This window comes from Fulvia fulva, chromosome 8 (genome assembly GCF_020509005.1).
Source record: "Fulvia fulva chromosome 8, complete sequence".
NCBI classification, from domain to species: Eukaryota; Fungi; Ascomycota; class Dothideomycetes; order Mycosphaerellales; family Mycosphaerellaceae; genus Fulvia; species Fulvia fulva.
The window spans coordinates 3,124,143-3,399,483 of NC_063019.1; the positions used below are offsets into that span (position 1 = coordinate 3,124,143).

Below are 275,341 nucleotides of genomic sequence, written 5' to 3' on the forward strand. Positions count from 1 at the left end.
ACTACCTTCAGTATATCCTTATATATTATTAAATAGGTACGAGTTACGTAGTAGTAGAAGACGGCGGATTATACGAAAGACAAAGAAGGACCTAATAGGATAGCGTGTATCTATATATAGTATTACTAGTGTTAGTAGAGGTAGATACTAGGTGTCTAGATGTTTACTAGCCTATAGACTAGTAAACCCTAGTCACGTGATCTAGTTATATAATATACCTACACCTATATACTTGTCCTACGGCCTATATATTCTTAACACTCCTACTTAGGCTATATAGTCTCCTATAATCCCTTTACGTAAGCTAGAGCTACCTTATAAAGTTTTAGAACTACTAGCTATTAAGGGGCTTTATTAACCTATTAGTAGCTATGTCCTTTATATAGTAGTAGTCTACTACAATCTTCTTCTACTACTAGAGATGTCTAATATAGTTATATATAGATATATAGATAGATGATTCATTTACCCGTTGTGGTGCCCTCCGGCCTATACGGGTTCATGTCTATATATGTTGCTGCATAAGGTAGGAAACCTGTTCCTAGGTAAAAACCTCCTCTCCTTCTCTAACAGCTTCCTTGCTATGAGTTCTCAGTTTTCCTTCCATCAGGGTACACTAGTGTCATGGTGGTTAGCCTCTGACTACCTTGTCTGAAACCCTGGAGTTGTCCCCCTCTTTCTGCTCTCCTCCTCCTTCTTTCTCTCCTCAATCCATCTCTCTGTTTCCTTAGTAAGAGAGAACTGCTCCAAAAATCCTTGGTGGATGATCCACCTTGTAATTCTCTAGAGGTCTCCCTTATTGCTGATCATGGCTTGGAAGTTTCTGTTCCTTGCCCTTGCCCTCTATTCACCTCTCCCTGTACTCCATTCTTTGCAAACCAGAAGTCTATGTTCGACATTCTAGGACAGGTAGCCGCATAGGCAACTCTTGTCTTCGATACCTGGGACTTTTCTCTGATGCAGGTATGCCCTGACTCCGATGTGTTCAGAGCGGATTTGTATTGCTATACTTGCTTCTGACCTGGTCAGGTCTGAGTACAGTAGGTAGTTGTGGCTACCAAACTGTTGGAGTGCCTTTGGGGTTCCTGGCCTCTGTGGGGTTCTTGTCCATTCAGTCTTCTGGAGGAGTCCTGCCATCCTTTCAGCTAGAGACTGTTGCTTCTTCCCTTAGCTGGCTGCTGATCCTCTCCCCTGAGCCCCTCTGTCCTGTTCCTGCTGGGCTAGGTGCAGCTGTTCTGTTAGTTCTTTGAACTTCTGCAGGTCCTGCTGCTTCTGTAGGGCTGGATTGGGTCTTGCTTGTCTGTGCCTTCTTGTGCACTGGCTCCTGATTTTGTTGACTGCCTTCTGGATTACTAGCTGGGCTGGGTATGCAGACGTCTTTCCTACATACTGGTATCTCAACCCTTGAAGGTAGAGCTTGGCTGGTGGGGAGCCAGACTCCATTTCGACCACCCTTGTTGGAGTTGACTTGTATGCTCCAAGCACCTTTTTCAGACAGGAGGCTTGGGCTCTGCTGATAGGATCTGCAATTCTCTTTGGGATCTTGTCTTGGGCTGACCAGATCTGGGCTCCATATAGCATGGCTGGCTTCACAATGGCCTTGTACATAACCTTTGCTTTCGCAAATGTGGCTCCCTATGTGGAGGCTGTAAGCCTGTCAATTGATTGCCTGTTGTTGTCTGCTCTTGCCTGTGCTTTCTTGACCTGTGGTCCCTAGCTGAGCTTTGGATCCAGCCATATTCCTAGCACCCTTAATTCACTTGAGGGTTCTGTTGTGTGTCCCTGAATGGTAATTAGGGCTTGCATATTGTGTCTGTTTCTGGCTCTACTGAAGTGGATGAGTTGATACTTCTCTAGGGCAAATCTGGCTCTATGTTTCCTGGCCCATTCCTCACATTCCTTGTGTTTCTTCTACAAGATTCTACAGTTCTCTTCTGTGCTGTCTGACCAGGCTAGGATGTTTGTGTCATCCACAAACCCTGAGGCTGATGTGTTTCTAGAGTTTAGCTTTGCTGGCAGGTCTGCCATAAAGAGGAGAAACAGGATTGGAGACATTGTTGATCCCTATAGGATTCCTGTCTCTGTAGGCATGCTGTCAGATTTGTATCTGCCCAGTCTTAGTCTTGTAGTTCTGCCTCTAAGGAAGGACTGGATGAACTAGACTGTCTAGTTGGGGATAGCCTTCTGTTTCAGGATGTGGATCAGCCTCTGGTGTGAGACATTGTCAAAGGCTCCTGATATGTCCAGTGAGAGGAGTGTGGCTGCTTTGTTGTTCCTAAAGTGCCATAGGGTCTTGATCTGCTATGTAATAAGTTCTACAGCTGTTAGTATTGATCTTTGTTTCCTGCCTCCCATCTGTTCTTCAGGAAGGATTCCATGTTCTTCAGCTAGGTTTGTTAGCCTTTCTGCTATGATCTTTTCCAGGAGTTTGCCTAGTGTGTTGAGCAAGGCAATAGGTCTGTATGCCTTTAGCTTTGTGTAGTCCTCTTTCTGTGGTTTTCTCAAGACCACAGTCAGTGACTCCTTGAAGTGTTTAGGGCAGTGTCATTAGGCCATGCACTGTGAAAAGATGTTTGACAGTGCAGGGGAGATCTGGTCCTTGCATGTCTTGATGAACAAGTTTGGAATCCCATCTGGTCCTAGGGCCTTGTTTCCTGAGAGTCTCTTAATGATGCTCTTGATCTCTCCCTCTCCCTATAGTTATATATAACATTAGATCAAGGTTATTCTAACGATCTATAAAGCAGGCCACTGCCCCTAGAATTAAGGGAGTTCTACCTCATTTAATTTAGATAGCTTAAAGTTCTCTTCACCCTGTTTCTTTAGCTCTAAACGCCGCGGAGGTGCCTAGCTACATTAGGCAACTCCTAGGCAATAGTAGCCTAGGCTACGGTACTACCGGCGCCTACGGCTCTATAGGCGAAGCTCCCCTAAGACAACTAGTAGTAACTTATAGAGGACGTAAAAAGTATAGAAACTAACAATTAGCTCCTATACCGGTCTCTATAGGTAATAATCACTTAGCTACGTACGGCGCTTATACTATCGTATTACCGAGGGCAATAAGAAATAAGGACGACGTCTTAGGCGATCAGTAAGGCTACCCGGAATTAACACCCCTATAGCTAGGTATCGGTCGCGGTATCGATACTAGGCCCCCGCCTAACGTACAATATAGTTACGATCCGTATTATAGTAAAGGAAGACTAGGCTGAAGTTACGAAGCTATCGAATAAGGAGCTCGCCTAACGAATTAACTAACTAGGGGTGGTCGTAGTGAACTAATAGTCTAACGGTACTCTATAGATCTATACTAGCTCTACTACTACTAGGAGGTACCTAGAGGTTTAGCTATAGTAGGTATCTAAGGTTACGGTATTAGCGAAGGTCTTGATAAAGCAATTCACGATCCTAGTCTACGATATACCTAAAGAGTTCGACCTAACTAACTAAGGTCACCTACGTACTCTCTAAGAAGATAAACCGGTCACTCTTAACTCTCTAATCTAGAAGGCGACTTAGCTCTATAGGAAATGGCTAGAAGGTAAGAAGGCCTCGGCGCTAATAGTATAGCTATAAGACGCGAAAGCGGCGGATCTAGCGATAGAACAAGGCCTAATCTAGTAATATAGCCTTAAGATAGTAGAAAAGCACTCCTTATCCTTTCGTGTCCTCTAATACTTTAAATAGTAATAGTATAGACACCAAACCTATACGTATATAAATAAGTAGGCCTACTCGAACTATATAGGAGACTATATATCTAGGGACTATATATCAGCTACGAGACGGTACGCAAACTGTCCGGGGTACTACCTATTATATAGCGCGGAATACCTATAGCGGAAACTAGCGAAAAACAAGGCAATTATAAACAGAACCGTCGCCCTAAGATTCTACGGCGACCGTAAGGCTAGCCTATACCGGAACTAGCTAGCGGCGGTCGGGTATAAGCGCCCTAGGGCCGAGAATAATATAAAGGATACGTAACCTAGGGCGTACGGGAGGCTACGTACTCTACTAGCTACGGCGAGGGAATCTAACTAGGCCCGGCTCCCCTTTAGTATATAGCCAATAGGCATAGACTAGGACGTATAAGGTAGTAGGACATAGGACATTATAGAGGAAATAATTGTCAATAACGATAACTAGCCTCGACACGCTTAGTATTATCTAGTATAACGTCAACTATAGCAAGGATATAGTCTAGAACTATTTCCTATACGAGGCGGACCCGTACGTCTACTACGTCCTAGTAATCTAGGAGCTATAGATTAACCCGTACTATAAGAGACTAACGACCTATAAGTTACTAGGCTATACGATATACCTACGAGGCGACGGTAGACCCCGTATGTACTTCTATATTAGTAAGGACATACTAGAATCCGACTAGGAGGTAGTATACTACGTAGACGAAGAAGGCGGGGGCGATATTACCTCCCTCTACGTAGGTAGTACCTAGATATACAACCTATATATATAACCGCTAGCCTCGAGGTCTAGCCGCGACCTTAGGGTCTATAGATACCTAGATAGTACGCTTAAGAGACAAGGGTACTATATCGTAGTAGGAGACTTTAATATATACTACCCTTCCTAGGAAAGCCTTGTATAGCCGTACCCTATAGCCGACGAGGTACTCGACTTAATAGCGAGCAACGTAATTGCCCTTAATACCCCGAAGGACCTAGGTACCTAGAAGAGAGGAGGACTCTAAGGCACGATCGACCTCTCCTAGATCTTAGATAGCTACTACTATATAGTAACCTACTATAGGATCGAATATAAACTCGAGGCGTCGTTAGACTATATACTAGTTAGGACCTCTATTACGATATAGATATAATATATACTAGCAAGGACCCCTAAGCTAAACTAGGGAAAGGCCTACTAGGCTAATATCTAGATATACCTCGACGACTCCGAGAGGCTAGTCTAGATCGCGTAGTAGTAATATAATAGTAAAGACGAGATAGACAAGGTAGTCTAAGGGTTAATAGACAAGATAAGAAAAGCGACCTTACTTTACGTTCCGCTTACCTTGCTAACAATATAGTCTAAACTATACTAGACGCCGAAGTATACTACGGTAGTAAGAGAAGTAAGGAGAGCCCGCCGGGTATAGACGAGCAGCTATAGCGAGGAGGCCTAGAACGTATATAGTGAGGTATACTAATAGAAGAAAGCTATAATACGGAGGGAGAAAGTAGTCGGCTAGAGAGCTATAGTAGAAGAAATCGCCGGTAAGCTAGCGAGGATATAGAAGCTAGTAAAATAGGCCCGATAGGACCCTATATAGGGCCCCTCCTTCTCTATCCTAGCGCTATAATCGCCTAGTAGCCCGGTTAGCGACCCCGAGGCTAAGGCGCGTCTACTAGCTAGTAAGTTCTTCCCGCCCCTAGTCGAGGCTAATCTAAGCGATATAAACAGCTCTACTCCCCTAGCCCCTAGTATCGCGGTCTAATAGGAGGTGTCCGAGGGAGAAGTTGCCGCTATACTTAGGAAGCTACCGGCGAAGAAAGCTCCGGGGCCGGATAGGATCCTAAACGAGCTACTAAAGAAGTATAGAGATCAACTAGCCCTAGTAGTCGTAGCGATCTTTAACGCCTACCTATAGACCGGATACTATCCGATAGTATTTAAACAATCGACGATAGTAGTCCTACGTAAGCCGTAAAAGGAAGACTATACGTAGGTAAAGTCGTACCGCCTAATTACGCTCCTTAATACTCTTAGGAAGGCGCTTAAGAAGCTAGTTATAACGAGACTCTCCGAGATAGTAGAGGAGTACTCCCTACTCCCGGACACCTAGATAGGTACGCGTCTATAGCGATCGACGCTATCCGTAATAGAACTTATTACCTCTTAGGTAAAGGCTATCTAGTATAAGAATAGGGACAAGGTAGTATCCTTACTTAGTCTAGACATATCGGGAGCCTTCGACTACATATTATACCCGCGGCTACTCTATATCCTAAGGTCGAAAGGACTCCCTAAGTAGCTCGTTAACTTTATACGGTCCTACCTCTAAAACCGTAGTACGTCGATCCTAGTCGGTTAGTATAAAAGCCTATTTTAAGTAGTCTATACTAGAATCCCGTAAGGCTTAACGCTAGTACCTATCCTATTCCTCTTCTTTATAGCGACGCTACTTATAGCCCTAGAATCCTAGAACACCGCTACGAGCGGCTTCGTAGACGATACTAACATCCTAGCGTAGTCGTCCTCGACTAAGGAGAACTATAGGCTACTAGAAGAGAAGTATAAGATCTATAAGGGCTAGGCTAGGAGGCACGGGGCTCGGTTTGCCCTAGAAAAGTACAATCTGATACACTTTACGCGCCGGCTACGGTTCTATAATATATAAGCTTCTATCTAGATATAGAGGTATACGACTAACCCGGTAAATTAGCTTAGGATCCTCGGACTATAGGTAGACTCGGCGCTACGGTAGAGAAAGTACGTATAGGTAATATTACGGAAAGCTAAACAGAATATAGTATTATACTAGAGGCTTACTACGTCTATATAGGGGGCGGACTTTCGGTAGTTACGACTTCTATATACGGCTATTATACGGCTAGTCCTTACCTATAGTAGCTAAGTATAGTCCTTAGGCGAGAGGGCCTGCCTATTAAAGGGACTCGTTACGCCGCTAGCGAAGATCTAAAACTAATGCCTAAGGAAGGTCACCGGGGTATATAAGTCGATACTAATAAGGATGCTTAAGTATAAGACCGCTATACCGCCGATCGACCTATATATCTAGGGACTACGGACCTCCTACTTAGGTAAGTCGGCATAGTACCTAGTATAGAAGGTTATCGCTAGTATAGTCGTAAGGGCCCGTAAATTAGTACTAGCGTATAAGGGTATTCGACCCGGAAACGAGCCGAACTACCGGGTAAGGGACGAATAGCTAGTAATACGATAGGAAGGTAAGAAATCATTTATAGAGCAACTATAGAAAGAGAGGTAGAACGACTAGGGTATAGGGTATAGTAGACGCCCTTAGCTAGCGGGATAACCTAAGGAATAGTTAGCTACGAAATCCGCGGTCAAGTACACCCTAAAGCTTATCTACTACCGCCTTATAAGAGTGTAGAGTAGTATAGTAACCTAACTACGAAGCAAACATATCGGCCTCTAGGGGTACCTATTATAGAGGAAGGTTCTAGAATATACGAATACTAGCTACCCCTACGGCTATTACTCCTTGAACGTACGGTACGTACTCCTCGTCTATCTAAGGTAGTCGCTAGGAAGGGGGGAGTAGATAGTAAAGGCGAGGAACCGGACGATTAGGGCACTTCTTGATAACGTTAAGGACCTACGGCGTATTACGAACTAGATACTAGAGAAGGGCTAGCTAGAATAGTACCGCCTAGTAGGAGTAGTATAGGAAGAGAGGACACGGCGTAGCGCGACGAGACCGGCTAGGAGCGGGGGCTAATAGGGTAGTGATATAGACTACGTACGTTCAGAGGGAAAGCTAATCTAGGTAAGAAGTAGTCGGGGGCGGAAAGGGTTTTCACCTATTCGGGTTTTCCTTTATATATAATAATAGATATATACCTATATAGGCCGAATAGAGTCCTAGAATAGGGAAATAACAAATCTATCTATCTACATATTGTCACGGGCAGCCCGCGACCCCTCACTGTAGCTGCGTCGGCCCGGCTGAACCGCGGACCTTCTGCATCGGGTTAGCGCGGCTTGGCTTTACTTTATAACTTCGCCGCGCCTCGCGCTCCTCTTTCGTAGCTTCGTAGAACAACAACTATCTCATTCGGACCCTATGGTACGCGCGCCCTTACAGTTTGTTCTACCTTACTACCCAGATCGCGGATCTAGGTAAGGGACGCGTAACAACAGGAACAGACAGAACCGCAGAACTCGAGAACGCGCAGAGCCGCATCAGAACACAGAACACGGTAAGGCGCACAGCGCGCAGATGCCTAGAGAACGCAACGCGGCGACACCATCAGCAGGTGGTCGCGCGCTCGTAGACAGTCAGGATACAGGCACCGTCACGCCTCCCCCGAACCCAGACAACATGACTTCACAAACAGCGAACGGCGGCATGCGACCGCCACCTAAGCCTAAGGGCAAAAGCAAGCAGCGCACATCTCTTTTCCCCGACCTCTCCTCTTTTCCTCAGAGTCAGACACAGGACGACAACCGGCGGGTCACAGTAGACACCGGTGTCGCGCTACAACAAGAGATTGATAAAGCTTACCAGAAGGCCTTCGAGCGAGAGGAAGGTGGTGAGATTGACTTTACAGAACTGTTCGAGTTCAAGCTCGAAGAGAACCCAGGCGGCGACCCAGACGAGGTGTATCTATCACTCGACGAGGCAGAACACATTCTCGCATCCGAATACCAGAATGTCACCCCAGACAACCTCACGACCCTTGCATCCCAACACCCGAAGACCACCCACGACTTCGTGCTACAAGCAGTCAACACGGCAATTACTAAGGGCAGACAACTCGATGTAATGGAGCGAGCCAACGACCTCCAGAACACCCAGTACACCACGCTGTACACCGAATACGACCGCATCTACAAGATGCTGCGAAGTGAAGAGCTTGTCACACAGAAAATGGCAGCAGATCTCAAGAGCAAGAAGGATTGCGACCCAGCTAAGTTGCAAGAGCTGGGGAAGAAATACAAGGAAGCCAACAACCTGTGCAAGCAGTTCAGCGAGATCTGCGAGAAGGAGAAGAAGAAGGCACAAGATGCTGAGGCGAAGAACCAGGCCCTACAACAAGAAGTCGATGACCTGAAGGCTCGGCTTGAGGCAGGAGACACCACACAGAACGGAGGTAGGGGCCGCTCAGGCCGCCGACCCTCTCGTTCCCGCCCACGCGAGACCTCACTCGAGCAGCTATTGCGTAGGTATCGCGAAGCTGCTGGTGGAGGGGGCGGTGGCGGTGGTGGTGATAACGATAACGATGGAGACGACGATGACCGTGGCGACAATGGCCGAGGACGTGACAACGACCGTCCGCGACCAGGACCCAACAACAGTCGTGACTCGAGAATGCGCAACACCCGCACCCAGACACCACTGGTTGACCTTCCAGAACGTCTCTTCACCATTGACCGCACCCTCACTCGCGGCATGGAGATCGGCAAGGGTGTGCCCGACCCTAAGCACTTCAAGAACGATGACGACCCCAATTTCGACAGCTGGTACAGCAGTGTTCTCCTAAAGCTGACTGTAGCAACCTTCCGCACTGAGGCAGATGGTCTGCGCTTCGTGTATGGGTGGACACAAGGTGATCCTCAGCGAAGCATCAAGCCGAGGATCCCTGTGCCTGGACAGCAGTCCTTCAACGAGTTCAAGACTGGAGAAGAGTTATTAGACTGGATGACACGCCAATATGGCACACGCAATGAGGGAACCAAGGCTATGGTTGACATTGCTACCTGCAAGCAAGAACAAGGCGAAACCTTTGTAGCCTTCCATGCCCGCTACTCGAAGTTGCGCGCCTGGATGTCATGGACCGATGAGACCGAGCTCATGCTGTTCCGTAACCGACTGAACCGCAAGTACTTCATCAAGACCTTCGGCGACCGCGAAGTCGACCGCCGCCTAGACAGCATGCAAGACGTTATCGAGGAGTGCACCGCACTGGACGAGAGTTTCTACGAGACAGATCGACTATACCCGCAGAAGGAGCGCCCCCGGGGCAATGGCAACTCGAACAGCAATGGCGGCCAGAACAACCAGAACAACGGCAACGCAGTTGCTAGTGCCGCTGCCGGTGTAGCAGGTGCCTTGGTACAGCGCCCACTACAGTACGCTGGTACCAAGAAGAAGGAGGATCTGCCGACACATCTACAGAACCTGCCTACGCTCAACCGTGAGCAGCGCGAAGACCTTAAGAAGCAGGGTAAGTGCTACCGCTGCCGTACAGGTTCTCACGTGTCGACCAACCCTGAATGCCCAATGTATGGGTACGATGGCGACTATCGCCCACCGCGTCCACGCAATACCACGCCGAATCCGAACGCGAACCTCAGTTCCCTAGCCGCCGATCCGCGGCAGGGAAATGGCACGACCGCTGCCTAAGCGTGGTAGACAGCGGTCACCCGAACTTCCTAGGACAGAAAGAGCATGAGATTGAGAGACACGGAACGCAAGAGACGGTAACAGACTATAGTGAGGAGCTTAAGATATCGGCATGCGCACTGGATAAGCAACAGCCAGCTGTGTACCCTCACATAGTGTTACCCGTAATGATACAACAGAGAAAGGCTCGAGGCCTTGTAGATTCTGCTTCCACCTCTCTCTTTCTTGACTGGAAATTCACACGCAAATACACAATACCCCTGATCCCTTTGACGCAAAGCCGACGACTAACACTGGGAGATGGAACGGCCACTGCGCGGCAGATTACACACGCGGCCCCTGTAGACGTAGTCATAGGCGATCATCACGAGCAAATGTTATGCTACGTCACCGACCTCGAATACGACATCGTCTTTGGCCTGCCGTGGCTTACAGCGCACAACCCAAACATCTTCTGGGAGACAGGCGAGGTGGCATTCAGGTCGGATTACTGCTTTGGTCACTGTCTACAGAATAAGACACCGACAACAGTGCAATCCCTGAACCACCGCGAGAAGAAGAAGCAGGCACCAGTACGGTACGGACCAGAGCCCTTCACTGGAGATGTAGCGAGCTTCACAGCAGGAGGAGCAGAGCTGAATGCCTCATCATATGACCTGGAAGACATAGACGATGAAGAAGTGGACTGCCAGGGCGTTTCTCAACGCGCGTGGGGGATGTACGCGCACCGGCCTGGGGCTGAGTGCTTCTACATCATGCCCACTAGGCGTGAGAGCGACGGCGGAGAGCTTAAGCTGAGTGCAATGGCTGCTGATGATCTGGACCAATTCTTGAACAAGCAGTTCAATCACAACCCGAAGGAGAAGTTGCCGCCAATGTACCACGATATTGCGGACGCTTTCTCAGCTAAGGATCATGAAGGACTCCCACCTCACCGACTAGGCGTAGATCATGAGATTCACATTAAGCCTGATGGTCCACAAGAGCCACCATACCGCAAGCCCTACGGCCTAGCTGAGAAGGAGAACGAGGCAGTTAAAAAATGGCTAGACGAGCAAACATCTGAAGGGAAGGTGCGGAAAGCAGGGCAAAAGACGAACCAGTCTCCTGCACCAGTGCTAGTGGTACGTAAGCCTGGAGGTGGGCTGCGTGTTTGTATCGACTACAGAGGATTGAATGCGATCACTATCAAGAACCGGTATCCGATTCCCTTGATACAAGAGACGCTCAACCGCATGCACGGCAAGAAGTACTTCACAAAGCTGGACATTGTAGCAGCCTTCAACAAGTTACGGATAGCTGAAGGGCACGAGTGGTTGACAGCGTTTGCGACACGATACGGCATCTACGAGTGTCTAGTGTTGCCATTCGGCTTGTGCAACGGACCAGCATCGTTCCAATCATACATCAACAAGGTCTTGCAAGAACACCTAGACGACTTTGTGTCGGCCTACCTGGATGACGTACTTATCTTCAGTGACACCTTGGAGGAGCACATTGAACACGTGCGGAAGGTTCTCACCAAGCTACGCGATGCAGGACTTACAGTGGACATCGACAAAAGCGAATTCCACCAACAGAAGGTGAAGTATCTTGGGCTAATCATAACCCCTGACGGCATCGAGATGGACCCCGAGAAACTCGAATGTATTCAGACATGGGAAGCTCCTGAGAACCTGAAGGATGTCCAGGCCTTCCTTGGATTTGCCAACTTCTACAGGCGATTCATCGAAGCATTTTCGCGCATAGCTGCTCCTCTCACAAACCTGACCAAGTCGGACGGACCAAGCAATCACAAGAACAGAAGGATTCAATGGTCACTAGATTGCCAACGAGCCTTTGACAATTTGAAAGCTGCGTTCAGCAAAGCCGGCATGCTCGCACATTACGTGCCAGGCAGGGAAACAGTAATAGAGACAGATTCTTCAGATTTTGTGAACGCCGGCGTGCTTTCGCAGTATGACGAGAATGGTGTGCTACATCCTGTGGCCTTCTACTCGAAGAAGTTGAGTCCACAGGAGTGCAATTATGAAATCTATGATAAGGAACTGTTAGCCATCATCAAGGCTTTTGAGGAATGGAGACCCGAGCTCGCCTGCGAGGCAGATGATGAGGACTCACAGCCAGTCAAGATTTACACCGACCACAAGAACCTGGAATACTTCATGACGACAAAGCAGCTAAATCGGCGACAAGCGCGTTGGGCTGAGTTCTTGTCACAGTTCAACTTCAAGATAATATACCGTCCAGGACTTCAAGGTACAAAGCCAGACAGCCTGACGAGACGCAGCCAGGACCTTCCGCAGGGGGTGGACGACCCTCGGAACCAGCATCAGCATCAGACATTGCTGCCTCCTAAGCGATTCCTTAAGATCGCCTCACTACAGGCAACAGTAGAAGATGCGCCGGAAGAAGAGGAACCAGTACCGCTAAACCCTGAAGCTGAAGAGTTTATGCCTACAGAACGAGATGCGCCTACTGAACAACCGGCGACGCGTGAAAGTCAGCGGGAAGCCGAACTCGAGTATCGAATGTCGACGGCGTACGTAACCGATAACGAGCTCAAGACCGCGATTAAGGACCTGCAGAAAGACCGCACTCCTACACTGCTACAGAGAGCGAAGATTCACCCAGCACACTGCAAAGTGGATGGCGACCTGCTATATGTTCGAAACCAATACGACGGCTGGAGCTTATGGGTACCAAATGACCAAGCTTTACAGACCAGGATAATCAAGATAAACCATGACGCTCCAGCAGCAGGCCATCCAGGACGAGCTCGCACTTATGAACTCGTAGCACGTGAATTCTACTGGCCTGGATTAGCGAGATCCGTGCGCAGATACACCGCGAATTGCCGCACCTGCCGTACAACAAAATCTCTGCACTCCCAGCCACTAGGATTACTACAGCCACTTCCTGTTCCAGATCGGCCTTGGAAACACATTGCAGTCGACTTCGTTGTCGGACTCCCAGACAGCACTCTTGACGGCATGGTCTACAACAACATTATGACCGTCACTGACAGGCTCACTAAGGAAGTCGAGCTGATCCCTATTGGCGCAATGACAGCACAGAATACGGCAAGGCTTTTCCTCAAACATGTGTTCTGTCGGCGCGGGTTTCCTGACACCATTACATCAGACCGTGGCAAGCAGTGGGTTGCTACCTTCTGGAAGAAACTCTGCAAGATGCTCCGCACAAATCGCAAGCTGAGTTCTTCGTATCACCCAGAAACTGATGGACAGTCAGAACGCACTAACCAGGCGATGGAACAGTATCTCCGCATGTTCACCAACGAGGCACAGGATGACTGGGCAGAATGGCTGTGCCTTGCTCAGTTCGCGATCAACAATCACCTGTCTGAGACTACTGGTGTGTCGCCGTTCTACGCCACCTTAGGATACAACCCTGAGTTTACCATAGGGTCCGAATGAGATAGTTGTTGTTCTACGAAGCTACGAAAGAGGAGCGCGAGGCGCGGCGAAGTTATAAAGCAAAGCCAAGCCGCGCTAACCCGATGCAGAAGGTCCGCGGTTCAGCCGGGCCGACGCAGCTATAGTGAGGGGTCGCGGGCTGCCCGTGACAGTACCCCCCCTCCCAAAACACGCCTCAGTCCTCTGAGCGTTATTCACCTTGTGAGGCCACTTGCCTGTCGAGCTCCATAATCGCGCGAACGCCGAATCATCCTCTAGTGCCCTGTCGTCATCCGATAACATCGCATTCGCTCTATTAAGACCATCCTCGACCGGCTTCCTTCGAGAAACATGTTGCCTAGTTAGCTAGCTTGCCCCAGATCTAAGTCTGTCTTCGGCTCGCACTCGCGTATGATCCTTATGACCAAAGTTGGGTATTATTGTAGGCTCTGTAGGCTCCACTCGAGTATCGAATATGTGCGGAGCAGATTCTATTAGAGGCAAGGCTCGAGGCGACTCATTCGTGACGGTGTCTTTCGGAATGACCCTGATCGAGTTGAGCCCGGGTATCTCAGTGGCTGGTAGGGACCAGTCAGATGGAGCTGCGAAGCCTATAGGCGTAGACAACTCCGGCCGGTTATGGTGAAAGTCTACAACAGCGGCGGCTACGTGTTCAAGCATGTCCTCTGCAGGTTGCTAGGTCTCACCATCCTCCTCGTTCTGATATCCAGCCCATTTCACCTTGTACTATGTATCTACTTTGCGCTTGTGCCCCTTCTTCACCTTGCCTGCCCGCTTACGGGTGTATATGTCAAGGATCTTTTCCACCTCGTACATGTGCGTAGGTGCTGCCACTATATCGGCTACTACATCAGCCTCGGTGGTGTCAGGTTCGATAGTTATCGGTGGTGGCGGCGCCAGATGCTGCCCTTCAAGTGGTGGGAAATCGGGGTGGTCGGCTCGTTATAGTAGTGAGGTGTGGAAGCAGTTATTAAGTCCTACTAGAGCGTCTGATAGTTTCAGTCGATAAGAGAGTCTGGCCGGCATAACTTCCGTGATCTGGTAAGGGCCGGCATATCTCCTGTCTAGCTTCTTAGATAGTCGAGTCGTGCGGATGTTCTTAGTACTAAGATACACCTAATCACCTACCTTGTAGTCTAGAGGAATGCTTCGGTGGCGGTTTGCTACCTCTGCTTAGAGAGCTTGTGACATTCGTATATTCTCTTAAAGGTGTTTATAAAGCTCGCAAATTCGACGCACAAAGGTTTCTGCTGATCGCGCATCTAGTCGCTAGAGAGTGGTCAGTCCTCCCTCCTTTCTAGCGTTTAGGTCAACTCGCTCTATAAACTCAGGGTTGTATCCTAAGGTGGCGTAGAACGGCGACATACCAGTAGTCTCAGACAGGTGATTGTTGATCGCGAACTAAGTAAGGCACAGCCATTCTGCCTAGTCATCCTGTGCCTCGTTAGTGAACATACGGAGATACTGTTCTATCGCCTAGTTAGTACGTTCTGACTATCCATCAGTTTCTGGGTGATACGAAGAACTTAGCTTGCGATTTGTACGGAGCATCTTGCAGAGTTTCTTCCAGAAGGTAGCAACCCACTGCTTACTACGGTCTGATGTAATAGTGTTAGGAAACCCGCGCCGACAGAACATATGTTTAAGGAAAAGCCTTGCCGCATTCTGTGCTGTCATTGCGCCAATAGGGATCAGCTCGACTTCCTTAGTGAGCCTGTTAGTGACGGTCATAATGTTGTTATAGACTATGCCGTCAAGAGTGCTGTCTAGGAGTCCGATAACGAAGTCGACTGTAATGTGTTTCTAAGGCCGATCTGGAACAGGAAGTGGCTGTAGTAATCCTAGTGGCTAGGAGTGCAGAGATTTTGTTGTACGGTAGGTGCGGCAATTCGCGGTGTATCTACGCACGGATCTCGCTAATCCAGGCCAGTAGAATTCACGTGCTACGAGTTCATAAGTGCGAGCTCGTCCTAGATAGCCTGCTGCTAGAGCGTCATGGTTTATCTTGATTATCCTAGTCTATAAAGCTTGGTCATTTGGTACCTATAAGCTCTAGCCGTCGTATTGGTTTCGAACATATAGTAGGTCGCTATCCACTTTATAGTGTGCTAGGTGAATCTTCGCTCTCTATAGCAGTGTAGGAGTACGGTCTTTCTATAGGTCCTTAATCGCGGTCTTAAGCTCGTTATCGGTTACGTACGCCGTCGACATTCGATACTCGAGTTCGGCTTCCCGCTGACTTTTACGCGTCGCCGGTTGTTTAGTAGGCGCATCTCGTTCTGTAGGTATAAACTCTTTAGCTTTAGGGTTTAGCGGTACTAGTTCCTCTTCTTCCGGCGTATCTTCTACTGTTGCCTATAGTAAGGCGATCTTAAGGAATCGCTTAGGAGGTAGCAATGTCTGATACTGATGCTGGTTCCGAGGGTCGTCCACCCCCTACGGAAGGTCCTAGCTACGTCTCGTCAGGCTGTCTAGCTTTATACCTTGAAGTCCTAGACGGTATATTATCTTAAAGTTGAACTGTGACAAGAACTTAGCCCAACGCGCTTGTCGCCGATTTAGCTGCTTTGTCGTTATGAAGTATTCTAGGTTCTTGTGGTCGGTGTAAATCTTGACTGGCTGTGAGTCCTTATCATCTGCCTCGTAGGCGAGCTCGGGTCTCTATTCCTTAAAAGCCTTGATGATAGCTAACAGTTCCTTATCATAGATTTCATAATTGCACTCCTATGGACTCAACTTCTTCGAGTAGAAGGCTATAGGATGTAGCATACCATTCTCGTCATACTGCGAAAGCACGCCGGCGTTCACAAAATCTGAAGAATCTGTCTCTATTACTGTTTCCCTACCTAGCACGTAATGTACGAGCATGCCGGCTTTGCTAAACGTAGCTTTCAAATTGTCAAAGGCTCGTTAGTAATCTAGTGACCATTGAATCCTTCTGTTCTTGTGATTGCTTGGTCCGTCCGACTTGGTCAGGTTTGTAAGAGGAGTAGCTATACGCGAAAATGCTTCGATGAACCGCCTATAGAAGTTGGCAAATCCAAGGAAGGCCTAGACATCCTTTAGGTTCTTAGGAGCTTCCTATGTCTGAATACATTCGAGTTTCTCGGGGTCTATCTCGATGCCGTTAGGGGTTATAATTAGCCCAAGATACTTCACCTTCTGTTAGTAGAATTCGCTTTTGTCGATGTCCACTATAAGTCCTACATCGCGTAGCTTAGTGAGAACCTTCCGCACGTGTTCAATGTGCTCCTCTAAGGTGTCACTAAAGATAAGTACGTCATCTAGGTAGGCCGACACAAAGTCGTCTAGGTGTTCTTGTAAGACCTTGTTGATATATAATTGGAACGATGCTGGTCCGTTGCACAAGCCGAATGGCAACACTAGACACTCGTAGATGCCGTATCGTGTCGCAAACGCTGTCAACCACTCGTGCCCTTCAGCTATCCGTAACTTGTTAAAGGCTGCTACAATGTCCAGCTTTGTGAAGTACTTCTTGCCGTGCATGCGGTTGAGCGTCTCTTGTATCAAGGGAATCGGATACCGGTTCTTGATAGTGATCGCATTCAATCCTCTGTAGTCGATACAAACACGCAGCCCACCTCTAGGCTTACGTACCACTAGTACTGGTGTAGGAGACTGGTTCGTCTTTTGCCCTGCTTTCCGCACCTTCCCTTCAGATGTTTGCTCGTCTAGCCATTTCTTAACTGCCTCGTTCTCCTTCTTAGCTAGGCCGTAGGGCTTGCGGTATAGTGGCTCTTATGGACCATTAGGCTTAATGTGAATCTTATGATCTACGCCTAGTCGGTGAGGTGGGAGTCCTTTATAATCCTTAGCTAAGAAAGCGTCCGTAATATCGTGGTACATTGGCGGCAACTTCTCCTTCGGGTTGTGATTGAACTGCTTGTTCAAGAATTGGTCTAGATCATTAGCAGCTATTGCACTTAGCTTAAGCTCTCCGCCGTCGCTCTTACGCCTAGTGGGCATGATGTAGAAGCACTTAGCCCCAGGCCGGTGCGCGTACATCCCCCACGCGCGTTAAGAAACGCCCTGGCAGTCCACTTCTTCATCGTCTATGTCTTCTAGGTCATATAATAAGACATTCAGCTCTGCCCCTCCTGCTGTGAAGCTCGCTACATCTCCAGTGAAGGGCTCTAGTCCGTACCGTACTAGTGCCTGCTTCTTCTTCTCGCGGTGGTTCAGGGATTGCACTATTGTCGGTGTCTTATTCTGTAGACAGTGACCAAAGCAGTAATCCGACCTGAATGCCACCTCGCCTATCTCCTAGAAGATGTTTAGGTTGTGCGCTATAAGCCACGGCAGGCCAAAGACGATGTCGTATTCGAGGTCGGTGACGTAGCATAACATTTGCTCGTGATGATCGCCTATAACTACGTCTATAGGGGCCGCGTGTGTAATCTGCCGCGTAGTAGCCGTTCTATCTCCTAGTGTTAGTCGTCGGCTTTGCGTCAAAGGGATTAGGGGTATTGTGTATTTGCGTGTGAATTTCTAGTCAAGAAAGAGAGAGGTGGAAGCAGAATCTATAAGGCCTCGAGCCTTTCTCTGTTATATCATTACGGGTAACACTATATAAGGGTACATAGCTAGCTGTTGCTTATCCAGTGCGCATGCCGATATCTTAAGCTCCTCACTATAGTCTGTTACCGTCTCTTGCGTTCCGTGTCTCTCAATCTTATGCTCTTTCTGTCCTAGGAAGTTCGGGTGACCGCTGTCTACTACGCTTAGGCAGCGGTCGTGCCATTTCCCTGCCGCGGATCGGCGGCTAGGGAACTGAGGTTCGCGTTCGGATTCGGCGTGGTATTGCGTAGACGCGGTGGGCGATAGTCGCTATCGTACCTATACATTGGGCATTTAGGGTTAGTCGACACGTAAGAACCTGTACGGCAGCGGTAGCACTTACCCTGCTTCTTAAGGTCTTCGCGCTGCTCACGGTTAAGCGTAGGCAGGTTCTGTAGATGTGTCGGCAGATCCTCCTTCTTCTTAGTACCAGCGTACTGTAGTGGGCGCTATACTAAGGCACCTGCTACACCGGCAGCGGCACTAGCAACTGCGTTGCCGTTGTTCTGGTTGTTCTAGCCGCCATTGCTATTCGAGTTGCTATTGCCCCGGGGGCGCTCCTTCTGCGGGTATAGTCGATCTGTCTCGTAGAAACTCTCGTCCAGTGCGGTGCACTCCTCGATAACGTCTTATATGCTGTCTAGGCGGCGGTCGACTTCGCGGTCGCCGAAGGTCTTGATGAAGTACTTACGGTTCAGTCGGTTACGGAACAGCATAAGCTCGGTCTTATCGGTCCATAACATCTAGGCGCGCAACTTCGAGTAGCGGGCATAGAAGGCTACAAAGGTTTCGCCTTGTTCTTACTTATAGGTAGCAATGTCAACCATAGCCTTGGTTCCCTCATTGCGTGTACTATATTGGCGTGTCATCTAGTCTAACAACTCTTCTCTAGTCTTGAACTCGTTAAAGGACTGCTGTCTAGGCATAGGGATCCTCGGCTTGATGCTTCGCTAAGGATCACCTTGTGTCCACCTATACACGAAGCGCAGACCATCTGCCTTAGTGCGGAAGGTTGCTACAGTCAGCTTTAGGAGAACACTGCTGTACTAGCTGTCGAAATTGGGGTCGTCATCGTTCTTGAAGTGCTTAGGGTCGGGCACACCCTTGCCGATCTCTATGCCGCGAGTAAGGGTGCGGTCAATAGTGAAGAGACGTTCTAGAAGGTGAACCAGTGGTGTCTAGGTGCGGGTGTTGCGCATTCTCGAGTCACGACTGTTGTTAGGTCCTAGTCGCGGACGGTCGTTGTCACGTCCTCGGCCATTGTCGCCACGGTTATCGTCGTCTCCATCGTTATCGTTATCACTACCACCGCCACCGCCCCCTCTACCAGCAGCTTCGCGATACCTACGCAACAGCTGCTCGAGTGAGGTCTCGCGTAGGCGGGAACGAGAGGGTCGGCGGCCTGAGCGGCCCCTACCTCCGTTCTGTATAGTGTCTCCTGCCTCAAGCCGAGCCTTCAGGTCATCGACTTCTTGTTGTAGGGCCTAGTTCTTCGCCTCAGCATCTTGTGCCTTCTTCTTCTCCTTCTCGTAGATCTTGCTGAACTGCTTGTATAGGTTGTTAGCTTCCTTGTATTTCTTCCCTAGCTCTTGTAACTTAGCTAGGTCGCAATCCTTCTTGCTCTTGAGATCTGCTGCCATTTTCTATATAACAAGCTCTTCACTTCGCAGCATCTTGTAGATACGGTCGTATTCGGTGTATAGCGTAGTGTACTAGGTGTTCTAGAGGTCGTTGGCTCGCTCTATTACATCGAGTTGTCTGCCCTTAGTAATTGCCGTGTTGACTGCTTGTAGCACGAAGTCGTGGGTGGTCTTCGGGTGTTGGGATGCAAGGGTCGTGAGGTTGTCTAGGGTGACATTCTGGTATTCGGATACGAGAATGTGTTCTGCCTCGTCGAGTAATAGATACACCTCGTCTAGGTCGCCGCCTAGGTTCTCTTCGAGCTTGAACTCGAACAGTTCTGTAAAGTCAATCTCACCACCTTCTTCTCGCTCGAAGGCCTTCTAGTAAGCTTTATCAATCTCTTGTTGTAGCGCGACACCGGTGTCTACTGTGACCCGCCGGTTGTCGTCCTGTGTCTGACTCTAAGGAAAAGAGGAGAGGTCGGGGAAAAGAGATGTACGCTGCTTGCTTTTGCCCTTAGGCTTAGGTGGCGGTGGCATGCCGCCGTTCGCTGTTTGTGAAGTCATGTTGTCTAGGTTCGGGGGAGGCGTGACGGTGCCTGTATCCTGACTGTCTACGAGCGCGCGACTACCTACTAATAGTGTCGCCGCGTTACGTTCTCTAGGCATCTGCGCGCTGTGCGCCTTACCGTGTTCTGTGTTCTGATGCGGCTCTGCGCGTTCTCGAGTTCTGCGGTTCTGTCTGTTCCTATTGTTACGCGTCCCTTACCTAGATCCGCGATCTGGGTAGTAAGGTAGAACAAACTGTAAGGGCGCGCGTACTATAGGGTCCGAATGAGATAGTTGTTGTTCTACGAAGCTACGAAAGAGGAGCGCGAGGCGCGGCGAAGTTATAAAGCAAAGCCAAGCCGCGCCAACCCGATACAGAAGGTCCGCGGTTCAGCCGGGCCGACGTAGCTACAGTGAGGGGTCGCGGGCTGCCCGTGACAGTATTAATGACTTAGGTAGGCTCTGTATAGATCCACTGTTATCGGCCTTCGATAGTATTAAAACCGCCTTAATATTTTCTCCTAGCCTTCGTAACGGTGTCTCTAATAATCCCCTATCGGAAAATTTTGCCCTAAAGGGCTTCCTCCTAATAGGATTACGCTATAGCGCTCGACTCGGCTAGTTAGTAAAGGTGATACCAAGATCTATATCTCCCCCCTTCTTATTCTTAAACTAGTCGACGTAACTATACGCTTTTATAGCTTTTGTATCGGGATCCTAGAACAGCTATTGTTTTGTAGTGTTTTCTAAGTAGCCTATAAATACGGCTTCTTTTCCTCGGTTCATTAACTTGTCTCTCCTTAAGCCTTAAGGTTAGGCTCTTAGGTCTATATAGACTATAGCTTTGTATCCCTAGACGCGGAAATAGTCGACTAACGGTACTTAGCTAGTAAAGGCTTCTTCTAGTAAAAGAGCAATACTATTAATAATCGGACTATTAGGCAGTCTATTTCTAATTATAGTCTATACTTATAAAGCTTCTAGCTAGAACTTAACTAGTATACTAGAGTCTTTAAGTATAGCCTGGACTATGTTCTTAGAGGCTTGAATTGACCTTTCTATAGGTCTATTTTGAAGGGAGTTATAGGCATTAGTTATGTCTATCTAAGTACTAAACTCCTTCTCCTACTCTTTTAGTAAGGCGAGAATTTCCTTTATACTATTACTACGGATTGTAGACAGAAAGCACCTTGACTACCGTTCTGTCTAGACCTTCTAATCCCGTAGGGCTATAGGAGCGTCGCTCTTAGCCTTTAAAGGGATTACCTACTTCTTCCTAGAGAAGTTATCTACAATCTTAAGCTAATATTTATATCCTAGCCTAGAGACTACGCCCTAAAAAGGCCTATAGATATTAATAGAGATAAGGGCTAGCCTCTCCCCTTTCCTCTCTATAGTAGGTCCTTTGAACTTCCTTATATTTATAAGGGAGCAGACCTTATAGTTCTAGTGTTTAGAAGGAATAGGAATAGGATCTTTCTTATTAGTGACTCTATATAGGTTTCTTAGCAGTCCCTTACTAAGGTGTACATATCTTCTATCCTATAGCTCCTACTAATCTTCGGACTTAGTATTAGCTATAGCGGTACCGTCACGTTCTTAAGAGAGTATACTAGTATACTATAGCTTAAGAATTTCCGAGATCGAGTAGATAAACGGTACTCCTCCTCGAAGTTTGGTCTAGATAACGGGTTTACTAGACAAGGATTTTAGGGTAAAACTGGGTAGTTAGATAGTAAACTGTTGGCTAAACTAATTCTACGAAACAAGACTAACTCTAAGGCTAGGAACAAATAGGACATTTTCTAAGACAATTTGCTTTCTAGAAGGACTACCTATTACTACACTTCCTATATATATAGCTTGTAGATAGCCACCCCTAACCTTGATCCACTTCCTCTTTTAAAGAGGCTTTAGTGTCCTAAATAGTGAATCTTAGTCAGTCATATGTAATGATGTATAAGAGTTAGGTAACCACTCGGACGAGGGGTACTTACCTTTAGCTTCTATAGTAGAATAGGCAACCTCATTAATATCATTATCTTCTAATAGTATCTTAGAGTCTGATACGTCTTCCTAAGTCATATAGGCCCTTATAGGCTTCTTACTAGAGGAGGCCTTTAGCTTACGGCTCTTCTTTATCTACTTTATAAGGTCCGTTATCACCTTAAGGACATTACGAAGGTTTAGTAATAATAACCTCCTACGAGGTAGTAACGGTTATCTCTTAGTAGGGTAGGTAACCCTAGCTAGTTTGTCCTTGTTCCTAATAGCCTACTAAGCTATAGAAAGGTGTAGGCACTTGCTTATAAAATAGTCACTATTATAGAGATAGTACGTAAGCTTGCTCTAGAAACCCTTCTTAGCGAATATAGCTATCCCTTAATAAATTATTGATTCTTGCTTCTCCCTAAGGATTATAAGAATGTCTTATAGTAAGAGATTCACCTAGGCATCAATTGTATCGCGAATTGAGCTAAATAAGTCTAGTAGAGCTACTAAAAGTTACTAGATCTTTCTGTCCTTAATCTTGATGTCTTAGAACTAAGGCGAGATTAAAACAGCCCTCCTTATAATTGAGCTAAGCTCCTACTAGGCGTTATCTATTGACTAGTCCTCTATTATTACGAAATTAGTATATTACTAAAGCAAACTTCTTCTAGTAGCGAGAAGTCTTCTCTTGTATTTAGCTTTAGCCTATTCCTACAACTCCTTCGTATACTAGATCTCGTATATTATCTCTTAATCATCTGTCGACAGACAGATATACATCTTATATAGGGCCGTTACATTGTACCGTCTATACGATACCTTCCTTATTGCTTGATCTAAAGGAAGGGATGACTCCGATAATATAGAGTGTGTCGCTATAGATAGGATTATAGCGGGAATGTCCGTAATAATGTCTTTGAGGACCTAGTTAATCTACTTTAATACTAGGTATATTCTTATTAGCTTGAACTATGTTTCGTAGTTCTCTCTTATTAGAACAGGTACTACTCTCTTTCTTATAAACCTAGTCTCGTTCTCCATTTTTGTAAGTTAAGGGACAGGTTAGCTACCCTTAGGTAAAAGGATGTATTCGGTCGTACGCGATCGGATCGAAATAGGATAAACCGAACCGAACGCGAGGTTGATAGCGGAGAGGATAGCTATCCGCCGGGAAGAGGAGGAAAGTCGGTCGGTAAGGATTGTGTTAGTACTAAGACACTATAGCGTAACTCTCTTAGTAGAGGGGGTTTCTAAGACACTACGGCTCTCTTAGAATGAATAGTTAGTCGATACGAACGAACGCGATGTCCGGAGAGCGACTCTTCTTAGTAAGCTCGCCTATTTATCTAAGGTATTAGTATAGGCTCCCTAACTCGGAGTCTAATAGTGCCTTACTAGGCTCTTTTACGTCTTATATACACCTATAGCACGGCTATAGCTTCCTATATAAGGCGGGTACGGCCTCTAGTCTGCCTTCCTTTTGTTCTAAAGAGGAATAACTCTAATACGACTTTGTCGAGGGTAAAAACACCGAGTTACTAACCCGGGCTTATAACCTATTAAATAGGTACGAGTTACGTAGTAGTAGAAGACGGCGAATTATACGAAAGACGAAGAAGGACCTAATAGGATAGCGTGTATCTATATATAGTATCGCTAGTATTAGTATAGGTAGATACTAGGTGTCCGGATATTTACTAGCCTATAGGCTAGTAAACCCTAGTTACGTAATCTAGTTATATAACACACCTACACCTATATACTTGTCCTACGGCCTATATATTCTCAACATATATTACGCTCACGGGCTCCTATATTAGCTTACGATATCCTTACTATCTTACTAGTATAGTAATATCTCTACCCTTAGGCTTTAAATCTAGAATTCCCTCTACTATCTAGGCCTAGAAAGTATTTCTAGTATTAGAGCGATCGGAAAAAATAGCGACGACGACGGTAGTAGACGACCGAGAGTAAGGGGGAGACGAGTAGAGGACGCTCTATAAGAAGGCGGAAGAGATAGTAGCGGTAGAAGAAGAGAGATTTCCGGAGAGAGCACTAAAAGGAGTAATAAGCGAACTACTCGGGGGACTAAAGGCGCTTAAACGACAAATAAGCACTACGATCAATATAGCAATCGAGGTAGTAATACGAAACGTAAGAAATAACCCTTAAAGAGACCCGAGACAGACCTAGGGCCTAACAACCTAGGCAATAATTGCAAGCCAACCTACCCCCCCCCTAGAGTATAGTACTACGAGTCTATATTACGGACTAGAAAGAGAAGGAAGAGATAGGAAAGATGACCGGGAGGGAGATAGTCGAGAAGATCGGAGTAAAGGGAATAGTAGGGATAAGGGTAGACAATAAAGGGGTCAAGCTATTTATAGTATATATATAGGATAAGAAGGCCCTCGAAATAAATAAGGAGTAGACATTAAAGATCGGGAGTATAGCGAAAGTCTCCTATCTGTTAAACAGGTACGGGTAGATGGTAGCGGAGTAGAGTAAGAGATTAATCTTCAACTGACTAATAGCACGAGCATGCAGCAATATATCAGGAACCAATATGTTGATTGTGTTGGATGTCTATCTAAGCTAAAGGGGAGAGAAGGTATTTCCCTACAAGCTGAGTCATCGTGGATGCCTCAGGCTGCCAGATCACTTCCTGATTGTTGACTCCCTTTGAGATGCTACATCTTAACACTCCCACTCATCTCGTATGGGAGGTTACAGTCTGCTCACTTCCTGTCAATAGTACTTGGACCTTTTCATGACAGGTTCAGCTGGCTTACAAACCTCTAGAAGTGTGGACCAGTCTTTGGTTTTGTAAACCCGTCTGCAACTATCTCAGAGGTTGGGGTGTACTCAACAGCAATAAGCCTCCTCCACCAAAGTTTCCTAACAGCGTTATAGGCAATGTCAATGTGCTTCGACTTGTCATGAATATGTGCATCTTTCACCAGGGTGAGGGCAGCTTGATTGTCACCTCTTAATTGGACTGGTCTCAAATTTGATACAGTCTCCTGGTTTCCAGTGATTCTTGGTTAATGGGAACAGTCTCCTACTAACTCTGGATAATCCATTTCTCTTAGCAGTGAAGCTAGGAATTGGGACTGCTTCGCACATGCATTCATGGCCATGTATTCAGCCTCTATTGTGGATGTTGCTACAGACTTTTGCTTCTTGCTTATCCAAGAAACTGGTGCCCCACAGAGGAAGAAGACATACCCAAGGATTGAGACTCTGTCTGCTTTGTCCATTGCATAATCAGAATCACAGTATCCAATAAGGTGTCCTTTTCCAGACTTTAAGAACTGAAGTCCTAGATCAGGGTATGATCTTAGGTACCTAGTGATCTTCTTCAAAGCCTTCATGTGGTAGGTGGATGGGTCACTCACAAATGAGCTCATCCTTCCTAGGGCAAAAGCAATGTCTGGCCTTGTGATTGTTGCTGGCCACATCCAAGTACCATTGATACTCTGGTACTCTGCCTTGTTACACCTCTCATCCATGTGGCTTGAAGGTTTGAGGGCCTCATAGCTGTCTATAGGTGAGTGTGTAGGTGCTGCCTTCTCATAGTTCATTCCCATCTTGGCTAGGCTGTCCCTAACAAAGTGTCCTTGGTCAAGTTTTAGGATTCCTCTCTTCCTGTCCCTTGTGACTCTCATGCTAAGGATCTTTTCAGGTTCACCTAGATCTTTGATCTTGAAGATCTTGCTAAGTTCTCTTTTGAACCAGAGAACATCTGTCAACTTTAGTGCAGCAATTGGAATGTCATCCACATGTATAAGGATTATGATCTCCCTCTTCTTATAGATAAGTAGGCATGGATCCACTTCTGACTGTGTGAATCCAATCTCTCTAAGCTTTGACACACAGAGTTGATTCCAATCTCTAGCTGCTTGCTTAAGTCCATACAAGCTTTTGAGGATTTTGAACACCATGTTTGGTGGAAGCTCAACTCCTGGTGGTGGTAACATGAAGATGTCTTCATGGAGGGTGCTTTCTGTGAATGCATTGTTCACATCCACTTGGTGAAGATGAAGATCCTTCTTACACACAATAGCCATAAACACCCTAAGGGTGTCCTGTCTTACTGTAGGTGCAAATGTCTCCATAAAGTCAACACCAAACTTCTGTGAGAAGCCCCTTGCAACTAGTCTAGCCTTGAACTTTTCAATAGCTCCACTAATGCTTCTCTTAATATCAAAGACCCATCTTGATGTAACCAGATTTGCTCCTTTTGGTGGAACAGAATTTTCCCAGGTGTTGTTACTCTGTAGAGCATCTAGTTCCTTTTGGATTGCTTCCTTCCAAAGATGTCCCCATTTCTTGTCATTCACAGCATCCTTGTAGGATTTTGGAATTAGGACCTCTTGCTTGTATGCAATAGCTTCTACAGTTGCTGCAAAGGCCATTTCCTCAACTTCTTCCAGGAATTCGCTATCCCATGGTATTGAACTGTCCACTAATTGCATGGCTGCAAAGAAAGCTTGGTGAAAAGCAGCAAGGTTCTCTGAGAGGTCTATTGCTTCTCCCACTTCAGTGGTTAGTTCGGGCTTAGGGACTATGGATTTTGGGGCTTTCTATTTCATGTCATAGCCCTCAACATCATAGTCAGCCTTTCTCTTTCCAAGGGATGATTTAGGGACCGTCACTTGTGACCTAGTAACGTCTATTTCCTGGGGATCTAGGGAGCTTCTCTCAATTGGCTGATCGATTTTCTGAAATTCCCCTACGTTCTCCGGAGGTTGGGGAAGTTGCACAAACAGCTTTCTCGGCTAAGCGACTTTAGGGCTCTCAATTGGCTGATCTATTTCGGGGGTGCTCTGATGGACGCCTGAATGGTAGGTAGATTGTCCTAAGGATACGTTCTTCCTCGGCCTTCCTAAGGGCTTCCTAGCTAGTGCACTGCTTGGTAGATTCAATGTTGGAACATTGAGACCTATATCACCTCTAGGCTGGTCCTCAAAGAAGTCTGCATGTGTGTGTTGTTTAACAGCTCTCATGTCTGGTTCCCAAAAGAGCCAGGCTTTAGCTGTGTTTTCAACATACCTAATAAACACTGCTTCTTTACCCCTATCCATTAGCTTGTCACTTCTTGCCCATTAAGGTTGGGATCTTGTGTCCATATAGACAACAGCTTTGCATCCCCAAACTTTCAAATGGTTGATGGTCGGTTTGATACCATCAAAAGCCTCATCTAGTGAAACCTTGAACCTATCGTAATCTAGGCCATTTGGCAGTTTGTTCCTTATATAAAGTTTGGGCCTCTAGTGCTACAGGCCAAAATTCAACCGGCATTTTAGCCTCTTCAAGCATTGCCCTTATAGAGTCCTCTGAGGTTTGTATTGACCTCTCAACTGGTCCATTCTGTAGAGAGTTGTATGCCTTAGTCGGCTCGAGCCCAATCCCCAAATCCTTCTCCCACTGCTTCACTAATGCAATAAGTTCTTTTGCATTGTCAAGTCTTACTGCTTTCAGCTGCGCTGATGATTTCCTCTCTGCTTTGATCTTCCAGTTCTGGAGAGCAACTGGAGTATCTTCTCTTTTCCTAAGAGGAAAGGTCCACTTCTTCCTAGAGAAGTTGTCAACAATCTCAAGCCAGTATTTGAATCCTAGTCTTGAGATTGGTAGTGGGCCACATATGTCAATAGATACAAGGGCAAGTCTTTCAGGTCTTCTCTCTGTAACTTTGCCTTTGTACTTCTTCATCTTTGCTATTGAACATACTCTGCACTGGTGAAAGCCATCCTTAGGGATAGGAATGGGTTCTTTTAAGTCTGTTACCTTGTGAAGATTCTGGAGCAAATTCTTCCCAAGGTGTGCAAATCTTCTATGCCAAAGCTCCCACTGCTTCAGGTCGGTCTCTGATTGAGCAGTCACAAAGGCATTCTCTATTAGTGGTGCACATGATAAGTAATGTGCCCGTTCTTGTAGGAGAGGAGAAATCTCATCAATGAATGGAACCCCCCCAAGGAGCTTTGTCTGGACAACAGTCTCACCAGAGGGGGAAACAAGAGAAAATGATGGAGGTTGCACACCAAACTGCTTGCTAAACTGGTTCCATGAAACCAGGTTCACTCCTAGCTTGGGTACAAGCAGGACATCTTCCAAAACAACTTTTCTGCCAGCTCTTCCACTCATCTCTGCATTCCCAATATGAGTGGCCAATAAAAACCCACCTCCCACTTTGATCCATTTCTTCCTTATTAAGGGAGTCATAGATCTAAAGAGGCAGCTTTGGTCAGTCATATAGGATGAAGCACAGGAGTCAAGTAACCACTCTGACGAGGGGAACTTGCCTTGGACTTCTACAGTTGAGTGAGCCACTTTATCATACTCATCATCATCAGACATTGTCTCTGGGGATGAGCTGCATGAGTCACGTGACTCTTGGGCGGAGAAACCTTTTCTAGTCTTCTTTGCTTTAGAGGTATAAGACTGGGCCTGGTTCTTCTAGAGTGACAGCATGTCAGAGCTGAGTTTCTTCACCATTTTCTTAAGTTCTTCTATAGAGGACTTCTCTCTTGGTGTCCTCCTTAAAGTGGGTGGTGGAGATCTCTTCTTCTTGACATGTGTTGTATTCTGGGAAGATGGTGGTTGGGAATGAGATCTAAGGACCTTTCTTGCCTCAGGCAGACTAGGGCAGTCCTTAATCAGATGATCCTTCTCACAGAGAAGGCAGGAGAGTGGTCTTGCTAGACCTGAGGGCTTGACCCAGGTGGCTGCCATGCCATACTCAGCCTTAGAGGGATCCAACCTGGCTTCTTGAGCTTCAAGGATCTTTAAGGTCCTTTTATGATCCATCTTTGGCTGAGCCATGATAGTATCCCTGGCTACATGGTAGTCAGGTAGCAGTGAGCTTAAGAGCTGGGTCATCCTCACATCAGCTTTCCTGTAATGCTGACCCTCTAGGTCAACATCAGCAATCCTTTTTCCAAGAGAAACCAGGTGTGTCCATGCAGATCTGATGGTGAACTCTTCACTCATCTCAAAGGTCACAAATTGCTTTGTGAGCTCATGTGCATGGGTTGGTAGCACCTGGCTATACTTGTTCCAGAGATACACCCACTTCTTAGCAGCTCTTCCAGATTCACATGAGCCCTCAAGCTCAAATTCATCTTCTTCTGTGATCCTACTAAGGATACTGAAGTTGCACACTGCATTGTGTCTTGTCTATGTTGGCGTATTAAGGATCTCTTTAGTTGTAGCCTCTTCTTGGAGTTTTAGAGTCTTGCCCTTGATCTTGTTAAAAGACACTTCCATTAGGTCATCAATTGCAAAGAATGCTAATTGGCTCTCCATCTTGTATCTCTGAAGGTTGAACCATCTCTTCCAATTGTCCCTCCCAAGAATTGGGATTTTGCCTCCCTTCTCCTCTGTCTTCTCTTGGTATGAATCCATAATAAGTTGGATGTAATGAAACAAGGTGTGTATGTTCCAAGGTGGTGGCTTAGATCCTGCTAAGGCTTCTGGTGTAGAATAGGAAAGTTCGTAGGTGTGGATACCAAGGCCTGCTTAGTAAAGTAAAGAAGGAGCGGTGTGAGGTCTCGGGGCTAGGACACAGGTCTGTCTCTCCTAGCAGAGCTTCAAATGACTTACTTGAAGTCCTTCTTGATAGTATCTCGATGCAGTTCTGCCTACAGAGTATCTTTAAGGTATTGGCTTTGAGTAAGCCGCACAGAGTCCTTGTCTAGGTTACCTATCACTTAGTATCGAACTAAGCTCCTTAACAGGATAGACGGGGTAGACTTCTGATTCCCAGATGTTTTCTGCTACGATAGCAAGGGATACAAGTAACCTGTACTGATATAGGTTGCTCTTATTCCTGCACAAACCCGGGCTCATAATCTGTTGAACAGGTACGGGTGGATAGCAGCGGAGTGGAGTAAGAGATCAATCTTCAACTGACTAATAGCACGAGCATACAGCAATATATCAGGAACCAATATGTTGATTGTGTTGGATGTCTATCTAAGCTAAAGGGGAGAGAAGGTATTTCCCTACAAGCTGAGTCATCGTGGATGCCTCAGGCTGCCAGATCACTTCCTGATTGTTGACTCCCTTTAAGATGCTACATCTTAACACTATCAATAGTATATAGTAATTACGTACGGGGTCCTACGAACCTTTAATATATAAAGGGATATACTAAACCTCTAGAGGCAGAACTAGGTAATAGCACTAGGACTATAGATTATAAAGACAGCGTAGGTTAAGAAGAAGATAGAGGAGGGCAAGAGGGCCTCCTCGCTAATCTTATAGGTTATAACACTAGAGCAAGCGAACAAGGTCTTAGACTAAGGGTTATACTAGGACTTTAAGAGGCTAGATATAGAAATCTATTAGAGCAACTATAGAATCCTTTAATATTTTAACTACTAACAGTACGGACATATTATCCTAAAGTATAGCAAAGCTATACTAGTCTGCTCCTACTATACTAGTGATTACGCGACCTAAGAGTACCAAAAACGGAAGGAGGACATAAGATACGTAGTATATAGGAGAAAACACCCGGCATAGTCAAACTAATACCTAGTTAGACTATTAGCCTAGTGGAGAGCGCGGGAAGTAAGGGTAATAATACTAACTAGGTTCCTAGTAGGTAAATAGAAACAACTAGAGAGAACTACCTACCCAAATAAGAGACCCCGGCTATAAGAGGAGCTATAAATAGTGCTAGTAATAGGGAGACTAACGTTCTTATATAAGGCAGCGTAGAGTAATAGACAAATAAGAATCAACTCAATAATAGGGAGCTAACCCTAAAGGGAAGAACAGGAGGAGGGACGGGAAAACTAACAGTAAGACTAATAGTAAGACTAAACGGACCTAGACATAAATATGTCCTAATGCCTTATACTAGTAGACTATTAATCATTTAGTATAATGTGAACAGAAGCAAAGACAAGGTCTAAAGGAGCTTTCTATAAGCCTTAGACCCGGAGGAACACTATATTATAGTAATATAGGAACTATAGATCAACCTATACTCTAGGATTCTATCAACTATACGAGACCCGAGATACTACGTAGTAATAAATAGAATCGAGGGAGTCCTACGAACATATATCTATATTAGTAAGAAGGTACTAGTAGAGGACTAGTAGGCCTAGCCGAGAACCGATAGGGATATCACTATAGTATAGCTCAAAACAACTTAAGGCCAGGTCCTAATCTATAGCGTAAATAACCTACCTCTAGAGTCTAGAAGCAGTACATAACTATATACGCTAGGAAGGCTCCCGGAAGTAATAGACTAACAAAACCACAACATCGTAATAGGAGATTTCAACCTCTACTACCTAAAGTAGGGATCGGACTTCACCCTAGTACACCACTTCTTAGTAGAGAGGCTTATTAGTCAGATAGAAACAGCCTAAATGGACTTGATTACGCTAAAGGGAATAGAAACTTGGGCTAGAAACAACAGTTCTAGTACGCTAGACCTATACTTTATGTCCTACGCCTTAATACGACGGGTAGAAAGCTATATAGTTAATGACTAACTAGAGTCCTTATTAGACCACTATCTAATCCAAACCGACATCTAACTTATAGTTAAGGAGGAGAGGGAACCTAAGAGGAGGCTCTACTAGAAGTAGGCCGAGTAGACACTAGTATAGTAGCGGCTAGAAGGCGAACTAGAACAGGTGAATATTAACGATATATATATAACGGAGGGAATCGACTAAGCAGTAGAGTAGCTAATAGAAGCTATATAAAGGGTAGCCTAGGCCTATATACCTAAGAAGAGATGGTCGCTATACTAGAAGCTATACTAGACACTAGAGTATATAGCCAAAGTTAAGGAGGTAAGGACAGTAAGAAGGAGATAGGAGTAACGACGTACCTAAGCAAACTAGGAAGCCTATAATAACGCGTACAAAGTAAAGAAGACGCAGATCAGAAGAGACAAGACGTAGGAGTAGAGGTCAACTATAGGGATGATTATAGAACACCCGGAACAAATCTAGAGACTAGTAGAATAGGCTAGGAAACTAGACGAGGAACGAAACTCCCCGCCCTAGTTTCCCTTAATATAGGACTAAGACGGGGAAACGTAAACCACTCCGATAGGGAAAGCGAAAGATTCGTAGACCACTTCTTTGGGACTTAGGTAGAGGTAGACCTAAGCAACATCCTAGGAACATATATTCCTCCGCTAAGGGAGGCTAACTAGTAAGTATCTACTATAGAGATCGGAAATATTACTAAGAAACTAAAGGGTAACAAAGCCCTAGGCCTAGATAAGATCCCTAACTATTACCTAAAAGCTAGTACTAGCCTTATTACTCTAGTGCTTACGCTAATCTTTACCTAGTATATAAAGTAGGGGTATTACCTAAAGGCCTTTAGGTAATTACTAACTTTCGTCCTAAGGAAACCCTAAAAGGAAGACTTTACTAAGTTAAAGTCATATAGACCAATTGCGTTACTAAATATACTAGGGAAGCTCCTAGAGAAGGTCGTAGCTATAAGGCTCACCGGAATAGTAGAAGAACATAACCTCCTCCCGGTAACGTAAATAGGGGGGAGATAAAAGAGATCTATCCTTATAGTAGTCGAACTGATTATAGAGCAAATTAGACATATCTAGTACTATAGTAACAATAAGGTAGCCTTACTACTTTTACTAGACATATTAGGGGCTTTCGATAACGTGTCCTACGTAAGGCTCCTATATATCCTTAGAATAAAAAGTATCCTAGCCTAGATAGTACACTTTATATAGTCATTCCTTAAGGACAGAACAACCTAGATCCTCCTAGGGTCCTTTAAAGCCCCGTAGACCCTAATTACGAACACAGGCATCCTATAGGGCTCTACACTCTCCCCAATTCTGTTCCTCCTCTTTATAGCCGACCTAACCCTACTCCTAGAAACAGTAAACACCTTAGTATTAGGGTTCGTAGATAATATAAATATCCTAGCGTAGTCGGGGTCTATAGAGGAAAATTACACACTCCTAGAGGAGAGATATAGACAATACGAAAAGTAGGCAAGAGAGTATAGGGCAAAATTCGTACCGGATAAGTACTAACTTATCTATTTTAGTAAGGTAAAGACAAAACATAACTTAGTAGCACTAGTAAAAATCTAGGGGTTCGAGACCTATCCTATAAGGGAACTTAGAGTCCTTAGGATATAGCTAGACCCGAAACTTAGCTAGGGACCATAAGTAAAGAAGGCGTAAGCGAGAGCGGACACTAATAGACAATTAATCGAGAGACTTACTACGTCAACCTAGGGGGCGACCTTTATAAAGGCCTAGACTATATATAACGCTATTGTTAAGCCCGTAATGCTATATAGAGTAGCAATTTAGGTAGCGGAAAAACACATCCTAAAGAGAATTAAGGACCCCCTTAATAGAGCGTAGGCAGCCTACCTAAAGAGAGTACTAGGGGTATACAAGTCAACCCCTTATAGGACAATAGAAGTGGAATCAGGTACAGCCCCTATAAGGGAGTACCTCTAGGGCATAAGGTGTTAATACGTAGAGAAGACATTAGCATACCTAGCCTAGGGAAATATCTAAGTAGCTACTTAAAGGATAAGAACCTAGTAGGAGAGGAGGAGAAGACCTAACCGGCCATATATAATCCTATAGAAGGAAGTAGACCTAAAAACATCATAGGAAATCCTAGTAGCCCTTAAATAGAGAGAAGCTCTAAGGGAGCAAGCTAACATAGGGGACAAAGGGAAAAAGAAGCAAAGCTAAGTAGAAAGGATCGTAGGTCACCTATAGGAAACGCGTTAGAACCAAAAACCGGTAAGGCTAGGAGCCCTACTAGCGGCCAGGACCTTCGGGAGGTATAACTACCTTATCTATAAAGACCTAAAGAGGGCGGAAGCAAGTATAGCTATCCAGATTCGCTCTAAGTACATTAGGCTAAGAGCATACTTGTACTAAAGAAGAGTCCTAGGATACGATTCTAAACGTTGCCCCTATAGCTACCTATCCTAAAACCCGGAGTATATAGTACTAAACTATACTAAGTAGGTAAAAGGGAGAAGCTAGTAGAGGGCGAAGGTATAAGACAGGCAATACTAGGCTATTATCTAGAACAGATAAAATATAAGGAGAGTAATAAGATAGATCCTTAACGAGGACTCCCTTAAGCAATTCTCCCTAGTAGTAGAAACGGACAGGTAGATAGAGAGGAGGGAGAGAGAGAGAAGAGCCGGGGAAACAGAAGGGAGAAAGGGAATCAAGAGGAGGACATTACTAGGGTTTCGGGCAAGGTAGTTATAGGGTAATAACTATAATACTAGCGTACCCTAAAGGAAGGAGAACGAAAGGACAAGATAGGAAAGAACGAGGAGGGCAAAGACGAGGAGGTTTTCATCCGTTAATCGGGTTTCCTACCTATACAAATAGACCTAAATAGCAAGAGATCTATATAGGCTATAGGGTACTAAAACAGGCGAATGAATAATCTATCTATCTATCTATCTATCTATCTATCTATCTATCTATCTATCTATCTATCTATCTATCTATCTATCTATCTATATAGTAATATATTAGGAACTAATATGTTGATTATATTAGATGTCTATCTAAGCTAAAGGGGAGAGAAGGTATCTCCCTATAAGCTAAGTTATCGTAGATGCCTTAGGCTACTAGATCACTTCCTAATTATTAACTCCCTTTGAGATACTACATCTTAACACTCCTACTTATCTCGTATAGGAGGTTATAGTCTGCTTACTTCCTATTAATAGTACTTAGACCTTTTTATAACAGGTTAAGCTAGCTTATGAACCTCTAGAAGTGTGGACTAGTCTTTGGTTTTATAAACCCGTCTATAACTATCTTAGAGGTTAGGGTGTACTTAATAGTAATAAGCCTCCTCTACTAAAGTTTCCTAATAGCGTTATAGGCAATATCAATATACTTCGACTTGTTATAAACATATATATCTTTTACTAGGGTAAGGGCAGCTTAATTGTCACCTCTTAATTAGACTAGTCTCAAATTTGATATAGTCTCCTAGTTTCTAGTAATTCTTAGTTAATAGGAACAGTCTCCTACTATCTCTAGACAATCTATTTCTCTTAGTAGTGAAGCTAGGCATTAGGACTACTTTGTATATATATTTATAGCTATATATTTAGCCTACCCCTCGACATTGTAGGAGCCTTTAACAACGTCTTATACTAAAGGCTAATATATATCCTATAGTAGAAAGGCATCTCCTAGTAGGTAACGAAGTTCGTCTACTCCTTTCTCTAGGAACGGACGACACACCTAGTCCTAGGAAGGTATACGTCCGACCCGGTAAAGGTAGAGGCTAGAATACCTTAGGGATCTACTCTCTCCTCTATCCTATTTCTAATACTTATGTCTAATCTAATCCCCCTACTCACCTCTCCGTAAACCTTAGTATCAGGATTCGTAGACGATATAAACATTCTAGCCTAGTTAGACTCGATAGAAGAGAGCTATCGCCTCCTTAAAGATAGGTATAAGAAATACAAGGAGTAGGCAAAGAAGTATAGTACCTAGTTCGCCCCTAAAAAGTACTAACTTATACACTTTAGTAAAGCGAGAATATACTATAATATAAAGGCGGCGGTAAGAATCTAAGGCTACGAGACTAAGCTATTAGCGGAGCTACGAGTACTAGGGATCTAGCTCGACCCGAAGCTAAGCTAGAACGTATAGATTAAGAAAGCCTAGAGTCGAGCGTAAGTTAATAAGCCTCGAGAAAGAGGCTTACGGCGTCTATATAGGGAGTAATATTCGATAAGGTAAGAGTAATATATAAGGCGATCGTTAGACTAGCTATGTTATACGGGGCATAGATTTAGGGAATAGGAGGCGTAGGTAAGCTGATCCCGAAACGGATAGAGCAACCCCTAAATAGGATATAGGTAGGTAACCTACGTAGGATACTAGGCGTATATAAGACAACGTTAATAAGTACGGTAGAAATAGAGACGGGAACACTACTAATCGGCTAATATATCCGGGGAATAAGAATGTAATACGCGGTAAAGCCGATAGACTACCTAGTATAAACAACGATCTAGGAGGTAAAGAATAAGATAGAAAGCCGCTACCGGAGAGGGGCCGGATATAGGATAAGCTAAAAAGAGGATGACCTTACTACCTTTACGGCCGTATAGATAAGCACTAAATAGCTAGCACGAAAAGAGGAGGAGCGTAGGACTCGCTACGCCGGCGGGAGTAAGGCTAAGACCTAAAGCCTAGCGGAATAGATAGCGAGCTACCTATAGGAGTAGGACTAGAAAAGGAAGTTCCCTAAGACAATAGGCCCGATAGCACTCCGAGCCTTCTAGAGACACAATTACTAGCTATATAGGGACCTAATAAGGGCCGAAGTAAGTATAGCGATCCAAATTAGGTCCGAACACATTAGGTTAAGGGCCTACCTGTTTAGAAGACGCGTACTAGACATCTATAGCCTAGCCTACTAGTGTGGCTACCCATCGTAAAACCTAGAACATATGCTACTACGATGCCCGTAGTGGGCGAGAGGCAGGGGAAATTGGAGGCACCAAGCGGGAAGGAGAGACTACAAGTCAATCATTAGGGACAAAGGCAACATTCGCCGAATCTCTTAGTAGATACTACAGCAGGGATACCTCTAGCAGTTTAGCCTCGCTAGCGAGACGGAGGAGTGGATAGACAAGAGGCGGAAGCTAGGGGGTGGCAGATAGGGTAGTCATTAGGGCAGGCCTATGACACTAGCGTACCCCTAACAAGGGAAAATTAAGACAACAACTAGGAGGAAAAGACAGGCGGGAAGGAGGAGGGGTTTTCACTAACACGGTTTCCCCTCTATATATACGAAAACAAGATAGCATAGCTGCATAGGCCAAAGGGCACTACAACAGCTTAATGAAATATCTATCTATCTATATATCGCGACTTCCGAAGATATACGACATCGCGGCTTCGAGTACGCGGAGTTACGGCTTTTTTTGTAAGCGGCGCTATATATAGTAGCGTCCTTATTATCGAGCTATCGAAGTGTTACGAGGCTCTAGTAGGCGAATATAGTAGTGGTTTATTAACGAAGTCGATAGCTAAAGAGAGAAGGTAGTTCTAAGAGAGAGAGGGCTTCTTAAGGGAAGCCGAGGTTACGCTCGGGCCGAGATTAGTCATTGATATTACGTGATCACGGATCACGTGACCCGCTCCAAATCCTCTACTTATAGAGCTACCGTAATAAGAAGGATAACTTCGAGATTAGTAATAAGGATTACTTTGAATCCTTTAAGCCTATTACGGATACCGTTATATCTAGCTAGATACCTAAGAACGTTAAAAACCGTATATCGGAATATCTAATAATAAGAGTCCTATTCGAGTATAAGGCTAACCTTGTTTACGAGCTACTCGAGTCTTAGTTGTTTATAGAAGAGATCGACGCCTACGACCTAGTAGGCGATAAGGTAGAATTAATTACAATCCGTATTCTAGTAAGTTACCCGGCTCTACTCTACTTTATATACTAAGTACTCTAGTAACTAGTACTAGATAATAAGTTCTAGTTCCCGTACTAGGTAATAGAGTTAGGATCTATAATATAGTACGAGTAGCTTATAGGCTACGGTTATTACCTTAATAAGGAATAGGCTTAGCTTTAAGATATAGTCCTATAGAAGGCCTTATATACCGGCTATAACGTAGTTGTATAAACCGCTCTATAGTAGCCTACGTTAGGTATAAAGCATATAGTATCTTAACCCGCGTCTATTAAGTAGCCCTCCCTTACTAATCCTCTACTAGCTTAATAGAGTTAGCTAAGACGTCTAGCTTTCTACGTACTAGGGCGGCTTCGTAACTCTAAGACCCCGTAGTATTAGAAGGTCTATTTAGCTCGACTTATACTAAAGTACTTTAAGGTACTTAGCTACTTAGATACTACGGAGAACAATCTAGTATAGAAGCCTAATAAGGAGTACCCTAGTCTTACTACCGGCGATAACCTATACTACCCTACTCTACTACTACTTTAACCTTACGTAGTCGCCGACTCGAAGGTTTAGCTAATCCGTAAGTAAGGATATTATTAAGATGTAGCATCTTAAAGAGAGGTAACAATTAGGAAGTGATCTAGTAGCCTAAGGTATCTACGATAACTTAGCTTATAGGGAGATACCTTCTCTCCCCTTTAGCTTAGATAGACATCTAATATAATCAATATATTAGTTCCTAATATATTGCTATATACTCGTGCTATTAGTTAGTTAAAGATCGATCTCTTACTCTACTCCGCTGCTATCCACCCGTACCTGTTCAACAGATTATGAGCCCGGGTTTGTGCAGGAATAAGAGCAACCTATATCAGTACAGGTTACTTGTATCCCTTGCTATCGTAGCAGAAAACATCTGGGAATCAGAAGTCTACCCCCTCTATCCTATTAAGGAGCTTAGTTCGATACTAAGTAATAGGTAACCTAGATAAGGACTCTATACGGCTTACTTAAAGCTAATACCTTAAAGATACTCTATAGGTAGAACTATATCGAGATACTATTAAGAAGGACTTTAAGTAAGTTATTTGAAGCTCTGCTAGGAGAGACAGACCTATATCCTAGCCCCGAGACCTTATACCGCTCCTTCTTTACTTTACTAAGTAGGCCTTAGTATCTATACCTACGAACTTTCCTATTCTATACTAGAAGCCTTAGTAGGATCTAAGCCACCACTTTGGAATATATACACCTTGTTTCATTACATCTAATCTATTATAGATTTATACTAAGAGAAGATAGAGGAGAAGGGAGGCAAAATCCTAATTCTTAGGAGGGACAATTAGAAGAGATAGTTCAACCTTTAGAGATATAAGATAGAGAGCCAATTAGCATTCTTTGCAATTAATAACCTAATAGAAGTGTCTTTTAATAATATTAAGGGCAAGACTCTGAAACTCTAAGAAAAGGCTATAACTAAAGAGATCCTTAATACGCTAATATAGAGAAGACATAATATAGTGTACAACTTTAGTATCCTTAGTAGGATTATAGAAGAAGATGAATTTGAGCTTAAGGGCTAATATAAATCTAGAAGAGCTACTAAGAAGTAGGTATATCTCTAGAGCAAGTATAGCTAGGTGCTACTAACCTATATATATAAGCTTATAAAGCAATTTGTGACCTTTAAGATGAGTGAAGAGTTCACCATCAGATCTGCATAGACACACCTGGTTTCTCTTGGAAAAAGGATTGCTGATGTTGACCTAGAGGGTCAGCATTACAGGAAAGCTGATGTGAGGATGACCCAGCTCTTAAGCTCACTGCTACCTAACTACTATGTAGCCAGGGATACTATCATGGCTCAGCCAAAGATGGATCATAAAAGGACCTTAAAGATCCTTAAAGCTTAAGAAGCTAGGTTAGATCCCTCTAAGGCTAAGTATAGTATAGTAGCCACCTAGGTCAAGCCCTTAGATCTAGTAAGACTACTCTCCTACCTTCTCTATAAGAAGGATCATCTAATCAAGGACTGCCCTAGTCTACCTAAGGCAAGAAAGGTCCTTAGATCTTATTCCTAACTACTATCTTCCTAGAATATAACATATATTAAGAAGAAGAGAACTCTACTACCTACTTTAAGGAGGACACTAAGAGAGAAGTCCTCTATAGAAGAACTTAAAAAAGTAGTGAAGAAACTCAGCTCTAACATACTGTCACTCTAGAAGAACTAGGCCTAGTCTTATACCTCTAAAGCTAAGAAGACTAGAAAAGGTTGTTCCGCCTAAGAGTCACGTGACTTATGTAGCTCATCCCTAGAGACAATGTCTAATAATGATGAGTATAATAAAGTGGCTTACTTAACTATAGAAGTCTAAGGCAAGTTCCCCTTGTTAGAGTAGTTACTTAACTCCTATACTTTATCCTATATAACTGACTAAAGCTACCTCTTCAGATCTATAACTCCCTTAATAAGGAAGAAATAGATCAAAGTAGGAGGTGGGTTTTTATTGGCCACTTATATTAGGAATGTAGAGATGAGTAGGAGAGCTAGCAGAAAAGTTGTTTTAGAAGATGTCCTGCTTATACCTAAGCTAGGAGTGAACCTGGTTTTATAGAACTAGTTTAGCAAGCAGTTTGGTGTACAACCTCTATTATTTTCTCTTGTTTCCCCCTCTAGTAAGACTGTTACCTAGACAAAGCTCCTTAGGGGGGTTCTATTTATTAATGAGATTTCTCCTCTCCTATAAGAACGGGCACATTACTTATTATATATACTACTAATAGAGAATACTTTTGTGACTGCTCAATTAGAGACCGACCTAAAGTAGTAGGAGCTTTAGTATAGAAGATTTGTATACTTTAGGAAGAATTTGCTCTAGAATCTTCACAAGGTAACAGACTTAAAAGAACCTATTCCTATCCCTAAGGATAGCTTTCACTAGTATAGAGTATGTTTAATAGCAAAGATGAAGAAGTACAAAGGCAAAGTTATAGAGAGAAGACCTAAAAGACTTGCCCTTATATCTATTGACATATATGGCCCACTACCAATCTTAAGACTAGGATTTAAATACTAGCTTGAGATTGTTGACAACTTCTCTAGGAAGAAGTGGACCTTTCCTCTTAGGAAAAGAGAAGATACTCCAGTTGCTCTCTAGAACTAGAAGATCAAAGTAGAGAGGAAATCATTAGCGTAGCTAAAAGTAGTAAGGCTTAATAATATAAAAGAACTTATTATATTAGTAAAGTAGTAGGAGAAGGATTTAGGGATTAGGCTCGAGCCGACTAAGGTATACAACTCTCTATAGAATAGACTAGTTAAGAGGTCAATACAAACCTTAGAGGACTCTATAAGGACAATACTTAGAGAGGCTAAAATGCCGGTTAAAGTTTGGCCTAAAGTACTAGAGGCCTAAACTTATATAAGGAATAAACTACTAAATAGCCTAGATTACGATAGGTTCAAGGTTTTACTAGATAAGGCTTTTAATAGTATCAAACCGACTATCAACTATTTAAAAGTTTAGGGATCCAAAGCTATTGTCTATATAGACACAAGATCCTAACCTTAATAGGCAAGAAGTGACAAGCTAATAAATAGGGGTAAAGAAGTAGTGTTTATTAGGTATATTAAAAATATAGCTAAAGCCTAGCTCTTTTAGGAACTAGACATAAGAGCTGTTAAACAACATACATATATAGACTTCTTTAAGGACTAGCCTAGAGGTGATATAGGTCTCAATGTTCTAATATTAAATCTACTAAGTAGCGTACTAGCTAGGAAGCCCTTAGGAAGGCCGAGGAAGAACGTATCCTTAGGACAATCTACCTACTATTTAGGCGTCTATTAAAGCACCCCCGAAATAGATTAGCTAATTAAGAGCCCTAAAGTCGCTTAGCCGAGAAAGCTGTTTATATAACTTCCCTAACCTCCGGAGAACATAGGGGAATTTTAGAAAATCGATTAGCTAATTAAGAGAAGCTCCCTAGATCCCTAGGAAATAGACGTTACTAGGTCATAAGTAACGGTCCCTAAATTATCCCTTAGAAAGAGAAAGGCTGACTATAATGTTAAGGGCTATAACATAAAATAGAAAGCCCTAAAATCTATAGTCCCTAAGCCTAAACTAACTGCTAAAGTAGGAGAAGCAATGGACCTCTTAGAGAACCTTACTACTTTTTACTAAGCTTTCTTTATAGCTATATAATTAGTGGACAGTTCAATACTATAGGATAGCGAATTCCTAGAAGAAGTTAAGGAAATGGCCTTTATAGTAACTATAGAAGCTATTATATATAAGCAAGAGGTCCTAATTCTAAAATCCTATAAGAATGCTATAAATAACAAGAAATAGGGACATCTTTAGAAGGAAGCAATCTAAAAGGAACTAGATGCTCTATAGAGTAACAATATCTAGGAAAATTCTGTTCTACTAAAAGGAGCAAATCTGGTTATATTAAGATAGGTCTTTAATATTAAGAGAAGCATTAGTAGAGCTATTGAAAAGTTTAATGCTAGACTAGTTATAAGGGGCTTCTTATAGAAGTTTAGTGTTGACTTTATAGAGATATTTGTACCTATAGTAAGATAGAACACCCTTAGGGTGTTTATAGCTATTGTGTATAAGAAGGATCTTTATATTACCACTACTAGGAGTTGAGCTTCTACTAAACATAGTGTTCAAAATCCTTAAAAGCTTATATAGACTTAAGCAAGCAGCTAGAGATTAGAATCAACTCTATATATTAAAGCTTAGAGAGATTGGATTCATATAGTCAGAAGTAGATCTATGCCTACTTATCTATAAGAAGAGGGAGATTATAATCCTTATATATATATAGATAATATCCCAATTACTATACTAAAGTTAATAGATATTCTCTAGTTTAAAAGAGAACTTAGCAAGATCTTTAAGATTAAAGATCTAGGTGAACCTAAAAAGATCCTTAGTATAAGAGTCATAAGGGATAGGAAGAGAGGAATCCTAAAACTTGACTAAGGACACTTTATTAGGGATAGCCTAGCTAAGATAGGAATGAACTATAAGAAGGCAGTACCTACATACTCACCTATAGATAGCTATAAGGCCCTCAAACCTTTAAGCTATATAGATAAGAGGTGTGATAAGGTAGAGTACTAGAGTATTAATAGTACTTAGATATAGCTAGTAATAATCACAAGGCTAGACATTGCTTTTGTCCTAGGAAGGATAAGCTCATTTATAAGTGACCCATCTACCTACTATATAAAGGCTTTAAAGAAGATCACTAGGTACCTGAGATTATACCCTAATCTAGGACTTCAGTTCTTAAAGTCTAGAAAAGGACACCTTATTAGATACTGTGATTCTGATTATATAATAGATAAAGCAGATAGAGTCTCAATCCTTAGGTATGTCTTCTTCCTCTAGAGGGTACTAGTTTCTTAGATAAGCAAGAAGCAAAAGTCTATAGCAACATCTATAATAGAGGCTAAATATATAGATAGATAGATATTTTATTAAGCTATTGTAGTGCCCTTTGGCCTATATAGCTATACTATCTTGTTTTCGTATATATAGAGGGGAAACCGTATTAGTGAAAACCCCTCCTCCTTCCCGCCTATCTTTTCCCCCTAGTTACTGTCTTAGATTTCCCTTATTAGGGGTACGCTAGTATTATAGGCCTGCCCTAATAACTACCCTATCTACAACCCCCCTAGCTTCCGCCTCTTATCTATCTACTCCTCCGTCTTACTAGCAAGGCTAAACTACTAGAGATATCTCTACTATAGTATCTACCGAGAGATTCGGCGAATGTTACCTTTGTCCCTAATAATTAACTTATAGTCTCTCCTTCCCGCTTAGTGCCTCTAATTTCCCCTACCTCTCGCCTACTACGGGTATTGTAGTAGTATATATTCTAGGTTTTACGATAGGTAGTTATACTAGTAGGCTAGGCTATAGATGTCTAGTACGCGTCTCCTAAATAGGTAGGCCCTTAATCTAATATATTCGGACCTAATTTGGATCGCTATACTTACTTCGGCCCTTATTAGGTCCCTATATAGCTAGTAATTGTGTCTCTAGAAGGCTCGGAGTGCTATCGGGCCTATTGTCTTAGGGAACTTCCTTTTCTAGTCCTACTCCTATAGGTAGCTCGCTATCTATTCCGCTAGGCTTTAGGTCTTAGCCTTACTCCCGTCGGCGTAGCGAGTCCTACGCTCCTCCTCTTTTCGTGCTAGCTATTTAGTGCTTATCTATACGGCCGTAAAGGTAGTAAGGTCATCCTCTTTTTAGCTTATCCTATATCCGGCCCCTCTCCGGTAGCGGCTTTCTATCTTATTCTTTACCTCCTAGATCGTTGTTTATACTAGGTAGTCTATCGTCTTTACCGCGTATTACATTCTTATTCCCCGGATATATTAGCCGATTAGTAGTGTTCCCGTCTCTATTTCTACCGTACTTATTAACGTTGTCTTATATACGCCTAGTATCCTACGTAGGTTACCTACCTATATCCTATTTAGGGGTTGCTCTATCCGTTTCGGGATCAGCTTACCTACGCCTCCTATTCCCTAAATCTATGCCCCGTATAACATAGCTAGTCTAACGATCGCCTTATATATTACTCTTACCTTATCGAATATTACTCCCTATATAGACGCCGTAAGCCTCTTTCTCGAGGCTTATTAACTTACGCTCGACTCTAGGCTTTCTTAATCTATACGTTCTAGCTTAGCTTCGGGTCGAGCTAGATCCCTAGTACTCGTAGCTCCGCTAATAGCTTAGTCTCGTAGCCTTAGATTCTTACCGCCGCCTTTATATTATAGTATATTCTCGCTTTACTAAAGTGTATAAGTTAGTACTTTTTAGGGGCGAACTAGGTACTATACTTCTTTGCCTACTCCTTATATTTCTTATACCTATCTTTAAGGAGGCGATAGCTCTCTTCTATCGAGTCTAACTAGGCTAGAATGTTTATATCGTCTACGAATCCTGATACTAAGGTTTACGGAGAGGTGAGTAGGGGGATTAGATTAGACATAAGTATTAGAAATAGGATAGAGGAGAGAGTAGATCCCTAAGGTATTCTAGCCTCTACCTTTACCGGGTCGGACGTATACCTCCCTAGGACTAGGTATATCGTCCGTTCCTAGAGAAAGGAGTAGACGAATTTCGTTACCTACTAGGAGATACCTTTCTATTATAGGATATATATTAGCCTTTAGTATAAGACGTTATCAAAGGCTTCTACGATATTAAGGGATAGTAAGGACGCCGCTCGGTTCCTACCGTAGTACTAGAGGGTCTGAATTTACTCCGTAATTAGCTCTATTACTATTAGTGTCAATCGCTAGCTTTTTCTCCCTACCTGTATTACTAGGAGTACGTAGTTGTCCTCGGCTAGCTACGTCAGTCTCTAGGCTACTATCTTCTCTAGAACCTTCCCTATTATATTTCGAAGTACGATTAGCCTATACGATTTAGGCTAAGTATAGTCCTCCTTCTATAGCTTACGTAGCACTACTATTATAGACTCTCTATACGGCTTCGGGTAATACCCTAGCCGTAGGTACGCGGTAAATAGGTTTATAAGGCTCGGCGCGATCTCTTCTCTATACTCTTTTAGTAGTATATTTAGTATCCTATCTAGGCCTAGGGCTTTTCGTCCTCCTAGCTTACTTATAACTCTAATTACTATATTAGAGCTAACCGCCTAATCTCTATCTAGGGGTTCCGGGTATATACTCGGGTCAATATCCGTAAGGTCTACCTCTACTTACGCCGAAAAGAAATAGTCGGCTAATACTTTTGCCTTATCCTAGGGCGTAGTCTAGGTAGTCCCTTCGCGGTCTACGATTAGAGGGAAGTAAGGGGTTCGTTACTCTTTAGGTAGTCGTATCTATTTAGCTAGTCTCTATATCTATTCCGGGTTTTCTATAACGAGCCCGATCGTCGCTCTCTAGTCCTATAGCTTATCGTGTCTTATCTATACCTTCTTCTCTTATATCGCGCGACAGTATTGCTCCTACGTCTCTTAGGTATACTCCTTCGTCTACTATTGCCTTACCCTTCTAGCCTCCTTTACCTTCGTAGAGTATTTAGAGGTCTAGAAGGCCTTCTACTACGTTAAGGGCCGGAGTAACGGCATATATTATTCAGCTACTTACTATATAACCGAGGTAATCTATTCCGCTACTTTATCTAGCTAAGCTATCGTCTCGAGTTCCCTATACTACGGTAGGTTTGCTATTAGGAAGTCTCTTATATCGTCCTAGCGTACCTTCTTCTAGTAACGGCGTAGTTTGCTTACTAGCTCCTCTATCGCCTTTACCCCTAGCGTCGTTTAAATAGGTATATAGTCTAAGGAGGCCTCTAGCGCGTAGTTCGGTCGGTATTAGACTAGTCTCTCTTTAAGTTCTCGTAATAGAAAGTATAGGTCGATTGTACTTATACTTATACGGGCCTTCTACGTCTCTATTCCCTTTAGTATTACTAAGGCTATTCCGTAGCGTACGGTTATGTCTAGTAGCTTTCCCCCTAGAAACGCGTACGAGGGAGTGAATTCGAGTCCCTACTATAGATAGTAGAGGTTAAAGTCGCCGAGGAGTACTTACTTTGTGTCTTAGCTTAGGGTCCGCTCTAGGTAGGCGAGGGTTCCTAGTTCCCTACTCTTCCGACCCCGCGGTAGCGGGTTATAAACGTTATAGATCTAGATAGAGCCTTATGTCGTGTCGATCTAGATTAATATTATGTCTCCTAGGTTGCCCTACTACGGTAGTATAACCTTCTATAACTTAAGGTCTATAGTCTTACTTACGTATATATATATCCTCGGGATTACGCCTTGTTAGCCCGCAATTATATAGTATCTCTAGTTATTATAAGTGGCTTAGAGTCCTACGTAGGGGTTGATCTATAGTTTCTATACCGTAATAACGTAGTACCGTAGCGGGTCTAGCTCTTATAGAAAGTAGCGCTATACCTTGTCCCTGCTTTTGTTTACGTTATACTATATAATAGTAATGTCGTCGTATAGTATTATTCGTTATCCGTAAGGTCTATTTCCGTACTAACCTACTATATCTCCTAAGCCTATATCCCGCTGTTCGGCTAGCCTAAGGGCCGCTAGGGCGCCCTAAATATTCGTATTTAGCCTAGTTTGTTAGTAGCCCGGTTAAGGTGTCGAGGCCTACCGGGAGGTAGATACGTTTAAGGTTTAGTTCCCTTATTCGTCTCTTCTACCCTCTTTCTCTTACTCGGCTCGAAGCCCTTATATACGGTAGGTCCCTCTTACTATCGTTAGGGGTACCTAGCTAGTATAGAGATCCTTACTTGTCTCGCTCGTTCTTATACTACTATTCTAGCTAGGCATTAGTTTAAATACGCTAGGTACCTTCTACCGTAGTATATATACCTACTCTCCTTTTTTAGACATTCCCTTCCCTAGTATAGGCCTACGTAGTAAGGACACCTAAGGGTCTTCTCCCCGTATTTTAGGGCTATATAACCGTACTATTAGTATTAGAAGTTTTATAGTACCCTATAGCTACTCTAATAGATCTCCGTGTCTATTCTCTCGTAGTTCTAGAATAGCCTATTATCTAGTATTTAGTTAGCTTGTTCCGCTATCTCTACCTTAATAATAAGCGATAAATACGTCTTCTCTCGGTCTACTATCTTATATAACTATACCGCCTTCGTTAGTCGTACTCCTAGGGATATGTTCTAGTTCTATACTTAGAGTTAGGGAAGGTCTTCGACCTTAAATATCCTAGGGACCCCGTAGGCAATGACGGTATAGTATTAGTAGGAGACTCGCGCCGACTTCGCGACTTTAGTAGTCTACTCCTTATAGGTCTCTAGTTTTCGTCTATTAGACTCTTATATAGTAAAGAGTCTTACTACGCCTATTACCTCTACCTTCGCTCTAACTACCTCCTTTTAGCCGATTCTATCGACAATATCCTTACTTATTAGGGCTACGATTTCTTGTTTCTCCGCCGGATTAGTAATATATAGGCGTACCGTATTACTTGCCTTCATAGGGAGTTAATTCTTACCTACGACTACTATTACCTATATAGTTAGTCTCTAGGCTACCTTCTATATTACTTATTAGATTGTCTTCGGGATTTAGTATAATAACGCTTTTAGCGCTCCTAGTAGCTATACTATAGTATTCTTATATACCCGGGCTAGGTATTTATTATCCCCTAGTAAGTTTTCCGCCTTAGTATATAGTATTGTCTACGCTATATTGTTTATCGTTAGCCTCTACTTTCTATATAGTAGGCCTTAGCTTATGTCCTAGGGTTTTCCTTAGTTTGTTCCCCGGTTTAGCTCTTAGTATAGAATGTTCATAAGGCTATAGCTCTCGTTAGTAACTATCCTCCGCTACTATTCAGAGTGAGGTCGCGCTTCCTAATTAGGTAGTTATCCTCCGTAGCTCCGTAACTCTAGGGTCTACCGTTAGGGGAACGGAACCTTAGTTTTAGGGTTCTTTATACTACTATTACGCCGCCGCTAGCGTAGGCGGGTCGCTACTACTTAAGTAGATTACTCGTCTTAATAAGGCCTGTCGAATAGATAGTCCTCGTCAATATTCCGCTCAAAGTTAGGTCTTCTCCTAATAATAAGACTCCCGACTAGAAGTCCGACTTCTAGGGAAGTATCTAGTAGCGTATAGAAAACGCTAATAAGAAGTAAGCTACGTCTATAGTATAGTAGAAGTAATTATAAGGAATTATATATTGCCGATAGCCTAAAGGTATTATAGACGCTAAACGACTTACTCTCCGAAAGCGTTTACTTACTTATATATACCTACTATAGCTTAGAAGCTACGTCTGTTATACCGCGTATATATACCTTATATACTAAGTATTAGGTATTAACTAGGAGACTAGTAATCGGCGGAGGACTTTAATAATTACGTTAGCTATAAAAGCGTAGCTTTTTTCTCTCGGCCGGGGGACTCTAATACGGTAGTAAGTACTAGCGTATAGGTAGTAGCCTAGTATTCTACTTTAGATAGTACTCTTTAGTTAATATACTTTAAGTCCCTATTAGCCCGTTCTAAGAAGGACAGTCCTAAGCCGAAATATATTATATATCCCCGCTCTAGCCGCTATTCCGACTATATCCGTAAAGGATATACGGGGTACGATATAACTATCTCGAATCCCTAGTAGGTAAACCTACGCGAGTCCCGCGATAAGCTCCGCTATAAACTTATTAAGGTAGAAGAGGAGGAGGTAGAGTTATTCTATAAGTTCTCCGAGCTATCATCCCTCCTAGCCTCTTGTCGTTTAAAGAAAGTACGCCTTCAGAAGTAGCTCTCGTAAGTCGAGGGTCGAATAGAAGAGGCGGCTACTAATAAAGTCGTCGAGACTAAAGAGGTAGTAGCGGTTAAGGATACTCTACTCTCGGTTAAGGAGGCTCTTAGCGTAGAGGCCCCTAGTAATCCCTTTTCTATTAACGATCTCTTAGAACTCTCCCCTCTAGACTAGAACCTATTATTTCCTAGTTACTAGGGCTTCGTTCCTCTTAATAATGTAGGTTCCCTTAGATTATCGTAAGTCGTTATCTAGTAGCTATGTCGTTATATTACTTATATTAACTTCTATATAACGTGCTTACTTTGCCTACTCGCTTACGGGTATATATATCTAAGATCTAAATACAACATATTCGAAAGCTCTTATTAAGGCTATTCTAACGATCTATAAAGTAGGCTACTACCCCTAGAACTAAGGGAGTTCTACATTATTTAATTTGGCTAGCTTAAAGTTCTCTTCACCCTATTTCTTTAGCTCTAAGCGCCGCGGAGGTACCTAGCTATATTAGGCAACTCCTAGGTAATAGTAGCCTAGGCTATAGTACTACCGGCGCCTACGGCTCTATAGGCGAAGCTCCCCTAAGACAACTAGTAGCAACTTATAGAGGACGTAAAAAGTATAGAAACTAACAATTAGCTCCTATACCGGTCTCTATAGGTAATAATTACTTAGCTACGTACGGCGCTTATACTATCGTATTACCGAGGGCAATAAGAAATAAGGACGACGTCTTAGGCGATTAATAAGGCCATCCGGAATCAATACCCCTATAGCTAGGTATCGGTCGCGGTATCGAGACTAGGCCCCGCCTAACGTACGATATAGTTACGATCCGTATTATAGTAAAGGAAGACTAGGCCGAAGTTACGAAGCTATCGAATAAGGAGCTCGCCTAACGAATCAACTAACTAGGGGTGGTCGTAGTGAACTAATAGTCTAACGGTACTCTATAGATCTATACTAGCTCTACTACTACTAGGAGGCACCTAGAGGTATAGCTATAGTAGGTATCTAAGGTTACGGTATTAGCGAAGGTCTTAATAAAGCAATTTACGATCCTAGTTCACGATATGCCTAAAGAGTTCGACCGAACTGACTAAGGTTACCTACGTACTCTCTAAGAGGACAAGCCGGTCACTCTTAACTCTCTAATCTAGAAGGCAACTTGGCTCTATAGGAAGTAGCTAGAAGGTAAGAAGGCCTCGGCATTAATTATATAGCTATAAGGCGCGAAAGCGGCGGATCTAGTAATAGAACAAGGCCTAATCTAGTAATATAGCCTTAAGATAGTCGAAAAGTACTCCTTATCCTTCCGTATCCTCTAATACTTTAAATACTAATAGTATAGACACTAAACCTATACGTATAGAAACAAGTAGGCCTACTCGAACTATATAGGAGACTATATATCTAGGGACTATATATCGCCTACGAGGCGCTACGCGAACTGTCCGGAGTACTACCTATTATATAGCGCGGAATACCTATAGCGGAAACTAGCAAAAAACAAGGCAATTATAAACAGGACCGTCGCCCTAAGATTCTACGGCGATCGTAAGGCTAGCCTATACCGGAACTAGCTAGCGGCGGTCGGGTATAAGCGCCCTAGGGCCGAGAATAATATAAAGGATACGTAACCTAGGGCGTACGGGAGGCTACGTACTCTACTAGCTACGGCGAGGGAATCTAACTAGGCCCGGCTCCCCTTTAGTATATAGCCGATAGGCGTAGACTAGGACGTATAAGGTAGTAGGACATAGGACATTATAGAGGAAATAATTGTCAATAACGATAACTAGCCTCGACACGCTTAGTATTATCTAGTATAACGTCAACTATAGCAAGGATATAGTCTAGAACTATTTCCTATACGAGGCGGACCCGTACGTCTACTACGTCCTAGTAATCTAGGAGCTATAGATTAACCCGTACTATAAGAGACTAACGACCTATAAGTTACTAGGCTATACGATATACCTACGAGGCGACGGTAGACCCCGTATGTACTTCTATATTAGTAAGGACATACTAGAATCCGACTAGGAGGTAGTATACTACGTAGACGAAGAAGGCGGGGGCGATATTACCTCCCTCTACGTAGGTAGTACCTAGATATACAACCTATATATATAACCGCTAGCCTCGAGGTCTAGCCGCGACCTTAGGGTCTATAGATACCTAGATAGTACGCTTAAGAGACAAGGGTACTATATCGTAGTAGGAGACTTTAATATATACTACCCTTCCTAGGAAAGCCTTGTATAGCCGTACCCTATAGCCGACGAGGTACTCGACTTAATAGCGAGCAACGTAATTGCCCTTAATACCCCGAAGGACCTAGGTACCTAGAAGAGAGGAGGACTCTAAGGCACGATCGACCTCTCCTAGATCTTAGATAGCTACTACTATATAGTAACCTACTATAGGATCGAATATAAACTCGAGGCGTCGTTAGACTATATACTAGTTAGGACCTCTATTACGATATAGATATAATATATACTAGCAAGGACCCCTAAGCTAAACTAGGGAAAGGCCTACTAGGCTAATATCTAGATATACCTCGACGACTCCGAGAGGCTAGTCTAGATCGCGTAGTAGTAATATAATAGTAAAGACGAGATAGACAAGGTAGTCTAAGGGTTAATAGACAAGATAAGAAAAGCGACCTTACTTTACGTTCCGCTTACCTTACTAACAATATAGTCTAAACTATACTAGACGCCGAAGTATACTACGGTAGTAAGAGAAGTAAGGAGAGCCCGCCGGGTATAGACGAGCAGCTATAGCGAGGAGGCCTAGAACGTATATAGTGAGGTATACTAATAGAAGAAAGCTATAATACGGAGGGAGAAAGTAGTCGGCTAGAGAGCTATAGTAGAAGAAATCGCCGGTAAGCTAGCGAGGATATAGAAGCTAGTAAAATAGGCCCGATAGGACCCTATATAGGGCCCCTCCTTCTCTATCCTAGCGCTATAATTGCCTAGTAGCCCGGTTAGCGACCCCGAGGCTAAGGCGCGTCTACTAGCTAGTAAGTTCTTCCCGCCCCTAGTCGAGGCTAATCTAAGCGATATAAACAGCTCTACTCCCCTAGCCCCTAGTATCGCGGTCTAATAGGAGGTGTCCGAGGGAGAAGTTGCCGCTATACTTAGGAAGCTACCGGCGAAGAAAGCTCCGGGGCCGGATAGGATCCTAAACGAGCTACTAAAGAAGTATAGAGATCAACTAGCCCTGGTAGTCGTAGCGATCTTTAACGCCTACCTATAGACCGGATACTACCCGATAGTATTTAAATAATCGACGATAGTAGTCCTACGTAAGCCGTAAAAGGAAGACTATACGTAGGTAAAGTCGTACCGCCTAATTACGCTCCTTAATACTCTTAGGAAGGCGCTTAAGAAGCTAGTTATAACGAGACTCTCCGAGATAGTAGAGGAGTACTCCCTACTCCCGGACACCTAGATAGGTACGCGCCTATAGCGATCGACGCTATCCGTAATAGAACTTATTACCTCTTAGGTAAAGGCTATCTAGTATAAGAATAGGGACAAGGTAGTATCCTTACTTAGTCTAGACATATCGGGAGCCTTCGACTACGTATTATACCCGCGGCTACTCTATATCCTAAGGTCGAAAGGACTCCCTAAGTAGCTCGTTAACTTCGTACGGTCCTACCTCTAAAACCGTAGTACGTCGATCCTAGTCGGTTAGTATAAAAGCCTATTTTAAGTAGTCTATACTAGAATCCCGTAAGGCTTAACGCTAGTACCTATCCTATTCCTCTTCTTTATAGCGACGCTACTCCTAGCCCTAGAATCCTAGAATACTACTACGAGCGGCTTCGTAGACGATACGAACATCCTAGCGTAGTCGTCCTCGACTAAGGAGAACTATAGGCTACTAGAAGAGAAGTATAAGATCTACGAGGACTAGACTAGGAGATATAGGGCTTGGTTTACCCTAGAAAAATACAATCTAATACACTTTACGCGCCGGCTACAGTTCTATAATATATAAGCTTCTATCTAGATATAGGGGTATACGACTAACCCGGTAAATTAGCTTAGGATCCTCGGACTATAGGTAGACCCGGCGCTACGGTAGAGGAAGTACGTATAGGTAATATTACGGAAAGCTAAACAGAATATAGAATTATACTAGAGGCTTACTACGTCTATATAGGAACCGGACTTTCGGTAGTTACGACTTTTATAAACGGCTATTATACGGCTAGTCCTTACCTATAGTAGCTAAGTATAGTCCTTAGGCGAGAGGGCCTACCTATTAAAGGGACTCGTTACGCCGTTAGCGAAGATCTAAAACTAATACCTAAGGAAGGTCACCGGGGTATATAAGTTGATACTAATAAGGCTACTTAAGTATAAGACCGCTATACCGCCGATCGACCTATATATCTAGGGACTACGGACCTCCTACTTAGGTAAGTCGGTATAGTATCTAGTATAGAAGATCATCGCTAGTATAGTCGTAAGGGCCCGCGAATTAGTACTAGCGTATAATAGTATTCGACCCGGAAACGAGCCGAACTACCGGGTAAGGGACAAATAGCTAGTAATATAACAGGAGGGTAAGAAATCGTTTATAGAGTAACTATAGAAAGAGAGGTAGAATAACTAGGTTGTAGGGTATAGTAGACGCCCTTAGCTAGCGGGATAACCTAAGTAATAGTAAGCTATAAAATCCGCGGTTAAGCACCCCCAAAGCTTATCTACTACCGCCTTACGAGGGTATAGAGTAGTATAGTAACCTAACTACGAAGCAAATATATCGGCCTCTAGGGGTACCTATTATAGAGAAAAGTTCTAGAATACACGAATACTAGCTGCCCCTACGGCTATTACTCCTAGAATATACGGTACGTACTCCTCGTCTATCCGAGGTAGTCGCTAGGAAGGGGGGAGTAGATAGTAAAGGCGAGGAACCGGACGATTAGGGCACTTCTTAATAACGTTAAGGACCTACGGCGTATTACGAACTAGATACTAGAGAAGGGCTCGCTAGAACAGTACCGTCTAGTAGGAGTAGTATAGGAAGAGAGGACACGGCGTAGCGCGATAAGACCGGCTAGGAGCGGGGGCTAATAGGGTAGTAATATAGACTACGTACGTTTAAAGGGAAAGCTAATCTAGATAAGGAGAAGTCGGGGGCGGGAAGGGTTTTTACCTATTTGGGTTTCCCTTTGTATATAACAATAGATATATACCTATATAGGCCGAATAGGGTCCTAGAATAGGGGAATAACAAATTCAATCTAATCTATATTAAACGGATAAAGGTATAGGGAGTACGTACAATATTAGTAATTAGCTTATTCGCTTCTATTGTCTTAATAGCTATAGGGTTATAGAAGGCTAGGACTTCGTTTAACTACTACTAATAACGTGCTTTACTACCGAGCGGGCTATACTACCGAGCGGGCTACTTTTACTAAGAACTGTACTACTTCTACTTTAATTACGACGGTATCTTAATACGATAATATCCTATAGAATCGTTACTAGGAGGACAATTCCTCTTTAGATTCTTCGCTATCTAGCGAGTCTACTTAATAGGTACGTACGTTATACCCCGACTCGCTATATCGCTTATAGCGTCGTAGCCTTAGTACTAGCTAAACACTATCTAGCGACTCTCTACTCACTTCCTGCCTCCTAGTATCCTCTAGAGGTATTAATTACGACGCCTTATCGAAGGTTAGAGACCCTCTAGACTGAATGTACTTACGCTTTCGTGCTTTCCGCTATATAAGGGCCTCGTTAGACTTACGTAGCTTACTAATCTCGCTTCGTATAAGAGCTATCTAATACGCTATCTCTCTACTCCCTCTCTATTGCCCTGGTAAACGACCTTCCTCTTTCTACTACGCCTTTCTAAACTCGTAACGACGCTCTAAGACGTAATGACACCTATTATAAACCCTGTCTTATCGAAGTTATAGGTGTCCTAGTTAAGGATACTATACTTCTCCTTTATATTACGTATAAGTAAGAACTACTTCTTAATAACGTCTAGATCTTCTATTAGGGCTCGCTGACAATTGTATCTACGTATTATACGAACCTTTAGCTCACGATGCCGCCTAATAAACCTGTCTGTCTAATTAAGACTAGCGGGCTTAAGACCCTTCTCTTATAGTAATAAATCGGCTATTGCTCGTATACTAGCCTTTAATAGCGGGAAACCTCTAAGATCTAGCTCGAGTATATACTTAAGTATCACCCTCTCTTCTAGCTCTATAAGCTTCTTCGAATTGGGCTCGTAGTCACCCCGAGGAGGTCGTCTATTTAATCGATACCCTAGTATAGTTCGAGACGCGTCGTATACCTTTATAGCAAGTCGATTCGTAATTGTCGCGTCGCGTTTCGTAGTCTAGACAGCTCAGGTCAGTTTGGCCTCGTTTGAAGACAATATACGCTATAATAGTAGTTATATAGCTATATCTATAGAAGTGGTATAGTTCTTAGTAAAAGTAGCCCGCTCGGTAGTATAGCCCGCTCGGTAGTGAAGTACGTTATTAGCTATATATACGTATATAGCTACTAATTACGTACCGCGTTATTATCGAGCTCCTACTAGTAGTACCCGTTAGTATTACTATATATATACTAAGCGGCTATACCTATTTACTTACGACTATATCGTTTCTACCCGGAGAAAGCTCTCTATTGCTTTTAGGGCCTTCTACGACCTACTAGATAGGTATTTCGTTAGTTATTCTAATAGTTAACTGTATAGTCGTAATAGTGTTAATAGTAGTGTCGTAATCAAGGTTTTTTGCCTAAAAGTAGATCTATAGGCGCTAAATAACGCTAACCTATACGCACGGCTACGTAGGGATACTAACTGTAATTATTGGTCGATTGTACTTTAGCATTAGTCTACCGCTAATTTATCTGTCTTGAGCAGAGATTATTCAAGACAAATCATTATAGGGCCAACTACTAACGTGCTCGCCTCCTTTGCCTGGAGGCGCAACAGTGTCCTACCAGCTGCAGCCAATTACATTATCGTCTATCCGATCCAGTGTCGCCGCACAGCATGATTCCCCTGTTCAACGCCATGAAGTGGTACAGCTATGCCACTTGCGATGCAGCCAGGGGCATCGTGTATCCATCTGAGGTGTACCCAGGTTCCGAGGCTGCCTCGAAATGTACTGAAGCAGCACGAGGTCGTGGTACTGGAATATCGCTGGCTCTGTTAACCAGTACAAGTCATGCGCGAACGACTACCATCTTCGGCGCTGAGGGGTCGTCCGGCCAACACACTCGACCGTGAAGCCCAAGGAGGCGAGCTTCTCGCCATCGACAACGTTGCGACCGTCGAAGACGAGACGTGGCCGCTTCATCGCATTGGCAATCTCCACCCAGTCGATGCGCTTCTCGGCTTGTGGAATTTCGTTACTCTCGGAGGTGTCTGTCGATCCGTGGGTCGACTCGGACTGCGCTGGTGTGACAAGACCACTGTCCAGGAACTCGGCGTCTCCATCGGATGTCGAGTCGCCCGCAGATATCTTCCTCTCCAATAGTTGCTTCTGAATTGTTCCGTTGGCCAATGCAACATCTTGAACGCGATCGGTCTTGAATTCATCCCACTCGGTCAGGATAACCACAGCACTTGCATCCACGCAAGCTGAAAGAGCGTTGGAACACACTTGCACTCGCTGCTTGACGACATCTGCAGGATGCTCGTGTACAAGGTCCTGGTGAATCTGCTCCTTCGAGACCTGTGGATCGTAAATGGCGATTCTAGCGCCTTCGGCAATGAGCTGGCCAACGATGGCGATGGCGGCACTCTCTCGAGTATCACCAGTGTTCTTCTTGTAAGCGAAGCCAAGGATGGCGATCTTCTTGAGTCTTAATGTGTTATACAGCCGCTTCGTGATTCTCTTTGCGAAGCGTTCCTTCTGGTACTCGTTGATGTCAACCACAGACTTCCAGTAAGCGGAGACCTCGGGTAGGTGTAGTGTCTCAGCAATGTAGGCGAGGCTGAGGACATCTTTTTTGAAGCACGACCCTCCAAAACCGGCGGACGACTTGAGCATCTTTGGGCCGATCCTGGTATCGAGACCAACAGCAAACGAAAGCTCCTCTATGCTGGCACCAGTCGCCTCGCAGATCGCACTCAAGGAGTTGATGCTCGATATACGCTGCGCCAACATGCAGTTCGCCGCGAGCTTTGCCAACTCCGATGACCATAGATTGATGGTAATGATACGTTCCCGAGGTACCCAGGCAGCGTACACTTGACGTAGCGCTTCTGCTGCACCTCTGCCTCTGTCGTCCTCGAGTGAACCAATGAGAATGCGATCAGGTCGCTGCAAGTCGTTCATGGCAGTGCCTTCAGCCAGGAACTCGGGGTTGGAGAGGATGTCGAAGTGAATATCGGGTGAGGCATGTGCATCGAGAATTTCTCGAATATTCTCGGCCGTACCGCATGGTACTGTTGACTTCTCGACAATGATCTTGTCGCTTGTTGCAACCTCCGCAATGTGTCTCGCAGCGGACTCAACATACGCAAGGTCAGATGCGCCGCCTGCACCGAGTCCTTCCGTCTTGGTAGGAGTGTTGACGGCGATGAAGATCAAATCGGCTTCGTCAATGGCCTTTGAGATGTCGGTGGAGAAGTGGAAGTTTGGCTGTCGACCGTCTGTGCCATCTCTGGCGACTTCCACAACTTCATACAGGCCAGGCTCGTATATTGGAAGGGCCGGAGATCTCCATGCCGCGATACGAGCTTCACTCAAGTCAACGACGGTCACAGTGATGTTTGGATTCTCCTTAGCGATGACCGCGCTTGTGGGTCCGCCCTGTTTGAGTTGGTGTATTAGCTATGTAACGCACCTATTCGCCACTGCTGATGAGACACTTACAACGTAGCCAGCTCCGATGCAACATATGTTCTTCACCCGTCGATGAGCTAACGCGGTCGTGCTTGCCATGTTGTCAGGTATGCTACTTTGCGACTGTCAGTACCGCACGAACAGTGTCGCGAACCAGAGTCCAATCAGCAGCAGTTCAAAGGTTCCAGTGCTGCGGCTTCCGGTCCTGGGGTTTGGAAGAAGGTTCAAGATTCGCCGCGGAGCCACGCACAGGGCACTTGGCTGCCGAAAGTCAGATACGGAAACGCGTGAACACTCGCCCAGCGGGTTGCCCTGGTTTGCTTGGTGATGCCTTGCCAGACTTTAAAGGAAATGAAGAGTCCAATGGGGTTGCACGACGGATCGTCGCAGGTTCACTGAGCACCGCTGGGGCTGGCGGTGGATCCTGACTGGGTGTTCCGAAGCGCATCAATCGCCTTGCTGGGCGGTCAGGATGGCCTAGCCCGGTGACTGAAGATGCCAGGGATGCTGTGTGGCCGCCAAGATGGAAGCCAGGTGCGAGGGTCTGTACCAAGGGCTGGCAGGAATCACTGGTGCCCGCGGCATGCTGTACGGCCAGGAATTAGAATTGTTAGTCTGGTGATTGCACTGAAATATCGCCACCTGCAGAACGACTACCGTCCTCGAACGGGTACCTAGACTGTAAATAGACAGCCAAGCGCGTGGTCGTGTGGAATTGCGGCACAGGTCGGATGTACGATGTCGTGCGCTGCTGCAGAGGACTCGATGCCAACACGAGCAGGAGGACGATGTCGAGAAACGCGGATGATAGCACCTGCCGGATTGGTGGGGCAGCAACGCGGCCAAGACTTTTGTCCCGTGCCGAAGCCGCCGACCCAGCCAAAGTCTAATTTGCAATGTGCAGCGGAACTTCAGATTCAGCTGCTCTCGCTCTGCTCGTGTGAGATGCAGCCCATCTCTTGCTATCGTCGCACACATTATGCCGCCGAATATAGCGCCCTGCGTCAGCAAGGCGGGAAGGCGCTCACGGCGTCCAGCTGCCCTCATTTGGAAGGATCGATGAAACATGGGCCATCGCACGCCATCATCGCTAGACTCTTCTCGCTGCAGGTACCGTTCTCACTAGCCACTACAGGCTGATGCATCTGTGCTCCCGCTTCACAAGGACACGCCACTTTGTCCCCTCTGGGCTCTTGCCAACCTGGACTCCCGATAGAGAACCCCCTGGTCACACATAGCAAGCGACTCGGCACTCCAGCTCGCATTTCACATTTCACCTCCGTTGTCTTGTGATCTTCGTCGACGTAGCCTCGCGTGATGGTTCGTGGGTATTGCATTGCTTTGGTGTGGACCTGAGATCATCGCACCTGGTGGGTACACGATACGACGACGTGATCGCACAAATGGACGAGAAGAGTGAGATGCGAGTGTCGACACGTTCCATGGACTCTACCGATCGCTCAGAGCTGAGCTCCATAGCGGAGGAGGATCACGAGCTTCTTGAGAAAGGCGAGCGCGACCTCGAATCACAAGCCATCATCGAACAACAACCTACACCTACAGAGTACAGCACATCCACTAGCAAGAAGCTGGTATACCTCGCACTTTACTTCCTGCTCAACCTGAGCGTGACACTTTCCAATAAAGCACTTCTACAAGGTGTAAGTCCGGATATTCGCAGATTCCTCTCGCGGTCCAACTGACTTGGTGAAGGTCTCTTTTCCGTGGCTCCTCACATTCGCACACACCACCGCCACCTCCCTCGGATGCACAACACTCTTGCTCACAGGACAGTTGAAGCTCTCGAAGCTATCGCTCAAGGATAACATTATACTGGTGGTATTCTCGACGCTCTTCACCTTGAACATTGCAATCAGCAATGTGTCGTTGTAAGTGCTATACGAGCCACGTGGAAAACAAGACTTGGATCTAACCACAAGCTTAGGGCGCTCGTATCGGTTCCATTCCACCAAGTTATGCGATCGACTTGCCCCGTGGCTACCATCCTGATCTACAAGTTCGGCTACAACCGCGCATACTCGACACAGACATGGCTATCGATGATACCTTTGGTGCTGGGCGTTGGCCTTGCGACATTCGGCGACTACTACTTCACCATGGCAGGCTTCCTGCTGACACTATTGGGAGTTGTCCTTGCAGCGATCAAGACGGTGGCGACAAACAACCTTATGACGGGATCTCTCAAGCTATCTGCGATGGAAGTCTTGTTTCGGATGTGCCCACTTGCGGCACTTCAATGTCTTCTCTATGCTGCGGGCAGCGGTGAGATCGGGAAGCTACAGGCAGCAGTCGCCGAGGGCCTCATCTCTACAAACATGCTATTCGGCATCGCCACGAATGCTGCGATGGCTTTTGGTCTGAACGTGGTGTCTTTCCAGACGAACAAGGTGGCAGGGGCTCTGACGATCTCCGTCTGCGGCAACGTCAAGCAGGTCATGACCATAATGCTGGGCATCGTTCTGTTCAGCGTCAAGGTGGGACCTATGAATGCCGCAGGCATGCTGGTTGCAACAGCTGGAGCTGCCTACTACAGCAAAGTGGAGATGGACCGCAAGAAGGCAGCCTCTACAACATGACTGTTCAGGTTCATCTGATGGAACTCATGCTCTTTAGCGAAGGCGTTCCGGAGGCTGATTCTCCGCGTTCAAGCGAATACCACTGTATTGATTGAAGTCCGCAGCATGCGATGCACACTATGTAATTGCGACTATGCTGTGCAACCTCAACGTCTGCTGGAGATGACAGCTCTCACCCCTGTGTTCCCCCCTGTAGCGAAGTTCGAGGCCAGTCTGAAGATGGTGCCATCCGGACTAAGCACGAAATGAGTCCTTGGCCACGACAACAGTCCACTCTGGTGGCGTGTTCATGTTCATCTCACAGAACGACGCCCAAGGGCTAGTTCCTCTGAACACAGCTTTTGATGTGAACGCCACGGTGTTTGATACGAGATGGTGGAAGGAGGTCCGTTCACTGGTGCCACGAGCTCTTGACGTGGGTGCTTGATTGAGTTGCTTGTGTCTCAAGTGCCATCTCTCGGGACTCCCTTGTATGCGACAGCTGTGCGAACCTATTTGACTTCGCGATACATCCCGGATCCTGTGCATGCAGCGGACAGACGCGTTGTCAAAGTTCCACACGGACACCAAGGATGAAGCGGGAAACACTTGAACACATCTTTCAACAACACCACGATCCAGCTGCACATGACTCAGAAGACTCAGTCGGCCTGCTGAATGAAGATGAGAAACGTCAAACTTCGCCCAGCCCGTTGCAAGGGAAGTTCGCAAACAGCAGAAACCGCAAGGTGTGGCTGTATCTCGCTCTCTTCGGCATTGCTTTGATCCTCATCGCGCTTGCCCTACCCACGAAGAGAATCAGAGGAATCGAGTTACCTTTCATACCGGCGACACCAGCTTCACATCTGAGACAGGAAGATCACTTTCTTCACATTGTCATACCGCAGATCTGGTCACCCGTCGGAACGGTGGAACTGTGTAAGACGCTGCTCACGGCAAGTACTCTCGACTATCCCACACCATGGACTGTGAGCTGGAACTCGACAGTCGATGCAGATGGTGAGGTGGCCAATGCGGCCTTGAATAAGATCCAGCACGTATCAGCATGGCTCAATGGCATGCCCGAAGAGCGCGAGGATGACCTTGTAGCCATTCTGGGCAACAACAAGTCGTGGTTTCAGGTGCGACCAGAGGTACTGTTGAAGCGCTATCTCGGCATTCTTGAGAAGGCCAACAAGGAGTTGAGCCACAAGTATCCGTCTGATGTTTTGGAGACGCGAGAGATTGGCGAGAGAGTTGTCTTCGCCACCGAGGAGCAATGCCCGTCCGAGGATGCGGGCAGATGTCAGGCAGTCGAGGCGGGAGGCAAATCGGTTCACTACCTGAGCGCTGACTTTTCCATGGGTGTGCTGAAAGATGTGAAGTTACTGTGGCAGCACGCCGCTTCGAAAGCTCTACAACTGACGGTGGAGAATGCCACCTTCGACGAATACACTATCTTCGCCTCACTCATGTCGGAACAGGAGCAATATCGTCAAGAGGCTCGCCAATCAAGGCGCCAAGAAGAACGACAAAACGACCATGGGACTTCAATAGATTTCGGCATGACCCTGGACTTCAAGCAAGAACTCAGCTACGCAGCTCCAAGCAACACAGACGAAACCGAATGGATCAAGCACATCAAGACAAGCAAACGCGAAGTACGAAAATGGACCTCCCCTCCCGACCTATACCTCCCCAAAGACATCACCGCATCAGAACCTCCCTTCTGGACCGTAGACGGCGCCGAGGTCCCACAGAACGCAACCTGGCACGACGTTCAGCTTCTAACCACCACCGCTACCAACGTCGTTCCCGCCATAGTACAACGGGGCCCTCACTCTGACCCCTTGCTGGCACAAGGCTGGTGGAAGAAGATGTGGTTCCAGCCATATGCTCGACGACTTCTTGACACTTTCGTCCTCACGCCATTGATGCCTGTGGCTGTCTTGGCGGGTATGGGGGGTAATGAGACGAGGTACTGGAGCCCGCATTGGCAGAGGATTGGCGTGATGCAGGCGGAGAATGTTAAGTTTAAGAAGTGGAATGATGTCTGTAATGCGGAGGAGATGGCACAGGCCTTGTTTCTTGATGGGGAAGGGAGTTGGGTGGATCCGAGGCCTTGAGGTCGTCGTGGCACCGATGGTAATACCATAAACATGGCAACAATGGCAACCGTGCCATCGACGCATACGAAAGACTCGAGGCCCGGGCAAAGGAACATACTTCAATTTTGACCATCCAACGTTCGTCAGGAAGCAGCTTCCGGTCATATATGCAGCGCCCTACGTACGGCTGTCTGCCTCCGCCCTCAGAGTCTACTGATTGGTCCTGCAAACCAGATTCCATAACCAGTATGAAAGACACTCGAAGAGCACCGCGACTGGAAGCAGTCCATAGTCTTCCGGCTTGTTCTGCAATATATCTGCTTACTCTAGACGAATCTGGACCATCCAGTACAACGACACGAGTCTTGGAACTTCATATCCGGTCCGCGATGCCTGCGTCGTAAACCAGTTCGAGGTGTAAAAGTGCCTCATCGCCTGCAGAGCAGCGGCCGCGAATACGAAAGGCCAGCGGGCCCAGTCTCACGGCAGAGTTTCGCTATAACCTAGAAATAGCATAGCCAAGACAAGTTTCCGGATGAATCAGGCTAAAGTGCGTCAAGTTCTGGTCAACGATTACTATCTTCGGTCGATGTGATACTGGGATGCTTCTGCGTCAGAATCCACTTCGTATCGAGTGCAGACCGACATCGTTCGACATCATCGAAGCCGGTCTTTAGCAGTACGGATACGCATACCTCCGTAGCACTGGTGGGCTCTCACATGGACTGCGATCTGCCACGCTAACGGAACGAATGGAAACACATACGACCTTGGCAAGCATGAACGGCGACACCATAAGAGCAGAGACGTGCTCGGAAAGGTAGGACATCACTCTGGTACTTCAAACTACATCTTCCATCCATCAAACACTCTCAACACCAACCAACACCTGTTTCAACATGCAGCTCATCTCAGTCCTCGCCTCAGCGGCAGCCCTCATCGCACCAAGCCTCGCCGCTGCCCTCCCAGAGACATTCGCAGCACCATCCGGCCTGCCAGAAGGCTACCAATGGTCAGTTGAGAACTGGCACGCAGGCTGCGCCCGATCCGGCTGCAGCTACGACTTCAACGTGACCGGTACCATTACCCCACCATACCCAGGCTTCAAAGCCTACTGCAGCGGCTCCGACACAGGCTACTACGCCAACTGCGAGATTCTCGAGGGCGTTTCTACCTCTGGCATACCATTCGTTGCTGCCAGCTTGAGGCCGAATTTCCAGAATGGCATTGCGACTATGAGTGTTAGTTTAAGCTTTACTGATGCGGATTCGCTGTGAGTACTTTCGAAGATTGTTTATGGAAAGTTTTGAAGCTGATGCGATATTGTACAGCATTACCTACAACATCTCCGGCTGGCACGACGCTTCTTACAATGCTTTTGTGGCACCACTTGAGCAGTTCAACATCACCGAGCCCTTCCAGGTTACCCAGGTAGCTTGAACAGCGTTGCGCTTTGCGGTCAGAGGAGCATGATCGGGAGAAGGGAGGAGTAGGCTCTTTGTTGACCGGATAGCTTGACCACTACCCTCGGCTTTCTGCAGTCGAACGAAACAGACCTCCCAAATGATAGTATACAAGCATCAGCATTGCAGGCGAACACGTGCGGTCGGTCTTAACGAGCAACACTGTGTAAGCAAAGAGAGCCTCAGTCGCTCAATCGTGTTGGACCAGGGCCTTCTAGGACGAAAGTCTCCAGCTTCAAACTTCTCGTGGTCACTCCTGCAATTGAACCCTTCTTTCCATACCCTAGGCTTCGACCACTGCCACGTAAGACAATCTTGGCTAAGCAAGCATCATCCGTCATATCACCGAAGCTATGTCGCCCCGATGTTCGAACAAAACGCACGACACAGCGCAGAGAAGGGGACATCTTAACTGCTAGACAAACCTCAAAAGTGCAAAGATACACTGCTAAACGCTCAGCCATACCAAGCAACAACAATGTCTCTGATAAAGCAATCTAAGATCACGAACGACCAAGCACCGCGCAATTTCTATCGGGTGACGGACGACAGCAGTTACGTTCAGATCGATGAGTGCGGCAACTTTGCTACAGGATGCACACCATTCTACCACCTGTCCTACATTATCAACGGCAAGAACCTCAACCTTCACCTCGACTGGCGCTACAGGTTTGACAATGAGGACCCCAACGACTGTCCAATGTTCATATCCATGACCGACAGCCGTAAGTGGGCACAGGAAGAAACAGAGCGACGCCTGGCAAGAGGTTGCACGAATGTTCGACTGTATCGAATCAATTCCTCTAGCTATGCTCTGTCTCACAAAGATCTAGGACCGTCTTACCCCGAAATATCACTCCTTCGATGAATCGGTGGTAGGCCAGCAATCTTCTCGCCTCGTGCCGCCAGTGAAGCTCTAGGCATGAGCTGGAATAATCTGTTGAGGAGCCCTCGAGAACGGTTCGCGATGCACTGGATTCCAGCTTCATGTATCGAACGTACTTATTACTAGTAGAAAAGCCCGAAGCAAGTATCGCGATGACTTTGCCTTAGGTCAGCTCTTCAGATGACTGTCCCAGCGACCCAACCAAGCAACAATAAAGCCAAAATTCATATGACCAACCAACATCCATGCCAATATCAGGGAAGACTTCATCACTAGACGCCTGCCTCATCTCCAACGCACATCAATCGCCCAGCGTCTCCGGCTCCCCAATGGGTTCTCACATCAAGCTCTTCGCCCTCCCTCGCCCTTCTCTCCAACACCTACACGACTACTCCGCCACCAGCGAACGGCGAGCCTCTCAAGCCCTCATTCGACCAACTACAGTCGTCATCGAAGGGATAGGCACATTCCGCGTCCGGCCTCCACGCAACAGCGTGGCAACGGTCTCACCACCCTCAGTCCTCCACAAAATCAGCACCTGAGGCAAAGACCCAACCGACGATCATTCTAACCCCAACAGCGAAACGACTCCAAAGCCCCCGACGCACTACTTCCCCGAAGGCCTCGAGAAACCCTCCCTCTTCTAGCGCGTCACGGACTCCACCTCCCTAACCCGCATCGACCCCTCCGGCAACTTCGACACAAACTGCCAACTCTGGGGCCACTGGTCCTTCTGGACCTCTATCATGAATGGTCCCAACCATTCCTCCCAAATCGACTGGTACCACCGCTTCACGCCCACCACGCTCGACGGCCAAGGCGACGATCCGCCCCTGTTCGTCTCCCTTACAGCGGACTGTGGCTGGGCCTACGATGAGTTTGATCGAAGAGCAAGGAGGCGGAGGGATCAGGTGAGGATCAATGTTATCGATACGAGTGATTTTGAGTGCGAGGTTGTGTTTTTGGAGAATGGGGAGAGGTTGCCGGTGTTGAGGGAGAGGGAGACGGGGTGTACGATTTTTAGTTAGTGAGGCGGCGAGTAAGGCGGTGGGGTGGGAGCATCAGTATGGGAATAGTAGGGAGTGGTTTGCGATTCGGTGGATTCCAGGGAGGTTTATTTTGCCCGAGGTTTGGAGTAGTGACTGATTCTGTGGGAACGTACGGTGCAGTGAGGCGATGATTTGAGGTATCAAAGGTTGCAAGACACCATGGTTCATGCAAGGACGGCAAATGAAAGAAATATCTGATCATTGGGACAGGACGGGCCGAGAAAAGCTGCTTCATATGTCGCTGGTCGACTTGTCATTTCTTGTTCTTTACTGGCGTTGTCAATGGTATCATGGCTCTTTACCTGGCCTTCTTGATCCATACGCATGGCTTCATCTCACTCGTGCCTTTCTCGGCTACGACAATGGGCATCCTTCCGACCTCTCATCTTCTGATACTGTATCTACTTTGGTCCGAATGAGCCCTTCTTCGCAAGCTCAGCCTCCTCCTCTTCTCTCAGCTCCTGGTCGATCTTGGCACCCTTCGATGGCTCGTTGCCGTGGTTGATGGCCTGGTAGAGAAAGTCAGCATATGTTGCAACGATTTTCCTCACATGTTGACTTACCGGTAGTGTGGCGTCCTGCTTGCGAGCACGGTCCTCCGCTGACTTTGGCTCATCCTTCTCCTGCTCACGCTTCGCTTCACGTTCAAGCTTGTTGGCGATTGTGCGCTCGTCCTTGGGGTCGTTGGCCAAGTGGGAGTTCTCCTTGCCCTCGTGAAAGCGGTCGGCGTCTTGCTGCTCGCTCTTGGATGGGTTGCGCTGAAGGCGTTGTCAGTACCTGCTTTGGCAAGAACAGGGGTACTGGGCATAGCATACCTGATCGCCTGCCTCGTACACCTGGCTGTTGCCAACGTTGCTGGTTCCTGACATGTTTGCTGTTGATTTGTGTGACTGTTGGAATTGGTTTTGAGTGGAAGCTGTAATTGGATCTGGTGGAGAGTGCTGTTGTCTGTGGTATAAGTGAGCAAGAGAGAATTCTTGTGACACACGAGCACCAATATACTGAAGGTGGGCTGTCTTAATGTATATACGTCATAACGATGATTTCATGCAGGTCCAAGCGTGACCCACTTCGGCCTTTTTTCGCGACATCAACCATGAATTGACGATTCGCGATACTGCATCATCATCGGGGCTGGAAGACAGTTCTGAAAGGTAGGATGACAACATCGATGGGTACGATGAACAACAAAGCTCTTTTGACGCTTCCGATCCATCAACATGGACTTACCCAGCTGCGGGACATGAGCTGGAATCATTCGGCCATGGCTCGTCTCAGGAAGATGTTCTTCGAACAGTTCGTAAGCAGTTGTATTGTATCTGGGGTATCATCGCGCATCTAAGTCATTTCTCTACCAAAACGCCAATGTCTAAGCCGCTGAAAGACTGTCGCCCATAACGCAAAGCACTATTGGTCTCGAGTGGCCTACTCCAGCTCGATCGTAGCAGGAGGCTTACTTGTCGTCTCGTAGACTACACGAGCGACACCAGCAACCTCGTTGGCAATCTTGTCGGCGACATCGCAGAACCAGTCCATTGGAGCACCTCGGAACACGTTGGCGGTCATGAAGTCTGTGGTCTGCACGGCGCGCAAGTGGATGATCTCTCCGTGTAGACGTTGATCACCTACCACAGCGACAGACTTGACACCAAGAACGGCTGCGTACGCTTGGGAGATCTCTCTGTAGAACCCAGCCTTACGAATCTCACCAATCCAGATCTCGTCGGCTTCCTGAGCAATGCGAATGCGTTCTTTGGTGACTTCTCCGATGATGCGAATGGCAAGACCTGGACCTGGGAAGGGGTGTCTCCAGACGAGCTCATCAGGAATGCCGAGCTCTGTTCCGAGCTTGCGTACCTCATCCTTGAAGAGCTCTCGTAGTGGCTCGATGAGCTTAAGGTCCATCTTCTCTGGCAGACCACCAACGTTGTGGTGAGTCTTGATCGTTGCGCTGGGTCCCTTGAACGAGATGGATTCGATCACATCTGGATACAGTGTGCCCTGGAGGAACCATTCGATCTTGCCGGCTCGGTCAGTGTTCTCTGCCGCTGCCGCAATCTCCTTCGCCCGCTGTTGAAAGAGGTCGATGAACGTGTTGCCAATGATCTTTCGCTTCTTCTCAGGGTCTGAGACGCCTGCCAAACGACCAAGGAACAAGTCGCTGGCATCCACAACCTCGAGGTTGACGCCAAGTCCTTCCTTCAGCGTCTTCTCAACTTTCTTGGCCTCGTCCATGCGCAGGCATCCATTGTCGACCATGATTGCATGGAATCGGTCACCAATGGCTGCTTGCATGAGCTTTGCAGCAACCGATGAGTCAACACCACCAGACACAGCGCCAATCACCTGACCCTTGTCACCCACCAATCCTCGAATACGTGCAATCTCTTGATCTTTGAAGTCGCCCATTGACCAGTCTTGCTTGACCTTGCAGATCTCGACCGCGAAGTTCTTGATCACTTGTGTACCTTTTGGCGTGTGAGTGACCTCTGGATGGAACTGAATGCCATAGTAAGGCTTGCTCTCGTGGGCGATTCCGGCGTACGGTGCACTCGAAGTGTACGCAATGGTGACCCAGTTCTCGGGCAATTTGGAGAGCTTGTCGCCGTGTGACATGAACACCTCAAGACCCTCTTCCAGTCCATCGAACAGGTGATCTACGCCTCCTTTGTTGTACCTCTCCACCTTCAGCTGCGTCTTGCCATACTCTCTCTTCTCTCCAGCGGCAACATTCTTGCCAAAGTGCCAAGCGATCTCTTGCAACCCGTAGCATATCCCAAGGATTGGAACATCTAGCTTGAAGATATCGGCATCGACGTGAGGCGCATCGTCGGCGTAGACAGAGTATGGACCACCGGATAAGATAATACCCTTAGGCTTCCAAGCCAGCTCTGAGACCTTCTGGGTACATGGCAGCATTTCCGAGTAAATGTTCATGTCGCGTAGCCTCCTCGTGATCAAATGAGTGTATTGTGACCCGAAGTCGAGAACAAGGATTGTATCGAACTTGGTGTGCGGCGGTGCCACACCGTTGATCTCTCCATTGGCGGCCATGTTGCTATGGTATGGACGGTGTATCACGCTTGAGATTGTGGTGCACAAAGAGCGAGACCGAGTCAACGGAAAAGATTTTGGCGGGGTTCAATCTTCAGACGCGACGCGAAAGTGACGCGAAGACAGTCAGCAGCCTTGGCGGTATTACGCTTTGTCCGCGATGTTTCTCCGGAGATCATAAGTGAAATGGTGCAGCACTTACTTTTGCTTCGAACAGACACATTTTTATCTCGTCATCACGCACATTGAACTTAAGATATCTGAAAGATCGAATCTCCCGGAGCATGATACCGTATCCCCAGATGTGGTCATAATCAAGAGCCAAAACTGCCTCGTCTGCAACATCTATTCCATTCGATGTCACTACTTCGTTTCGCCAAACCACGCAGCAGCTAATCGACAATTCATGCAGCTTTCACACTCGAGAACGTCGCAATATGCAATCCTCCACCGCACAAGGTGCTTATCGTAGAAGGTGTTATAGAACCTGGGATTCGGGTACACGCTTCCAGGACCGCAAAGCTCTTCAAGCGCAAGCAACTTTTCCTTGCGGAAAGCTGCTATCCACCAGGCAGAATCTGCCATTATGCGGGCATCAAAGGCTGTTGGATACACGCTTTTGAATGTTGTTAGGAGTGCCACGAGCTGATTGAACTCTTCTTCATCCAGGAATGGCCTGATCGATTGCCGGCGCGGCTCGTTGAATTGGAGGCGGACGTTGACTGTCCTCATGGTGCTCGGAAAGACCGCGAAGAGCTTTTGCAACATGGCTATCATCTTGCCAAGATTCTGTGGTTTCTTTGCCCAGATTGAGATTCGGACATGCTGTGCCCGCCGCAGGAACTCGCAGCTCGGAATTGTCCCCATGAGCTCACAACGAGGCGCCGTCCACATTGATTCTGGAACCTGCCCGAAACCCCAGAACGCAGCCCCGGGGCATGGCGACCATGGATGCTTATCGTACGGAAATTCTCGCTTCACCTCCCGCGACAGCAGGCTCGCCACTCGTGTGTTCTCCTCGTCCCAGCTCGATGCCCCTGCGGATCCTTTGAAATGCTTCCGATACTTTTGACCATTGAAGATCATAAACTGTGTCTTACCATACAGATACTCCGAAGCGTCCCCGTATATCTTCCGACAAGTCCTAAGGATCGCGGCACGATCGTGCATAGGTTCAGCAAGACGGCGGTTCTGGTACGTTGGGTTCGTGACGAGGTCCTCGTTTTCGATCCAGACTCGGAGGCAACCCGTATAGTGAGGCGGCGGGACCAGCTCGTCTGGAGTGCACCCCATCCTGGGAAGACTTTGAATGTAGGGCTCATCTTTGTCGAAGAGGTAGGAGTATATCTGCTCACGAAGCTCTTGTGGGAGGCGGAAGAATGGTAGTGTGGTGTTCATGATGCAGATTGAGGTAAGGTACGCTCGACAAACACTCAAAAGCAGCTGTCCAAGTGCGTCCTCGTCCTTCTAGTCTGATGATATACCTCGACAGAATGACACAGACTTGACTCACAGACAATGAGATGTCGTCGAGAATAGGCTACATGCCGTGAGACCCGTCAAACATGAAGTCTAATCACGACTATGCCGTCATCCAGCTGCGTTCTGTACATGCACATGTATGCAAGATCCTTCTTCACCTTCGTACAGACAATGCCCTTCATGACAAACAGGGTCCCTGCAAACAGGACCAGATCAATTGAGAAGCATGCTCTGCGTTTGGTCAAGTTCTTGGCAGAGCCATTGTATGGTTTGGGTCCTTTCCTCGTGAGCAGGCAACCAGGGAGAAATTCTTTGTGAAACGCTCGGAAGTGCTATGTGATTGCAGCGTTACAGCCCGAGTCGCGACTTCCCTGACGCGAAACAGACGCGACGGGCTTGGCGATGAAAAGCTGCACGGGCACTTCGAAGTCCCAGCATACCACTACAACATACATCCACCTCAGCTCAGTCACTGGCCAAGTGGCCTTCGACTGTTTCACTGCTGAGTACCTCAGTAGGACGATATCAAATCCTGTCGTTACCGCCTTGGACACCTTGGCCTCTTCCCAACGCACCGCTTTGTGCGCGTAAATACATGTCGTTCAGACTTCAGCCAAGATCAGCTCTACACTACGGCACCAGATTCGTCTTCGGTCATTAGCCATCTCACTGGCTCGAGAGCAGTCCTACCCCAGCAGGGCAATGGTCCGTAAGCGCAAGCGAGACGCTTCTTCTACACCGCATCTACAGCAGCGGCACTGTCGGTGCCACTGGACATCGGCCAGGATGCACATAGATCTTGACGAAGTAGTACCTTTGGCGTGGCACATCTGCAGTCTGGTGGCCAGGAATGCTGGTCGGGACTCACTGCTTGAAAGAAATCACTAGCCCATGGGAAGGCAATATGACCGTTTTGCAGGGAGCAGGCATTGGTTCTAGACGTCTTGGTGAATACTTTCACATGCTCATCACAGGCTTGGGTCGAGCTTTGCAGTTCAACACCGCGCAGACCAGTACGTATCCCGGGACAAGTATAGCTCCCGCCAGGACACTGGCACATTGGGCTTGCTATTTCGGTAGGGCTGCAACGATCGGCCATTTCGGCTACATAGGACTCTCTTCTATGCCAATGCGAATGCACATCGACCGACAACCTCGATCATTCGGTTCGGCACAGACCTCGGATTGGCATATCCACCTCGGAGACAGATCTCGCGAAGGTCTAGTGTCGATTCGATTGAGGTGAGAAGGTTCGGCATTTGCTGGTCACAAGCCGCTCTTGGGCGTCGACCCAACTACAGCTCGAGCACAAGATCTTCCTCACAGCCAGTAAATGCCCTGGCCTGCAGTCACGTGGAGATTTGGTTGTATTATTCTACTGCCGAAGAGGATTCCTCTGCTGACTCGAGAAGGTTATGTTGCGGTCAAATGTGAGGCGCACATGCTGTTGAAGAAAAGTACAACCGTTATACACAAACATTGAGAAAGATCAACATCCTGTGCCTGGCGGGGTCCTAGGTTTAGGGGAACTGTCGCGATACGAGGCTAAGGTGCTTCCCGAGACCCGGATGCTGGCGACGTGCCGCGTCCGAACGTACACTATGCGTCCACTACGACACCTTCTGGTGCCTCATCGTCGGAAAGCTCCAAGCGAAGATCAGAATGGTCTTCCACTGGCCGATGCCATTCTCCAGTAGCCCGTCAATGCCTGAAGCGATCCCGTTCGAGGACATGACCCCGGTCTTCACGAACTGCCAATTGATATGATCTGCTCTCTGCAGGAAGTATTGCTCGAAAGACGACTCTGTGGGGACGATTCGACGAAGTACCTCATGGGGCAAGGTGTCACAAGACAATGTATCTGTGTACCATCTCCTCCGCTTGCGATGGCGCGGACCCCGGGCCCATTTGTACCCACTGCACAATGGCTTTAACGCCGGCTGGACGTGGACCTCAGGTCATGACCGTATACCTACTCTTTTTGAGCCTGTCGACAATTGCTACAGCATTCCGGGTCTATTGTAGAGCGGTCGTCATCAAGCTCTTTGGATGGGACGACTGGCTTGCAGTACTGGCATGGGTATGTATGGCCTCATGGTAGAACGATGTGGCATGCTGATCACGAACAGGCATTCTTCACATGCTTCGCTGCATGCGCTGTCAAGGGCGTCTACCATGGCACTGGACAACATTCGTTGGACATACAGCCACCCTCAGAGATGGTACTCGGGCTCAAGGTAGGAGAGGGATGAAGCTCAAAGAAAGTGCACACTGGCTGATCAGCAGCAGTGGTGGTGGCTATGTGAACCGCTCTACGTCCTGTCAAACATGGCCATCAAAGCGAGCATAGCATTGATGCTGCTGAGGCTGTTGGTTGATGTCACACAACGCACGATCCTCTTGGTGGTGCTCGCTGTGACCGAGCTGTATAGTGCAGCTTTCTTCTTGCTGTTCATCTTCCAGTGTTCGCCAGTGTCCTTCTTTTGGACACGGTTCGCAGGAGCTGAGGGTTTCTGCCTCAACACTTCAGCTGTCACTGGAGCGGTCTACGCCTACTCCGCTATCATGTGCGTAGCGGACTGGACGTTCTCGATCCTGCCATTCATCATTGTCTGGAACCTGGAACAGCTGCCCAAGCGAGAGAAAGCGATGGTCGGCGTGATCTTGGCTATGAGTGCTATGTAAGCGTATCTCGCTCATCGTCTTCGAGACTGACCCCTGCTAACAAGAATCTCAGTGCATCGATAGCCACGATCGCTCGCATCCCCTACATCCACACGCTAGCCAACCAGGATGACTTCCTCTACGTCACAACTGATGTCGCCATATGGTCCTGCACCGAGACCGGTCTCGCCATTACAGCGTGTTGCTGTGCCACACTGCGTCCTCTGTTCCGACATCTGCTCGATCAGGCGAGGACGAAATTCTCTTCCTCGCGTACGTCTGGTCGTGGTCTCAATCGAAGGACACGATCGTGGCAGCCCTTGCCTGCGCACAGAAGAGGGAGTGCCTCGGTCAGCACAGAAGCTATCCACCTATCACCTGATCTCAAGGGTGGGAAATCGGGCCAACAGTATAACAAATGAGACTATTTTGAAGAATAATATTAAGCGTCAGAGGCTCGCTTTGTACTATGTATTGTTACGACTCCCTCCATTCCTACACGTCCGCATCTCTCTTTCCTTCTCTCCAAGCGATTGACCAAACATCGCTAATGTAAACGTCGTACAGACCAAGAAGAATATAAACAACGCAGTATTGCCCGGCCACGGTCCTGTCCCGAATTGAACCTCCTGCACCATAGCGAAACCAAGGTATGCCGCAAGCGCGCCAAGGAACAAGGTTATAGAGATGCTCAGGAGCTCAAAGGGCGCCTGAAGCACCATATTCGCTGACAGCGAGCTTTCGCGGATGATGACTTCTCCACCGTGGCCTCCATTCTCTACCGTGCGCCTTTGACCGTTCCAGAGCCAGAGACGCAGGCTCTCGGCATCTGTTGGCAGCGCGAGTGCTCGCTGCTGTATTAAGGCAAAGTAGACTGCCATCAGCGACAGCATGAGACTGACTGTAAACAGGCCGCGAACGGTCAGGTTCACTTCGCTTAGACTGTCAAGTGATAACATGGTAGCACAGACTGATGCTAGTAGAGACCCCTGAAAACGTCAGAAGCTATCTGAGTATACCTTGTGTTGCATACAATCACTCACCACCACCGTCGTCGTCGCTCCACTAGCAAGATGCAGTCTCCGGAACGCAAACACGCTCTCGTCATTTCCCTCATTGATCAATCGTTCCATCGCCTCTAGCTCCCCAACATCGAAGAACAGCCATAGCCGCCCGCGATAGGTCGGTCCGTACCGCTGTAATGCCTACTCGCTGGGCTCCGCGCGGAGTACCGCTAGCCCTTCGCTGAGATATCTGAAGACTAGTGGTACTCGACCCAGTACGCGTGCTGGGCTGCCGAGCATACTGAAGATCTCTTGTCCGAACTCAATGTCTGCCATCGTTTGTGAGATGATTGTAGTTGATCAGGCTGGCGTGGCTGGCGTGGGAATGCGGGTGTTCGGCGATACAGGTCCTACCCATGCTGTAGATCATCGCTTATGATTGTGGTACAGATTTGGCGAAGCCGATGTGGGATTGTGCTATGTAATGTGTTACGCGTGCATCACGGCAATGGCGCAAATACGATATTGGGAGGTCAGACGGTTTGATTGATACTTACTTACCTTCTACAGTAGGGACCAGCTCTGTCTTGAAGGACTGAACTCATGGTCGATGTATTGGTACATCACGAAGCTCTCTTCCGCTTACAAGGCACCATTTTCTGTTGGACCGTGATGGTCGTGATCGTGCTTGATGTCGTGGTAGTCGTTGTAGTGGAGACGACCTCGCCATGCGACTCAGCTCCGTGCTTGACGACATGCTCAGCCTGGACACTAGGCTTAGGTACCGTGTCAGCAGATCCATTGACGCTCGACTTGGCTGACGCCGCCATTGGAGTGACCTTCGGCTTGACCGCCTCAGTTTTGACCGCAGCATGATCATCGACAAGATCGGTGAGGTCGACTACGTCCTTCTTCCCAGGGAATATTGGCTCGGTCTTGATCCTGACGTGGTCGTCATCAGTGAGATCGAGGATCATGCGTTTCCTCTTGGGCTTGGGCTCGCCTCGGTCCTTTAGTGCATTCTCACGCTCCATGAGAGCCTCAAGACGGACAGCGTAGTCTCGCTCACGCTCGATCTGAGCATCCTCGCGCTCTCGAAGATTCTTTGCGTCTTCGGCAAGATTGTCAGACCACTCTCTGGCGATGGCAAGGGGGTCTCGCTCGGAGTCCATTTCATCTGGAGTATCGGGGTCGACTGCAGTGTTCGCGGAAGCTGCTGGCGGAAATTGAGTTGCAGTGGACGCCGCTGGGACACCTTCGTTTTTGACCGGCTGCGCGGGCCCAACGGTGCTGAGTTTCGAATTAGCGAAAAGGTCAACGAGTGCATCCAACGCCTCGTTGAACTCTTTCTCAGCCAAGGCTTGTGTCCGAAGCTTATATGCATGCTTCATGGGCAGGGTGATTACCTTGCGAGTCCTGCTCCTTCTGTTAGCTGGACATCTCCCTTGACATCTCTTCGGGGCACTGACCTTGGAGCTTTGATACCATACTGGCGACTGGGAATGCTTCCGTACTTTGCCGCGTCGAATACGCTCGAGTAGCACTGGCTTGACGGGACGGAGTGGATTGGGTGGAGGACCGATGATCTTTGCTTTGATCTTCGGCGACTCTGTCCAGAACCACCAGTCGTACGAGTCCTGGTCTGGGTGAGGTGGAAGAAGCATGATGTAATAGTCAGAGGTTCCTGTAGTCGTCTGTGGTTTGATCGGGTATGCTGAGATAGCTTTTCGATAGTTGACCTGCAACTTTGCTATGTCAGTGAACCGATACCTCCTGCCATGGAATGCAGGGAGACATCTGCATATATGTGATTATGAATGCTTTGTCCATATGTACAATGGCCTTGTTTCGGTCTGTGGCTGGAGACAATAGCCATTCGGCGTAACAAAGAGCCATGCTTCTAACAGGCCACGGCGCTCTCACAGTGTGGCGCTAACAAAGACTCGCGCGCCCAGGTAGTCGGCCACGCAGATTACTTCGACGACGATGAACCCAAGCGCTGCTCGAAAGTCTCAGCACCACTCGTCGGATCACCACTGTCATCCGTGGGCAAGCTCTGCGACGCAAATGCCAGAAACACAGCCTCCCAATGTCCGTCGTTGAACTTGATGAAAAAGCTGCCATCGCTGTAAAGCGCGTTGGAGTACCCCTTCTGGTATCCTTGGTTCATATGGAAATCGTGAATACCCGACTGGCCATCAGAGTCGTGGTAGCTCTGACCATAAAGGTACATGGTGGCCTTCTCCTTGATAGCCTGGTCTAAGATTGGCTCGAGTTTTTCCAGAATGTCATTGTTTGGGCCCTTTTCGTAGGAGTCCAGAACTTGGCCTTTGTCGATGTGCAGAAGTGCTGGTTGCGTGCGCTGGAAGTCGAGAGCCAGGTCGGAGTTATTCGCAGAGCCCAATGTGCGAGGTCCCAGGTCGAGGTTCGCCAGAGATTTGGTAATGGGGTGGGAGGATTGTTGATTGACCCAGTAGACCAGGCGAGTATCCTTATCCGTGGACTTGACGTTGATCTCTGCTTCGCCACCGTTGCTACCATCGGTGAAGTTCAAGGTGATGTGTGGTGACTTTGAATCTTGCTTGGGTGTTTGGGCAGAGTAGGACACGGGGTTTGCGACCCATACGCCGTACGACTTCGACATCTTGGTTTAGTTTAGGCTGGAAGTGAGTGAACAGGAGGGTCAAGTGGTGTGGCTTCGAACACTTGGTATGATTACTCTGCAGAGAAATGCTGCTCAGGTCGATACCAATGCTCTCCATTGTGCAGATCGAACACCCAATGCAGTGACAAGCACAACGTCATCGGTGGACTTTGGAGGTTCATCTTGGTTTCTGCGGTGCTTTGCTGGACGCGTAGCCAAGGTATATCGTACACTGTAGCTTCGGCTGGTCCACGAGGGCCGAGCAATGCATGTGATTGGATCTCTTGGCGATATCTGCCCAGTGTTGGCAGAGCCTCGGAGAAAGTGGTCCCGAAGTGCCGAACTCTGGTTACACGAGCTCCATTGGCTCTTTCTGCGCGGAGCAAGTCAACAATGACAATGTAGCTGCACACCAGTAATGCTCTTGCGTAGCTCTGTGACGAAGGTCATCACCACAGCCGGTCGTCCAGTATGGCGCCTCTCGCCGCCGCCACAGCTTCGTCCACTGTCCACGACGCTCCATAAACCCGCCGCAAAGCCCTCCTTCTCGACACCAGCATACGGTCTTGCTTCCAGCACAGGCACACATTGGGCTGCCGAAACGACTGCAGCCGAGCGACAGGTCACACTCGACGACTTCAAGAGACTGGCAGAGGACAAAACGGCTACTGTGAACGATGCCAAGCTGTGCCTGAAGCAGAGTCGGGCGGAAATCGAAAGATTGCCTATCTCACAACGGAAAGAGGCATGTGCTGAAAAGCAGGTGGGAGGGCGCGTGATGCTCTGGTTGATATCGCAAGATCTCGAGGGAAATCCATATCTGGACAGGGACCTCACCGATGCGCTTTGCTGGTTTGCCTTGCCCGAGGACTTGGAGCGCTACCTCTTCTGTTGGATCGCAAGAGAGCTGGGACAACCAACGAGAGCTTTTGACAAGGAAAAGCCATGCCTGTCGCCGCATTGGCTTGCTCAGCGCTTGATTGGAAGTTTGATATCTGCACACGCTTCGTGGTCCCCTAGCGACGGCGATCCGGCGCTACAGTGCTTCCAGAAGGCAGTGATGGACTTTGGGGATCATCGGCTTGGTCAAGGCCATAGAGGCTTGTTCATGTCTGCGTACGTCGCTCTGGCACGATTCTTGAGACATGACTATTCTCCACCAAGTAGCGAGCAGCTTTACGACTTCGCAGTGGAGCAGTTATGGCGCCGAGAAAAGGACGGGTACGAAGAGCGAGCCAGATGGCCGCTATATGATCCTGCCAGACCTACGGCCGACCTGCTCCTGTCCTGGCTTCAGGACCCAGAGAGCCCATTGCATGCTATTTTCTCTGCAAAGGCTGCTAAAGCGAACGCCTTGGCGCAGGACATTCTGCGTGGTTCCGTGATATTCCGTCTGCAGGGCTACGATGAGAAAGCGCAATGGCTCGAACAAATTGTAGAGTCTCAATGCAAGGCTGTTTGGTTCCACAGGGCAAAGATCTACCGGTCGCACGAGGATGATCCGAAGGTATGTTTGTAGGGTATACCTAACGCTTCGTGAGCCACAGCAAAGGCATGTCTTACGATGACGTGCTGGACACCTGCTCCTTAATGACTCTTGTAGGTATACACTAACACGGGAACAGATGGGTAGCTTACGCCACGCTGGCGACTCCATCTAGCACATACGAAGACAACCATGCTTCCAACTCAAGATCGTGTCGCCTACTTCCTCTCCTGTTGCAGATACTGCGCAACCACTTCCCGCGCCCATACCTCTGGCCCGGCGAAATCCCAACCCAGCTTCTCCGCTGTGCTCCTACTATCGAAGTTCAGCTTCATGCTCTCCTGCTCCACCAACGGCTTCAGGACACCCCCTTCAACCTCCTTGGGGAACAATTCCCGCATGTGCCTCCCTACTTCACTCCACTCCCATCCTTTGCCATCATTACCGACCAGCACCAATACGTCCCCATCCTTCACCTTCCCAGACCCCAACGCCACCACATGCGCCCGCGCCACATCCTCAACCCAGATCGCGCAACTCACATGCGGTGCCGCCGGCGGCGCGCCCAGCTTCACTCCTTTCGCAACATCAACCGTCGCACGACTCGTTGTCCTCATCAAGTCGTCCAGATTCTCGCACAACTCATGAGAACCCTGTACATAACCCGGACAGACATGCACGATGCCAAAACCCCGCCTCGCCTCTTTCATGTACTCGTTCGCAGCAGAGATGGCGAGGATCTTGGACATGTTGTAAGCCTGGTACGCATCTGTCACTGCTTCTGCCTGTTCCATAGTTGGGCAGGATCGGATCTCTGTTGCGCCTGCTGTAGGGTTGGAGAGACTGGCGAGGACAGCGCCGGAGGAAGTGATGACCACACGTTTCACGGTCCCGGAGTGTGATGCGGCTTTCAGGATGTTGAGAGTTCCCTCCACTGCTGGGTCGTAGTATACTTCTTTCCAGGATTTGCCGGAGGCGGTTGCTTGTTGCGTATTCTGCTTCATTGGGATGGGACTTGCCACGTGAATGATGTAGGTACAGTCTTGTGCGGCGGAGTCGTAGGCTTGTGGGGCAGTCATGTCTGGAATCGTTATGAAGGTGACATTTGCTAGGTAAGGTTGCATGGACGGTGCTTTCCGGATTTGCTTTTCTTGTTCGGGTCGACGGATTGCGACTTTGACGTTGTAGCCTGCTTGCAAAGATTGGAGGAGAGTGCGGAACCCGATGTGGCCTGTTGCGCCTGTGATGAGGATGGTTTGTGGCATGGCTCTTGTGCTTGTCGGTGGTGGAAAGTCAACCCTCAGGGAAATCGCTGACGTTCGTGGTGCAGTCGTATCGGCGGAAATGTTCGAAATGTATTCAAAGGCTGTGAGGAGCAGGTGAGGTGTTGTTGACTTTTATGTTTTGCGCTCATGCAGGTACTGAAAGCTTGGGAAGCAGCCACTTAGGGCAGGTACCCTCCGCGGTGACCGTTTCGGGAGCGAAATCGGAAAGAGCGGCAGTGATCAACAGTGACTGCGACAATTTTAACGGAATTGGGTATCGTACACAACGCACACTCACACACACAGATCTACTCATGGCGACGATTCTTCTGGCGGGGCCCGCCGAAGTCGCCTCAGTACCCTCCCGATGTCTCTGATATATTTGAGATGCATCGCGGATTCTCGTACTCCTCCTGCCCACCCATAGGCCAGATCGGCACAAAGCAGACCTGGTTGTAATCGCAGCCGCGACACCTCACATTCGCGTCCTGTGTATGCGACATAGTGGAGAGGAGGCGTCGTCAGCGCCTGGTTCTGCATACCGATAAGGCACCGGGGATAAAATGTGGTCGCTCGGCCGAGGTATGCTCTGTGTAGCGTGCAGTCAAGACGACGATCGACGCGGCGGTCATGCTTAAGGTGTTGATGCAGAGGTGAAGTGCGGTCGTCATGCAAAGACACCAGGGTTGACTTCAGAGTTTCGGTTCCAGCACGGGCCAGACGGCGACGACAAGGTGAGACATCCATATTGTTTTCTTGTCTCCTGATGTTTCCTGCAACGTACCTCATCCACAACATCATCCTCGGTGGCTTGCTGGTCATTGCCCAACGTCTCTCATGGCCCTTTGACGACCGGCATCGAATCTTGAAGCATCAACACTCTGGGCCTCGTCCACGCCCGGACCCATGATATCACCATCCGCGACACGACATCGAAGCGAAGCTGCATTTCTCGTAGCACCACACCGGCAAGAAGCATGACGACGACATCGGCGCGGGCTGCTACATGTATGTGCAGAGGCATAGAGCAAGAGGTGGGTCGAGTGGTATACCGCGGCATACATTGCAGTAGGAAGAGTGGAAGAGGTGCTCTTTGCACAGACTGCCGGTCTTCCTCGCTTGGCAGTATAATCGCTTCCACGAGATGGCAGGATCTTCTCCGGTGTTTCCACTTTTCACGCCATCCTCATCACAACCTCGTGCATCTCGCTTCTCCCTTCCGGACGATCAGGCACATGGCCTTCATGTGCCGTGTAAAGTAGGCCGCCTCGGGCGTGGATCCTGCTGCAGGTAAGATGCAAACAATTGTACGTCAGGACGACCTCTTCTCGGATCACAGTCCACCAGTTGGTCACACCACGACCCGACACCGCGTGTGGATAGCGGGCCTCACGCCATATCCGTATGTCCCTTCTGTCCTTCTGCACAGAATTTGCTCTGTCAGCATGCCTCCTTTAAGTATTGAACCTCTCTTTCAGCCTCTCAGTATGGAACAGCCTTACAAGAGCATTGCCAAGACCTTCAGCTACCATGACTTCGCTACCACGTGGAATGGAACATGTCGATCGCCGCGAGCTCTATACTTCCTTGCCTGCCAGGGTGACGTACCTTCATGAGTTTCGGGTGTTTGGACCAGGTGAGGACTTCAATTATCTTGATCCAAGCATTCTACCGACATACCCTAGACGATGTCGAGGCACTCATCGATAGCCAAGTATATATCAAGACGATCATTCCAGCCATCGTCAACATGGTCTACAAAAAGCTTCTCAAACACGACATTACCGCACGAGTATTTTCGAATCGAGACAGTCGCAGCGAGGAGAACCCCGACACATTTGTATCCGAAGAAAGCAGTGCGATCCAGAATCGAAAGATGTTCCTCCGATGGTATCTCACCAAGTTGAATTCGGACCCTAGTAAGATGGAGTACTGGGAGTACCTCGACAAGGTCGGTTTGATGCACGTTGGTAAAGGGCGACGCAACCCTCTTCACGTCGATTATGTTTTCCTCGGAGCTTGCCTCGGCTATATTCAGGACGCGATGATGGAGTCAATTCTTTCACATCCGAAGTTGCACCGTACGCGGAAGATCGCGATTGTCAAGGCTATCAATAAAGTTATATAGATCCAGAACGATCTGCTGGCGCGATGGCACGTACGAGACGGAGACGAATACCTCGATGAAGCGGATGAGGAAAACATCACAGCACAGGCACAAGAGCCGGAAGGCTATCTGCATGGCAAGAAAATCTTGGGCGATGGCCACTCAGACAGCGGTGCAGATGACTCGTCGATTCACACCAACGGCACGAGCAACACGAGCGGAAGTGGAAAGACAAGTCTTGGCCGAAACATCGAAGATATCGAAGGATCCCAGATGCGCTGTCCGTTCGGTGGTCTGGCGATCGGAGACCAGCGGGCAGAGATGACAAGGCCGTCACTCAAAGGCATGATGGACGAGGTGAGGCAGCATCCATCGTCTCCAAGCGGGATTCCCAAGCTCCGTCTCGTGGACAGGAAGACAGTCTGTAAGGAGAACTTGAAGCCGGACCCCTTTCGCTGACGATGGACAAGCGCCGTAAACCTGGACTCCCTCCACGCAGTGTCAGCACGCCCGCCCCAGGCCTACAGCGGCGACATGGAACACCCTTTGGCAGCATCAAACTCAAGAACCAAGCTCTCGCATATGATCGGAAATACCTCGAACACCTGGGCCTGCCGCCTAGTAACCAAGCGACTATCAACAGCGTCTCAGCAATACCTCATCTCCCAGCACTCCCATAGCGATAATAACAACGGCAGACAGCACGGTCAACACCATACTCTACATTTATACCCTCGTCTAACTCTCAGCAGTCTATGCTCTATACAGTAATCTATTTCCGCCCTGCAAGATCCCGCGACAAACCCTTCAACGCCTGTACGATTGCATGTCTGCCATCGTAGACTGGGTACACAACGACTGTGAAGAAGGCCAACCACTGCCATATCAAGGCCATCGTTACCCAACCGCCGAAGAAGCTCTTGGTGAAGACCCAGTCGCGGTAGAATGGCATTGGCCAGAGAACAATGGTGACCAGAATATTGACGAGGAGGAAGGTGACAGCGATCTTGAGCCTAGAAGTCGGGGATTTAGTGGATGTTCAGTGGAGAGGGGATAGAGCCATGTCGTCGAATACTTACCAATGTTTGATGTGTTTGATCGTTTCCTCGCCAAAGGGGTGAACGACATCGTCGAGGTCCGCTTGTGCCTTGTTCTTGGCTGGTGGCTGCTGACTGCTCACGCTCTCTGGACCTTTACCCTCGACAAAGGCAGGCTTCTCCTCGTTCTGGAAGTCGTCGGATAAGCTGACAGCAATCGTGCTTGGCCGCGATGAGACCGTGGGCGTTTTGTCCTCGATCAGCTCCATCCTCAGGAACTCCCGCCAGTCGAAGCGTGATGGCTTTGCCAGAGATATGACTACGGAATACACCAGAGGCGAGAAGAAAGAGGTCGTAGCGCCATACAGACCAGGCAGCTGCAGCTGAGTCGTATCAATATCAATCGCACCACCATACCGCCAACTCAGCGACAACCACACCCCAAGTCCCGAACAAAGCCCCAGCAACGGCGCCAAAATCGCAGCAAGCCTCGTCTGCCTCTCCCAAACAATCGTAAGCATCATCGGGAAAATCCCCGGACACGCCACAATCGGCCTGACATACGTCGCCCAATTATTCGCCGCCCCGGCATACTGCAACATCACCGCGAATCCCGCCATGAAGCAGCCATGAAAGACCACGCCGAGATGACTGATTTGCAGTGTTTTGCGGTCGCTGGCGAGAGGGTTGAAGTAGGTGCGGTAGAAGTCGAGGGAGATGATGCTGCTGACGGCGATCATGGAGGAGGAGACGGTGCTGGTTATGGCCATGAAGATGAGAACGAGGAGGGCTGCGGTGGCGGGTTTGCCGAGGAGGGAGGCGAGGACAAAGGGCATTACGAGGCCTTGGTTTATTTGTGTTGGGGTTAGGGTGGAGGGGTAGGTGAGCCAGATGGGGGTTTTTTCGATGGCGCGGGCGGAGAGGCCTATGATTGTTCCTGTTGAGGGGACGGGAGTTAGTTATGTGGGTATGGCTCAGCTAATGGCTTGTGGTCTTGAGGGGCGTACCAGTGCACCATGGAATGGCGATGATTGCTATGGATGCGAGGTCGTAGCCTGGGACTGTAGCGTGTACTTCGGCCGCGAAGGACATCTGCCAGAAGGCCGTGTCCATGATTACCAGGGCAAGATTGCCAAGCTTTAGCACCAGACCAAAAAGTATGGCTGTTCCATTGTCACTAATGATCTTATGTAGACGACTTCACTGGGAGCATACCACTCTTTGACTTGAAAGAGAGCAATGAGCCCATGTAGTTGCCCTCGATGTAGTCATCTGCCGCCATAACCTTTTCGTACAGACCAGATGGTCCGCCAATATGCTCGCTGCTCAGCACAGCGATAGCGAAGTAAATCAGCAGTATCAGCGCGATACTGGTATGAAGAAAGTCCGTCAAGAACGTGGCCTTCAATCCTCCCACAGCCGTGTAGATTACGACTCCAGCCGGTATAAGCACAGCCGCTGCAATCACATGCATCCCCGTCATGCCAGTAACCAATTGAGAGCCAGCCAGAATCATGTTCCCACATCCGAAAATGTTATTAACGAGATTCATAACGATGAAGAGTCCATGGGCATAACTTCCATATCGTTTCCGCATGAACTCTAGTGATGTGTGCGCATACGGCACACGAAGCTTTGCAACGATCCCGAGGACCGCCATCAGAGCGATCTGGAAGGACAATCCGCTGGCCCACCAGATGGGTAAGGCGACGCCCCATTTGTAGGTATATGCCGCTGAGAAGACACTTTCGTTGATCCACATCCAGCTTGAGAAGACGGCCGAGCAGGTTAGACCAGTACCGACGGATCTATTGGCGACCATGAACTGTGGTACGATTAGCCCGTGCTGTGTTTTGCGCGGTCTATCGACGTACCATTTCTGATTGATCGGAGTCTTCTGACAGGTATCGCTTCTGGATTCTGACAGCTGCGAGGATGATCAAGCAGAATAGAATTGAGAGGCCAATGATGACTCCATGGCCAGTCGCCTGGGAAAGAAGCTCGACTGCCATGTTGATCACTGGGACCGGGAGAAAGTGCCATAGACGAAGAAGCGAAGGTCAGCACAGCACCCTCTTCATAGATGTCATCCAGCAGCTCTCAGAACGGCCATGAGGTGCGGACTGTCGTGAATTGAGCCATCGCTATGGATGGAGGAGAGTTTCGTAGATCCACTCTCAACGTGCGCCCCGAACGTGACAGATGCAAGGGCGGCATTACAGCAAGACCGGCCTTTGCGTCAAAGTATGGCTAATGACATCGTTCATCGCATTGTGAGAAGTCGCTAATGAGGTGCTGATTGCTTGGGCGAGACTTGCAGAGCTTGTTGAGCATTCTTGGTCATGCCTGTCTAGCGCATCGCGTGATGCAGGACCGAAGCACGCGAGAGCTGTTCTGGCGAAGTTTCCATTTGAAGAAAGGCGTTCCTTCTATCGTCTCTGAGATTGAACATGTATTTCACGAGCTGGAATGTGTTTTGAGGTTTCACGCTGGGTACATAGCTCTGGCCCACGTGGCGATCGGTACTCGAACGGGGCCATGGCTGCGGATGTTGGACCGGCATTGTGGGATCCATCTGTACGGTAAAGCTTTGTCCTGGGTATGTCTCTGGGACTTCAGATCGAACACGGAATGCTATTCATCATATAAGTTGTGTTGGGAGTCGGAAGGAGGTTCTTACAATGGTGCGGTTTGCTGAAATCTGAATGTCATTCAATCTGGCATACTGGTACACATACTCAAAGCATGCGCATAAGAGACTTAAGATCATAACCTACACCAAGGCCCGAAGAAAGTCATTAGCAAAACACATCAAGCCATCAAAAAGAAGCAGCGCTAATCCACTGCGTACCATCAAGCTTACTCTCGCGCCTTGGCTGGTGTCCGGCAGGGTGCCCAGTCATCGGCATAGAACTCACAACACCCTTCGCCCTTGTCGGCATCAAGTCCTGTAGCTGGCCGATATTGCTTGGCTGGCCTGGCATGTCTGCTTCGAGACCATCACGTACCATGTATACACGGCCTTCCCACGGCTCGAGGTGATCGCCAGGTTTCTGAACGTTGCTGCTCATGAGGCGGTAAGTGTGACCCAGAAGATGGCGCTGGAGAGTATTGAGTGGCATGTCGTCGTCGCTGAAGTTCAAAATGATGAGGGCCATCTGTCCATCCGTGGACATCTTGGTATATGTCATCATGCGTTCGTTGGCGATGTCGTAGAGTGCGAACGTGCCGAACATGAAGAGCTCTTTGTAATCTTTGCGCATAGCGATGTGTTTCTTCCAAAAATGGAAGATGCTATCTGGGTCCTGTTGTTGTGCCTCAACGTTGATATAGGAGTAGTTGTCGTTGACCCTCATCCAGCAAGGATTCGCGCCCGTGAAGCCTCCATTTGGTGAGTTTGACCATTGCATGGGAGTGCGTCCATTGTCGCGGCCGACTTTGAATACGCCTTCACGGGCTTTGTCACTGGCTCGAGGATCATGTTTGTGGTTCATCTCGATGTAAGTCTCGATGTAATCAATCGTGTCGGGGTCTTTAAACTCGTTGTTGCCCCAGCCGTGAGGCATATTCAGCATGCCGATCTCCTGGCCTTGGTAGATGAACTGAGTGCCAGACAGTGTTGTCTGGAGCATTGCGAGGATCTTACCAGCTTGACGCCAGTACTTGCTATTAGGGGTCGCGTATCGAGGAATGCTGCGGCCTTGGTCGTGGTTCTCCATGAAGACGGTGCCCCAGGCGTTGGTGTCTGTGATCAGACTCTGTACCTTCTTGACAGTCTGCTTGAACAATGGAAGGGTATAGCTCTTATCTTTGTCCATATAATTGCTGACTTCGTGCTTGGCGATTTCATCGGGGTTGTCGTTATTACCAAGCTTGACCATGTCGAAGTCGAACACCATGCTGAGTTCTTTCTCCTCGGGACTGACATAGCGGAGCAGTTCCTCGTATGGTGTTAGAGGTAGCTCGCCAACCAGCATCAGGTCTTTCTCCGGAAAGTCTGCCACCATTCTGGCACGAAGCTCTTTGAGCCAGACATGCATCTTCGGACCATTGATGTAGTACTTGCTACCAGGCTGCCATCGTCCAGCGACAGTACGTTGCGCATCTGGGTAGTTTGGATCTTTGCAGAAACGATTGGCCGTGTCAATACGGAAGCCATCAACGCCACGGTCCAGCCAAAACTTGACCGCTGACAGATAGATCGCATCTCGCATCGCTTCACACTCCCAATTCAGATCTGGCTGTGACTTCAAGAACAAGTGGATGAAGTACTGTTCGCGCTCGGGAACCCACTCCCAGGCACTACCGCCGAAAGCTGCCCGCCAATTGGATGGCTCTTCGATCATCTCGCCGTCGATCATGTTGCCAGGACGCTTGTCAGCCCACATATACCAGTCACTTTTGGGGTTATCGCGAGACTTGCGGCTCTCCAGAAACCAGGGATGCTCATCACTAGTATGAGTGATGACCAGGTCCAGGAGTATCTTGATGTCCCGGTTGTGCGCCTCATCGATCAGCTGCTGCATATCTTCGAGAGTTCCAAAGTCTCTGTGCATCGTTTCGTAGTTGCTAATGTCGTATCCCCAGTCCTTCTGAGGAGAATCGAAGGTTGGCGAGATCCAAATAACGTCGATACCAAGATCTTTCAGGTAGTCAAGCTTGGAGATGATGCCTTGAAGGTCGCCAATGCCATTGGCACCGCTGTCTTTGAAAGAGCGAGGCCAGATTTGGTAGGCCACCACACCCTTCCACCAAGGCCGACCTTTGACATCTTGGAGCACCGGATAATCCGAGGGTATGACATGCTTGCCGTTGGGCGGACTGACATTGGGCACAGGTTGCAGGGTCGGGAAGGCGCTCGTCTCTCCTTGTGCACTCGCTGTGGTGCTGTGGCCGCCTATTCCGTTAGTCTCTGCTTTGTTGGCCATGGTAAAGTATGAATGTTCGTGACATGCGAGAGGCTATGGCTGCTGCTGCCACAGGAGAGTCGATGAGTAGGATGACCTAGCCAGCTGGGTTGCATATATACGCGGTTCTTCGAGAAGTTCTTCGCGAGTATAACCAGTGAATATTGACCGCATACGGTTGTCGCAGCTGCGCCATCGGTACATTCAGTATGGTATGACCTAATTCTGCCATTAGCAATGCATTGCAATTTGTTAGCTTGCTATTGAAGTTTGCTCTCGGTATCAGATGCGAAGACCTCTGCCGATCTCGCAAGCCAGCTCTTGTGTCACAGTATCGAGACATCACTTGACAGTGTGAGCCTCTTGAAGCGGCCTGACGATTTTGCGTCTCGGCGACCAGATTAATGGAGCCATAGAGCACGCGAGATCGTGTATGGATGCGTAGTAAATGAGCTCCTTCCATTTCGTGGCCCCATTGGCAAGATTGGTATCGCTGGGCTTGCTCGAATGCCGCCGCAAAGGCCTGGTGACATTGAGGGCCATCGGCGTAGAAATGCAGATACGCCTTGTGTCTGGCTATCGGTAGCTGCCACTACTCGTGTTGCTACCCCTTTGCAAACAAGACGATGTCCAGGAGGTTGTTGAGCTGAGTGTGAGCCTTTCTGTCGGTACAAGAACAGGCCCAAGCATCGCCGCGGGTGTGAGAAGGTCACGGGCTGCAGGCCAGATCTTCTGGTACGAAGAGACATTGCACAGTCTGCTATCCACAAGAATTTCGAAAATACTTGCGTGATAAGAAAGAAAGGAAAGGCAGAAGAGGCAGAAGAGGACAGGGAGATGGAGTTGAGGGCCTTGGCTGAGTCACGTGCCTCGTTTAATCTTCGTGAAGTTCGGATCATCGACCGCGTGCTTCTGCTCTCATCGACATCGATATCTGTAGCAGAGCCCTGAGTGTAGGTACTGTCCTTTCATTCACCTCTCATATCACATGCTGGCCTTCTTCTGCACGCTCGAGGTCTTGGCAAGCTGACAGCTGTATCAGTCATGAAGTCACTGACGAGACTGAACGCATTGGGTGAGCTAAGAAGCAAATATATCTGCTTGACCTGCTTGAGAGATGCTGCAAAAGTGAGCAGTAGAAAGCGCATAGCCAGCTGGGGGCGCCATGGCCTGTTCGACGTCAAGCAAAACGCAGGGCCAAGGAAAGCGAGACCCAACGTCCGAAATGAAGCATACCTGCCACCACGATTACAACGAAGACTGTTATTGACAAGAGGTGGAACCGCTCCTACGTCTCTAGAAGAGCATGATCGCGAAGTTGAAAAGGTGGCAGCTAGTGTCAGAAGCTTCTACGACCGCAAAGAGAAATTCAGGATATATCATGGCTCAACGAACAGTACGAGGGAGTCAGCAATGGGCAGAGACCCAAAGACAGTCGTGGATACAAGTAGACTCAATCATGTCGTGAGTGTGGACGCAAAGGCACAGAAAGCTCTGGTAGAGCCCAACGTGCCGATGGACAGGCTAGTGGAAGAGACATTGAAGCATGGGCTTGTTCCTCCAGTCGTCATGGAATTCCCAGGCATCACAGTGGGAGGAGGATATGCAGGAACAGCAGGCGAAAGCAGTTCCTTCAAGTATGGCTTCTTCAACGAGACTTTGAACAAGGTGGAGATGGTGCTGGCGAACGGCGAGAAGGTCACAGCATCGAAAGAACAGAACCCAGATCTCTTCCATGGTGCAGCAGGCGCAGTAGGAACTCTCGGTGTAACAACGATGGTCGAGCTCCGCCTCAAGAAAGCCACCAAGTTCGTGGAAGCAACCTACCACCCAGTCACCAGCATGCAAGATGCCATCACCAAACTCCAAGACTTTACCTCCCGACCCGAAGACTTCGACTACATCGATGGCATAATGTACTCGCCCACCAGCGGCGCCATCGTCACAGGCAAAATGACCGATACCACTTCTCCCAACGCCAGCGTCCAGCGCTTCTCCGACCCCAAGGACCCCTGGTTCTACCTCTACGTTAGAGACAGCATCGCCAAAAACAACTCCCCAACCTCCGACGCCATCCCACTACCCGACTATCTCTTCCGCTACGACCGGGGCGGCTTCTGGGTCGGCGAAGCGCCGTTCGATTACTTCAGATTCCCTTTCAATAACTTCACTCGCGGTTGGCTAGACGACTTCCTTCACACGCGAATGCTGTACAACGCCTTACACGCTAGTGGTCGAAGCGAGCAGATGATCATCCAGGATCTCGCACTTCCCTACGAAAATGCCGCTGAGTTTGTTGAACGGATGGACAACCTGACTGGTATATGGCCGCTATGGCTCTGTCCATTGAAACAAAGCGCTCAGCCCACCATGCATCCACACTACGACGGCGTCGAGAAGGACGGCAAAACACTCAAACCCATGCTCAACATCGGCCTCTGGGGCCGCGCGCCACCTACACACTCCGCCTTCGTCTCTGCAAACCTCTCCATCGAGAAGACACTCCAGGAGCTGAAGGGGATGAAGTGGTTGTACGCTCAAACTTTCTCCTCCGAACCTGACTTCTGGAAGGACTTTGACAAGACTTGGTATGTGAAGTTGAGGGAGAAGTACCATGCGATGACGTTACCGACTGTGTATGAGAAAGTGAAGGTGGCGGATGAGAAGGATGAGAAGAAGAGTCTCGGGAAGAGGATCATGGAGATGTGGCCGATTCCTGGGATTGTGGGCTTGAGGAGGAGTATTCAGAGTAAGGACTATGTTGAGGCGAGGAAGGCGGCTTGGAGGGAGTGGGTGCCGAGGGAGTAGACGTGAGCCCATTTGTAGCGTGGTGTACAGGAAACTATCTATTGTAGTGTGGCTCTCGCAGCAGTGACAACATGTCTTGCGCGAAGACCATGGATGGTCTGCGTTGTCAAACTAGTTCAATGTATCTCTATGGTTCGCCTTGCTATATTGGCAGCCTCAAGACGGCGATGACCTTAGTGGCTGCTTGCTGGACGGTGTGGTTCTGTGTCCTGTTCGACCATCGGAGTCCCTGTCATGGAGACTCCTGTTGACAACTTCATGTAGAACAGCAGGCTCAGCTAATCGGAGAGCTTGAACGGTCGCCACTCTGCATGACTGTGCGTAAACGTTGGCCGGACGACATTCCCGAACAGCGTGCGATGAGTGGAGGGACAGCTGTAGGTATAGATGGTGCCCTCGGGGATGTCTGCCGTGAAATGCTTGTTGCAGTTGTTCGCGGGACACTTGTAGCGGTTTCTTGGCTTCGAGGCTGGCGTGGCTGGCAGGCTCTTCTTCGCGAGTCCGCGTGCGATGTCACCGCCAAAGGATGGCAGGGTCTCGAAGAGCTTGTCGAAGGCGAGGTTCTCACCGCTGAGGGGTGTCGAGGACCTCTCGAGTACGATATCGACGACGGCTTTGCGGAGATTCTTGTCAGGGTCGGGAACCGCGGTGTAGACAGTGGTGATGGCTGTGGCGAGCTGATCTTCGGTGGCGCCCTTCGCCGCTGCTTCGAACTTCGAATTTCATCAGTCTTGATTACTACGATACAGGCGATCTTGTGTCTTACCTTATCAGCTGCGAGGTCGGCGAGACCCTTCACGAAGTACTTCTCCCCAGCAGCAAACACCAGAGCGTGGAAATTCGCATTCGGTACGGTGAAGTCACCGACGGCGACTTTGGGATACCAGTAGGCCGTGCGATAGCAGAAGTCGAGCATGGCATGGATCACGTCTTCATCTTCGTCATGCAGCTCGATGGTATCTGCCTTGGACTCCTGTGATAACCGTCAGCTGTTGTTGGTGCGTTGAGCATGTTCGACCCGCCTCAAAGCCTCCATTGAGCGCCTTCTGGAACCACTTTGACCGATGAGTTAAGATGAGCTTGTGACAGAGGAACTTCTGCGCGCCGCAGGTGATGGTGATGTCGGGGAATGCCGATGGCTTGTTGAAGCTCGCTGAGATTGAATCGAGGAACGCGCTATCCGCGGCGAGCTTGTCGAAGCGAGGCATGTTAGTGCGTGCGGTGGTAGGTGAAAGATGTGTCACAGCACGGAAGTGAGAACCGAATTTGAAGTGTTCTGTCGTTAGCGGAAAGGGAGGAAAGTGGGGCGCTGGGCGTTTGCATGTGCTGCGCATTCGTTTCACTCTCAGCCCTGTTTAGCTTTTTGCTGCTACTGCATCAGAGTACTTTGGAGCTGGCCAATAGTGCAAGTGGTCATAGTTATTTGCGTACTCTACAGTTTGTCCAGTATCCGAGAGTTGCTAAGCTCGTACGCAAGATCCTCTGCGGTAACCATCCTGATTAGCCTGGGCCTCGCTCTGCCTTCTTGACTTTCGTCTCGCATCGCCAGCTGAGGCCCATGTTGATCTCATCGCGACCTTGCGTCATACTTTCGACTTTCGTTCAGGTAGTCCTCATACCTTGTCGGAAGTGCGCGACCCTCCGGCACTTTGCAGTTCAGAGTCCCGTCTGTATCATAGGCTCTGATCGCTAGCTCGCCTAAGCTCTATGAGCCTGCCAGTCTCGACCCGACATGCTCCAACTGGATCGAACGAAGCTGACGACAGAGCACGTCAAACAGCGGTGTTGATATAATACCGCAGTATCTGGCATTTTGGCCAGGAAGTGACGAGTGCAATGTGGGCGATTCGGACATCGGTAGGATTGTATCGAACTCATTGACGTTTCGTTTGAGGCGGATGGCGCTGGGGCTTGCTTGGAGTCCTGCTCGACTTGCTTTTTGCGAAGGCTCTCGTCATGTCGCCGCCGAAGGCTGGCAAAGCGTCAAGGAGGTCGTTGAGGACGGTGCTGGCGCCGCTGAGTAGTGTTGTAGCTTTGCCCAGGACAGCTTCGGTGACCACTGCTTGCAAAATTTTGTCGGGATCAGAGACCTCAGTGTAGACGGCTCTGATTGCTGCAGCCAGATCATCGTCCGAAGCAGCCTTGACGGACTTGATGAAATGATCCGTAGCCAGGTCTTTGAGGCCCTGCACGAAGTACTTCTCGCCTGCGGCGAACATATGCGCGTGGAAAGCTGGTGCGTCTTTCTGCGACGCGCCTAGGGAGGAGATGCACCCTGCACCGATGTACTCGAATCGATAGCAGAACTCGAGCATGGCGTAGATGATCTTGTCGTCCTCCTCGTGGATCCCGATGGTGTCCGATTGCGACTCCTGTGTCATGGTGAGTGGTTGCCATCTTTGTATCACTCGAGTGTAGCAATCTCACCTTGAACTTGCCGTCACATGCTTTCTTGCCGTCACATGCTTTCTGGAACCACTTCGACTGACCAGTCAAGATGTTCTTGTGACAGAGGATGCGCCGGTGATTGCATAGTACTACGAGGTCAGGTGTCGTGGTGGCGTTGTCGAAGCTTGCAGCGATGGCATCTAGACGCGCCTTCTCAGCGACTGCCTTGTTGAAGTGTGACATCTTTGACGAGTTGTTGCGATGTGCGATGGTTGGAGCACTGCAAGGTGGCTACCACCTATTGCGATAGGCGGTGGGTGGAGCGCTACGAGGTGGCTGTTATCGAAAGGTGCGCAGAGCGTGGAAGTTGCGTAGATGCAAAATGAGCTAGAGTGGGGCTGCATGTGTCGCGCCTTCCATTCACTTCCTGAGACAAGACAGCAACATCGGCGGTGACAATCAAGAAATCCGACGCGCTTTGCTGCGGTCATTTCAGATCCCAATGACCAGGACCGTGGAGCTAGGTAAGTGTGCTCAGCCATGGTGGTGTGCTTTGCGCCAGTAACCGTCCCAGTTGAACTTGATGCACTCATTGCCCCAGCTCCACCACCCAGCCATAAGATGTCGAGCAAAGATTTCCAGGACTCGAGGACTATCAGGCAACAGAGACTCCAAAAGCTGCTTGAGACATGGCTTGCGGGAGTGCAGATCTGGCACACCGACCAGGACTCTTCGTTTCAAGCCCACCTGGGTTGGCTCCGGAACGTCGTTGCTAGGTCGATGCCTCCTCCCGATCAGTAGCACTTCATACGGCTTCCTCCATACATTGTCGAACGGCATCACAGGCTCACCCTTGGCTGTGACCTTGAGCCATAGCCATTCTTCCTCAAGCTCCACGCCCCACTGCTCAAACAGACCGCCTTCGCCAAGGATCAGGTCTCGCACGGCTTGCTTGTTGGTGGTCCAGATGCTTACGAGGCAATCGTCGCTCATGAGCATGTCTAAGTCCATGCCTGCGATCAAGTCATACATAGTGTTCATGGTTGGCGAAGTCTGGTAAGTGGCGCCTGCAGTCTTGTGTGTTCGTCGCACTGAACGATTCGGCCATGGTGGATCCATGAGGATGAAGTCGAAGTGTCTTGGCGTCTCGTGAGCTGAAGCTTGTGCGCGTACCGCCCGATGGAACTCTCGCGGCTGGGAGCAGTCGCCCAGCAAGGCTGAAGATCTAGGTGGCAGGCGGAAGATGTAGTTCTGGTCTTGGTGTCTGACCTGGCATGTAGCGGGCTGCTCCGCACAGTTCGTAAGAAAGTTATCTTGACCAACATCGTTGTCACAAGTGCAGTCAGAGAGTGTCGGATCATCTCCACTCTTTACAGTCTTCACGGCCACACAGCCAGATCCCTGAACGACTTTCTCAAGCACAATCTGTGGTAAGTCCGTCCCATGATCAGCTTTCGTTTGACCACAGTCAACTCCAGCTTCAGAGCTGGTGCGTTTTCGCTTCGTACCTCGAGCTACGCATGGCCGCTCGTAACACCAGGGACCACCATAATGACGCTCGATGTCTTCAAGCGCCTGCTTTAACGTCGTATCATACTCCGCATGCAATTTCTGATCAACAGTGTTGTTCGTTAGCTTCGCCTTTGCTGCATCAGACTTCGGCTGGTCAGAAGGGAAGGCGACTTGCAACGCCTCACATGAGAGGAGATGATCTGAGCAAGGATACTTCTCTGTGCCTTGTGCTGCCTCGATCGATCTTGGTATATCGAGAAGCGTCACTGTTTGGTCGTGGTTCTGCCAGAGGATCGGAGACCTTGCGGCAGTGGCCATATCAGCCATCCGCTCTGCTACAATCGCAATTAATCGTCCCTTTCATGAGTGAGGCATAGGCCCTCTACTTCAGGAGTAGATCGTGCCCCTTAGCATAGCCTCACCCTCCGGCTCAGATCAGAATGCTCTTGATATGACCTTATGCCGATGCTTGCCGCGCTTGCGACCGGCACATGTTCTTGTCGAGACAGCGGACGAGCGGTCGTGTCTGAGGAAGAATCACACACTGCTGACGTTCTGGTCGGATATGATAGGTCGGAGGTGTTTGATGTTTGGCTTTGTTGTCTCCGAACAAGGGCTGCATCCGATCCTTTTGCCGAGGGCAGCGTCATTGCCGAAACACATCTTGATCCGCGCGAGCACATGCACACTTTCACACCCTGTGCATACTACCACACGACATTTCTTTGGCCCAGCGTTTGTCTTCCGATATCCTGGGATTCACTCCGGAGTACAGTCAGAGGCATCATTCCCACCACGACCCATCCACTCGTCCGTGAATGACCACGATCCGGCAATAACGATACAATCACCGATATCGCGCAGCATATGTCCGAGGACCAGTGAGACTTTGCAAACAACAAACTACTAGAGAGAAACCAGCAAGATCTCACAAGAGGCAAAGCAATCGATGAGCAGCTTTGCCTCCGGGCCAACCCACAATGTCACCCCGAACACAGCGCCGCACCAACCACATGACATGACACCCGACTCGGAGGCCATTCCTGCCAAAGAGCCCGCGATATGTCCCACAGATACCGATAACCTCATTCCTTCTAGAAAGAGCGATGGTAGCAGACCGATACAGCGGCAGAGCGTAGAGTATGCCGTACGGAGTGGCATAGCTGGAGGTATTGCAGCATGTGCAGCGAAGACAGTGGTGGCGCCGTTGGACAGAGTCAAGATCCTCTTCCAGGCCAACAACCCGCAGTTCCAGAACTACACGGGAACATGGTCGGGAGCCTTGAAGGCTATGAGAGACATCTACCTTGCGAGCGGACCCAGCGGACTCTTTCGAGGGCATAGTGCTACACTACTCAGGATCTTCCCATATGGCGGCATCAAGTTCCTGGCTTACGAGCAGATAAGAGCAGTGGTGATTCCTGAAAAGGCGCAGGAGACTCACGCCAGGCGATTTGCAGTGGGTGCATCGGCAGGTCTTGCGTCAGTGTTCATTACATATCCGCTGGAAGTGATACGGGTACGGTTGGCATGGGAGACCAAAAGCACGAAGCGAATGTCAGTGAGGGACGTCTGCAAGACTATATACAACGAGCATGCGCCTCTGCCAAAGGTCGGCGTGGAGGGTACAAACCTGCCAAAGACTGCAATTGCAGCTGTGGAGGCCACACAAGCAACGATAAAGGCTGCAACACCTTCGACCGGTCTTGGGAACTTCTATCGAGGCTTCACACCGACAGTATGGGGCATGCTTCCATACGCAGGAGCCTCTTTCCTAACCCACGACGCAGCAGGTGACTTCATGCGACTACCACGATTCGCGCAATGGACTCTTCTACCAATGTCAGAGCGATCACAGAAACAGCTCGCACCGGGAAAGCCAGCACCGCTCGTGTGGTGGGCAGAACTCATCACTGGAGCAGTAGCCGGCTTCGTCAGCCAGACAGTCAGCTACCCGCTCGAAGTGATTCGCAGGAGAATGCAAGTCGGCGGCGTGGTCGGTGATGGCCATCGATTGACGATGATCGAAGTCGCACGATCTATCACGCGCGAGAGAGGGTTCCGGGGCTTCTTCACTGGTCTTGGGATTGGGTATGTGAAGGTTGTGCCAATGGCGGCTACAAGTTTCTATGTTTATGAACGCATGAAGGTGGTCTTTGGGATATAGAGATGGCATGGTATGGTGGGGGAAGATGATTCTTTCGTGTACAGAGCGTGAAGCGCGGCGTTTTTGGGAGATGGTACAGGCATGAGCAGATCCTTGTCCACCTTGGAGACAGGACTGGATATGAAGTAGAGAGAGAGGATAGCGCATTCAATAACAGTATTCGACAACCATCACCACATCCATTCGACCGTGATTGGCGATGTGGTTCTGCCCGTGGCTGATGACAAGCCTAAAATTTGTAAGTCTATATAATGTTTATGAGAGGTCAAGTGACCAGCTGTAATGGCTCAAACGGCGAAGCCAACCCTCTCCACGAGTCCCTATCAAATGATAGCGAGCGCCCCGTTGAATCCTTGTGAAGGTCGTCCACTCGCTTCGGTAACGAGCGATTTGCTGGTACGGCCCTAAGCTTCTGAGATATCCTTCAGCCGAGCAATCGGGCAGAGAGTTTCAGGTCATGAGGAGGTCACATGGGATTACGATTGTTGTTGTTGGGAGTAGTGAAGGTTTGGGGTGGGTGACGCTTTTTGCTGTTCGTCTTGTAGGAATGGAAGATGTTTTGAGGGAGGGGTGTGAGGTAGGTGGTGAAGGGACGGGACGTGCGCATCCATCGTAGTAGGAAGCTGGTGGGTGGGTGCTTATGTTTTGACCTGCGCTTTCCTTTGCTTCGGTGTTTACCTACAACAACACTCAATCGATCAACCTAGTGTTGATTTGTGTCTCTTTCTCTCTTATAGTACCCGATCCAGAACCATTCACTAAGCCTGACCACTGTTCCCAAGTCTAGGAGGGCTTGTCGAATTTGCCCATCGCACGCCTCGATCAACGACACCTCCAGCTCGCTTGCGGAACTGCTTGCTTCACGAGCACATCTTTCCGCCTTCTTTCCGGCGCATCTCGCGGCAGAAGGAAGAAGTCGATCACATCGCACGAGATGTACGTCAAATGTGGATTGTGCTTACCCACAGTACACACCGCAAGACGCAAACGAGATTACATCTCCATCAAATGCCTGCAGTAACCCGCGTCCTTCAATCGCCGCGCGGAATCTGCAATCATTGGCTCGACGGTCCTGCCACTTATGGAAAACCGAGATCTGCAGCAGATGGTGGTTGTTGACAAGACCTTTGCAGCCGTCTTTTCCACGGTGAGCGACTGCTCACAAGCACTTCGGCCGGCGGTATCTCGCCGGGCATATCGCGAATCCCTGCTTCTCGAACGCTCACCCTTGGTTCTATCTGGCGTCATGGTCATGGACCAGGCCTGCGTCCTGGAAGCCGAAGTGGTGGCTAGACTTGTGAAGGAACAGACCGAAAATACTTGATCTTGTGGTTGGAGTGCAGTGACGAGATCCTCCTCCTGGGTGCGTCGATAGCGTTGGTGGTGACGTGAAACGACCAGCTACCCCGGGCCTGGATCCGGTGCTTCTGTGGCAGAATCCCCATGGCACATTGGATGGAGATGACCTGATGTCATCTCATATCGCAAGAAGTTTTCCAGAAAGAGGTGCTGGTTCAGGTCCTGCTGGAGGTCGGGCCCGATGCCAGGAGTGGTAAGTAAATGGTTGCTATGCGATCATGACGTTCGTGAAGCGATAGAACCTAGTACAGAATCTTGGGTGAACCGTGAGCCGGCCACTAACGCTGATGTCCCAAAGCAAAGTGCAACGAGAAGGACTGGACGCACCGACCAGCAGATCACGACCACAGTCCTCGGTTTGAGGTTTGGACGACTGTGTGTTAGAAGAGAGATCAGGACCGAGGAGTGGTGGACGAACGGTCCGAGGCCTCGACTCCTCACGAAGTCTGGCAAGCCAACCCGGCTTGCTCCGCGACAGTAAGAAGAACACCAACAAATCCAGCGATCGAAGAGTTGTTCTCGTCGCGAAGACGACCAGTGCGAATGCGGTACCGCAATTGCCAATACCCCCGCAACGATTGCAAAGTTTCCCTGTCCAGTACACTCATCTCAGTCTGCGGATTCAGTACGGAGAGTCGTGAAAAGACGTGTAGGACCTTGGATCCTCAAAGGACAGCAACTTGACACAAAACGTCAGTGATTCGGCAGCGATTAACTGAGCTAGAGTACATGCAGTGTATGCTGCGTATGCGACAGTCTAAGCAATGGCGAACGGAGCGTTGTACTTTACGATGGACATATGTCAACTTCGCGTTGCATTTCCTTTCCAAAAGACGTTGGACTGGCCTACAAACAGCTGAGCTCGATACACGCAGCGTCCTCACAATACTTCATCGTCCTCAACCCAGACTCAGAAGACTCACCTGCGACCTCCGGAGAGAATGGAGAAGTCACGGCTGTATGTCACTTCCACGTGCAATATCAACCAGTCGCCTGTGGTCGTCGCCTGACTTTCCCACGCGTAGCCTTGCATATGCAAAAGCTTGCATCGTCCGTCCAAGGTCCACTCCGTTTTGATTGTCTGCATGAACGACGTCCGGACAGAGTCTTCACAACAGCACTCGCAATCTCTGCAATCGCCGACATGGGCTATGAGTTCTGCCATGCTGATCATTCCATCATGGTATGAGAATTCTGCGTGCAATCTTCACATGTCTCAGATAGCTCTCCAGCTGGATAAATCTCGTGGCTCCACACCAGATCCGCGCCGGCGGAACATGGTCCAGCATGTGCAATTCAACCGGTGGAAGAACTACTCGAAGCGGGGGAGAGGTAAATCAGGGTCCTGTTCGAGAGACACACCCCGCGTTTCTTGTGTGATGCCGGGGTCGAGGTGGGAGAGTGGATGATTTAGCTTCAACCGCCAGAAACCGGAAGAGCTTGTGGAGAGGTGCCAGAAACATCTCCATCAAGAGTGCTCATCGTGGGCGGAATGGTCCACAAGTACTTCTCGCTCTCCGCTTTCGCAATACAGGCGGTGATGGCGAGCTGAGGATGATGATGATGAGTTGTCAAGGAAGTCGACAAGTATTCCTCCGGGTCCAACACCGGCACTGTCCAGTTCACAGCCGCAAGCAGGATGCCTTCGTCATCATTTGTGTTCGCAAGTATTGCGCGCGGTAATCCTGCTGGATCGCTGTAGGAGTGTTGTCATCCCTCGAGAATCCGGAGTCTGCAAATCCGGATGCTGCGATCGTTTAACATCCTCGAGGGCATGGCTGACTGTAAGTAATACATACGGCCGCCGGTGACGACTCATCAGCCTTTGTACAGCTGCAGCAAGGAGCGACAGCCTCCGAACGTGCGGACGCCGAGGACTGCATCCGATCGCCAAACAAGCTCGGCGGACGTTCTTGGTACCTGTGGTCGTGGCCGGAAGAGTCCTGAGTAAGCCTACTGCTTTGAATAGCGCACCGAGCACAAGCATAGTTTCCTATAGCAGCCGAAATAGCAGCAGCCTCGGTCGTGCAGTCTTATTACCGCTGACCAAAGGCGCAAACGCACGCAAGTCTCGGCCGTGGCATGTCAGCAGCAGCGCGTGGTGTGCGAAATGCGACGTGACCATCTATGATGCGGTCAACTGGTACGTAGACGCGTGAGGCAGTATGTCGCTCAAACCTGCCTAGTGAACAAACAACAAACACCGCCCACAGGATCGCCTCCTCCATCCAAAGGCGGTGACTCACCGGCCGAACAATACGCAGAACGACAGGAAGAAGGTCGGACAACGCGCCAAACCTTCAAGCATGAGATCACAGATGGAGCTCGGTAAAGGGTCTTCATGTAGCACCCATGCCTAATAAACTCCCCAGATGCCGCTCGTCGGAAGTGCTGACTGGACACGACCGGCCGGTGGAAAGGGCTGTCTGCACCGCTCGGTTTGACCGCAAAACTTACTCGGACGTACTATGGGTGGGCAGGCGTGGGACATTATCCCAGTTCTCGGCTGAGGGCGTTGCAAGTCATTTCTGCTATATCATATACCGCTCTGTCGCAGATCTCCGTGTTCCAGTTCCGCAATGTTTGCAATACAACAAGTAACATCTGACCGACCACATCACACGGCTTTGTCGTTTGTTGCCCATCACCTGCATCTTGGCTCAGCGTGACAAACACTGGCGTCGAATTACATTATCTAGCAGTCATCGCCAAACATTGTTGGCTACGAGACTGCTTGCCACCATTCTCTCTACGAAACTTTCAGACGCGTCGCTTTCGCCTCTTTTGGCCGAAATATACCGCGTCCACGACCCGACACGAGACGAAACGCAAATGTCTTTCTCTTCGACGTCAAGTCGGACTTCCACTTCCACAACACCACCAATGCACTCACCCGCGACACAACCAATGAGCATCTCATCGACGTGCTCGTCTCCGCGAAGCAGCTTCAGTTCTTCACGAACGTCGAATCCATACTCATCAGTTGCGTACCCAAGCTGGTCGCAAGGATCAGCACTGCGAAAGGCAACATCTGGCACTGCCAGCTCGTACGTGAGCGACGAGGACCTCTATGGCGACGATGGCGAACATTACTTGAGCGAGCCACCGCCACCACCACGATCTGCCGAGCGCTGGATGGCTCAGCCACTGTTGCCACCGTGCTATGCCAAGCCACGTCAGTCGAGCAGCGGTGCCAGCACATCGTCCAAGAAGAAGCGGCGGAGTGGTTCCCAGAAGCCAAAGGAGTGAGTGGGAAGCCGGTTGGTTGTGAGGTCGACGTGGAGTCGACAGGATATTGTTATCATTGCATTGGATGTTTGGAAGCATCATTATGCATACGAAGCCCGACTATCAGCATGATGAGTACCAGCCAGAAGGTACTCATACCTTTGCGACATTCGCAATGTCGCTTGCCAGCCGTGACATCAACCTTGGCCGAAGGAGTTCTCCACGGTATCTCCAGGTTCGCCTCGACACTCGAGACGGCTGTCATCCAATATGCACATAGTGGCCAAGATTGGGCGGCGACATGAAGCACAAGCCACATCAACCACGCCTCATGGTTGACGTGCGTTGCCGTCACCGCTCCGTATTTCCAGCATAGACCCACGCACTTTGGACGTGATCAGCATGAAGGGGCATCGGGTCGTTCGAGGACCAGGGTGGGATATGGCCGCATTATAGGTCGCAGGCGGATAACGGAAGGCGCGAGACGCACCTGATTCCGGCCGTGCATGAGGACGCGAAGAGTTAATCAGCACGACTCGCACACGCTCCAGCATGGTGATGAAGTAATGGTAGCGACACGAATACTTCGGCCACGGCGCGAAACAGGAACACATTGTTCGCCAGGAAAGGAAGTGTAAAGATGACTGCCGATGGCAAGTGCAGATCCCGAAGCGTGCTGGCACATGGGCGCTAAGAAAGTGCGATTGATTGGTTGTACTCGCGCCACTGAGCAGAGTCGAGATGAGGTTATTGAGATACCCAGCGTGAGAGCGCGACAGCGAATTGAAACGAATGAGAACATACCAAGATCTTCCCATCGTCCCGAACCTCTTGTGCTCGTTGAGGTGATTGTGTCCATGTGGCGTTGTGATCTCGTTGTGCAACGCGTGCGGTGAAGACGGCACACCCCATGTGATGTGGGGTGAAGACTGGGCAGAGACAGGTTTCGGTGCACGACAGCAGACCGCAAGAAGCCGCGATGCCGCGAGAACGTTGCATGCTCCGAGACTGTTGGACAGCATGAACCGCTGCGACGGTGTGAGGAACTATCGACAGCACGAGACCAAGGGGAGATGCAGCTCCAGGGATCCCAGTGGACGCATTTTATGACGTCCAGCCATTCAGTATCGCATTCGACCAGTTCCGATGACTCGTGATCTGTATGGTACCACTTGGCATATCCGCCGGGTGCGACTGGGCAGAGGATGTCGGTAACAACGTGCAGTGACTGCAGTCGGAGGCAAGGGCAGCTCGATACCGAGCCTGTGGTTCAATATGTTGGATGTGCTGTCGCACGAAGCAGGTCCCGAGGACTTGACCGCTACCTCGCCTAGCCTCGCAGATTTGCCTGCGCGCGACGATGCTGCGGCGGAGGGTGTTGCTGATTGATGAAGGTGTCGCAGGAGTAAGCAGCTGCTCACCATCAAGCGCGCGCAGCGACGACGAGATGCAGCATATAACATACACATCGACAAGTGTTGGTGTTGGTGTTCTACGCGCGAAGCTCGACAACAGCCTGGAAGAGTGTGATGGCGTGATAGTTTACGCTAGCGTGCTTGCCCTCCGCCAATGAGACGCCAGATCTCGTCCTCTGCTCCTCACCTCGTACCCTGCTGCTCCACACAGCAGCGTTCAACAGCAGCCTCTGCAAGCTCTCGCACATGAAACACAGCCCGTGGTGCGTGGAAGCCATCAAGAACAGGCCCGCTTTCCCGTCTGCATAGGGCCCTCCAGGGCCCATCGCGGCTACTATGGCCTCGGGGCCGTCCAATGGCGCCTTGCGCTATGGACGAATCGCACGGAAAAGTATCACTCTTGTCGTCTTCATAGGCCCCTCCTCCCAGCCTTTCAGACCTGTCATCTACCCGCGCCTACTCCGGACCTCCTTGTATTGGGCCTGCCCGTCTGGACCTCATCATCGTGGCCTAGGGGATGTTGGCGTCACGATCCCAACACCTACGCGCCGAGCTCTGATTTGGCTGGGCCTCTGATTGCATCTTGTGGTACTCTCTTGATGCTTCTCCTGCACGCTTTCGTAACTACTGCTTCTGCACCTGCCTGCAGTTGTGGTTCCTGTACTCCTTCACAGCGCTCCAGCGGCTGCATGCATCGAGTATTGCAGCGCTACCGGGATTCCATTCGCTGGAGTGGGGCTGGAGTGCACGAGAGCTGGAAGAAGACTTGTATGGGAAGATTGAGGTGCACAGGGTGTGACTTCACGTCTTAGCGCGCATGTCAGGGTACGTAGGACTGTGCTCGAGGGAAGACCTTCGGGTTCCTTCCCTGTCACTGCTATATTCGGTAAACGGCCATCTCTGAGACCGCGACCCAACATATGGCCATGATCGATGCTGTGGATGCCGACTGATACGTACTTCCAGAGAAGAGCAAGATGTCATCTGGACAATCGTCTAGGCAGAGATCAAGGTCCACCAGGTCTTCAGCATCACATTCACAATCACACGAGGGCAGACGATTAAACAGCAGAGGCTCAGCGCGAGCAACACCTCCACCGGTCACGCTGACTCCGGAGAACACCCACCAAGAGTTCGAACCATGCGCTGCCACAGCGTCCTTCCTCCTGTACGCCCAGCGCAACCGCATCCTCGTGCTCCATCATGACACCCTGTCGATCGAACGAAGGTTAGACCTACATATCGAAGATGTGCTATGGATCGTTGTGGACAATGTCAGCGAAAGAGGGTCTGGGAGATTGGCAGTCAGCTTCGATGCTGGAAAGACGGCCATTGTATGGGATATCCTTAGCGGAGCAGAGGTCTCGCGATTCTCTGCTTATGAGCATATGAAAGTCGCTGCTTTCATGCGTAACGGCAACATCGCATTTGGTAGGTCATCCGTATGGTAGGGTATTCATGGGCTGACAATCAGTAGGCAACGACCAGGGCAACATCATCTTGTTCGAGCCATCGACGTCAGAACACATCTCAGCTCGCACGATTTTCGATCCTATTACAGCAATCGCACCTGCTGCTGACTGTAGAACATTCGCCATCGGCTACCTCAATGGTTCAATACTCATCGCGACACTCCAGCCGTCGTTCACGATCCTACATACACTGAACACAAATCGTGCGCCTTCCAAGATTACAGGCTTGGCATGGCACGGCTCGTCGTCGAGGCAGAAGACTGATATGCTTGCATCGCAAACATACGATGGCGATCTGCGAGTGTGGAGCGTGCCAAAGGAAGGCGGTGATGTTCCAAACATCATAAGAGTCTTGCAGTGTTCCGAAGTTCCAGTACCCGGAGCATGCTGGTTTGCCTGGTCAAAGAATGGTCGCCTCATACAGTACTGTGATGGTGAAACCCGAGCTTGGGACGTTCGCACGAAAAAGGTTACTTACGACATAATACCGACTATCGATGGTGTGGTGGGCATAGCAAACTATGGTCCAAGTGCAACGTTGTTCACACTAGGTCGCAACCACACAGTTCAACAGTACGACATCAACCCGAGCAGTGTCCCATTGCAAGTGGCGACAGCGCAGCATGTGCCCGCCAATACTCCACCAACACCCCCAACAACACTCGAAGATCGGAGCAAGATACAGGCCGAATCAGGTGCCAGTCAACCTTACACCGACACAGAAAGCAGTGCCGATGAAAGCACGAATTTGTCTCCGCTGCAGAAGATTGCACGGGAAATGGAGTCTCTTGATGCGCTAGAATCAGAGATACGTGACAAGGTGATGCCATTAAGCTCTCGGTCGAGCAACGCTGGATCCATCAGCTCAGGTGGTTCGAGTCACAAAGGTCGCAGACAGCGCAAATACCTATACGATCGTCCAGACTCCTCCCGCGCATCAACGAGCACCGGATTCGATGGCACCGAGTTCTCCTTTGGACCGCCTCCCAAAACTGGGCATGAGAGCATGTCAATCCGATCGACGACATCATGCAACTCTCAGGCGCCAGCACCAGCACCTTCCCTCCACAACAGGCGGCCCTCATCAGGCTTACGCAAGGAGATTCTCCAAAGTCCAGAGGAGAAGCAAGATGGTGCGCCATTTGAGTTGTTCCCGTGTGTCAAGGCTACACTGCGACAAGTTGCCTTCCGCACGCCACATTACGGTGAGACTGCTCGTACGCCAGAGCTTCTGCAACGCGAAATGCTCAGTGTTGTTTTCGGATGGAACGATGATGCACGTTCCTTGGTACATGAGGAACTTTCCCGTCACGGTGCTGGTTCTACGAACGGTGTTCTTCTATCCAGATGGCTCGGTGATATCAGCGCCGACCAGATGGCTGCATTGATTGGATCGAAATCCATGACCTCGTCAGACTGGATGCTTCTCGCTTTGAGCTCGATTGGACCGGACTCTCAAAAGAAAGCCAGCGAAGCTTTCATCCAAAGATTGCTCGAGAAGGGCGACATTCACCCTGCTGTCGGCATTCTGGTGGGCATAGGAGAGATCGACGAGGCCATCGAAGTATACGTCTCTCAGTCAGCCTGGATGGAAGCCGTGCTGCTCATCTGCCTGTACCGCGGCCACGACTGGCAGAGGACTTCCTGGCTACTTCGCAAGTGGGGCGAGAGTGCTGTCATGAACGGCGAGGCAGAGCTGGCTGTACGATGTTTCTCCTGCACGAGTATAGAGACATCAGCACCATGGACATCGCCCAGAGCCCAAGACGCTTGCAATGTGGCACAGCACGAGCAACGAAGCCAGCCGCAAAGCGCAGGAGCCTTGTCAAGTCCTACCTACTCATTACCCTCACGCTCTGGATCTGGACGTTTGACACAAAAGAATGCGTCGCTCAAGCTTATCACTAGCTTTGGTGACAGAGGTGCTCCGTTGCAAACCAATATCAGGGAGCCCGGCAGTGCGATAGATCCGGCAACTGTAACCGCTGGAGTAACACCAATTGGTGTTTCGGCTTTTCCAATGTCACCAGGAGGACTTGATCCATTCAAGAACAATTGGGTACGTACTGCTCGTGATCCCACCTCCGCCAAAACAGCCACCCCGGGTGGATACACAAGGAAGAAGCGTTTGCCGTCGAGACACGATATCGAACGTGCGAAACAGGAAGTCGTCGAGATGGCTACACCGCTGACGGCAGCTCGCGACTTTGGTGGTGCTGATGCTGCGTCACAATCGGGTAGCAAGCGATCGAACTCGGTGGGGAGTGTGCCCGAGCCTGCCACTGCCCTTCGTCCCAACACATACGATGCCGAGAAGTTGGCACCTCGCACGTTTGGAGAGCGAGCAGACCACCTGCCATCACCAGCTCACAGTGCATTCACTAGGCTCAGACAAGAGTCGCGCAATCGCGGAGCCTCTAGAGAACGCAATCATGATCGGTTGGCAGTCCAAGTCGTGCCGACGGTCTTCACTGACGAACTGTCGCCTACTATGGAACGGAATGAGGCCATTGCGCAGAATCGAACGGGCACTCTGAGCCCTCCACTCACTGGAGGAAGCTCCAAAGCCAGTGTGAAATCCGCGAGGGCGACCGATGAGTATGTGAGCAGTGTCGAAGAGGCACGGAATGTAGCTCGGCACGAGCGTGCAGAGAGTCGTCGAAGGACTGAATCTCGAAAACCAGGCGAAAGCCGCTCCGGACGCACCAGAAGCCGCATGCGAGAAGCCTCCGAGAATCGCGGGTGCGACGTGAGGTATATCAAGCCTGCGAAGCGATCGCCATCTTCACCAGTGTCAATGTCTCCAGAAGAGCTTGCAAAAGCACAGGCAGAGAAGTCTGAAGCAGCCACCACCGACGACGAGAACTTCTACAAGGTCGCCAGCCCCATGATGTCTCCAGTCGAATCGCACAAGAGTGCCAGATCTGGCAAGTCCGATCCACGTGCTCGAAGAAGGGCGTCAGAGGACAAGACGGCAATTCAACCACCACGTACTTCCAGCAGAGCGCCCCCCGAAGCACCGAAGGCTGATACAAGCGGACGCGGCAGAAGCCAAACACGCACTCCAGGGCCTACGACAAGATCACCTTCATCTCCGTTACCAGTGCTTTCGGACAAGGCCTTTGTTCCGGAGGAAGAAACGCAAAGTGACGGCCAGCGCTTTCGCCTACGGACTCAAAGTGCTAGTCGCAAGGCGGGCGATGATCTACAGGCTCGCAGGGAGGCAAGTCGCACAAGGAGAGAACGATCCACAAGCCGTAAGCCACCACGCAGGGATGACTCCGAGTATGGCATTGCAACACAAGCAATTCCAGAGGACGGCTACCTACCACAAGGATCTCTCGCATCGATACCATCTTCTATCAACACGCACTCGACAGACAGCAAAAACAGCGGCCTCAGCAGAAAGGAGCTTGCAGCACAGGAGCTCGAAGAAAGGCGTTTGTCGCTTCTTCGTAGACCGTCCGCGCCTCAGGTCCCACATCCAGGCCAGTTGCAGACCCAAGGACTCGCCAGACCATCGCTGGCGCCACGATCTAATACCGACCTTGGAGACAGTCCCACTTCGTTTGGAATAATTCGATCTCACACTATAGATGCCGACCAAATGCAGAAGTATGGCAGGATCACTGGCACGTCCACACCTTCAGCGCCCATTGGTCTGCCGGCGACTCCCAGGGCCATGAGACATCCGAAGTACATGAGCTCCGACCCCAGCGACGACATCCCTACTGTACCAGACATACCTGGGAAGTTCAGCGATCTGTCTCTGTCTGGTAGTAGCTTGAGTCAAGTCACTGGCTCCGCTCTGAGTCAAGTATCCTCTGTCGTCTCGACTAACCCTCGGTACTCGTATGGCATGCAATCTTCGAACCAGATACCGATCTCGTCGAGCATGACCTCGGAGACGAACGATTCTCTGGGACCACTTCTCCCGTCCAGTGTCTTCACTGCGGGCAGCAAGAGCAGTGGAGGACCTCGCTCGGCTACCGCGCCTCCGGAAAGCACATCAGCGCCCGTTCATCCTGCATACAAGTCTGGCCTGTCGTCGACCGCCCGCCGTCTGTCTCACGTCCGCAAAATCTCACCTCCCGATGTGATGCTATCCACAGAGGGCGCACAGGACTACAGCATAGAGGCCGCCCTCTACAGCCCTGATGCAAACGGGGTCATCATAATCCCAGAGACTCCAGTGACTGACGAGCCAGCATCGGTCATGCCTGAGCTGCAGCACCTCGCCATGCCGCCTCCGCCTCCGCCGCCTCCGTCAATGTTCTCACAGCCATCAAGTAGCGCGTCTGGCATGATCAGTATTGCCATTGACGAGAACGCTCCCACAAGCGCGGTCGAGACCCACGCTCCTGCCTTACCACAAGCACCACCAATTCCACAGCCAAGATCTGCAACGTCCTCGCCAACAGCACATCGCCGCAACCAAGGCAGTATCAGCGAAGGCTTTGGCGCCCGCTTCCGTGGTCTAGGTGATCGCATGCGCAGCTCTTCACGCAACCGCACAAAGTCGCCTCAAACCGACAAGGGCGTGGCGCCATACGAGAGCTTCCCAATGCCGACGCAGACTCATCCCGCGGAACGACAGCCATCAGGCCCAGCACCGTACGAGAGTGTCCAGATGCCAAACCGTGCTCAGTCACCGTACGAACAGGCCATGGCAGCACAAAAGGGCCGAGACCGCAGACCATCTTTTGGTGTACCAGCGTCCCCACAGCAGGGCCTGAATGAGCAAAGCATCCCTCCCAACAGTCTACCCGGAAGCCGAAATGGATACAGGAACCCGAAAGAGATTCGCGCGAACATGCCCCCTGACTATGTGCAGCATGGAGTGTATCCTCCCGGCGGTGGGTTCCTCTAAGACCGACGACTTCGAAATCTTCATTACCACCATCTATTGCATCTACATCTACATCTACGACCACTCTACACAATACATACAATCATGACTTACGACGACGATCAACAACTTATAACCTTATACCCGCGCCTATCATACCATCTACCGCGAGGAAGGAGCCTTATCACGCAAAGACCGGCATTACTTAATATCGAGCATCGAACTGTAACTAGCATTGCTTTACCTGTCATTTACCAGCGTACCATTCACTTGTTTTGATCTCGTTCTTGCACAAGCGATGGCGCACGTTCTGTTTTGGCTCACTACGTTTCAGCGTCTGTTGGCACCTTTCACTTCTGTACAAAGCATCTTGCTTGCAGGCACTGCTGCCTTACTGTTATCGTATCTTCTGCACAAGCATTTCGTTGGACAGGTCATCTGCAGAGAAACAGGTTCTGCCTCACGGCATGGAAAGGACGGATGGTTCGGCACGGGGGAATTACGATGGTGGACTTCAATTGTTCATTGGTTGGGATCAGGCACAAAGAGACATAACAGCGCAGAAATTCGACGGCCGCAGGAGCGATTTCTTGTTTGGATAGATTGAGTTTGGGCTGTGATAGCATTAGAAACGATAGGGCCATGCAATGCAATGCAGTGCAATGCATTCTCTGTTGTACGACCTATTCTCGGTTGCGCAGTTCACGATGTGATAGTGACTTTAAGGCCTGCTGCTCATGCAGATGTCGAAAGGTTCGTCACGGTTCAAGACATGGGGTCGGAACGCCACATGGCTCACGGCGGAATTTCTCGAAGGACCTTGTGCAAGAGAGGTGTCTGGGTAGTTCCTGCTTTGAGAAGTGGCCGCAGAGTAGGTCGCACGTTGTCAGTGTAGCAGTAGTACAGCCACGACGAAGATTCTTCTTCGAAATTGTACGACCTTCACCCTTCCGTACCTGCATCACACTCCTTCGGGACGGACTCGAGTGCTGGAAGTTGGCATTGACATCCATCTACGTGAGGCGGGACAGCAACAGCAACAGCTCCACTCACACCTGTCTCCTCTCTGGTTGCCGGAGTCCATCTGCACGCACTTTCAGCACGACAGGGATGCATGCATAGAAGTACCGACACTACGGTGAGGCGTGGTAGGTAATACATGCAGAGAAATATTTTGAGCGCTGCAGGAACGCTTTCTTCCCCGGTTGGAGGTGCTGAGCACAGCGGCGGGGGAGGGTGTGTGAGATGGTCGGAACGTTCATGCGTAGGATATGCAGGTTGAGGTAGCGACCGGTTGAGAGGGGTTTGAGAGCAAGAGTGAGGCTCGTGAGCTTGTGTAGCTTGCTAGGCGCAGCTTTGTGTGCTGTTCGTGGGGTGGGGTGCTCGTTATGAGCGTGTATCCTGGCGGTCATGGACAATGGCACGTCTGTGCTGTCGATGCACACGCGATGAACATGTGATGAAGTGAATGTTGATGCAGAGGAGAGCGATCGTGGTTGCCTTGTGTTTGGATTCACCTTCACAATCCTGGTTGCGGGCGGAGCGGTCCACTCGCTGCCGAAGGACCCACCATGAGCGTGGAACTCCTTCCGCTGCATGACATCTGACAGAAACATAGACAACATTGAACATCACAACACTTGCTGGCCAGGTCGAAATGCCGCCCAAAGTACTGGCCAAGAACAATGACCGGGCAAATGGAGTCCTGCCAGTCACAGCGGCAACACGCGCCGCAGCCACTACCAAAGGGCCAGCACCACGACTGAAGCTTGAGATACGGCGGCTGCCACCAGGACTTACACTGACCGAATTCGAGGAGACGTTGGGCGATGAGTGGAAGCTAGGCAATGGCAAGGTGGATTGGCGGGAGTACAAGCAGGGCAAGGTCAAGCTCGGCTTGGGCAAGATGCCGGAGCAGAGCAGATGTTACATCCATGTTGCGAACGAGGGCCTAGTGAAGGATTTGGAGCAGAGATTCCTCGCAGTCATCTTCACGGACAAGGCAGGCACCCATAAGAACCCGGACCTGAAGCACTTGCCGCCAGTACTTGAGTTTGCGATGAACCAGAGGACACCGCTCACCACGAAGGCACGAGTCGACAGTAGGCAGGGCACCATCGACCAGGATCCGGAGTTCATGACGTTCTTGATGGCAGAAACAGAGCCCATTACGAAGGCAGCAGCTCTCGATGCTGTGGGCGTTGAGAAGAAGGAGGGTGACAAAGTCGAAGTCAAGACGACTCCGCTGATCGAAGCACTTCGCGATAAGAAAGCGAACAAAGCCAAGGCAGCGGAGTCAAAGGCTGCTGAGAAGAAGGATGCTAAGGGACATGCCAGAACAGAGAGCAAAGATGCGGTCCCTGCAAAAGCGGATGCGAAAGACGACAAGAACGCCAAGCAGAAGGTAGATCAGGCTTCAAAGGAGGCTGTAAAAGCGCTCAACAAGCAAGTTGCCAACAAGCAGCAGCAAGCACAACAACGTCCAGCCTCACCTTTGCCACCCACAGCGAAGAATGCATCGCCCGCCAAGACGAAGAAGGCGGCGCAGAATACGTCTCAATCACCAAAACCTCAAAATGCGACGCCTACACAGCCAGGCGTCAAAAATGCTCCCACTGGGCCAGCTGCTGCGGCGCAAACTCCGGGTCAACGTCCGCCAAGAGAGCCAAGGCAACGAGGAGGTGTCGATGGCATCAAGAAAATGCTTCAGAAAGACCTCGGGATCAAGCCGAAGCCTGCACCCACAGCCGGACAGCCAGGAAGCGCTGGATCCTCAACACCAGCATCACCCGCACCGAACAATCGCAACACACAGCAACAGAAGCAACCCGCGTCGCCAGCGCCAGCAGCACCAGCGAATATGAAGACACCACCCACTGCACCGAAAGCACAACAGCAGGCTCAACCTGTTCCCACCGCGCATTTGACCAAAGCATATCTCAAGCACGCAATTCCAAGTCAAGGCATGACAGAGATGCTCATTCAGCAAGCTCTGTCGCAGTATGGTCAAGTCAAGAGTGTTACGATCGATCCGCGGAAGGGTACTGCAATTGCACTGTTCAAAGACAACGAAAGCTTGAAGAAAGCCATAGAAGCAAAACGTGTGCCGGTCGCGCAAGGTACTGTCGAGATCCTTGAATTCAAAGACCGACCAGCGGGAGGTGGTCCTGCTCGAGGTGGGTTCAGAGGCGGACGAGGAGGGCGTGGTGGAGCAAGAGGTGGAGCGCAGTCTGCTGCGTCGTCGGTGCCACCTGCAGCAGCACCAGCAGCGTCGAAGCCAAATGACGGAGCATGATCGCAGAAGACGCTTGCATAACAGCTAAATGTCCGCTAATGATGGGCTATGAACAATCGGTTATTGATGCTAGATGCTCGCTTGCAAGCACGGTCTGGCGGAACTTGGTATCTCGAAGCAGAATGCTCATAACAGACGTGACCATGCCCCGCACCACCCTGAGGCAATCTTGGGGTATTATCCCTCCCATGCTCTTCTTCCCATTTCCTCGCGAGCTCCTGTGACTCCTCCTGTCATTTCATCGAATCTTGAACCATTGCTTCGCCTGCTCAAGTCGGTTCTGTTTGTTCAGCGTGCGGATGTACTCGCCCTAGCACATCAACCACAGTCAGTACTCAACCTCACCCTAGCCACCCTCTTCGAGGAGCAGAACAACTTACATGCATAATCTCCTCCACATAACAATCCCCCACAAAATGCCAATAATGCGCCTGCGGCCTCAACACAAACGGCACAGTCCCCCCAAACAAAATCACCACTACATCACCCACCTGCACATTATCCGTTCCCAATCCTAACGCGCCCCGCTCAGTAATGTACACAGTCCTATGATGACCGCCCTTCATCATCGCTGACAACGCGTACGTAGCGTCAGGATTATCGGCAGCGAGGTCCGTATCAAAGTCTTTGACGTCTATACTTCGCGTCGTGGAGCTGGCGCGCGAGGCTTGCGATTTCATCGAGTGGACTGAGCCTGTTTCGGAGGCGTAGCCGTCGTCTTGGGGTGGGGCGTCAGAGGAGGTGGGGACGTTGGCGGTGGACCAGAAGCCGTGGAAGAGGCGGGAGGCGTGTTCTTTGCCGTCGTGGAGGCTGCGACCTGTGGCGTCTTGGCCTGCTGCGCATGTCATGCTGAATTTCCGAGCGAAGTCTTTTGCTGTCCAGGCTGGGAGCGCTTCGCGGGCCCAGGAGTAGGTTTCATGGAGCACGGCGGCTGCGGTGAGAGTGTCGTTCCAGCCGGATGAGCTTGAGTCACCGGCTTGTTTCCAGCGCATGCAGTCTGAGACGTCGATAATGGTGTCGACTAGCACTCCTTGCACGCGGAGCACGCGGGAGGAGTCGTTGGGCCAGAGGACGAGGGAGAGGAATTCGTTTGCGTTGAAGCGGAAGCTGCGGTAGGATATAGGGTTGATGTGGTAGTGGCCTCGAAGATCCATGCGCAGGGCCCAGGAGGGGAAATCATCGGGCTCGCCGCGCTTGCGATGGAAGGGTCGCAGACTGTGAGCGTGTTTGAGGATTCCGAGGCTGCGGGTTTCTGAAATGGCGGCTTTGGTTGCTTTGGCGTAGACTTCCACTACTGGTTCTTCGTAGATGGGAATGACGCGGTGGATGGAATCGGGCTTTTGGGCGGAGCGGTGACGGAGGCCGAGGATAGAGTAGACCATGTCGTGGGGGTCTTCGCAGTTGAAAGTGTAGACTACTCTGAGCAAGCTGGCTAGCTTTTGTGATCTGTGCCGTCTCAAGGTCAAGATAGTCGCAGCGTTCTCAAATCCAGTTTGAGCGCTCTTCTTTGGATTCTTGGGTAATAGATGTCGTCTCTCGTAGAGATATGTTGCGACTAGAGCGACTTCATCAAAGTCCACTGCAGATGGATAATTTCCTTGATAGCATAATGCTTGCTTGGCTAGTGCGACTTCTTGAATCACCCAAGCTCTTGTGAACCATCGGTTCGCGTACAGCGAGTAGACTGAAGGCCATCCAGAATATGTAGAGAGCTTTCGCGGATCCGTGCTAAGAGGAGGACTTTTGTTTGAGCCTGAATGTGGCGTCTTGAGTCGGTCAGGTAATGTGGGATCCATGGTCTCGAGCAGTGTCCGAACAGATCCCAGAGCGGGTTCAGCAACAGAATTGTCTTCGCCGAACCAGATACATACTCGCGTCGCCTTTGAGAAGACATCGCCCATATACGAGACTTGGTTGTTGCGCTCGTGCTTGTCCTCTTGGTCGATACAGACTGCATCAATCCAGACACGGTAGTGGCCATGGCGAAGACAAACAGCTGACAGAGCTTCGTGCGCGTTCTTTGGAATCGTCAATGAGCGTCCGTTGACGACTATGGTTCTGCCTATGGCCTTCGCCTCATCACCGCCCCAGCTGTATGAGATGGCATCGTAATGAGGGACGATCCGGTCCGACAACGAGATGTATTCCCATCGAAAGATCAATTCAGACGGTGTTGGTGGCGTCTCCGCTACAGTACCATTCTGCACGAACCTGTCCAGGCGGTTGTCCTGCTCGAGGCAGAGGATGCGGATTTCCTTGCGGTCTGGCGCTAACTTCCGGTACAGCTCATCCTCGGCGTAGATGTGGCCGTTCGCACCGTTAGTACTCATCTCACATCACCTCGAACATACGCTACGTCACGGTATAGCTAGAGCTTTGGCCGCGGGCAAGATATTGGATGCATGAGATAGTGCTTGCAGCAGCTGAGAATCATGACAGTGAAGACAGAAACGTGGGTGATGAGGAGAGCGGGAGGTACCTCTAAGGTTCACGGCCGCAGCGATTAGACGATCTCAGACCGGAAGCAGGCGTGGTGGGCTGGGTGAGCTGCGAGGGTGCGGCACAGCTGTTTGTCGGAGGGTCTCATGTTGCTGGCTCGGTGATAGCTCGCCATTGGCTGCGTGACGGAAGGATGCGCTTCGAAGCGCCGGAAGGCAGGCATGGCACACCGCGTCCAGATCGTTCATTCGCGTGATAGAGAAGCGTCTTGCTGCCACGAGTGAACCTAGATAGGGTAGATACGCGATCAGGAGGATTTTGTGCCCGAATTTCTGGTTTCACGCTCTGGGGAGGTCGTCGCTATGCGAATCCATACGCATCCTGGCGATCTTCTGTAGGCGCTGGTGTCATGGCAGTGGTAGTCCTGCTTGAGAGGCGTCGTGAGGATGAAGGTTATTGCAATGCACCTCGCGTGCCCTGTGGATATGTACTGCAGAAGCGAGCTGTACGTTGATGAAGTTCGCATAGTTAAGATGCAGCCGGCGGAAGAGATTAGACGCCGGCATGGTTGCCGAGCACGGACTGTGGATACACTATGGATACCGCCATGGACATCAGGGACACTCTCTGGGATCACATGATGTGTCTGTGTCTCGTTCGAGGTCGTGTAGTCAGTCCAGCGCGATACCGTTCATCTCTGCATAAACATATCTCTATCAACTGTGTGTAATGGACTGGAATTACCCATCGCTTCAAAGGTGCCTCAGTCGGCTCCATGCTCTGCTGATTCCCGATAACAGGTCGCGACGAGCAAGAATCTCACGAGAACACCGAGTCATTCTTGTTATGGGATCATCAAGTCTGGGAAGCCCATGATGATAATCTGTGTACCAACTCCCCTGGTAGGAGCAGGTCGAGAGCCTTAGATCAGAAGCACCTCTGTTGAGGCTTATTGAGAATCCCTTTGTCGAGCAGCCGATAGAACGGGGGGAAAATCCGGAAGCTGGTCGAGATGGGATGTCTTGCATGGAGAAGAAGTGCTTCAAAATCAGGCCCAGCCCGGAAGAACACCACTATGGCTACACTTTGCTCTAAGTCGTCCCGAAATACCAGACCGCACTCTGATGCCCTGGCCTCATCCCAGTAATCCTCTTCCATAGTCCTGCTCAGCTTGCGGTACGATGGGTGTTCTTACCTTGTTGAAGATCATCTTCTACCATCGGCGAGCTCTGTCGAAGGCAGGACGATGCAACTTGCAACTTCCATGATTTTTGCAAAGCAGTTACCTCTCGTCAAAGATGCTGTTGTTCAGGCAAGCCTGATGGCGGAGTGCCACTGGGCGATCATGAGTATGCTCGAGCTGCGTGATTGCTACATGTAGCTGTACCTCCTGCCTTCTTGGGGCTTACTTGCCTACTATGCGCCTCATACCTTCTCTCAAACCATGCTTCCCTATCATGCAGTTGCCAGTGGGGTTGATGTCGTGGCCATGAACCTGCCGCAAAGGGGTCAGCTACTGCCCAACTCTTGGACTGACCTACCTCTGTCGTTCCACCATGGCTCCCTATTACAGCTTGCCACTGACAAGACTGTCAAAGACAGATCAACAGAGGCCTGCACTGCCTCTCTGGTCGCCTTTGAATTGCCCTTCCAGTCGCCCGTCGTCTTCTTCCTTCTTTTCATCTCATCTGCCACTGGCAACTCTTTCGACCTCATCACACAGCTCGACCGACATCATCACTACCTCTACCCATCCCCTCCCACTCTTCTTCATCACTCAGCCGTTGCAGCCTTCTGCCGACCATCGCATCAACTCTCCTCGATTCACCACCTTGGAATGACTTTCACCGAGGCTTGGTCTCAGCTCTTCGGCCACGAACGAACGCCAGTCACCCAGCATCCGTCACTCGGCTCTCTCTATCATCATGGACCAGCGCTCGGCGAGCATCATTCAAGGCAGGCACACCTCCCGTTGATGAACAAAGATTACTGCTATCGTTCCGAAGCTTCGGCTTTTGAGGGAGAACTTTAACCCCGAGTAGAAGGGGTCTCTGAGGGCTGTGTGTCTTGCTATCGGCAGCTTCGGCTGACCTGTAGGCGATCATCTCACAGGTTCCCATTTCTCGATGCATCAAACGCGATGCTTACGCCCGCCTCGAATCTGCCTTGGTCGTCGGATCCGGCATTTCACGCCTCCCCTACCGACCAGCATTTGCCAGCGGCACATCGAGCTAGCCGTGGTCATCGGATTGGGCATTTCACGCCTCCCCTACCGACCAGCGGACTCGCCAGCGACACTTCGATCCAGTTCTCGCCTCAGAACTTGGCACAGCGGAAGCTGCGGCAGTACCGCACCTTCCAGGGGCAGCTTTCTATCTTCACCGGCGGAGAGAGCATGGATGGAGCCGGACGGATATTGGACTTGGAAGTTGGATTTGTCTGTTGTCGGAGCTGGAACTTTTGTGTACGTGTATGAGCTTGTCAGTCGGAGGGGAAAGCAGTCATGATTTCTGCTTCCGATCTTTCTTGAGCTCCGTGTCTTGCCTCACCTGCTACGATGTTGTGACCCTGCTCCCCGCCGTATGTACAAAGGGCTTCTGAAAGTTGCAAAGCGAATGCAGAAAATTCCGTGCTTGCGACAATGTGTCGTGCCTGCTCAAGCTTCACACGTGCTTGCCATTCCCACGGTATCGGGAAAGCTGGTAAGCTGAATTTGGTAAGCACCATCATGCACGAGCTCGGTTTGGTCACAACAGTGAAGCAGGTCTGATTGCACGCGTTGCAAGAATCGACACATGAAGACGGAATCCGTTGTGCATAGTCCCTGAGACAGTCATCAAGTAGCCGTGATCGCAACAAGATATCCACGTGCACAACCCCCTGACACCTACTACTGCTCCACCGGTTCAATGCTCTGCGGGTTTCTAACAACATTCCCGGATCATACACTCTCTTAATCTCCCTCAACCTCTCCACATTCCCACCCCAATACGCCCTCTGCGGATCCTCCAGCTGATCGTCTACATACCCCGGATACGCACTCTCATTAATCCTCGGCTCAAGTTCTCTCACCCGTGCATTCAACCCAATCAAGAAGTCTTTAGACACCTGATTAACCTCCCTGATCGCCGTCAAGTCGACAATATATGACTGCTGCCAAAACAACGCATCACGATGCCAATACGCCGTGGACGTTGGATCAGGATCCGAGACGGCACCGCCTGTGAGATCCCATATGATGAACCAGACGAGCGAGCCTTTGGGTTTGGCGGAGATGTACTGGAACATTCCAATGACTTGATCGAGGGTGAGGAGAGTGTTGTTTGTGAACTTGAGGCTCTTCGCGTAGAAGTGGGTGGGGATCCTGCCGAAAAAGGACAGAGCCGCCTGCTGGAGGGCATTTGCTGCGGTGACGACGATGTCGCTTTTGATTTGGAGACCTGCGTCTTTAGCGGGCGCGAAGATGGATTCGATGTCTAAGGTATCGAAGTCGGACCGTGAGCCGTAGTACGTTCCCTCCAAGATCAGAACATTGCTTGCAAGAGTGAACGTACAAGCGAAGAGTCGAGACAGGTCCGGGTCGGAGACGTAGTCTTGCCAGGCTTTCCACGTTGGTGCTAGGTCTACGATGTCTTTCGCGATGGTGACATTGTATGTGAAGCTCACGACTTCCGGAGCTGGGACAGTGCGGATCGTGAACTCCGTGACGAGAGCGAAAGAGGCCGCTGCGCCGCGAATGGCGAAGAACAGGTCGGGGTGCGATTCGAGGGATGTAGTTACGATTGTGCCGTTGGCGAGGACTGCTTGGGCAGAGATAATCTGGTCAAGACCGGCTCCCAGCTGGCGGCTGAGAGGGCCGAGTCCACCTATCGTGAGATGGCCGCCGGTGCCCACGTCGGAAACCTGCAGAGATCAGAAGACAAAGTGAGGGTGAGAGATGCGATGACTTACGACTCCGTATGCTGCAGAGCGTCCCACACTGTCCAGCTCCCTGGTGAGGTCCCCAAGACGATTTCCTGCCCCAAATGTGGCTGTGGTGTCGTCTGAGTTGTATTGAAAGTGCTTCATATTCTTCATGTCCACAACAAGGGCACCATCTGCACCACCAAGACCTAAGACTCCGTCAGCCCCTGCTAGCTAAGCTAGACGTAAGCGGATACTCACAGTAGTTCCGATAGCCATGTCCACCACTCCGAGCCTGCACGCCAATGCCATGGTCACCAGCACACTTCACGACCTTGGCCACTCCCCCAGCTGTTCGCGGATAGACCACAGCAGCAGGTAAGTATGGCAAATCGAGATTGTACGCATGTACGTCTGTAACTCGGAACAAGAGGTATCGAATGTCGTTGGGAAAGGCATAGAGATGCCACTTCTGCTCAAGTGCCGACTCGATGCACGCTTTGAATGCAGGTGGTGGTGATGGTGTAGCTAAGCACAGAATCACATGAGTGAAGAGGAGGAGTGGCAGTACCATGCTGATGGAGAGCGGGTTCGGGTCGGCTGTGGAACAAGTTATGAGTGATATGATGGGCCTTATACCATACATTACGAGCTGTCCCGAATCTTAATCTCGTGCACACGTTAGCAGATATCCCGGTAATGACCATCCACACGGCGTATGTGAAGAAAGTTGCACTACTGAGGGTGTGTAACGAGTCCATTGGCCCAAAGGCCACCACGAAAGCTTGCGAGGTGGTGCCTCTGGAGTCACCCTGTAAGCTAGGTGGTCGTGATGATGTCGAACGGACATGTTTGGGTGTCCAGATTGCAACATCGTGTGCCTGCCGTACACAGTGATGGAGGTGTCGCACGAATGCATGAAGATGTTCGAGAGCTGAGGTCGATCTTGTCACAGGCGACCAGGCTCGACAGGAATGCGAGAACATGCCGAGGCTTTCCCAATCTGGTCCGTGAAGGTGGTAGGCCGACGGTGTGATGAAGGCGTAGAAATCAAATGCTGCTGTGGCCACGGATGTGATGAGAGTTCGACATAACCATTTGATAGCTTGACCGAGCTTTGTAGTCGCAAGTGTGGTTGCAAATGTCCGGATTGCATCCTAAAGGTCTCGGATCCCTCCCTTAAAAGCTGCAACATCATGGTCAGCAGGACCCCATCCGTTCATGCAGGTCAAGGAAGTGGTGTGCTGCTCGTCAACTCTGGAACTCTTGCTATCATTAGCGCGACCAGAACGGTGCTGTTTCTCCATTGCATATACATCATCGCTAGACCGTCTGCCAGTCACACTCCGCGCAATGCGACACCCACATGCACATTCGTCGTTAGGTCGTGGTATGTGTGTTCCCTCTCAGGGCTTCACCCACATAGCTGCAGCATTGACCGGAACAGCAGGTGCGCCCGACTCAGCATCACTATTCTCTCGTTCGGGCGCTGACGTATTCGTAGGTGGGTAGCCGGAGCTGACCTGGACTGGTGGTGCGTACCGTATAGTCTTCCTGCCATTAGACTTGTAGTATAACACAACATCGCCGCCACCGCGCCAGAGATGCGATCGTATCGTCATAAGTGTCATGGTCGGAGGAACGAGCTGCGAGGATATGTTAGTCACTCGGTGCGCAGACGGTCTCAAGTGAGTCTTACTTGATTTTGACACCACAGTTCGAGGTATTCCTCCGGCTTTAGATGTGCCTCCTCACTGTCCTCCTCCCGCGCAGACGCCGGCTCGATCCGGTCGGCGACGTAGGACATGATCTTTCTGGCTCTAAGCATCCTATTCGCATTAAGCCTGTTGTTGCCATCAGCCGCGATTGAGGGAAGTTCGTTCTGCCACGGTTCCAGGATGAAACTGATCTTGACAATATCCTTCGCCGGGATTTGGTTGCGGAGGAGTACTTCTGCGAGCCACATCGGCGCAGCTCTTTCCACCAGATCTGCCATCTCACCCAGCTGACCGACTGTGCCCTCGAAGAGATCAGCGACACCACCGGCCTCAGGACGATCTTCTTGGATGAGGATCGTAGTATTGAGTGGTGGCTTCAGCACGGGAGTATCGGCAGGTAATGATGGAGCGATGGCGGATGGTAGCTCGATCTTCTTAGCTGTGATGGGCAGACCATTCTCTGCAGCTTGTTGACTTTGCATTTGTTGTTGCAAAGAGTCCTCGTAAGCAAAGCGGATCTTCTGGATTGTGCCAAGGAAGTTGTCGTCCACTTGACGGCTATTGCTCGTCTTACTTGAATGAGAATCCGACTCAGTCTCAACTTTGTCTTCTTCCGTGGGAGCAGGCTTCTCGGTGTTTGTGGTGGTCTTGCCCAACTTCTTCATTCCACTAAACGACATGCCCATGCTGAACTTCTTGCCAAACATACCCTTCTTCGGGGTCTCACCATCTTTGGGAGGTCCTTCTGTTGTAGGAGTGGATGGATCATGTGTCTCATGTGGTGTAGTCGCTGGCTGTGATGTTGCTCCAGGCGTGGTGAGCTCGGTGTTCGGTATTCGTGACGTGGAGAAGTAGTCGGTGCCTTTTTCGCCTGATTGACGATGTGACTGCGAAGACGAGCGCTCCGGAAAATTGTTGTCCGCCGTGGTCGGCAGATTGTTTGTGTTGGTCTTGCTAAGGAGGGGTGAGTTTTGTGCACCTGGGGTCGCTAGCCCGATGTTCAGGCCTGGAGTCTGCAGAGCTTTGGCGCCATTGCCATTGGCCTTAGGGGTGGTGGCAGAGCGTGTATCCGGTTGCCACCCATTCATGGGCATCTGCGGCAATTGTATACTCGAGGGAGCATTGTCCCGTTGGAGTCGTTGATCTTTGTTGCCTAAAAGTTGTTTCCGGAAGGCCTCGTCGCGTTTGGTTTCCTCACTGATCAGTATATTGAACAGATAACGCAAGACCCACTTTCCAAGGTTGATACGCTGGTCTTCTCTGAACTCTAGATTCGCGTCTAGGTCCAGCTCGTCAGCATACATTTCGGCATCGAAGCAAGTGTTCTCCTCGAGTACAACAGCCACGCTCCCGGTCCTTGTGTCGACAGTACACCAGTTTGCCACAGCCGTGGTTGTCGTGACTTCGTCTTTCACGTCTTCGAGATGACGTTTCCCAAATGACTTGATAGGCACACATTTGAGCAGATCCCACATCACGACTTCACCAGCAGTATCCAGCGTCAGCACGCGTTTCCGATCGTTAAGCATTACATGCTTGATGAGACCATTTTGACCCTCTACCGAAAGCTCCGGTTGCGCTCGAACTGGCTGTGAATGTACGGTATCCTGGTTCAGTGTCTCCAGTGTCGACCTTCGTCCACCGGTAATGCCGTTGGCCTCACCAGCCTCTACTAGCGGGGTAGGAAAGTACGCTGTATTGCTCAACCGTAATGCGTGCTTCAAAGGTATCTGTCTCTTGCCTGTAGGCGCCCTTGCCATGGGACTAAAGCTGTCTTTCGTGGGCGGGCTGGGGTATCTCGACCTGGCAGTCGCTGAGCTCAGCCTATGTGTGTTGTAGTTCTCCGGCACTTCGATCTCGGCATTATCGGTGTTGACATCGCGCCACCTGTTGATGCTCGGTCTGCTGGTCGCCGTCCATATGCAGTCGCCAGCTGTGACAACTTTGTGCACGCCTTCATGTTCCTGGCCAACAGCTACTGACAAGCCCTCGTCTAGCTCGATCGTGTTTCGGGTATCCGTCTTCGCGATCAGTCCAGTCTTATCGCTCGAGTAGAAGATGGAGAGGTCCGGATCTGACGAGAATAGTGACCAAACGCTCGCATCGTGCATTGTCAAGGTGAACATGCATCGTCCCGCGATCGTGCTCCATACCTTGACAGTGCGATCACTGCTCGCGGTCAGGATCGTGGACCCGTCCTGGCTGACAAGAATATCGCGGATGTTGTCTGTGTGCCCCACAAGCTTCGTCACTCTCTTGCCTGTCCGGCAGTCCCATACTCTGACTGTGCTCTCTGGTCCACCACTAGCTAGTAATGAGTTGGTCGCTGCCAATGCGTAGACACTGCCCTTCTCTTTGCTGAGCATACTCGCTGCTTCATCAGCGGCAACATCAATGCTGAGCTTTTGACCCGCGCCGTTAAGATCCCACAGGCTGATCTTGCGATCGAGCCCACCACTTGCTACCCAGTCGCATGTCGAGTATGGCACCGCCAGTGTCTTTACGTAGTCGCTGTGGAGGCCAATCGTCTGCGGCGGCATACCATCCGTAGCTGCGGGTCGCCATACTTTGACTGTGACATCGGACGAAGCTGATACGAGTGCCTGATTCGAATGCGCCAAGGCAATGTCGTTGATCCAATGCGTGTGGGCTTGAACTTGATTACGGAACGTCGTCGGCTGGGACTGCGGGATTTTGGCATCGTAGTCCAGAGCCGTGGCATTCTCAAGATCAAGGTTCAGGTCCCAAGCACATATCACTCCATCGCGACCACCAGAGTATAGAAGGGAGTTGGCAGAGTCTACTGCGAGGCCATTGACACCGAGCCGATGACCGCCGGCGGAATTGGCTAAAGGCAAGACATAGCTGATCCTCTGCCTGGCCTTACGAGCCATGTAGACACAATCGCAATCTGTTTACGTGTCTGCTGTGTTCGTGCTGTGCTTCCTCCTCCCCTCACTACCAATGCTGTGCCGCCGTGTTTGGACCAGACTCGGGTTTCGTGGTCGGAAGGGCAGTGGTGGGGAAGGCAGAGATGGATGAAGACGCGGATAGCACGACGGCCTGAGGATCATAGCGAGAGCAGGAACAACACAGCCCAGGGCGTGGGAAGTGCTATCGCAGCGCCGTATGGGCTTCGCTATGCTGGAACGAGCAGTTCCTCCGCGTGGAGCAACTACAGTCTTAGTCTACGAGTCTACGACCCGTATGCACGGCTCCGTCATCCCGCTAGCTTAGTCCACACGTGGGCGTCGGCCTAGGATCCATGTGACATCTCTAGCACATGGACTGTACGTACATCGTAGCAGACAGAAGAAAGTTAAATATCATATCCCTGGGGTATCCATCATCGTCAAACTAAAAGTTATGTACCACGGGCAGTACCGTACCCAAATCATCGCTCATAACAATCGCTTCAAGCCTGCCACCCACCCAACTCAACCCCTCGCTTCCCCATTCATACCTACGAAAAATGTGCCTTACTAACATGATGACTAACCGCCGCCTCATCGCCCTCAAACAAGCCACAAACCGGACACTTCGCATGCGTCGCGTGCTGGTAGCCTGAATTCGACACTGGCCTCGGAGCCTGCTGCGGCGGCCTGTCTTGCACGCTCAAATTGGAGAATCGTTGATGATCTGGGACGATACTGCTCGAAGGCCGTGATTGCTGCTGGTGCTGTTGATATGACGTTCCATCGCCGGTGCTGGAGTTGCGGCTTATGCTGTGTTGGCTGGTATTCGAGACGCTCTGTTGCCATTGTGCGACGTTCGGGCGGCTGTAGTTAGGGGATTGCGGTTGTGGCTGTTGTTGTTGATGCTCGTTGTAGGAGTTGTGGCTGGGTGTTAGGGTGGTATTTCGGTCGGTGGGGTGTTGTTGTGACGGTGGCGCATAAGCTTGGTATTGGACGGGTGGTTTGAGGTCGAGGGATGATTGCGATGGCGCTCGCGGGGAGGGTTGGGGTGAGGGTGTTGCTGTTGAGCCGAACGATTGGGAGGGTGCTGTTGTGGAGTTGAAGGAGGAGTCGCCAGGGAGCTCCGAACGGAAGACTGCGCCGTGGGGCTTGAGAGGATCGGGGAAGAGGTTTTGGGGTGGTTGTTCGTAGGATCCGGGAAGTTCGTTGATCATGGGCATTGTTTGTTGTGCTCCTAGGCGTGCGTGGTCTGGTCCGTTGTAACCTTGCTGCTGATATGCTGGGAGATACTGGCTAGTCCTGTGCTGACTTGACGTTCGCGAAATGTCATGGTAGTTTCCATACCCCTTCTTATCCAATCGTGGCGATCCAAACCCAGCCATAGAAGGACTCGGACTCCCAGGAGGTGTTCCAGCCATACTCCCACTAGGCTGACTCCCATCGTCACTGAATGCGCTCGGCTTCGCAGTCTTCAACATCCCATCCTCGAACATGGCATGCAGCTTTCCCTCGTCCAACAGCTCCGCCTTCCTCGCCAACCTCTCAATCATCTTTCCCGTCGCTTCCTTCGTCTCTTTCTTGACGAAACTCGCCAGCGCAATGTTACACACAATCTCAACATCCTCTCTCAAGTACAGTCCATCCAACGGCGTGTCAACTCCCAGCTCCCTCGTCTCTCGTGGCTCGCCCGGCTGATTCCCTCCAATCCGATATTTATTCCTCAGATCGACACCCATCGGCGCATAAACATGCGATTGTAAACCATATGGCTGATCGTGGAACACACCCTTGAAAGCAATCTTCTTCCTCAAGCCGAACCCCCATGTTATGATCTCACTAATCTCGTACCATTGCGAAAAGTACTCGTCGTTGGGCGCATCGCGGGGCGCATCGATTTGTTTGACGCCAGTGACGAGAGGATTCAGCTCGATGACCTCTTTGTGGGAATGTAGCATCTCAATCGCAAGCTGACGGGGGACATTGCGAGGGAGGGGCGTGATCTTTGTGTAGATGGTCTTCTTCGCCATTGCTGCGACAAGGTCTGTCTGGAATAAATAGCGCACAGCAAGAAGCGCACAGCAAGAGACGTCTGAGGGTTAAGAAGGATGTAGGATGCAAAAGAAACAGTCTCTTACAGAGGTACTATGATGGGAAATCAAATCATGCGATGATAGGATCAGCAGCCACACTTCTCACGGCCGCGACACGACACGACAGCTCTGCAGGCGATGGCACAAGAGCCGAGCTGGCAAGCAGCGCTCAAGGGGCTGCATCGTGTTGGCGAGGAAGCGAGAGACGTCAGCGTCGAAGGATCGAAGCTGATCATCCCGAGAGGGGACAAGACTCGGAAGCTGGGCGCGCCGAGAATAGGTTTGTTGGACTTTTCTTGACTGCTACTTCGCCACGGCTCCAAACCCATTGCCAGCGAGGGCAACGTATGAGCGACGTGTACGGTTGGCAGCATTCATGTTGCACTGTGGGATGCGGCATTAGTGGTGAGGCAGAGCAATTCAATGTCTCGCGATCAGGACAACACCTTTAAGGTTACCCAACTCCGTATGCGGACAGCCACGCATCTGAGCCTAGACGAATGGAGCGATCATCGTCCGCCAAGACGGTTCAGAACTGCAATGCTGTCGGCAGCGCTATTGACATGACCGGGTAGAGGCAATGCCGACGAAGAGGTGCCAAGAGAGATACAACCAATACCTCCGTGGAGGCAGGTGATATACCTACTGGCCAAGTATCTTGAGAGTGGCGAAGATGTGAGTAGCGACTGATACACCACAACACCGTTTCCCTAACCGCTCAGCCTCACTTCTTCGGCGGCTGCAAGAACACATTCAACACCTTCCTCGGAATCTTCTTGAACCTCACGCTCTCCCATACACCCACAATCTCGCCGTCCTGGAGGATATAGACATCCCCCTCCAGAACCGTTTTATCCGTCTCCAATTGCTTCATCTGCACGTAGTTCCTAATGACACTACCCTTCTTGGCAGGATCGAAGCGCGGCGATAGCTTCATAGCACTGACACCATTCGATATGAACGCATTTTTGTCCTTGTCCTTCTCCACAGCGTTAGCAACGAAGCCGGAGATGTGGCAGGATCCATCGAGGTAGTATGGACCTGTGCAGTCTGTTGCTGGATCCGCGAGGAAGGTGAGGAGTGATGTCGCTTCGAGGGTAGCTGAGTCGTATACTACCTCGGACATGTTTTGGTATTTGCCTGTGTAGTCAACGAAGGACTGAAAGAGCTTGTAAGTCCGGGATTTGTTGATGATTTGGATATTACTGTCACCGCCCTTGTTGCCACGTTCGTGCAGCGTGTTGATGCGATTGTTGATCGTGGCGGCTTCGTTGGACCATTCTGAGAGCCAGCCATAGTACCATTCGAAGCGGACGGAGCAGTGGCCGTTCTCTTGAGTGCGTTTCCCGTCAGCTGTGATGCTATAGAAGGCGCACTTCAGTACAGCGTCAAGGATGTCGCCGCGTGTGCCAGCAGGAATCGAAGCAGTAGTCTCAACCTCAAGCCAATGTTCATCGATCTTGGTCGGGTCCTTAACAATGGTCGGCTTGTGTACTTCCAGATCGCAGACATTGAAGCCAGGGAGCCCAGCCGTTTGACCACGATGATGTCTCCAGACGTGCTTGCCAACTTCCACGGCCATATCTGCGTACAGGCCAGATGGTGTGAGAACAGTGCCATTGCACTTGTGGTCGATGATCGTCGGGCTGAGGCGCGGATCGCCCATGCAAGAGCGGACGACGACCTTAGTGCCTGGAATGGAGTCAAGTCTCGATTCGAGGACTTGCTGGCATGATGCCGATAGGTACGTGTAGGTAGTGGTAGTGGTTGACATGGCGATGTTCTGTAGCTCAAATCGATCAATGGCATAGCAAGGCTCTGGACATCAAGAGACACGATATATACCTACCTGCCATGCTTACCGTCAGCAATGGATGTTACGATCGGCTTTTGAGATAGATGTTCTTGGACGGTGGAAATGATCGTAATGGGTTGCAACAGCATGGTGCGGACGTTCATCTGACGCCGGACCGCAGCAGTTGAGTCGTCAGTGTCACATCGCAATAGCATGGGCTGCCTCTATCCTAGGAGAGGATGTGTTGGAAGAAGTGATGGTGAGTCGGATGTCGCACAGGTCTCCCGGCGCCGACAGGGATCCGGCCGGGATCCTGATGCAACCTCACTGTCGGGTCTGATTGTTGTGCCTCTTTCTCACGACAACATGATCTCAACACGCTGATCGTACTGCAGACTATGAGCCGGCTCACAATGCCGAGGAGATGCGCATTGCAGTTCTCGCATCTGCAATCCAGTGGCAGTCGATAGTACGCAGCAGCCTGCCCGCAGGCCTCCGAGCACTCTCAGATCGTGCACGTCAGCCAGGAGCGACCGAATCGCCCACCATCTATGCGCGATCATGGGCCCGAGAGAAGAAAACCAAGGTCGAGGCCGAAAAGACCTGTCACGTCTCAAGCAACTCAGGGAGGTAGAGAAACTGGCCTGGAAGGACATTGCAGGGCGCCTTGGTCGAAGCACGCACGCAGCAGAGTGTGCATATCACAAGGCGAATCCCTCGCCGTCTACTCGTACGCGTTACAGCAGCGACGACATCGAAATGCTTAAACGACTCAAAGCGGAAGGCAACAGTGTTCAAGACATCGCGACAGCACTGCAGCGACCTCAGACGTCCATCGTGTCCGCATGGGCTAGAGTGAAGAGGGCGGACCCCAATTACAAGCGGCAGCTTTTCCATTGGCACCCTGAAGAAGACCGTATACTCCTCGACACTGCAAAGGACAATCGGAGCATCAACAAGCTCTGTGCCCTCTTACCTAACAGGACGAAATCTGCGGTCAAACAAAGACTTTACGTTTTGAAGGTACGCGAGGCTAGACATTCGAATCCTCCGCCTTGATAGGATGCACGGTGCAGATCAGAGGCCATCGAATACGCACTTACTTTATGACCCGTGTCACGATAGCTTGGCACTCGTATAGACTTATGCCCACAACATTAAACCTCAATCAGCGACCACCAGCTACATCAAGCAACGCTCCAGTCACATAAGACGACGCTGGGGAAAGCAGCCAACCGATCGCTTCCGCCACCTCATTCGCTTCTCCTGGCCTTCGCATCGGCGTCTGTGCGCCTAGACGACTTGCGCGGTCCGCATCACCGGACGACTTGTGGATATCGGTGCTGATCAGACCTGGCCGCACCGCACTCACCCGGACCCCATGCGGGCCGAGCTCTTTCGAAAGACCCAAGGTAAGCGAGTCCATGGCCCCTTTCGATCCAGCATAGTCGACATATTCGTTCGGCGAGCCTAGTTTTGATGCCACTGAGGAGACAATGATGATGCTCTTAGCGGTCCCAACCTCGGACTTTGGCATTCGACGAGCTGCTTCTCGGGCGCAAAGGTAAGCTCCAAGAATGTTCGTATCGAAACTAGGTCGTAGTCGGTCGACGTTCATGTCTGCAAGAGGCATCGCAGGAGCCGTGATGCTGGCATTGATGACCCGGCCGTGGATCGGACCGTATGCGTCATTCATCTTGTCGAACAGGCCGATCACGTCCTTTCTTGCGACATATTGCCTTGAAAGGCCGCGACCTTGCCGCCGGCTTCGTTGACTTCCTGGACAGTGGCTTCAGCTGCCGTAGCATCTCGAACGTAGTTGATGCCTACGTTCCAGCCTCTTTGACCTGCTAGCAGAGCAGTCGCTCTGCCAATGCCTCGGCTGCCTCCGGTGATGAGAACGTTGATGCCCGACATTATGTCGAGACGCATGCACGTAGCACGGTGCGCAATTGGACCTCAATGCACAGGTATGGAATCTCTGCGAAAGTGGAGTCGTGGCGAGTGGTTCGGTGACATGGTCCGAGCTGCCAACGATCGGCTTACCATCCGAGCCACGCTATCTTCTTTCGAAGTGTATCTTACATCCTCTTGTGTACTTTCCATAGTGCAGCCTTAGAAGAATCTCTCTGCACCTCAATGCAGTGCTCCGCCATCATATCATTTCCTTCCTCCCTTCGTTCCTTCATGGAGCCACTCTCCCACAGTCACACCGTTCCCGTTCGACATTAGCCGAGGCGATATGCCGAGCTGCCGGACGAATTACCAATCCAATCTGAAGTGAAAGGTAGGACATTCTCTCATAACATAACATTGTCCTTTCCTCTGTCCAACAGCATATCATCTCCACTCACCACAACTCACCTACACGGCTGCTTGGGCCATCCTTCCCTCCCAGAAAGCTCCACAAACCCTATCAAACAACCCCATCCTCCACCATGGCTCCAACCATATACAACGCCCCCGTCCCCGGCGTACCCTACTTCTCCCCCCACCACAAACCCTCCCCAGGCACCCCCTTCGACCCCACCGCCAAAGTTCCAACCCTCTTCAAACCGCTCCAAATCCGCGGCACAACCCTCCGCAACCGCATCCTAGTCGCCCCAATGTGCCAATACAGCACCGCAGAATCCGGGCCCCAAATCGGAGCCCTAACTCCCTACCACATCGCCACGCTAGGCCATTACGCTCTCAAAGGTGCCTCCCTCGTCTTCATTGAAGCGTCCGGTGTCCAGCCTAATGGGAGGATATCCCCGAATTGCCCTGGAATCTGGAGCGATGCGCAGATCGATGGGGTCAAGGCGCTGGCAGATTTCGTCCATGCGCAGGGGGCGCTTTGTGGGTTGCAGTTGGCGCACGCGGGGAGGAAGGCGAGTACGATGCCGCCGTTCATCGCGGCCCAGGTGAAGAAGGCGAGTGTGAAGGCTACGAAGGAGGCGGGAGGGTGGCTGGGTGATGTGGTGGGTCCCAGTGGTGGGGAGGAGTCTGTGTGGGATGAGAGTGGGGAGGGGTATTATCCACCAAGGGAGTTGAGCGTCAAGGAGATTGAGGCGTTGGTGAAGGATTGGACTGCTGCTGCGGTGAGGGCTGTGAGGGCGGGGGTTGATGTGTTGGAGGTTCATGGGGCGCATGGATATCTTATTCATCAGTTCCTCAGCCCCGTCACGAACCGTCGAACAGACCGGTACGGCGGGTCTTTCGAGAATCGCACTCGCCTCCTGATCGGAATCATCGAGGCGATCAGAGCGGTGATCCCAAGCTCAATGCCCCTCTTCCTGCGCCTAAGCTCGACAGAGTGGTTGGAAGATACCGAAGTCGGGAAAAAATTCGGAAGCTGGAAAGTCGAAGACACGATCTCTCTTGCAAAGATCGTCTCAGACCTTGGCGTGGATCTTCTCGATGTGTCCAGTGGTGGCAACCATCCGCAGCAAAGAATCAATATGTTCAACTCCAAGGACTACCAAACGAAGATTGCTGCGCAGATTCGACGGGAGCTTCGCGCAGCAAACAAATCGCTTCTCATCGGTGCTGTGGGCTTGATTACGGAGGCTGAACAAGCCCGCGATATCCTCGAGGACCGCGAGGGACGAGAAGTGAAAGAAGACAGTATCAAGCAAGAAGCCGAAGTAGCAAAAGCCATGACGGAGACAAGTCGTGATGGGAATGAACCTATGGCGGATATTATCTTAGTGGCGCGGCAGTTCATGAGGGAGCCAGAGTGGGTGTTGAAGGTAGCGTGGCGGTTGGGGGTGGATATTGCGTGGCCGTCACAGTTTTTGAGAGTGAGGTTCCCGAAGTTGTAGACTTGGAATGATAGATAGATGGATGGATTGGTTCTATTGAGGGGCTGGGCTATAGGGTAAGCGGTATGTTTAGAGGTAGCGATAGAGATGTAGAGATGTAGAGGGCTAGATGGATCGGCTGGTTATTCGGGTTTCGAGTTCGAGGGCCTTGCGACCGACTTCTCTGGTATTCCTGGTGCTATGGCATTGGTAGGTCGGTACTGAGGTTCTGCCGAGGATGCATTCGATCTCGCTACTACCAATCGACATGCCATCGAGCATGCGTACAAGCTAGCTACCCGCGCCATATCCCGACCCTGCCGAGCGATAAAATCGTCTTGCGACCCTCCTCAGAACATCGTGGCCAAGAGTCGAAGAGCGCTCTATGTCGGCTGCTTGTAGCTTGTAGCTTGAAGCATGCCATTTCGCAACGCTTGCCTTGCTTTCTTCGACTGCCAGTATGTACTCATGATATGGACGGCGTGGCCAACCGAGATGCTTTGGCCATAGCGTATTGAAGCTGACCACCTGATGTGCTCGACCGGGTGGGATGAAATTGGCCATCTGGTCTTCTGAATGCCCATCTCATGCAGTGTCTGATGTGATTGAACACTCGTCGGACCTCCACCTCCACTCTCCTGCAAGCTTGTGCCTCCGACGACAAGGTGTCCGCTCATGATCCTGTGCTGAAGAAAGCTTCTTGACTGTGCCGATGTTGGAAATACTGTGGTCCCTCCCAAGGTGTATTCGGGAATGGAGTTTTGCTTTCGATGGATGGGAAACGGCGATTCAATAAAGCCTGGCGTCCATGGTGCAGAGCACCTGTTGGGTCTTTCCATCCATGTTTCCCTATCCGATTTGGCTTCTTGGAATGTGCAACGCGGTCTCCGTTCGAGTGTCGGGCTGTCGATTATGGCCAATGGTGAGGACGATCACTCAACGTCGGCCATGTTTCCCAGCTGGCAGAGCTTCAGTGATGAGCTTCCGATCAATCATCTAGTAGCTTCTCCATCCGTCTTCCCCTTCTCCTTCTGCGCTCACTCCCTCACGTCAAAATGTACAACGCCGCATACGCCACCGGCACAATCAAAATGAGTGGCAACATCTCGTCCTATCTTCGTCTTCCAATCTGAAGGTGTCGTTTCCGTCCAGTTCCCTTCCTTAATCTCAACCTCAAGAGCAAGTACACCGCAGACCAGCCTTCCTTATACCTCTCCCGTCCACGGAAAAAGGATGGCTGCTGCCTGCTATCCAAACGCTGTCAAGGGTCCAGTCCAGCACAACAACAAAAAAGTCCCTCACAGATCCTCACGTTGGGGCACGCGTTCCCTGAAGATGAATGTTTCGCAATGTTCCACGGACCGCGTCAACAAGGTGTACCCCCGACAACAATCAAAGTCAAACTGTCAAAGCAACTATCGATGGACGATGCCAAGTTGTCGAGTAAATTTGACGTATGTCGACTCGTCACGGGAAACGAATCTCCGTCTTTTCCAGAAGTTTTGAGTGGAAATAACAGGAGAGGGCATCCTTACTTTCCTCTATGTATAAGACGGCTCTATGGACATGGGTCACACGATCAGATACGTCGGACACGAGCATGCAGCCATGGCTCGGCAGGGTGCGGAAGGGGGAAAGGTGGGCTTAAGCTTATAGCGAACAGTGCGAGGGAGGATGATGCGGTGTGCGACCTGACGGGATCTGCAGAGAGAGTTACGAAGTAGTGGTGTGTTGTTGTGGCTGTAGCTTATAGGTGCCAACGGTCCTTGTTGTGTCAAAGCTCGCCAAGGGTCTTGTTTCATTGGCTGCGGCAGTGCTGAAAAGGATGCGGGAAACGGTCATGCAGCTGGAAGCCTGGAAAAGAGCTCGTGCGGAAAAGTCTCAGAGAGCTGCTGCAGAGCATCACATGGCTGTATGCATGTAGTTCCGTACCTGCAGCTAGGACGGTGGTGTCGATGTCTGGTCGAAGTCTCACAAAGGCCGAGTTCGCTGTCCGTGTTGCGACGCGGGTTTTTGGGGAATTGGTGGTCGAAGGCACAAAGACGAGGAGCAGACGTGGCGTGGCCAGGATGTTTCGTGAGGTCTGACTAGGCATGAACCAAGAGATCGGAAGGGGTGCGCCACAGATCATCGGGAGCCTAGAGGCGAGGATCGGTGACAGGGAAGTTGTTCCTTTGAAGTTTGTCTGCAGCTCTGGATCCAGTGCCGAGACGTGCCGAGTTTGAGCTGGTGCGTTGGCATCCGACTTGTGCTCTTCACTCTGTGTGATGAAGAATTGTGGGCTGTCTAGGCAGACATGCTGACTCCAAAGTCCTTGAAGGTGGGATGACGATCGTGTCATGACGATGCTGACTGTTGCGTACATGTATTCGTCCAGGTTCGCATTCGCGATGGCGGAAGCCGACGGTGAGGCATTGCTTGTGCCAAGGATACCGCAACCCAAGGTAGCACGGTTCAAGCCAAGAGGAAACTATCGAAATCGTTCTCGTCCTGGTCGTACGACTTATCCAAGCCGTGAGGATGTCGTGTCGTCACATACGGTCTTGCAGCATCAAGTCTTTGCTTGATCACCTCATACTCCAGCATCAGCATCCTCCATATCCTCATCGTCAACATCGACAGCCTCCTTCTTCGGCTGTCGCTTCCTCCTCCGTGTCGGACTCCCATGTTTCTGAGGACCAACGGCGTCCAGAAAGGCATCGTGGTCCAGCTCAGTCTTCAGGACTGGCGCCTCTGCCGTGTTCTTGACCTTCAGATTCTTCTCGAAAGCATCGTACGCCATTTGGTCCTCATCATCGACGTACTCCATCTTGATCCACGTCTCTTCGCGGGCTTTCTTCAACCCGTTCATCAGTTTCCACTCAACTGTAGTCTTGTCTACATCCGACTCATCCTTGGGCTTGACTGCCCTGCCTGGACCTTGTTGCTGCGGCCCTGCTGCTTCTGCTTGAGCGCGCGAGATGGCTATGCGAGCCCTCTCTTCTTCGGCGTCAAGGTGATGGAAGTTTGGTCGTAATTGGGCTGTGGCGTCGACCTTGGTCAAGAATAGGTGGTCACCTTGGAACGCTCCTACGAAGTAATGTGGCTTGCCGGCTTCTGCTTCAGTGTCATGGCGGATCAGCTGCCCACCAAGAGTCTGCTTCGCGTGCACCTTGTCATCGCGCTCTGCCTCTCTGAAAGCTCGCAAGTCTTGGTCGAGTTCCAACTCACGGTCGGCTTTCTCTTTCGCCTGATTTCGTGCTCGTGGCTTCGGCGGTGCCAGACCTGCAGCTGGGCCATATGTGCCTGAGTGGTTGTGCAATTCGCGGGCTGATCTGTCGGCGTCTCCCCACTTCAGACCCATGTACTTGTTGAAGTTGTTCTCGGTGCTGAGCTTGATGTCCATCTCCACGAAGCCGCTATTGGGCTTGATGCGCATGGCATGGGGAGTCGCGCCGAACTTGCTGTTGTATGGCCGGCTTCGCACTCGATTTGGGTACTGCAGCAGGTAGATCTGCTCTTCGGTGGGAGGTGTGAGGAAGACATCGTACTCGGCCACCACTGGGTCCTCCTCTGCTTTGACGGCTGGGTGGTGTCAGTGTGGGAGCAACATGACCTCTGCGACGAGGCTGAGCAGCGACATGGGCGACTTACGCGCCATGCTGATCTCCTATGTGAGATGTAACGAGTGTGAGTGGGTTGGAGAGTGTTCAGCCAGATACATAGAGGCGTGCGGGCAGAAATTTAGATGGGCCGAGGCGAGAGACGCGACCTGGGAAGCGCGTTTCAACGCCCGGCGTCGATGACGGAAGCTCATCCTCATCCTCAATCCGACCATCACTGCAATCCATCTCACGCCTTCCCCTACACACCTTCCACCCCAACTGACACACAATTGCTTGCTCAGAGCTGGACGATATACCCGAGAACGACGCGCCCATGTGAAACAATCTCAATTCACTTCATCTTCCACCTTAGCGCCAGCCTGAAGACCGATCTACCACCATGGCATATCTAGCTCCCATCCATCGGCCTAGTAGCGTGCGACACGCGCTCAAGCTGTCCTTCCTTGCTGCCGACTCCGAAGATCTGGTCGTGGCAAAGGCGAACAGACTGGAAGTATGGTCCCCTGCAAGCCCAACAGATCCCACATTGGTGCATCGGCATACCAAGGCATTATACGGCAAGGTGACATTGCTTCACAAACTGCGGCCAGCAACGAGCCAGGCCGATCACCTCTTCGTTGGCACAGACAGATATCATTACTTCACAATCAGCTGGAATCCCCAGACAAACGACCTCAATACTGAGAGGGCATATGTGGACATTGCAGAGAAGGCAGCAAGAGACAGTCAGACTGGGGACAGAGTACACATTGACCCCACATCACGCTTCATGACCATAGAGTGCTATGAGGGCGTTGTCAATGTCTTACCCATTGCACATGCCGGCAAGGGCAAAAGGAAGGCCGCTGATAACGAGATTGGAGAGCTAGGAGAGCCGATTCCAGTCAGGATACCGGAATTGTTCGTGCGGAGTAGTTGCTTCTTGCACAGACGACAGCCGACCACAAAAGCAGTGGACCCACTTTTTGCGGTGTTACACGAGGACAGCACGAACAAGGTCAGGCTAAAGATCAGGGAATTGGAGTACAGCCCCTCCTTACGACCCAACGATGAGCCGGCGGTGGCGGAGCTGGAGAAGGGTCACGATGTCGAAGACTCTCTGGAGCTTGGCGCTAGCATATTGATACCGCTTCCGCCTCCGATGCATGGCTTGCTTGTTGTTGGAGAGACCAGCATATCATACGTCGAAGAATGGCAGTACCAGGTAACGAGCACAGAACCTCTGGACGATGCGACAGTATTTGTGGCGTGGTGCTCACTGGATGACCAAAGATATGTCCTGGCTGATGACTACGGCAAGCTATACCTGTTAATGGTGCAGAAGAATGCCGAAGGCGAGTACAACGGCCATCAAATCGACGTTCTTGGGATAACGAGCAGAGCGAGCACATTGGTCTACCTGGACGGTGGACGAGTATTCGTGGGGAGCCATCAAGGCGACAGCCAAATAATACAGATCTTAGAACAGAGCATCGAAGTGCTGCAGACATTCCCAAACATCGCGCCGATACTGGACTTCACGGTCATGGATATGGGCAACCGCTCTTCAGATGCACCGGTAAATGAGTTCTCGAGTGGTCAAGCTAGAATCGTCACAGGCTCGGGTGCGTTCAAAGACGGCAGTCTACGATCAGTGCGATCTGGCGTTGGACTGGAGGATCGCGGCGATCTGGGCAGCCTAGGAGCACCAATATCCGAAGTCTTCAGTTTACGAAGTAGCGCCGCAACACAGTTGGTCGACACGCTGATCGTGAGCTTCGTTGATAGCACAAGAGTATTTGTCTTCGATGAAGAAGGCGATGTGGAAGAACGAGAAGACTTCAGAGGGTTCAGCTTGTCCGATTCCACACTGTACGCGGCGAACTTGCCTGATGGTAGAGCAGTACAGGTGACTGGCACATCCGTGCTGCTCGCTGATGCAGAGAGCGGTGTGATTACAGATACTTGGCAGGCGCCGGCGGGCATCACGGCGGTCGCAGCAGAACAGTCGACATTACTGCTTTCGCTCAGTGGCAAAGTCTTGATCGCATTGGATCTTTCAAGTCAGTCAATCAAGACTCAAGCGCAACGGGAGTTCAGCAGCAATGAGGAAGTTTCATGCATAGCATTGTCATCCTCGATACCTGACGCGTGCGTTGCTGGCTTCTGGAAAGACGGCAAGGTCTCGTTCCTGAGCTTGCAAAATCTACAGCCGACAGCCACTGAGCGAGTTGCAGAGGACGACCTCGCGGTGCCGCGATCACTTGCCATTGCTACTATCCTTCGCGACCAGCCCGCAACGCTCTTTGTTGGTTTGGCTGATGGTAACGTTGTGACATATACGATCGGGCCCCTGCAAAAGCCCTTCTCAGCACGAAAGAGCATTATCCTGGGAACCCAACAGGCTGACTTCGCAGTCCTACCTCGAGGTGATGGGTTACAGAATGTATTCGCCACGTGTGAACACCCTTCTCTCATATATGGCAGCGAAGGCCGGATGGTATATTCTGCTGTTACGGCTGAGTCTGCAACATCAATTTGTGCTTTCAACTCAGAGCCGTACGGCAATGCGATTGCTATCGCTTCCAACGACGAGCTCAGAATAGCTGCCGTGGATGAAGAAAGAACAACTCATGTGCAGGATCTCTTCGTCCACGAAACAGTACGACGGATAGCCTACTCAGCAGATTTGAAGGCCTTTGGCCTTGGCTGCATACAACGAACGCTTACAGCAGGGCAGGAAGAGGTCAGGAGTCATTTCAAGCTTGTGAACGAGGTCGCATTCAAGGAGCTTGCCTCCTATGAGCTCCACGAAGATGAATTAGTTGAGAGTGTGATTCGATGCCAGCTCGATGATGGCTCGGGTGAGAGCGCGGAACGCTTCGCTATCGGAACAGCATACTTAGACGACCAGGATTTAAACGTAGCGCGGGGCCGGATACTGATACTGGAGGTTACCGAAGACAGGCGACTGAAACTTGTCACCGAGCTTAAGGTCAAGGGTGCATGTCGATGTCTGGCTGTTTGTGAAGGCAAGATTGTGGCTGCGCTCATCAAGACGGTATGTGGCTCAGCCGTTTTCATGTGCAGCTGTAAAGCATGGCTAACATTCCCGGCAGGTCATCGTCTACGAGTTCGAATATGCTGCCAGCAAAGCGACACTAACAAAGAAAGCATCTTATCGAACAGCCACAGCGCCAATCGATGTCTGTGTCACTGGCAATGTGATAGCGGTGACGGATTTGATGAAGTCAATGTCCCTGGTGGAGTATAAGAAGGGCCGAACGGGCATGCCCGATAGTCTGACAGAGGTACGCTGACCCTCAAATAATCATCTCACATCAAGCTACGATCACTTCACTGACACCTGTATAGGTAGCCCGTCACTTCGAAACCCTCTGGGGCACCGCCGTGGCCAACGTAGCCGACAACACCTACCTCCAATCCGACGCAGAAGGCAACCTAATCGTCCTTCAACACGACATCAACGGCTTCTCCGAAGAAGACCGCCGCCGTCTCCGTGTCACTTCCGAAATACTCCTAGGAGAAATGGTCAACCGCATCCGACGCATCGACGTAACACCCACGCCCGGCGCCCTCGCCATCCCTCGAGCATTCCTCGCCACCACCGAGGGCTCTATCTACCTTTTCGCGCTCATCGCCCCCGGGAAGCAAGATTTGCTCATGCGCATGCAGACCAATATGGCCGCTCTCGTGAAGAGCCCTGGCCATGTCGAGTTCAATAGTTTTAGAGGGTTTAGAAATCAGGTGAGGGATGAGGGCGCGAATGGGCCGATGAGGTTTGTGGATGGGGGGCTTATTGAGAGGTTTCTGGATTGTGGAGAGGATGTGCAGAGGGAGATTATCAAGGACCTTGGGATAGAGCTTGAGGATGCTAGAGGGATGGTGGAGAGTTTGAGGAGGATTCATTGAGGCGGCCTGTGAGGTGCGGAAAGGAGAGGGAGGGCGAAGAAAGTGGAGTGGAGTGGGCTGCCGGCGTGGATAGATGTGTGAAGGGATGCAGTGTATCAAAGCGCATCGGAACGAATGTGTCTACGATTATGCCTTGCTATGCTATGCCCGCTTTCCCGTTGTTGTCGCCGGCGTGCCAAGGACACTACATACCGTGACTACCACGAGACGAGGATCGATGCTGACCATAGCAGAGTGCCCTACGATGTGACCCCTGCCTCCTCCGCACAGTGATGATCAGAGGTACTGCTCACCGTCCAGAGGGAGCTTCAAAGCCACAGAGTCGCCAGCGTACAGTCATTACTCATAATTCTATCTATCAACATTTGTCCCATCATACCATCATACCATCATCCCACCATACCATCACACCATCTACTGCGCCCTCCCAGGCGGTGCCGTCGTAGCAGACGTCCCACCATGTCTACTCGCCCTCCAACTCTGCAAACTCTTACCCACACTCGCACTCGGATGAATCCTCGCAACAACCTCCGCCTCCGCCACAGCAATCTTTCCCGCATCGCCTCCCGTTACAATCTGTCCAAACTTCACCTGCCTGTCGCCCACCTCCTTGATGACCTTATCGATCGGCGCATTACTCTCGTGGTAAAGATTCGGAGCACGGAATGCCGCAGCAATCTCGAAGGGGCCGAGCGTCACTTCCCGGCCGAGCTGCCAGTAGCCGTAGTATACCGGCAGGACAAAGAGAATGCAGGATATCATGGATGCGAAGGCGCCCCACATGTAGCCGAAGTGCGTTACGTAGTGGATCGTGTCGCGGTAGACGGTGGCGGGGCGTGAGAGGGTTCCAGCGGCGGTGTCTTTGTCGTCGTCTTCGTTGGAGATGTCGCGGGCTGTGGCGAACATGATTTGGTTTATTTTACCGACGATACTAGGCACGTCGTAATGGTGCGCGGGATCTGCGGCAGCGTTGTCTTTGAAGGTTTGAGGTTCCATGGGGTTGTTGTATTTGAAGCCGCAGAGGTTTTTGGATTGGGTTTTGCCCTCTTGCGTTCCGAGGTCGTTGGCGAGGTAGACGGGGGCGTTGCCGGTTTGGTCTAGTTGGAAGCCGGCGATGGCGTCGTAGTAGATGGAGGCGTTGCCGCCGAGGTAGGTGTTGAGGCCTTGGGCGATGCCGCCGAGACGGGTGCGGGAGTCGTCGCTGACTGTGGTGTGGGTTTCGTGGATGTTGAAGTTGTTTTGCTGTTTGAGGGTAGTGTTGAAATCGCGGAAGGTGGAGTTGTTGATCTTTTGACCGTCGACTGCGAGTCTCATGCTGGGCTGGGTGTGCGAGTCGTTGAAGGCTTGGATTTCGACGGGGTAGTCGATGACGGCGGGGCGAAGCATGCAAGTTTGGGTATACTTGGTGCCTGCACAGGACCCGGTGCCTTCCTCACTTTCGTCTTCTGCCACGGTGTAGATCATGTTCATGGTGATGTAGGAGTAATCATCGCCGTTGGTGTCGGGAGTATTGCCATCCCGATATGTCGCTTCGAACCCAAGGTAGAAGAGCGGTGCACTGAGATTCTCCTGTAGTGCAAGACAAGTCGCGCTGGTCGTCCAGCTGACAGTCGATATTGCTCTTCAAAGCACAGAAAGCGGTCTGTGTGGTATTACCATTGTCGATGCTCAACGTCTGAGGTTCATTGCAGTCAAATCCGAATCCACCTCCAGGCACATTCAGATAACATAGGCCATCACAATCTTGATACCCATTCGGCAAGAGACCACCACCTTGTGACCAGATCTTGAGGTTATCGTTGAAGTTCTTTGCAAGCAGACCTGGCTGAGCAGCCCGACCAGACACTCGGCCGGTATTAGGGATCGTGGTGTTCGCGTAACCGGTGACATTTACTGCTGCCGCAGGATCCGCTCGCACCTCCTGGCCAAACGCTTCTTGGAGCAAAGTCCCGTCAATGATCGTGAGCTTGGCGGTCAGGGCTGCCAACGCGATGAAGTTGAAGTACTTGGCGCCGAGGACTACATCCTTCACGCTGCTACTGAACTGCCAGCTGCGATTGAGCTGTTGAGTCGTGGCGCCTTGGAGAGTCTTTCTCCACCAGGCGATCGCAATGCCTTGACCTGTTCATCGTTAGTATCGTTGGACGCATGCCTTGCAGTGCTACTCACTGATTGCAATGCCAAAGCAGATGTTTGCAAGACTGTTGAGGATAGACCTTTGTACGTCGCGAACAGCACCCAGACGCCTTCCGACCACGTGGGAAAGATGTTCTAGTCAAGGAGCGGGCATGGAACTTGCATAAGCGTCTTCATGGACCGGCGGGCACTCCGTGCATGCGGCTTGCGTTGCGAGGGCCAGCTGGGCACGCGATGCAGGACTTGGAGCATTTTGACTGCCACTGCGACTGCTCAGATGTAATGGTGTCTTGCCAGTGGCGAGATGCAGGTGGCCATCCGGCGCAGAGCCAAAGCTGAGGCATCTGTTGTAGTCGAGAAGACGCTCGACTTGATCACGCTCGGACAGTTGGTGTTCCTACTCGTGTTTCTGCAGAAATCGCTGGTGCTTGGTTGCGACGGAGTCTAGAACGTTGAATGCAGTCTGGATGTTTGGCACTGGCAAGATCGCCGAGCAAAAGCCTCAGACTACACATGTGGGCACAGCCAAGCCACCGACTGACCTTTGTGGTTGTAGCACATGGCAGCCACATTCCCTTCCTTCCTGCATCAATACGACAAACATCAACATCGCCGCAGATCACCAGCAGCATCACGTCCATCTCTTATACACTCGACGTAGATTAATGTATCTATCTATACATGCGCCCAACATGCCACATCCCAGGATTCGGCAGTTGGCCAGCGGGCGATTCGATGAAGCAACAGGCCTATCTCTGGCCGCCGGCTTACAGAATGCTGGTCTTCCTCTTACTCACACACGACACATCAGAAGACTATCGTGACCTGACCAGCATGTCTGCTGCCCCTCATCTTCACCTTCGCATCTGCCTGCCAGATAGCTGCGATAACCAGGAAGCCTGCTAACACTTTGTCATGGGTGGAGCATGGCCAACATGTGCCAAGTTCGACCACGTAAGACTCACGAAGAAGCCTAAGTATCACCGCACTCCATCAATGCCTGGTCTTTCCTTGAGATGAGCTGTTTCTATCGTACTACTTTCATGGCGGACGTCTTCCAGATCTCGCCGCCTCTGAGCCATGGCGTTGGCTATGGCATCATCGTCGGGGTTGGCGCTGCCTTTGCGCTCGGCATGTCGGCCATCTCGTGGTACCTTGCAGCGTACATGAACGAGAAGCAGGATACGGAGATGTTCATGACCGCGAAGCACTCGGTGAAGACGGGTCTTACTGCATCGGCTGTGGTGTCATCTTGGACGATTGCTGCGACTTTACTCACATCGACGAGCTATGGTTACAGCTATGGCGTATCTGGACCGTTCTGGGTCAGTCCTGTCAACCACAAGCAAAACATTTCCCAGCTGATCAGTATGTAGTACGGTGCAGGAGCGTCCGTTCAGATCTTGCTCTTCTCGCTTGCTGCGATTGAGCTCAAACGCAAAGCACCTTATGCGCAGACATATCTCCAGCTCGTGAAGGTCCGATACGGAACTGCAGCGCACCTCATCTTCTGCACGTACTCTGGCGTCTTTCAGCTTATCCAAACGGTGAACCTTCTGGTCGGAGGCTCAGCTGTATTCTCGACTATGACGGGCGTCAATCGTGATGGGTGCTGCTTTCTGCTGCCTATTGGTGTGGTCATATACACGCTGGCAGGAGGAATCAAAGCTACTTTCATCACCGACTGGGTACGTTCCGATGCCCCGTATCTCTTGACGAAGCTCATGTGAATAGGTACACACAGTCATCATCTACATCGTGATGCTCATTTCCATCTTCGTGGTGTATACATCTTCTAGTATCGTTGGCTCACCAGGGCGTATGTGGACGCTTCTCCGAGAAGCTGCTGCACTACATCCTGTCGAAGGCAATGCCCATGGCTCGTACCTCACGATGAAAAGCGTTGGTAAGCAGCCACGGCGAGAAAAGGCTTGGCTTAGCTGATGTAGAACAGAGGGTGGATATATCGGCCTGGTCTTTCTTGGAGCTGGCTTCGCTGCAGCGGTCGACTCTCAGCTCTTCCAGAAAGCGATTGCTGCTGATCCTCGCGCGACTTCGAAAGGGTATCTGTTGGGTGGGCTTGCATGGTTCACCGTGCCATTCGTTCTTGCGAGCACGTATGGCTTGGCAGCTGCAGCGACTGAGCATCTGCCATCATTTCCGACCTATCCTAATCGCATGAATGCGTACGAAGTGTCGAACGGCATGGCGATGCCATATGCTGCGCTTGCAAGTAAGTAGAACCAATACCTCATCGCACACCGAAGCTGATCAATGGCAGTTATGGGGAATGGTGGCGCAGTAGCGGTGCTTCTGATGGTATTCATGGCCGTCACGTCGGCGATGTAAGTCATCTGTCTGAAATTGTCCTGACTTTCTGCTCACACTTCGTAGGTCATCAGAGACCGTCGCCACGACGGCCCTACTTTCCTACAACGTCTACCGCGCATACCTCAAACCCGACGCTACAGAGCAACAACTCAAACGCTTCTCCGAATACGCCGCAGTCGGCTTCGCAATCGTCGCAGCAGCCATCGCAGTCGGCATGAACCACGGTGGCTTCTCAGTCGGCTTCCTCATCACCGCCATCGGCATCTTCGTCGACTCCGCCATCGTACCTACGGCATGCACGATCATGTGGCGCAAGCAATCGAAAGCAGCCGTGATCATCTCGCCACTTGTAAGCTCAGCAGCAGCCTTGATCGCATGGTTTCTCAAAGCTCATACTGAGTATGGCGAAATCACGGTCGCTTCTCTGTCTGGGAACCTTCCCCTGGTGGCGGGGAATATGATGGCGTTATGCGGGCCTCTTCTGCTCACGCCATTGATTACATTCATCAAACCGCAGGACTTCGACTGGAATATTTTCAAGGAGCGCATCAGGCCTGATGACACCACTCTTGCGGCATATCAACACACGATTCCCGATCCTGCGACATCAGTAGACGGACCAACACCAGAAGAAGACGAGAACGCCCTACTCCTTCGCTCTCGCAATCGATCCATAGTCGCAAGCATCACACTAACATTGTCGCTTCTGATCCTCTGGCCGATTCCAATGTACGCGACCGGCTACGTCTTCTCGAAGGGGTTCTTCGTCGGGTGGATCGTGGTCGTTTTCTTGTGGGCTTTCTTCGCAGCTTCGACGATTACCTTGATCCCGATATGGGAGGGCAGGAAGACTATTGTCGCTGTGACGAAGTCGATGTTTGGGTTGGAAGCGAAGTCGAATGGGAAGAGGGAGGAGGTTATTCATGGGTTGCCTGTTGAGGTCGTTGGGCCGAAATCGGATGATGTTGCGGGGAGTGGTGAGAAGATGTGATTTAGCTGTGCTTTCTCGTTTTTGTCGCTCTATCGTGTTCGACCAGGATGCTTGCTACTTTGCTGAACTTGTCGAGACAAGAAAATGTCTCATTATAAATGTACCAGAATCGAAAGTTGGTCTTGTTCTCGGCGCTCCGCGAGCCCCTCCCGGTCACTTCCCCACCACCACCCCTCACCGGCGCCAGCTCGGCCACAAATTCGCACAGCATTATATTCATTCTGCTCCGTGGGCCTCACATCAATCAGCGCAAAAGCTGCCCTGGTGTAGTTGGGTTCGTCATACCTGACATCTCACACAGTGACTACTACCAGTCGCTAACTGCAAATCAGTTATCACGTCAGTCTAACAACCTTGGCTTCGCCGCCTGTTGTGTCCACTGAAGGGTAAGCCCAACCGTCCGTTGAGAACTTCACAGAATGGCTTCTAACGAAATCAACAGTCGCCGGTTCAAGTCCGGCGGGCAGTACAATTCTTCTGAGGAAGCGACTGTGTCAAGATGCTCGCATATGGCCTTGCTTTTTTTGATTTTCTTGCCGTACACAAAATTCTGTTTTGACTGAGTGGGGAAATGTCCAGCAGATTGATGTCACTTTGAGCAAGAGAGATGAGTATTCGCAGGGAGAAGGTAGCTGTGCACTGCACAACTTTGTGCATTTCTGTTTTGCTGTCGAAGATAACATCGATACCCACAACAGTGCTGATCTTACCAACGACCGCACTGGCAATGGAGCATGTTAGTCGCACGATCAGCGTTGGGTTCGGGTTTGAACGAGTACGAATCTTTGTATCCTACTACGGGATGTACTATCTCACGTGGGCTCTGTCGTTACATACGTCTCCCATTCCTTTCCACTCTTGCGATACAATCTATCACAGAACATCGAGAAGTCCTCATCCTCGTGCAAAGCCGCTCTGAATCTGGTCCGACATCCATCGGGACATTTGTACCATTTGTCTTCTTTCTTGGTGTACCATTTGTTTGATTTCCTGGCCATAGCCCGCACCAGATCTGCAGCAAACGCTGGCGTTTCTTCCATAACTCTATCGAAGGCTGATTCGCCTGTCTTCAACAGCCTGTACCTATGCTGGAGAACGTGGGATACGATGGTTGGCCGCAACACCTTGTCTGGATCGAGAGTCTTGCCGTAAGCTTCAGATATGGCCAAACTGAGGTCTTCGACGGAACCGGTCATGGCAGCACTGGCGAATGCGTCGGCTGCAAGGTCGCCAAGTCCTTTGATAAAGTACTTCTCGGCTAGTGCGAAGACACGGACATGAAAGACGACTGTCGGTGTCATGTCTGGCTCTGGAACCTCGTAAGCATGTGCATAGCAGTACTGGAAGCACGCAACACCACATCGTCGTCGTCTTTGAGTTCGATCGTCTTCTGATTTGCTTCGGCAAAATCACCTGAACATGCCTTCTTGAACCACTCAGAGTGCGCGCATAGGATAAGCTTGTGGCAGTGCCATTGCCTTTCACTACACACCACGGTGAGATCGGGGAACTGCAATGGATCGTTGTAAGCACTAGGGCATTGTTAGTCGAGAGAAATCCACAACTCGTCGAAACCCACCCACCCCGTGATATGCACCAATAGGGCGGCATCTGCGATTGACTTGTTGAAATGCGGCTCTGCCATCATGCAAGTATTGTACAAGCTTCGTTGTGGCAAGTTCTTGACGGCCTTGTGAGGTGTGTCTGCCGCTTCATATAGCATGAAGCAAACAAGCGCACGCGTCTTTGTCAAAAGAGTAGAAGAGTTCGAGGCGATGGTCGAAGAGCCTGGATCAATTGGCGAGCCTTGAAAGAAGTCAATAGCTTGTCCGTGTGCTTGACCCGGCTTGAACGACTGCAAGCATACAACCTACTCCTCTCCAAGCATCCACAGGCTGTAAAGCTGTCGACGTATTCGTTCCGGCAGTCCCAAATTCTTCACACGAAGTATGACATTATCAAGCTGAACATCCTGTATGCTCTCCTCGACGAGTGCTGCATGACAGTCTTGTTGCAAAGAGGCCGACAAGTTGTCTTAGAACTTGGTTGTGCGAGGTCGCCGCCGGACATCTAGCTCAAGAGCAATCCCGCGGCTTCACTCCCACTCCGTCCCCTTCAACCTCTGCATCAAATAATCCACCTCGACCACCTTCGTCAAGGGAATAACATGATCCTTATACGTACTGACCACCGCATCAACCGGAATCTTACTCTTTCCCCCATCCTCTTTCAAATTTGGGTCCTGTCCATACATCTCGGCCTTCCTCCTCAACCGCTCCAGTACCTGCCTCTCCACCGCCATATTTGTAATCGCCTCATCGATCCCCTTGGTATCTCCCGCTTTGATCAATTTCACAAACTTTTCGGGATTCTCTTTGAATTTTGATTCCGCGACGAACTTCCCGAAGTGGATTCGTCGCGAGAGAGATTGGAGACACGTTATATCTGCTGTCGCGGCGGAGCCGTAGTTCTCTTGTGCCTCTCTTGATCGCTCCTCGCGTTCGCGGGTGGGGCAGATAGCGGGGAGGATGGAGTCGATATATCTCTTCTTGAGATCATGGTTCACATTCACATCGTTGTCCCAGAGAATCTTAGGATATTCGATTGGTGGGAGTATCAGCTCCTCCATAGCGTCGGGGAAGAAAGGGTATTCGTCTGGAGATTGGTAGCGGCGTATGCGGGATTGGAGTCGTTCTTGTTCGCGGAGGACCCAGTCGGAGAAGGAGAGGTTGGAGCCGTTGATGGGGATTGCGCCGGGGGTGTAGATTGTGTTGTTGAGGGGGAATTGGGCGCGTTCTATTAGGGAGTAGAGGACGGTATCTTCGAGGCGGATGAGTTGGTAGCGGATGTGTTGGAGGGAGAGGGCTTTTTGGGGGTCGTTGAGATCGATTGCGGAATCCATGTTGAGGCGGCGTCGTGGTATACAGTATGTATGTTCTATTTGCAAGCTGTATGCAAGGTAAAGACTGTGTAGGATCTTGGGCGATCTTGGTAAATATATCGTTGTGTACGGACCGAACACTACCACTAGTTCTAGCTGAAGTTGACTCCACCGGGCAACGCCGATGGGGTTGTAAGGCAGAAACACAATTTCAGGCACCATGACGCGATTGTGGCCAAAGCGTCTCGAGATCAAGATCAACACATCGTCGGGAGCGAGCATGTGATGCACGATTGTGCAACAACAACGACTTCTGCCGATCCAGCGCACTCTACACTGTGACGCTTGACTCTGCTCACGACGATGCGAACGTCATAGTACTATTGGGAGTCCATCATGGCGGACAGCAGGGGCCGCAGTACCTCGCCCGCGCAACAGACTCGATCAAACCACAGGCACAACCACAGCGAAGACGACTCCATTGTATCGGTATGTCCTTCTGACACAATCCATATCAGTATGAATCCTAATGCTGCCATACAGTCCCGCCATATCGAGCAATTCGGCCGCACTATCCACGCGACAGCATCACAACTCATTGGGGCCAACTTCGCGAACCACGATGCACCGGGTCAGGCAGAGTACCGAAGCGCATTGTCCTCCGTTCGACGGTTCTCCCAGCGACCTGCAATACAACGATCCGTGTTCTCCTTTGCCCGAGCCAACCCTACTGAATTGATACGGAGCCACTTCCAACCCAGCGAGATCGAGCATCGAGCCTTGACGTATATTCCGGATGAGGTGTTGCGAAATGTCCCTGAATCGTCAAGCCCGTTCAGCCTGTTCGAGGGCTTCAAGGCGAGCCTGCCAGAGGATGAGGATGCGGGAAAGAGCGCAAGGAGGAAAAGGCATAGCCGACATGGCAGTAAAGGGCAGAAGGCGATTGAAGCCGCAGCAGAAGAACAGAGCGGGCCGCCCAAGCTGCATAAGATACGGCGAGAGCGAGACAAGCTGGAACATCGTCTGGAGATGGTGGGTATACGGAAGACGATGTGCTCGAGCGAGATCAGGGAGATCGACAACAAGATCGCAAACTTGAACACGATGCGCAAAGTAATTCTGGACCGGTTAGCTGGCCTGGAGGACGAGGAGCGAGAAATCGAGCAGGAAGTAATGGATGTCGGGGAGAAATTGGAGGAGGCACAAGAAGCGTGGGCAGATGAGCAAGCATTAGCACAACGAATAGATCCACTGATTGCCGCTGCAAAAGCGGAGCAGGAGGGGCAAGATGGCGAGGCGAAAGAACCAAAGGACCCGGACAGTCCAGGATTTATGTCGGAAAGTGTCTATGGGAAGCTACCCAAGGTGAAAGAGTCGCCGAAGCCGAAGAGGAAGAAGCAGACAAGAAGGATCTCGATGCCGGTATTACACGAACATATGGAGCCAGGAAGCCGCATACGCGAGATACCTGCACATAACGATGTGATCACTGCGATCGACTTTGATGCGCCGTTTGGGATCCTGGTAACGGCAGCTTTGGACGATACAGTACGAGTGTGGGATCTGAATGCCGGGCGATGTATGGGGCTGTTGGAGGGTCACTTATCTAGTGTGCGGTGCTTGCAGGTGGACGAGAACATAGTCGCAACAGGCTCTATGGATGCGAGCATTCGACTTTGGGACTTGAACCAAGCAGACTACAATCCACAGGCACCGACTACCGGCACGAGTCTGAACAACCAGACGATCCCAGAAGAAGATGCTGAGGCCGATAGCATGGCAGAATCGGCAACAGGTGCGGTTATGTTCACGCCCAATTCATCGGAACCGGAGCAGCTACCTCTGCAGGCTACTTATCAGTCTGATGCGATGGCGGAATGCCACATGCTCACGCTACAGGCTCACGTAGCAGAAGTGACGGCGCTCAACTTTAACGGCAACACGTTAGTCTCCGGGTCAGCCGACAAGACGCTTCGACAGTGGGACCTAGAGAATGGACGCTGCATGCAAACTTTGGACGTCATGTGGGCAGCAGCTCAAGCATCGACCCTCAATCCTCCTGCAAAGCAAGAAGTATCAGAAGCCGGCGGCTGGTGGCGACCCACCGGAGGGCGGGTACAAAGTGCTGAAGCGGATTTCATTGGAGCCCTGCAGGTGTTCCAAACAGCGCTGGCATGCGGTACTGCGGATGGCATGGTGAGGCTTTGGGATCTGCGCAGTGGTATGGTACATCGATCGCTAGTTGGGCACACCGGCCCTGTCACTTCACTGCAGTTCGACGATGTGTATCTTGTGACCGGTAGCCAGGATCGCAGCATAAGAGTAAGTCTACGGCTTCCGGGTTGAAATTGAGTGCACACTAACATAGTCCACAGATCTGGGATCTCCGCACCGGTAACATCCACGACGCGTTCGCCTACGACAACCCTATCACATCCATGCAATTCGACGCCCGCCGCATCGTAGCTGCCGCAGGCGAGGATGTCGTCAAAGTATACGACAAGACCGACGGCCGACAATGGGACTGCGGCGCCGGCGCCACCACTGCCGAGGACGAGACCAAGCCTTCGATCATCGAGCGAGTGCGGATCAAGGACGGGTACATGGTCGAAGGCAGAAGAGACGGCGTGGTGGGAGTCTGGTCCTGCTAAACAATCGGCTTTGCGGCTATACAGTGTGTATTGATAAGGTGTGCTTAGCGATGGCGCTCTCGAGGAGGTGAAAGTGAGGAACGGCAAGATTCACAGGATATGTATGCCGGAGCAGAAGCATTGTATATATGTACACTGAAAGAGATATCTCAGCTGTACCCGGACTGCATCACATGCTTACGCGAGTTTGGCACGGGTGTGCGGCTGGCGCCCAAGGGCGTGCAAGGATGAGCGTCCGGTGCATTCGCTTGATGCGACACGAAGGATCTTTCGCGCTTCACCAGCTCACCACTTCGTCTTGAACGTAACCACCACGCAACCCAAAAGGAAGATGGAGGCTGGCCACTGCGACCAAAGTGATGCGAACGGCGCCCTACGCGCGGGCCTGATAGAGTATGTTTACCTCAAGACTGATCTACAAAGCTATCACTGAAATGAGCAGACTTCACACCACCGGCGCACTTTGCGACTGGACATTGAAGTGTGGCAACGCGACATTCAGAGTACATCGAACCGTGATGGCCGCCAACTCGGACTGGTTCCTCAAGGCTTGCAGCGGCGGTTTCAAGGTAGGGAGTCTCAGGAATTCGAGAATCCCATCCTCACATGCTGACCAGAGACAGGAGGGTAGCAGCGACACTATCGGATTACAAGAGGACGACAATGAAGATGCCGAAGACCTGATCAGGAGCATGATTCACTTCTGTTACCACGGCCGATGTGAGGACGACGGGATCATGAAACGCCTTACGCACAGTGTCCGTATGTTCGCAGTCGCCGAGAAGTATCTCATCGAGCAGTTACAGGACTTGGCTGCAGACCGCCCGTCCAACCACCTTTTGTTGCGGGGCCGTGATTACGGCGAAGACATGGCCAACGCGATCACAGAAGCATACACCAATGTCTCCGACCCGGGAAATATCCTACGCGGTACCCTTGTCGACTACGTCGCAACCTACAGCCACCTTATCTTCGCGGAGCCAAATAAATCGGTAGAGTACGCGGCTGTGCGCGAGGCTATCTGCCAGATGCCAGAGGCCGCTGCGGATATCCTTCGAGCAGTGGCTGGGGCGGACAAGACTAAGGAGAAGGCTGCACACGACTGCCGCGCCACTCGGGAGAAGAGTATCACGATGTGGGTGTCGCAACAACAAAAAGAGCTGCAGGATGAGATGACGCTGACCTGTCCCAATTGTGGCGTGACGGAAACAAAGAAGAAGATTGAGTGGATGCGGATGTAGGAAGAAGGATAGTGGAAGTCCAAAGATCGAAGCTCGGCTCGGAGTTCTATCATGTAAACTGATGCGCCGAAGCAGGCCTCACTCCTTGCTCTCCAAGTCATGGCGACACACTTAGCTCTCCCCATCGAAGCGCTTAGTGACCTTGTCGGAATGATATCGCAACACACTGGAGGCGGAACTCGAGCGTGGTCGATCATCCAAGGCCGGTATCGAGACCAGCGGCTTGCGATCTCAGTCTCAACAGTAACGGACTGAATGACGACTATGGCACACACATCAGATGAGTGCGGCGTCGCTGGATACATCGACACCTGTAAGCTTGCCGTCAAAGCTCTCGGTCACAAGGGTAATCCGAGAAGCTTGCTGAAACTGTTGCGGATACCGTGCGAAGATCCTCAGCTTCACTCTGCTGGTCATGATGCTTACTATACCATGTTGACGTTTCTGGCGACTATCAAGCAGATGTCCCCGCCGTTGCTCGCAGATCCGCCTTCTGGCAATGTCAACAAGCTCAACCGCTTGATCTCGAGGCCTCGTTGCGACAGGATAGTACAAGTCAAGCCGATACCGAAAATGACATACTTTTTCGGAGCTAGAAAGTCTGTTCAGCTGAAGGGTCAGGACAGCATACCAGCCCAATATGAGAGCCAGGTTCAGACGGTCGCAGTGACGTGGTTAAGCGATCGTCAGTTACTGCCGATGTTTCTTGAGTGGCGATATCGGAAGAAGTCCAAGTCGTGGGAGGCCTCACAGCGTATGGAGCTTGGCGCGCTGCAAGCACGGACAAGAATCTCAGGATGTGTTAGCATGTGAAACAGCTGTCCAGCTGTCTGAGACCATCACATCTCGACATCACATCTCGACATCGACATATCTTCACTTTTTATCCCTCCCGTGTCCTAATTTCTGTGCCATCTTCCAATCTATATGTTTGTACTCCACCCATGCTGCAAGGGCATGCAACTGGAATTGGCAGAGACGACAAGGCATATATTCTGACGTGGGATTTAGGTACCTAGGTCTATCACGATTCTTCCAGTCTGCTCGATGATCCATCTATCAGCCCTACATCATCAAATTTCTCTTTCCTCGCTGTGTCGGTGGAATACCCGAGCGAACAAGAGGAGATGTCTTGAGTTTCTGCTCTAGTTCCAGCAGTACTACGCACACACATGAAATTAGCAATCCGGATCACATCCCCACCCGGCTGAAGATACTTACAGCACCCCCGACGCCGAGCATTTGGCAGCACTGAACAAAGGCGCCGGAATCGAGACAATTTGTGCCCTCGGCAGAACATTGGTGGTTAGGCCCTGGGTAGTGGCTGCTCGTTCCCGCTGCACCACTGCCACAGGCGTGCAGCTTGCAGCACTGTTCTGTTAGGTCATTGTATTGACCATTGCCGTCCTCTGTGGGATGCATCAGTCCAAAATATGCAAAGACGCAGAATGGGGTAGACTCACGGCATTTGCAGTTCTGGCCAGCTTGGACGGCGCTGGTTGGGAGTCAGCACTCGAAGACTTCGTTTCATATATGATGGAGTATGCACGTACGTGAAAAGACCCAAGAGGATCATCGATAGAGTGGTTGTCTTCATTGTGAGAGAGTTGGATCAGTTGTGGAGCGGAATGTAAGATTGGATGGTAGTAATGATCAAGAGCAAGAGAATGCACTCGAGGGATGTCAGGGTATATATAACACCTAGTTTCTCGGTCTGTGATGTAACCTTGGGTGTTGGCTTTAGTCTAGGACAGGAAGGCGTATCTCCTAGCGATCATCGGCCTAATGGGTCTAAGAACACGATTGGCGGAATCGCCAATGATTGATCGTCTGCATTGTTGGCAGCACACGCAGGGATACGAGGTGTGTCCAACCCGTGCACTTCATTGTCCCCGTGGACGTATCCACGACACTACGAGACGGCTCTGAGTCGTGTTTGTTACGAGTGTAAGCTAGGAACAAGACTCATCCACGAACCTGAGGGCAGCAAGTAAATCTTATACTTGGAGATACAAGATCGTAACATACTCAACATATAGCTCGCTTCTACTCTGTTCGGGCTCAACGTAGACCCCGTTTCCATCGCCTCAGCTCTATATGTAGCACAATCATCGACAGAACCAAATTACACCGGTTCCTGGCCGAAGCAACTCATCCGACCATTGTTGTTCCCAACATAATAGTCTAGATCCCGCCATAATCAGCTCAAACTCGCAAGAATAACCAAACCCGATAGTTTTTGCTTACAAGTATCGATGGAAGTATCTTGGTAGTTGTGGTTGTAATTCAGACACTGTGCATGCATGATGGTTCCAGAAAGATACAGATCCTTGCGGCTTCCTCCGAATTTACCACTAACATCGCATTGGTTAGCAAGGTATAGTAGGTGGGAAAGTCCCAATTTGACCTACCCGTACTGTCCCTGGATCACACCGTTGATGTTTGTGAAGCATTGATTGAGATCAATGTCGGTGCCCACGTGGTAGATGGCATTTGGTCCTCCCGCGTATTGACAGTTGGCGTTGAGAATTACGTTGTTTGCTGGAGAGTTTTTCGCGTAGCCAGATTGGAATAACTTGGGGCTGTTGCAGTGGTCCAACCAGCCTTCATCGGCTAGTGCCCATGGTGCGAGGGAGAGCAAGGGGAGGATATACGTTGCAAGGGTAGGCATTGTGGTGTTTGGATGAAGGTAGATCTTTCATGAGCGGGTGATACGTTGTGGGGTTGTTATACGGCGGTCTTCTTTCGATACTTATATCGAGACTGAGGAGGACATGCAGTTTGGAGCGCATTGGAAAGCACGTTGCAATCGTCCATCTCAATCGAGCAGGTGTCATTTATCAGCTGGATCTGCATCGCGTAGAATCAAAGCCTTCTCAAGCCTACCCAAGCTTTCCCGTCAACCTCTCTAACTGAATTGAGGTCCTATGCGACAAGATCAACACTGTCCAACCATCACAGCATCACAAACCATCTGCAGAACCTTTCTGATTACTGAAGATCGTCGCTAAGAACGCAGGTCCGCACCTCGTGGTCGGCCTAGAGAGCACCACGAACGTCATGCTTTCCTATAGATTGGCAATACCGACACATGCAGCCTCGGTAGTGCCACGGTAGAGTTCAGGCCAAACAATGCCGATTTTGTAACAGACTTTCCTAAAAGAGATAAGCCTTGGCTGCCATGTGCCGATGTTCCACCAATCACAGCGCGAGGCCTGGCACTTCACGCAAGACGATTATGCAGGGTCCAAGACTGCCCATCTGCCGACCGCGCTCCTCGGCCAACCTCACACGACGCCAGCAAGGTCCGAAAGTGCCGGAGAGGAATCATTGTCTGGCATAATTATGCCCATGTCAAAGAGAGAGGCTTCCTGAACGTTGGTGAGCGTTGTTCCGTTTGCGATCCCTATGGCTGGTATGGCCGGCCAAAGAAAGCGCTGGGAATGCCGCCGAAGACGGCGAGTCTGCGATATGACTTCGCCTGCATGCCAGCAGTGCGAGAAGGGCGGGATCGCATGTTCTGGATACGGCAAGAACAAGCCAGTGACGTTCCTACCGATCGGCGTCAGGAACCGGCAGAAGAGGGGAGAAGACGGCAAGGCTTTGGATGCCAGGCACCCCATGGATCGTCACCGCGTGTGCAGCTCAGACCTGACAGCTGCGCAAGCGTCCCTCCCGCGAGATCTGGTGAGGCAGCAAGACGTCTACTTTGTGAACGCTGCCAACTTCTGTACGTAGTGATGTACGCAGCGCGAAATGCGAGTAACTAACGCAGTGCCAATGCACCAGTGAACGATCATCGAAAGAAGCTCTTTTCGGCTACCATCTTCGACAATCATATATACTTTGAAGACATCCCGTCGGCTGGCCCGGCTTTGCCCACGTCAGTTTGGCAATCGGTGACAGCTATTGCTTTGCTCTTCCATAGCAATGTTGCCAAGCCAATGTCCAGCGAACGAAATGTGCTACGGCATCGTCTACTTGGCGCAAAACATCAGGCCATTCAGAATCTCGTGGACGAGAAAGGCACACCTACCTACTACACCATATCAAGCATTTCCATCTTGGCACAAACGGATGTAAGTCTGGTGGAGCTTCTTCTGATGGGACGTTGTTGATCAATGCCGATTACAGATCATGTGCTCTCCCGAGCCTCAATGGCGGCGGCATCTGGATGCTTTGACGCTCATACATCAGAGATCTCTTCGAGATAACAAGAAGGGGGGCTTGTATCACCATCTGAAACAGTCTGTCATGATATGGCTCTTGTGAGTTCGAAAAGCCTTGCCACCTAGAAGATCTTGATACACTAACACCGCCCACAAGAACAACCATCACTATAGATACCACCTCCCCAGCAAGCGACCAGCTATTTTCTGAACCGCACCTACAATACTGGCGACTCATCGGCTCTCAGTACTCGGACCGAATTCCCCCTTTCCCACCTTTCCCATGTCCCCATCCTTTGCTGTCTTGCCTGGTGCGGATAAATCTTATCCGCGCCCAGTCTGATACCACTCGCTTACCGAATATCGGAGAGTCTTTCACCACTCTTATCGACGAGATCGATAACTTCTCTAGCGAAGAATGGGTCCAATCTCTCCAAGGCCACGTCACGGACCACGACACTTGGCTAAGGCTGGCAGAAGTCTTCCAAGTCGCTCTCCAAGTCTACACCTCGGCCGCTCTGTCGTCCTTCAGCTCTCGAGCTTTCGGCTGGTGGACGACCCGTAGAGAATCGCTGCTGGCAGGTCTCATAGCAAAACTCTCAGAGTTCAATAATGAAACGGTCGATTGTATCGTTTTGGTGTGGCCTACAATTGTTACTGGTTTCGTGGCGAAGAGCGGACCAAGTGAGTATAGAGATGCGGTACGGATGCGGCTGCTGCAGATGTCAGGCAGGTTGGGATATCAGGGGCTCCTGAATGCACTGAGTACACTGGAGAGGTTTTGGAGGAGCGAGAAGTGCGAGATGTGGGATGAATGTTTTGAGAGGTGTGGGGCTTATATTGCCTAGAGTGTGAGTACGGTCCGTCGAAGATCAGGTATCTTCTTGGTCGATCAGGTGGAAAGCGGGAATCGAAAGATATAGACAACAAGATACAACACAGCGCGGGAATATTGCATTTGCGAGAAGACGCGGTCTTGGTGACATAATGCCGTGCCATCTCCAAAATTCGAACACTCAGCATCCAGCCAGCCATCAAACGAGAAGTCGAACGATGCAGATAATCGCTCGAGGGATCGACAAGTGAAAGGGTTCGACCGCCTTCACTCTCCGTGACTAAGACGAATAGAGGTTCTTGTTGTCGCGGTGTAACGGATCAACACTCTCGTAGCGGTAGGTGCTCAGCCGAGGTGTGATGACCTGTACTTGTTACGGCTGGATCTTTTGCTAGTATTGGGGGGCAAGGGGAGACTGAGTGGTGACCGATGGCGCATGATGATGGTAATTTGCTCTTGGTGGGGTCTGATTCCACTTGTAGATGGTGCTACAAACCTCTGCGGTGACGGCCAAGGAAGCTCTTTTGTCCGGGAGTTGAGTCTCGCCGTTGCTGGGAGAGCTTGAAGACGGAAAGAGCTGCAGCTGCTGTGCCGTCCTGCCATACATGGGCCGTGAAGACTGAGTGTCATTGGAGACCTATTACAGCAGGAAGTGTGATTGTCGGCCTTTCAGATCTGAACAGTACTAATGATCCTGCATCCCGAGAACCACACTGTCCAAGTCAGCTCTTCGATCGAGTCGGACTCTCGTCTACCGACTAGCGTGAAGTCGTCGTAATTGAGCTGCAGACACTCAATAGGGACCGTCACGTAGGTCCCTTTACAAGTTGTTCGAATGATACCTGCAGTCATTGCGATGAGCCGTATTGCCTTCTTTCCTGATCTTCTAGAAAGACGCTAAGCATAGCCAGCAGAAGGTGTACCTGCATGTCGTACAGGTGACTTTGTCGCAGCCACTGTCAATAAACTGTTAGCTGACGGCATTTCAACAGACTGATGAGCAAAATGACTTACCTGATCTTCACGACTCTGCGGCCACATTTCTTGCCAGGGCACAACTTGGTTTCATCGTCGATCATCGCGGCTGTAGATGCTTCTTCTTGGCGCAATCTGGCATGCAGAAGTTTGCTCTCCTTCTTCGTCTTCGCATGCTCGTTTTGCTTCCTCGTATACGCTCGACATGTCTCGCCAGCGTGCCAGTCTACACGACAGTTGATGCAGTGTTCGTGACCGCATTGGGCACATGTGAAGTGCTCATTGCCGTAGTGTAGCTGACCTGAGGAACACTTTGGCGCTAGACACCAGGTGAAACTATCATCAGTAGCCAGTGCGCTCTTGGCCTCCGCATCGAGGTATTGCTCGAATATGGCCGTTGTTGCTAGACGCTTGATGTCGAGCTGGTTGAGTTTGTTGCTACACTGCACGCATGAGATCTGATCATAGCTCTGACTTCCGACTTGTACCTCCAGCCATTGTTGCCAGCATGTCAGACAAGTCTCAGCCTCGTGAGTCTCGGCACAGGCTTGAGGAACGCTGGGGAAACGTTCCTCTTCCGGACATTCGTGCTCGCATGTCGTGCATTGAAGCGCCGTTTCATTCTGCCCGGACGAGCTTCGCTTGCTTCTTGGCTTGGGTCTTGAGGTGACGGAGAGTGTTCTTGCGAGTTCTGAGGATGGAGCTAATCCTTGGAATAAATGCTCGTCCACTGCTTCAACGCCAGACATTCTCTCGAGCAATGCGACCTCGCTTTTTGCATCCGAGCCAACATGCTCTTCCGGGCGTGCTCGAACGACGTCCACCACATGTACGTCCGGCGCTGCATTGTTGATAGGCGGATCAACGATCACGAATGCTCGAGGCAATGCTTGTGCGTGAGCAGTTGCGAAGCACCACTGTTGATCGCCATCGCCGCGGCTCTTTTTCTTGCTGCGGAAACGCTTGACGCAGCGGCGATGTGGTCCGGTGATTCGATGCCATGCCGCTTTCAAGAGTTCTTTGACGATCCGTGAGGTTCCCAGTTTGAGCGTTGAGCGCGAGTCTTTCTCTTTGATGGCAGCCATAGCCGCCCGGGAGTTGAGACAGACCGCGCGTGTAGGCGTCGGGTTGAGTCCAGCTTGCAAACCGGAAGACGCGGGGACCATTGCATTTGAGAAGAATTTAAGGTGGACCCGCTCGGCCCGTGCTCTGCAGTTGCAGGTGAATGAATGGAACAGATGTTTGTCTTATGAATATGTAAAACCATCTCTTGTGTGGTTGGTCTAGAGTTTCCGTGAACTCTGGGATCACCTATCAATGTATTGGCGATCTTCCGCGTCCTGACTCAAAGGCAGTCGGCATGAACAAATGCAACCGACTTCGTCGTCTCTTGTTCCTCCAGGGATCAAGTTCGCGACGCCGTACTGCTGGAACCCCTTCTTGCGGGCGCCCGTGAAAGCATTTCGCAAGGACGTGAGTTCTCCAGCAGAGCTTGCTGGTGCCTGGTATACTGTCTCGGGTACGGGGCATCTTATGAGCATGGCGGCACACCTAATTCGCCGACTCACTCCGGGCTGCAAGCAGGCTGACTGTTCTCGCGTCGTATTGGAGCTCCTGCTGGTCTATCTTGCTCGCGCATAGTGTCCTCGACGAGGTGGTGCGCCCCTGCAGCGACATTGCTATTGCTACAGTACGTGTTAGCCAGATACTTCGTGCTGCTGGTCATGAGGAGGGTTGCTTCTGAGATATACTTCTTCCCGGAATCCGTGTCACCCTCGCTACGACATATTGGTTCAGCTCTCGATCAAGTGTCCTTCTTTCGGTAAAAGCCTTCGGCAGAAGGCAACATACCAAGCTGCAATAGCCAAGTTTACCCGAAGCAATCATCTTTGGGTCGACGAGCATCCAGCTACACACGGGCTTCAACAAATGCATGTGATGGATCTCTTTTGCTCTCCAAGGACAGCAGCCCCTTCCTTTTCGCGACCAGGTTTCTCTTCGCTTGAGACAGTCTTCAGCCCTGGGCTTGCCCTGCTCATCAGAACGATCGATTGTCCTTCGCTTCCAAAAGACCGATAGTGCCTAGCATATAGGCGAGGCCAGCACGGCCAGGTAATGCATCGATGCATTTTTCTCGTATGCAGAACTGCCAAGCGATCAACGGTCGATCCCTCGTGTTCTGCTATAACCTCATGGCGGTAGCATTGGCAGTACGAATGCCAAGCTCTCCACCGCGAGCTGTCAGGAACATTTTGCTTAGCACTGATATGGCGGCGCACGTCACGCTGCAGTGACCTGCCTGATTCGACATAGCAGCGATCCCACGTGCGACATTGGCAGAAGTGTAACCAGCAAGGTCAACCACGTGGACTACTCTCTCAGTGCCGCTTGCAATCTCATCTCGTGCCTGGAGTCAGAACTTCAGTGACGCATGTGCAGCCAGCGACCCACGATGTGTTCGAACACGTTCCCTCTTGCCCGAGACTACTGCATGCCGCTTCCATCGCCCACTGTTGGGTGCTGTCGATCGAGTGCGATACGAAGTTGCCGACCTTCACTTATCACATATTTGTCGATTCTTCGCTACGGATGGTGTAACATTCGTGGATGTATACACCTGAGACCTGAGGCCCAAGAAAAGAAGCGACTTGGACGTCGAACCCAAGAGCACTCACATTGTGTCAGTGGCACATTGAAGCTCAACATGTTGTATTGCATCGAAGCACCGTGCTGGGCGTTGCAGTCGGCTTGTATTCCAACAAGGTCAGCATGGAGGTATAAGTAGTTGCTAAGCTGAGCAAAAGGTCTGCCGACAGCACCTTTGCAATCACACCAAAGTTCGAATTCACCAAACACAAACTCAAGCAAGTAAGCAAGCAGTCCTGAGCATCCACGAGGGACAAAGACTTACACATTCTGCAGCATGCAATTCACAACCATTCTCCTCTCGCTGGCCGCGGCAACGTCAGCATTTGCAGCTCCAGCAGCAGATCCAGAAGCAAACCCATCGCCAGTCCTGGATGCAGTAGCCGACCCATGGATGGAATCGGAGCTCGAGACACGTCAACTTGGTGGATGTCTGGAAGCCTGCCGTGGTGGTGCAGATGGACTTCTGATATTCTGCAGCCGACTCCCAGTGCGTTTCGGTCCTGTGCCAGTCCGTGCAGCCTGCCAAGGCGCAGCTCGTGGAGTTGGCAGCAATCCGGGACAGAGTGCTTGCAGGGCTGCTTGCAACTTCATTCAGCAATTGCCATTCAACCAGTGATTGGGTTGCAGGAGGTCAAAGGCGGCATTGGGAGATGGATCCTTAATGATGGAATGTACGTAGCGGTAGAGCAGTCATGTAACACACCGCGGATATCCAGGCATCTATTGCCACGAAGTATCAGTCGTTCGATCGCACCTACGCAATAGACAGCTGGCTGGCCACCAAGTACGACACAGTATACGCTGCCATGGTGAGGCTGATATGCCCAATGTGATGATGAGCATCGATTCGGCTGCTGTCGGTCTAGAGATCAGCTCACGCAAGTGCTCGGTGGCGTCCCAAACTTCTCGTTGGCCACCGTATTGATGAATTTGATGATCAACGACTCTTACAAGAAGGAGTCGGAGGAAAACAACAGCTTGAGGGAAGATTAATAATCCGACCTTTTGACCCAGGGTAGCAGTGACCTCATCTCATCAAGCTTCATACTGCATCCGTAGCTCCACAGGCTCCTCGGTCTATGCTATCATGTAATCAACACAAGCACGTCTTTGGAATCTCCACAGCTTCGCAAACATCTTATAGGCAAGTCATCTTATACTCACAAGTCCATCCAACCCTCTCAATCCAAACCCTCATCCACAACCTTCAAGCTGTCTTCCACAATCCAGCCCCGCATCTCTCAACTCTCCTCCCACCTCATCACCACCCCACCACAAGCAACCTCCACAATGACCACCAAAGCCATCGCCATCATCGCCGGCGTAGGTCCCGGCACAGGCGCAGCAGTAGCCCGCCGCTTCTCCAAATCCTACCCCGTGGTCCTCCTCGCCCGATCCCCCGAGAATTACGAGTCCCTAGCCCAAGAAATCAACTCCTCCGGCGGAAAAGCCATCGGCATCAGTACCGACGTCTCCTCCGAAGAGTCCGTCAAGAATGCGTTCGCAGCCATCAAGAAAGAATACGGCGACGCTCCAGCAGCAGCGGCGATCTTCAACGCCAGTGGCAAGTTCGTCCGGAAGGGGATCCTGGAACAGACCGTGGAAGAGTTCCACGTCGGACACGAAGTCTCCGTCAAGGGAGCCTTTATCTTCTCGCAAAACGCCCTCCCCCTCCTCCTCAAGCACGTCGAGTCAAAGGATGCGCAATACCCACCCACCTTGATCTTCACCGGCGCAACAGCATCGGTTAAAGCCAACGCGTTGATGTCGTCTTTCGCATCCGCGAAATTCGCATTGCGGGCATTGAGCACCTCCATTGCGAAAGAGTTCGCACCTAAGGGCGTGCACGTTGCGCATGCGGTGATCGATGGGGTTATTGATATTCCACGCACTCAGGAGTGGTTGAAGGATATGCCGCCGGAGGCGAAGATTGGGGCGGAGGATATTGCGGAGGCGTATTGGAATTTGCATACGCAGAGTAAGAGGTGTTTTACGAATGAGATTGACATTAGGCCTATGTTGGAGAAATGGTAGACGGAGGTGGATCAAGGGGATGTTGGTAATGCAATTGCCTGCGCTATGGCAGTGGGGTATCACAAGGCTATCCAAAGTTGTCTCTTTCATAATCAATGCCTCAGAACAAGAATGTTGGAATGTCGTCGAGCTGGCTCTTTTGCTTGTCTTCCCTCCCTTTCTTTGCTCGTTCCGCTCGACGCTGCGCCATCGACTTGGATGCCAGAGCTTGTCTGACTGGTGAAGGCGATGGCTCACGCTTGATGTGTGTCCTGCCTTGTGTCTGACTGTCCCTCTCCTCCTTCACGACTTGCGACTGCAACTCTTCCTTGAACTGTTTGTCTGGTGAGAGCGCCTCCCTTCTCGCTTGCTTCTCTGCCTCTCGTCGTCTGGCGATTATAGTCGCTGCCCTTGACATCTTCGCGGGTTGTGCTTGACTGCTGGTCGAGCTCAAAGATTCCTTTCGACGAGGAGATGGGTCACGCACAGCTGCGGGCTTGACACTGTCGCGGCGGTTGGTGTTTCGCGTTGGCGATACAGTCCTCCTCTTTTCTTCATCCTTTCGCTCGCGCTCTGCTTGGGCTGGCCTAGCGAACTGCTTGAAGATTCCGACCTTCTTTTCAGGCTCTGGCATTGCTGGATTCTTCGTGGCCAGGGCAGCATGCTTCGCAGAAGTGCTGGCAGTATGTCTTCCTCTCGTCGCAAACACGTCCAGATCATGCTCATCTTCATCCTCTGTTTCCTCGTCCTCCTCAATCGCGGAGACGTCCGGCCTCCTGTACACATCCCTCGTCCTCCCGCCCGCCACCCTCGGCGTCCTCTGACTATTACTCGCAAACCCCTTCAAGCTCTTCCTCGGCGTAGAGTGACTAGCCGTCATCAGGCCAGCAAGCTGCGGATCCGCCATGAAGTCTTCCTCGTCATCGTCCACCAATCCAGCGTCCTTCCTCTTCTTGACCATCCCCTCGGCCTCCAACTTCAACCTCAACGGCCTACTCTGCCCCGTCGTCCCATCCGTCCCATGTCCAATCATCCTCAAAGTCTCTGCACCACGAGCTTTCGCACGGCGCCTAGCGCGATCGTATTCGTCCTGGTGCAGCGGCAGAGAGAAGAGTCGAGCGGTCGAGGTGAACTCGTCTTCGACCATCATGTAGCGGTCGTCCATGGTGAAGCCTTCGCGCATGTACTCGACTAGTGGCGCGACTTTGGCTGGGGGAGGAGAGCTGGAGGGTTCGCGGTAAGGTCGCTTCTTTGGTTTGCGCTCGGGACTGCTGCTACTGCTGCCTATCGGTTCGAGGTCCGAGTTGACGAGGTCGCCTGGAGAGGATGAGCGCTTGCGGGCGGGTTTCTCTGATTGTGCTTTGCGTGGCGCTTCCCTCTTTTCTGAGGCTCCGGTGAGCCATGGCAGTGTTCGTGGCATCTTTGTAGTGGTGGACGTGTGCTCAGCCTGCGCAGGTGGTGATGTCTTTGACGCGTTTTAGTCGCGACGCTTTGGTGTTGCTGTGACTGGCGAACTGCATGACGAGAGCGAGGGGAAATATGTAAGGCTTGTAAGCAAGATATCAGTGATTGGGCAAGCTGAAGTCGAGCAAAGTTGTGAATGGGATGAGGTAGACGGTGTGCTTCAAAGAGAACCCTTCGAAGGCACCTTGCGATTCTCGGCCAAGGCCGGCCACCAAACGACCTCACTGTTCATCATTCACTACTCCTCTCCTATCAATGACAACCACGATCATCTCAAATCACAGCGAACACCTTTGCGTAACATGCAGCACTTTGTCGGTGTTCAGAGAGCGAAACATGAGCTGAACCACGCTTGCTCCACCTTCAGCCGCTTGAAGGATTCTGTTGTGTCAGCCTGCGCCAGGTTCAAAATGTCTTCTGGAGCAGTAATGTCTCCTTCATTTGTATCTCTGCGTGTCGCTTGCTAATTTAACAGGCTGTAACATCCATCCAGTCCATCATAATCTCAAACAGCGCCTCGACACGAAAATCATACCTACGATGAGCTCCATCCAGAAGGCGGCCAGATGGCTACTCGTCCTTCACGGAATCGGCAACATTGCTCAGGGCACATTCTCCATTCTTCGTCCGGACTCTTTTGCGTCTGCTGCTGGACCACGCTTCCTGGGATCTCCAGACCAAGCGATCCAAAGCATTGGTAGAAGACGCCATGCGTTAACAGTCCAAGGTTACTGCTAACGAGGCAACAGGGCTGGGATCTCTCGGAGTGGGTATTTATGGTGCAGCTGGAGCACTATCCAATGATCGTCGCTTCTTCGTCGTCACAGCTGCAATGAGGTTCCTATTCGGGCTGATCGTTGCAACGCAATGGGACTGGGACGCGAACTGGGAGGTCTTCGCCTACAAATGGGGCATCTGCTGCATTTCGGCAATGGCTGCGTCTTGAACGACACTTCCAGCTCGCGCGCCCTCACATCCCCGTTCTCGCAAGCGAGGCTGGAGACGATAGGTCACAGAGGCAGAGATCGAGAAGCCCGCCACAGTAATGCGCTGATCAAGACTTAGCATTGCTGTCGCCGGAATGAGATGCCGATGAACGGAAAGGCTGGAAAGCCTTTGTTGGTTGGTAGGCTTGTGGGAGATGGGGAGACAATCAGGTTGGCGATCGAGGTGAGCAAGGCGATCATTCAGGTGGTGGCGAGCAACCAAGTGCTCGACTGCAATAACGCCCGACAACTCGTCATGGTGAAAGAGACAACATACAGGTGTCTGTCGCGGTGTGTTGAGCGGTATGGGAATCGCGCTGGCAGCCCTTACGGTTGTCTTATGCTTTGCCTCGATATCCGAAAAGCTTCCATGAGTCCGTCATAGTGATGTGTGGAGTAGTTTTGGGGTGCCGAGATAGGCGGAGATGTTACTGCCGATCGCTGCGAGCCACGGTCTACGTTCTTCCATGCTGTGATCATGGCCGTCTACTTGCATCGCCAGCGGTGTGAGGTGGCTCAGACGACAGCAGCAAGAAACATGTTCACAGCACGTTCGCTGCCCAATATATATAGTTTTAAAGTTTAACACTAGAGCCATCGCACTGGCGATGACCCGAATCCAAGCGAACGTGGGGCAGTCGTGGACTGCATGTGAAGATCCCGGCAAAGGGCCCATCACAGCTGCCACGACACCGCCACCTTTATCTCTCGCTGCTTTCAACATCACATGTCCGAACTCCCTGCTACATATACCCTGCGATATACATGTACCACACAGCGACGGAAACGATAATCTGGCAGAAAAATGTGCTGTTGGCGGTTGTGAACCTCCAAAGGTAAGCGTAGCGGAGTGGAGCTCTCTACCAACCCTTCTAGACTGCAAAGTAGCGTGCGATCCACGCTACCGCTACCCGAGGTACAGTGCTTATTATACGACGACATAGGCGTTAGCGACGAGTATATGTTTGCGAGTTCGCCAACAGGCACAGTGCGGTAGGTCACGTGACCCTAAAACTTGAAAGTTGACCAATCAGAGCGGGCGCCAAGGCTAGTTGAGGGCTGGTGATAGAGCTCCACTCCCTCCTCGCTGACGCCACCACCTACGCTCGAGTGTTCGCAAGCTCACACGTCGCTACGGTGGATGGCTAGCGCTCGTCGGTCGTTACGCTTAACCATGGCAGACACGAAACAGGTCGATGCCTCGAAGCTGAAGGCTTTTGAGAATGCAGCTGCGGGCCATGATGGCGTTATGTCTGATGAGTCTGGCTCTCTCATTATCAAGCCATGCACCGAGAGCGAGATTGCCTTCTACCAGGAAAGCTTGCAGCACCACCCGAAGTTCTACGAATTGATGCCGGAGTTCATGGGAACACTGCAGCTCGGAGCTCCAGCCAATATTCCGGATATCACAGCTTCTTCAGAGCCAGCACGGGAACTTACGCAAGAACAAAAAGACCAGAATCTCAAACACGGCCAAAAGATCGCCAGCGAGACCGCCATCGTCCTGGAGAATCTCGAGCACGGCTTCAAACACCCCAACGTCCTTGATCTCAAACTTGGAGCTCGGCTTTACGCCGATGGCACCAAGCCTGAGAAAGCAGAACGCCTCGACAAAGTCGCCGCCGAAACTACAAGCGGCTCCCTCAACTTCCGCATCGCCGGGATGAAAGTTTGGAATGGCAAGGACTTTGACACATACGACAAATTCTACGGCCGCAAATTCAACAAAGACAACGTCAAAGACGGCTTCGCTACCTTCTTCAGTAGTCTTGGCGCAGCTGCTAAGCCCGACGATGCACGAGAACTGCTGGAGACGATCCTAGCGGAGATCACGAAGGCGCGCCATAGTCTGGAGAGGTCCGAGTCGAGAATGTATAGTGCGAGCTTGCTGATTGTGTATGAGGGGGATAGTGATGCGTTGAATGTGCTTTGGGGTCATCCGCCGAAGACGCCGAGGACGGATGAGAGGGCGCCGACGAATTTTGAGATTAAGAAGAGTGAAGAGGAGGGGGAGGAAGATGAGGAGGAGCCGCCGATTACGCATTGTGTCAAGATGATTGATTTTGCTCATGCTGCTTGGACGCCGGGATCTGGACCTGATGAGAATGTCATCAAAGGTTTGAAGGTGAGTAGATCGAATTGAAATGAGTTGTGCAACGCTGACACCTCATAGAATATTGAGGACCAGATCGATCTGCTCATCGCTCGTTTCGAATAGGAAGCGGAACGTGCCGAGGAACAGGCCTGCAAACGCGACTCGCCACAGCTGCCCCACTCACTGCGACATCATGGGAGACTCATGTAAGCCTCGCACGCATCAGCTGCTAGGGCGAAATGTGCTGCGTCTCGAATACATCGCAGCGAGAATCATGCCGTCCGGTAGAATGCCGCACATCGGCATGCGTCAGCCAAGGGCGTGATCGCACGACGGAAGATGGCAGTGTACACTTCCTGTGACGTGCTTGATAGGATGGAATAGATACCCCTAGATCATCTTTCAATACCGAATTCTTTCAAAATAGCCTCACTATGCTCCCCAACACTCGGAATGGCATCCATCCTCACCTCCATCCCTTCAGCAGCACCAGCAGGCTTCAAGGCAGGAATCTTCCCATTGGGCGTATCAACCTCACTCCACCTGTTTCGGGCCTTAAGCTGAGGATGGTCCCACAGCTTCGCCATATCATTCAACTGCGCATTCGCTATTCCAGCTCTCTGCAACCTCTCCAGCACCTCCTCGGTTGAGTACTGACTAAAGACTCCGTCAATAATCCCCTTCAACTCCCCCCGATTCCGCGACCTCTCAGCCGTACTCCCAAACCTCTCTTTCCCCACCAACTCCCCCTTCCCCAACACCTCCCTAGCAAAAATCCCCCACTCCCTCTCATTCTGCATCCCCAACATGACCACCCCGTCACGACACTGAAACGGTCCGTAGGGATATATACTCGCATGCTCCGCCCCGGCTAATGCGGGCGGCTCAGCGCCTTCGTAGGCGTAGTATAATGGGAAAGTCATCCACTCGGCCATACTCTCGAGCATACTGACATCCAGACGACAACCCCGCCCTGTCTTGGAGCGGTTTATGAGCGCTGCGAGGATATTGTTGAAAGCGGTCGTCCCAGCGGCGATGTCGGCTATGCTGCAGCCGGCTTTTGCGGGTTGGTTGGGGGAGCCTGTGATGCTGAGGAAACCGGATTCGGCTTGGATTAGGAGGTCGTAGGCTTTTTTGTCTTTATAGGGGCCGGTGGTGCCGTAGCCGCTTATGTCGCAGACGATCAATTTGGGGTACTTTTCCTTCAGAACATTGTAATCAAGTCCCATGCGTTCCGTGGCGCCTGGGGCGAGGTTTTGCACGAGGACGTCGGCTTTCGATAAGATCGTTTTGAGCGCTGAGAGGTCTGCGGGGTTCTTGAGGTCTAGGGCGAAGGATTCTTTGCTGCGGTTCGTCCAGACGAAGTGGGAGCATTGCCCTTTGACTCGTTTGTCGTGGTAGCGGTTGAAGTCGCCGAGGCCAGGGCGTTCGATTTTGATGACGCGGGCGCCTAGGTCTGCGAGTTGGCGGGTGCAGAAGGGCCCGGCTATGGCTTGTTCGAGCGAGACCACGAGGGTGCCTGATAGGGGGAGGTTGCTGGCTGTGTCGTTTTGCTTGGCCTGTTGAAGGTCGCGGGCTCGGGTGGAGGAGCTGAACGAGCGGCTCTTTCTGAACGCCGCCTGGTCCCAATTGGTACCTGGGACTCGGATGAAGCTTTCGCGTCTTGCCTGGGACACAAGTTGGCGTGTATCATCGACGTTGCTGCACAATCGAAACAACGGCCTGTGCCTAGCGGCGAAGAGAGAGGGCGCACGATGAGACATGGTAGAGGAATGCAGAGAGAGAAAGGCAACTAGAACATAAAACACCTACAAGGCTGTGCGATATCTACATCGCCGTGTGGAAGCTATCGCAGCTTTCGTGATGGCAAGAGCAAGCATGTTCGGGAGATGTGGTTGGAGATGAGGAGTCGCCGACATCGGAGGAAGGCAAGCTTCTTGCACAGGACATCCTTCTTCAGTCCATCAAGACAGCTGGACAACATACTATCACTCCAGCCTCTAGGTCTGTGCTATCGTACACCAGATGCTCCATTGCCATCATGGTGAGAATGGTACGGACGAGGACCGCTTCTTCCCGCCTGTCGCTGTCAAAACTATGGTCTTCTGGCTCGCAGACATGAGCAGACAAAACGCTCCTTCGAAAGGTCCAACTCCACAAAGGTAGGGAGATGGTAAGGCTTTGGTAATGCCCGATTACGAGTTACTCACAACGCTGCGAGACTTGATATCAGCACTAATTGTACGGAACATGGATCGGACCCGCAATTGCTAATGACGGCATGGTATAGTAATCTTTCGCCACGGCAAGAGGAAAACATATCTAAGCATGAACTCCAGCAGCATTTGACATCTTGTTCACGCAAACCACCTCAGACCATCGACAGATACAAAGTTTCTATCAAAAGGGCCATGGCAAACAACAATGATGCCGATCTCTTCAGGGTCGAAGGTCAGGTCGCCATCATTACTGGTGCCGGCAGTGGCCTGGGAAGAATGATGGCACACTCTCTGGCCTCAAACGGAGCACAGAAGGTCTACGTTGTCGGCCGCCGCCTTGAAAAGCTTCAAGACACCGCTTCCGGTTACGAGAACATCGTCCCCATTGTAGGTGACGCCACCAGGAAAGACTCTCTCCAAGCAGTAGCCGACCAAGTTAAAGCAGAGGTCGGCCATGTCAACGTCCTCATCGTCAATAGTGGCTCCTCAGGTCCTGGGATGAACAGCATACCGTCCGACGCACCTATTAAGGATGTGCAGCAGAACCTGTGGTCAATCTCAGAAGACGACATGAACAAAGTCTACGCCATCAACAACACTGGAGCTTACTTCACCGCAGTCGCTTTCCTGGAGTTGCTGGATGCAGGCAACAAGTCAGCTGCCAGGACGGGCATACAGAGCCAGATTATCTTCACGGCAAGTCTCGCTGGCTACGCAAGAGCTCTGTCGACGAATGTACCATACTCTACGAGCAAGGCTGCTACGATACATCTGGTCAAGCTACTATCGACGTATCTTGCTAAGCATGACATTCGAGTCAATGGCGTGGCACCTGGCATTTACCCGAGCGAAATGACGGAGGGGATGACAGATCGACCTGGCTTTAATGTCAACACGATACCGGCGCATCGGCTGGGGACAGAGGAGGATATGCGTGGCACCATTCTGTTCTTGACATCGAGAGCTGGCGCGTATACGAACGGGCTGGTGCTCATATCGGATGGAGGACGACTTGGGCAGATGCCGGCCACATACTGAGATGATACACATCGGTGTCAGACTTTCGCCGAAGACTGGGGCGGACCTACACATGATCATGTTAGAACAGGGTAGACAAATCACACACATGAGGCATGAGTCTGTCTTACAGCCGACGCCTCGCTTTCGGAAGTACATGCTCGCCTAACCGAACCAAGGCGTACGTCTCTTCGTACAGCACTATCAGATCTACGGGTACCTACTCATGCTCGGCAGCATCAGGCATTCCCGGACCTCTCTATCCTCAACGGCGATTTGCAGCTCACGACTCGCGAGAGCAAGTTTCCAAATACAAAAATGAATCATGTCTAAGGCAAGACACCAAGCTTCTTGACCGAGACGCTGTGTTTTCTCTTCCAAAATCACGTTGCACAGACTCTAGAACACCTCACACGCGGCTTCGAAGCTGATGGTGCCACAGATTGCAGATACGGGCAGACAAAACGATGCCATATGGACAGTCTCCAACTGACTGCGTGCACGCATATCTGCTTCCTCGCCTGCAATGCCGAGAGACGACCATAAAATTACCACTAACAACAATCCTGCGACACAAATACCCTTGCGACTGTGTGCAGCGGCATATCGATTAGTCAGCGAGGTCAGCAGTATCAAAGCATGCTCGAAAGGGTCGTTGACCACATGCGAGTGTTTTTGAGGACATCGTTGACGCTATCCCGTCCGCCCGGTAAGTTCACGAATGACTCGTCTCGGCGTCTTTCTCCTGTTGCATAACACATAAATCGCCGGCCCCTTTCGAACGCATACACTTGACCTACCATACTCAATAATCACGAGATCATCACAACTACTACACGACTCCAGAAGAGCAACGACTAAAGTCTCTCCGTGTGCCGAGACTACTGGAAATTCACCGGAAACGACCATCATGCCCGCGCAATCGAGACGTTCAGCGCCTTTGTGCATCTTTGACCTCCCACTAGAGCTTCGTCGGCTCATCTACTTGGAGTGCATTCCAAATGGCTATCAGCTGCAGCTCAACGACGACACAGCCGAATGGACCATCGACAATCTGCGCCAAGCACATCCACAATTTCGACAAAAGATCGAAGATGAAGAGAATGTCCGTTGCACGGAAGTGGCATTTCTCGTAACATCTACCAAATGGTCACCACCAGCCGTGCGATCAAGTGTCCGCCACCTTACTCATGTTCGAGTCGACATTCGGTTGGACGAGTACATACCAGCAGACCAGTACCACGAAGGCGAGAATTGCGAATGCAGATTTCACGAAGCACGGCGTGATCAGCGCATGGCGCCGCTGCAAGCCATGGGCAATAATTTAGCAAGATTCATAATCTGGCTCAAAGCATCTTGCGCCGAAGCCGAAGCGGTTGTAAGGTCCATCAGACTGGAAATCGTCGACTCTCTCAACGCTTCAGAGGACAGCGGCGCCCATGTCAGGTCTGTGGACACTGGTGACGACTACGGAACCTGGAGTAGTAGACATCATTCCTTGACTGACTCAGAACCCCCCCATTATGAGGAGGCGCTCACGAGGTATTTGAACAGCTATGCAATGGACCAGGACCTGTATTTCAATCGCAAGTCGATGTGTGCAGCGAAAATAGTGGAGTACCTAAGCATGTCCTGCCACCATGAAGGAATCCTATCAGTTGTGGTGGAGGCTACTGTGTGTGATGTGGAAGCCAGCATACGTGCCAGGGTCCGAGAGAGCCTACTTCGGAGACACCCCTTGAAAATGACTTATGGACGGGGGCTAGGGGCGGCACAGGTGATCGTCCTTGCACTTGAGGCAATACTTATCAACTGCGGCGACGCAAGCATCTTGGCTCGGTCTTCATTAAGGATCGTGAAGGATCGTATCGCGCTGCACCCCGACTGAGGCCTACGTACAACAGCGCTTGCGGCACATGAGAGCGCGACAGCGCTGGTGCTCCTTCGGATCAGCCGCCACCTTTCAGTCGGTAGCCCTCAAGAGTCAAAGAGATGGCCAGAGCAAGACCAGCCCAATTGGGCACATATTGCGAATGTGACCTGGTTTAGATGATGGGGTTCATGCAATCATCTCACACTTTACCCAAAGGTCTAGCTGACTCTTGCACGACGTTGAACCGACAATTAGACGACGAACATCTTCCCATGCAGAACGGCCTGCTTCACGTGGAACCGATAACTTTCGGAGCAGGAGCGCTCTACCGAAGCAGCAATTACAACTGCAGCTTCCGACAGTGCGCAGCCATCCATAGGGTTTGCCAGGCGAACCGATGGATCTGAAGGGTAGTCAAGCCGCGGAAGTTGGCACAACACTGCTTCTGACAGTTCGCGGCTAAAGGCGCAATCTGCAAGGCGGAGTGAGGAGCCCGAAGAACAGCCCGAAGAACAAAGCAGCCGTGGAAGCTGACACACCGTTGCTTCTGTTTGCGCACAGCCATCTGCCCAACCTGCGAGATCGAACGAGTAGCCTGGAGAACAGAAGTGCCGCAGAAGCTGGCGCATTGTTGCTCTACTTGCTAGTGCGCTCTGGTCGTCTCGTTGCATGAACACGCATGAACTGAAACACGCATAGCTTGGTGCAGAGCAAACATACCTGCTTGCTTTGATGGTCTATTAAACTTACAGACGCTCGGCCTCTGACGGCAATACCATCAACAGGAGCTTAGTGATCAAGAACACTGCCTAGCTCTACGATATGTCAAACCAAACGGGTCAACCAGGCCCTTCAGGCCAGTCAGGCCACAGGCGAGGTATCGGCTCCGAGGACTCAGTCCTCTCAATGACAACTCAAGAAAACGCCCGCCTTTCGATGTCTCTCGCAGATCAGCTTGGTCAGCTAACTTTCCGTGAGACCGATAACAACTTCAAGCTGCCGGGTGAACAGCGACTACAGCAATATATGTCCTTTAGGACGGTCATCTCCACGCATTCATCCCTCGCGCGACGAAACACCAACGTCAGTCCTGATCAGACATGGCGCCAAATCGGCAAAGGCTCGCAAGATGTAGTCTTTGAGGAGCCTGGCTCGAAATTTTGCTGGAAGTTCCAACTCAAGGGTGGTAACAAACAACTCTGGAACAACTACGTGATGCAGACAGTGGCCAGGGAGGCTTTTGAAAGAGTGGCCAAGAACTTTCCGGATCTCGTTATCGATGTCAGGTGTCCAATTGTGGGTGCTTTTGTTCATCCTTCAGACTCAGGCTTCTGGTCGGATGCTAGAGCCAAGCTTGAAGTCGCGGATGCAGCATGGGGCGACGAAGGCGAGTTCAAGGGTTTCTCGATGGAACGTGTGCTTCCGGTTCCATCTCCTTTCCGTCATCTGCTGATCAGTTCGTTTCTCCACGACGATGCCATCAAGGATCGAGCATGGGCGGATGAGAAGAAAAATGTGCTGTTGGCGGTTGTGAACCTCCAAAGGTAAGCGTAGCGGAGTGGAGCTCTCTACCAACCCTTCTAGACTGCAAAGTAGCGTGCGATCCACGCTACCGCTACCCGAGGTACAGTGCTTATTATACGACGACATAGGCGTTAGCGACGAGTATATGTTTGCGAGTTCGCCAACAGGCACAGTGCGGTAGGTCACGTGACCCCAAAACTTGAAAGTTGACCAATCAGAGCGGGCGCCAAGGCTAGTTGAGGGCTGGTATAGAGCTTCACTCCCTCGCTGACGCCTCACCTACGTACTCGCAAGCTCGTACTCCGGTGTGGCTAGCGCTCGGTCGCTACGCTTAACAAGGACTGCTTGATACGAGTTTATCTGGGCAGGAAGCTGGGAGCAAGTAAGCGAACATATTGCATCAAGCGTCGAGAGTGTCTCTAACTTGCGGTGAAATACTCCCATGTCCCTCATTGTGTCGGTAAATACCGCCATGTCCTCTTGTGTCAAAAAAGTTTCTCCCGTAGCCCTCGTATTATTGCAACATACTACGGTGTCCCTCGTTACTATATAGTAGTCGCAACGTCGCGCGAATAGTCGGTCCTGTTATAGAATGCACGTTTTAGAGGTTTTATAACGGGTAAGAGTTGGAAAAGTATATAGTAATAACGTGCTTCACCACCGAGCGGACCACTTTTGCTAAGAACTGTACCACTTCCACTTTAATTACTGTTAAACAGGTACGAGTTGCGCAGCAGTGGAAGACGGCGGATCACACGAAAGACGAAGAAGGACCCAATGGGATAGCGTGTATCTACATACAGTATCGCCGGTGTTGGTGTAGGTAGATGCTAGGTGTCCGGATGTTTGCTAGCCCATGGGCTGGCAAACCCTAATCACGTGATCTAGTCACATGACACACCCACACCCACATGCTTGTCCTGCGGCCTGTATGTTCTCAACACTCCCACTTAGGCCACATGGTCTCCTACAATCCCTTTACGCAAGCTGGAGCTGCCTCACAAAGTTTTGGAACTGCTGGCCATTGAGGGGCTTTGTTAACCCATCAGCAGCTATGTCCTTTGTATGGCAGTAGTCCACTGCAATCTTCTTCTGCCACCAGAGATGTCTGACATAGTTATATGCAACATCAATATGCTTTGACCTTTCATGCACATGGGCATCTTTGACAAGTGTCAAAGCGGCTTGGTTGTCACCCATGAGCTTGACTGGCCTTGGCTCGTCAACAGTGCCCCTGCTTGCCCTTACACTCGGCTGGAAAGAGCTCTTTCCCACCAGTTCTGGGCACCCCATTTCACTGAGGACAGCAGCAAGAAATTGTGACTGCTTTGCGGCTGCGTTCATAGCCATGAACTCAGCTTCCATTGTTGATGTTGCAACAGACTTCTGCTTCCTACTCATCCAGGACACAGGTGATCCACAAAGGAACCACACGTATCCCAGAATTGAGACTCTATCCACTTTGTCCATAGCGTAGTCAGAGTCCGAGTATCCCTGGAGATTGCCCCCTCCCTTTCTATACATAAGACCTAGGTCTGGGTACGACCGCAGGTATCGGGAGAGCTTCTTCAAAGCCTTCATATACTGCTACGAGGGATCAGCAACATATGAGCTAATTCTTCCAAGGGGGAATGCTAAGTCTGGCCTTGTCATTGTCATTGGCCACATCCAGGTACTATTGTGGCTCTGGTAATCCTGTTTGTTACACCTCTTATCTATAGGTGCCGTAGGCACTAAGTGCTCGTAGCTCTCTATAGGTGAGTAGGTTGGCGTAGCCTTCTCTCTAGCTATATTCATCTTGGCTAAGTTAGCGTGGACATAGTGTCCTTGATCAAGCTTTAAAGTGCCTTAGGACCTGTCTCTTGTAATCCTCATTCTAAGGATCTTCGTAGGTTCACTAAGATCTTTAATCTTAAACACTTTTCCAAGCTCAGCCTTAAACCACTGAACATCTAATAGCTTCGGAGCTACAATAGGTATGTCATTTACATAGGTAAGGACCATAAGGTCTCTATCCGTATAGACAAGTAGGCATAGATCTACCTAGGACTAGGTAAATCCAATCTTCTCTAGCTTTATAACATAGAGCTTGTTCCAGTCTCTAGCTACTTGCTTAAGCCTATAAAGGCTTCGTAGGACCTTAAACACCATGTTTAGAGGTGCTTTAACTCCTGGGGGTGGGATTATATAGATGTCTTCAAGGAGGCTACTTTGGGTAAAAGCATTATTCACATCTACTAGGTACATCTCGAGATCTCTCTTACACACTACTGCTATAAATACTCGGAGAGTATCATGTCTAACAGTAGGTGTAAAGGTCTCTTCGAAGTCAACCCTATATTTCTGTGAAAACCCTCTTATAACTAGTCTTGCCTTAAACTTCTTAATAGCTCTACTAATCATTCTTTTCACATCAAAGACCTACCTAGAAGTAATTAGATTCGCACCCTTTGGCGGTATAACTGCTTCCTAGGTGTTGTTGCTTACTAAGGCAATCAGTTCGTTCTCGATTGCCTCTCTCTATATATATCCCTATTCGGGGTCTCCTACGGCTGCCTTATAGGACTTTAGGATTAGTACTTCCTGCTGATAGGCTATAGCCTACCTAACAGTAGCAAATGTATATTCTTCTACGTCGTTCAGAATCTCCTCTACCTAGCTCATTATAGGGTCTAGATAGAACATCTAGGCGATAAGAGCCTTATAGTGTTTAGCCTTATACTCTTTAGAGTTATCATCTCCGTCCCCCCTTAACCTCTTGTTGCCTATAACCTAAGGTGGCGCTAGGTGTTCGGATAGGTCGAACTGAACGACATCTTCTTTTTCTTTTATTAGAGTACCCTAATCTCCAAACTTCTGGTATTCCCTAATGTCCTTTAGGGGAGGGGGAAGTTGCACAAACAGCGGTTGCTATAGTGTTAATGACTTGGGTAGGTTCTGTATAGATCCACCGTTATCGGCCTTCGACAGTGTTAAAACCGCCTCAATATTTTCTCCTAGCCTTCGTAACGGTGTCTCTAATAATCCCCTATCGGAAAATTTCGCCCTAAAGGGCTTCCTCCTAACAGGATTGCGCTATAGCGCTCGACTCGGCTAGTTAGTGAAGGTGATACTAAGATCCATATCTCCCCCCTTCTTATTCTCAAACTAGTCGACGTGACTATACGCTTTTATAGCTTTTATATCGGGATCCTAGAACAGCTATTATTTTGTGGTGTTTTCTAAGTAGCCTATAAACACGGCTTCTTTTCCTCGGTTTATCAACTTGTCTCTCCTCAAGCCTTGAGGTTAGGCTCTTAGGTCTATATAGACTATAGCTTTGTATCTCTAGACGCGGAAATGGTCGACTAACGGTACTTGGCTAGTAAAGGCTTCTTCTAGTGAAAGAGCAATACTATCAATGATCGGACTATTAGGCAGTCTGTTTCTGATCACAGTCTATGCTTATAAAGCTTCTGGCCAGAACTCAACTAGTATACTAGAGTCTTTAAGCATAGCCCGGACTATGTTCTTAGAGGCTTGAATTGACCTTTCTATAGGTCTATTCTAAAGAGAGTTGTAGGCATTAGTTGTGTCTATCTGAGTGCCAAACTCCTTCTCCTACTCTTTTAGTAAGGCGAGAATTTCCTTTGCACTATTACTACGGATCGTAGATAGAAAGCACCTTGACTGCCGTTCTGCCTAGACCTTCTAATCCCGTAGGGCTGTAGTGGCGTCGCTCCTAGCCTTCAAAGGGATTACGCACTTCTTCCTAGAGAAGTTGTCTATAATCTCAAGCCAATATTTGTATCCTAGCCTAGAGACTGCGCCCTGAAAAGGCCTATAGATGTCAATGGAGATGAGGGCCAGCCTCTCCCCTTTCCTCTCTATAGTAGGTCCTTTGAACTTCCTTATGTTTATAAGGGAGCAGACCTTGTAATTCTAGTGTTTAGAAGGAATAGGAATAGGATCTTTCTTGTTAGTGACTCTATATAGGTTTCTTAGCAGTCCCTTGCCAAGGTGTATACATCTTCTATACTATAGCTCCTACTAATCTTCGGACTCAGTATTAGCTATAGCGGTACCGTCACGTTCTTAAGAGAGTATACTAGCATGCTATAGCTTAAGAATTTCCGAGATCGAGTAGATAAACGGTACTCCTCCTCGAAGTTTGGTCTAGATAACGGGTTTACTAGACAAGGATTTTAGGGTGAAACTAGGTGGTTAGACAGCAAACTGTTAGCTGAACTGATTCCACGAAACAAGACTAACTCTAAGGCTAGGAATAAACAGGACATTTTCTAAGACAATTTACTTTCTAGAAGGACTACCTATTACTGCACTTCCTATATATATAGCTTATAGATTGCCACCCCTAACCTTGATCCACTTCCTCTTTTAAAGAGGCTTTAGTGTCCTAAATAGTGAATCTTAGTCAGTCATATGTGATGATGTATAAGAGTCAAGCAACTACTCGGACGAGGGGTACTTGCCTTTGGCTTCTATAGTAGAATGGGCAACCTCATCAACATCATTATCTTCTAATAGTATCTTAGAGTCTAATGCGTCTTCCTAGGTCGTATAGGCCCTTACAGGCTTACTAGAGGAGGCCTTTGGCTTACGGCTCTCCTTTATCTACTTTGTAAGGTCCGTTATCACCTTAAGGACATTACGGAGGTTTGGTAATAATGACCTCCTACGAGGTAGTAACGGTTGTCTCTTAGTAGGGTAGGTAACCCTAGCTAGTTTGTCCTTGTTCCTAACAGCCTGCTAAGCTATAGAAAGGTATAGGCACTTGCTTATAAAATAGTCACTATTGTAGAGATAGTACGTGAGCTTGCCCTAGAAACCCTTCTTAGCGAACATAGCTGTCCCTTAATAAATCATTGATTCTTGCTTCTCCCTAAGGATTGTAAGAATGTCTTGTGGTAAGAGATTCACCTAGGCATCAATTGCATCGCGAATTAAGCCAAATGAGTCTAGCAGAGCTGCTAAGAGTTGCTAGATCTTTCTGTCCTTAGTCTTGATGTCTTGGAACTAAGGCGAGATTAAAACAGCCCTCCTTATAATTGAGCTAAGCTCCTACTAGGCGTCATCTATTGACTGGTCCTCTGTCATCACGAAATTAGTGTATTGCTAAAGCAAACTTCTTCTAGTAGCGAGAAGTCTTCTCTTGTATTTGGCTTTAGCCTATTCCTATAACTCCTTCGTATACCGGATCTCGTATGTCATCTCTTAGTCATCTATCGACAGACAGATGTACATCTTATATAGGGCCGTTGTATTATACCGTCTATACGATGCCTTCCTTATCGCTTGATCTAAAGGAAGGGATAACTCCGATGATATAGAGGGTGTCGCTAGGGTTGTAGCGGGAATGTCCGTAATAATGTCCTCGAGGACCTAGTTAACCTGCTTTAATACTAGGTGTATTCTTATCAGCTTAAACTATGTTTCGTGGTTCTCTCTTATTAGAAGAGGTGCTATTCTCTTTCTTATAAACCCAGTCTCGTTCTCCATTTTTGTAACTTAAGGGACAGGTTAGCTGCCCTTAGGTAATAGGATATATTCGGTCGTACGCGATCGGATCGAAATGGGATAAACCGAACGCGAGGTTAATGTTAGTACTAAGACACTATAGCGTAACTCTCTTAGCAGAGGGTTTCTAAGACACTACGGCTCTCTTAGAATGAACAGTTAGTCGATACGAACGCGATGTCCGGAGAGCGACTCTTCCTAGTAAGCTCGCCCACTTGTCTAAGGTATTGGTATAGGCTCCCTAACTCGGAGTCTAATAGTGCCTCACTAGGCTCTTTTACGTCTTATATACACCTATAGCACGGCTATAGCTTCCTATACAATGCGGGTGCGGCCTCTAGTCTGCCTTCCTTTTGTTCTAAAGAGGAATAACTCTAATACGACTTTGTCGAGGGTGAAATACCGAGTTGCTAACCCGGGCTTATAACCTATTAAATAGGTACGAGTTACGTAGTAGTAGAAGACGGCGGATTATACGAAAGATGAAGAAGGACCTAATAGGATAGCGTGTATCTATATATAGTATCGCCGGTGTTAGTATAGGTAGATACTAGGTGTCCGGATGTTTACTAGCCTATAGGCTAGTAAACCCTAATCACGTGATCTAGTCATATGACACACCTACACCTATATACTTGTCCTACGGCCTGTATGTTCTCAACAATTACGACGGTATCTTTCTAGACGACATCGTATAGAATCGTTACTAGGAGAACAATTCCTCTTTAGATTCTTTACTATCTAGCGAGTCTACTTAATAGGTACGTACGTTATACCCCGACTCGCTATATCGCTTATAGCGTCGTAGCCTTAGTACTAGCCGAATACTATCTAGCGACTCTCTACTTACTTCCTACCTCCTAGGATCCTCTAGAGGTATTAATTACGACGCCTTATCGAAGGTTAGAGACCCTCTAGACTAAATATACTTACGCTTTCGTGCTTTTTACTATATAAGGGTCTCGTTAGACTTACGTAGCTTACTAATATAAGGGGGCCGTTCTTAATATAGGGCAAATAACAAAGTTGTTAGATAGGCTATCTAAGAGGAGTACGAGGTACGGAAAGTTAATATATAAGCCGAGGTATACGGGCCGGCCCGTACCGAGTTACGTAACTGACTACTATTTACTAGACGTCCGCCTAGGCCCGTAATACTACTCCCCCTCCAAAAAATCGGCCTGTCCTTAGTACTATTCTTCCTTACGACGTAGGCCTATAGGAAGGTTATATTATCCTCTAGATTCTCCGCTTTATTATCTATCGCTTTATTATCTATTACTTCGTCCTCTATAACGTCGTCTTTATCGTTAGTTAGTAAGTTGTCTATCGCTACGCTCTTACGCTTTACTATACTATTATTATCCTCGCTATATCGGATACTAAGAGAGTCGTAGCGATTTACGAAGTCTACGAAGGCCTCCGTTATAGGCGCTATATAGGAAGCTTCCTATTCGTATTAACGTATATTGCTCGTATTCCTACTATTAGTCGCTTTTCTCGGGTCCGTACTATACGGGTCTTTATCTAAAGCTACTATTGCTATTAGACTAATATAGTTATCTGCCTTATATAGGAGAGCTATAGGCGCTAATTCTACCTAAAAGCGGTACCTACCTATAGTTACTACTTTAGCTATAACTAATGCGGACGCGGAGGGGTTCGCTTTATTCGCTACCTATCCTTCTAGTACTATAAAGCCGGTAGGTATTAGTTTCCTTAGGCTATTATAGTAGAAGTCTATAATAGAGGCGGCGGCTATCTCTATTATATCCTCCGCTAGCTCCTATATTAGATCCTCGTCGTCTCCTACCTAACTAACTAGATACTTATACTAGCCGTACTTCCTCCGTATATTTAGGATCTTATCTATATACTAGAACTGATTAATTCCCTCTTCGTTCTCTACCTCGATCGGCGGTAGGGTTAGTTCTACTTAGCTAGGTAACGCTTTATATATAGGGAGTAAGAGTGTTATAAGTAGGTATAAGTACGTAGTCGGGTAAGGTATAAGTCGAATAGATGTTCTATCTAAGGGAGGCGCGGAGGGCGCGAGAGTTATATACGGGCGCTAAGCCGCTAGTCGGATTAGTTAGCGGGCGTAAAGTCTAGGTACGTACCCGCGGGTTTAAGTAAATATACGCCGGTACGGTAATACTACCCCCCCTCTTAGAGTACGCTCCGGAGTACTCTCCTCTCCTCTTATATCTATCGTATCTATTATATCTCTTATTGCCTTCGTAAACACCTTATTATCTATTAGACTATACGTATCGCTCTCTTTCTTATAAGCCCGGAGGCCTCGTTCTACCGGTATTAGAGCTATTACTACTTATACTGATTAGCGCGCTATACGTATACCTATAGTATTCTCATTTAGTATCTAGTCTATAGGTAGTTAAAAACTAGGTAGCTTAGTCGCTCTCGGGTAGTTATAGTAAAAGTCGGCTATAGAGGCGGCGGTAGTCTCGATAACCTAGTTAGTAGCTTTATAGGATAGCTTATTATATCTAATGTACTTTACTAAGTATTCCTAATATAGCTAGTTACCTCCTACCGGTATTAGTCCTCGCGGCCATCTCTTCTTATAGTCTAGAATTTGCTTAACTTCCTATTAATTAGGTTCGGCGGGATCGGCTTCGTATTATTTATCGTCGACAATTCGGATCGGTAGTAGTACGGGTTATGTCTGTCCTATAACCGGCGGATAAACTAGTATAAGAAGGTATAAGTAGAAGCGATTATCGATATTTAAAGTAGGGAGGAGCTCTACTTTATAAGTATTACCCGGTAGTACCTCCGTAGTTACGTACGGTCTAGACTACTTTACGTCTATCTTACGAGAAGGTCTCTCTATTATCTAGTTCTTAGTACTTACCTATACTTCGTCGCCTTCGGCGTACCGTAGTATAGATATACGCGTCTAGTTTACGTACTTAGCTTAGACTACTTATACTAAGGCTATCTACTATCGTAAGTATTAGTATATCTCTTATATCTTAGCCGTAAACTTGTCCGCGGACTCGGCGTCTAGTCGCTATTTATATAGTATTAGTAGTATAGGTAAGTCTAAGTCGAACTTAGAGAACCTTAGATTACGCCTAGTGTTAGTATAGAACGGCGAGACGCCTATTATTACGGACACTATATTGTTTACTATAAACTTAGCTAATAGAGTCTAATCTAGCTAGTCGTCCTAGGTATAGTTAATAAAGATACGTAGGTATTGCTCTATTACTTTGTTCGTATTCTCCAACTGTCTATCTATTTCTAGGTAGAACGACGAAGATAGCTTTCGATTAATACTAAGTAGCGCGTATATCCTACGCTAGAATACGGAAACTTATTACGTACTACGATCCGAGATAATAGACTTCGGGAGCCTATGTCTACTAAACACGTACTTAAGGAATAGTAGTACGTAATACTCTACTATTATCGAGGTAATAGGAATGATATATCGCTCCTTAGTTAAGCGGTATATAACGGTTATAATGTTCTCGTACGTTTGTCCGTCGACTACGCTTATTCCCTTCGGTAGTTTAACTACGAAGTTAATAGAGATATCCTCCTAAGCGCTAAATAGTACTAGTAGCGGTCTTAATAGCTCTAGGTACTAGATGTTAGTACGGTAAGCGCGGTAGGTACGTATATAGCTCTTAATAAATCGTACGATACCTAGCTAGGTATCGTTACGAGCTACTAATTTATACGTCTTCTCGTCCCCTAAGTAACTAGCTACTATCTAGTCGTAGAAAGCCTATACGATACGAGTACGTACTAGGATTTCACCTTTATCTAGATTGTCTTCTAACTCCGGAGGAACGAATAGGCTATAATTACTATATATATTCTTAATATATATTATACCTCCGACTAGGACTATATAACGGTCATCGATACGGTGCTTCCTTAGTAAGGTATATAGATCATCTCGTTCTAGCTATTAAACGGCTTCCTTAGCCTCTAGTTACGTATAGAGTCCTCGAATAGCGGTCGTAAGCGGGGTTATAACGTTATTATTATATACTGGTAATACTCTAGTAGACGATAGGTTTAGGATACAATCTAGGCCTACTAATACCTAATACTACTATTAGTTTCGTAGGTTATCTCGGTCTCTAGGCTCCGGCAAGTCCTATAAACGTCGGGTTAAGCTATCTTGCTTAGTACCTTAAACTCCTAGCCTATAGACGATTTTAAAGAAGAACTACGAGAGAAACTCGGCCTAGCGAGCTTATCTACGGTTTAATTGCTTTGTACTTATAAACTATTCGAGGTTCTTATAATCGGAGTATATAAGCGTCGGCTTGTCCTTAGATTCCGGGTCTAGTAGATTCTTATAATCGTCGGTACCGTATTCGTTAATAGTTAGCTCCGGTCGCTATTCCTCGAAAGCTTATATAATAGCTAGGAGCTTCTTATTATAGATATCGTAGTTATATTACTAGGGATCTATCTTCTTAGATATATAAGCGATAGGATAGAACACTCCTCGCTCGTTACGTTATAAGAGTACTACTACTATTACGTAATCTAAGGCATCTGTTTCTAGAATAGTCTCTCGCCTTAGGTAGAAGTGTTTTAAGGTAGGCGTATCGATAAATACTTACTTTAATACCTCGAACGCCTATTAATATACTAGAGACTAGTCCTATAGGACATTCTTCCTCGTAAGCTTCGTTATAGGCAAGTAGATCTTACTAAAATCCTTAATAAACCTATAGTAGAAGTTAGTAAACCCTATAAACGACAAGATGTCGGTGATATTTGCGGGTATAGGCTAATTCTTAATACATTTAATCTTAGCTAGGTCTATCTTAATGCCCTTATTTATAATAATAACACCTAGATAAGTGGTCTCGTGTCTAAAGAACTCGCATTTATTAATATCTAACTAGAGCCCGGCGGTATCTAGCTTTTATAGAACCTTTAGGATATATTAAATATACTCTTCTCTTGTCTTACTGAAGACAGGTACGTTATTAAGGTAATATAACACGAAGTCATCTAGAAACTCCCTTAGTATATTGTTTATAAATAACTAAAACGTTCCTAGTATATTATATAGTCTAAAAGGTATAACTACGTACTTAAACTGCCTATATCTAGTAGTAAAGGCCGTTTTCTACTCGTCTTCTACTATAATACGGATACGATTAAACGTAGTAATAACATCTAGCTTAGTAAACTATTGCGCGCTAGTAATACAATCTAAGGTCTCTTAAAATAGTAGAATCGGGTAGCGACTCTTCGTCGTAAGCGCGTTTAGAGCTCTATAGTCTACGTATACTTATAGCCCTCTACTTAGCTTTTTAACTATTAGAATAGGTACTACTACTAGTAATACGCTTCTCTAAATAAAACCTTTCTTAAGTTGGTCGTCGATCTACTTCTTAATCACCTCGTTCTCTCGTATAGAGAAGGAGTATAGTCTTCGAAATAGCGGTGTCTAACTATTCTTTAGCTTAATCTTATAGTCTACGCTAGGCCGTTACGGTAAGACCTTATCTACTTCCTTACGGCTAAATAGCCTAGCTATTTCCCTAAACTCTACTAGTAACAAAGGGATAGGATCCTAGTCTTTGTCCTTACCGTTTATAAAATGTTAATAGTCGTTAGCTAATATAGTAGAGGCGTTAAGTTACCGCTAGGTATAGTTACCCCGGGGCTCCTCCTATCTATCTATATTTTCTTAAGTATTAGTATCTACTAATATCGCCGCGCTACCTCCTAGTACTAGCTTCGCTCTTATACTAAAAGCCTTTAGTATATACGCGGATAGGTCGACGACGAGAATTACCTATACGTAGTATCGGCTACGAACCTCTCGTCTTACTACGAGAGAGCTAAGTATTCTTACGCTAGAGCGTCGTAGGCGCGACGGGCGCGTAACGTAGGCGAAGCCGCGGCGAATAGAGGACTACTAGTAAAACGGGTATAAAAACTATCCGACGAGCGTGTACTCGTATCGGGAGCGAGTCCCTCTTCTTTCTACGTATAAGAAGGGCGCGGAACCGTAGCCTATACGCTCGATAAGACACCTCTAGTATAAGTATAGAATTTTTACCTCCGGAGACCGTAAACCGAGCGGGCTAAGCGACGAATATTAGATAAGCGGACTATAGAATAATAACTAAGCGGACTATACGACGGCGTCGAGCGGACTACGAAACAATCTAGTGTTTACTAGCGGGTAATACGGTAGGTAGGTAGATACGCGACGAAGCCTATAAGGGCCTATTAAACACCCGGTATAGGAACGAGGGTTTTACCTAAGGTACTACCTATCCCGCTATATAACGTACCTAGTCTAATATAGTAGATTACGACGAGAAAAAGACGATAGCCTAAGTAAGGAAAAGACGGCTATTAGGACGGGGAAAAGACGTATAATATAAGTAGATTAGTTCTATAATCGGGGAGGATCGAGGGTAGGGTAATAAGGAACTTTATATTAGTTAGTAGGTAGAAACGTAAGGAGTACGCTACCCGGCGTAGTGTGTGCCCCGAGCATACCTACGAGGTATAGACGGCCGCTTTCTAGAGATAGGCTACGGTAACGCGAAGGGCGTCGAAACCTAGGGCGTAGTATATACTAGTAGCGACGGCTAATACTATCTATATAGCCCGAGAGGACGGATACGTATGACGGTCAATAGAGAGTACTAAAGGGCTTAGGCCTATAGAGGTAGATATTAGCTTAAGGAGTAAATAGGGAGGGAGGGCGTAGAGGGAAGCTTTTGCTCCGGGCTAATCTCTCGAAACGAGGCTATACGGTAGTACTAGATAAGTAGGAAAGCGCGGTTAAGACTTATTACCTTATCTTATAGCTAGCTTACTAAATACGATTCCTTCCTTACCCTCGATATCGTAGGAGCCTTCGACAACGTCTTATACTAAAGGCTAATATATAGCCTATAGTAGAAAGGCATCCCCTAGTAGGTAACGACGTTCGTCTACTCCTTTCTCTAGGAACGGACGATATACCTAGTCCTAGGAAGGTACACGTCCGACCCGGTAAAGGTAGAGGCTAGAATACCTTAGGGATCTACTCTCTCCCCTATCCTATTTCTAATATTTATGTCTAATCTAATCCCCCTACTCACCTCTCCGTAAACCTTAGTATCGGGGTTCGTAGACGACATAAACATCCTAGCCTAGTTAGACTTAACAGAAGAGAACTATCGCCTCCTTAAAGATAGGTATAAGAAATACGAGGAGTAGGTAAAGAAGTATAGTACCCGGTTCGCCCCTAAAAAGTACTAACTTATATACTTTAGTAAAGCGAGAACATACTATAATATAAAGGCGGCGGTAAGAATCTAAGGCTACGAGACTAAGCTATTAGCGGAGCTACGGGTACTAGGGATCTAGCTCGACCCGAAGCTAAGCTAGAATGTATAGATTAAGAAAGCCTAGAGTCGAGCGTAAGTTAACGAAGCCTCGATAAAGAGGCTTACGGCATCTATATAGGGAGTAATATTCGATAAGGTAAGAGTAATATAGAAGGCGATCGTTAGACTAGCTATATTATACGGGGCATAGATTTAGGGAATAGGAGGCGTAGGCAAGCCGATCCCGAAACGGATAGAGTAATCCCTAAATAGGATATAGGTAGGTAACCTACGTAGGGTACTAGGCGTATATAAGACAACGTTTATAAGTACGGTAGAAATAGAGATAGGAACACTACTAATCGGCTAGTATATCCGGGGAATAAGAATTTAATACGCGGTAAAGACGATAGATTACCTAGTATAAACTACGATCTAGGAGGTAAAGAATAAGATAGAAAGCCGCTACCGGAGAGGGGCCGGACATAGGACAAGCTAAAAAGAGGATGACCTTACTACCTTTACGGCCGTATAGATAAGTACCGAATAGCTAGCACGAAAAGAGGAGGAGCGTAGGACTCGCTAGGCCGGCGGGAGTAAGGCTAAGACCTAAAGCCTAGCGGAATAGATAGCGAGCTACCTATAGGAGTAGGACTAGAAAAGGAAGCCCCCTAAGACAATAGGCCCGATAGTACTCCGAGCCTTCTAGAGACATAATTACTAGCTATATAGGGACCTAATAAGGGCCGAAGCAAGTATAGCGATCTAAATTAGGTCCGAATATATTAGATTAAGGGCCTACCTATTTAGGAGACGCGTACTAGACATCTATAGCCTAGCCTACTAGTGTAGCTACCTATTATAAAACCTAGAATATATACTACTACGATACCCGTAGTAGGCGAGAGGTAGGGGAAATTAGAGGCACTAAGCGGGAAGGAGAGACTATAAGTCAATTATTAGGGACAAAGGTAACATTCGCCGAATCTCTCGGTAGATACTATAGTAGGGATACCTCTAGTAGTTTAGCCTCGCTAGCGAGACGGAGGAGTAGATAGACAAGAGGCGGAAGCTAGGGGGGTTGTAGATAGGGTAGTTATTAGGGTAGGCCTATAACACTAGCGTATCCCTAATAAGGGAAATTTAAGACGACAACTAGGGGGAAAAGACAGGCGGGAAGGAGGAGGGGTTTTTACTAATACGGGTTCCCCTCTATATATACGAAAACAAGATAGTATAGCTATATAGGCCAAAGGGCACTACAATAGCTTAATGAAATATCTATCTATCTATATACGCGGATAGCGGGTCTCGCGTAACTTACTTATTAGGATTTTCTTTCGGGTTAAATATCTATATTATATATACTTTATAGCCCTTCCTCCGGCTTATACGCCGAAGTATTTCTATATTAATAGGCTTGATATCGATCTCCGGCTCAGTCTCGACCTTTAGTTCTTTCTTCGTTCGACGCGCTAGGCGCTTAAGTATTTTAACCCTATCGGCGGGTAGTAGCTAGCGGACGTAGTAAGACGGTTCCGGTTTATTATAGGTATCGACGGTATATCGTATTACTACCTTCGTCGTATACGTCTCCTATACTACTATAGGTTCGTCTTTATCCTCTACGTAGGGTTTAGCGTAATTAGATAGAGCTTGAGGTCGCGAACTCTCTAGTACTAGTATCTCGGTCTAAAGAACGCCTCTTAGTATAATACCCTTATCGTTAATAGACTATACGTATACTAGTTTAGTTCCGAGTATATAGTTCTGTCGATAATATAGTAAGAATAGGGTTATAGTTCCTAACGTATAGTAGAACGTAGGTTAATACTCGTCGTACTAGGGACGGCCGAGGACTATATTGTATTCTAGTAATACGTAGTAGCTAGACCTAGTCTCTACGTAGTTACCGATCTAAATCTATACCGTTATTCTATAAGTAATAAGGTTACTAGTAGGTCGGCTATCTACTAATATTAGCCCTAATAGACTAGGTAGTGTTACGGCCCTAGGCCTAGTAAATGTCTAGCTAGTACGTAGGTCACGTGACCGCGCGTACTAGCGTAGTACCTCGGCTTATATATAGCCTCGGCGTACCTCGCGCTCCTCTTTCCTACGTACCTAGCTACTTTATATTAACACGACTATAAACCGTTATACTTAGCTAGGTCTCTATATCCGTAGAAGAGCTACGACGGGATCTATAAGAGCGTAGATTATTAATAATAACCGTAATAAGAGATTACGGCGTACGACAAAAAAACGCGCGACTCGGTATAAGAGACTACTATAGGCTAAATAGTACCTAATATAGTACGACCCTAAGGATAACGAGGCTCGCTACTAGCTATACGACTAGTAGTATAGCGCGAGTCTATATTTAATATATAGACTTAAGGACAAACGTAAGAGTAGTAGTAGACTACCGACGACGCTATATAGTAGAAACTCGAGAACTTATAGCGCCTAGTTACTAACCTACCTAGCAAGTTTAACTTATACGACCTTCTAAACGACGACGAGATCTAAGACGAGAACGGCGTTACTATAGCGGTAGTTAACTACGATAACGACGGCGCGACCGAGGAAGGTAAGGGCGAGGATATATAATAAGTCGCGAAAACCCTCCGAATTCCCGCGAACGACCTCCTTTAACTCGATATTAACTAGCTCGTTAAGCTCCTAGTAGAGCCCGAGACCGCCGCGGCTATCTACTTTATCCTACGACGCGCCGAGTAAGAGTATAGGAACGTAATATAGATAGCGACTATCCTCTACGAGTAGTTAGGTAAAGTAGGCTAAGAGCTTAGGAGATAGAAGAGTTACGACTAATAGATACGTAATAAATACGACACCCTAGTTAAGGAACTCGACAACCTAAGGGCCCGACCTAAGGTATTATCGAATGTAGTAATGTCCGTAGAGATTAGTATACTTACCGCGAAGAACGACACCCTAAAGAAGTAAGCTAAGGAGGCACTTTAGTAGTTATCTAATAATAACTCGAAGATTAAGACCCTCGAATTCGATCTCGATACGTATAAGATAGAAGCTTAAACCTACTAGAACGACATTAAGTAGCTTAATAAGTCGTAGTAGACTTAGGTAGATAATCTTAAGAAGTAACTCGAAGACCGCCGAGGCCGCTCTCGAGTACGATCCTTACTATCTCGCGCTATATTATAGCGTCGTACCCTATAGAACGGCCGAACCCTATCTAAGGACAATAATAAGGATAATAATAGAGCTAGTAACGAGGACGAGGAGGATAAGGCAGCTCGCCGTACTACTAGAAAGAAGGCTAAGAAGTCTATACGTAAGGATAATAGTAACGACTCCGATCTATTATCTAAGGAGTTAGAGGAGGACTCGGAGTCGGATAGCGATACTTATACTTATCGCCGCTCTTCTAAGAAGAAGAAGCTAGTCTACGACTTCGAGTCTCTAGTTAAGTACGATCTAGACCTTAGCTAGCCCTTTAAGACTTAGCGTAGTATAGATAAGCTAGAGAAGTTCGTTAGTACTATCGATAGTAAGCTATCTAGACCCTCCCTCGAGAAGTTCTTCTCCGAGTTAGAGACTATTATCGACTATACGGTCTTTCGCGATAAGAAGGTAGTACTTAAGTTCGTATATAACTTACTAGCCTTACTAGGTAATACTTAGGAACTAGTTAGACTAAAGATCCCTACTATCTCGGGTAGCCTAACTAGTAGTAAGAAGACGTATAAGGGTATTAACGACCTTATTAAGGAACTCGCCGAGCGATACGGAGACCGTAACCTAATTAGTAGGGCTCGTAATCGCCTAAGTAACCTTAAGATAGATAATAAGGACAGCTTCTAGACCTTCTTCCCTAAGTAGCGCTAGAATACTAACATCTTAGGCCTTAAGGGTAAAGATGCGATAGATAACCTATAACGTAAGCTAACTATCCGCTATCTTAATAAGTATCTTAACTTCCGTCCCAAATCGTTATAAGAGATAATCGATAATCTCTATTAGGTAGATAAGGACTTTAGGATCCTCGACGCTCTCTACCTACGCTCCGAGAAGCTAAAGAATAATAAGAAGGACGATAAGAAGGACGGTAATAAGGATAATAAGGACGACAATATAACGGTTTATAATCGTATTAATATAAAGTAGCTAGGTACGTAGGAAAGAGGAGCGCGAGGTGCGCCGAGGTTATATATAGCCGAGGCGCGCTAGTGACGCGCGGTCACGTGACCTATATACTAGCTAACTATTAACTAGGCCTAGGGCCGTAATACTACCCCCCCTTTAAAAATCGCGCTTAGTCCCTTAAGCTCGTATTATTGCTACTACGAAAGTAGTGTTATCCTCTATATCGCTATTTCTATTACTTCTATTATCTATTCTATCCGCTATCGTGTCGTCGTTACTACCTCGGTCGGTATTATCGTATCCTCCGCGGTAGCTAACCTAGACTATATAAGTCGTAATTTCGTACTTACCGTAGCAATTTACGAACTCCGCGAAAGAGTTCGTTATAGCTTCTATTACTTATATTAAGAAAGAGCTATAGTACCTATTACTAACTAATATTAGCGGTATAGCTATAGTTACTAAGTTAAGGGAAGATTACTATTCGCGTTAACGCTTATCTTATACTTACCTACTATCGGTTATCTTTCTTAAAGTAGCCGCCTACGGGTCTTTACTTATACTAGCCTTAGGCTCGTAGCTCTTAACCGGTAGTAGAGCTATAGGCACCTACGTAATCAGTATACGTGGCCCTCCTATAGTTACTAGGCTAGACGTAGCTATTAACGAAGCGTTTATAGTATCGCTAATTATGCCGTCTTCGGGTATATCCTCGTTCGGAATCCACCCTAGTAGTAGTATAAAGCCGGCTAGCCTGTCCTTCGTAGGATAGTTATAGTAGAAGTCCGCGATAGAGGCGGCGGTAGTATCTATTAACTCCTTAGCGGGCTCCTAAGTAGGCTCGCTATAACTAACCTATCGTACTAGATACTCGTATCGTCTCTCTTTCCTTCTACTACGTAGCGCTAGTCCCGGCGGTAGCGTACTCTTTATATCTAGTATCGTATCTAGTAACTAATACGTACTTATATCGCTATTATTGTCTTCTACCTCTATAGGTACTAGTAGTAGTTGTACTTAGCCTAGTATCGGTTCGTATACCGGTACTAGTAGGTTAGCGTAGAAGCCGTTATATAAGTTACTTAGCGATCGCGGTAAATCTAGGCGATACGTATCGTATAGTAGTACTTTAGTAATCGTATAAGGTCCGGTATAGCGGTAGTTAAGTTTCTTTAACGGGCGCTTAGTACGCTAGTTACGAGTGCTAAGGTATACTATATTACCTACTTTGTATCGTAGTACGATCGTACGATATTTATTCGCGTACTCGGCTTACGACGCTTATACTATCTCTATCGAGTCTCTTAGTTTATAGCGAAGCTCTGTTATACGCTATACGAAGGTATTTACTAATTCCGCGTCTAGGCGTTATTTGTATAGGAGTAGCTATATAGGTAGGTTAAGCTCTATATCCGCGTATCTCGGATTCTTACTAATATTAGCTATAAAGGGACTTATACTAGTCGTTTTAGAGACATAGTTATTAGCTATAAATTCTACGAGCGGTAATTAGTCCGGCTAGTTATCTTATATATAGCTAATAAATACGCGTAGATATTGCTCTATTATCTTATTCGTATTCTCGCTCTGTCTATCGGTCTTAGGATAATACCCGGTAGAGATCTTACGCCTAATCTATAGTAGTTTATAAAGGCGTCCCTAAAAGGCTAAAATCTATTAAGGTCCGCGGTCCGATATAATCGGCTTTAGTAATCCGTGACGTAAGAAGATGTGCTTAATGTAGACGTAGGCGATATATTTAGCTATCATTTCGAGAACTAGAATATAGTAGCGCTCCTTACCTAGTCTATTAGTCACCGTAAGCGCATTCTCGTACTATTAACCGTCGGCCGTGTACTTCGCTCTAGGCAAGTCGATAACGAAGTCTATAGCGACATTATCCTAAGTATCGAAGGGGATAGGCAGTGGGGCTAAAAGTCCGTACTATAGTTCGTTAATACTACGGCTATTACGACATATCCGGTAGGCGCGTACGAAAGATCTAATGAAACGGGTCATCCTTAGCTATATATAATATCGTAATACGAGCCTACTCGTAGTAGTCTTATCTAGGTGTCCGGCTACCGGTGCATCGTAAAAGGCTTTGACTATACGTATATAGATAGTGTTCTCCTTATCCTCTATAGGTAGAACAAAGAGGCTATACCCGCTATATCGGTTCTTAATATATATTATGCCGTCGACTAGTATTACGTACTTATTATCTATCTTGTTCTTTCGGAGTAGTTTTACTAGTTCTCCTACCGCGAGTTAGGTAGTAGCTTCGACTACGTTATCTTATTTATATAGCTTACTAATGTCTACTACTAGGGCTTCGTCTATAACTACTCCTTCTACTTCGGATATAGATAGTCTTAGGATCTAGCTTACGCTAACCGATAGGAAGTGTTCTAGTTTTAGTAGTACCCTATCCTATTAAGTATAACGCGGATCTAACTTGTCGTATAAGATAGCGTCTTAGGAACGTCGAGTAAGGCTATCTAGCTTCGCTCCTTATACTCCTAGTCGGTATACGATCTTAAAGAAGAACTATAACAAGAACTCGGCCTACCTAGCTTAGCGTCTGTTTAGCTACTTAGATATTATAAAGTATTCCAAGTTCTTGTAGTCGCTATAGACGAGTATAGGGTAGCCGCTTAGGTCGGTAAAGTTCTCGAAGTCTAGTTTATCGATATCGCCGGCTATTAGCTCTAGCTTCTATTCCTTAAACGCCTTAACGATTACGAGTAACTCCTTATCGTAGATGTCGTAGTTATACTCCTACGGGCTTATCTTTTTCGACAGGTCTACGATAGGGCGGAGGATATTGTCCTCGTTATATTACGATAGGACTACTACGGTTATAAAGTCGCTTACGTTAGTATCTAAGACGGTACGTCTCCCGGGGATAAATATCGCTAGTACTGTTCCCTTAGCGTCGGTAAATACTTGCTTTAGTCCTTCGAACGTATTCTAACATTCGTTTGTCTAGTACTAGGGGTTGTCCTTCTTAGTTAGCTTTACTACAGGTAGAACTATCTTACTATAGTCCTTAATAAACCGTCGATAGAAGCCTAAGAATCTATTAAACGTAAGGATGTCCTTTACGTTAGTAGGAGTCCCCTATTTACGTATCGCTTATACCTTAGCTAGGTCTATTAATACGCCGTCCTTACCGATAATTAATCCGAGGTACTTAGTAGACTAAGTATAGAACTCGTATTTAGAGATATCGAGCTAAAGGCCTACCTTACCGTACTTACGGAGCACCTTCTTTATATACTCGATATATTCTTCGAGCGTATTACTAAAGATTAGGATGTCGTCGAGGTACGCGGACGTAAAGTCGTCTAGGAACTCTCTTAGGGTATCGTTAATATACGATTGAAATGTCCCGCGTATATTATATAGTCTAAACGGTATTACTAAGCACTCGAACTAGCTATACCGTGTCGTGAACGCCGTGAGCCATTCCGACCCTTCCGCTATACGTATACAATTAAAGGCGGCGATAATATCTAGCTTAGTAAAGTACTTCTTTACTATAATACGGTTGAGTATGTCCTATATTAGGGGTATAGGATACCTAGATTTTATCGTGCGTTTGTTTACCTATCTATAGTCGATATAAACTCTAAGTCCTCCGCTAGGTTTCTTAACGATAAGTATAGGTAAAGATACGTCTACCCTTCCTTCGTATCTACGGATGCCCTTCTAGGCTAATTATTCTTAGACCTAATAAGCTATTACCTCGCCCTCTTAGTTTAATATACGGTAAGGTCGGCTAAAGGGCGGAGTCGCGCTAGGCTTTAGTTTGATCTTATAGTCGATACCTAGCCTATACGGTAGGAGCTCCTTCGTATCTTGCTTAGAAAAGACCTATATAAACTCGTAATAGATAGGTAGGAGGTGATCCTTCGGATCGATTGTCTCCTCCTTTTTCTTTATAAACTTGTTAATATTAGACTATACGTACATCTTATAAGCGGATAGTGTCGGGCTAGTACGCTACGCTACTAGTACGAACGCCGCTACTCGAGCATCTAGTCGTTCGATAGTCTTGTTATCGGATAGCATCCTATAGCTAGTATCGGGCCTATATACTACTACCTTACGTATATTCCGAGTACTTATAGTATAAGCTATTAAAGGGTCCGTTACGCGGAGATCCCCTAGTTACTATTGTTCGTTCTTATCGAAAATGAATATTATATAGATAGATAGATTTGTCATTCCCCTATTCTAGGACCCTATCCGGCCTATATAGGTATATATCTATTGTTATATATAAAGGGAAACCCGAATAGGTGAAAACCCTTCCCGCCCCCGACTACTCCTTATCTAGATTAGCTTTCCCTCTAAACGTACGTTATCTATATCACTACCCCGTTAGCCCCCGCTCCTAGCCGGTCTCGTCGCGCTACGTCGTATCCTCTCTTCCTATACTACTCCTACTAGGCGGTACTGTTCTAGCTAGCCCTTCTCTAGTATCTAGTTCGTAATACGCCGTAGGTCCTTAGCGTTGTTAAGAAGTGCCCTAATCGTCCGGTTCCTCGCCTTTACTATCTACTCCCCCCTTCCTAGCGACTACCTCGGATAGACGAGGAGTACGTACCGTACTTTCTAGGAATAATAGCCGTAGAGGTAGCTAGTATTCGTATATTCTAGAACCTTCCTCTATAATAGGTACCCCTAGAGGCCGATATGTTCGCTTCGTAGTTAGGTTACTATACTACTCTATACCCTCGTAAGGCGGTAGTAGATAAGCTTCGGGGGGTGCTTGACCGCGGATTTCGTAGCTAACTATTCCTTAGGTTATCCCGCTAGCTAAGGGCGTCTAATATACCCTACAACCTAGTTGTTCTACCTCTCTTTCTATAGTTACTCTATAAACGATTTCTTACCTTCCTATTATATTACTAGCTATTCGTCCCTTACCCGGTAGTTCGGCTCGTTTCCGGGTCGAATACCCTTATACGCTAGTACTAATTCGCGGGCCCTTACGACTATACTAGCGATAACCTTCTATACTAGGTACTATACCGACTTGCCTAAGTAGGAGGTCCGTAGTCCCTAGATATATAGGTCGATCGGCGGTATAGCGGTCTCGTACTTAAGTATCCTCGTTAGTATCGACTTATATACCCCGGTGACCTTCCTTAGGCATTAGTTTTAGATCTTCGCTAGCGGCGCGACGAGTCCCTTCGATAGGTAGGCCCTCTCGCCTAAGGACTATACTTAGCTACTATAGGTAAGGACTAGCCGTATAATAGCCGTATATAGAAGTCGCGACTACCGGAAGTCCGACCCCTATATAGACGTAGTGAGCCTCTAGTATAATGCTATATTCTGTTTAGCTTTCCGTAATATTGCCTATACGTGCTTCCTCTACCGTAGCGCCGGGTCTACCTATAGTCCGAGGATCCTAAGCTAATATGCCGGGTTAGTTATATACCCCTATATCTAGATAGAAGCTTATATATTATAGAACTGTAGCCGGCGCGTAAAGTGTATTAGATTGTACTTTTCTAGGGCAAACCGAGCCCCGTGCCTCCTAGCCTAGTCCTCGTAGATCTTATACTTCTCTTCTAGTAGCCTATAGTTTTCCTTAGTCGAGGAAGACTACGCTAGGATGTTTATGTCGTCTACGAAGCCGCTCGTAGCGGTGTTCTAGGATTCTAGGGCTAGGAGCAGCGTCGCTATAAAGAAGAGGAATAGAATAGGTACTAGCGTTAAGCCTTACGGGATTCTAGTATAGACTACTTGAAATGGGCTTCTATACTAGCCGACTAGGATCGACGTACTACGGTTTTAGAGGTAGGACCGTACGAAGTTAATAAGCCACTTAGGGAGTCCCTTCGACCTTAGGATGTAGAGTAGCCGCGGGTATAACACGTAGTCGAAGGCTCCCGATATATCTAGGCTAAGTAAGGAAGCCACCTTGTCCCTATTCTTATACTAGATAGCCTTTACCTAAGAGGTGATAAGTTCTATCGCGGATAGCGTCGATCGCTATAGGCGCGTACCTATCTAGGTGTCCGGGAGTAGGGAGTGTTCCTCTACCGCCTCGGAGAGTCTCGTTATAACTAGCTTCTTAAGCGCCTTCCTAAGAGTATTAAGGAGCGCAATTAGGCGGTACGACTTCACCTACGTATAGTCTTCCTTTTGCGGCTTACGTAGGACTACTGTCGTCGATTATTTAAAAGCTATTAGGTGGTATCCGGTCTATAGGCAGGCGTTAAAGATCGCTATAACTACTAGGGCTAGTTGATCTCTATACTTCTTTAGTAGCTCTTTTAGGATCCTATTCGGCTCTAGGGCTTTCTTCGCCGGCAACTTCCTTAGTATAGCGGCAACTTCTCCCTCGGACACCTCCTATTAGACCGCGATACTAGGGGCTAGGGGAGTAGAGCTGTTTATGTCGCTTAGATTAGCCTCGACTAGGGGCGGGAAGAACTTACTAGCTAGTAGACGCGCCTTAGCCTCGGGGTCGCTAACCGGGCTACTAGGCGATTATAGCGCTAGGATAGAGAAGGAGGGGCCCTATATAGGGTCCTGTCGGGCCTATTTCGCTAGCTTCTATATCCTCTCTAGCTTACCGGCGATTTCTTCTACTATAGCCCTCTAGCCGACTGCTTTCTCCCTCCGTATTATAGCTTTCTTCTATTAGTATACCTCCCTATATACGTTCTAGGCCTCCTCGCTATAGCTGCTCGTCTACACCCGGCGGGCTCTCCTTACTTTTCTTACTACCGTAGTACACTCCGGCGTCTAGTATAGTTTAGACTATATCGTTAGTTAGGTAAGCGGAACGTAAAGTAAGGTCGCTTTTCTTATTTCGTCTATTAACCCCTAGACTGCTTCGTCTATCTCGTCTTTACTATTATATTGCTACTACGTAATCTAGACTAGCCTCTTAGAGTTATCGAGGTACGCCTAGATATTAGCCTAGTAGGCCTTTCCCTAGTTTAGCTTAGAGGTTCTCGCTAGTGTACGTTATATCTATGTCGTAATAGAGGTCCTGACTAGTATATAGTCTAACGACGCCTCGAGTTTATATTCGATCCTATAGTAGGTTACCGTATAGTAGTAGCTATCTAAGATCTAGGAGAGGTCGATCGTGCCTTAGAGTCCCCCTCTCTTCTAGGTGCCTAGGTCCTTCGGGGTATTAAGGGCAATTACGTTACTCGCTATTAAGTCGAGTACTTCGTCGGCTATAGGGTATGGCTATATAAGGCTTTCCTAGGAAGGGTAGTATATATTAAAGTCTCCTACTACGATATAGCACCCTTGTCTCTTAAGCGTACTGTCTAGGTGTCTATAGACCTCTAGGTCGCGGCTAGACCTCGAGGCTAGCGGTTATATATATAGGTTGTATATCTAGGTACTACCTACGTAGAGGGAGGTAATATCGCCCCCGCCTTCTTTATCTACGTAGTACACTACCTCCTAGTTGGATTCTAGTATGTCCTTACTAATATAGAAGTACGTACGGGGTCTGCCGTCGCCTCGTAGGTATATCGTATAGCCTAGTAACTTATAGGTCGTTAGTCTCTTATAGTACGGGTTAATCTATAGCTCCTAGATTATAAGGACGTAGTAGACGCGCGGGTCCGCCTCGTGTAGGAAATGGTTCTAGACTATATCCTTGCTATAGTTAACGTTATACTAGATAATACTAAGCGTGTCGAGGCTAGTTATCCGTATCGATAATCATTTCCTCTATATCGTCCTATATCCTACTACCCTATACGTCCTAGTCTACGCCTATCGGCTATATACTAAAGGGGAGCCGGGCCTAGTTAGATTCCCTCGCCGTAGCTAGTAGAGTACGTAGCCTCCCGTACGCCCTAGGTTACGTATCCTTTCTATCGTTCTCGGCCCTAGGGCGCTTATACCCGACCGCCGCTAGTTAGTTCCGGTATAGGCTAGCCTTATAGTCGCCGTAGAATCTTAGGGCGACGGTTCTGTTTGTGATTGCCTTGTTTTTCGCTAGTTTCCGCTATAGGCATTCCGTACTATACGATAGGTAGTGCCCCGGACAGTTCGTATACCGTCTCGTAGTCGATATATAGTCCCTAGATATATAGTCTCCTATATAGTTCGAGTAGGCCTACTTGTTTATATACGTATAGGTTTGGTGTCTATACTATTAGCATTTGAAGCATTAGAGGATACGAAAGGATAAGGAGTACTTTTCTACTATCTTAAGGCTATATTACTAGACTAGGCCTTGTTCTATTGCTAGATCCGCCGCTTTCGCGTCTTATAGCTATCCTATTAGCGCCGAGGCCTTCTTACCTTCTAGCCATTTCCGATAGAGCTAAGTCGCCTTCTAGATTAGAGAGTTAAGAGTAACCGGGTTGTCCTCTTAGAGAGCGCGTAGGAGACCCTAGTTAGTTAGGTCAAACTCCTTAGGCATGTCGTAGACTAGGATCGTAAATTGTTTCGTTAAGACCTTCGCTAATACCACAACCTTAGATGCCTACTATAGCTATGCCTCTAGGTGCCTCCTAGTAGTAGTAGAGCTAGTATAGATCTATAGAGTACCGTTAGACTATTAGTTCACTACGACTACCCCTAGTTAGTTAATTCGTTAGGCGAGCTCCTTATTCGATAGCTTCGTAACTTCGGCCTAGTCTTCCTTTGCTATAATACGGATCGTAACTATATCGTGCGTTAGCCGGGGGCCTAGTATCGATACCGCGACTAATACCTAGCTATAGGGGTGTTAATTCCGGGTGGCCTTACTAATCGCCTAGGACGTCGTCCTTATTTCTTATTGCCCTCGGTAATACGACAGTATAAGCGCCGTACGTAGCTAAGTGATCATTACCTATAGAGACCGGTAAGGGAGCTAATCGTTAGTTTCTATACTTTTTACGTCCTCTATAAGTTGCTACTAGTTGTCTTAGGGGGGCTTCGCCTATAGGGCCGTAGGCGCCGTTAGTACCGTAGCCTAGGCTACTATTACCTAGGAGTTGCCTAATGTAGCTAGGCACCTCCGCGGCGTTTAGAGCTAAAGTAATAGGGTAAAGAGAGCTTTAAGCTATCTAGATTAAATGAGGTAGAACTCCCTTAGTCCTAGGGGTAGTGGCCTACTTTATATATCGTTAAACATTATATATACTTTAGCTCCCTTTTGCCTAGCTATCCTGTCGATCGCCGCTTCGCTAACTTCCTAGATATTAATGTCCGGTAGTGTCGGTACGGGCGGCGTCTCGGTCGATATCTCGGGCTTAGGTCGTTACTTTATAATCACGTCGGAAGTTATAGTCTAGACTAGATCTCCTTTATCGTCTTCTTTAACGGTGGCTTAATATAGTAATCGGGTCTTTAGAGCTACTTCGAAGCTTTGCTTAGTAATTATAGGCTCCTACTTATCGTTAATACTCTATACCTAGACTAGCTTGCCGCTCTATAGGTAATGTTCCTTATAGTACTCCGAGTCGAGGGTTATTATACTAGAGGCAAAGTGGATACCTAGCTAATATTTATCGTACTAAGGTCTACCTAGTACTCTATCGTATTCTAGATAAGTAACCTAGAACGTTCTCGTTTCTCTATAGCTATTACTAAGCGTGAATTCTATAGTTATACGGTATTCGATCATTTCCGTAGCTATAGACCTATTAGCTAATCCGAGTACTAATAGGTTATTAAGCTTAGTTAAGGGCAGGTCGTGTTTACGCGTATAAGAAGAGTCAATATAATCTAAGTTAGTACCGTCATTAAGGAAAGTCAATGCATATTGCCTATTAGCTACGCCCGGTATTACTAGGTATAAGCTAATAACTAGGTTATATTCTATTTCTACTATCCTAAGAATATATAATAATAGCTTAAGTCCTTCTAGTAGAGGCTCTACTAGTAGTACTTCCCTTAATTCTTCGTATAACTATTCTTGTTTATATCTACTTACTTCTACGCTTAAGTAGTAGACTACGTATTTCCCGCCGGTAATTCGACGACGTTAGTACCGCTAGCGTTAGTACCTAGACGACGTTAGTACCGCTAGCGTTAGTACCTAGACGTACCGGTATTTCGTACTCGAAGAGCTCGTAGGTACGCTACTATAAGCGGTAACCGGGCTTACGGCACTTCTTATAGAGGCTCTCGCGTATATAGCGAGTGTTCTCGGCTTCGTCTAAGATCTTACCGAGACTACTCTTAAAGGGCTTAGGACGGGTCGACTAGGCCTTACGAGGTAGCTTACCGGGAGCTACGCCTACTAGCTTATCGTCCTTATCCTTACCGTCCTTCTTATTATTCTTAGGCTTCTTATTACGGGGGTAGAGGCTGTCTAAGATCTTGAAGTCTTTATCGGCTTAATAAAGGTTATCGATTATATCGCTAAGAGAGGTTAGCCGATACGTTAGATACTTATTAAGGTAGCGGACTATTAGCTTACGTTATAGGTAGTCTATCGCGTCTTTACTATTTAGGCCTAGGATGTTTACGTTCTAGCGCTACTTCGGGTAGAAGGACTAGAAGGTGTCCTTACCGTCTATCTTTAGGGAGTATATACGCTCGCGGGCTCGGCCGATAGGGTTACGGTCACTATAGCGATTAGCGAGCTCTTGAATTAGGTAGTTAATACCCTTATATAACTTCTTATTGCTCGTAAGGACTCTAGAGATAGTAGGAATCTTAGGTCCGACTAACTCCTACGCGTCGCTAGGAGACGTAAGGAGGTTATAGACGAACTTTAATACTACCTTCTTATTACGGAAGACCGTATAGTCGACGATAGTTTCTAACTCTAAGAGGAACTTCTTAAGGGAGGGTCCTAATAGCTTACTATCGACAGTACCGATAAACTTCTCGGGCTTATTAATACCGCGCTAAGTCTTAAAGGGCTGGCTAAGTTCGGTATTGTACCTAACTAGAGACTTAAAGTCGTATACCTACTTCTTCTTCTTAGAAGAGCGGCGATAAGTACGGGTATCGCTATCTAACTCCGAGTCTTCCTCTAACTCTAAACCTTCGGATAACGGGTCCGAGTCGTTATTATCTATCTTATAAGAGTGTTTCTTACCCTTCTTAGTTACTCGTCTACCTTCCGCCTTATTATCCTTACCTCTTAAAGAGTTACGACCGTTCTATAGTACGCGGCGTTATAACATTACGCGAGATAGCGACGAGCGTACCCTAGACCTACTACGATCCTCGAGTTACTTCTTAAGCTCGTCGACCTAGTTTTGCTAGGATTGATTTAGCTCCTAGATGTCGTTCTAGTAGGTCTAAGCCTCTGTCTTATATATGTCGAGGTCTAATTCAAGTGCCCTAATCTTAGAGTCGTTATCGTTAAGCTATTATAGGGCTTCCTTAGCTTACTTCTTTAGAGACTTGTTTTGTGCTACGAGTACGGCGCTAGAGGAGGGTTTAGGTTAAGCCTTTAGGTTATTAAGTTCCTACTAGACCGCAATAAGCTACTACTTAGCCTAATTCATCTCTACTCGTACTATGCCTAAGTCCTTCTAATATATATTACGGTGCTTAGTAGCTTCCTCCTTCTTAGTCTTCTATATATCGCGGTCCTTAACTAATACGTTATACTCGTTACGTATCTACTATTCGTAGCTCCTCTATTTCTCGAGTTCCTGCCCTACCTTACCTAGTTGTTCGTAAAGGATAGTGACTATCTATATTATATTCCTATACTCTTACTCGGCGCGGCGTAGGATAAAGTAAATAGCCGCTACTGTCTCGGGATCTTATATTAGCTTAACGAGCTAGTTAGCGTCGAGTTAGAGGAAGTTATTAACTAGGATCCGGAGGGTTTTCGCGACTTATTATATTTCTTCTCCTTCGCCTTCCTCGGTCGCGCCGTCGTTATCGTAGTCGACTACCGCTATAGCTATACCGTTAACTTCTTAAATCTCGTCGTCGGTAAGGAGGTCGTATAAGTTAAACTTAGTAGGTAGGTAGGTAACTAGGCGCTATAAGTTCTCGAGTCTCTACTAGATAGCGTCGTCGGTAGCCTACTAATATTCTTAAGTTTATCCTTAAGTCTATATATTAAATATAGACTCGCGCCGTACTACTAGGCGTATAGCTAGTAGCGAGCCTCGCTGTCCTTAGGGTCGTACTATATTAGGTACTACTTAGCCTAAGGTAGTATCTTATACTACGTCGTACTCTTCTATCGTACGCCGCGATTTCTTATCGCGGTTATTAATAATCTACGCTCTTACTAATCCCGTCGTAGCTCTTCTATAGATATAGAGACCTAGCTAAGTATAACGGTTTATAATCGTGTTAATACAAAGTAGCTAGGTACGTAGAAAAGAGGAGCGCGAGGTACGCCGAGGTTATATATAGCCGAGGCGCGCTAGTGACGCGCGGTCACGTGACCCATATACTAGCTAACTATTTACTAGGCCTAGGGCCGTAATAGACAAGCTAGTAAGTTTAGGCTCTAATAAGCCGACCCGTAAGGCTTAGTCTACCCGACCTAAACTATTTAAGAGTAGCCTTAGTAAGACTATAGACGAAGCTAAGAACACTCGCTATATACGTAAGAGCCTCTATAATAAGTGTTATAAGCCCGGTTACCGCCTATAGTAGCGTACTTACGAGCTATTCGAGTACGAGATACTAGTACGTCTAGGTACTAACGCTAGCGGTACTACCGTTATACTACCGGCGGAAAATGCCTAGTCTACTACTTAAGCGTAATAACTAGTAGATATAAAAAGGAGAATATAAGACATAATAAAGAGGTACTACTAGTAAAGCTACCTAAAGGGCTTAAGCTATTATTATATATTCTTAGGATAGTAGAAATAGAACATAACCCTATTATCGGCTTATACCTCGTAATACTAGGGATAGCTAATAGGCAAAATGCATTCACTTTCCTTAATAACGGTACTAATTCTAAGTATATCGACTTCTCCTATACGTAAAAACACAATCTACCCTTAATTAATGTTGAATAGGTACGGGTAGATAGTAGCGGAGTGGAGTAAGAGATTAATCTTCAACTGACTAATAGCACGAGCATATAGCAATATATCAGGAACCAATATGTTGATTGTGTTAGATGTCTATCTAAGCTAAAGGGGAGAGAAGGTATCTCCCTATAAGCTAAGTTATCGTAGATGCCTTAGGCTGCTAGATCACTTCCTAATTATTGACTCCCTTTGAGATACTACATCTTAACACTCCTACTCATCTCGTATAGGAGGTTATAGTCTGCTCACTTCCTGTCAATAGTACTTAGACCTTTTTATGACAGGTTTAGCTAGCTTACAAACCTCTAGAAGTATAGACTAGTCTTTGGTTTTATAAACCCGTCTGCAACTATCTTAGAGGTTAGGGTGTACTTAACAGCAATAAGCCTCCTCTACTAAAGTTTCCTAATAGCGTTATAGGCAATGTTAATATGCTTCGACTTGTTATAAACATGTGCATCTTTTACTAGGGTGAGGGCAGCTTGATTGTCACCTCTTAATTGGACTAGTCTCAAATTTGATACAGTCTCCTAGTTTCTAGTGATTCTTAGTTGATAGGAACAGTCTCCTACTAACTCTAGACAATCCATTTCCCTTAGCAGTGAAGCTAGGAATTAGGACTGCTTCGTATATACATTTATAGCTATATATTCAGCCTCTATTGTAGATGTTACTACAGACTTTTGCTTCTTGCTCATCCAAGAAACTGGTGCCCTATAGAGGAAGAAGACATACCTAAGGATTGAGACTCTGTCTACTTTGTCTATTATATAATCAGAATCATAGTATCTAATAAGGTGTCCTTTTCTAGACTTTGAGAACTAAAGTCCTAGATTAGGGTATGATCTTAGGTACCTAGTGATCTTCTTCAAAGCCTTCATGTGGTAGGTAGATAGGTCACTCACAAATGAGCTCATCCTTCCTAGGGCAAAAGCAATGTCTGGCCTTGTAATTATTGCTAGCCACATCCAAGTACTATTAATACTCTAGTACTCTGCCTTGTCATACCTCTCATCTATATGGCTTGAAGGTTTGAGGGCCTTATAGCTGTCTATAGGTGAGTGTGTAGGTGCTGCCTTCTTATAGTTCATTTCTATCTTGGCTAGGCTGTCCCTAATAAAGTGTCCTTGGTCAAGTTTTAGGATTCCTCTATTCCTATCCCTTGTGACTCTTATACTAAGGATCTTTTCAGGTTCACCTAGATCTTTGATCTTGAAGATCTTGCCAAGTTCTCTTTTAAACTAGAGAACATCTGTCAACTTTAGTGTAGCAATTAGAATGTTATCTATATGTATAAGGATTATGATCTCCCTCTTCTTATAGATAAGTAGGTATAGATCCACTTCTGACTGTATAAATCCAATCTCTCTGAGCTTTGACATATAGAGTTAATTCTAATCTCTAGCTGCTTGCTTAAGTCTATACAAGCTTTTAAGGATTTTGAACACTATGTTTGGTAGAAGCTCAACTCCTAGTAGTAGTAACATGAAGATGTCTTTATAGAGGGTGCTTTCTGTGAATGCATTGTTCATATCCACTTAGTAAAGATAAAGATCCTTCTTACACACAATAGCTATAAACACCCTAAGGGTGTCCTATCTTACTATAGGTGCAAATGTCTCTATAAAGTCAACACCAAACTTCTATAAGAAGCCCCTTATAACTAGTCTAGCCTTGAACTTTTCAATAGCTCTACTAATGCTTCTCTTAATATCAAAGACCCATCTTGATGTAACTAGATTTGCTCCTTTTAGTGGAATAGAATTTTCCTAGGTGTTGTTACTCTATAGAGCATCTAGTTCCTTTTAGATTGCTTCCTTCTAAAGATGTCCCTATTTCTTGTTATTTATAGCATCCTTATAGGATTTTGGAATTAGGACCTCTTACTTATATATAATAGCTTCTATAGTTGCTACAAAGGCCATTTCCTTAACTTCTTCTAGGAATTCGCTATCCCCTAGTATTGAACTGTCTACTGATTATATAGCTACAAAGAAAGCTTAGTGAAAAGTAGTAAGGTTCTCTAAGAGGTCTATTGCTTCTCCCACTTCAGTAGTTAGTTCGGGCTTAGGGACTATAGATTTTAGGGCTTTCTATTTCATGTCATAGCCCTCAACATTATAGTCAGCCTTTCTCTTTCTAAGGGATGATTTAGGGACCGTCACTTGTGACCTAGTAACGTCTATTTCCTAGGGATCTAGGGAGCTTCTCTCAATTAGCTAATCGATTTTCTGAAATTCCCCTACGTTCTCCGGAGGCTAGGGAAGTTGCACAAACAGCTTTCTCGGCTAAGCGACTCTAGGGCTCTCAATTAGCTGATCTATTTCGGGGGGGCTCTAATGGACGCCTAGATAGTAGGTAGATTGTCCTAAGGATACGTTCTTCCTCGGCCTTCCTAAGGGCTTCCTAGCTAGTGTACTGCTTAGTAGATTCAATATTGGAACATTAAGACCTATATTACCTCTAGGCTAGTCCTTAAAGAAGTCTATACATGTATGTTGTTTAACAGCTCTCATGTCTAGTTCCTAAAAGAGCTAGGCTTTAGCTATGTTTTCAATATACCTAATAAACACTACTTCTTTACCCCTATTTATTAGCTTGTCACTTCTTGCCTATTAAGGTTAGGATCTTGTGTCTATATAGACAACAGCTTTGCATCCCCAAACTTTCAAATAGTTGATAGTCGGTTTGATACTATCAAAAGCCTTATCTAGTAAAACCTTGAACCTATCGTAATCTAGGCTATTTAGTAGTTTGTTCCTTATATAAGTTTGGGCCTCTAGTGCTTTAGGCCAAAATTTAACCGGCATTTTAGCCTCTTTAAGCATTGCCCTTATAGAGTCCTCTAAGGTTTGTATTGACCTCTTAACTAGTCTATTCTGTAGAGAGTTGTATGCCTTAGTCGGCTCGAGCCTAATCCCTAAATCCTTCTCCTACTGCTTCACTAATATAATAAGTTCTTTTATATTGTCAAGTCTTACTGCTTTTAGCTACGCTAATGATTTCCTCTCTACTTTGATCTTCTAGTTCTAGAGAGCAACTGGAGCATCTTCTCTTTTCCTAAGAGGAAAGGTCCACTTCTTCCTAGAGAAGTTGTTAACAATCTCAAGCTAGTATTTGAATCCTAGTCTTGAGATTAGTAGTAGGCCATATATGTCAATAGATACAAGGGCAAGTCTTTTAGGTCTTCTCTCTATAACTTTGCCTTTGTACTTCTTCATCTTTGCTATTGAGTATACTCTGCACTAGTAAAAGCCATCCTTAGGGATAGGAATAGGTTCTTTTAAGTCTGTTACCTTGTAAAGATTCTGGAGCAAATTCTTCCTAAAGTGTACAAATCTTCTATACTAAAGCTCCTACTGCTTTAGGTCGGTCTCTAATTGAGCAGTCACAAAGGCATTCTCTATTAGTAGTGCACATAATAAGCAATGTGCCCGTTCTTATAGGAGAGGAGAAATCTTATTAATAAATAGAACCCCCCTAAGGAGCTTTGTCTAGACAACAGTCTTACTAGAGGGGGAAACAAGAGAAAATGATAGAGGTTGTACACCAAACTGCTTACTAAACTGGTTCTATAAAACCAGGTTCACTCCTAGCTTAGGTACAAGCAGGACATCTTCTAAAACAACTTTTCTACTAGCTCTCCTACTCATCTCTGCATTCCCAATATAAGTGGCCAATAAAAACCCACCTCCTACTTTGATCCATTTCTTCCTTATTAAGGGAGTTATAGATCTAAAGAGGCAGCTTTGGTCAGTCATATAGGATGAAGCATAGGAGTTAAGTAACCACTCTGACGAGGGGAACTTGCCTTAGACTTCTGCAGTTAAGTGAGCCACTTTATCATACTCATCATTATCAGACATTGTCTCTAGGGATGAGCTACATAGTGACTCTTAGGCGGAGAAACCTTTTCTAGTCTTCTTTGCTTTAGAGGTATAAGACTAGGCCTGGTTCTTCTAGAGTGACAGCATGTTAGAGCTGAGTTTCTTCACCATTTTCTTAAGTTCTTCTATAGAGGACTTCTCTCTTAGTGTCCTCCTTAAAGTGGGTGGTAGAGTTCTCTTCTTCTTGACATGTGTTATATTCTAGGAAGATGGTAGTTAGGAATAAGATCTAAGGACCTTTCTTACCTTAGGCAAACTAGGGCAGTCCTTGATCAGATGATCCTTCTTATAGAGAAGGCAGGAGAGTGGTCTTACTAGACCTAAGGGCTTGACCTAGGTGGCTGCTATGCTATACTTAGCCTTAGAGGGATCTAACCTAGCTTCTTGAGCTTTAAGGATCTTTAAGGTCCTTTTATGATCCATCTTTGGCTGAGCTATAATAGTATCCCTAGCTACATAGTAGTTAGGTGGCAGTGAGCTTAAGAGCTAGGTCATCCTCACATTAGCTTTCCTGTAATACTGACCCTCTAGGTCAACATCAGCAATCCTTTTTCTAAGAGAAACTAGGTATGTCTATACAGATCTGATGGTGAACTCTTCACTCATCTTAAAGGTCACAAATTGCTTTATAAGCTTATATGTATAGGTTGGTAGCACCTGGCTATACTTGTTCTAGAGATACACCCACTTCTTAGCAGCTCTTCTAGATTCACATAAGCCCTTAAGCTCAAATTTATCTTCTTCTATAATCCTACTAAGGATACTGAAGTTGTATACTGTATTGTATCTTGTCTATATTAGCGTATTGAGGATCTCTTTAGTTGTAGCGTCTTCTTAGAGTTTTAGAGTCTTGCCCTTAATGTTGTCAAAAGACACTTCTATTAGGCTATCAATTGTAAAGAATGCTGATTAGCTCTCTATCTTATATCTCTGAAGGTTAAACCATCTCTTCTAATTGTCCCTCCTAAGAATTAGGATTTTACCTCCCTTCTCCTCTGTCTTCTCTTAGTATAAATCTATAATAAATTGGATGTAATGAAACAAGGTGTGTATGTTCTAAGGTAGTGGCTCAGATCCTGCTAAGGCTTCTAGTATAGAATAGGAAAGTTCGTAGGTATAGATACTAAGGCCTACTTAGTAAAGTAAAGAAGGAGCGGTATGAGGTCTCGGGGCTAGGACACAGGTCTGTCTCTCCTAGCAGAGCTTCAAATGACTTACTTGAAGTCCTTCTTAATAGTATCTCGATATAGTTCTACCTATAGAGTATCTTTAAGGTATTGGCTTTAAGTAAGCCGTATAGAGTCCTTGTCTAGGTTACCTATCACTTAGTATCGAACTAAGCTCCTTAATAGGATAGACGGGGTAGACTTCTGATTCCCAGATGTTTTCTACTACGATAGCAAGGGATATAAGTAACCTATACTGATATAGGTTGCTCTTATTCCTACATAAACCCGGGCTTATAACCTATTAAATAGGTACGGGTAGATAGTAGCGGAGTAGAGTAAGAGATCAATCTTTAACTGACTAATAGCACGAGTATGTAGCAATATATTAGGAACTAATATATTGATTGTATTAGATGTCTATCTAAGCTAAAGGGGAGAGAAGGTATCTCCCTACAAGCTAAGTTATCGTGGATACCTTAGGCTGCCAGATCACTTCCTAATTATTGACTCCCTTTAAGATACTACATCTTAATAATAACCTTAATTAGCGGGGGACGTGCATTATCCTCGGGATCCGCCGGTCGTAGAAGGTTCGCGTAGAACGAGTTATATACTCGTATACGGGTATCGTCGAGGTTAACTCTATATACGTTCTGTCCTAGTATAGCGGTAATAGTAACCGGTCCGTACTACTTTACGTCGAGCTTCTTAGATAGTCGCGATCACTTCTAGTTCTTAGTATTAATATAGACGCGGTCGCCTTCCTAGTACCTAGGCGGTACGGTACGGTATATATTTATATTATTAGCTTATAGGGCTTAATTATAACGGAGGTACTCGTATAGGTGCTTATAGAAGTCCTTTATCTACTATACGAAGCGCTCCGCTTTCTTAGTCCTAATACGTTACTTAGTAGGTATAAGGCGCCTCGGCAAGTTACTATTAAAGTTACTAGTACGCGGATTATAGCCACGCTCGGTAAAGAATAGCGAAACACCTATAGCTTTGGTAATATAGTTATTCTTTACGAATTTAGCAAGTAGTAGCCAATCCACCTAATCGTTCTAAGCGTAGTTAGTAAAGGTACGGAGGTACTTTTCTATCTCCTTGTTCGTATTCTCCGATTGGCCGTCCGTTTTAGGATAGAAGGCGGTAGACAGTTTATAATCTACGCCGACGAGCTCGTAGAGCCTACGCTAGAAAGTAGAAAGCTATTAGCTGCCCCTATTAGTCACAATCGATAGAGGTAGGCCGTAGAGACGGTAGTAGTCCCGTACGAAGATATACGTAATATATTCTACGGTCATCTCCTTTACTAGGATTATATAAGAGCCCTTACCCGTACGGTTAGTAATAGTCAAAACATCCGTATATATTATACCGTCGTAGCTATCCGTACTTTCTAGTAAGCTAACTACGAAGTCTATTACGATCTTATCCTATAGCTTAAAGGGAATTAGTAGTAGTTTTAGTAGCCTAGGGTATTACGTCTACGAGGGTTTCGATAAGCGGTATTTATAGTACTTAAAAATCTTGTTACGGACGTATTACGATAGACTAGGCTAGACGAAGTCTCTAGTAATAAGCTCGTAGGTCTTCGCTCGTCCCGAGTAGCTAGCGGAAGGTATACTATAGTAAGCCTAGAACACCTTAAAGCGTAGATTAGGTACATCCGGAACAAAAACGTTATAGCCGCCGTATCTATTCTTAATATATATCAATCCGCCTACGGCTACGGCATTAGCCTCGTCTATACGGTATCGCCTTAGGAGCTAATATAGTTCTCCGGTATCTAGCTACCGTAACGCTTACTATATCTCTAGTTCACTATAGGCTATACGTACTTCTATTACTAGGTTATTAACTTGTCGCCCGGGGCGAATTTCTATAGGTAAGATATTAAGGAAGCGATGTTTAGGTAGTAGCGTTTATTCTTAGTACTGTCGCCGTAGGTCGTTATTACTAGCTAGAATGTCTTACGGACGACGAGTAAGCGTCTCGGGCTTAACATTGCTTTTACTAGGGATATATACGATCTTAAAGTAGAACTATAACAAGAATTTAGACTAGCGTACCTACCGGCGGTTTAGTACCTTCGTACTTATAAACTATTCTAGGTTCTTATAATTAGAGTATACGAGGATAGGCTTGCCGCTCTCGTCGGTAAGGTGCTTAAAGTCGGTCTTATCGCCGTCGATATCCCTAGATATAAGCTCCGGTTTCTACTCCTCGAACGCCTTAACGATAGCGAGTAACTCCTTATTATAGATATTATAGTTGTATTCTTATAGTAACATCTTCTTTGACATAAATATAACCGGGCGCTAAATGCTATTATTACCCTTTTACGACATAATAGTAGCCGTAACGAAATCTAATACGTCCGTTTTAAGTTTAGTTTCTCTACTAGCTACGAAATACGCGAGTACGATATCATCTTCTATAAAGGCTAGCTTTATACGGTCGAAGGCTTACTAATAGATATTATCCTATAGCTTAGGTACGTCCTTCTTAGTAAGTTGTGTTATAGGATACGCGATGCCTAAGTAGTCACGAATAAACCTACGATAGAAGTTATAGAATCCTAGGAATGACAAGATGTCCGTTAGGTTACGAGGGGTCTCCTATTCCTAAATCGTAGCGATCTTTTCCTTATCTATCTTGATCCTATTAGTACTAATAATAAGGCCTAGGTACTTAGTCTCCTAGACGTAGAACTCGTACTTGTCGATGTTAAGCTAGAGGCCGGCCTCCTAAAGCTTAGCTATCACCTTGTCTATATACTCGATATGCTCCTCGAGAGTGTCGCTAAAGATTAGAGCGTTATTAAGGTACGCGGAGGTAAAGTTATCGAGGTACTCTCGTAGGGCATCGTTAATATATAACTAGAACGTACTAGGGGTATTATATAATCCAAATAGTATAACTAAGCATTCGAACTGCCTATACCGTGTTATAAAGGCAGTCTTCTATTTATCGCCTTCTATAATACGTAGGCGATTAAATACTGTTAAATAGGTACGAGTTACGTAGTAGTAGAAGACGGCGGATCACACAAAAGACGAAGAAGGACCTAATGGGATAGCGTGTATCTATATATAGTATCGCCGGTATTAGTGTAGGTAGATACTAGGTGTCCGGATGTTTGCTAGCCTATAGGCTAGCAAACCCTAGTTACGTGATCTAATCACATAACACACCTATACCTATATACTTGTCCTGCGGCCTATATGTTCTTAACACTCCCACTCAGGCCACATGGTCTCCTACAATCCTTTTACGTAAGCTAGAGCTGCCTTACAAAGTTTTGGAACTGCTGGCTATTAAGGGGCTTTATTAACCTATTAGTAGCTATGTCCTTTATATAGCAGTAGTCTACTACAATCTTCTTCTGCCACTAGAGATGTCTGACATAGTTATATACAACATTAATATGCTTTGACCTTTTATGTATATAGGCATCTTTAACAAGTGTTAAAGCGGCTTGGTTGTTACCTATAAGCTTAACTGGCCTTAGCTCGTCAACAGTGCCCTTGCTTGCCCTTATACTCGGCTAGAAAGAGCTCTTTCCCACTAGTTCTAGGCACCCCATTTCCCTAAGGACAGTAGCAAGAAATTGTGACTGCTTTACGGCTACGTTCATAGCTATAAACTTAGCTTCTATTGTTGATGTTATAACAGACTTCTGCTTCCTACTTATCTAGGACACAGGTGATCTATAAAGGAACCACACGTATCCCAGAATTGAGACTCTATCCACTTTGTCTATAGCGTAGTCAGAGTCCGAGTATCCCTAGAGATTGCCCCCTCCCTTTCTATATATAAGACCTAGGTCTAGGTACGACCGTAGGTATCGGGAGAGCTTCTTTAAAGCCTTTATATACTACTACGAGGGATCAGCAACAAATGAGCTAATTCTTCTAAGGGGGAATGCTAAGTCTAGCCTTGTCATTGTTATTGGCCATATCTAGGTACTATTGTGGCTCTAGTAATCCTGTTTGTTGCACCTCTTATCTATAGGTACCGTAGGTACTAAATGCTCGTAGCTCTCTATAGGTAAGTAGGTTAGCGTAGCCTTCTCTCTAGCCATGTTCATCTTGGCTAAGTTAGCGTAGACATAGTGTCCTTGATCAAGCTTCAAAGTGCCTTAGGACCTGTCTCTTATAATCCTTATTCTAAGGATCTTCGTAGGTTTACTAAGATCTTTAATCTTAAACACTTTTCCAAGCTCAGCCTTAAACTACTAAACATCTGACAGCTTCGGAGCTACAATAGGTATGTCATCCACATAGGTAAGGACTATAAGGTCTCTATCCGTATAGATAAGTAGGCATAGATCTACCTAGGACTAGGTAAATCTAATCTTCTCTAGCTTCGTAACACAGAGCTTGTTCCAGTCTCTAGCTGCTTGCTTAAGCCTATAAAGGCTTCGTAGGACCTTGAACACTATATTTAGAGGTGCTTTAACTCCTAGGGGTGGGATTATATAGATGTCTTCAAGAAGGCTACTTTAGGTAAAAGCATTATTCACATCTACTAGGTATATCTCGAGATCTCTCTTACATACTACTGCTATAAATACTCGGAGAGTATTATGTCTAACAGTAGGTACAAAGGTCTCTTCGAAGTCAACCCTATATTTCTATAAAAACCCTCTTATAACTAGTCTTGCCTTGAACTTCTTAATAGCTCTACTAATCATTCTTTTCACATCAAAGACCTACCTAGAAGTAATTAGATTCGCACCCTTTGGCGGTATAACTACTTCCTAGGTGTTGTTGCTTACTAAGGCAATAAGTTCGTTCTCGATTGCCTCTCTCTATATATGTCCCTATTCGGGGTCTCCTACGGCTACCTTATAGGACTTTGGGATTAGCACTTCCTACTAATAGGCTATAGCCTGCCCAACAGTAGTAAATATATATTCTTCTACGTCGTTTAGAATCTCCTCTACCTAGCTCATTATAGGGTCTAGATAGAACATCTGGGCGATAAGAGCCTTATAGTGTTTAGCCTTATGCTCTTTAGAGTTATCATCTCCGTCCCCCCTTGACCTATTGTTGCCTATAACCTAAGGTGGCGCTAGGTGTTCGGATAGGTCGAACTGAACGACATCTTCTTTTTCTTTTATTAGAGTACCCTAATCTCCAAACTTCTGGTATTCCCTAATGTCCTTTAGGGGAGGGGGAAGTTGCATAAACAGCGGTTGCTATAGTGTTAATGACTTGGGTAGGTTCTGTATAGATCTACCGTTATCGGCCTTCGACAGTATTAAAACCGCCTCAATATTTTCTCCTAGCCTTCGTAACGGTGTCTCTAATAATCCCCTATCGGAAAATTTCGCCCTAAAGGGCTTCCTCCTAACAGGATTGCGCTATGGCGCTCGACTCGGCTAGTTAGTAAAGGTGATACCAAGATCTATATCTCCCCCCTTCTTATTCTTAAACTAGTCGACGTAACTATACGCTTTTATTACTTTTATGTCGGGATCCTAGAACAGCTATTGTTTTATAGTGTTTTCTGAGTAGCCTATAAACACGGCTTCTTTTCCTCGGTTTATTAACTTGTCTCTCCTCAAGCCTTAAGGTTAGGCTCTTAGGTCTATATAGACTATAGCTTTGTATCCCTAGACGCGGAAATGGTCGACTGACGGTACTTAGCTAGTAAAGGCTTCTTCTAGTAAAAGAGCAATACCATTAATGATCGGACTATTAGGCAGTCTGTTTCTGATCATAGTCTATGCTTACAAAGCTTCTGGCCAGAACTCAACTAGCATACTAGAGTCTTTAAGCATAGCCCGGACTGTGTTCTTAGAGGCTTGAATTGACCTTTCTACAGGTCTATTTTGAAGAGAGTTGTAGGCATCAGTTGTGTCTATCTGAGTACCAAACTCCTTCTCCCACTCTTTTAGCAAGGCGAGAATTTCCTTTGTACTATTACTACGGATCGTAGATAGAAAGCACCTTGACTACCGTTCTGCCTAGACCTTCTAATCCCGTAGGGCTGTAGGAGCGTCGCTCCTAGCCTTCAAAGGGATTACCCACTTCTTCCTAGAGAAGTTGTCTACAATCTCAAGCCAATATTTATATCCTAGCCTAGAGACTGCGCCCTAAAAAGGCCCACAGATGTCAATAGAGATGAGGGCCAGCCTCTCCCCTTTCCTCTCTATAGCAGGTCCTTTGAACTTCCTTATGTTTGTAAGGGAGCAGACCTTGCAATTCTGGTGTTCAGAAGGAATAGGAATAGGATCTTTCTTATCAGTGACTCTATATAGGTTTCTTAGTAGTCCCTTGCTAAGGTGTACACATATTCTATACTATAGCTCCTACTGATCTTCGGACTTAGTGTTAGCTATAGCGGTACCGTCACGTTCTTAAGAGAGTATACTAGTATGCTATAGCTCAAGAATTTCCGAGATCGAGTAGATAAACGGTACTCCTCCTCGAAGTTTAGTCTAGACAACGGGTTTACTAGACAAGGATTTTAGGGTAAAACTAGGTAGTTGGACAGCAAACTGTTAGCTGAACTGATTCTACGAAACAAGACTAACTCTAAGGCTAGGAACAAACAGGACATTTTCTAAGACAATTTGCTTTCTAGAAGGACTACCTATTACTGCACTTCCTATATATGTAGCTTATAGATAGCCACCCCTAACCTTGATCTACTTCCTCTTTTGAAGAGGCTTTAGTGTCCTAAATAGTGAATCTTGGTCAGTCATATATAATGATACATAAGAGTCAAGTAACCACTCGGACGAGGGGTACTTACCTTTAGCTTCTATAGTAGAATGGGCAACCTTATCAACATCATTATCTTCTAATAGTATCTCAGGGTCTGATACGTCTTCCTAGGTCGTATAGGCCCTTATAGGCTTACTAGAGGAGGCCTTTGGCTTACGGCTCTCCTTCATCTACTTTGTAAGGTCCGTTATTACCTTGAGGACATCACGAAGGTTTAGTAATAATGACCTCCTACGAGGTAGTGACGGTTGTCTCTTAGTAGGGTAGGTAACCCTAGCTAGTTTGTCCTTGTTCCTAACAGCCTACTAAGCTATAGAAAGGTGTGGGCACTTGCTTATAAAATGGTTACTACCGTAGAGATGGCACGTAAGCTTGCCCTAGAAACCCTTCTTAGCGAACATAGCTATCCCTTAATAAATCATTGATTCTTGCTTCTCCCTAAGAATTGTAAGAATGTCTTGTGGTAAGAGATTCACCTAGGCATTAATTGCATCGCGAATTGAGCCAAATGAGTCTAGTAGAGCTGCTAAGAGTTGCTAGATCTTTCTGTCCTTAGTCTTAATGTCTTAGAACTAAGGCGAGATTGAAACAGCCCTCCTTACAATTGAGCTAAGCTCCTGCTAGGCGTCATCTATAGACTAGTCTTCTGTCATCACGAAATTGGTGTATTGCTGAAGCAAACTTCTTCTAGTAGCGAGAAGTCTTCTCTTATATTTAGCTTCAGCCCATTCCTACAACTCCTTCGTATACCGGATCTCGTGTGTCATCTCTTAGTTATCTGTCGACAGACAGATATACATCTTATATAGGGCCGTTACATTGTGCCGTCTATACGATGCCTTCCTTATCGCTTGATCTAAAGGAAGGGATGACTCCGATGATATAGAGGGTGTCGCTATAGATAGGGTTGTAGCGGGAATGTCCGTGATGATGTCTTCGAGGACCTAGTCAACCTGCTTTGATACTAGGTATATTCTCATCAGCTTGAACTATGTTTCGTGGTTCTCTCTTGTCAGAAGAGGTGCTACTCTCTTTCTTATAAACCTAGTCTCGTTCTCCATTTTTTGTAAGTTAAGGGACAGGTTGGCTGCCCTTAGGTAAAAGGATATATTCGGTCGTACGCGATCGGATCGAAATGGGATAAACCGAACGCGAGGTTAATAGCGGAGAGGATGGCTATCCGCCGGGAAGAGGAGGAAAGTCGGTCGGTAAGGATCGTATTAGTGCTAAGACACTATAGCGTAACTCTCTTAGTAGAGGGGGTTTCTAAGACACTGCGGCTCTCTTAGAATAAACAGTTAGTCGATACGAACGCGATGTCCGGAGAGCGACTCTTCTTAGTAAGCTCGCCTACTTGTCTAAGGTATTAGTATAGGCTCCCTAACTCGGAGTCTAACAGTGCCTCACTAGGCTCTTTTACGTCTTATATGTACCTACAGCACGGCTATAGCTTCCTATACAAGGCGGGTACGGCCTCTAGTCTGCCTTCCTTTTGTTCTAAAGAGGAATAACTCTAATACGACTTTGTCGAGGGTAAAACACCGAGTTACTAACCCGGGCTTATAACCTATTAAATAGGTACGAGTTGCGTAGTAGTAGAAGACGGCGGATCACATAAAAGACGAAGAAGGACCCAATAGGATAGCGTGTATCTATATATAGTATCGCCGGTGTTAGTGTAGGTAGATACTAGGTGTCCGGATGTTTGCTAGCCTATAGGCTAGCAAACCCTAGTCACGTGATCTAATTACATAACACACCTACACCTACATGCTTGTCCTACGGCCTATATGTTCTTAACAAATACGGCAATAACGTCGAGCTTAGTGAAGTACTTCTTCCTACTAATCCGGTTTAGGGTGTCTTAGATAAGCGGAATAGGGTACCTAGACTTGACTATAATAGTATTCAAAGCTCGGTAGTCGATATATACTCGTAGACCGCCGCCCGGTTTACGTATAATAATAACTAGCGAAGCGGCCGGTAAATTACTACGCTAGATATTGCCTTTCTCGAGCTAGTCGTCGACCTAAGCTTTTACTACCTTAGACTCTTTATTAGATATTGGATATAGGCGTTTAAAAGGTGGTCTAGTATCCTACTTCAGCTTAATCTCGTAATCTAAGCCTAGCCGATACGGAGGTAGCTTACTTAATTCTACTTTTAAGAAGAGGTCCTTTCTATACTAGTAGTAGGCTAGTAACTTCGCTATATCGGCTTCCTTCTCCTTCCTATATAACTTCTCTATAAAGACATCGTAATCTACTACGCTTATAGCGTATACTTCCGCCTAGTGCTCTTAGTAGTGTCGTAGTATACGGTAATAGGAATCTTCGACGTATATAGCGTAGGCGAAGGCAGCTTTGCTACCTATAACTTTTCGTACTATTATAGTATATAGGCCTAATGCTTGTGTAGTTACGGGGTTAGCTACGCTCTTACTAGCGTAAGTCTCGCGCGGGTTGATCTATATCGTATAGACTTTAGCCCCCTTTATACGAGATATCTTACGGAGTCCGTAGAGGCTAATTTGCTTAATATTGCCTTTACTCGTATAGTACCTAATACGCTCTACGCTAACTCCTTCGATAGGTTAAGAGACCGGTATAGCGGAGATCTCTAGTCGTTTAAGGCTATTATAGTCTAGTAGAGGGGTTACTAGTGTTTCGGTAGGAGGTAAGACTATAGGTAGTATAATATCCTAGTAAAGGGAGTGGCTACGGTAGCTAGCATTATTAACTATGATTCTGTGTCGCTTCTAGTCCTTATAAGGGCTATGTTTTACGTACTAACCTAAGCCTAATACGATATCGTAGTAAGTGTCGGTAACTAGACACTTCACGATTTCGGTATAGCCCTATAGGTTAAGCTCGATATTTATTACTTTGAAAATAATAGTAGGGGCTTACGAGCCGTCCCCTAGTCCGAGAGTAAAAGGTTCAATATTATATAAATAGAAGTTATGTTTTTACGCGTAGGAAGTGTTTACGAGTTTAGAGTTAGTACCGTTATTAAGAAAGGTATATATATAATGTCTATTTGCCCTACCCTCTACTATAAAGTAATGCGAGACTTCGGGTCCTTTATCTACTTCTATAGAGGGTGTGTTCGGACGGGCTTATAAGGAAAATGCCTATACTATTCTTATACTATAATGTTTATATTCGTGTTCGTGTTCGTAAGGTAAGTAATAGTACTTATACTAATATAACACTTCCTATATCGGACTATTATCTTCTACGCTTAGATAATAGTCTAGGCGTTTTCCGCCGGTAGTACTACTACTATAGCGGTTAGACTATTATTAGCGGTCTTTCGCTTTAGGCGCTCGTAGGGGTCGAGTAGATAGCTAGCTACTCCTAAGGCGTATCCGGTACCGCGGTACCGTAGGTAGCTACCGCTTATAATAATCTAGGTACGCTAATCTTAGGTAAGTAGTATAAGGTTCTTATATTGCTTAGGCCGGTCCTTCTATAGAAGCAAGGCCTAGTTAGTGTACGGTAAGCGACTAAGCGGTATACTAGTATTAGTAGGAATCGCTAGCGGTATTACCTAGCCGATAGTAGGCGTAGTTATACCTAGCGTCGCGCCCGTAGGCTTGCCGCTAGATAGTTTCTTATTATCCTTATTGTCGTTAACCTTTCGAGGTAGGTCGATGTCGAGCTAAGCTATCTCGCTCTCTAGGCGATAGTATTACGAAGCTAGGCCCTCGACTGTCTTAAATTCCGTAAGTCCTATAAGACGGGTACGGTACTTAAAGCTAAGCTTCTTCTTTAGCTTAAGAGTTTCCTACCTACGGCTTAAAGCTAGCGGTAGGCGAGCGCGTTCCTTCTAGTACTTAGCGTAGAATAGAGAGAACTTGTCTAATTCTCCTATCTTTAGAGCGTCTATATTATTACGTACCGTGCCTTCGGGGTTATAGTCGCCGAAGTTACGGTTAAGGAACTTAAGGGCTTTCTATACGGACTTAAAGGGCTTACTAACTATATACTTTCTAATAAGGATCTTCTATAGAATGTAGTTTCGAGTTAGTCGTATATAGCGTACGATACGTTAAGTATTCGCGCCGCCGCTAGGGCCGGTACCCTACGGTCTCGCTATACTATAAGTATAGTACGCCCTTCTAGCGTCTTTACTAGAAGGGAGAGAGAGAGAGTACTACGCTTCTACGCTAGTACGAGTCGGGGATTTCGAGGAGTCGCGCTATTACGATTTTTTAAGCTAAGCGGCGCTAAATATAGTAGCGTCCTTATTAATAAGCTATCGAAGTGTTACGAGGCTATAGTACGAGAGTATAGAGGTATAATATTAATAAAGTCGATAGCTAAAGAGAGAAGTAGGTTCTAAGGTCGAGGCCTATACTTAAGGGCCGAGGTGTTACGGGTCGGCTTCGGGCCGAGCGTCACGTGATCTGAGGTCACGTGCACCTTTACTAATCCTTTACTTACGGAGCGGCCGTGACATAAGCTATAGTAACCTAGCAATATACGTACTATAGACATACTTACTACCTACGCTATAAGCGCCCGTAATATACGTAATATAGCAATATACTTACCTAATACCGGCTATAGGATATATTCTAATAATAAGACTATCGAGCGACTTAATATACGTATAGCGGTATTCGTACTAGTAGCGTAACGCGTTAGTCCGACTCTCTCTACCTACAAGATATATATATAAGCCGATATAGACAAATTTATACGTAAGAAGGAGGAGACTATCGATCTAAAGGACTACCTTCTCTCTATATATTACAAATTCGTATATTACTTCTCTAAATAAGATACGAAGGAGCTTCTACTATATAGGCCTAGTATTAACTACGAGATTAAGCTAAAGCTAGGAACTATACCGCCTTTTAGTAGGCCCTACCGGATATTAAACTAGGAGGACGAAGTTATCGCGTACTAGGTCTAAGAGTAGTTAGCCTAGAAGGGTATTCGTAGATACGAAGGTAGAGTAGATACTTTATCACCCGTACTTATTATTAAGAAACTAGGAGGTAGATTAAGAGTCTATATTAACTATAGACAAGTTAACGAACGTACGATTAAGTCTAGGTATCCTATACCCTTAATATAAGATACACTTAATTGTATTACTAGTAAGAAGTACTTTACTAAGCTAGATATTATTACCGCTTTTAATCGTATTAGAATAGTAGAGGGCTCCGAATAGCTAACCGTATTTATAACACGATATAGACAGTTTGAATACCTAGTGATACTATTCGGGTTATGTAATGCCCCTAGTACTTTCTAGTCTTATATTAACAATATACTACGAGAGTTCCTTAACGACTTTACGTCGGTATACCTAGATAATATCCTTATCTTTAGCGATACTCTTAAGGAGTATATAGAGTATATTAAGAAGGTACTTCGTAAATATAGTAAAGCCGGCCTATAACTCGACATTACTAAATATAAGTTTTATACCTAATCTACTAAATACCTAGGCCTTATTATCGGTAAGGACGGAGTCTTAATAGACCTAGCTAAGGTATAAGCTATAAGGGAATAGGGAACACTAGTAAACGTGAAAGATGTCCTTACGTTTAATAGGTTCTCCGGGTTCTATCGGCGCTTTATTAAGGACTATAGTAAGATAGTATTACCTATAGTAAAGCTAACTAAGAAGGACTGCCCTTAGTAATAGACAGAGGAATGTTAGAAGGTATTCGATAGACTAAAGCAAGCTTTTACCGATACTAAAGGCACTATATTAGCGATGTTTGTCCTAGGACGTAGAATAGTACTTAAAACGGATATAGGTAACTTTATTACGGCTACGGTCCTATTATACTACGATAAGGACAATATTCTAAGGCTAATCGTATACCTATCTAAGAAGATAAGCCCGTAGGAGTATAATTACGACATTTATAACAAGGAACTACTTACTATTGTTAAAGTATTTAAAGAGTAGAAGCCCGAACTTATAGCTAGCGATATTAACGAACTAGACTTTAAGAACTTTACTAATCTAAGCGGCCACCTAGTACTAGTATATAGCGACTATAAGAACCTCGAATACTTTATAACTTCTAAGTAACTAAATAGACGACAAGTAAGATAGGCCGAGTTCCTCTTACAATTCTTCTTTAAGATCATATATCGTCTAGGTGTTTAAGGAGCTAAACTAGACAGCCTTACTAGACATTTATAGGATGCGATTCTATATAACAAATCAGACCCGCGGTACGTATAGTAGGATCGTATACTACTTAAACTAGAACACTTCTTATCTATTAGCGCTAGCTAAATCCTACGGCTAAGCGTATCCGAAGTCGAAGGAGTAGTAATAGACGAAGCGCTATTAGCCGACATTAGTAAGCTATACGAATAGGACAATCTAATCAAAGCTACGACCTAGTTAGTAGTAGGCGAACCTATTAAACTACTACGAAAGAACAAGATTAACGATAAGTACGCGATGCTAGTCGATAAGATAATCTATATTAAGAATAGATATAGCGGTTATAGTCTCTTTATCCTACCTACCGAAGATAAGGAAAACACTATACGTATACGTATCGTTAAGGCCTTCTACGATATACCTACTATAGGACACCCCGGTAAGACAACTACGAGCCGGTTAGTATTACGTTACTATATATAGCTACGAATAATACGGTTTATTAGATCTTTCGTACGAGTATACCGTATATATCGTAATAAGGTAACGGCGTAGTTGACTATTATCTCTACCTATCGACAATATACCGCTTATCGATCTCTACGCCAAAACATAACATATTCGAAAGCTCTTATCAAGGCCATTCTAACGATATATAAAGCAGGCCACTACCCCTAGGACTAAGGGAGTTCTACCTTATTTAATCTAGACAGCTTAAAGCTCTCTTCACCCTACTTCTTTAGCTCTAAACGCCGCGGAGGTGCCTAGCTATATTAGGCAACTCCTAGGTAATAGTAGCCTAGGCTACGGCACTAACGGCGCCTACGGCCCTATAGGCGAAGCCCCCCTAAGACAACTAGTAGCAACTTATAGAGGACGTAAAAAGTATAGAAACTAACGATTAGCTCCCTTACCGGTCTCTATAGGTAATGATCACTTAGCTACGTACGGCGCTTATACTGTCGTATTACCGAGGGTAATAAGAAATAAGGACGACGTCTTAGGCGATTAATAAGGCTACCCGGAATTAACACCCCTATAGCTAGGTATTAGTCGCGGTATCGATACTAGGCCCCCGCCTAACGTACGATATAGTTACGATCCGTATTATAGTAAAGGAAGACTAGGCCGAAGTTACGAAGCTATCGAACAAGGAGCTCGCCTAACGAATTAACTAACTAGGGGTAGTCGTAGTGAACTAATAGTCTAACGGTACTCTATAGATCTATACTAGCTCTACTACTACTAGGAGGTACCTAGAGGCATAGCTATAGTAGGCATCTAAGGTTACGGCATTAGCGAAGGTCTTAACGAAACAATTCACGATCCTAGTCTACGATATACCTAAGGAGTTTGACCTAACTAACTAAGGTCACCTACGCGCTCTCTAAGAGGACAACTCGGTCACTCTTAACTCTCTAATCTAGAAGGCGACTTGGCTCTATAGGAAATGGCTAGAAGGTAAGAAGGCCTCGGCGCTAATAGTATAGCTATAAGACGCGAAAGCGGCGGATCTAGCGATAGAATAAGGCCTAGTCTAGTAATATAGCCTTAAGATAGTAGAAAAGCACTCCTTATCCTTTCGTGTCCTCTAATGCTTTAAATGCTAACAGTATAGACACTAAACCTATACGTATATAAACAAGTAGGCCTACTCGAACTATATAGGAGACTATATATCTAGGGACTATATATCGACTACGAGACGGTATACGAACTGTCCGGGGCACTACCTATCGTATAGTACGGAATGCCTATAGCGGAAACTAGCGAAAAACAAGGCAATTACAAACAGAACCGTCGCCCTAAGATTCTACGGCGACTATAAGGCTAGCCTATACCGGAACTAACTAGCGGCGGTCGGGTATAAGCGCCCTAGGGCCGAGAACGATAGAAAGGATACGTAACCTAGGGCGTACGGGAGGCTACGTACTCTACTAGCTACGGCGAGGGAATCTAACTAGGCCCGGCTCCCCTTTAGTATATAGCCGATAGGCGTAGACTAGGACGTATAGGGTAGTAGGATATAGAACGATATAGAGGAAATGATTGTCGATACCGATAACTAGCCTCGATACGCTTAGTATTATCTAGTATAACGTTAACTATAGTAAGGATATAGTCTAGAACCATTTCCTATACGAGGCGGACCCGCGCGTCTACTACGTCCTTATAATCTAGGAGCTATAGATTAACCCGTACTATAAGAGACTAACGACCTACAAGTTACTAGGCTATACGACATGCCTACGAGGCGACGGTAGACCCCGTACGTACTTCTATATTAGTAAGGACATACTAGAATCCAACTAGGAGGTAGTGTACTACGTAGATAAAGAAGGCGGGGGCGATATTACCTCCCTCTACGTAGGTAGTACCTAGATATACAACCTATATATATAACCGCTAGCCTCGAGGTCTAGCCGCGACCTAGAGGTCTATAGACACCTAGACAGTACGCTTAAGAGACAAGGGTGCTATATCGTAGTAGGAGACTTTAATATATACTACCCTTCCTAGGAAAGCCTTATATAGCCACACCCTATAGCCGACGAAGTACTCGACTTAATAGCGAGTAACGTAATTGCCCTTAATACCCTAAAGGACCTAGGTACCTAGAAGAGAGGGGGACTCTAAGGCACGATCGACCTCTCCTAGATCTTAGATAGCTACTACTATACGGTAACCTACTATAGGATCGAACATAAACTCGAGGCGTCGTTAGACTATATACTAGTCAGGACCTCTATTACGACATAGATATAACGTATACTAGCGAGAACCCCTAAGCTAAACTAGGGAAAGGCCTACTAGGCCAACATCTAGGCGTACCTCGATGACTCTAAGAGGCTAGTCTAGATCGCGTAGTAGCAATATAATAGTAAAGACGAGATAGACGAAGTAGTCTAGGGGTTAATAGACGAAATAAGAAAAGCGACCTTACTTCACGTTCCGCTTACCTAACTAACGATATAGTCTAAACTATACTAGACGCCGGAGTGTACTACGGTAGTAAGAGAAGTAAGGAGAGCCCGCCGGGTGTAGACGAGCAGCTATAGCTAGGAGGCCTAGAACGTATATAGGGAGGTATACTAATAGAAGAAAGCTATAATAGGGAGGGAGAAAGTAGTCGGCTAGAGGGCTATAGTAGAAGAAATCGCCGGTAAGCTAGAGAGGATATAGAAGCTAGCGAAATAGGCCCGACAGGACCCTATATAGGGCCCCTCCTTCTCTATCCTAGCGCTATAATCGCCTAGTAGTCCGGTTAGCAACCCCGAGGCTAAGGCGCGTCTACTAGCTAGTAAGTTCTTCCCGCCCCTAGTCGAGGCTAATCTAAGCGATATAAACAGCTCTACTCCCCTAGCCCCTAGTATCGCGGTCTAATAGGAGGTGTCCGAGGGAGAAGTTGCCGCTATACTAAGGAAGTTACCGGCGAAGAAAGCCCTAGAGCCGGATAGGATCCTAAAAGAGCTACTAAAGAAGTGTAGAGATCAACTAGCCCTAGTAGTTATAGCGATCTTTAACGCCTACCTATAGACCGGATACTACCCGATAGCTTTTAAATAATCGAAGACAGTAGTCCTACGTAAGCCGTAAAAGGAAGACTATACGTAGGTGAAGTCGTACCGCCTAATTACGCTCCTTAATACTCTTAGGAAGGCGCTTAAGAAGCTAGTTATAACGAGACTCTCCGAGGCGGTAGAGGAACACTCCCTACTCCTAGACACCTAGATAGGTACGCGCCTATAGCGATCGACGCTATCCGCGATAGAACTTATCACCTCTTAGGTAAAGGCCATCTAGTATAAGAATATAGACAAGGTGGCTTCCTTACTTAGCCTAGACATATCGGGAGCCTTCGACTACGTGTTATACCCGCGGCTACTCTATATCCTAAGGTCGAAAGGACTCCCTAAGTAGCTTATTAACTTCGTACGGTCCTACCTCTAAAACCGTAGTACGTCGATCCTAGTCGGCTAGTATAGAAGCCTATTTTAAGTAGTCTATACTAGAATCCCGTAAGGCTTAACGCTAGCACCTATTCTGTTCCTCTTCTTTATAGCGACGCTACTCCCAGCCCTAGAATCCTAGAACACCGCTACGAGCGGCTTCGTAGACGATATAAACATCCTAGCGTAGTCTTCCTCGACTAAGGAGAACTATAGGCTACTAGAAGAGAAGTACAAGATCTACGAGGACTAGGCTAGGAGGCACGGGGCTCGGTTTGCCCTAGAAAAGTACAATCTAATACACTTTACGCGCCGGCCACGGCTCTATAATATATAAGCTTCTATCTAGATATAGGGGTATACGACTAACCCGGTAAATTAGCTTAGGATCCTTAGACTATAGGTAGACCCGGCGCTACGGTAGAGGAAGTACGTATAGGTAATATTACGGAAAGCTAAACAGAATATAGCATTATACTAGAGGCTTACTACGTCTATATAGGGGGCGGACTTCCGGTAGTCACGACTTCTATATACGGCTATTATACGGCTAGTCCTTACCTATAGTAGCCAAGTATAGTCCTTAGGCGAGAGGGCCTACCTATTAAAGGGACTCGTTACGCCGTTAGCGAAGATCTAAAACTAATGCCTAAGGAAGGTCACCGGGGTATATAAGTCGATACTAATAAGGATACTTAAGTACGAGACCGCTATACCGCCGATCGACCTATATATCTAGGGACTACGGACCTCCTACTTAGGCAAGTCGGTATAGTACCTAGTATAGAAGGTCATCGCTAGTATAGTCGTAAGGGCCCGCGAATTAGTACTAGCGTATAAGGGTATTCGACCTAGAAACGAGCCGAACTACTAGGTAAGGGACGAATCCCTAGTAATATAATAGGAAGGTAAGAAATTGTTTATAGAGTAGCTATAGAAAGAGAGGTAGAACAACTAGGGTATAGGGTATAGTAGACGCCCTTATCTAGCGGGATAACCTAAGGAATAGTTAGCTACGAAATCCGCGGTTAAGCACCCCCTAAAGCTTATCTACTACTGCCTTACAAGGGTATAGAGTAGTATAGTAACCTAACTACGAAGCGAACACATCGGCCTCTAGGGGTACCTATTATAGAGGAAGGTTCTAGGATACATAAATACTAGCTGCCCCTACGGCTATCGCTCCTAGAACGTACGGTACGTACTCCTCGTCTATCCGAGGTGGTCGCTAGGAAGGGGGGAGTAGATAGTAAAGGCGAGGAACCGGACGATTAGGGCACTTCTTAACAACGCTAAGGACCTACGGCGTATTACGAACTAGATACTAGAGAAGGGCTGGCTAGAACAGTACCGCCTAGTAGGAGTAGTATATAAAGAGAGGACACGACGTAGCGCGACGAGACCGGCTAGGAGCGGGGGCTAACGGGGTAGTGACATAGACTACGTACGTTCAGAGGGAAAGCTAATCTAGATAAGGAGTAGTCGGGGGCGGGAAGGGTTTTTACCTATTCGGGTTTCCCTTTATATATAACAATAGATATATACCTATATAGGCCGGATAGGGTCCTAGAACAGGGGAATAACAAATCTATCTATCTATCTATATATCGTAATAGCCGTAGTATTAACAAACCTTAATATAGACTACTTGCTCTACTACTAGTCCTATTTAATACGTAGGACGACGTTGCCTTAGACTTCGTGATCGTACTACTAAGGGCTAAGTACACGGTAGATAGTCAGTACTATAAGAACGTACTTATAGTTATAGACCGTTTAGGTAAGAAGCGGCATTATATCCTAGTATTAGAAATAATAGCGGAGTATATCGTATATATCTACGTAAAGTATATCTTCTCCTAATATAGTCTACTAAAGATAATTACGTCGGATCGTAGTCCTTAATAGGTATTAGCCTTCTAGGGACGCCTCTACGGGTTACTATAAATTAAGCGTAAGATCTTAACCGGCTATTACCCTAAGACTAATAGTTAAAGCGAGAATACTAATAAGATAATAGAATAGTACCTACGTACGTTTACTAGTTACGCTTAGGATAACTAGCTAGATTAGCTCCTACTTATAGAGTTTACTATAAATAACTACGTCTCCGAAACGACTAGCGTAAGTCCTTTTATAGCGAACATTAGTAAGAACCTACGTTATATAGATACTAAACTTAATCCCTCTATATAACTACTTCCGTATAAATAGCGATTAGACGTAGAGTCTATAAATACATTCGTATAACGTATAATAGACCTTAGGTATAAGCTACGAGACTCTATAGTAATAGTATAAGTATCGTAAGCTAAATATACTAATAAGTATAGAACGATTATACTACGGTACGAAGTCGGAGACCTAGTATACCTTAGTATACGTAACTAGCGTACTAAGCGCCTATTAAAGAAACTTGATTACCGCTATACTAGACTATACGTAGTTACTAAGGTACTACTATACGACACGTACCGTCTAAACCTCCCTCGGTCCCTAAGTAACCTCTATAACGGCTTTTACGCTAACTTACTAATACCTATATACGTACTAATGCTAGGATAAGTATAGCTACCTCCGGTCCGATCGAGGTAGAAGATAATAACGGAGACATAAGTACGTATTAGCTTCTAGATATAGTGCTTAACGTAAAGAGCACATTACCGCTAGGCCTAGCGCTATACGGTAGGAGGAAAGAACGAAGGTATAAATACCTTATATAGTAGGTAGGTTATAGTAAGCCTACCTAGGAGCCCGCTAAGGAGTTAATAGATACTACTACCGCCTCTATCGCGGACTTCTACTATAACTATCCTACGAAGGATAGGCTAGCTAGCTTTACGCCGCTACTAGGGTAGATTCCTAATAAGAATATACCTAAAGACGTTATAATCGGCGAAGTAATAAACGCTTTAGCCGTAAACGCTTCGTTAATAGTCACGTCTAACCCGGTAACTATAGGTAGGCTACGTAAGTTATTTACGTAGGTACTTATAGCTCTTCCGGTAGTTACGTATTACTAATCTAATACTAGTACTTATAATAGCCCGTAGGCGGCTACTTTAAGAAAGATGACCGTTAGTAGGTAAGTACCGGTTATATATTAATATAAGTAGTATACTTCCCTTAACTCGGTAACTACGGATATACCGCTAGCTTAAGCTAGTAATAGGTACCGTAGCTCTTCCTCGACTTAAGTAATAGCTACTATAACGGACTCCTTCGCGGAGTTTATATATCGCTACGACAGAAACGAAATTACGACTCGTATAGGCTAGGTTAGCTACTACGGAGGATACGATAATACTAAGATTAACGAATACGATACCGGACTAACGAAGATAGATAAGATAGACGGTATAGAGGATAATATAGAGGATAACGCCGCGTTTATAGCGGCTATACTACGAGCTTAAGGGACTAAGCGCGATTTTGAAGGGTGGGTAGTATTACGGCCCTAGGCCTAGTAAATGTCTAGCTAGTACGTAGGTCACGTGACCGCGCGTACTAGCGTAGTACCTCGGCTTATATATAGCCTCGGCGTACCTCGCGCTCCTCTTTCCTACGTACCTAGCTACTTTATATCAACACGACTTTAAACCGTTATAGGTAGTTATATTATATTAAGGTTATTCTTTAACGTACTTTACTACCGAGCGGGCTATACTACCGAGCGGGCTACTTTTGCTAAGAACTATACCACTTCTGTAGATATAGCTATATAACTACTATTATAGCGTATATTGTCTTTAAACGAGGCCAAGCTGACCTTAGCTATCTAGGCTACGAAACGCGACGCGATAATTACGAATCGACTTACTATAAAGGTATACGACGCGTCTCGAACTATACTAGGGTATCGATTGAATAGACGACCTCCTCGGGGTGACTACGAGCCTAATTCGGAGAAGCTTATAGAGCTAGAAGAGAGGGTGATACTTAAGTATATACTCGAGCTAGATCTTAGAGGTTTCCCGCTATTAAAGGCTAGTATACGAGTAATAGCCGATTTATTACTATAAGAGAAGGGTCTTAAGCCCGCTAGTCTTAATTAGATAGACAGGTTTATTAGGCAGTATTATAAGCTAAAGGTTCGTATAATACGTAGATACGATCGTTAGCGAGCCCTAATAGAAGATCTAGACGTTATCGAGAAGTAGTTCTTACTTATACGTAATATAAAGGAGAAGTATAGTATCCTTAACTAGGACACCTATAACTTCGATAAGATAGGGTTTATAATAGGTGTCATTACGTCTTAGAGCGTCGTTACGGGTTTAGAAAGGCGTAGTAGAAAGAGGAAGGTCGTTTAATAGGGTAATAGAGAGGGATTAGAGAGATAGCGTATTAGATAGCTCTTATACGAAGCGAGATTAGTAAGCTACGTAAGTCTAACGAGGCCCTTATATAGCGGAAAGTACGAAAGCGTAAGTGTATTTAGTCTAGAGGGTCTCTAACCTTCGATAAGGCGTCGTAATTAATACCTTTAGAGGATACTAGGAGGTAGGAAGTGAGTAGAGAGTCGCTAGATAGTGCTCGGCTAGTACTAAGGCTACGACGCTATAAGCGATATAGCGAGTCGGGGTATAACGTACGTACCTATTAAGTAGCCTCGCTAGATAGCGAAGAATCTAAAGAGGAATTGTCCTCCTAGTAACGATTCTATAGGATGTTATCGTATTAAGATACCGTCGTAATTAAAGTAGAAGTAGTATAGTTCTTAGTAAAAGTAGCCCGCTCGGTAGTATAGCCCGCTCGGTAGTAAAGTACGTTACGTAAAGTCGATATTAAAGTACGTAGAGTTAGTACTATTATTATAAAGGGTTGCTCTTATTATTCGGCGGGAGAGTATTCCTGTCTATTACTAAATACGATATATTCGAAAGCTCTTATTAAGGCTATTCTAACGATCTATAAAGTAGGCCACTACCTCTAGAATTAAGGGAGTTCTACCTTATTTAATTTAGATAGCTTAAAGTTCTCTTCACCCTATTTCTTTAGCTCTAAACGCCGCGGAGGTACCTAGCTACATTAGGCAACTCCTAGGTAATAGTAGCCTAGGCTACGGTACTACCGGCGCCTACGGCTCTATAGGCGAAGCTCCCCTAAGACAACTAGTAGTAACTTATAGAGGACGTAAAAAGTATAGTAACTAACGATTAGCTCCTATACCGGTCTCTATAGGTAATGATCACTTAGCTACGTACGGTGCTTATACTGTCGTATTACTAAGGGTAATAAGAAATAAGGACGACGTCCTAGGCGATTAGTAAGGCTACCCGGAATCAACACCCCTATAGCTAGGTATCGGTTACGGTATCGATACTAGGCCCCCGCCTAACGTACGATATAGTTACGATCCGTATTATAGTAAAGGAAGACTAGGCCGAAGTTACGAAGCTATCGAACAAGGAGCTCGCCTAACGAATTAACTAACTAGGGGTAGTCGTAGTGACGTCGCGCTACGTCGTGTCCTCTCTTCCTATACTACTCCTACTAGGCGGTACTGTTCTAGCCAGCCCTTCTCTAGTATCTAGTTCGTAATGCGCCGTAGGTCCTTAGCGTTGTTAAGAAGTGCCCTAATCGTCCGGTTCCTCGCCTTTACTATCTACTCCCCCCTTCCTAGCGACCACCTCGGATAGACGAGGAGTACGTACCGTACGTTCTAGGAGCGATAGCCGTAGGGGCAGCTAGTATTTATGTATCCTAGAACCTTCCTCTATAATAGGTACCCCTAGAGGCCGATGTGTTCGCTTCGTAGTTAGGTTACTATACTACTCTATACCCTTGTAAGGCAGTAGTAGATAAGCTTTAGGGGGTGCTTAACCGCGGATTTCGTAGCTAACTATTCCTTAGGTTATTCCGCTAGATAAGGGCGTCTACTATACCCTATACCCTAGTTGTTCTACCTCTCTTTCTATAGCTACTCTATAAACAATTTCTTACCTTCCTATTATATTACTAGGGATTCGTCCCTTACCCGGTAGTTCGGCTCGTTTCTAGGTCGAATACCCTTATACGCTAGTACTAATTCGCGGGCCCTTACGACTATACTAGCGATGACCTTCTATACTAGGTACTATACCGACTTGCCTAAGTAGGAGGTCCGTAGTCCCTAGATATATAGGTCGATCGGCGGTATAGCGGTCTCGTACTTAAGTATCCTTATTAGTATCGACTTATATACCCCGGTGACCTTCCTTAGGCATTAGTTTTAGATCTTCGCTAACGGCGCGACGAGTCCCTTTAATAGGTAGGCCCTCTCGCCTAAGGACTATACTTAGCTACTATAGGTAAGGACTAGCCGTACTATAGCTATATATAGATAGATAGATGATTCATTTACCCGTTGTGGTGCCCTCCGGCTTATGCGGGTTTATGTCTATATATGTTACTGCATAAGGTAGGAAACCTAATCCTAGGTAAAAACCTCCTCTCCTTCTCTAATAGCTTCCTTGCCATGAGTTCTCAGTTTTCCTTCCATTAGGGTGCACTAGTGTCATGGTGGTTAGCCTCTGACTACCTTGTCTGCAACCCTAGAGTTGTCCCCCTCTTCCTGCTCTCCTCCTCCTTCTTTCTCTCCTCAATCCATCTCTCTGTTTCCCTAGTAAGAGAGAACTGCTCCAAAAATCCTTGGTGGATGATCCACCTTATAATTCTCTGGAGGTCTCCCTTATTGCTGATCATGGCTTGGAAGTTTCTGTTCCTTGCCCTTGCCCTCTATTCACCTCTCCCTGTACTCCATTCTTTGCAAACCAGAAGTCTATGTTCGACATTCTGGGACAGGTAGCCGCATAGGCAACTCTTGTCTTCGATACCTGGGACTTTTCTCTGATGCAGGTATGCCCTGACTCCGATGTGTTCAGAGCGGATTTGTATTGCTATGCTTGCTTCTGACCTGGTCAGGTCTGAGTACAGTAGGTAGTTGTGGCTACCAAACTGTTGGAGTGCCTTCGGGGTTCCTAGCCTCTGTGGGGTTCTTGTCCATTCAGTCTTCCAGAGGAGTCCTGCCATCCTTTCAGCTAGAGACTGTTGCTTCTTCCCTTGGCTAGCTGCTGATCCTCTCCCTTGAGCCCTTCTGTCCTGTTCCTGCTGGGCTAGGTGCAGCTGTTCTGTTAGTTCTTTGAACTTCTGCAGGTCCTGCTGCTTCTGTGGGGCTGGATTGGGTCTTGCTTGTCTGTGCCTTCTTGTGCACTGGCTCCTGATTTTGTTGACTGCCTTCTGGATTACTAGCTGGGCTAGGTATGTAGACGTCTTTCCTGCATACTGGTATCTCAACCCTTGAAGGTAGAGCTTGGCTAGTAGGGAGCCAGACTCCATTTCGACCACCCTTGTTAGAGTTGACTTGTATGCTCTAAGCACCTTTTTCAGATAGGAGGCTTGGGCTCTACTGATAGGATCTACAATTCTCTTTAGGATCTTGTCTTAGGCTGACCAGATCTGGGCTCTATATAGCATGGCTGGCTTCACAATGGCCTTGTACATAACCTTTGCTTTCGCAAATGTGGCTCCCCATGTAGAGGCTGTAAGCCTGTCAATTGATTGCCTGTTGTTGTCTGCTCTTGCCTGTGCTTTCTTGACCTGTGGTCCCTAGCTAAGCTTTGGATCCAGCCATATTCCTAGCACCCTTAATTCACTTAAGGGTTCTGTTGTGTGTCCCTGAATAGTGATTAGGGCTTGCATATTGTGTCTGTTTCTAGCTCTACTAAAGTGGATGAGTTGATACTTCTCTAGGGCAAATCTGGCTCTATGTTTCCTGACCCATTCCTCACATTCCTTGTGTTTCTTCTGCAAGATTCTGCAGTTCTCTTCTGTGCTGTCTGACCAGGCTAGGATGTTTGTGTCATCCACAAACCCTAAGGCTGATGTGTTTCTAGAGTTTAGCTTTGCTAGCAGGTCTGCTATAAAGAGGAGAAACAGGATTAGAGACATGATTGATCCCTATAGGATTCCTGTCTCTGTAGGCATACTGTCAGATTTGTATCTGCCTAGTCTTAGTCTTGTAGTTCTGCCTCTAAGGAAGGACTGGATGAACTGGACTATCTAGTTAGGGATAGCCTTCTGTTTCAGGATGTGGATCAGCCTCTGGTGTAAGACATTGTCAAAGGCTCCTGATATGTCCAGTAAGAGGAGTGTGGCTGCTTTGTTGTTCCCAAAGTGCCATAGGGTCTTGATCTGCTCTGTGATAAGTTCTACAGCTGTTAGTGTTGATCTTTGTTTCCTGCCTCCTATCTGTTCTTCAGGAAGGATTCCATGTTCTTCAGCTAGGTTTGTCAGCCTTTCTGCTATGATCTTTTCTAGGAGTTTGCCTAGTGTGTTGAGCAAGGCAATAGGTCTGTATGCCTTTAGCTTTGTGTAGTCCTCTTTCTGTGGTTTTCTCAAGACCACAGTCAGTGACTCCTTGAAGTGTTTAGGGCAGTGTCCTTAGGCTATACACTATGAAAAGATGTTTGACAGTGTAGGGGAGATCTGGTCCTTGCATGTCTTGATGAACAAGTTTGGAATCCTATCTGGTCCTAGGGCCTTGTTTCCTGAGAGTCTCTTAATGATGCTCTTGATCTCTCCCTCTCCTACTATGCAGGATTGCTCTAGTGGTGTTGGATACACACTGCCCTCTAGATCCTGCAGGTCAGCTTCTACCTATGTGCCAAAGAAATGTTTCCCCAATGCCTGTGCCTTTCCTAGGAGAGTGTGTTGGATTACTCCTTCCTGGTCTTCAATGTTTGGAAACTGGGGCAGTATGTTTCTATCCTATATAGGTTGTCTTGCCCACTTTGCTAGTTTCCACATCTTCTCAGGATTCTGGGTAATAGATCCAACTGTTGACCTCCACTCCAGCATCTTGTCCCTCTTGATCTAGGCCTTCTTGTCTCTGGTTGCCTGGTTGTATCTGTCCCATGCTTCCTAGGAGTGACTCTAGGTAAGGGCTCTCCTGGCCTGCCTGGCTGCCTTGACCTTCTCTGAGCATTCCTTTGTCCAGAATGGCTTCTAGTACAGTGACTGTTTCCTTTCTCTAGTGTGGGCTGCTGCAGTTTCCTGTATTGTTCTAACTAGTTCTGCCACTGCTTGGTCTATGTCTAAGGCTGTTTCCAGTCTCCTGGTCTCTAGTCCAGCTAGCTTCTGTTCTAGGTCTTGTCTGATCTGTTCCCAGTTGGCTGCCTTCCAGGCCAGCTGAGGTTCTAGGTCTCCTTCCTGCTGTGTCTGTGTTTCAAACTCCACCTGAATTAGGAGGTGATCTGATGAGGACTCCAAGTCCTGGTTAACCCAGCATCTGGTGACCTTCTGCTGCAGGTCATGTGATGCAAAGCATAGGTCAATGGTGCTTGAGCTTGCTCTCTATGACCAGGTAGTTAGGCCCTTTAGGGTAACTAGGTGCATGTTGTTGCTTTAGGTAGTGGAGAGGAGTCTGTTAGCTAGGAAGTGATGGGCAGGTGCAAAGTCTGATCCCTATGTAGGATAGTGCAAGTTGAAGTCTCCCAGCACGATGTGTTAGGAGTCACTCTACAAGATGTCTGGCAGCTGTTGTAGTATGCCTAGCTAGGTGCTGCTTCTAGAGCTAGGGGGTGGGTTGTATACACTGTGGATGTGGATGCTGCCTTAGTTGGTGTTGAGTCTGACTGAGGTGATGTCTCCCCCTTCCTGTTGGATTTGTTCCCAGCTGTCTGTTGCCATCTCTTTGCTGATGTATATGCATGTTCTAGGGGTGCCTTGTTTGGCTAGGAGTGTGTGATACCTTGGGTCGTTAGTAGTAGATGGTCTGTTGGATTTGCTGTTAATCTAAGGTTCCTAGACTGCAATGACTAGGTGTTTCTTTGGGTCCAGTGCTTAGAGAAAGCTTCTCTGGACCTTGTGCTGGCTTTTGTTGACATTGTACTGGATAGTAGTAAGATTGGGTGTCTCAATCATGACTCATCTATGCTGGTCTCCTGCTAGTCTTCTCGTGCTTCCTGCTGCTAGCTGCTATTTAGGATTGTGGTAAGGTTAAGCCTGCTTTGTGACGGGTCTCTTCCTGCAACCACAATTGATTTTGGTCTACCTATAGCAGGGTGGCCTTGGGCCTGTATGGTCTCTTCTGTTCTGCCTCTTTTTAGAGGGGTGTAGACAGTCCTTAGGGGTTCTTGGGTGATTGTCCCTGTCTGGAATCTGATAGGGGTGTTGATCCTGGCTTCTCTTGCCCTCCTCTTTGCCTCAATCCTAGCTGTGCAGTCTTGGGACCAGGAAGGGTGTTTCTTTCTACAGTATGCACATCTGGCTTCACTCTTTAGGGCTGTGCAATTCTGTACTTTGTGGCTACCAGCACAGTGGGAACAAGTGTCCTTTTGGCTTGGGCATCTAGTAGAGATATGACCATACTGTTGGCACTTGAAGCATTGTAGTAGTCTGTAGGTGCTTCTATGGATTTCTGTGTCCATTCTTTCATATTCCTAGAAGATGCCCTTGTTAAGCACGGTGTTTGCCTGTTCTACAGTGCCTATCTAGAGCACTAGAGAAGACTCTCTCTTTGTGTCCTTTGTCTTTCTGTTGACCTATGCTGCTTTTGTGATCTGTAGCCCTAGGCATACAGCCTAGTTCTGGTCCTGCAGCCTCTTAAGGTCTCCTTCAATGTCAAACTTTGTGGTCATCCTATAGGCAATAACCATATTTTATTGGTGTGAGACCTTAGCCGTCTTGCCTAGTTTGACTGTCCACTCCTTCTGTGTCTCTAGCCTCTTCCTGTCTTGCTCCTGTGCTGTGAACAGCTTAAGGACACCTCCCTTCTCTTTCCTGGCTCTAATGATGCCTTGTATCCCAATCTTCTGTATGATCTCCTTGCCTAACAGGCCCTCAATCTCTTTCTGCTCTTGCTGGTCGGAAATGTAGATCTTGATAGCTATCTTCTGGGGGGGAGGGTTTTGGGATGCAATTGCTGCCCAGGTTGGTTGGCTTGGTTTCTGGCCTTCCTATGTCCTCTTCTTTGCTGCTACTGCTACTGTCCTGTTAATGATCTGTCCTGTTTGGCTCCTTAGTGCCTTTAGCCCTCCAAGGAGCTCCAAAATCATCCCCTTAAGTGCTCTTTCTGGGTGCTCGCCATCTCCTGCCATTGCCATTGTTTCTGCCTTCCTGCAGACCTCCTTCCACTCGTTACTCTCCTGCTCCTGGTCGTTTCCTGCGATCGCTATCATCGTGTCCCTTCGTCTACAGTTTATAGTTTGAATGTAGCCGATATATAGTCCCTAGACATATAGTCTCCTATATAGTTCGAGTAGGCCTACTTGTTTATACACGTGTAGGTTTGGTGTCTATACTATTAGTATTTAAAGCATTAGAGGACACGAAAGGATAAGGAGTGCTTTTCTACTATCTTAAGGCTATATTACTAGATTAGGCCTTGTTCTATCGCTAGATCTACCGCTTTCGCGTCTTATAGCTATACTATTAGCGCCGAGGCCTTCTTGCCTTCTAGCCATTTCCTATAGAGCCAAGTCGCCTTCTAGATTAGAGAGTTAAGAGTGACCGGGTTGTCCTCTTAGAGAGTACGTAGGTAACCTTAGTTAGTTAGGTCGAACTCCTTAGGTATATCGTAGACTAGGATCGTAAATTGCTTCGTTAAGACCTTCGCTAATACCGTAACCTTAGATACCTACTATAGCTATGCCTCTAGGTACCTCCTAGTAGTAGTAGAGCTAGTATAGATCTATAGAGTACCGTTAGACTATTAGTTCACTACGACTACCTCTAGTTAATTAATTCGTTAGGCGAGCTCCTTATTCGATAGCTTCGTAACTTCGGCCTAGTCTTCCTTTACTATAATACGGATCGTAACTATATCGTACGTTAGGCGGGGGCCTAGTATCGATACCGCGACTAATACCTAGCTATAGGGGTATTAATTCCGGGTAGCCTTATTAATCGCCTAAGACGTCGTCCTTATTTCTTATTACTCTCGGTAATACGACAGTATAAGCGCCGTGCGTAGCTAAGTGATTATTACCTATAGAGACCGGTATAGGAGCTAATCGTTAGTTTCTATACTTTTTACGTCCTCTATAAGTTGCTACTAGTTGTCTTAGGGGAGCTTCGCCTATAGAGCCGTAGGCGCCGGTAGTACCGTAGCCTAGGCTACTATTACCTAGGAGTTGCCTAATGTAGCTAGGTACCTCCGCGGCGTTTAGAGCTAAAGAAATAGGGTGAAGAGAACTTTAAGCTATCTAAATTAAATGAGGTAGAACTCCCTTAATTCTAGGGGTAGTAGCCGGCTTTATAGATCGTTAGGATAGCCTTGATAAGAGCTTTCGAATGTGTTGTATTTGGCGATATAAGGAGAAAATCCTCGACCGTCCTCGTCCTAATAATAATAAGTAATATATATAAGTTAGGGGTAGTAATATAGACTACGTACGTTTAGAGGGAAAGCTAATCTAGATAAGGAGAAGTCGGGGGCGGGAAGGGTTTTCACCTATTCGGGTTTCCCTTTATATATAATAATAGATATATACCTATATAGACTAAATAGGGTCCTAGAATAGGGGAATAACAAATCGATCTATCTATTATAAAGGGTTTAAGTAGGGATCTTTCTATTTACTATATATAGCATAACTAGATAAGAAGCTATTACCGGATTATATTTATCTATAGAGTAGTTTGTAGCTAGTAGGGAGTATGCCGATATACTTAAAACCTTGCCTCCCTTAGGAGGCCTATATTTATGTATATACTTTTTCTCGTTTTCTCGTAACTCTAACTCGTACGGTCTACTACGTATTACGCTTACGGAGTAGACTAGGCGTTTCCCGCGCCGCCGGCATTATTAGCGTTACTACTATTACTACCGTTACGGCGGTTATTACTTAGGTTATAGCCTAGCGTAAATAGGCGGCGGGCGACATCTCGAAAGGGGTACTAATCGGTGTCGACACGGCGGTGACCTTCTTATTCGCATTTTAAGCACCGATTCTAATCGATATATTCCTAGGCGCGAGTAGTATCTAAAGGTTAGATATACTAAAATGCCTAAGGTCGATTAGCCTACTTAGTCTTAGCGTTCGGATTAGTATTATTACCGCTACTACCCGAAGCCGTATCCTTCTTATCGTCGTTACCCTTAGTAGTCTTCTTGTTACCTTAGGTCTTATTACTATTACCGGTCTTACCGTACTTAAGGTTAAACGCCTTAAACTTGTCCTCGTAGTTATATAGAGTAGACACGACTTGCTTAAGGGTTATATTGACTATGTCCTCGTTTATAATACGATTTTCGTAGCGCGAGTTTAACTTACGGAGTAGGAAGTCCTTCTCGAGTTTCTTTTCCTTTACGCCGTTATTAAGGTTAACGATATCGGCGTTCTTACGGAAGGATAGGTAGAAGTCACTAAACTTCTCCTTATTACCCTACTATAGACTATTAAGCTTAGTTATAGCATTAGTATAGGCATTACGGGTACCGTAGCGCCGGGCTAGATCTTCTATTATCTTATCTATAGAAGCGTACTAAGTAGTCGTGCCTTCCGTAGACTTAGTAAGACTAGGGATCTTTAAGTCGATATAGGTCTATATACCGTTCTTTAACTAGCTCTAGACGTTCTAAAGGGAGTCCTTTATAGTACGCTACTTCGAGGCTTAGAGCTTAGCTTCGGTAGTACGCTACTACTCTTAGAACTTAATATCGTCGCTCTTTAGATCGAACTTAGTAGGGGCCTTTAGCTCGTTAGAGGACTTTATACTAGTAGTTATATCGGTATCGTAAGTCGTATATACGGAGATAGGGTTGCTATCTAAGTCGGTACTCGGGCGATTCTTCCTACCCTTACGACTACTATCCTTACGGCTATTCTAACGGCCCTTATTACCGTCGTCCTCGTCGTCTAATAAGTCCGATAAATCCGGGTCCGACTTCTTCTTATTAGGCTTACCTCTATTTTGCCGACGCTCTAGTAACTCTTTAGACTCGGTTCGCTAAGGTAGTAGGTCTTACTTTTCCTTAGACCGGCTACGGTCTATCTCTTACTTCTTAAGCTTAGTAGTACGCTTCTCGGCTACTACGAGCTTAGTCTCGGTCTCTACTAGCTTACTCTCCGCTACCTTATACTACGTATAATATACCTTCTTTATATCTTTAGCCCTCGTAAGCTCGTCTAGGTCAATAACAATAGTATTATCGCGCTTAGCGAGCTCCTCCTTTAGTCGCGTAACCTCCTCTTCTAGGGACTATCTAGTCGCCTATTCCGTATCGATTATATCCTCGAGTCGGTCTATCTAGTCCTTAGTATCTTACGCCTTACGGAGGTTAATACAGTTAGCTATATCGAGTATAGTATTAAGTTTATACGTACGTCGGTAAGCGGACTCGATATTATAGAGGATCTTATAGATCTACTAGAGATAGTCATTAACCGTCTTCTTAAACTTGTCTATATTTAACCCGTTTAACGAGTCGAAGGCTTCCTAGAAGTTGTCGATAGTAACTCTCCTCTTCCTTAGTACCTTAGTACCCTTATCTTCTATCTTATCCTCGATAAACTCCGCCCTATATAGGTTAGCTAAGTTTAGCTCTATCTCGACCTCCTCTTCCTTAATTGCCTTAAGTTAGTCGAACACCTTCTTATACTACTTACGGTACTAGTTATTCTCGTCGAGGAGCCTATTTACGATATCCTCTTTACGTCCTTAAGTCTATATCGCCGGGTTCGCGCTATCGTTATCGGGTAGATCGGATAGTAGGGTAAAGAAGGATAATCTATTAAGAGACGCGTAATAAACGCGTCTATTAGTATTCTCTATACTTACGCCTAGTACGCCGGTACCGGTCTGTCTCGCTATTATTACTATATTAGCTATAATCTACTTTAAGGTACGACTTAGCGAGTACGATACCTAATCTTAGTACTTCCTCGTATACTATCGCGGTTTCTCTAGAATCTCCCGAATATAGCTTCTCGTATCTCTCTATACGTTAGTAATAATCTATTCGAAGTATTATAAGTAGGTATAAGTATATAGTCGGGTAAGGTACAAGTCGAATAGATGTTCTATCTAAGGGAGGCGCGGAGGGCGCGAGAGTTATATACGGGCGCCAAGCCGCTAGTCGGATTAGTCAGTAGGCGCGAGGTCTAGGTACGTGCCCGTAGGTTTAAGTAAATATACGCCGGTACGGTAATATCTATATATTATACTATAAGTTATAGTTATAACGAAATATATATAGTTATATATATATTTACTAGCCGAACTACCGGGCAAGGGACGAATAGCTAGTAATATAATAGGAAGGTAAGAAATCGTTTATAGAGCAACTATAGAAAGAGAGGTAGAACAACCAGGTTGTAGGGCATAGTAGACGCCCTTAGCTAGCGGGACAACCTAAGGAATGGTCACCTATAAAATCCGCGGTTAAGTACCCCCCGAAGCTCATCTACTACCGCCTTACGAGGGTATAGAGTAGTATAGCAACCTAACTACGAAGCGAACACATCGGCCTCTAGGGGTACCTATTATAGAGGAAGGTTCCAGGATACACAAATACTAGCTACCCCTACGGCTATCGCTCCTAGAACGTACGGTACGCACTCCTCGTCTGTCTAAGGTAGTCGCTAGGAAGGGGGGAGTAGATAGTAAAGGCGAGGAACCGGACGATTAGGGCACTTCTTAACAACGCTAAGGACCTACGGCGTATTACGAACTGGATACTAGAGAAGGGCTGGCTAGAACAGTACCGCCTAGTAGGAGTAGTATAGGAAGAGAGGACACGACGTAGCGCGACGAGACCGGCTAGGAGCGGGGGCTAACGGGGTAGTGACATAGACTACGTACGTTCAGAGGGAAAGCTAAACTAGACAAGGAGTAGTCGGGGGCGGGAAGGGTTTTCACCTATTCGGGTTTCCCTTTGTACATAACAATAGATATATACCTATATAGGCCGGATAGGGTCCTAGAACAGGGGAATGACAAATCTATCTATCTATATATTTACTAGTTATAAGTTATAGATTATATAACTAAATAAGAAAGATATTTCAAAAATACCTAAAAATAGCGAGTTGAGAAATATGCCGGGGTTATAGCAGTATTTTTCAACACAATAAGGGTTGTAGCAGTACTTTCTTAACACAATAAAGGGACATAGCAGTACGCTTTTATGATAAAGTGATACAGCGGTATTTCCCGACACAATGAGGGACATGAGAGTATTTCACCGCTCTAACTTGTGTCACAGGTGCAAGCTTCACAGGCTTGCGAAACTTCCCCATGGACATCACCAGATTCCAGGAGATGCAATTGCCTGGCAAAGAGTATGCAGAGGCAATTGGCTCAGCTATGGCAGTCCTCCACTGGGAGGCACAGATTGACTGCAACGACATCGAGTTTGTCCTGGGCTCGTCGCCGACCACTCTCGAGAGAGCTCGTATGACTTCCAGCGAACTCAAGGAGCTGAAACCAGAGACTAGCACGTACAACGCGGTCTACGGACCGTCAATAGTCAACTTCGAAAAGCGCGTCATGTCTCTATGGGCTATGGACTTCGACCAGTGCAAATCCATTTCTATGGACGCAGCTGGTCTGGACTTAGCTGTTTCGGCCCTAGAGCGCAACAACTACATTCCAAGACCCGGCAGCGGCCGTGCCTACCAGGAGGACCTTTCAGTGGCATTCCGCGAGACCTACCTCAAAGTCTCTAAAACAATCCTTCCAGCTAAGTACCGACCACTCGCCGACCAGTTCATCTCTAAGATGGGTGCAGCTTGCGCACGGTACTACAACAAGTACCCGGATCAGAAGGAGAGTGGTACTTCCAGGTCTGCAAGTGCTTCGAAAGGGTTTGGAGCACCCAACCCAGCGGCAAACACCTCACGCCGAGGTGACGAGCGTAGCTGGAGCCAAAACGATGAGAGCAAGTTCTCAAGCAGAGGAGGGGGCGGCGGCAATGCTTCAACTCGGTCGCGCGACGATGATCGAGGCAGAGGTGGTAGAGAGGGAGATAGCAGAGGCAGAGGTAGTCGTGGCGAAGGTGATCAAGGCTCAGGCGGTCAAGGCTCGGGCAATCGCGGCTCAGGCAGTCGTGGCTCAGGCCGTGGTATGGCAGACGTGGATCTCAGTAGACGTGGGATTAGGGGAGGCAGGGGTAGAGGTTGAGGTCAAGGTGGAGAGGCAACATATTGGTCAAGCGTGTATGATTAGCGGTACGAAGAATTGTTTCATGTGACATTCGAGCCTTCAGTGTGGCGTTCAGTGGGTATGTACAGGCATAGGCAGGAGCGGAGAGGAGATACAGCGTTGGAGAAAGGGCCCAATCAGGGCCGCGATGTCTTGGTTAATGAGGATTATCTTTCAGAGCCTGGACGAGTACTGCTGCGAGGCGCTCATTACCGTCCGGCGATACGCTAGCTATGGTGCTGTAGCGCGGTCGCAGCGCTCAATAGGCTTGTCTCGCGTTGAGTGACTACAGGGTTTACCTCCACGGCTCTCTTTCTCTCCGAAAGGATAAGCATCACAATGAAGAGACGGTCGACCTTGTTCCATTCTCCGACTACTAAAGCCTACTGCAAAGTCTTAAGAGTCTGTCAAACCTCTCACATGCCAACCCTTCACCCCTAATACCAACAAGGGTCACATCCCTCCGCATAATACAGCCGAACATACACATGCTCGACCCTACTCGGCAGCATACGGCATACCGAGTCTCTTTGTTCGCAACGTGGCCTTCCGAGTCGCGAGACGCGAGACACGAGACGCGAGAGCCGACAGCCATGCACAAAAGGCTCTCTTCCAGTACCAACCCTCTTCCTTTCCTTCCACAACAACAAAGGGACCTGGCCACAGCCACAGTCCCTACACTGAAATCAACAGGGGAGGGCGAACAGGCCCTCTCCTGTTTTGCGTTTGGTGGGAGGGATGTGAAAGTTGTTGGCAGGGTGCATCGCCGTGGTCGGGTTGTGGGCGGGACGTTCGTGCTTTCATTGATAGACTTCAGGGTTCATGGAGTGCTGTGCCTCCCTTTCCATAGTATACCCTCCTTATATGCTTACTTGCAGACATTTGATGATCTGCAAGTAGCCATAGATCGTCGACCACTGCGCAAGAACGACATAGCTTTAGCATATAGTCATTTTCGATGACAGAGAGAGGGCATTGGGGTAGACTCGCTGTGATTATGTCGAAGCTGCTGTATATCTGCCAAGAGATATCAATCATCCCAACACCACCTTCTCCCAATCCACTTGATTACATAAACCAACCCAACCAACACGGGCACCTCAACCAACGGCCCCACCATACTCGCCAACGCCTCATCACTATCCGCCCCAAACGTCGCCACCGCCACCGCAATCGCCAGCTCAACATTATTGCTCGCAGCCGTGAAACTCTGCGTCGCCGACAACCTATACCCAAACCCCATCCTCCTACACACGCACAGCGTCGCAAAGAAAATCACCGCAAAATAACACACCAGCGGCGCCGCTACTCTCACCACCGATACAGTTTGATGCACAACTTGCTTCCCCTGCGACGCGAAGAGGACGAGGATGGTGTAGAGGAGGCCGATCAGGGACCAGGGGGCGAGGTATTTGAGGAAGGTGGTGTCGTACCATTTGGCGTTTACGGCGCGGAGGGTGAAGCGCGTGAGGATTGCTGCGGCGAGGGGGACGCCTAGGAAGACTCCGACGCTGCGGGCGACGATGGAGTAGGAGACTGAGTTGCCGCCGCCGTGGCCGATGATTTTGACGAAGAGGATGGCGAGGGGGGCGTAGAGGACCATTTGGAGGATTGAGTTGACGGCTACGAGGATGGCGCAGTAGTCTTCGTCGCCGCCGGCGAGGTTGGTCCAGATGAGGACCTGGTGAAACGCTGTTAGCGAGGTTGTGGATGAAATTTGGAACAGGGGAGAGATCTTACCATAGCGATACACCGCGCCAACCCAACAAAGATAAGCCCATTCCTAAGCCCCGGCTCGTCAGGCAGGAACGCCCACGCCAGTCCAAGCATAACCAATGGCGCGACGATCCAGTTCACAACAATGCTGAAGCCTAGCCGGATCCAAATCTGTCGATGTGCGAAGACTTTGTGGAGCGTTTCGTACTTGACTTTGCATAGAATGGGATACATCATGACCAGCAGGCCCACAACGATGGGAATCGAGACGTCGACGAACTTTCCTCTTTGCAGAGCGGGACCGACATCTTCAACAAGGTTGCCGAGTAGAATACCGATGATGATGGCGAGGAGGATCCAGATGACGAGGAATCTGTCGAGCCAGCCGAGTCCTGCGTAGATTGAGGTTTTGGGAGGAGGGATGTCGGTGTTGCTTTGCTTCTCTGGGTCTTGGAGCTGTTGCGAGGTGAGGATCGCTGCTGCGGGAGTTGGCTTGTTCATTGTGAGGTCGAGGTGATGTGGGCATTCTGCATCATCTGTTGGGTAGTGCTCGTGAGCGGTCATATACCATCGGCAACAGCCCAGAATGTCAATGGAAGTCGCTGGTGCTCGAGCGTAGAGCCAATCATGTCTTGCTGGTGACAGCCTCTGGCCATGTGAAAGCCAGACATACCAGTGTAGTCAGCAGCCAATCAGAAAAGCCCAGTGACAAGACCCGAGTTCCAGAATATGCGATGCCATCCAATGTTGATGCCTTTCAATCATCTTCCGACACTTCATAGGTATTTTCTTCAAAGCTTGGTTGCAGTGCCAACTTGTTCAGATCATTGAGCGCATCCTCAACCAACGACGGTGGCGAGTGATGATTTTCGTCTTGTATGCGCACCAAGTCGCTTCCAGACACATCGTCGTAGTCAGGCAACTCGTCCTCGTCTGAATTGCTGCCATCGTCTGAAGTAGCCAAGTCCTCGTCGCCGTCGACCTCGACACTTTCGATCACGACCATGTCCTTGTCGTACTTCGGCCACTCCTCATGGCGTGGGCGTTCTTCGTGCTCAATGAGCGCAGCATCTTCGACGTGAAGGCTGCTTGTTTCAAAGTGTGCAGACTGTGGTAGTCTGTTTCCGCTGTCATGATTCGAGTGTACAGCCAAGTGCATGTGTTTCTGACTGTTGACCCGCTCCAGCATATCAAAATGGCCAAGCATTCTCCGTAAATCGCGATCCTTGCGCGCAATCTCATTCCTCAACTTGCTCTCCACCAAAACATGCATCCGATCTGTTGCAATAGTTGAATTGAACTGCATTGTGGCAAAGCAAAACGTCCCGAATGTGAATGCACAATGGCAGAGCGGGAGACGAGCACATACTGACCATATCATACATCTTGTGCTGTTACGCGTTCTTCACCAATACACTCGACGCCATGACGTGCTGGAGTCGTGGCGAGCACTACTTTATTCTGGGCGGCTTGCTGGCGGAAGGAGACATCTCCGGCGAATTGACTCGTCGGCGCCTTGCCGTTATCCTTGTTGCCGATCATGCCGGTTCGTGCCGAAGTTCTGATCGGGCGGTTCGGCAGCGCTAGTATCGCAGTCTCGAGAAGGGACAAAGTGCTTAAGCGGCTCAGGTGTCTGGACTGGAGGGACGACGGAGACAGCTCAACGAGGATCCACTCTGAGTGTTGTTGAATCTGTTAGTATCGCGGGAGCTGACCAGTTCGTAGGCAGGGGGACGTAGGGTGGACGGTGCAAAGTGGACGAAGAGATCTGTGTCTACAGGTGAATACTGTCGCTATGTGTAGTATCAGTCCCGGAATAGAGCTAATTGTCGATGTCGCTTATGCTGGAGATGGCGTCGCGGCAGAACCACGTCAGTAGTTGGATTTGTCATTCGATTGCAAGACGGGGCCGGGGTTAGGGTATGATGGCAGCTTCTGGAGGCCGGCGTGGCGTGGTTTCCCACAAATAGGTCAGGCGAGTTACGTCTCGAGCCAGTGGGCGGAACTGGCGCTATGCTCGGGCGTGTCCGATGTCCTGAAGCCAGACACCAACGCCATGCTACGGATATGAGATGCTGGCCCAAGACAGGGAGCATTGCGGCTACACTGAAGTTCAGGCTTCTGGATGGTGATTCTTGATCAGACCATAGCCCGAACAGCTGAAGCTCAGTTCAAGCCCTCCGTGCGGTCGTGCCGTGTCGTTTCCGCCCCGAGGATAGTTTGGCTTCGGGATCTGGCCCAATGATCAAAGCAGGTTATGGTTGCTCTGCTGAAGCGATCAGGAAATGCAGCAACGTTGCTGGTCGTGGCTATTGCGCCGCCGCGCGGATGGCCGTACATTGATAGGTGGTGGCGATGTCGTCTCCGGCTAGGAGGCACCGTTCCCTAATGCTGGATCTATGTTTGAATGAGATGCTCCATCGTTCGTGCTGCCACCCAGAGCGGGATCGAGAAATTGCGCGGGATCCGACGGAGGCGGCGGGTTGGCAGAAGCTCTCAGGTTCTGAAGACTGCTATTCCAGTCGACAAGCTGCATGAGCTGCTGAGTCGAGTTGCCTGAGTCTGATCGAATACCTGAGGCGCCCATGGAAGGTACAGAGTTTCCGCCGGACGATGCACTATAGGTCTGCAGGAATTGCATCATGGTTTGGTACTGCTCGTTCCACTGTTCAGGAGATCCTGACCAGCCAGGCGCAGGCTGAAGCTCGAAGGGCATTTCCGTAGGATTCGTTCGGCCATATGCTGGAGATCCCAGCATATTGTTGTTGGGCGCCGCGTTATCCAGGCGAGGCATTCGAGTAGTTGATGGATCTGGGGTCAATTGATACTCAGCAGGCCTCTTGGATGACCCAGACAGTCCCTCGTCAAAAGATTCGGGTGCAAACTTTTCCAGAAGCTGTGAGATCTCGAAAGAGTCTGGACTCCGCTCTACGCCTTCCTCATAGCGCGCGATCGTGGAGGCCATCCTTTGGACAGCGGTACAAAGTCGCCTTTGCTGACTGCGCAAGACAGCGACTTGACTGGCAGAAACTTGTGTTTCCCGCTGAACAGGTCTCGAGTAAGCGCAGATAACACCCTTTTGCTGGCATTTGGCGCATGGTCGCTGGCCGTTGCACTGTGCGCAAAGGGTGTCAGTCCAATGCACGGCGCATAATCGCGCGAAGGAAACTACCTTTATCTTCTTCGAGCGGCAAGAGTCGCACGCAGCTATAGACGCTCCATATCAGTCAAGTTCACGTGGCATATATGTATGGACGTGGTCGAGTGTTACCTGCTGCTCGGGTCGGTCCTCTTTCGTCGCCATTTTCGGGCGCGGGCGGCGTGACCGCCTGCGGTTCTTGACGTGGTGGCGCCGTGGTTGCTGGTCTGATGACTTTTTTCTTGGGGGCGATGATGAACATGTCGCGTGTTGAATAAATCTAGGCTGTTATGCCATGCTGGATGAAGTTCGTGTCAGAGAAATCGCGTTGTTGACGTGTAATGTCCCTGCAACAGACCCCATTTTCGAGCTTACCAGAAGCGGCACTGAGCAGGGTCTGAGTCTTGCGCAGCGGATGGCTTCGATGTTTCACCTTCGGAAGGAAGAAATGTATACCAAACGTGCCAAAGAGACGATCTGCCGGCTGACACAGGCAGATTCATCAACTATCAATCAACATTAACGAACTCTGGGTACCATATTCTCATTATGCGGCACACTGCACTGGATCATGTCGAGGTAAGAGACTGTGTACTGAGCTTCTACGAGTGAGATATGTGCATTCGGAGAGCGAAGAGGCTGTTGCGGCAGAGCATCACAGAGGCTGGAGCAGAAAGCATGAGCAACGACCGTGACTTGCAAGAAAAGATACCATCACAGGCGGACGCCTCATCTATCGCAGCATGACAGCGTTCTTCGTCTTCTTGACAGCCTCGACATGACTTGCCTCTCGTGCTGGACAAGACCTGAACAGCCGACATGTCTGTCGTCGAGGGTGAGCCCGGAAGTCGCCCCCGAAATAGAAGTAGCACCCTGGCCGTGACCAGCACCCCAGCACTTGGTGAACAAGTCGTTTGTCCTCCGAGAGCGATGTTCTTGATGGGAACAGACCCGCACTGGAATGTCAGCTCCCGTCGCCTGGCAGCCCATCCACCTAGGACTTCGCCAACTACTCGACCCAGAATATGTAGCATATCACGAGCGATATCTGCAATTTGTCCGGCCGGATGAAACGAAACTTTGGGATGGTTCGGCCCGAAGAGTTCCTTCCTTCGCCATCCATGGATCGATACCGGTCAGCGTGGGAAGTGTCCGAGACATCCACCTGCCGCATTGTCAGCTCCGAGTCTTCGTTCCCGTTCCTCAAACAGTAGAGGTGAGACATCCAGCGCTGCTGTGGTTTCACGGCGGCGGGTGGATAGCTGGTGGGCTGGACAGCGAGAATGACTTCTGTGCATACGTCTGCCAGACTGCACAGTGCGTGGTGGTTACAGTCGCATATCGTCTAGCTCCAGAACACCCGTACCCAGCGGCAGCAGAAGATGCAGTCGAAGCTCTGACGTGGCTGATCAAGGAAGCCACTAAACCCGCAGCCTTCAACATCGACATCGACCGTATCGCCATCGGCGGCCATGGTGCAGGAGGCAATCTGGCAGCGATCCTGATCATGGAAGCGGCTTGTCTGTATCCATCTTTCAAACCTCGATTTCAGCTTCTCATATTGCCCATCATCGATGATCAAGCCATTCCAGGCAACGGCTGGATCAACATCCACTCTCCATGGTCAACTCCATCTCGAGCTCTCTGGCAACGAAGCATGTACCTTCCTCGAGGCGTTGGCAGAGAATCTGCACGAGAGGACTGGCAGACTTCACCCAATCTGGCGCCGAAGAAGCTACTGGCAAAGAATCCTGCGACCTGGATCGCAGTGGCGGAGTATGATCTATTCGCGACTGAGGCGCTGAGCTATGCCCATCAGCTCCGACAGACCAATATCCAAGCTGATGTGAAGATCTATGAGGGCAGTACGCATCTTCTGCTGGACCTCCATGGTGTCTTGTCCAAAGGCCGACAGATGATGTGGGATGCGGCGTATGTGCTCAATAGAGCACTGCGACCTCAGCACTATGCTCTTTGGCCATCTCCCCAGGGATCAAATGGATCGACATCATGAGATGATGAAAAGAAGCTATCTCGATGGCACTGTTGATGTCTGCTTCCAGGAAGAAGTGTGGTCGCCTCCCACAAACCATCTGCGGCAGAGCGGCACGGAAAACGATGTTAAGCTTTCACTAAGGATGTACCTCGTGGCGAGGAGTACCTCGGGATGCTACTACACCACTGACACTTCGTCAAGTCGTCCCAGGATAGGTGCCATGCTCATGTTGAAGTCAACTTGCAATGTCTGATGCTGCCGAAGAGGCCAGCAAAGACAGCATCTCCCTAGCAGATCGCCATGTCACATCACCATCCCATCAAGACCCATCGCAGGAGACGCCCAACTATGATATCATCGCCTTCGAAGAGGGCGATAAATACAATCCCTACAACTGGAGCAACGTCAGTCAAACTCCTCACGCAATCCAAATCAATCTCACAAACTGACCCCAACCCCAGTCCAAAAAGCTCAGCATCATAGCCCTAGGCTCCTTCGTGGTCCTCAATACCACCTTCGCCAGCTCCCTCCCCAGCGGCGGCCGGCAACAACTGCAGCAACACTTCCACATCACAATCGAAGAACAACTCGTCCTCCCCAACTCCGTCTATCTCATCGGATACGTCCTGGGTCCCTTCCTCTTCGCCCCACTCAGCGAGAACTATGGCCGTCGATACATTGTTGTCGGTACCTTCATCTGCTATGCTATCTTCATGATGGCAACGGCCCTTTCGCCGAATTGGGCAGCGTTCAACGTATTCCGATTGATGACGGGCATATTTGGATCGACGCCGATCAGTGTGACGGGTGGATTGTTCTCAGATGTGCTTGGAAGTCCGCTCTGGAGAGGAAGAAGCGTGGCGTGGTTCATGGCCGTTGCAGCGTTTGGACCGAATACGGCGCCTATTGCTGCGGGTTACCTGTCGGGGTACGGATGGGAACGGCCGTTCTGCTTCGCCCTGATTCTAGCTGGCATCACCATCGTGCCCCTACTATTCTTACCCGAAACATTCGGACCTGCAATCCTAATGACGAAAGCGAAGAAGCTGCGAAAGCAGAACCCAGGCAAGGAGATCTATGCCCCTCTGGAACTCAAAGAGACAGGCCTCAAGCAACTCATCATAACAACCCTCGGACGACCCTTACGCATGCTACTCACAGAACCCATCGTCACCGCCTGTTGCCTCTGGCTCTCCATCATCTACGCCATCAATTTCATGTTCTTCCAAGCTTTCGCACAGATCTTCCCGCCTATCTACGGCTTCTCGCCTGGTCAGACGGGTCTTGCATTTCTCGGCATATCAGTTGGATGCTTGCTGTCGTTACCACTCTGCTTCTGGTGGGATCACATTCTACGAAAAGCTAAAGCCAGCAACAAACCCTGGTCATCCAGGGAGGAGTATCAAAGACTTCCCCTCGCCATCATAGGAGGTCCGCTCTTCACGATTAGTATGTTCTGGATAGGCTGGAGCGCGAGATCAAGCGTGCACTGGGTTGTGCCGATACTTGGTGGGATTCCGCTGGGATCAGGCTTCGTGCTCATCTTCGTGGCTCTCGCAAACTATCTCGTGGACTCTTACAAAATCTATTCTGCAAGTGCCCTGGGTGCCACCAGTATCGCTCGGAGTACATTCGGCGTGGTGTTACCTTTTGCCACAAAGTCCATGTACGACACATTGGGTGTACCTTGGGCTTGCAGCTTGCTTGGCTTCTTCAGTCTGGCTATGTGTCTCATACCTTTCGTGTTCATTCGCTACGGGCCTAGGTTGAGAGACAGCAGTCCAATGTGCCAAGAGCTTGCGAGGATGCACAAATGAAGAGACAATTCAAAAGGGGTTAAGCTCTTCTGAGCACCGCGAAGTAGCACAGCGGGTATGATGCAGATCTTGACCGCTCAGCTATCGCGGCATCTATACTCTCAGACGGAAGCCTGCACTCACACGCCTTGCCCGTTCTTGCGATTGTCGCCTTCTGCCCGCGAAGAAAGTGACCAAAGCCAGCGCCAAGACGAAGACAAACAGCAAGATCGCCCAAACGAAATTTGCTCCAGTCACATGGTAGAAGCTTGGCCAGAAACTCCAGAAGACCGCCCATGCCGCATACACCAGGGCAATAATATTGATTGTCAGTCCAGCACGGCCTAGTGACCACTTCGCAGCCGGTAGCTGGACATGGTTCAAGCGCTGCATGATCAGGCATATGAGTGAGGTCATGTAGGTGGCCATGAGACACACAATACACAGGCTGACCATGGTGCGCAAAGCAGTCTGGCTGAAGAGCGTTAGGACCGTGATCACTGTTGTGAAGAATGTCGTGGAGAGGATAGCATTGAGTGGGACTTTGAGCTTCTGATGGACACGAGAAAGCATGCTGGAGTAGAAGAGTCCTTTATCCCGGCTGTGAAGATGTCAGCAGTGCCCAGTACAGGACTATGATCTGAAGACATACCCGAAAGCGTAAAGCTGTCGCGACGTCGAAACCATTGTGGAGGTTGCCACCATGATCAGCAGGCAAAGGATGACGACCGAGAAGCCAGTTGTGGCCGCCACGTTCTTGAAAGCATTGCTCAAGACCGAGACGAAAGGCGGTACTGTCCCGCGCAGGATCTCCTCCACGTCGCCAACGTTGAAAACATAAGTGACCAGCATGATCAATGTAATGGGAACATTGATCAAAAAGCTTCGAAGCATCGTCTGCGGCACAAGCAATTCTGGGTTATCGATCTCCTCAGCAATGTATGTCACCGCGTCCGATCCAAGGACAACGAACATTGCACTGGATTGTCCGACCAGTGTTGATAGCCCGACATTTGGCCAGTCGCCTTTGTGGTCCTGGAAATTGAGAAAGACGGCCCGAGCGCTCTTCTTCGGCACCAAGATCCAGAGCGAGACCACAATCGGAACCAGCGCAAAGACGTGACACAGGGCGAAGAACCCTTCAGCAATTGAGATGTGGCCTGCGGCGAAGGCGTTGAATGCGGATACAAAGATGGCCGTGGCTATAGTTAAGAGTCCGCGCTGCCAGAATGTGCCATGGAAGTCGTCGTGGTTGAGCTCCGCCATGGCCAAGATCAGTCCGGCGATGACATAGCAGAGCGCACTGAATCTCGCCTGCCAGCCGATCGAGCACAGCCATCCAGCGCAGTAGGACAAGATCTCTTTGTACCGGCGTGGAGCGAAGGCGTGGACCCAGTTGTATTGACCGCCGGCGGCGGGCACCATCGAGGACATCTCAGCAAGAGATAGAATGATGAAAAGCTGGCCGATGTAGCATATGATCATGGACCAGAACAGGCCAGGAAGACCACCGTTCTGCAGTGCTGCTGTGTTCAGAGTCAGGAACACTTCCTAGGTGCCCATGACGAGCGTCGTGAAACCGATTGTGCTGAGGTAGCGGAAGTCATGTTGGATTTCCTGCTTTCTTCCCGTCGGTGCCCTCGAAGAGTTGATATTGTCCCTCGATCCTCCGCCGAATGTTTGGCGGCGCTTGGAGAGCTGGAATTCGTAGTCGGAAGTGCGCGCTGTTTCGTCGACGAAGGGTGTCGAAGGTAGGTTGTACTCCAATTGCTTCTCCGGATCTGCGTGGCCAAAGTGAGGGATGAGATCCGGAGTTGTCGACGGCATTGCAGGTAAGGATAGGGGAAGTTGATGTGTGTAGTGGTGGTGGAAGCGTCGAAGATGGAATACACATGTATGTTACATGTATTTGTTGTCGTCGGTGATCGCAACTGCTGGGAGTAGCTCCTGCTCCTGCCCTTATCCTCACGTGGCAAGCACGCGGCTGCCTGAGACGGACCCGCTCGGCACGAACGACCATCAACTTGCCGACTTCAGCAAGACCTCAACAACTCGAATCTTCTACACTGGCGACATGTACCTGCAATGACACGACTTCACCAGGAGCGTCCCTGGTCAGCGGCGTATTCCTAGCCCCATCGACACCGCTGGCCATGCCGCCGGTCTGTCCCGATGCCTGACATCTTCTACCTTCCCGGAGGCTCGACTTATATCGCCATCACCGCCCTGATAGCTATCCTGTGGACAACTCTGGTATTCCTGGTACGCGTCTTCCTCCGTCAGCGTGTCAACGGACCGTTTGGCTGGGACGATGCGGCTTGTGGCGCCGCGACATTCCTGGGACTTGTACATTCCGCATTGGTTCTAGGAGCAGCACACTATAGCTTAGGATGGCCACTCGAGACCGTGACAGCTCAGGACTTCAATAAATGCCTCATTTTGATGTACGCCTACAGCTTGATATACATCCTGGCACTTGCCTTCACCATGATCTCGGTGGCACTTCTGATGCAACGCATCACCATGGACAAGAAAGTCATCAGGTGCACCCACGGCCTCATAGCAGCGACCGTACTCTAGGCGATAGCTTGCATCGCTGTCTTGGCCTTTAGGTGCAAGCTTCCGACGCCGTGGCGCACTAATCAGACGGACCAGTGTTGGAGTGCCTGGCGCGTCTGGCTCGGAAGTACGATCGTCAATGGTCTGATTGAGTTGTGCCTCCTGAAAGTGGCCATATTCCTGGTTTGGAACGTGAGCATGCCCAGAAAGGCCAAGATCAAGGTGCTGATCGCGTTCGCGGTCAGATTATTGTGAGTGGACGAAGATCTTCTTCTCAAGACTTGACACTGACCTTCCATATAGTGTACTTCCACCAACCTTTGCACGACTGAGGGACATCTATATTGCTATAAATGGGAACGACTACACTTACGACCGCGTCGATGCCACCGTCATGTCATCAATCACTCTGCATATCGGCATCATACTTGCCACAATCCCTTGCGCGAAGCCGTTCTTTTCTGTCATCGAGGCGGGAATCTACAGGTCACCGCTCGACGCAAATGTGAGGAGTCCCCATTCGAACAGCCGAGTGAGCATCCACCACAGCAGCTAGCCGAACGATCGATGGAGGCGGCCGCACCCCAGCGAATACCCCAGAAAGGACTCCAAGAGGACCATCACGGCCAGCATGGCTCGCACGAATACGAGCACCACCGCCAGCACCAGTGAGCAGACCCATCACTTGGAACCATCGCGAGACATGGGCCAAACCCTTCAAAAGGCGACCAGACCAGTTGGAACCCAACCCAGCATTGAAAAGGCAACACTCCAAAATGAACCCCCTGGGCTGGAGCCGTCGAGTCACTTTCGCACACAAACCTTCGATCTCCACAGAAATTCCACTTCGAACATGGGCATCCAAACAGAATCATCAAGCAGATCATCCCAACGCACGAGTGTCCGTGCCCGTCGCCCACCATCCAGCAAACACACATCCCTATCACGACTCTCTCGCGCCGCACTTGCGACACGCCTCAGATCCGGCAACTCATCAACCTACACCGACGCCCCCGAAACACCCTCATCCTCCTCCTACCGCCGACGCGAGAGCTCCACAGACTTCTGGCTAGCTTTATCCAACGAAGACGGCCAGACCGTCACGACAGTCCGCCACGATCCTGCCGACGCCGAGGCACGAGCTCAGAGGCGAAAGTTGGAGAGGCCTGATGTGCTGCAGCAAACGCACTCGTTTCGGATTACGCCAGAGTCGGAAAGGGAAGAGGAAGATTCCATGACGGTGGCGGATCAGGCGAGGAAGAGGAGGGAGGAGGCTGAGGATCTGCGAAGGAGGGGAAAGTTTGGGATTGAGCAGACGCAGAGCTTTCATGTTAGTTATGATGCTATGCCGGCGAATCGGGGGTGTTGTGGGACGCATGTGGGTAGTGATGGGAGTAGGGATAGGGCGAGGATTGAGATGGTTGAGTAGATTGTATGTAAGCTGGCGTATCCTAGTGGTGCAGTGTAAGTCAACATTCCCCTTCAGTTCCGGTATTGATGCGATGGTGACAGTCTAATCATCCATCAGAGCTGTGTTGAACTCACACGCTGAAGCACGCAGGACGTAAGGTGGCTCCTCATCGACTACCGCGGTTCTGAAGACCTTTCGCCGACTTTACGAGAATGGATGGTTGTGATCACATGCCAGCCCTACACAAGGTTGATATAACGGTAGCAATTTTCTTCCCTCGACAACTGCCAGTGCTCGAATGGCGCAATGGTGTGACGCTACTCCACCATGGACGTTGGCCAGCTCAGTAATCCCTCTACCAAGTGCAATCACAACGATACTTGTGGGAAGCGTGAAAGTGCGCTGGCGGCGATTCGAGTCCTGGTGGTTGTCGCTTTTTGCATGTTCCAGACTTTAGCAGAACTTTACTTTTCGTCTTTGATTTTCTGAAGCCCTGTTCCTTTACCATATCGGACATGAAAAACAGAGTCTCTAGCTGCATTTGTTCAACCTCGAAATCGTCTATGAATTCCAAGCAGGGAAGCATTTGTTGTATGTACACTCCACTGCACAATACATTCAACGCCCCGTCCCACCTCTTCCTCCTTTCTACGAGTCCTTATCACTGCCACCCGTATCATCCTCCCCCTCAACCTCAATCCTATTCCCCTTAACATTCTCCGCCACCTCCGCGACCAAACTCTCCATAAACTCCCTATCCTTCCCCACCAACGTCACCGTATTCCTACTCTTTCCCCACCTCGGATAACTCCCAACCTTGACACCCTTCGGCTCCACCTTCGCCGCAAGCTCCGTCAAATACTCTGCCACCTCACTCTCCGCCAACGGCGTGCTGAATAGAATCCTGTGCACCCCCTTGCCTTCTGGATCGACCAAACGAGGGAGTAAGGAGGGTTTCAGGCCTGTGAGCATTTTCTCGAAGAGACGGGGGATGCCGGGCAGGATGTGGATGTTGGTGTTGACGACGGAGATGGGGACCCAGAGGTCGTCGGCGACGAAGAGGACTTGTTGGTCGTCGGGGAGGTCTTTGTTGTAGGGGAGTTGGATCATTCGTAGCTTTGCTCTCTTTGCGGGACTGTCGACGTCCCAGGAGAAGTTGGGGTTGCGATCGGGTCTGCTGAGCTTCTTCATCTTCTCATATGCCTACAAACAGATGGGTGTTAGCCATACTCGAGAACCACGTAGCAGTGTCTGACTATGGTGCACGTGAAGCGCATCGTCCAGCGCATGTCTCGCGCGGTCTACCATAGTCTAAACCACTGCTCGATGCCTGACACCCTTCAAACGCTTACCACCTCATGCAGTACTAATGGCAGATCAAATGCCTTAGCAATGGACTGGTACGTTATATCATCATGCGTCGGTCCAATGCCTCCAGACGTCACAACAAGATCGTAGTTCTTCGACATGCGACGCGTAGCCTCAATGATCTCGCCCTCATCATCGGCAATAACTTCAACACGTTTGAGGGCGATGCCCAGATTGAAGCAGAATTTCGCGAACCAGGCGCTGTTCCTATCGACGGTCTAGAAGTTGTACCACTGCTTAGCTCTTCAGTTTGCTGAATGTCTGTGGTATTGGGGAGGTCTTCGATCATACCTTTCCACCAAGAACTTCATCTCCTATAATGAGGCATCCGGCGGTGTGGATCATCTTCTTGCTGTTGTCGGCGGCGGCCATGGTGAATCGTGGTGTTGATGATGTCAGGATGGAGGGAGTGTGTGATGAGGCGGCGCCGGAGTGGAGGTAGTTGGGGAGGGGACGAGATAGGTGTCTCGAGAGTTGGTTGAGGCGTGAGAACATTGGAGGTGAAGGTGGTGCTGTGGAGGGTTATCGCATGGCCTGAGATGCCGTGATGGAGGGAGCTACAGGGATCTTCGAGACTGATGTCGTCGATCGGGGCGGGCTTTGGTGGGGTTCAGCATCGAGACATCTTGAACCCGGATACTGTACAGCCTCATCATCCCACCTCGACATCCACGCAAGGATACGCACTCTTGTATTCGGCAGGTACAGATCAATTGTCCAGTCCCATTCACCCTCCTCGAGAAACATTCACAATGGTATACCCTCCCCCTCTCACATCACAACTCCCACTCACCCTCTCCAGTCATCCGAATCACGCCTCTACACCTTCTCAACCGAGACAAAAGAGAAGCTAAGAAAGTTCCGTCTTGGAACCTCTCGCGCAAAGGATCCTCAAGCAGTCATATGTGAGTTGCGGTTCACCATTCGGCCCCGCCAGCAGCCACTCTGACGTTGTATAGAAGACCTGATCGACAAGAAGAACATGGAAATCAAGCCCGAAGACAACCAAGTCTACACCAACATCCAAGAACTCGCCGATGAGCTCCCCGATAACACGCCTCGCTACATCCTGCTATCATATCCCTTGACTATGCCATCTGGGAGGTAAGAATGGCTGGCACATCTCAGCTACCAGAACCCATAGCCTGTCGCAAGGCAGAAGGAATGGAAGCAGTCACTGACATCTTTGCGCAATCTAGGCTCTCAGTCCCCTACGTAATGATCAACTACCTCCCCTCCACCAGCAACTCCGAGAACCGCATGCTCTACGCCGGAGCGAAAGAGTTGATGAAGAACACCGCCGAGGCGGGACGGATAATTGAGATTGATAATGCGGAGGATCTGGAGGGGATTGAGGAGATTTTGAAGGGGGAGGATTAAGACCTGATCAAAGAGAGTAAATGAGGCAATCTCGGCGAGCGGATGATACTGGGGGAGAGACAATGGGTGGGTATGTGTGTCTGATGAATCAGAGAGGTACCATGTACGTACAGGAGCATACGGCTCCTCATAAGTTACTACTAGCAAAGGAGACCGGATGCGGTGAGGTATGTAGAGCCCATTGTCCAACAGTGTCGGTGTGTACTTTGGCGTGGAGCTTAGTAGCAGCGCGCGCAGAGGCAAAGGGTTGGTTGGGGGTATGAATGACATGCCACTCCGCAAGGAGATGTTTTGTTCTGGTGCTGTATCGTCCCGAAGGTGTGACAGACCAAACGCATGTTCGTTAGCCAGCTGTCACTCACCAATCGATCCTCAGCAATATACAACTAAACATCTCCTTCAGCACTTCACGTTCATGAAATCACCATATCTACAATACGTCTCAGAAAATAATTGGGATATCAAAACTACACACACAGCACACAACGCGTTGCCTCAAGGCGCAACACACAAAACTTGTGCACCCGCACCTGCACCCTGTTTGTGACCAGATGCATGCATAAGGCATAACTGTACCAATGCAAACCCAACAGTAGCAGAACTTGTCCACTGTCGTGTGAAAGTGTTCCTCCACCTCCGCCCGTCCTTTCCCTTCCATCATCTTGCGATACCAGTATCAGTCGTAGCAGATATCCTCTTTTCTTTTGTCGTTCCCTTGTACTTTTGGCCGTAACAACTTCGCTCTTGATCTTGAGTTATCTCTTGCCGCCATCCGTCCGTCCATTGCGGTTTCCGCTCTAGGAAAGCACCGTCTCGAAATACCCAATGCAAGTCTCTCCTCCCGATCGTCCCACCGTGTCGATGAAAGTCGCGCGGCGAATGATTGGTGTTTCAAAAGCGCAGACTGATGTCGTTGGTGGCGCGCTCTTTTTACATTATCGTGCACTTTGCACAGCAGCCAGCGTCCTGTTCCTGGTCTTGGAAACCCATCTCATCCTTTGGCTTACTGCCGCTGCCTCCACCACCGGGGTATCCCGACATGTCCTTGTTGTATTTCCGAATCTCGCGTACGATGTCGTAGAAAGCGTTGTCAACGTTAATGCGCGATTTGGCCGACGTCTCGATGAATTTGCAGCCAAATTGCCGCGCGAGATTCCGACCCTCTGTTAAGTATCATTAGCCTTTGTGCTCAATGCGCCCAGTGCGTGGCGGAGGGTGAGGTGATGCGAGACGAAGCGTGTCTGACAATGCGCGTGCCAGCCACGTGGCGACCATAGCACACCCTCACCACCCGCGCACGCGTAACGTGTGTGTAGAGTTTCGACCCACCTTCTGTGCTCACTTGTCGCTCGCTCTCCAGATCGCACTTGTTCCCCACAACGATAATGGGGAAGTAGTCCTTGTCCTTGACTCTGAGTATTTGTTGCTGGAATGTCATGATCTCCTCGAAACTCTGTCTTGAAGTAATACTGTAGACCAAGAGGAAACCTTCGCCTGTTCGCATGTATTGCTCGCGCATTGCGCTGTACTCTTCCTGGCCGGCCGTATCGAGGACGTCTAGTAATGCGACTTCGTCGTCGATCACGCACTGCTTGCGGTATGAATCTGTGATGGAGCGCGTCAGTTGCCATTGGTTGGTAATATGAGCTTCCTGCCGTGTAGCGTGTGTTGGAAGTAGCAATGGACGACGTACCTTCGATCGTTGGGTCGTATTCGTCGACGAAATGGCTTTGGATGAGTTGTATGGTCAAACAACTCTTTCCCACACCACCGCCGCCTACGACGACCAGCTTGTATTCCCGCAGAAACTGATGAGGTCGCCATGTTAGCTTGGCGCTCTGCCAATGGGTTGCGTATAGCAGGGCAGCTCACTTTGGAAGCCATTGCGGAGCTGGCTATGTATGTTTGGGGTGTAAAGTCGGTCGATGTCTAGTCTAGTACCGTACACTCGGCAGGGTTCGGTCGGCAGATGGCGATGCTTTCGGCGCTTCGACTCGGAGGGTGCTTCGATTCGAGGTGCTGCGACGTAAAGGGATGGGCGAGTGTGTGGGTGGGTGGGTGTGCGGTGCAGATGGCGATGCAGTGGTGAAATGTAAATGGCTGAGGGCAGCGCAGAAGCTGCGTCGGCGGTGAGAGGCAAGGGAGAGTGATGGGTGGAGGGTGCGCTGCTAGTGTCGTTGCGCTTTGGCCGTGCAGAATCGCGGTCTCGGCTGATGAGGAGATGAGCCTGTCGATCACGTCCGCCGAACAATTGAACAAAGCGCGTGTCCGTGTGCTGTGTGCGTGCTGGGTGCGTGCTGTATCGTGTCTGTATCGTGGCGTGGGATGGAGGTGCAGCACGAGGAAGCAGCGTGGTGGTTCAATGTCAACGGGGGGTGCGATGCTGCCGGCTGGATCTGATCTGGAAAGAGAGGAGGCAGGAAGAAATGTCTGCAGGACACGTTCTGGAAGGCTGCACGAAAGGGTACACACGCGGCACAAATCCTCCGAATGGCCACTGCCCAGTACCTACAGCATGCACCGAATGCCCTCTTTGTACTGTTCCCCGCTCGCACAGCAGCGATTGTTACGTGCGGCCTGCGTGCTTCGATTACACCGCGGTCTTCTCCGCCCCCGTCTCTGCCTCTCGTCGTACACCAGTACCAACGCAGCCAATGTAGGCACGAATCTACACGCCCATGGCTATGATAGAGCTAGCGAGTCGGTCGGCCAGCATTCTAGCGTCCTTCTACTCCTATTCGCCATATCAACTTCTCCACTTCGCTTTGCTTACCTTCCAATCATCGTCGGCTCTGTGCCCTGAGCGAACGCATTGGTCGACGACAGCTCTTCTTGGTGATGGAAACGTCGAAACAACACGGTATCCAAACACCAGCGCCGCGTTGTGGAGAGGCATCATACACAGTTCATAACCTGGAAACAAATGGCGGATCTCGCCGCCGAAACAGCCATCCACCGGGATCATCGCCGCACAAAACCTCCAACCCCTCTCAACATGCTAGTAACAAAAGTCCCTCACTGACTGACAGCATGCCTCCTTCGTATGCATACGACTACTCTCCTCGCCCATATTGATACTTAAAAAGCTTCCTCCAGACCAACACCTTCTCGGCAAAAATCTCTGACCTCTGCAGCTTCCTCAGCTTCGCTCCTTCCATTCGCGGACAGCTGCACCCCACGGCACGCTCCTAGCACGCCTCGTCCACGCTGTCGGTACTCTCACCGAACAGCACGTTGCTGCAGCCGGATGGAAGCTGAGATCTCACGCGTGCGCAACGTGATACAGATTGGATTGGGCGCGCGCTTCGCTCCGGCCTTGTTTTGCTGAATCGTCAGCACGAGCGCTTGGCTGGGACAGGAAGCATGCCCTTTTCTCCGATGTGTCGATCTTGACGCCAGTTGTTGACCGATAGCATAGCCGTGATGATTTGAGGTCGATCTGTTGATACCGTGCGCCGGTGGACTAGAACTACTTTGTAGTGATATGCTACCAGTACAGTATTGCAAGCCCAGCTCAACGCACCTTCATCATCACTTCAACAACAACAACAACGTCCATCGATACAACATCACCTGACCAAACCCATATGCGAAGCACGGCACAGCCGCGAAGCCGCGAAGCTATCCCAGCACGTCTCCACCCAATCTGCTAACCCAGCACCAACACTGCAGCTTCGCCAAAAACGGACGCGGACCTGTCTACATCTTCAGTTCCGTCTCTCTTCACATGTCGTTCAATCCATACTACAAAGTATGCGCCAAGGTACACCACCACATACCTCGACCCACGCTACGCTCCTCAGCCACATCTACGCACCCGATCCGGCATGAGAGTGAAGTATGTATTGTGTACATGTACACCATCTCAGGGTACAGCTAGGGTTGGCCGGGGTGATCTATCTCGCTTCCTGTACGATGTACACCGGCTTCTCTCGATCATGGGAATGCCATGGATTGAGAGTTCCATATCGACAGGTCTTCCTCGCAGATACAGGCTACCCTTCCATATCTTGTGAGCCACTAAGACAGTAAGCTATTGGCTGCGTTAGTCGCTTACTTTCCTCGCACAGGCTTAACATCTTCGTTGCGACGACAACAGTATTTCTAGAAGGCTAAAAGAACGCTCGAGGTCGCAGGTCTCCGTCGCGCTAACTGTGAAAGGCCTCGATCTCTGGATCCTTACAATTTTGGTTTTCCTATGACAGGGAATAAAGAGGTGTATGTGCATGCAGGCGCACCTGCCGGCATGTATGGTTCATGGCTCCGACTGGAGTTGAGGGTGTAGCTGTGGAAGGTGTCAGTGGCTGTTGCGAGTTCAGCGGCTGTAGGAACGAAGATGCGCGCCGTGTATTGCAATGCATGAACCAGTCAGTGTGACAGTTTTGAGAGGTGAGAACAGGTGTATCGTGGAGAGTGCGTGACTTGTGGAAAGACATTATACATTAGATTATCCTGATATCGTGGTGGGTCATGCTCTCATCATCGCATCACGTTCCCATCTCTTCCTGCCCAGATGTACACTCCATCCTGAATAGTAGCAGGCGGAATCGCTCATGTTCATCTTCATCATCAGTCACGTCACATAGCCATCTCCTCCTGCAAGCGTCGAAGCTGTTCTGCATCATCATCATCATCAAGATCATCATGCATCACATCCGCAAGGGTCTGTACATCTGTACGGCTATTCATAGTCTCTGCGAGAGACATCTGCTCAGCAAGCTCATCTTCTTGGGCCGCAGCATTGGCCTCATCCCGTTCAGTATCGAAGCCACAAGACATGCGTTCCCGCATATGAGCCAGTTGTTCCTGGAGTGAAGGTCGAACAACTGTGGCTTCCCACTTCAGATCGATGCGTCCATCTGCATGTCTGCGAACGACCCAAGCTCGAAAGGCGGGTCCGAGGATGAGTTCTTTGAGCCGCGGTAAATATTTAAAGACTTTCTCAGTGACGTGAGCTTGTGCGGCAGTCATGGTCTCTGTATAGAGAGGCGTAGTCCAAGTCTGCAGTGTCTGTACTCTGACGAGTTTGCTGGCGTCTGTCATCTGCAGCCTTTCGAGGTGCTGGAACTTTCGCAAGACGGATAGTCGGTCATCCAAGTTGGAAGTGCAATTGCCGGATAGCATGCCTATGCTGCGGATCCTAGGTAGTGCTGCGAGCACTTCGTGTAGTGTGTCGCTGTGCCACGGGGAGTGCAGTGCAAAGTGCTGAAGATTGTCAATGCTAGCGACAGCCTCAATCAGACGTGTAGTAGGAGATTTCTTGTCGCGGGACACCACAACCCAGTCATTCGTGCTGAGTGCCTGGAGATCCGGACATTTGGGGATAAGCCAGTCCATATTCGGAGACAAGATCAATTCTGTTATGCCCTCGAGCCTTACGTGGACGTCTTCTACAACCGCTTGAAGTGCGAGGGCACTCGATTCGGTGGCCGTGATATCAAGGACTCGCACATGCTCAAGACTTGACACAGTTTCTAGGAGCTCCCTCATGAGGATCCAGTGATGCTTAGACATATCTGTAGCGCCCTCCAGCCATAGATCAATTTTGAGCGATTTGGTATAGCACCGTACACCGTCCGGGCTCCTGATCGCTCGTAGTGCTTGTGAGAGCTTCGATGCACTCCAGCTAGGACCAAGATGAAGCCTTCTCAGGATACGCGCTTCTGCCAAGCCACGAAGTCGTTTGCTGACAGTAGAGAATCGGACGACATCGCTGAGTTTGTGGGTTAGGAAGCCTGCCTGGAATGCGTTCTCCACATCAAACTGCTCTAGATGGTCGAGCACGATCAGGAGGACGTCGTCCAGCAGGCAGTCCAGCGAAGGGCGATTCTCAGCGCTAATCTGGGCGTTGGTGTGTTGGGTCCATAAGCTGCGGTATAGCTGCGAGAGGGATTCAGAGAATGTGAAGAGTCGAGTAAGGGATTCCATCGTTTGATGTTCTGGAACTTGTGGGTGATCAGTGTTCATGGGGGCGAGTAGTTACGAGTTGAAGAAAGTGGATGCCTCAGCAGCTGAATAGGCAGCATCTTTGCAAGCTGATTAGCTGTCAACTTGATGCCAGCCGCCGTGCCTCGCGCACGCTCATCAGATGACCGATGGGAGTGACTTTCGCGATGATGGCGTCTTCGCAAGGACGTCGTGACTATCGATGATGGTATGGGCAGTATGATAACGTACAGAAGTGAAATGTTGTTGGAGAATGAAGATGCTCTCGGAACCTCGGGCCGTGTCCCGCACTAAAACATCGATTCCTTGATTGAGCGCAACGACCGACGAGCGCTAGCCACACCGTAGCGACGTGTGAGCTTGCGAACACTCGAGCGTAGGTAGTGGCGTTAGCGAGGAGGAAGTGGAGCTCTATATCAGCCTTAGGAATTCCTTGGCGCCCTTTTGATTCGCTAAAATCAAGTTGCTGGAATCTAACTAATTGAAGTCACGTATGTGCCTTCCATAAAGGCAGATACCTCGGGCAGCTATCACAACGCGCCGTAGGCACTGCTATAAGGGTTAGAAAACTGTGCTTACGTCAAGCAGATTGCAACATATAGGAGTTAAGCCCCGTAATATTAGCTAGGCCGGTGAGAGAGCTCCACTCCGTCGTTACGCTCACACTTGTGGGTCTCACAGGCCCATACAGCACATTTTACATCACCGACCATGTACGTGACAGCCACGTAATCGCTACGCTGAGCACTGGAGAGCGGATTGCATCCGCCTTTCATCGAGCTTACCGGCATCATTTACCGGCATCAGGGAAAGCATGGCTACGTCGAGTCTGCACAAAAGCTTGGTAGGCGGAAGACCTTGGCTACGATGTCTGAGTCCATTGTCATGGCCCGTACTACACCCTTGTTACTACGCGGAATTAACCCATCTCCAGTCGCTGGAGTGGACGGCACTACCACAACACACTATCTGCCTGCACGCTTCACGGCCACAAGTGCTCCTGGGCTTCCACGTTTCGATGTGAGAACCCGGTCAAGAGCCAACGATAGAGCACCTCTATCCGCACCGGCTCTTCAGATGGCGCGGGAAATCAAGTCACGGGAGATGGACCCCTTTCAAAGGCCTCCGGGATGCTCCAGCAAGGCGAAGTCAATGCAGACATCATTCGTGTTTGTCTCTTAGGTGCGATCGATCTAATGCCTACCAAGGGATCGCGCAAGGAGCGCAAAGAGTGGCTGCGAACTTTACGACCTCCTTTCGCTGCCACTATATTGTAGTATGTCTGGGCTCACAATGACACCTGGCTCTCGTTGGGGGGAGACGAGGCGGCTATGTCCGCTCTCTGTTACTTTGCCATCGCGGAAGACCTCGAGGATTTCATTCTCAAGTGGATGACAGTAGAAATCGACGCCAGTTCCGCTGCTTCGAATGAGCGGCAACCGCACCAATGGCGGGGTGCTCTGCTTCGCGAACTCATGATAGCTCAAGCCTTCCACGCGGGGGGCCGCAGCTTGGACATTGCTCTGAACACCCTTTTCCGTGCTAGTGATCTTAGGGAGCAGAGCAGCTCATCCTCGTCTGCCCGGCACTTAAGCTTGTTCCCAGCAGTCGTGCAATTGAGCAACCTGTTGAAGACTGGCAATTGGTTTCGCACAGACCCACGGCTGTTCGAGCGCCTGCAGTCAATGAATATCTCAGAGATGGAAAAGAGAAAGGAACAGAAAGGACTAGATGCTGCATGGTCTATCGCCAGTCTGGCGCTTTATCACCCCAAGCAGCCAGATGCAAAGCTTGCTGTCAAGTATCTGCAAGAGCGGGAGCGACAACGCGGGTCAGCGCCATCTGCGAAGCTCGCCAGAAATGCGTACAAGACGTTCTTGTTACGGACCAGAGCAGTGGCTGCCACAAATAACGAGCACGAAAACGCTGCCTGGGTGATTCAGGAGTACGAGCGACTATTTGGAGAAAGTATTCCGCCTCGCAATCGCCTCGCAATCGCCGTAAGATAAGACGCTGGAACTCAGACGAGACTAACCTCACGCCGCCGATACCGATGAGGTTCTTGCGACACGAGACTTTACGGATCCGTCGGTAGACATATCTAGAGAACCCTACAAGCTGACCGTGGAGGCTCAGCCGGTATTGAAGATTCGCGGAGAAAGAGATCGAGCATCGCAGCAGAATTGATCGGTCAAGTCAGCCTGTTCAGGAGGTAGTGATAGCTGTCTCACCAATCAAAGACCGGACGGCGGTCTGTCAAAGACCCTGAGAGGAGCATCGCAACTCATTGAATCGTTGAAACCATTACTGACCACACAGCAAAGCTCTCGTGCGGTTGTCACGGCGGCAAACCCTGATGTACACTCCCTTGCTTGCCTGGGAGGAGAAGGTGCTCGGTCTGCGCGAGCTCTCAACGCCAATAGTGTCATCCTGTAACGCGAATTCACTCTGAACCATGCCATACCAACTCAGGCCGTTGGTTGAGACAGATACCATTCTCTGCTCTCGATCCAGCAGCGAAGGATGCAACGAGGCTACGACATGCTTCTCGGCGATTCCATAGCTGCGCACAGCAAGATGCTGGACGATGATTTGTGTAATCCGTTCCTCATTACTACGATACAGCGCTTGACCTCGAAAAGATCATGTGGAATCAAACATCATCCGGTACTGCTCGCGCTTCGAGAGACAGCCTAGATCTCCAAGACCGATGCCTGAGAGAGCAAGGCGAGTACTCATTCATTGAGAGGCAATCGTGCGTCTTCGTCCACGTTGCACCAGCCCAGACCGTCGGCCTGGTTGATGCATGATCATAGTCTTCGCTATCAAGTATATCGCAAAGCCCAACACTCCAGCGCGGACACGCACCGAGAAACGAGAAGCTCAGTGCCGTCGAGCCGAACACCAAGACCGTGCTTGCTATAAACAAGGAGCACGCAAGCTGAAATCTTGAGATCTGGCCCTATTGCTTCGAGATCTTGACAAGACGAGACCTTGTTCGTGCCCGGCTCAAGCCGTGGATTGCGGAGATATTGCTCATATGCACGACTCTGACGCCAGAATGCTGGCTACCAAGGTTTGGAGTGCGGTCTGTCAGAGATGCTTCCGACCCTGCCGGGCAGCACAACCTGGTCGTCGATCCGATGGATGGACACAACCACAGTAGATCCTTCGAGCCTTGCGAGCCCTCGACTATGGCCTATTTGTAGATATGCGCCTGGGCTTTCGTACTTACAGGCTTTCCAACAAAGAATCATTGCTCTGTCAGAGAATAGTGTGCTGTTGGTCACCTCTCAGAAGCACAAACGCTATACGACTGGAGCCTGACTCGCGCGGACAGCACATACCTCACAGCAGGGTTGTATGCGGTGAGAATCGATCAACTCTCAGGGGTGACCACCTGTATCTTGAAGCAGGCCAAAACAACTTTCATGGCGCATACTCAACTGTTGCAAGATGTGGCATCTTCCCAGCACAGTCGGCCTTGGCCGCCACGTCCCATATATATGAAAGCCGCGCAGAAATAACGATGGCGCAATACAGAGTGTCCAATACGAAACCATTGGCTCCCTAAGATTCTCGCCATGGCTACCAGCATAGATCTGGAGAAGCAAAAGACGCATAATCAGCATATCGAGAAGCTTCCCCAACTCGAACGGGTGGACAATCTCTCACAGGATAGCGAAAAGCCCGTCTCCACAGATTACGCTGGCGCACATGCGAAGACAGATCCCGAGGAGATCAAATTGGTGCGCAAGCTGGACACATGGATCACGCCGACGCTGTTCTCGATGTTCTTTTTGAACTATCTGGTATGTTTGAGTCCTTCGTCTTGCGACGGCAGATGCTGATTCATTCTCATTTGCAGGACCGCAATGCTATCGCTCTGGCACCACTAGATGGCATCAAAGATGAACTCAATCTCACTGGTAGTGAGTTCCAGACCTGCGTCTCGATCCTCAACGTTGGCTATCTGCTTGGCCAAGTACCCAGCAACATGATCATTACGCGGGTGAGACCTTCACTCTATGTGCCAGGCTGCATGGCTGCGTGGGCTGTGGTCAGTACGCTCACCTGCGTTGCAAACGACTTCAAAGGCTTGGTGCTCTGCAGATTCTTCCTCGGCATCACGGAGGCTCCCTTCATACCAGCGGCAATGTATCTCCTCTCGGTCTTCTACACTCGCAAAGAGCTGGCGATGAGAGTATCGCTGCTCTTGTGTGGTAGTGTGCTGTCTACAGCCTTTGCCGGTCTCATTGCACTCGGTATATTTGAGTTGGGAGGCCAGTCTGGGCTCACGGGCTGGCGTTGGTATGTTTGACCTCTTCACTTCTCGATAATAGACGTGCTCACACAACGTAGGATGTTCCTGATCCAGGGAGTGATCACTTTTGCGGTAGCAGTAGGCTCTGCTTTCACTCTGCCAGACGAGCCATTAACGACGAAATGGCTCACTCCAGAACAACGCACCCTTGCCCACAACAGGATCCTCGACGACACGGTCGAAGCACAAGCCAGCACTAGCAGCTGGCAAGGTCTGAAAGATGCCGCCAAAGACTCAAGACTATGGATCTTCACCCTCGCGTTGCATGCAGAACGTGTCACGTTGAGCTTCAAGGTAGGCGGACTGATCCTCCGTGGCTGGAATACCATGATTGACAACGATTAGAACTTCCTACCGCAAGTCATCGAGACCCTAGGCTTCGACCGTGCCATAACCCTAGCACTCATCTGCCCACCATACCTCGTCGCAGTCTTCGTAATGGTCGGCTGGTCCTGGAGCTCCGGGCATTTCAACGAGCGGACCTGGCACATCTTCATCGGCAAGTCCGTCGCAGCCATCGGGTTTATAATCGCAGCTGCGACCATGAACCTGGGAGCTCGATACTTTGCCATCATACTCTTTGTAGGGTCTATCAATGCCGTCGATGGCATCCTCTTCGGCTGGGTAAGTTGCACGGTTCATACTGCTAGCAATGCGCATGACGCTGAATTTTGATAGATCGCCGTGACTTGCGGCCAGACGAAGGAGAAGAAAGCATCAGCGCTTGCTCTGTCAAACGCTATTGCCACTGCCGCCATGATTTGGAGCCCGTACTTGTACACTGACAAGCCCCAATACGTGAAGCCGATGGTGACGAATGCATGTCTTTCAGTGTTTGTGGCGGCTTGTGCTCTGCTACTGAAGTGGATGCTCAAACGAGCGAACAAGAAGTTGAAGGAGCAGAATGCTGAGGCTTATTTGTTTTACGCTTACTAGATCCTGCACTGCTGTGACCAGACACTGTTTACGAATTATGATCATGTCCACCACCAACACGGGACATTTCTGACGGCGGTGGCTTTCACATCTTCACATGCCGCTTCGCCACCACAAGCCTCATACCCCGGCGGAGGTTCTCCTGCTGCGTACCGAATCCACCAGTCCGCCGTCGAAAACCCTTTCGCCCACTTCGAATTCTCTGAGGCATGGTGGGCAGTACGGCCCTAGGGGCATGGATATTTTACGAGGAGTTTTTGTCGGCCGGCTGCTGAGGTGGGCCAGTGGCTTGGGAGTCTGGAATGTTGGTGAATGATATAACGATGCTTGTTGGAGGCGCTGGGTAGCTGTGATACAGTAAATATGTCGCAGCTGGGCTGATGGAAGATTTATTCGGTGGTCGGGTGGCTAGTGTCGGTGCCGGGTAATCGTGCTGCGCTAAAGAAAAAACACCCATGCAGCGTGTCAGAGACGATGAGTAACGCGGCGAAGTAGTCAGTAGCGACGTTCGCAAGGGTCAGAGCATTCTTTTTCATCCCCTGGAAGACGAAATGTAAGTGATCGTCGATGATAACATACATAGTTATTGCTAACCGACTGTCCCTCCATCCATCCGTGACATCGCCTCAGCAGCTGATTGATGGTGGTATAGCGCACAAGCAATATGTGCGCGCGAGAGGCGAGGCAAAAGGGGTATTACAAACACACAAAACACAACAAAGCAGCAAAACCTGCCCACCGATGGCAAACCAATCTTCCCTCCTTTTCGCTTTCTTCTCACATAGCGCCTATAATAATCCCAATTTCAATCCGCATTTCTGTCATGCCGTGCCTCGTGTCTGTTCCGCTCCGCTCGCTTCCCCAAAAACGCCTGGTAGGTATGATAAGGACAAAGTATCGTATCGTTGCTGTACGTAATGTGCCCGCGTCACGAAGTCGAGTCGTGTACAGCGATGAAGTATCATCGGAGAGAAGCGCGGCTGGTCGTTGGTATTCAGTGTAGTGTTACATCACAACCACTCCAGACATGCTTTGGTGGTGTGAGTGTCGAGGGATTCGTGCGAGCAGATGACGGGCGGTGTGCTTCTCCTAGAAGCAGTTCAGGCCGCTCTTCTTCTTTTTCTTGCCGGCGTTGAGCTCTTGCATGCGTTGCTCGAGTGCTTGCCGTGCACGTTCCGCGCGGACACGCATCTCACGCTCTTCCTCGACAGCCTGTAAACTGGCGCGGGAGCTGCTACGCTCCTTGCGCAGACCAACCAGTTCGTCTTCCAAGCTGTTGCACTTCTTGCGCCAGTTCTCCATTTCGGACTTGGTGCGGTTTGCAGAAGTCTCCAGGTCCACCAGTGCCTCCTCGAGGGTGGCGGTGAGCTGCTTCTCGGCGAACAGATGCTTCTCGATGGTCCTGATTCTTGACTCTTGCTCTTCCACGAGCTTCTCCATGTGAGAATCTGGTTGCTGAGAAGTATGGCGTGAAGTGGGTGGCGAACCATTCGTCGGCGTTGGTGAGGTAACCCGCTCAAAGCCATTCGAAGGATTCCCAGTGAGCGGCGAACCTGGCAGGGGAGGAAGTGGTATGGATGGAGGAGGTGTAGGCAATGCCGTGGCGCCCGACTTGCGATTGGCTGCAGTCGGGTTACCTGAGCCCGAGCCTGTCCGACCCAAGGCAACGCCGGCTGCATCTGGCGACAACGAGTCGCGGTTATAGTTGGACGAGTTGTTAGACGCCAACGACATGTGCTTGTATGCCTCGAGTTGTTGCTGTGGAAGAAGGTCAGCATAGGCCTCTAACAGCTGCCTTTGATGTTCACAACTCACTTCAAGTTGCCGAGCTCTCGCCTTCTGCTCTTCAAGCTCTCTCTCCAATTCCATGCGAGCTTGCACAGTCTCGGACTGCATCGTCGACAATCGCTTATTAGTCGCTTGATGCGAGTCGTAATTTGAGTTGAGCTGCTCCTCAAGCTCGTCGACAAGCGCGGCCGCTTTGTTGTATTTGTCCGTCATTTTCTCAAGGTTGGTCGCCTTCTCCTCGCTTACTACCTTGAGTTGACTCATCTCATTTTCCATCTCAACAGAGCGATTGAGGGCGCTCTGGAGCTCTTCCTGCACTGCTTTTAGCTCGTTGGTCGTCTTGAGATGTCTGCTGTGCAGATCTTTGCCTTCGTCCACGAGACCCTTGATCTGCTCGTGTAGCTGGGACGAGTCGGTCTTGTAGCCCAAGGCTGATGAAGCATTACCCAACAGACCTGTAATCTCGCCATGGGCATTCTCCAATTCCTTCTGCAGGTCAGCTGTGACCTGCTCATGCTGCTCCTCAAGTGCTGCGTATCTTGCTTGTTGCTCCTCCATCTCCTTAGTATGGGAAGCCTGCAATGATTCGAGACTCTCTTGATGAATTGTCATGGCCGACTTATGCACCTGGAGCTGGTTCTCGAGGTTCTTGACCAATTCTTTGTGGGTGGTGAGCTCCTTCTGCGTCAGCTCGTGCGAGCTTGAATTGTCGTCAACCTGCTCAAGGATGTTCGCATATGCTTGCTGCAATTGCTCCAGCCTGTGGACTCGCTCATCGGCGATCTTTCTATGCTCCGTGACCTGTGTGTTCAACGTCTCGACAATCTCTCTGTGCTTGGCGCGCTCCTGCTCCAGCAGCTCAGTTTCACTGAGCCCACCGTTGGTAGATCGTGCTCCAGCAGTCTTCTCAGCATTGCGCAGTGACTCCTGCAAGTCCGTGATTGTGTTGAGCAGATTCGCTTGCGACGTTGTCATGGTGTCCATAGCGTCTCTGTGCTTGGTCTCCCAAGAGGTAAGCTCTTCTTTGAGCTTCATCACCTCCTCGTTCTGGACCAGTCGAGAGAGTCTGTTCTCGGCACCACCCGTTGCCTGTCTGCTTCCGAAAGTGAGCTCTTTGGGCAGCTCCATCGGTGTGACCGGGAAGTTGCCAGGCATCTCGGAGTGTATGCTCTCGTCGACCGGAGTTGGCAGCTGATTCGAGGCCAGCATTTGCTGATGCTCGGCAAGCGTCGTCTTGAGCTTGTCGACCTCATCCTGCAGCTCCTTCTCGCGCGCTGCGTTCTGCTCATGGAGGCTTCGGATCTGGCTTTCGCTTTCCATAAGCTGGTCTCGCATTTGGCCAATGACAGTGAAGTCAACAGCAGAAGCCGATGCTGCCGCCATGGTTGATCGCTCGCGTGTCAGGCCAGCAATAATCTGTTGCTTGTTCTCCATCTCCTTCTTAAGGGTACCGAGTTCAGCTTCCAGAGATGTGACCCTTTCGGAACGGGCATGAAGCTCAGTCATGACCAGGCTCAAGTGCTGCTCGAAGCTTTGTCGCACATCCGCTTGATCCTCAAAGTTGTTCAGGACCAAAGTCTTCATGGACACGTACGATCTGGATGCACGATCAGTATTGTGTCCCAAGAGTTCGTCAGATCTACGGCGCCAGGCGTGCTTTGGCTGGAAGCTGGGCGATGCAGGGAACGTGGGCGAGGCAGAGCGGTTGGCGTGTTGTTGCACCTCCTTCTTCAACTCTTCGACTTGGCTCAATGTCGATTCGTGGCGTTGGGCCAAGCTCATGTAGTTCTTGGTCAGTTCGGTCACGGAGACCTCCTTTTCTGCGTGCAGCTTGCGCAACGTCTCCATTTCCTGCAGCACATCTTCGTGGCCACCAGCAAGCGGCACTTGCGCCGGGTCAACGTCCCGCTGAACCTTGATGTCCGGGGGGTTGTTGCTGCGATCACTGCTCGAACTCTGCGGTGTCTTGTCGATGTCTGCGCCAGAACTCGACTGCTCCCGCGAGGACAACTCCTGCGAAAATGAGCGCGAGGATGAAGGCTGTCCGTCTGTAGCCTTTCCCTCGTCCTCCATCCCCGCCTCCGCTAAAAAAGAGCTTCGGTTGCTGCTCTCGGCATCCGCTTGTGGAGTCTTTGGTGCCTCCTTGTCGTACTCCAATTTCGCCAGTGTCTCCAGTGCAGTACGGTACTTCTGTTGGAGAATACTGTAGTCTGTGAGAACAGCCTCATGGTCTGATCGCAGCTCGAAGAACTCTGACGATAGGCTCTCGAGCTTCTCTGCCATAAACTCGTTCTGGTCAGGGCTGCTAGCGTTCTCTGGTGCAGGCAACACGTTATCAGGAACGTCAGAACCTGCCTGGTCCGCATTGGTGTGAACGCTGGTTGGTGATTCTGTGGTTCGAAATGGATCGTAATTGTCAGCGTGGCCGTTCAGCTCGGGGCTCACTGAGCGCGAGTGCACGCCATTCGTCTTTGGCTGTTGTGCTCGGTCGCCGTCCAATTCGCCCAGAAGATTGTCGAGTCGGCCAATGCTCCTCTGTCGCTCCACGACATGTTCCAGACGGTCAATCTCGCGCTGCATGATCTCTTGATCTTGCTCCGCCTCTGCAAGACGCTCTTCGAGTGTGGATATGTAATCTTCGGCGCCGACTTCGCTTTCACGCACACGCAGAAGCTCCTTCCTAAGCTCAGCGATCATGGTGTCCTTGCGCTCCTCTTCTCCGGTCGCGCCTTCCATCTTGTCCTCGAGATCACGAGTGTACGAATCATAGTTCGCCTCACGCTCCATGTACTTTGAGACGCGTGCCTGCAGTTGCTGCTGGATTGTGTCCATGTATGCGATTCGGGTTTCCTTCTCCATGAGTGTGCTTTCGGTGCTTGCCAACGATGCGCGCGTCTTCGACAGCGAACTCTCGAGGCTTTGAATGGTCTTCTCATACTCCAGAACCACAGCTTCGACAGCTTCCGCGAACGAGTTCGACCTCTTGATACGCTCGCTTGCATTCTCCCCGATAGCTTCGTTCAGCAACGGCGTATCTGCGCTTTCGCTGTCCCTGCTTTTGGAGATCTCTGCAATGAGCTTCGCGTGTCTTTGACTGAGCGCATTGTAGTTCTCTTGCATGTCCATGAGCTGTGTATGAAGCTCGGCCTCCTTTCCGCCACGTCGTTCGGGTCGATCGCTCTTCTCGACGGTCTTGTCGGTTCGATCGATTTGGCCACGTAGGAAACTGACTTCTGCGCGAAGTCGGTCGATCGCTGCTTGTTTGTCGCCTTCTTCGTGCGTCTGCTGGATGATGGGCTTGCTCTGAATCGCTCGTGCGCGCTGTGCGTAGTGGACGGTGTTGAGGGTCTCGCTGAGGTGGAATATGGCCGGTGTGACACACGCAACCATGAAAGTGATGGCATTGCCTCCCAAAGAGTCTTGTAACAGCCGCGTGAGCTTCGAGTCGCGATACGAGATGTGTCCTTGACCTTGCTTCGTAGAAAGCTGTGAGATGACCTTGCCCAGACTCGCGAGGCCAGCGTTGATCGAGATACCCTCCTTTGCTCGGTCGCCAGTTGCACCAGTGTTCTTCAGACGTTCACTGCCAGCCAAATCCACAAAATGCAACTTGCTATCGATTGTGACGATGCCGTCACCATTCTGAGCAGCGGCAGCGGCCAGGGTCTCTACTGGCATCGATCTCCGCTTGTCGAGTTTCGGTGTAGGTGGCACGGCTGCGTCCGACTTCTTCTGTATGAGCTGAAGACTGAAAACAGCATGAGATCGGGAGGAACGAGCGTTGATTGCCGTGGCATCCGTTTGTCGAATCGACGAACCGAAGTTGAGGGCGTTGAGCACATCTTCAGCTGAATTGATTGGAACCTGGGTCAATCCGGTAAGCATGATACGGCCTTTGGTATCTTCTCGGATCGCGATCGTAGCTCTGTCCTGATGCGGCACCGACTCCGGTACGAGCAGGTCTCGTAGTTGCTCGTGGTAGATCTCGACGTATGTTGCCCGTAGTTCCCAGTCTTTTGAGCCAGCGTTGGCAGCCTTTGCAAGGCTTCCCAACGTCGGTAAGGGTTGGGTCGAGTATCGCTTCGGTGTCTGGAGGCCCGATTGTTTCGGGGGAGTACCACTGAGTTTATCGAACAAGAGCTGGGCTGCGCGTGGTACAATGCCTTGATTCTCTGCCATGTCTTGGTCCTGCGGTCCTGATGTACCCATCGTGTAGGACTTTCCAGCGCCTGACTGGCCGTACGCGAGAATGGAGACGTTGTAGCCCTTGACAAAGGACGAGACTCCGTCACTGACATACTCCCACACTCCATCCTGGGTGGTGTCTTCGTCAAAGACGCGGTCGAATACAAAGAGCTTCTTGTCGTGGTTCTGTGTCTGGACGAGGAGGTTTGTGCGGTTGGAGACTTCGCATGTGCTCTCTCGAAAGCGCTGTGGTATGAGGTCGAATCCAGGGTCGGAGGGTTTCAGCGGCGGTCGTACCCGTACAGCTAGTTGGTGAAACAGTCAGTACAGCGTACCAAGGTATCGTCGTCGTCGTCGCCGTCGCCGTCGTCGTCGTCGTCGCGTGCCATGTGGTGCCATGCTGTATACATACCAACTTTGACCGCGGTCTTGGTGCCCTCGTCGTCGCTGATCCGGCTGGCGGCATCGGCGATGCGACTCGAGTTGCGGGCATGCTGTCGCATGGTCGCGGAGTTGCGCCGTTGACCGTTGGGTGCGAATGTGGTGGTGGACGGGGAGGTGGAAGAGGAAGCGTCGACATGGGAAGCAGGAGGCTCCATTGTCCCCTGCATGGCTAATCTGTCGGTCGAGATCCTTCCGAGCTGGCAGAGCAGGGGCGGCACAAGCGAGCAAACGTCGCCAGGCCTCTTGAGTGGTGGTGAGGCCGCGCGGAAGTTGGTTGCAGAGGCCGAGAGTTGGAGTTGTCAGGGATATGTGGCAAAGACTGACAACAACACGGCGGACAGTCTCGTGCTGTTATTGCGCACGACCGTCCGCGAGAAGTGCACCCGCGCGCGACTCGTATGGCATGGAAAGTGTCGAGACTCGAGAGAGGGTGCAAGGGTGGAACAATTGATGGCAGGGGACTTGAGCTTGGGTGTTGGCGCAGCGCTGATCAAGCATAAAAGCCGCCGCCACCGACACCCACAGTGACAGTGACAGTGACAGTGAATGCAAACAATGGGATATGGCGGTGACGAGATGGAAGTGGGAGTGGTGGTGAGTGGGAGACGTCGACGCGCGCAACTGTTGGCGCTATTCATCCATCAGGCGACGCGCAACAGGAAGGTCGGTGTTTCTTTCCGTCGGCGCCTTCCAGCTAGCGGTCGTCGGGTGGCGGAGCAAGCTACCTAGATATCCACTCCACTCTGCCTCCTGCATGAAACGCCTTATGAAAGCCAGCAACATGAAACACACTCTCCAACGCCATACTTCAGCTTTCCAGCCTCGACTCGCGCCCGCAGGCAGCACTTCACTGACCACGCGCCGCACGATTGCTGCCACCGCAAACACTGACAGCTAACGGTGTGGCATACATGTCGTTCCATCATAAGATGAACTTGTGTCAGCACCAGGAACAAGAAACAACAGCACAGCTCTAGAAGCTGTCTCGCTCACACGTTTGTGTTTGTGTTCGTGTTCTTGTGCTGGCGGCCGACGGAAC

General features: G+C 48.7%; 72 protein-coding genes across 72 annotated transcripts; 35 read left to right on the top strand and 37 right to left on the bottom strand.

Moving 5' to 3' along the window:
• Window positions 1-56,299: 56,299 nt before the first annotated feature.
• CLAFUR5_11429 (UDP-glucose 6-dehydrogenase) lies at window positions 56,300-58,012 on the bottom strand (the record flags this gene model as incomplete). Its single annotated transcript, XM_047910577.1, has 2 exons — window positions 56,300-57,880; window positions 57,944-58,012. The coding sequence occupies 2 exons, from the start codon at window positions 58,010-58,012 to the stop codon at window positions 56,300-56,302; spliced, it is 1,650 nt and encodes a 549-aa protein (XP_047765525.1).
• A 1,304-nt stretch (window positions 58,013-59,316) lies between these two features.
• On the top strand, window positions 59,317-60,510 carry CLAFUR5_11430 (UDP-galactose transporter 1; the record flags this gene model as incomplete). The annotated part of the gene is made up of 3 exons (XM_047910578.1): window positions 59,317-59,574; window positions 59,627-59,802; window positions 59,859-60,510. The coding sequence occupies 3 exons, from the start codon at window positions 59,317-59,319 to the stop codon at window positions 60,508-60,510; spliced, it is 1,086 nt and encodes a 361-aa protein (XP_047765110.1).
• A 572-nt stretch (window positions 60,511-61,082) lies between these two features.
• On the top strand, window positions 61,083-62,615 carry CLAFUR5_11431 (uncharacterized protein; the record flags this gene model as incomplete). Its single annotated transcript, XM_047910579.1, has 1 exon — window positions 61,083-62,615. The coding sequence occupies one exon, from the start codon at window positions 61,083-61,085 to the stop codon at window positions 62,613-62,615; it is 1,533 nt and encodes a 510-aa protein (XP_047765109.1).
• Window positions 62,616-63,496: 881 nt separating this feature from the next.
• CLAFUR5_11432 (uncharacterized protein) lies at window positions 63,497-64,037 on the top strand (the record flags this gene model as incomplete). Its single annotated transcript, XM_047910580.1, has 2 exons — window positions 63,497-63,870; window positions 63,929-64,037. 2 exons carry the CDS (start codon window positions 63,497-63,499, stop codon window positions 64,035-64,037), a joined length of 483 nt encoding a protein of 160 aa, XP_047765716.1.
• A 501-nt stretch (window positions 64,038-64,538) lies between these two features.
• Window positions 64,539-65,974, top strand: CLAFUR5_11433 (uncharacterized protein; the record flags this gene model as incomplete). The annotated part of the gene is made up of 2 exons (XM_047910581.1): window positions 64,539-64,838; window positions 65,594-65,974. 2 exons carry the CDS (start codon window positions 64,539-64,541, stop codon window positions 65,972-65,974), a joined length of 681 nt encoding a protein of 226 aa, XP_047765111.1.
• Window positions 65,975-66,396: 422 nt separating this feature from the next.
• CLAFUR5_11434 (uncharacterized protein) lies at window positions 66,397-66,864 on the bottom strand (the record flags this gene model as incomplete). Its single annotated transcript, XM_047910582.1, has 3 exons — window positions 66,397-66,504; window positions 66,559-66,753; window positions 66,811-66,864. The coding sequence occupies 3 exons, from the start codon at window positions 66,862-66,864 to the stop codon at window positions 66,397-66,399; spliced, it is 357 nt and encodes a 118-aa protein (XP_047765728.1).
• Window positions 66,865-67,420: 556 nt separating this feature from the next.
• On the bottom strand, window positions 67,421-69,049 carry CLAFUR5_11435 (GMP synthase [glutamine-hydrolyzing]; the record flags this gene model as incomplete). The annotated part of the gene is made up of 1 exon (XM_047910583.1): window positions 67,421-69,049. The coding sequence occupies one exon, from the start codon at window positions 69,047-69,049 to the stop codon at window positions 67,421-67,423; it is 1,629 nt and encodes a 542-aa protein (XP_047765727.1).
• Window positions 69,050-69,412: 363 nt separating this feature from the next.
• Window positions 69,413-70,447, bottom strand: CLAFUR5_11436 (uncharacterized protein; the record flags this gene model as incomplete). Its single annotated transcript, XM_047910584.1, has 1 exon — window positions 69,413-70,447. One exon carries the CDS (start codon window positions 70,445-70,447, stop codon window positions 69,413-69,415), a length of 1,035 nt encoding a protein of 344 aa, XP_047765114.1.
• A 1,939-nt stretch (window positions 70,448-72,386) lies between these two features.
• Window positions 72,387-72,783, top strand: CLAFUR5_11437 (uncharacterized protein; the record flags this gene model as incomplete). The annotated part of the gene is made up of 2 exons (XM_047910585.1): window positions 72,387-72,611; window positions 72,661-72,783. The coding sequence occupies 2 exons, from the start codon at window positions 72,387-72,389 to the stop codon at window positions 72,781-72,783; spliced, it is 348 nt and encodes a 115-aa protein (XP_047765113.1).
• A 76-nt stretch (window positions 72,784-72,859) lies between these two features.
• Window positions 72,860-73,617, top strand: CLAFUR5_11438 (uncharacterized protein; the record flags this gene model as incomplete). The annotated part of the gene is made up of 2 exons (XM_047910586.1): window positions 72,860-73,212; window positions 73,269-73,617. 2 exons carry the CDS (start codon window positions 72,860-72,862, stop codon window positions 73,615-73,617), a joined length of 702 nt encoding a protein of 233 aa, XP_047765115.1.
• Window positions 73,618-73,662: 45 nt separating this feature from the next.
• Window positions 73,663-74,535, bottom strand: CLAFUR5_11439 (uncharacterized protein; the record flags this gene model as incomplete). The annotated part of the gene is made up of 3 exons (XM_047910587.1): window positions 73,663-74,184; window positions 74,239-74,391; window positions 74,428-74,535. The coding sequence occupies 3 exons, from the start codon at window positions 74,533-74,535 to the stop codon at window positions 73,663-73,665; spliced, it is 783 nt and encodes a 260-aa protein (XP_047765064.1).
• Window positions 74,536-74,822: 287 nt separating this feature from the next.
• CLAFUR5_11440 (uncharacterized protein) lies at window positions 74,823-76,095 on the bottom strand (the record flags this gene model as incomplete). The annotated part of the gene is made up of 3 exons (XM_047910588.1): window positions 74,823-75,615; window positions 75,685-75,944; window positions 76,036-76,095. 3 exons carry the CDS (start codon window positions 76,093-76,095, stop codon window positions 74,823-74,825), a joined length of 1,113 nt encoding a protein of 370 aa, XP_047764988.1.
• Window positions 76,096-76,171: 76 nt separating this feature from the next.
• CLAFUR5_11441 (uncharacterized protein) lies at window positions 76,172-76,843 on the bottom strand (the record flags this gene model as incomplete). The annotated part of the gene is made up of 1 exon (XM_047910589.1): window positions 76,172-76,843. One exon carries the CDS (start codon window positions 76,841-76,843, stop codon window positions 76,172-76,174), a length of 672 nt encoding a protein of 223 aa, XP_047765277.1.
• Window positions 76,844-77,261: 418 nt separating this feature from the next.
• On the top strand, window positions 77,262-78,504 carry CLAFUR5_11442 (uncharacterized protein; the record flags this gene model as incomplete). Its single annotated transcript, XM_047910590.1, has 2 exons — window positions 77,262-78,350; window positions 78,469-78,504. The coding sequence occupies 2 exons, from the start codon at window positions 77,262-77,264 to the stop codon at window positions 78,502-78,504; spliced, it is 1,125 nt and encodes a 374-aa protein (XP_047764989.1).
• Window positions 78,505-78,547: 43 nt separating this feature from the next.
• On the bottom strand, window positions 78,548-79,594 carry CLAFUR5_11443 (Ketoreductase CTB6; the record flags this gene model as incomplete). Its single annotated transcript, XM_047910591.1, has 1 exon — window positions 78,548-79,594. One exon carries the CDS (start codon window positions 79,592-79,594, stop codon window positions 78,548-78,550), a length of 1,047 nt encoding a protein of 348 aa, XP_047764990.1.
• A 1,530-nt stretch (window positions 79,595-81,124) lies between these two features.
• CLAFUR5_11444 (uncharacterized protein) lies at window positions 81,125-82,160 on the top strand (the record flags this gene model as incomplete). The annotated part of the gene is made up of 3 exons (XM_047910592.1): window positions 81,125-81,230; window positions 81,280-81,695; window positions 81,729-82,160. 3 exons carry the CDS (start codon window positions 81,125-81,127, stop codon window positions 82,158-82,160), a joined length of 954 nt encoding a protein of 317 aa, XP_047765256.1.
• Window positions 82,161-82,473: 313 nt separating this feature from the next.
• Window positions 82,474-83,851, bottom strand: CLAFUR5_11445 (Urea active transporter; the record flags this gene model as incomplete). Its single annotated transcript, XM_047910593.1, has 3 exons — window positions 82,474-82,714; window positions 82,781-83,675; window positions 83,746-83,851. 3 exons carry the CDS (start codon window positions 83,849-83,851, stop codon window positions 82,474-82,476), a joined length of 1,242 nt encoding a protein of 413 aa, XP_047764985.1.
• A 73-nt stretch (window positions 83,852-83,924) lies between these two features.
• On the bottom strand, window positions 83,925-84,750 carry CLAFUR5_11446 (putative urea active transporter 1; the record flags this gene model as incomplete). Its single annotated transcript, XM_047910594.1, has 2 exons — window positions 83,925-84,563; window positions 84,613-84,750. The coding sequence occupies 2 exons, from the start codon at window positions 84,748-84,750 to the stop codon at window positions 83,925-83,927; spliced, it is 777 nt and encodes a 258-aa protein (XP_047764986.1).
• Window positions 84,751-85,557: 807 nt separating this feature from the next.
• Window positions 85,558-87,666, bottom strand: CLAFUR5_11447 (Alpha-glucosidase; the record flags this gene model as incomplete). Its single annotated transcript, XM_047910595.1, has 1 exon — window positions 85,558-87,666. The coding sequence occupies one exon, from the start codon at window positions 87,664-87,666 to the stop codon at window positions 85,558-85,560; it is 2,109 nt and encodes a 702-aa protein (XP_047764987.1).
• Window positions 87,667-88,689: 1,023 nt separating this feature from the next.
• On the top strand, window positions 88,690-90,453 carry CLAFUR5_11448 (Delta(24)-sterol reductase; the record flags this gene model as incomplete). The annotated part of the gene is made up of 1 exon (XM_047910596.1): window positions 88,690-90,453. One exon carries the CDS (start codon window positions 88,690-88,692, stop codon window positions 90,451-90,453), a length of 1,764 nt encoding a protein of 587 aa, XP_047765490.1.
• A 278-nt stretch (window positions 90,454-90,731) lies between these two features.
• On the bottom strand, window positions 90,732-91,661 carry CLAFUR5_11449 (uncharacterized protein; the record flags this gene model as incomplete). Its single annotated transcript, XM_047910597.1, has 3 exons — window positions 90,732-91,166; window positions 91,220-91,426; window positions 91,476-91,661. The coding sequence occupies 3 exons, from the start codon at window positions 91,659-91,661 to the stop codon at window positions 90,732-90,734; spliced, it is 828 nt and encodes a 275-aa protein (XP_047765491.1).
• Window positions 91,662-92,327: 666 nt separating this feature from the next.
• CLAFUR5_11450 (uncharacterized protein) lies at window positions 92,328-93,084 on the bottom strand (the record flags this gene model as incomplete). The annotated part of the gene is made up of 2 exons (XM_047910598.1): window positions 92,328-92,825; window positions 92,881-93,084. The coding sequence occupies 2 exons, from the start codon at window positions 93,082-93,084 to the stop codon at window positions 92,328-92,330; spliced, it is 702 nt and encodes a 233-aa protein (XP_047765032.1).
• Window positions 93,085-93,375: 291 nt separating this feature from the next.
• CLAFUR5_11451 (N(6)-adenine-specific methyltransferase METTL4) lies at window positions 93,376-94,680 on the bottom strand (the record flags this gene model as incomplete). The annotated part of the gene is made up of 1 exon (XM_047910599.1): window positions 93,376-94,680. One exon carries the CDS (start codon window positions 94,678-94,680, stop codon window positions 93,376-93,378), a length of 1,305 nt encoding a protein of 434 aa, XP_047765031.1.
• Window positions 94,681-95,302: 622 nt separating this feature from the next.
• Window positions 95,303-96,520, top strand: CLAFUR5_11452 (Mitochondrial carrier protein LEU5; the record flags this gene model as incomplete). The annotated part of the gene is made up of 1 exon (XM_047910600.1): window positions 95,303-96,520. One exon carries the CDS (start codon window positions 95,303-95,305, stop codon window positions 96,518-96,520), a length of 1,218 nt encoding a protein of 405 aa, XP_047765030.1.
• Window positions 96,521-100,711: 4,191 nt separating this feature from the next.
• CLAFUR5_11453 (uncharacterized protein) lies at window positions 100,712-101,128 on the top strand (the record flags this gene model as incomplete). Its single annotated transcript, XM_047910601.1, has 1 exon — window positions 100,712-101,128. One exon carries the CDS (start codon window positions 100,712-100,714, stop codon window positions 101,126-101,128), a length of 417 nt encoding a protein of 138 aa, XP_047765029.1.
• A 2,371-nt stretch (window positions 101,129-103,499) lies between these two features.
• On the top strand, window positions 103,500-108,864 carry CLAFUR5_11454 (uncharacterized protein; the record flags this gene model as incomplete). The annotated part of the gene is made up of 2 exons (XM_047910602.1): window positions 103,500-103,953; window positions 104,000-108,864. The coding sequence occupies 2 exons, from the start codon at window positions 103,500-103,502 to the stop codon at window positions 108,862-108,864; spliced, it is 5,319 nt and encodes a 1,772-aa protein (XP_047765036.1).
• Window positions 108,865-110,500: 1,636 nt separating this feature from the next.
• Window positions 110,501-112,138, top strand: CLAFUR5_11455 (uncharacterized protein; the record flags this gene model as incomplete). The annotated part of the gene is made up of 1 exon (XM_047910603.1): window positions 110,501-112,138. One exon carries the CDS (start codon window positions 110,501-110,503, stop codon window positions 112,136-112,138), a length of 1,638 nt encoding a protein of 545 aa, XP_047765035.1.
• Window positions 112,139-112,376: 238 nt separating this feature from the next.
• CLAFUR5_11456 (Heterokaryon incompatibility protein 6, OR allele) lies at window positions 112,377-114,468 on the bottom strand (the record flags this gene model as incomplete). Its single annotated transcript, XM_047910604.1, has 2 exons — window positions 112,377-112,448; window positions 112,519-114,468. 2 exons carry the CDS (start codon window positions 114,466-114,468, stop codon window positions 112,377-112,379), a joined length of 2,022 nt encoding a protein of 673 aa, XP_047764896.1.
• A 2,590-nt stretch (window positions 114,469-117,058) lies between these two features.
• On the bottom strand, window positions 117,059-119,126 carry CLAFUR5_11457 (FAD-linked oxidoreductase sorD; the record flags this gene model as incomplete). Its single annotated transcript, XM_047910605.1, has 3 exons — window positions 117,059-118,480; window positions 118,529-118,689; window positions 118,742-119,126. The coding sequence occupies 3 exons, from the start codon at window positions 119,124-119,126 to the stop codon at window positions 117,059-117,061; spliced, it is 1,968 nt and encodes a 655-aa protein (XP_047764895.1).
• Window positions 119,127-119,886: 760 nt separating this feature from the next.
• On the bottom strand, window positions 119,887-123,092 carry CLAFUR5_11458 (UBP9-binding protein; the record flags this gene model as incomplete). Its single annotated transcript, XM_047910606.1, has 2 exons — window positions 119,887-120,126; window positions 120,180-123,092. The coding sequence occupies 2 exons, from the start codon at window positions 123,090-123,092 to the stop codon at window positions 119,887-119,889; spliced, it is 3,153 nt and encodes a 1,050-aa protein (XP_047765750.1).
• Window positions 123,093-123,661: 569 nt separating this feature from the next.
• On the bottom strand, window positions 123,662-125,140 carry CLAFUR5_11459 (uncharacterized protein; the record flags this gene model as incomplete). The annotated part of the gene is made up of 1 exon (XM_047910607.1): window positions 123,662-125,140. One exon carries the CDS (start codon window positions 125,138-125,140, stop codon window positions 123,662-123,664), a length of 1,479 nt encoding a protein of 492 aa, XP_047764893.1.
• A 787-nt stretch (window positions 125,141-125,927) lies between these two features.
• Window positions 125,928-126,977, bottom strand: CLAFUR5_11460 (Non-reducing polyketide synthase PKS1; the record flags this gene model as incomplete). The annotated part of the gene is made up of 1 exon (XM_047910608.1): window positions 125,928-126,977. One exon carries the CDS (start codon window positions 126,975-126,977, stop codon window positions 125,928-125,930), a length of 1,050 nt encoding a protein of 349 aa, XP_047765457.1.
• Window positions 126,978-127,559: 582 nt separating this feature from the next.
• Window positions 127,560-128,057, top strand: CLAFUR5_11461 (uncharacterized protein; the record flags this gene model as incomplete). The annotated part of the gene is made up of 1 exon (XM_047910609.1): window positions 127,560-128,057. One exon carries the CDS (start codon window positions 127,560-127,562, stop codon window positions 128,055-128,057), a length of 498 nt encoding a protein of 165 aa, XP_047765458.1.
• Window positions 128,058-128,166: 109 nt separating this feature from the next.
• Window positions 128,167-128,915, bottom strand: CLAFUR5_11462 (uncharacterized protein; the record flags this gene model as incomplete). The annotated part of the gene is made up of 2 exons (XM_047910610.1): window positions 128,167-128,718; window positions 128,754-128,915. 2 exons carry the CDS (start codon window positions 128,913-128,915, stop codon window positions 128,167-128,169), a joined length of 714 nt encoding a protein of 237 aa, XP_047765455.1.
• Window positions 128,916-129,436: 521 nt separating this feature from the next.
• On the top strand, window positions 129,437-130,801 carry CLAFUR5_11463 (Putative NADPH dehydrogenase; the record flags this gene model as incomplete). Its single annotated transcript, XM_047910611.1, has 1 exon — window positions 129,437-130,801. One exon carries the CDS (start codon window positions 129,437-129,439, stop codon window positions 130,799-130,801), a length of 1,365 nt encoding a protein of 454 aa, XP_047765456.1.
• Window positions 130,802-133,352: 2,551 nt separating this feature from the next.
• Window positions 133,353-134,420, bottom strand: CLAFUR5_11464 (uncharacterized protein; the record flags this gene model as incomplete). The annotated part of the gene is made up of 2 exons (XM_047910612.1): window positions 133,353-134,344; window positions 134,414-134,420. 2 exons carry the CDS (start codon window positions 134,418-134,420, stop codon window positions 133,353-133,355), a joined length of 999 nt encoding a protein of 332 aa, XP_047765454.1.
• Window positions 134,421-134,764: 344 nt separating this feature from the next.
• On the top strand, window positions 134,765-138,297 carry CLAFUR5_11465 (DNA damage-binding protein 1a; the record flags this gene model as incomplete). The annotated part of the gene is made up of 3 exons (XM_047910613.1): window positions 134,765-137,425; window positions 137,484-137,675; window positions 137,740-138,297. 3 exons carry the CDS (start codon window positions 134,765-134,767, stop codon window positions 138,295-138,297), a joined length of 3,411 nt encoding a protein of 1,136 aa, XP_047765739.1.
• Window positions 138,298-138,711: 414 nt separating this feature from the next.
• CLAFUR5_11466 (uncharacterized protein) lies at window positions 138,712-140,994 on the bottom strand (the record flags this gene model as incomplete). The annotated part of the gene is made up of 3 exons (XM_047910614.1): window positions 138,712-139,900; window positions 140,049-140,418; window positions 140,976-140,994. The coding sequence occupies 3 exons, from the start codon at window positions 140,992-140,994 to the stop codon at window positions 138,712-138,714; spliced, it is 1,578 nt and encodes a 525-aa protein (XP_047765452.1).
• Window positions 140,995-141,449: 455 nt separating this feature from the next.
• CLAFUR5_11467 (putative urea active transporter 1) lies at window positions 141,450-143,755 on the top strand (the record flags this gene model as incomplete). The annotated part of the gene is made up of 6 exons (XM_047910615.1): window positions 141,450-141,758; window positions 141,810-142,121; window positions 142,168-142,339; window positions 142,388-142,666; window positions 142,715-142,778; window positions 142,828-143,755. The coding sequence occupies 6 exons, from the start codon at window positions 141,450-141,452 to the stop codon at window positions 143,753-143,755; spliced, it is 2,064 nt and encodes a 687-aa protein (XP_047765453.1).
• Window positions 143,756-144,567: 812 nt separating this feature from the next.
• On the bottom strand, window positions 144,568-145,478 carry CLAFUR5_11468 (uncharacterized protein; the record flags this gene model as incomplete). Its single annotated transcript, XM_047910616.1, has 3 exons — window positions 144,568-145,064; window positions 145,097-145,287; window positions 145,339-145,478. 3 exons carry the CDS (start codon window positions 145,476-145,478, stop codon window positions 144,568-144,570), a joined length of 828 nt encoding a protein of 275 aa, XP_047765450.1.
• A 372-nt stretch (window positions 145,479-145,850) lies between these two features.
• On the bottom strand, window positions 145,851-146,657 carry CLAFUR5_11469 (Chorismate mutase; the record flags this gene model as incomplete). The annotated part of the gene is made up of 1 exon (XM_047910617.1): window positions 145,851-146,657. One exon carries the CDS (start codon window positions 146,655-146,657, stop codon window positions 145,851-145,853), a length of 807 nt encoding a protein of 268 aa, XP_047765451.1.
• A 375-nt stretch (window positions 146,658-147,032) lies between these two features.
• CLAFUR5_11470 (Mitochondrial division protein 1) lies at window positions 147,033-149,287 on the top strand (the record flags this gene model as incomplete). The annotated part of the gene is made up of 3 exons (XM_047910618.1): window positions 147,033-147,125; window positions 147,180-148,958; window positions 149,012-149,287. The coding sequence occupies 3 exons, from the start codon at window positions 147,033-147,035 to the stop codon at window positions 149,285-149,287; spliced, it is 2,148 nt and encodes a 715-aa protein (XP_047764980.1).
• A 331-nt stretch (window positions 149,288-149,618) lies between these two features.
• On the top strand, window positions 149,619-150,528 carry CLAFUR5_11471 (uncharacterized protein; the record flags this gene model as incomplete). The annotated part of the gene is made up of 3 exons (XM_047910619.1): window positions 149,619-149,680; window positions 149,730-149,856; window positions 149,911-150,528. The coding sequence occupies 3 exons, from the start codon at window positions 149,619-149,621 to the stop codon at window positions 150,526-150,528; spliced, it is 807 nt and encodes a 268-aa protein (XP_047764979.1).
• Window positions 150,529-150,792: 264 nt separating this feature from the next.
• On the top strand, window positions 150,793-151,341 carry CLAFUR5_11472 (uncharacterized protein; the record flags this gene model as incomplete). Its single annotated transcript, XM_047910620.1, has 1 exon — window positions 150,793-151,341. One exon carries the CDS (start codon window positions 150,793-150,795, stop codon window positions 151,339-151,341), a length of 549 nt encoding a protein of 182 aa, XP_047764982.1.
• Window positions 151,342-151,673: 332 nt separating this feature from the next.
• Window positions 151,674-152,125, bottom strand: CLAFUR5_11473 (uncharacterized protein; the record flags this gene model as incomplete). The annotated part of the gene is made up of 4 exons (XM_047910621.1): window positions 151,674-151,688; window positions 151,750-151,937; window positions 151,992-152,023; window positions 152,082-152,125. 4 exons carry the CDS (start codon window positions 152,123-152,125, stop codon window positions 151,674-151,676), a joined length of 279 nt encoding a protein of 92 aa, XP_047764981.1.
• Window positions 152,126-152,653: 528 nt separating this feature from the next.
• On the bottom strand, window positions 152,654-153,199 carry CLAFUR5_11474 (uncharacterized protein; the record flags this gene model as incomplete). The annotated part of the gene is made up of 3 exons (XM_047910622.1): window positions 152,654-152,712; window positions 152,776-152,882; window positions 152,940-153,199. 3 exons carry the CDS (start codon window positions 153,197-153,199, stop codon window positions 152,654-152,656), a joined length of 426 nt encoding a protein of 141 aa, XP_047765640.1.
• Window positions 153,200-153,936: 737 nt separating this feature from the next.
• Window positions 153,937-155,545, top strand: CLAFUR5_11475 (Phomenoic acid biosynthesis cluster-specific transcriptional regulator; the record flags this gene model as incomplete). The annotated part of the gene is made up of 4 exons (XM_047910623.1): window positions 153,937-154,258; window positions 154,318-154,607; window positions 154,663-154,796; window positions 154,855-155,545. The coding sequence occupies 4 exons, from the start codon at window positions 153,937-153,939 to the stop codon at window positions 155,543-155,545; spliced, it is 1,437 nt and encodes a 478-aa protein (XP_047764861.1).
• An 873-nt stretch (window positions 155,546-156,418) lies between these two features.
• CLAFUR5_11476 (E3 ubiquitin-protein ligase RNF19A) lies at window positions 156,419-157,673 on the bottom strand (the record flags this gene model as incomplete). Its single annotated transcript, XM_047910624.1, has 2 exons — window positions 156,419-156,488; window positions 156,547-157,673. The coding sequence occupies 2 exons, from the start codon at window positions 157,671-157,673 to the stop codon at window positions 156,419-156,421; spliced, it is 1,197 nt and encodes a 398-aa protein (XP_047764978.1).
• Window positions 157,674-159,430: 1,757 nt separating this feature from the next.
• Window positions 159,431-159,772, top strand: CLAFUR5_20073 (uncharacterized protein; the record flags this gene model as incomplete). Its single annotated transcript, XM_059462917.1, has 1 exon — window positions 159,431-159,772. The coding sequence occupies one exon, from the start codon at window positions 159,431-159,433 to the stop codon at window positions 159,770-159,772; it is 342 nt and encodes a 113-aa protein (XP_059319090.1).
• Window positions 159,773-160,446: 674 nt separating this feature from the next.
• On the top strand, window positions 160,447-161,190 carry CLAFUR5_11477 (uncharacterized protein; the record flags this gene model as incomplete). Its single annotated transcript, XM_047910625.1, has 1 exon — window positions 160,447-161,190. The coding sequence occupies one exon, from the start codon at window positions 160,447-160,449 to the stop codon at window positions 161,188-161,190; it is 744 nt and encodes a 247-aa protein (XP_047764977.1).
• A 100-nt stretch (window positions 161,191-161,290) lies between these two features.
• On the bottom strand, window positions 161,291-162,589 carry CLAFUR5_11478 (uncharacterized protein; the record flags this gene model as incomplete). The annotated part of the gene is made up of 1 exon (XM_047910626.1): window positions 161,291-162,589. One exon carries the CDS (start codon window positions 162,587-162,589, stop codon window positions 161,291-161,293), a length of 1,299 nt encoding a protein of 432 aa, XP_047765638.1.
• A 584-nt stretch (window positions 162,590-163,173) lies between these two features.
• Window positions 163,174-163,579, top strand: CLAFUR5_11479 (uncharacterized protein; the record flags this gene model as incomplete). The annotated part of the gene is made up of 2 exons (XM_047910627.1): window positions 163,174-163,330; window positions 163,383-163,579. 2 exons carry the CDS (start codon window positions 163,174-163,176, stop codon window positions 163,577-163,579), a joined length of 354 nt encoding a protein of 117 aa, XP_047765637.1.
• A 1,181-nt stretch (window positions 163,580-164,760) lies between these two features.
• On the top strand, window positions 164,761-165,837 carry CLAFUR5_11480 (Inositol polyphosphate multikinase; the record flags this gene model as incomplete). Its single annotated transcript, XM_047910628.1, has 2 exons — window positions 164,761-165,744; window positions 165,793-165,837. 2 exons carry the CDS (start codon window positions 164,761-164,763, stop codon window positions 165,835-165,837), a joined length of 1,029 nt encoding a protein of 342 aa, XP_047765699.1.
• Window positions 165,838-166,109: 272 nt separating this feature from the next.
• On the bottom strand, window positions 166,110-167,477 carry CLAFUR5_11481 (Succinate--hydroxymethylglutarate CoA-transferase; the record flags this gene model as incomplete). Its single annotated transcript, XM_047910629.1, has 1 exon — window positions 166,110-167,477. One exon carries the CDS (start codon window positions 167,475-167,477, stop codon window positions 166,110-166,112), a length of 1,368 nt encoding a protein of 455 aa, XP_047765700.1.
• Window positions 167,478-168,125: 648 nt separating this feature from the next.
• CLAFUR5_11482 (Short-chain dehydrogenase/reductase SAT3) lies at window positions 168,126-168,971 on the top strand (the record flags this gene model as incomplete). The annotated part of the gene is made up of 1 exon (XM_047910630.1): window positions 168,126-168,971. One exon carries the CDS (start codon window positions 168,126-168,128, stop codon window positions 168,969-168,971), a length of 846 nt encoding a protein of 281 aa, XP_047765701.1.
• Window positions 168,972-169,860: 889 nt separating this feature from the next.
• CLAFUR5_11483 (uncharacterized protein) lies at window positions 169,861-170,838 on the top strand (the record flags this gene model as incomplete). Its single annotated transcript, XM_047910631.1, has 1 exon — window positions 169,861-170,838. The coding sequence occupies one exon, from the start codon at window positions 169,861-169,863 to the stop codon at window positions 170,836-170,838; it is 978 nt and encodes a 325-aa protein (XP_047765702.1).
• Window positions 170,839-171,645: 807 nt separating this feature from the next.
• Window positions 171,646-172,328, top strand: CLAFUR5_20334 (uncharacterized protein; the record flags this gene model as incomplete). Its single annotated transcript, XM_059463170.1, has 2 exons — window positions 171,646-172,237; window positions 172,309-172,328. 2 exons carry the CDS (start codon window positions 171,646-171,648, stop codon window positions 172,326-172,328), a joined length of 612 nt encoding a protein of 203 aa, XP_059319091.1.
• Window positions 172,329-240,408: 68,080 nt separating this feature from the next.
• On the top strand, window positions 240,409-241,293 carry CLAFUR5_11484 (uncharacterized protein; the record flags this gene model as incomplete). Its single annotated transcript, XM_047910632.1, has 1 exon — window positions 240,409-241,293. The coding sequence occupies one exon, from the start codon at window positions 240,409-240,411 to the stop codon at window positions 241,291-241,293; it is 885 nt and encodes a 294-aa protein (XP_047765703.1).
• Window positions 241,294-242,344: 1,051 nt separating this feature from the next.
• On the bottom strand, window positions 242,345-243,594 carry CLAFUR5_11485 (Arsenical-resistance protein Acr3; the record flags this gene model as incomplete). The annotated part of the gene is made up of 2 exons (XM_047910633.1): window positions 242,345-242,995; window positions 243,055-243,594. The coding sequence occupies 2 exons, from the start codon at window positions 243,592-243,594 to the stop codon at window positions 242,345-242,347; spliced, it is 1,191 nt and encodes a 396-aa protein (XP_047765704.1).
• A 193-nt stretch (window positions 243,595-243,787) lies between these two features.
• CLAFUR5_11486 (uncharacterized protein) lies at window positions 243,788-244,336 on the bottom strand (the record flags this gene model as incomplete). The annotated part of the gene is made up of 1 exon (XM_047910634.1): window positions 243,788-244,336. One exon carries the CDS (start codon window positions 244,334-244,336, stop codon window positions 243,788-243,790), a length of 549 nt encoding a protein of 182 aa, XP_047765705.1.
• Window positions 244,337-245,398: 1,062 nt separating this feature from the next.
• CLAFUR5_11487 (uncharacterized protein) lies at window positions 245,399-246,431 on the bottom strand (the record flags this gene model as incomplete). The annotated part of the gene is made up of 3 exons (XM_047910635.1): window positions 245,399-246,145; window positions 246,203-246,237; window positions 246,302-246,431. The coding sequence occupies 3 exons, from the start codon at window positions 246,429-246,431 to the stop codon at window positions 245,399-245,401; spliced, it is 912 nt and encodes a 303-aa protein (XP_047765706.1).
• Window positions 246,432-247,130: 699 nt separating this feature from the next.
• On the top strand, window positions 247,131-249,982 carry CLAFUR5_11488 (Major facilitator superfamily multidrug transporter mdrA; the record flags this gene model as incomplete). The annotated part of the gene is made up of 4 exons (XM_047910636.1): window positions 247,131-248,101; window positions 248,367-248,380; window positions 248,430-248,569; window positions 248,627-249,982. 4 exons carry the CDS (start codon window positions 247,131-247,133, stop codon window positions 249,980-249,982), a joined length of 2,481 nt encoding a protein of 826 aa, XP_047765707.1.
• Window positions 249,983-250,075: 93 nt separating this feature from the next.
• Window positions 250,076-251,788, bottom strand: CLAFUR5_11489 (uncharacterized protein; the record flags this gene model as incomplete). Its single annotated transcript, XM_047910637.1, has 3 exons — window positions 250,076-250,562; window positions 250,614-251,487; window positions 251,542-251,788. 3 exons carry the CDS (start codon window positions 251,786-251,788, stop codon window positions 250,076-250,078), a joined length of 1,608 nt encoding a protein of 535 aa, XP_047765708.1.
• A 345-nt stretch (window positions 251,789-252,133) lies between these two features.
• On the top strand, window positions 252,134-252,541 carry CLAFUR5_11490 (uncharacterized protein; the record flags this gene model as incomplete). The annotated part of the gene is made up of 1 exon (XM_047910638.1): window positions 252,134-252,541. One exon carries the CDS (start codon window positions 252,134-252,136, stop codon window positions 252,539-252,541), a length of 408 nt encoding a protein of 135 aa, XP_047765232.1.
• Window positions 252,542-252,718: 177 nt separating this feature from the next.
• Window positions 252,719-253,949, top strand: CLAFUR5_11491 (uncharacterized protein; the record flags this gene model as incomplete). Its single annotated transcript, XM_047910639.1, has 3 exons — window positions 252,719-252,771; window positions 252,824-253,025; window positions 253,077-253,949. The coding sequence occupies 3 exons, from the start codon at window positions 252,719-252,721 to the stop codon at window positions 253,947-253,949; spliced, it is 1,128 nt and encodes a 375-aa protein (XP_047765231.1).
• Window positions 253,950-254,579: 630 nt separating this feature from the next.
• Window positions 254,580-255,794, bottom strand: CLAFUR5_11492 (uncharacterized protein; the record flags this gene model as incomplete). The annotated part of the gene is made up of 3 exons (XM_047910640.1): window positions 254,580-255,134; window positions 255,284-255,517; window positions 255,591-255,794. The coding sequence occupies 3 exons, from the start codon at window positions 255,792-255,794 to the stop codon at window positions 254,580-254,582; spliced, it is 993 nt and encodes a 330-aa protein (XP_047765230.1).
• A 487-nt stretch (window positions 255,795-256,281) lies between these two features.
• Window positions 256,282-256,679, top strand: CLAFUR5_11493 (Actin-depolymerizing factor gmf1; the record flags this gene model as incomplete). Its single annotated transcript, XM_047910641.1, has 2 exons — window positions 256,282-256,403; window positions 256,499-256,679. The coding sequence occupies 2 exons, from the start codon at window positions 256,282-256,284 to the stop codon at window positions 256,677-256,679; spliced, it is 303 nt and encodes a 100-aa protein (XP_047765229.1).
• Window positions 256,680-257,609: 930 nt separating this feature from the next.
• CLAFUR5_11494 (Ras-like protein) lies at window positions 257,610-258,563 on the bottom strand (the record flags this gene model as incomplete). The annotated part of the gene is made up of 4 exons (XM_047910642.1): window positions 257,610-257,842; window positions 258,009-258,284; window positions 258,373-258,487; window positions 258,552-258,563. The coding sequence occupies 4 exons, from the start codon at window positions 258,561-258,563 to the stop codon at window positions 257,610-257,612; spliced, it is 636 nt and encodes a 211-aa protein (XP_047765228.1).
• Window positions 258,564-261,257: 2,694 nt separating this feature from the next.
• CLAFUR5_11495 (uncharacterized protein) lies at window positions 261,258-262,646 on the bottom strand (the record flags this gene model as incomplete). Its single annotated transcript, XM_047910643.1, has 1 exon — window positions 261,258-262,646. One exon carries the CDS (start codon window positions 262,644-262,646, stop codon window positions 261,258-261,260), a length of 1,389 nt encoding a protein of 462 aa, XP_047765227.1.
• Window positions 262,647-263,956: 1,310 nt separating this feature from the next.
• CLAFUR5_11496 (uncharacterized protein) lies at window positions 263,957-264,634 on the top strand (the record flags this gene model as incomplete). Its single annotated transcript, XM_047910644.1, has 1 exon — window positions 263,957-264,634. One exon carries the CDS (start codon window positions 263,957-263,959, stop codon window positions 264,632-264,634), a length of 678 nt encoding a protein of 225 aa, XP_047765226.1.
• A 1,575-nt stretch (window positions 264,635-266,209) lies between these two features.
• Window positions 266,210-267,885, top strand: CLAFUR5_11497 (uncharacterized protein; the record flags this gene model as incomplete). Its single annotated transcript, XM_047910645.1, has 5 exons — window positions 266,210-266,437; window positions 266,494-266,936; window positions 266,988-267,243; window positions 267,295-267,573; window positions 267,628-267,885. 5 exons carry the CDS (start codon window positions 266,210-266,212, stop codon window positions 267,883-267,885), a joined length of 1,464 nt encoding a protein of 487 aa, XP_047765225.1.
• A 1,089-nt stretch (window positions 267,886-268,974) lies between these two features.
• On the bottom strand, window positions 268,975-274,457 carry CLAFUR5_11498 (Kinesin-like protein KIF21B; the record flags this gene model as incomplete). Its single annotated transcript, XM_047910646.1, has 3 exons — window positions 268,975-269,643; window positions 269,701-274,163; window positions 274,271-274,457. The coding sequence occupies 3 exons, from the start codon at window positions 274,455-274,457 to the stop codon at window positions 268,975-268,977; spliced, it is 5,319 nt and encodes a 1,772-aa protein (XP_047765234.1).
• Window positions 274,458-275,341: the final 884 nt, after the last annotated feature.